This window comes from Mustela erminea, chromosome 6 (genome assembly GCF_009829155.1).
Source record: "Mustela erminea isolate mMusErm1 chromosome 6, mMusErm1.Pri, whole genome shotgun sequence".
Lineage (NCBI taxonomy): Eukaryota > Metazoa > Chordata > Mammalia > Carnivora > Mustelidae > Mustela > Mustela erminea.
Genome location: NC_045619.1, coordinates 1,542,723 through 1,821,555, shown reverse-complemented (window position 1 = coordinate 1,821,555; position 278,833 = coordinate 1,542,723). Strand labels below are relative to the sequence as shown.

Below are 278,833 nucleotides of genomic sequence, written 5' to 3'. Positions count from 1 at the left end.
GGAGAAGGCTTCTTTCCCTGTCTTGTATGTCTGTCTGCCCATGGCGGCCTGAAGCCGACCTCGACCCACCTGCCCCTGCAGTGTATGTGGTCTGAGGCCACTGAGACCCCTGCCTCCCTGAACAGGGAACCAGCTTCATCGAGGCAGCTCCTTGGCTGTGTGCAGAGCCATCTGGGCTGCCGAGACCATGAGGATGAAAGTCGCTGTGCTGGGAGCCTCACTGAGCGTCACAAAGCTGGGCAGGGCCACAAAGCCGCTGGGGTCAACGTTACTTTTCTGTGTATAATTTCTTAAGAGCCAAGGCCCAGTGTCTGGCCGCATCACACCCACAGAACCGCAGGCCTCCTGCCCACTCTGAGCTCAGCAGGCGGCGGGGTGGGGTCAGAGGACCACCCTCCCCAGGCTCATGTCTAAGGGGAGGGGTCAGAGGGGCTGGTTTAAAGGGGAGGGCCAGGGGCCTTCTCAAGCTGCACCTTCTCAAGCTGGACCCCGGTGAGCTAGACCACAGAAGCAGGAGCTGGCAGACCCTGCTGGGGCCTGGAGAGTGCCGAGCGAGCTCCCTGCTCCCAGCTCGCTGGGGAGAGGAAAAGCAGAGGCAGGACTGACCCCCCAGGCCCCAGGCTCTGTCTCCTCCAGACTCACCACCGGCTCTCCCTCTCAGGACACCGAGCAGTGTGGGGAGAGAGCCAGGGCTGTCCTGCCCCATCTGGGGCTACAAGAGGGGTGACGGTGTCCCCTACATCACAGCCAGCAGGTGGCCGAGGGCACACAGACCCTCAGCAGTGACCACAGATCCACGTCCTCCCTGGGACACTTTCCCTTCTCATGGCAGGTCTTTGTTCCAGAGATTTATTATACGAACACACATGATGGCTTTTTCACATTTTTTATTGTGGAAATTATGTGTTACCACAAACGCACTGTGTCAACTATTGGTGGGCGTGCGGTTCAAGGACATCAAGCGTGTGCGCTGTCGTGTGACCGTCACTGCCGTCCTGACACCCTGTCCCCATGAAACCCTCACTCCCCATCTGCGCCCCCGCCCCTGGTCCCCCAGCCCACCGTCCGCCTCTGGGAACCTGGCTCCTGCAGGGACCTCCCGTGAGATGGGCCCGTGCCGGATCTGTCCTGTGGCGGCCTATTCCAAGAGGACAGCGTCCCCCGGGCTCACGGCGGCACAGCAGGTGTCAGAAGCCCCTTCCTTCCCTTCCAGAGCCGGGCAATATTCCATGCATGGACCAAGCATGTCTCGCTTATCCCGCCGCTTGTTGATGGACACGTGGATGGGGTCCACCTCTTGGCTACTGTGAACGACGGTGCTATGAGCATAGCGGACCAGCCCCTCTCGAATCCTTTTGGGGATACATCCAAAAACGGAATTACTGGGCCATATGGAAATTCTATTTTTAATTTTCTTAGGAAACCCCAGAGTGGGGAGGCTGAGGGTGAAGAGAGGCCCGAGTGGGTGGCGGGTGCCGTAACCGCGGCCGGGGAGAGTAGGTCTGCCTGAGGCAGCCGCATTCAAGTAGAAACGACAATCCCGTGGTGGTCACACTGGGGAGCGTCTGTGTGTCCCCGGATGCCGGCCGCTGTCTCATCTTCTCTTGCCATTCCTGACCCTGTGGCGATGACAGCTATCCAGCTGCCCCATGGCCAGCCAGGAAGGGCAGCCTGGTCGGACCTTGGCCCATCCCAAATCACTTGGAGAAGCAGCCGGGCTTGCCCCCCTCCCTGATCGACCCCCTCCCTCCCCGCCAGACCCTCTGCCTGCAGATGACTGTTCCTTTGGCACCTGCCCCCCACTGCAGCTGCCCCCGCAGATACCTGCTCTGTCCCCTTTTAGCCTTCCTGCCTGCAGCTGTGCTGGTGATGCCCCAGGCCCCCTATAGGGTGGCAGGTGACAGGTGTGATGGATGGGACGTTGCACACGTGCCACTACCCCTCAGCTTTACAGATGTCAGCCCGGCTCTGACCACTGCCCCCCAGCCCCTCTCGCCTGCCCCACGGCTGGAGAGCGTCCTGGGCCACCGGCTTCCGCATCTGCTCAGCACACGTGCACAGGAGCTCCTCCACCAGTCCCCGTAACAGGCGCCGGAGGTGACAGGGGCTGGCGGGAGGGGGGTTGCCTGGAGAGATGGCTGCCCTGGGTCAGGTCAGGAAGGGCACTGATGCGCTCTTGGGGCTCAGGCTTTCCCTGGAGTCCCCCAGGAGCTGGGGCTGGGGACCAACCTCATCGGGTCTGGGGGAGCCTGTGCTGGAGTCCAGGGCGGGCCGAGGAGGCGGCGGCTGTTGGCGGGAGGGATGCCAGCCCCGTGGCAGGGGAGCCCGGAGCAGGGGGCTGAACGGCCCACAGCAGTGGGACGCGGGAGGAGGGGGGATCCAGGCGGTGGGGTGCAGGGGCAGGGAGGGGGAGGTAGCGGATGACCCCGGGGGCTCTGCCTTGGGCGTGCACAGGTGATGTCCCCAGGGAGCTGGCCGCAAAGACCAGGCCTGCGGGAGTGTCGGGAGTGCGCTCAGATGGGAGCTTCATGTCCGAGGAGCTCTAAGACTTCAGGGAGAGACACACACCAGGCGCTGGTGTGCTTGCTGCTGGGAGCTGTCTGCACTCCTCGGGTCCCCGGTCGGAGGCCTATGTGTCTTCTCACAGGAAACCAGGGGGCTGGCGCTCCCAGAACCTTCCACCAGCCCACCTCCTCCCTCCCTGGCCCCGGCCCAGCTGGGCTCACGGTGTGGGTCCCCTGAACACCTGGGAGGTCACCTCTTGGGCCAGGGTTTGGCCGCGGGCTCATTCTCCCTTAGGAGTCACTGTGGAGTGTCCGACATCCTGCGGGAGCCCTAACCACCCCCTTCATCGGGGGTGGGAGGAACCACCTTCCCGAAGGAGCTCAGATGGAGGCCAGACCAGAGCTGGGCTCTTGTCCTGGGACGGGCCGGGGCAGCCGTGGCTCCGGGGGACAAGGAACAGTGACAGGCAGCCCTCGGGTCCGCCGGGCAGGTGTGTGAGGCCTCTGGAGGCTCGGACCGGTCTGCACACCTGCTCCAAGTCTCCTCATGCCGGTGTCTCCCTGTCATGCTTCCCCAAACCTCCCCAGACCCTCCCAGTTCTGGAAGAAGCCCACTGGCCTGCCCGCTCAGCCAAAGCTAGGCCCGCTGGGAACCCGCCGCATCAGAGGCTCCCACCTCGGCTGTCCGGGGTGGCGCAGCCCACAGGACTGGCCTGGCCGTCTTTCTGGCAGGTGACCCTCCTGGGGGAGGAGTGAATCCGCGAGTGAGCGCCGGGGTCCGAGGGCAGTCACTCGGGGTGAGGAGTGACTTCCCCAGCCCCCAGCCACAGCGAGGAGCCATCCGCCCCACACAGAGCGAGGAAGGGACCCCACACAGGGGAGGCAGCTGCAGGGGGCGGGGACCTTGTGTGTCCACCACGTGGCCAAGCCCAGAGGCAAAACCTCGTCCTGAGCAGCAGCAGTCACAGGCCCCTCTGAGCCACCTCCAGGGCCCCACTGGGCTGGGCTGGGCTGGGGTCCGGGACCCGCACACTCAACCCAGCCCCAGCACCTAGGCCCAGGCCGCCATCTCCCGCCTGGGGCCCTGAGAGCAGGCCAGCCTCCCTCCGCAGCGGCCACCCTCCATGAACGACGTCCCTCAGATGTCACGGTTGCCCATGGTAACTGATCACAGCTCTGTCACCATTCACCCAGCGAAACCTCTGCTGAGGCGGCTGGGTCTCCAGCTGGAGCGCCTCCCGGGGCCAGGACTCCGTCGGTTCCCTCCTGTGGGGGGAGGGGGCCGCCCCCCCACTCCCGCACCTCCCCCCCCCCCCGCTGGCTGAGCTGCCCACCAGGGCCGCAGGACTCCTGGGACGGCCTCGCCGTCCTCCCCCTCTGCAAAGTGCATTTGTAGGGAAAAACACAAAGTGAGGCTTTCCTTCACCGGAGCTGGAGCTCCAGGCCGCCTGCCCGAGGAAAAGGGCCCCCGACGGCCGCTGCCCCCAGGGAGGGCTGCCTGGGAGCACTGAGCGTGCGGACTGGAGCCCCAGGACCTGGACTCTGCTCCTGCTGACCTTGGGCAAGTCTTTCCGTCCTGGTTTGTGACGGCAGGTAACCAGGGGGGCCTCTGGGGAGAAACTGGGGGTCTCTCTTACCTTCGGTCACCCCGACCCCAGTTGCACTGTGGAGCCGTGCCGAAGCCCTGCGTGTGTGTGGCTCCCGGGGTGGACGTACTCGCCCACTGAGAGAGGGGCCCTTCCTTCCGGAAGCCGGGCGGCCCACGGACACAAGCCCCAGGACCCGGGTGCTGGGGGACCACAGCTCCCGCCGCCGCTCTGGACCCCCACGGACACTGCACCCGGGCAGCCCCGCATCCGGCTGCCAGTGACTCAGCTTCCCACGGGCTCCCGGGCAGGATCCTGACTTCGCTCACGGTGCAGGTAGCCGCAAAGCCACGGGGGTGCCGACCCACGCGTCTAATCGTTCCGTCCTGAGCATTTTCCTGCAGAAGAAAGTGGCAGAACCACGAACGGCCTCACTTAACGTCTGAGGCCGAGATGATGAAAGGTCCTGGCAGGCTGACGGTCACGGGCCGGACGGGGCGGAGCTACCCAGGAGTGTGTCCTTCACAGCCTCCTGCCTTGGCCTGGAAGACGCCCTGGGGAGCCCAGGAAAGGACATGGAGGCCTTCTTAGTTCTGGCCTCTGGCACTCTGGGCAGGGACAGGGAGGGGCTGGCCGTGGGCACGGAGGTGGAGCCCGGCCCCGCAGGAAGCCACACGTGTTGGGGAGCCGGTGGCAGGATGCACGGAGTCAGAGGGCTACGTGAGGAACCGGGTCCTTAGATGGGGGGGCAGGAGCTGGGGGCTGGCCCAGGGCGGCTGGGAGGGGGACAGGCCCGACTCTAAGACCCAGACCCTCCAACACGTGGCTTTTGCCCCTCACCGTGTCCGAAGCCGTCGGGAACCACGTTCTCCAGACGGCAGTTTTGTGCTCCCCACACTCAGCCGCCGCGCGCCCCTCCCCAGCTCCTTCCCGGCCTTCTCCGCGGGTCCCACCTCCACTCGCTCAGCTGCCCTCCCCTCCTCCCCCGGGACAGCACATTTTGGTCGAAATATATTCAAATGAGAAGTGAAAATGCTTTGGAGACAGCGGGTAGAAAGGACAGCAGCGCCAGAGAGTCCTGAGCCTGGGGGCTTGGCGGTGTCCCCGGTGGAGACCGAGTGTGACAGAGAGGGAGCGAGTCCCCGTGACCTCGGCCCAAATGCACAGAGATGCCCAGAAACATGCAGAACAGCTCCCGGTAGAGAGGCCGAGGCAGGGCCGAGCTTCCCGCACGCGGGGGCCTGTGTTCCGGAACCCCAAACCCCGAGCTCTGACGAGGGCCTGGAGGAACTGCCGCCCGCTCTCCCCAGGTCAGGAGCCGCAGGACCGTGGACGAGGTTGAGCGCCGAGCACAGCGCCAGCTGCGGCAGCCGGCCGTACCTCCCAGACCCCGCGGGCTCAGCGTCTGGTCTGCGGCGGGGACGGGACCCGCTGCCGGTCCCGGGGCCCCCGTGGGAGCCGCCCCTCGGGCTGGGACCCCCTCCCCTCCCAGACGCTCCCTCGTGGCCCCACGTTGACGTTTCAACTTCACTCCGGCCAAGCCCTAGGCGGGGGTGGGGGGCAGGGGCGGCCCCTCCCCGAAGCCATGCGCAGAGCTGAGGTCGCCCCAGCTCCCACGTAGCCTGTGGCTCTGAATCTCCCTCAGAAGCAGCCCCTGCCTGCTAGCGCGACCCTGCGCCCACCTGCTCCCGATCGCTGTCCTCGAAGGGAAATGCGTCACCCACGGCGGCAACCATGTATGTCAAGTCCCCACGCAGGTAAAGAAACCCTTCCCCACGCTGCGGGTGGGGCGTCGAGACCCGTCTCATTCAGGTCCCTCCTCACCTGCCCGTCCGTGCCCCGGAAGAGAAGAGCCCCTGCCGACGAAACCAGCACTGGGTCCCTGCGACCCTGGGCCCTCGGCCCCGGCTCCACGGGATCCACAGCTCTGCATGGACACGGCAGAGCTGGCGCGTGCCAGGACCCCTTCCAGGAGGGACACGGTGCCAGCACTGTGCCCACCCAGACCTTGCCGGTCACCCTTGGCCCACGACGTGGCCTCCAGTCCCCACTCCCCTTCCCTCCCCTGACTCCTCTGCTTGGGGCAGCCACGTGGCCCCGGGCCGTCTGCACGCTCCGGGCAGCTCCGAGTCTGCCCTCGGCGAGCTCCGTGTAGCAGGGGCGGAGGGAGGGAGCAGGGAGTGGTGTCCCCGGGACGAGGGGCACCGTTCTGCTGTAAGGACCAGAACGAGGCCCCGAACTCCTGGTCGAGGAATGACCCGCGATCGAAGCAGGTCGCCGGAGCTGTCCTGGGGACGGCGAAGGGATTGCTGGGAGTGGGTGGCGTGGCTCTCGGGACGGCGCTGCCCCTGGCCCCGAGGCGTGGCAGGGGGCCCGGGGTTCCGCTCGGGTCTGCACGGCTGGCCAGGCCCCCGGGGGTGGAATACACTTTGGATCCCGTCACTCAGAGCCCAAGAGTGGCCGCTACCAAGCCGAGTAAAAATAGGTGTTTTTCTTCCCAGAAGTAGGTCTTTCTGAAAGCATCAAGGCTGACATGGGCCAGACGGGCTTTCAGCGCCCCGAGTCCCAGCCTGCTCGGCCGCGCCGGGCGCCCGCGGCGCAGGGTCCGCTCCCTGAGAGGCTTCCCGCCGCCCGCCGGCCCCGCCCGCCTCGTCCCCCTCACCGAGCGCGGGGTTCACGGAGATCTTGGCTGGTGGCGGAAATGTTACAGGGGAAGGAAAAGCTGTTGACAATTTTATTTTTAAAAGTAACAGAGAATAGGGTGAACCGTATAAAAATAGCGAGCCTGCAACAGGATTGCGCTCGAAGCCGACTTCTCCGAAAAATCAGACTTTGGCTTTAACCGGAACGGGGAGCGAGGTGTTGCGCCACGTCCCCTGCACCGTCACAGAGATCCCGGGGACAAGAATGAAAAACGGGACACGGGTCCTGCTTGGGCCGCCCCCGACCCACTTGTGTAGCGAGTGGCCACTGTCTCCCGCCGGGTTCCTTCCCGACGGGAACCTCCACCCCTGCCCACACCTGACCCATCGGGCTAGGTCCCTCGTCCCCGGCCGGAACACAGCGCACGCCCTCTGAGAAGCTCTCACCTATCACTGCAGTGTAGAGAAGACATGAGGTGCATCAAGATTTCTTTGAACGTCCCGCTCTTTATTGGGGGAGCCGAGGGGCTTTGATGAGAGCAAAGAAGGCTCAGAAAGCGTGTGCCCAGGGGGCCGCTGGAGACCTTCGCTCACATGACCCCGAAGCCGGAGAAACCGAGATGCCCCTTTGTGGGAAGGAGTCAGGGCAGGCCTGTGGCCGAGGCAGGGGCTCCAGGAGCCCCTCCGGCTCCAAGCGTCTGTCTCCGTGTGTCCAGGGCACGGCCAGCACTCCGAGGAGTTATGGACAGACTTTGTAGTGTGGGAGACCCTGAAAGGTGGAGCACATGTCCTGGTTGCTGAGGGGCATGGGGGGCTCAGGAGGGTTAGCGGCCTGCTCCGGCCGTGTGAAGGGCGGCGGAACGGAGGTTCCTGTGTCACCTCACCTTCCAGCGGCGGCCAGCGAGCGCCCCTGCTGCAGTGGGTGTGGAGCATCCGCCCGGCTCTGCACGAGTCCCTCAGGGGGCACCGAGGTCCCTGAGGCAAGATGGGTCTCTCTGCCTTTCAGCAGCTCAGGGTCGAGGGGAAAGGAGGAGACGCGTGACCACTCAGGGCATCTGTGTGCAAACGCAGCATTAGAACTCGCCGGCTGCGCGCCGGCATCTGTGCTGGGTTCTGACGTCACAGAGGTGGACCTGGAGACACGGAGGGAGAAGAAGCAGAGGCCGGCTCATGGCAATGTCCTGTGGCCAGCAGGGCGATGACCCAGCACGCACCGGGTCCCAGGGGAGCGCTGGGGAAACGCTGGCCCAGGAGGGATCACGGAGGAGACCCGATGGTGGGGCAACTCTGGGTCTGCCCGAGGCCCTTCGTGAGTCAGCACAGCGAGTCCCCGCACGGGAGGCCACGTGCCCAGGCTCCCGGCTGGCCTGCCCAGCGTGGACGGGTTCTTCCTGGAGGACAGGGTCTTAGAAGCAGAGTGTGAAGTCTGGAACAGGCTTGGTTCGGGACATTTCTCCATGAGGCAGAGTCAGTCCGGGAGATGAGGGTCCTCGAGATCGTGCTTCTGACAAAGAAGAACCAAGGACGAAGCCAGATTCCAGGGAGCAACAGGCATCTTCACGCTTAGGAGCCCCGTCCTACCGAGGCTGGGTCCCGACGGTCCCTCTGTCCCCCACCCCCTCCCCAGGCCGTTCTCTAGACCTGGCTTCTGCTCCGGAGACACTGAGTCCGCAGGCTGCAGACTCGGGGTGAGGGGGGCCCTACAGTCTCCCTGTGGGTCCCCCAGGGCCTGCGCCTGCTGGCTGACTCCCGGAAACCAGCACCTGCCTCTGTGGCGGGGGGACTCGGGGCCATCGGACTGCAGAGCCCGTGCCCAGTGCTTGGCCAGCCACGCACACCACTCGCCAGCATCCGTGCCCACAGAGAGACCCCTGCCCCAGGCGGGGACAGCCTCCCAGCTCGTCTCAAGCCCCTGCTGTTCAGCAGGAAGACTGGGCTAAGCTTCCGCCACGACTCCCCTACACCACGTGGCCCCCGTCCTTGAATCTCTGGCTCAGAATCTCCTCCCGGGGGACCTCAAAGGAGGCCCGGGGCTCGATGACCCCTTCAGAGCATGGCTGTACTTTGGTCTCTTACTGCTGTCAGCAAACCCACAGGTCCCCCTCCGTAGCCATGGGGCAGGAAACCAAGGCACAGAGAGGCTTCACCACCTGCCTGAGGTCACCACCTGCCTGAGACCACAAGCAGGGTTTCTGCAGGTCACCCCCCAGAAGGCACATTCAGGCTTTCTCATAGATTAACAAGGTGACGAGACCCCTAACTCCGAGGGCAAGTCCTCCATCCCCGCGATGGGGTCGCCATGGCCATGTGCACCGGTGTGGAGGGACAGGTGTGCAGGGGCTGGCTCTCCGTCACCTGGTCGTTGCCCAAAGTGACAGCTGGGCCTCTGTGTTTGTCCTGGAGGGGCGTCGGGCTCCCTCGGAGCCCCTGACACAGCCTTGCCTGAACACACAAGTCCCAGGGGTAGCTGACGCTGCACCGTCCCTGACGCTTCTGTGCGAGCACCGCCGAAGCCCCGCTGTTTGCAGACGCTGCTTTAGACGCTGTGCAGGCAGAGACTCCGTCCAGGCCATGCAGGGCAGCCGGAGCACCCCCGTGGCCCGGGGAAGGAAACCAAGGCACAGAGAGGCTTCACCACCTGCCTGAGGTCACACAGCGGAGAGTCAAGGTCAGGACTGGAGCCCAGACGTCGCGCCTCTGTCGTCCATGCTCAGACTCCCTGCTTCGTGTCCTGGAAGCCCGGGGGACAACCGCACGCTGCGCAAACCGTCGGGAGACGGGCAGCCGGAGGAGACGGACTGAACCGCGGGCTAAGTCAATTCCTGTATTTATTGAGATCACGTCTCCACTGGGGTATTTTTAGTCAGTCTAGCATTACGATTCTCCAGCACCGAGAATGTATTAAACTCAGCCCTACTTACCAAAAATATGTCTGGTGTCCACACTGCCTCTCACTCGGGCGAGGAGCCGGCAGGAACAACAGGGCTCCGGCTCTTTGGCCACGGCAGGGAGGGCGCCGGGGTCCGGGCTCGGACGTGGGGGCAGCACCGTCTCCCCAGCTCCGGCTCTCGGGAGCAACCCCAAGTCTCCCAGCCTCGAGGAAGGGGCTCCCTCCTAAGTCAGGAAGAAGAAGACCGACCAAGACCGAGAAGAAAAACAGGCAGAGAGAAAAGAACAGATTCCCCAGTTTCCTTAAACAAAATAGAAAGTGGCACATAGGAAAACTTGCAAAGAAACCTACACCGACTTGCCTGCTCTTCCCATCTGCTCCCTGGACTGAACACAGCACTGATAGCAACACCATCGAGGCTGAACATACGGTCCCAGGCCCGGGAAATAAGGCGAGAGGGGCAAGCGAGGGGACAAGCGCCTGCCCAGCCCCTCTGCCTGCCGGCGCCGGCCACAGCCAGCTTCACCCCCGGGCAGCACGGCGCGGCGGAGGCCAGAGCGCCCACTCCCTCTCCGCAGAGGAGAGCGCCTGTCTGGAGCTCGGACGTCTCCCCGAGGCCCTGCTGAAAGCACGCGCCCGCCCGGCAGGGCTCCGGCTCTGCCCCAATCCCTCCGCCCCCGGGCTGTCTTCCAGGATGAGTTTAGAAGGATGGAGGACAGGGCGATGGCACCAGGACTCCCGAGGGGACGAGGGTAAGCGGGGCACAGAATACCGAGAGGTCAGCATCCTGGGTCATTCACGTGTCACCTCAAGGTAGGACAGGGTGTCTCGGTGATGTCCCACACACCTGGGAAGCGTTGTGGAAAGGCCCATGCAGAAGCTAGTGCCCCCACGACAGGGACTCTGCCCGCGGCGCAGGACGACAGGGACTCTGCCCACAGTGCGGGGCAGAGTGAGCAGGTGCGGGAAGGAGCCAAGGTCAGGGGCCCGGCCGAGGCCATGTCGTATGTGCCGGAGAGAGCAAGCCGCGGAAGGGGGTTTCAGCCGCGCCGCACTCTCCTTCCGAGGACAGGAGCGCCGGGGCCCGCGGATCTTGCCCTCCTCTGGGCTCAGGCCAGCTGGTAGAGCTCTTCCTGCTGAGTTGTCTCCAGGGACCAAAGGATCCTTAATAACGGAGCTAGCGCTCTGGGCCGGCCGGCTGACAACAGTGAGACCTTCTGGAAACGGACACTCGGACCCCTCACGAGCGGCCGGTAGCCCGTGGGGTGAGGCCTGGGAGCTCACAGACGCTCGGGACCTCAGAGGACCTTGTCATGCATGCGAGCTTTGTCCCCGACACAGAAGGGAACCAAGTTTCTGGGGTGCTGTGACGACTCCCAGGACACGCCGACTGGAAGCAGCAGGGGGCCTGCTCCAGCCAGAGCCCCTCCGACCTCCTGGTGACAAGGCCAAGTGGCAGTCCCGGGAAGCAACCAGACGACAGCACAAGGGGTCCATCTCCCCCTCCAGCTCCGGACCGCCAGACCTCCTCTGACCCAGCAGCCCCACAGCCGGGAGGCCGGGAGAGCTCCAGCCGGGCCTGGAGACCCCGCGGAGACCCTCAGCTGCACGGGACCCTGCCGGAGACCATGGGCTGGAACCTGTCCAGCCTCCTGGGCATGAGAGGGCAACCCCGATGCCAGCAGGCTTCCTGACAAACTGGTCGGTCTTGGGGACGCCCCCCAATGATCGGATGACCTCTCTCCACGGGAACCCATGTCATTCTGGTTGTTCCAACGGAACCCGCACCCGGGGGCATCGAGTGAGTCGTGATTAACCACAGAGAGTTCGGGAGCCCACTGGGCTAATCGACACGGGGACGCCGTGCTCACATCTCATAAACTCCGGTGTCCCAAAACGTGGATTTTCAGGAAAGTAAAAACTGCTTCCTAGAGGAAAATGCCAGCTAGCTTCATCTTTGTTTCTGAAACGGTATCAGCTTCTACGAAAATATTGTGTGAAGCAACGTGTGTGTGTACCTACATGTAGTGTGGACACGCAGCTCTGGGGTCCTGGGAAAGCCGCTGTCGCTACGGAGACAGGTGGCCCGGGGCCTCCGGAGCTGGGGTCGCCCCACGCAGGATGCATGAGGTGGCTCCCCAAGCCCCCCAGACCCACGCCTGCACCCCCACCCCCACGTTAGCACGGGTTTATGGGATCGGCCCGTGTTCACCCCGAGTATGCCTCCTGCGTGCAAGCCAGTGTCACCCCAGTGCCTGTGGCGGACGAAGCGAACAGCACTCAGTGAAGTTCCGCAGGCCCCTGTGAGCTCCCCAGCAACAGCGGGCGGGCGCAGGCCTGGCGGAGGCTGAGCTTGGCGGCAGCGCCCCACATGGAGGGGCGGCGGGGGTCCTGACTGTCCCAGGAGGTCTTTGGGGTCAGAGGTCCGCAGCCTGAGTGTCCCAGCTCCTCCTGGGCCCCCCACGGGGCCTCCCGCCCCAGGCTCACGTCCCGGTCCGGCTGGTCTGGGCTCCTGCCTGCTGGAAGTCGGACGAGGAAGGCCCAGGGCAGCTCCTCCCCGCCGCACGCGCCACCCCGTCATGTCAGTCGCCAAAACGCTGTCTTGTGGCCACATGTAGCCTGGAGGGAGGCTGGGGAAGAGGTCTCCGCTGTGGGGACCCCGTGTCCAGCTGAAATGCAGGGTGTGGCTATGTGACGAGACGGGGGTGCGTGCCGGGGACGACCAGTCGTCTCGTTCACCACCACTGCTGGCCCTGATGTCGTAGTCCCGCGACCTCTGCGTGCGCGGACGCGAGTGCATTCTGCTCCTTCTCCCGTCATGAGTGTCTGTTCGCAGGAAACAGATTCCGTTTCTTACAACGGTTTTATGTTTCCAGAAAAAGAGAGAGCCCAAGGAATTCCTTTCTGTTGCACGCACGCACACTCGCTCACACACAACACACACTCTCACACACACTCACACGCACTCTCACGCTCTCATGCACAAGGACTCACACGCACTCCCAAGGGCACAGGCACTGACACACTCACGTGGGTACACACTCGTGCTCGCACGCACACACACTCACTGCTCCCGCGTGCACGCTTGCGGTGCTCCCCTCACGGGCTGGTGCAGCGCGCGTCTCCCTGGCGATGACCAATACTGACGCGCACGTGTCAGCCGCTCCCGAGAGAGCTTGTGCTGTCACCGCCGCAGTCGGAGCAAACGCGGGGTGACGTGTGTCCGTCGTTACAGAATCGGACAGAGTCATTCCACGCCCTGGACACCCTCTGGGCTCCCCGGTCCCTCCCTCCCCGGGCCCTGGCCACCGCTGGTCCTGCCGCTGTCCCCGCAGTGGCCCTTCCTCTAGGATGTCGCAGAGCAGCCGTCACAGAGTGCGTGGAGCTTCCAGGGGCCGCTTTCCTTCAACAACGCGCGCTCCAGGTTCTTGCCTGCCTCCACTTGGCTTTGTGGCTCATTTCCTTGCGGCGCAGAGAGATCTCCCCTGGTCGGCGGGGCCAGAGCCCGTACACGCTCACCGGAGAGCAGCCTGTTGCCTTCCGGTGGTAACGGAGAAACGTCCGTGCGCAGGGTATTGTGGGGCCGTAATGTCTTCGGCTCGCTGGAGTAGCGCAGAGGAGCGTGACGCGGGACCAGGTGGGAAGAGTCTGCTCAGCTTCCCCAGAAAACCCCAAGCCGTCCTCCAGCGCGGCCGGCCGGCCCGTGGGCCGTGGGCCGGGGCTCCCGTCACCCCACGACTGTGCGGGCGCGCGTGGTGGTCGGTGCCTCGCGTCTCCGCCACGCTGCCGGGTGTGCGGCGGAGTCCCCAAGCCCCGGCCCGCCTCTCCCAGCACCCGGGCTCCTCCGGCGGCTGCCGGCCGTCTTCCCGCGCCGACCTCGCAGCCACGTTTCAGTGGGCTCTTTTCTCCAGAGTCCTCTGTAGATTTGGGCCACAAGCCCTCCCTCGCACGCGCGGTCCCTGTTGGTGGCCTGTGTTTCTGTTCTCGTAGCGGAGCCGTGTGCACAACAGACATGTTTAATTTTAATGAGGCCGACTTACTATTTTTTTTTTTTCTTTATGGATCATACTTTTGGCCCACGTCTGAAAACCACTCACCAGACTCAAGGTCGTTTGTATTTTCCCCTATTTTCTCGTCTCGGAGATTACACTGAAGTCTGCGACCCAGCGGGAGCTCGCATTGGTGAAAGGCGTAAGATCCGTGTCTACATCATTTTTCTGCATGTGCGTGTCTTTGTGACTATTTCTGCAACCATTAAGTATTAATTGTGAGACGCACCGAGAGACACAGGATATGATGCTCAGTGGAAACCACGGGGCAAAACCCCTTCTTTGCAGTAGCTGCAGGCGTAGAGGGAACAGAAGGGAGACGCAGGACGCTGGCGGGGAGGGACGTGGTCTGCAGAGAGCAGGAAGGGCGGGGCAGCCAGGCACCCCCGTTGCTCCCCCGCCCAGGACCTTGTCTTGAGGGGCAGACGGAGCCCGGAGAGGTCCAACAACGTGGTGGGAAGGTGGGGGCTGGAGGCCGCCGATGTCCCTCTCCGAGAGCCCGGCGCTGACTCTGAGCTCCGCACAGCCTCGCCGGCCGCGGTCTTACTAACACTCCAAGCAGCAGGACGGGGCTGGGTCCAGGGTCTCCTGCGCTCCAGGCTGAGGTGCATCTCGAAGTCGTGGGGACGTGAGAGGAGGACCCACCGCGGTGTCCCCGCTCATCGCGTCCCGTCTGACTCCCCGCGAAGACCCTGTTCCTGGCAAACGTAGGTTGGACGCTGCAGGATGAGAGGACCTGAGTCTGGGACCCGGCTGGCCCCGTGGCCCAGACCCAAAGGAGGATGGTCCTCCTTGGTCTAGCTTTCTCCCGGGCCCCACGTCTCCCAAAGTCTGGAGTGCCGGGCGGGCTGTCAGACGACTCACATCCCCCATTTTCTGGCCAGTTCTTCCTCCCCGACCCTCCCCAGGAGCCAGGCCCTGTCCAGGGCCCGTGTGTCCCTCTCACGACACGGGCATACAGCCTGAGGGCCCAGGTGGTGGGGAAGGGCAGCCGCACCAGCCCGTAGGCTCTCTGCAGACCAGGCCACGGTGCCCAGCAGCACGGCGCTCCCTTCTCTCTCCTCGGTTACCCCAGACCCCAGCGTGGAAACCCAGAGTAGCCGGGCTGGTGTCCTGACAGCAGGTCCCACCTGGGAACGCCTACACGGGCGTCTCCTCACACAACCCCTCCCGCGGGGCTTCTCTGCAGGCCCCATCCCTGCATAGACCCTCCGGACCCCTGAGGAAGGCTAGAGTCTCCTGAACATTGCCGGTGTCCCGAACGCCCAGTCCTGAATGTCACAAAAACCACGGGACCTCGTCAGCCATGAGAAGGCACCGATGACCGTCCGCCGGGTTTAGTCCAGTCCGACTTCCTAAATAAGGCTGTGGCGATGGCAGCGGGCATGCGCAGAGCAGGAGCACCCCAGCTGCCCCCGGTCCAGGCACCTTCCAGACGAGGCCGGACCAGCGCCGGCCGCGCTCTGCTCAGACGCCCTCGGACCTGCTGGGCGGCCTGGTACCTCTGAGTGGTTGCAAAGTCACAACGTTCTTTCTTCATTTATCAGAACCTGCTGTCCCGAAGCTTCCATCTGTCAGCGCTCTGCCTATTCTCCTCCGTCAGCCACACAGAACAGATCTGTTCCCTGGTCCCCGGGGAAAGGGACAGATCCTCGTGTGTCTGAAAGGAGCTGTCATGTCCCCGCACCCCACCCCCGCCACCCCCACAAACCCGGAGAGCGAGCTGTCACTTAGGAGCCCCGCTGCTTTATTTGGGTCAAAACACAGTGATTCCTGTTGAGGATGAAGAAGCTGGGTTCAGAGAGGGGCTCGGCTCACCCAGGGCCTCTAGGAGGAGGAAAGGCTGGTGCAGACTCACTCCCGTTGACCCCGAAAGCTGTCTTCTCTCCAGACCCCGCAGAGCGATGGCCTCACTCTCATAAATGGGCACGCCTGGTCACCTCAGTGCCTCCTGAGGGCAAAGGACCCCTCCCCTGGCCCTGGTATCACCCCTCCTACAAAAGGGACCTCTCAATGCCCCCCTCCCGGGTCACAAAGGTGCCCTCCTGCACCTCGGGCAGGGCCCTCTCCTCTTCCTCTTCTGTGTCTCTCAGGAACACCTTCGGGAACGTAGCGGAATGACGGGCAGCCGCGTCTCAACAAAGGTGGTATCAGACCCCGGGGTGGGCAGCCGGGCTGGTGCGGTGGCTCAGAACGGCTGTCGAGAGCCCGCGTTCCCTCGTGTCCCACCGTCTACAGCAAGTGGCCTGGTGCTTCCCGTTTGCCCGAGGGCAGATCCGCGTCCAGGCCGATGTCCTGCGGGAAGAAGGGGGAAGGACAGAGGCTTCCTCCTGGGGCCGCTCTGTCCTCGCTTCAGAAGGGAAGCGCGCCCCCGCGCAGTTCCTCCTACGTCTCGGGCAGAACTAGGCCGTGCAGCCTCCAAAGACCAATCATTGGCCAGGAGAAATGAAGTGGGCACCAGCCGGCTTAGACGATCGTACCCCCTTCCCCGGGGAACAGTGGACACTGCCCTGCCTGGACGCTGCCCCTCTGACAGCCACCTGGACACAAGGGGGCCTGTTAGCCGGAGGCGGGGCCAAGTCCATGTGCCGGCCATTAAGAAGGCTGCGGAGGGGGCTGGCTTCACCTTCGAACGTGTGATCGCCCTGAGGGGCCAATGCCTGGAAATCTCTGTAGGAAGCATTTCCTCCTAAGGAGGATCAGAAATTTTAGGAAGAGAAAGAACAATCTCATTGAAATCGCAGACACTACCTGCCGGTAGGCCCTGGTGCCCACAGCGGGACGTGGGGACAGTCACCGGAAGAGAGTTCAACACATGTTGAAGGAGGCATGGCAGGAGCGGGGGGGGGGGATGGTGCGCGGGTGTGAGGGGAGACGGACGGGAAGTGGACGGATGGACGGACGGACGGTGGGTGGTGGACGGACGGACGGTGGATGGATGGTGGACAGACGGACGGTGGATAGACGGATGGACAGACGGACAGTGGATGGATGGTGGACAGACGGACGGTGGATGGATGGACAGACGGATGGACGGTGGACGGATGGACGGATGGACGGTGGACGGATAGACGGATGGACGGTGGACGGATGGACGGATGGACGGTGGATGGATAGACGGATGGACAGACGGACGGTGGATGGACGGTGGACGGATGGACGGATGGACGGATGGACGGTGGACGGACGGACGGTGGATGGACGGATGGACAGACGGACGGTGGATGGATGGTGGACGGAGGGACGGTGGATGGATGGACAGACGGATGGACGGTGGACGGATGGACGGTGGATGGTGGACGGGCGGACGGTGGATGGATGGACGGATGGACAGACGGATGGTGGACGGACGGACGGATGGACAGACGGATGGTGGACGGACGGACGGTGGACGGACAGTGGATGGATGGACGGATGGACAGACGGATGGTGGACGGACGGACGGTGGACGGACGGTGGATTGGCAGATGGATGAAGGCAAGCTGTTTCATAGACGCCTTTTAGAAGAAGTTTATTTTTTCCCCCTGTTTTGCTCAATTGCTAAGGGCTTGGCTTCAGCCGAACGCTCCCCGGGTGGAGTGCCGAGTGCTCACGGTCTTTAAACTCTTCTGGGGTCGTCTGAGCTGTGAGCAAAGCGCGGCTGCCGGCGGGGGAGCAGGAGCCGAGGACCTCCTCCCATGGTCGGGTGAAGCCGGTGGGTCGACGGCAGTGCTCTCTCCGGAGTCTCTCCTTGTTGGCATTGTCCTTGACTCCAGCCGTGAGAGGCTCCCTCGCCTGGGACAGTCCGTCGGCCCCCGTGCCACCCTCCAAGGGAAACATCAGGCGGGATGGCTCAGAGAGTCCTCGGAGCCTGGTCCGTTCCCACCCGGGTGGATGTGGGGGTCACGGTCTCGGCAGAGTCTCCCCTGGTGCCCTCGCTCCCTGAGGAAGGGCCCCTCCCCTAGCTTGGCACCATCTGTCCTCATCAAAGAGGCAGGGGAGGGACATGGAGTGAGTGCGGCTGCAGGCATGAGGAAGAGTCCAGAGAACGGAATGGGGGGCAGCCGCCTCGCTGTGAGAGGAGCCCCCCCACCTGCCACCGGGCTGGCTCCCCACGGGGCAGAGGGGAGGTAACGGCCCTGGACCTGACAGTCGCTCCCTCCGCAGGTGTGTGCCGGAGGGGCAGAGTCTCTGCTGGTCTCCTGAGGGCCCTGAGGAGGGAAGGAGCCAACCTAAGTCAACCACAGCCTTGCCAGACCCACACACCCTCCTCAAAACAGCAGGGGCGCCCCTCCCAGACCTCACCCCGGGGTCACAAAGTGACTCTGAGTGTCGTGCCCTTGTCGTGCAGAGGGAGTGGGACCCAGCCCCTCATGGGGACATCAAAGCTGGGGCGCCGAGGGAGCCCCCGCTGCAGGGTGGGCATCCGGCGGGCGGGCGCAGGGGCTATGGCCCCGAGGGCCGGGCTCCGCGCCACGCTCGGGTCTGTTCACGGCCCATCTGTGCCTCCACGGGCTCCGGCTTTGTTTTCTCTCAGATCTTAGCGACGTCTTTTTGGAAAATTCCAGCCTGGCTCAGCTGTGCTGAGGACGGGAAGTGTCAGAAGCTCGAATCTGTGCGAGCTCCTGCAGTCGGAGTGGAGGGTCCCTGGCAGGAGGCAGTGGGAGGCAAACAAAGGGAGCAGCCGCGGGGGCACACGGGCACACGGGGCTCCCGCTCAGCCCCTCCCCAGAGCTGTCTGGGCCAGACTTCAGCGGGGGCTGGGCTGGCGGTGACCCCGCTCCGGTTAAGGAGGGAGGATTTCCCGCCAGTGGAGACTCACGCACCCCCGCCCCCAGCCCGGGCCGCCCCCACCCTGAGCAGGCCGTGCGGGCATTTCCAGAACGTCCACAAGACAAGACCAAAAGGGACAAGCCGAGTTCTAGGAGGGGAGGCTCTGAGAACATCGCCGACCTGAGAAGGTCCTGCGGCCCGCCGTGAGGTCAGCGGGCTCAGCCCCACAGGCCTGCAGGCGAAAGCACCAGGTGGGCGCTGAGCGAAGTCCGGCCCCTGTGGGAGCAGGGCTGAGTGCAGGAGGCTTAACCTTTCTAATGAGAGACAGATCAGCACCCCCGAGGTCAGGATAAAGCTGAAGGCCGTGGCTTCCCGTATAGTAAGATCCTTACTGGAACCCCTTCCTGAGAGGGAACCTCGAAACCTTTGGAATGTCCCCCGGGGGCAGCAGGGACTGTGTTATTCATGCTGTGGGGGGCTGGGCCACCCTGAGGTTACACTAATAAGACAATGTCGTGGGGGCCCATGAGGATGGGGGCTGGTCGCACCAGAAACACCTGCAGCACTGGAGGGCTGGGGTCCGGAAACACTGGCTCTCGGGAGGGGCTGGGGCCGGAGGCCTCCTGGTCCCTGATTCCTCCAGCCTCACCTGCGTAAGGAAACCGGGTCAAAACCCTGGACGCAGAGGCTCAGGCAGCTTCCCTGGCTGGAACGGTCAGTGCGTTGTCACACGTGGACGTACCTGAGGGCACAACCCCCCACCCCTCGGGACCACGGGAGCTTCACCGGTGGGCCGTCCTAGCCCGCAATGCATCTTTCTCTGGGCTGGTCTTTGCTTGTGTCCTTTTGCTCTAATAAAGCTGTCAGTACAGGGTTCATGATCTCCTGACTTCCCTGTGTTGTTCTAGGGACTTAGGGAGCCCGGGGAAGCCTGTGGAGACCCTGGGATTTGTGCCGGGCTGGAGAGAGGGGAGGCCCTGGAAGCCGGCGCGCAGCTCGTGTCAGGAGGGAGGGCCTCAGGGGAGCACGGTGCCCTGGGCTCGCACCCAGAAAACACAGGACAGCTGCGGGGTGTTACGCCTGGTCCACGCGAGGGAAGCAGAGCTGGCAATGGTACCTTCTAACACGGTGTATTTCGATTCAAACAAAATCAGGGTGAAGACACTGTCCACGTGCATTGTTAAGGTCTTTGTTCTACAATGTAGATGTGGCTTTATCCTACACAGGCCGACCAGAACGACCGAAAAATACAAGCCTGCCACTCCTGGAAATCTCTTAGGGCCACAGAAGAAAGAAAACTGTCCAAGCCTAAGATCCCAGGAACAACATGCCCATCAGCAAAGTGTTCCAGAGAGAGAGAGAGAGAGAGAGGGAGACTGCACTGCTGCCAGGAATCCCTGGACATGGCAAAAATTATCTTAGTCCACTCTGAAAAATCCCACTGAATTTTCAAAAGCGGAAATGGCACGGAGTAGTTTCTCTTGCTAAAATTAGGATTTCTAGGGAAAGCAGACACACAGAGATGTACACACAGTGCTTACACCTAAAACTGGGGGACAGGAGCCCCCAGTGTACCTGTGCTCTGGGGTGCAGGTCACTGGTCTCTTCCTGGAAGAGGAAGGGGGGAGTGAGGTGGGAGGGGCGCTCCACTGCTGGCATCGGGCAAACCTGAAGCGAGGCTCACCCAGGAAGAGAGACGGCTCTGGCCCTGGCTCCCTCCACGACACTCCTGCTTCCTCCTCTGCGAACCCTCAGCATGTTCCCTCACCTCTGCATGCAGCCCTGCCCTCTGCTTGGACCCCCTGGGCCTGGGTCTCTGCAGAATCTGTCCTTCCGACCGCCCATGAGTTGCTCTCTCCTTGGGCACTTTCTCCAGCCCCAGGGGTGAGGCAGGGGTCCCCAGTTACTCCCCTTCTGTGTGTGCTCAGCCCGCACCGGGTGCCCTGGCCAAGCCCCTGTCCTTCCCTGGAGACTAAAGATCCTGGGTGAGGCCTGGCCTTCCTCATCGCTAAACCACCAAGGGACGAGGCATCCCACACCTGGGAAGCTGTCCAGGAACACTCCTGCGTCCGTTAATATTCACGAACACAGACCAGCTCATTGGAAGCGCGGAAAGTAAAGGAATCCGTGTACCGGCGGAGGGCCTGGGACATTCAGGCGTAACCCCCGAAGCAGACGAAGCTTCGGCCGAGGGGAACAGGGAATAAAGGGCTCTAGGAAGGTCCATGTAGGGGACGCGAGGATGCTGGAAGCTTCGGAGAGACACAGTGGACAGTGCAAGGCCAAGACATCGGAAACGACGGAGGACACAGAGACTGATCTGTGCGGGGGCAGGTCACTCGCAGGGGCTGGGGTTTTGGGGACGGGAAGCAGGGTCCCGGAGCGCTCAGATGCCCCCAGAGCTCCTGCGAGCCCACGGAGCTCAGAGTCCCGGGAGCCACTGCGAGAGCTGGGGCTGCTCCAGAACTGGAGACAGACGGACCCCCCCAACCCTCTGAGGCCACAGGACCCAAAGGGAAGCCTGAGGAGGAGAGCGAGCAGGAGACGCGCTGACCCCTCCCGCCCCCGGGTCAGGGGCGCCGTGGCTGTAGCTCGCGGACATGACGGCCAGCGCGACCCCGAGCCTGGAACGACCCCACCAAAAGCAGCACACGGCTCAGTGACTAGAGGCGCCGAAGGGGCCAGGCGGGTGCTGGGAAGGAGGCGTGATTGCCGCCCGGTCCCCGCGTCCCGGGCAGCAGCAGGGCCGGGCAGCCGCGTGCGGGAGTCTGCGGGGCCCGCGGCCAGGGAGGCAACAGGAGGTCGGAGACGCCGCCCACCGCCGGCTGGCCTGGCACGGCTCCTGGCCTCGGCCTCCTCTTCCACAGAACGGAGACACGGATCCCTCCACACGCACGTCAGGCTCCGTGTGAGGTTCAAGTGCATTAAAACGTGAAATGTTGGAATTGGGCTGAGCACAGTCCAAAGGCTGCCGCCTGGAGCTGCTCCTCCCTGGGGACAGACGGGTCCTCCTGCCATCCCTGGGTCGGCCGAGCCCCCGGCTGTGACCCTCGGCCCCAAGCACCCCACTGGTGGGGGGTGAGAGACTGTCCTTGTGGCTCACTCGCTCCCCTTGGGTGGTGACGCTCCGTCCACTGGCCGCGATCTCACCAGTCCCGTGGGGGCCACACAGACTGCCCCCCCGGACGGCCCTTACCGGGCCCTGCTGTACGCACCGCATGCACCTCCCAGGACTCCCGGGCTTCAGTCTCCTTCACCCTGAACACTCCGCAGCGCTCGTCCCGCCCCGAGGACAGTCCCGCACTTCCCCGTCGGACTCCGGCAATAAACAAACGAGAACTGAAGCTCCTTGAGTTCGTCCTCCTGTAACTCCGGCGTGGGGCGTGGGAAGTGGGGTCTGGGTGACCGTCCTCGCCCCGCTGGCGCCGGAGACCCTGACTGCACGGCTCCCGCCCGGAGTTTGCTTCTGCCGGGAGCAGGCAGTGAGGACGTGCTCCCTCTGCCGGGCTCTGGTTCGGGTGGGCCGGCAGGTCCCACGGGTGTCCCCGCTGGCCTGCGGGCTCCCTCCCGGCCCAGGGCTGCAGCTGGGCACCTGCGGTCCTGCTGGGTTCACTCCCAGTACTGGTCCGGTGTGGGAGGCATCAAGAATGGGGGGGGGGGCGCAGGATGACATGGGCCCTGCTTGCCCTGCCTCTTCCTGTCTGGGTCCAGCTGTCATTCCTGACCCCTGCTTGCTGACCCCAGACAACATCAGGCCTGGGGGCTCACGTGTGTCCTTGTGTCTTCTTCCCCAGCCCCCCTGGGGTGCCTCCTCTAAGCCCTTGGGTCTGGCTTTTCCAGATGTTGTGGATCTTTGCTGGTTCCCGTCCCGAATCTGTGTTCACCTTTCTCTCCTGCCAGGAGCCTACAGATCTCCCCTCACCGTGAACCACCTCAGGTCTGGAAGGGGCACAGCAGACCCTCCCCCCAGCTGGGCTCCAAGCGGTGATGACCGTGGGGTGTGCTCGGCCAGCACGAGCCACGGAGACTGGGAGCAGAACGTCTCCCCGTCCCACCGCCAGCACGAGGGGAGCCGACCCCAGGTCCGCACCAGACTCCGGGGAAGGCAAAGCCAAGAAACTTGAAAAAGAGGGAAAACAGGAAATATGCAGGGAACCGTCCCCATCTTCTGGTCTCCGTTGAGACCTGTCTGTGACCCAGCGTATTCTGGGCCACGTCCCACGCACGCTCGAGGAGAACGTGTTTCTGCCGCTTTAGGATGGGACGTTCTGTCTCTGCGAAGCCCGTGTGGCCCAGGGTGCCCTCCGAAGCCCTTGTATCCGCGCTGGTCTGCGGAGATGGCCTGTCCTGGCAGCGAGTGGGCTGTGGACGTCCCCTGCTAGTACTGTGTTGGCATCACTGTGTTTCTGTACTTCAGCAACTGATTTGTCGGTATCATTGCCTGCTCCCAAGTGAGGGGCATCCGTATTTGTGACTGCCGGATCTTCTTGCTGGGTGGACCCTTTAAGCCGACTTAGTGCCGCCTTCATCTCTAACCAAGGGGGGCAGGGGATGCAAAGCCGGGGGTGGGCAGGGAGGGGCCGTGATGTGATGAGCTGCGGGTGCTCTGTGAGGCCGACGTGCCACCGGGCACCACCCCTGAGACTGCTGATGCCCTGTACGTTGACCAGCTGAATTTAAATAAATTTCTAAAAATGGGGGACAGCCAGAATGCTGGTCACCCCGAGCCCGAGGCCGTCCTCTCTGGCTCTCTCGCCCACAGAGCAGCGTCTCCCGCACTGGCCAAGCCAGCCCAGGCCCTTCGCTCGGCCCCTTGCCACAGCGAGCGTCCGGGTGAGGCCGGGAAGGGGCCGGGAAGCAGGATCTCGCGGGAGCAACGAGCAGCGGCGCGTGGCTCTGACGTGAGGGACACAGCACGTCCGTGCTCGGGGGGAACAGATGGCCTGACCCCGGGGAGCCGTGCCTGGCGATGCTGAATAAGGAGGAAATAGTGAATATTTTCTTTTCTGTATTAATGTGCGTAGCTAAGGTGATTCCAATGGTAAGAAGCGCCACGGAGATTTTTCTGACAGTGTGAGAAAGCCGCTCCCCAGTTTATCCAAAGGGCATCTAGGGCTATCCTCACGTGTGCACACGGAGGCCGGCGAGTGGACCTTGTTCCGCCAGACGCCAAGCGGCTTGCAACGCCGCCAACAGAGTCGGGTACACGGACGCGGGTCCCAGGGCGCTAACGGAACAGAATCGATTGCCCGAAAACCTCCCTGCTTAGCACGGGGCAAAGGAAAGATTACAACACGGTGCGGGAAGAGGCCTTGTTCCGGGAAGGGACCGGGGAAAGCCATGGAGCGTGAGCGCCGCAGACCGGGGGCTCAGAACGGCCCCGGGAGCCGGGGAGCTGGCGGAGGCGGGAGAAGATAGCCAAGTCCCCTCTTCCCAAAGAGGGACAGAAGGACCGAGCGAGGCTCGGGGCCGTTCGTCGCGCCCGGGCTTCTGCGGAGCATCCGCGTTTCCTTCCTGCACGGGGTCCAGCACGGACGTTTCCTCGCTCTCCTTGGGCGTCAAGCCTGGCGGACGGCGCTCTCCCAGGCCGCGCGGGGAGCCGGGAACCCAGCCTTGCAGGGCTCGGGGGGACAGAGCGCGGCCTAGAAAGTCTGCAGACCATGCGCTGGGATCCGACCCTCGCCGTGGACCGCGCCCCACAATCTTCCCCGCATTTCAGGAACCGGCCGCTTGAGTTTCACTTCAGACTGCCAACACGACCGAGGTAGAAAAAATTCTCCGGGTCTGAAAGAGAGACCGAGAGAGAAATAAAACGTCGGGTCTGCGAATGTGCCGCACCCTGAATTACCAAGCGCTTGCTCTGATCACTATTCCCAGCCAGGCCAGAGTGGAAAGTCAAAATCTATATTAAATGAGGATCTCCTCAGCCCCTGACCCAGGGCTTCTGTCTGCAGGGGCTCCTGGCCCCCGGTGACCCACGCTGGCCCCGCCGGCCCCCTGCTGCCTGGGAGGGAGACGGGCCGGAGCTTCCGCTGGGCTCGTCCCCAGTGTAGGCGCCAAGGTGTGAGGGTGGGAGCCGTGCTGGTCGTCATGCCCGGAGGACAGCGCTGGACTTCATCTCAAATGCGGACGGCCTGGCATTCTTCTGGGTTCACATCTTGCCATTCATCAGGGCACGGGCTCTTTTCCCAGTACCGGAGGTGCCCAACGTGCTGACTCGCCCTCTCCACGTGGCCCCGGAGGGGATAAACACTTGGACACAGCGCACCCTCCCAGAGCCCACAGCAGACCGCCAGGGCTCCTCGGCCGTCACACGCGGTGGGGCCGGCCTGGTTCACTGGCAGGTCGGAGCCCAAACCCCGGGAGCATCCAGGCATCCGATACGCCCAAAGCTTCCCCCAAAGACCCCAGACGCTTCCGGAACAGGGTGGATTAGAACACGCTTCTGTAATCTCATCTTCTGAGCCAGTGGCCTCTGGCCGTGAGGCCACCACACTCCACGCTGGACGTCAGCCGAGTCACTTCGGCCTCACTCGGGGACTTGAATCAAGCTCCCTCTCGTCAGTGAGGACACGGCGCTCAGGGAGGTTAGGAGTCTTCACCGGACGTGCGTGCCCAGGACGCTCCGGGCTGGCCCCAGCCTCGGCCTTGACCTTGAGCTCAGTTCTAAGCCGGGGCGCCCACACACAGTGTCACCCAGCACGCTGCTAGAACCCGGGGACCCCACGGCCCGGACTGATCTCGGGGCAGGAGCCAGCACTTCCATCCCCTCGTGGACAGTCTCCACCGTCAGCCACACTGAACAGTGCTGGGGATCAGAGGCCCTTTCTCCCTCTCGTTTTAACTTTTGTAACCGGCAAAACCCCACATGTTCTTGCGGCTTCAACGCCTCTCTCCCTGCGCGCCTCGCACAACCGGGCCTCGGCTCACCGACGCGGACCCGCCTCCACAGCCTTCCACCCTCCCCCCGCTCTCCCTTCTCGGGCAGGCAGGGGCACCCACCCTGCACCCGCCGGTGGCCGGGGAGGCAGGCACGGGACCAGGCCAGCATCGATCCCTGGAACACAGCGGCAAAGGCTTCAGGCGGCCTTGCCTGGGCGTGTGTGAGCACCGGGATCTGAGTCTGCCGGCTCCCAGCTCTCTGACCGTCGGTCAGTCACTTGTCCCCAGGACCTCAGGCTTCCGGCTGCCATGCAGAAACTTCTCCTCTCTGGGGCCAGGCAGGCCCCCTGGCGTCTTCTGGAGTGTCCTCAGAGCTGCCCAGGCTCGTCCCAGGAGCTGCCCAGACGCCCCCCTCCACATGTAAGCCCTGGACGCTAGCCCTGGACACACCCTGTAATGATTTCTCTCCACCAGATGAGAAAGTCGGGGAGTTTTTACAAATGGGGAGCGGGGCTGTTTGTCATGTAAACGGAAGGTCTGGGCCCGCGGCTCTGAGTGTCCCGGAGAGGAAGCCCGTGTGGCCGAAGGTGTGCTGCCGACACCGGCTTCTCCGGCTACAGACCTGGACTGGAGATGGCGCCCGCTTCAGCCCAGCACGAGGTCCCACCCGTGACTGGTCACCAGCAAACAGTTCTTGGGGTTCGGGTGCAGTGGGAGGTCTTCCCCCAAATGCTGGCTTTGAGCGTCACAAACACAAGTCATGTGGTGTGGTTGCTGCAGGAGAGGTCCCTGCATCCGTCCCAGCATCTTCGGGCCACCCTTGGTGCACTGATGTCCCGGGCAGCTAGACAGCCCCGTGTCCCCAGGCTCAGCGCCGGGCGGAGCAGCCAGAAGGCTTGGGGGTGACCAGGGAGTCTTGGGGAAGTCCTACACCTACACCTACACCTAAAAGGGTCCTGAGCACGCCACGCCGATGTGGCTCAGACCCTCCCCAAGGCCACCGGTCACTGAGACTTCGGATGGTCACACACTCGAGCGTCAGGCCCAGGAGCCCGCACCCCCGAGGGTCTCGGGCCCCAGCAAACTCCCAGTGAAGAGATTCCGGATCAAGAATGCACGGCTGGACTCAACAGACAACAAGAAGGGAGCCCCGGGACACACCACGGACCCTCGCAGCCTGCTGTGCCCCCGCAGGGGTTCTGCGAAGTGACGGGGAGCGGCGGGGAGCGCCCACCCACTGCCGCGCTGGAAACATTCTCTGAGGCTCCGTAAGTCCCGTGAGCACGAAGGACACGGCGTGGCCACGCACGGCTGCCCACGGGAAGGACGGAAGCGTGCGGACGCTGGGCGTGTTTCTTCAGCTTCCGGGCATTAACGGCAGCAGCTTGGAAGCCCCCTGCCCTAGGACCTGAGGCTTTTAAAGGACTCGCTACAGTTGGTGCAACTCTGAGGTCAGTGCTGTTGGGATCTGGGCTGTTCAGCAAAGAGCACCTTTCCCCATGCGTGGTGCTGACTTCCCAGGTGTCTGAGGGGCCACGAGGCATTAAAGATGGCATTGCCTAACGCGGCATCTTGGAGCTGGGCTTGGGGCCCCCAGGCAGCTGGCAGGGGTGGGGAGGGCAGGCTCGGGGAAGGGACACAGAGCTCCTGATTCAGGGCCCCTCCCCCAGGGCAGCTCAGCTTCAGAGAAGACCCTGGACCTGACGACAGGGGGACGCGGGGCTGCAGACTCGGGCTACCGGAGGGCGAGGCTGAGGGGGCTTCACAACCCAAGGGGCATCGTGTCATCTCGTATGTGACTCCCGGGGCAGGGAGGGAGGCCTCATGGCTCCCACTCGCTGGCCCAACCTGCTCCCTCCAGAAACCCAGCCGCTGCCCTGGGAAAGGCCCAAGCCACGTGCAGAGGCCACAGAGAAAGCGTGGTCCCCGGTCCCTTCGCGACACCCCAGCCCCCTGTCTGCGCAAACAGCAGGACTCTGGAGCGCCCTTGATCAGCCACGTTGCTTGGCCGCAGCGGAGACCGCCGGCACGCCGCCCCACGACCCCCACCCTCTTCCGCCTCATCCCTGGGGCTCCGGAAGGGCTAGGGGTCCACATCTCCCAGGTGTCCGCCGGCCACAGGCACGCCCAGCGGGCACCTGTCACCCCACCGCCCAGCCTCGCTGTCCCTCCCCCAGAACGAGTGACCACTCTCACCGTCCCTCTTGTAACACGTGACAATTTAGAAAGTGTTCTCGAATATGCTCTTTCATTGAACAGAGCCGTCTGTATGGCAGGGAGGCTCTTATCCTGCTTTGATACAAACTCCAAGGCTCAGAGAAGCAACGTGACTTGCTCCGAGTCACCAGATATTAAAAGAAAAACCTAGCTGGCTGGGGGCTGGCTTCTGTCCACTGCCCCCAGTGCCCGCTGCACTTACCTACACAGCACTCGGGCCCTCCAGGATCTGCGCCAGATGAACCTCCTTCTGTTCCTCTCGTAGCGTCCAAGTCTTTCATGGCCATGGGGAGCAAGAGGAGATGAGAATCAGGGCTGGCAGTTTTGCCCCCGGGGAACGCACACCACGTGGTCATCTTGTTTCCCCTTTTGCTTCTGTTGCCAGGAAGCTCAGCCAGCACAGAGGCCACTCAGCCTGAGCAACAGGGCAGGGCTCCGCACGCTGCTGGCTGAGCCGTGTGGTCCCTATCACCGTTTAGGTCTTCCCTCTGCATTGTCTTTTTCCCTGACCCGGCTTTTTCCTCCCCAGTGGAGCATGTAAGATTGTGGCCTGATTAGTCCGTTAATGAGCTCATGGAGTCCAGGACGGGGACAGGCACAGAGGAGGCCGTGAATGAATGAAGGAAGGAATGACTTGGTCCCGACGTTACAGGGACACCTACAAAAGCCAGGTCCGATGCGGAGGTACTAAGTACATCGTCTGTGATGGGATCAAGTCATCAGTTCAGAGGGACAATCCAGGAAGGCCCAGGGAGAGACGGGGCAGCCGCTGGCCCTGAGTGAAGAAGGGACAGAAGGCAGGACCCAGGCTCAGTGGTGGCCTCTGGGGTCTCAGAAAGGACAGGCTGGGAAGGTCACGGTGCTCCCCCGTCCCCCTGTGGCAAGCCTCCTCGGCCTCCCGGCTGGAGCAGGCCACGCTCAGCCCGCGGCGACGCAGGGACTGTGGCTGGCAGTCCCTGGATCTGGTGGGGGCACGCGGGTCCTCACATGGTGATCTCTGCGTACCTGCTCGTCTGAAGGCTTCCCCTTCCCGGGCAGCCTCCTAGGACCAGCGCTCTGTCTCCACCTCTTCCGTCCCAAACATGGGTGACAGACTGAGGCCCAAACCTCCTGCCTCTCCCGGAACTGGCCGCGAGGAGGGTGGGCTGGGGTGGAAGCCGGACTCAAGCCAGCCCACCCGGGTGGGAATCCCCACTGGGCTACCGATGGGCTGTGTGACCTTGGGGAAGTCACCAACCTTCCTGTGCAGAGAGCGGAGAGGGTGTCAGCGTTCTGCGCTCCGAACAGTGTGGGGCCCGTGGGAAACGGGCAAAATTGGATCCCGTGAAGTCACGGTGCAGCTACCCCCTGGTGAGGGTCGCTCCTGTAGCCACTGTGATGGGGACGCGGGAAGGTGCCCCGGAGATCTCCCCAAGTCTGAAGATCCCCCAAGAGGACGCTCCACTGTTTCTAGAAGTTGGGTCTGCGTCAAAATCTGTCTGCTGGGGTTCCGGTTCCTTTCCGCACCCCTGCATTCTGTCACCCGCCTACCGCCGGCCGTGAGCATCTTGTCCCCACAGCAGGCAGACTCCAAGCACGAGGGCTGGGGTCTGACACCCTCCGGCCAACGTCCCCCCGCAGCTCCTGCAAGCCTCAGGCAGGCGAGGACAGGCCCAGCTTGCCACCCTGGAGGAGGCCCATCCAGGAGTTAGCCCCCCGGCCCAGTGTGGCCTCCTACCCTCCCGGGGTGGCCCACGGGGACGGCAGCCTCTCTCCGGGGTTGGCGAGGCTCTGTGCCCACACCACTACGCAACATTTGTCCAGAATCCAAAGGCCGGGGGTCACCGTGGGGGCAACGTGCTGCTGGGGCTCATTCACACTGAGCCTGGACCTGCCCGGGGGACACCCTGCTCCCCGCCCCCCCCCGCCCCCATTATACATGTCCTGCTCCAGCCTCAGAATCAGATCCATGGTTCCTGGAGCCCTGGTTCCTCTTGCTGGAAAACCGTATCCGAGACCAGGATCGGGGCACATGGTCCGCACGTCGCTGCTGGGCTCTCCGTGGTCACACCCTCTCCAGAGCTGGCAGAGCGAGGTGCACGTCCTTACACAGCCCGCGAGCCTGTGCACACCCATCGCTATAAACACGTCTGCACGCAGCCTCTGGGACTCACACGACATTCAACGCGACTTCGTATGGGAGTCCCTGACTCCACCCGACACCCCGTGAATGCTTCCAGCCTCTTCTCCTTGTCCACCTGTAAATCTGCACTCCCAGGGGACAAGCCAGGCTCCACTGCCGGCCGGCCGTTTACTAAACTGCTGGAGTCGGGCCCCCTGGCCCGCTGCCCGCTGCGCCAGCAGCCGCAGCCCTGCCCTGGGGGATGGCGCCAGCCAGAGTGCGGGGCTCGCGGCCGTTCCGGGGCGTGGCAGACCCCGCTCGCTTCCACCCTTCCGAGGTCAGCACGTTGCCCCACGTGCTCAGCGAGGTTTTCTGGCAGGCTCGTCTGCAGGCTTGTCTCCTCTTCCGTCAGTCTTCCTTCCTGGGGTCGCATCAGCTTCGAGATGACGGCTCAGATTGGCGCTCATTACGTGTCACTCTTGTGCTGGGAAGTCGTGTGAGTTGTGACAGATGCGTGATGTCGTCTGTTCACAGAACCCCTCATCCATCCTACGTGCGTGCGTCTCACACGTATAATTTACCATGCACGCAGCTGTCATACCCAACAGTCTCGTAACCCTGGAGGAAGCCTGGGCTTCGTCTACCTGCCTCTCCTGCCCCCTCCCAGAGGCCACGATCTGACCGCCTCGGAAATTCTGCCTGTTCCAGAATGTCGTTTACTGGCTCCTACTCGGTGCCCAGGTTTTTCACTAGGTAACAAGCACGCAAGCTTGGCCCGTGCTTCCTGGCTTCCCAGCCAGTTTGTTTTTACCCCTTACTAAGATTCCATCGTCTGGATGTACCGTGGTCTGCGTACCCCTCCCCTGCTGGAGGACATCATGGCTGCTTCCAGCATGCGGCATCGTCAGTGAGGGACTCATCAACGGTCCGTGCGGGTTATGCAGACGCGAGTCCTCACAGCGGGTGAGAGCACCTGAGGTTATGACAGCTGACCGGGGACACTGTGGCTACAGAAGACACTGCCCGTCGGTCCTCCAGAGGGGCTGCATCGTGCACGTCCCCAGTGGCAGGGAGTCCCCGGTGCTCCGCGTCCCTGTGGCACTCGGTGCGGACAGTTGTGGTGTGTGCATGTGTGTGTCCGTGTCTGTGTGTGTGTTTGTGTGTGTGTGCATGCACACGTGTGTGTTTGTGTTGTATGTGTGTGTGGTGTGTGTGTGTGCACGTGTGTGTTTGTGTGTGTGTGTCTGTGTGTGCGTGTTTATGTGTGCATGTGTATGTGCACGAGTGTGAGTGTTTATATGCGTGGGTGTACGTGTGCCTGTGTGTGTTTATATGTGTGCGTGTGTGCAAGTGTTTATGTGTGTGTGTGTGCGCGTGTGTGTGCATGACTGTTTATGTACACATGTGTGTGTGCATGAGTGTTTATATGTGTGCGTGTGCACGTGTGTGTGCGTGAGTGTTTATATGTGTGCGTGTGTGCGTTTATATGTGCGCGTGTGCGCGTGTGCGTGTGTGCATGCGCGTGAGTGTGTGTGTGCGTGTTTATATGTGTGCATGTGCGCGCGCGTGTGTGTTTATGTGTGTGCATGTGCGTGTGTGCGTGCGGTGAGTGTGTGTGTGCGTGAGTGTTTAATGTGTGCGTGTGCGCGCGCGTGTGTGTTTACATGTGCGCATGTGTGCGTGCGCGTGTGTGCGTGCGCGTGAGTGTGTGTTGGCTGTCCCAACAGTGCATCCTCCTGCCGTCCTCGCTCCGATGTGCAGCCCCATCGCGGAGACGATGGTGGGCGTCTGTGCGACCGACGCGTCTGCTGGAGGTGAAGCGTCTGCTCCAGCCTCTCCCCCACTTTGCAGCCGGGCTGTTTCCTGCCGGGTTCCCTGTGGGTTTGCACGCGGCTCCCTCTGAGCCGGGCGTGCGGCTCGCCTCTCCCAGCCTCCGACGTGTCTTCGCTCCCTCGTCTCGCCGTCCTCTGCGGAGAAGTTTCTCCGTCGTGGGCCGCGCTGCCGTGGCTGTCTCTGGCGTCTGGCCGTGAAATCCAAGGTCCCCTGCGTTCTCATCCGTGCTTCCAGCTTCGCGGTTTCCCATTTTACCTCTATCTGCGATTCTTGCCTCGTTATTCTCGTGACAGGTGTGAGGGGTGCGCCGTGCAGGTACGTCTTGTTCTGGGCTTCCTTCCAGCATCACCGGTTGGAAACGATACCCTCTCCGCCTGACTGGCCTTTCCTCCCGCCACGGGGGTCTGTTCACCGTCCTTCTGCGCGTCGTCCCTGGGTGCCCCTTCTTCTCCCACTGCCCATCGCCTGTTCTCCCCCCGCAGCCTTGTCCCCAGCACGCTCTACGGTTAAGCCTCAACGTCAGCCGGGCGCGTCCTCCAAGCTCGGCCTCATCGCCGCTGGGCCGGCTCTTCTGGGCCTTTTGCTTTTCTGTGTAAACTTCAGAATCACTTTGTTAATACCTACAAAGTAGCTCTCTGGGGTTTTTGTTGGGTTGTCACTGAGTCAGTAAGGGAGCTGACCATTTCAGAACACAGACCATCTCTCCATTTACTTAGGATTTTCATGGATTTCATCAGAGTTTTGTAACTTGCTGCATTTTGTTAACTTTATACCTAAGTGTATTGTTTTGGGTTAGTTTTGGGTTTTTTGTTTTGTTTTGTTTTGATTTAGGAGGAGAGGTGCTATTACAAATGGTGTTTGGTTTTATGAATTTCAAATTCCAGTTGTTTGTAGATGGTCCGTGAGACACTGATCGACTTGCGCAATAACCTGGTGTCTTCCAACCTGCTGTGATCTTGTCTGAATTTCAGAAGTTACCGCGTCTTCCCCCTGGGATTTTCTACCTGGGCAATCACGTCGTCTGTGAGCAAAATGTTATTTCTTGCCAACCTGTGTACACTTTCCCCCATCATCTTGTCTTGCTGCCCAGATAAGACTTCCAGGAAGATGTTCAGTAGGACTTTTGAGAGAGGCGATCCTTGCCTTTTCCTGATTTTGGGGAAAGGATCGTGTTTCTTACCATTAAATGCGAGCCGAAGGTATGTTATGGACATTCTTTACCAAATCTGGAAGGTCCCCTCTGTTCCTAGTTTCCTGGCATAGTAGGGTATGGGTTTTGTCAAAAGCTTTCTCTGCATCTCTACTGATAGGATCACATGAGATCTTCTTCTTTGCCCTGCTGATGTGATGGATTCCATTAACTGACTTTTTTGAATGTTGAACGAATCTTGCATACCTGAAACAAATCCCTCTTGGCCACGTTGTATAATGCACGCCACACGTAGCTGGATTCAGTTTGTGAATAAACTGAGGGTTTTTTCATCTATGGTCATGACAGACACTGATCTCAAGTTTTCCTTTCTTGTCCTGTCTTACCTGATTTTGCTATTAGGGTAGCGTGGGTGGGCCTTATAGAGTGATTTAGGGAAGGATTCCCTCTGTGCGTAATTTCTGGAAGAGATGGTAAAGAATTGGTACAATTTATTCCTTAAATATTTGGTAGAATTCACCAGGGAACCCACCTGGGCCTGGTGCTTTCTATTTTGGAAGGTTATTAATTATTTATTCATTTTTAAAATAGATACAGACCATTCTGATGACCTGTTTTTCCTTGTATGAGTTTTGGTGGATTTTTCTCTTTAAAGAAATTGTTCCACCCCATCTAAGGTATCCAATTGGTGAGTGTAGAGTAGTTCAGCGTGTGCCTTTATATGCTTTTCCGAGCCTGTCAAGAGCTTTACCAGTTTTATCACCGATCTCTTCAAGGAACTTCTTTTCGGTTTTCTTGGTTTTCTCTATTGTTTTCCTATCTTCAGTTCCACTTCTCTCGGCTACGATTTTTATTATTCCTTCTCACCTGCTTCGTTTAGGCACGATCTGTCCTTTTCTTCTGATCTCAGACGGCAGCTCAGATGATCGCTTTCAGCACTTCCTTCCTTTCTCGGATGCGCAAGCGAGGCGAAAAATGCTCTCTGAGCACCGTGTCCACCGAATCCCACAAATTTTGAGACGTTGTATTTAGTTCAAAGTCTGTTTTAATTTCCTCAAAGACTTCCCTGGCCTATGCGTTGTTTAGAAGGGTACTGCTGAATCTCCAAGTATTTTGGTTTGTGGCAGCTTTTGATCTCTGTTTTTGATTTCTGTTTTAATTCCACTGCGGTCTGAGAGCAGAGTTTACAAGATTTCTCTCCTTTTAGATTCGTTAAGGTGTGTTTTATGGCCCAGGATGTGGTCTTTCTTGATGAATGTGCAGGCCGGCGTGAGGGGAATGCATAATCGTGCTGTTGCTGGGAAGAGCCTTCCGTGGATGCCAATTAGGCCGGGCGGATTGACGGCGGCGTTCACGCCGGCCCTCGTTCCTGACGGTGTGCGGGCGGGATCTCGCAGTTACTCAGGACGGCCGCGGGAGGCTTCGACCGTCATGGTGGATGCGTCTGTTTCTCCTTGAAGTCCCATCAGCGCTCGCCTCACATGTTGACATTCTGCTTTTAAGTGCACCCACAGCGAGGGACGCGGTGTCGTCTTGGAGAACCGACCCCTTTACCACAAGCATCGCCCCCTTCACCCCCGATGACGTGCCCTGCCTGCCGTCCGTTCCATGTGGAACCAAGACGGCTCTCTCGTTCTTCTGCCTAGTGTTAGCGTGGCGGGTCTCTCTCCATCCCCTCATGCTTAGTCTCTGTGTGTCGTTGTGTTTAAAGCGAATGTCTTGTGGACAACATAGAGTGAGTCTTACGGTTCTCTTGTCTGCTCTGACAAGCTGTGTCTCTGACAAAGATTTAGACCATTCACATTTAAAAGAGTTTTGATATAGTTGGACAAATCTGCGTGTTTCTGTTTTCTGTTTCTTGTTCATTGCTTCATTTATTTGTCTTCCCCTGTTCTTCTTTGGAGCCTTTGGTATGTTGCATTTTGCTCCTGTCTTAGTATATCAATCCTATTCCTTTTCTAACTCTTCAGTGGTTTTCTTAGAGTTTGCCTCCAGATTGACGACTAACCCAAGTCCACCTTCAAATTACAGGATGCTGCGTTCACAGTGCAGGTGCCTCCAAGCAGAGCAAACTGGCTCCTCTCCCTGCCCGTAAAACACCACGGTTGCTCTTTTCTTTTCTTTTAAGATTTTATTTATTTATTTATTTGAGAGAGAGGGAGAGTAAGAGACACAGAGATAGAGAGAGAGAGTGCGGGAGGCGCGGAAGGACAGAGGAAGAGCTAGAAGCAGAGAGCTCCACTAAGCAGGGAGCTCGATGCAGGGCTCGGTCCCAGGACCCCAGGATCCCAACCTGACCCAAAGGCAGACGCCCAACCAAAGGAGCCCCCCAGGTGCCCCGACTACTGTTCTTTGTCACTTATCCATATGTTCTTTTTTTCTTAAACTTGATTATGTTCCTTTTTAAAAAAGAAATAATTTTAAGTAAACCTCACGCCCAAAATGGGGCTTGAACCCCGACCCTGAAACCAAGAGTTGTGCCCTCCGCTGAGCCACGCAGGAGCCCATTACTCATCCATATCTTCTAATCACTCAATGCATCATTATGATTATTTCTTCCAGCGGCAATCTTGTACATCAATTAAAACATTAGATAGTCCTTTCCGTTTGTTTATCTCTTCCCTGAGGCCTGCTTTCTGTGGATCTGCCGTTCCCACTGTCCTTCCTGCGGAACTCTGAACACGTCTTGCAGGGTTTCTCGCGGGCAACAAATTCATGTTTATCTGAGGAAGTCTTTGTTTTGATTTTATTTTTGAAGCATAATTCAATGGGTGCAGAATTTTAGATTCTGCACCCATTGAATTATGCTTCAAAATAAAAGCATAAAAAACCAAAGGGCTCCTTTGGTTGGGCGTCTGCCTTTGGCTTAAGTTGGGATCCTGGGGGCCCGGGACCGAGCCCTGCATCGAGCTCCCTGCTCAGTGGGGATTCTGCTTCTAGCTCTTCCTCTGTCCTTCCGCGCCTCACGCTGTCTCTCTCTCTATCTCTGTGTCTCTTACTCTCCCTCTCTCTCTCTCAAATAAATAAATAAATAAAATCTTAAAAGAAAAGAAAAGAGCAACCGTGGTGTTTTACGGGCAGGGAGAGGAGCCAGTTTGCTCTGCTTGGAGGCGCCCGCACTGTGAACGCAGCATCCTGTAAGGTTAGTCTCATTTCAACACTTTGAGCACGTGTCCCCTTTCTCTCGTTGTTCTCAGGCTCCTGAAGACGTGGCTGATGCCATTCCTATCCCCAGTCCTCTACAGGGAAGCTGCGTGTTCTTCTGGCTTCTTCCAAGGCCATCTCTTTGTTTAACTAGGATATGCTTCGAGCATATTTTTGGTGTTGATCTATGGTTTGGTGTCTGTTACTAATTTGGGGAAATTTTCAGCCATTATCACTTAAATATTCTTCCTGCTGCTTTCTCTCCTTCTCCTTCTGTATTCCCACTATGCAAAGACTTTTCTAATTGTCCCCAGTTCTTGTATATTCTCCACCGACTACACTGTCCTTACTTCATTATTTTTTCTCATCATTTCAGTTTGGGAGGTTCTGTTGACATACCTTCCCTCACGGATTCTCCACTCGGCCCTATCCAGCCTATTTGTGAGTCCACCCAAGGCGCTTGTCATTTCTGTTACGGGACAAAGAATGTCCTCCTTAGTGTGGGAGCAAAAATGGCCACCCTAACCTGTGTCCCCCTAGCATGTGGGCTGTTGGAGGCTGATTAGTTTTAGGAAACAGAAGGCTCGGGAAAGAATATTGACCCTCTCCCTTACTGCCTGTACAAATTTAGACAGAGGACCTGCTGTGGGGAGGGAGAGGTCACCACAGATAACGACAGTACGACCAGAATGCGGTGCGGCAAACACAGAGGAACCCAGCAAAGTCTGATTTCTCTCTGGGTCCCACTGCTCCTGAGGGGCCCAGTGAACATTTGTTTACCAAACACTTTTTCTTTCTCATCTGCCTGTGAATTGCTTCCCTCCTCTGGTAGTCCGAGACACCCACTCCTTTCTCCGTGAGTCGTTCAGGAGGACACGTATACCTCTTCGTGCCTGACTGTCTTTACAATCGCATTTCTAAGCAATTATGTAATTAATTTTTCTCAATTATGTAATTAATTTTTCTCTTCTCCTGTTAATCTAACTCCTGTTGGTTAAATTCTCAGATAGAAGAATCATGAAGGATATAGAAAATTATTTCCTCCCTCATCATGTGAGAAATAAAGGCAGAAGAAAGATGACTGAATTTCCTTTCTATCTATAACCCATTGACAAGTCTTTGAAACAGGCCGAGGGACCTCCCTGTAGGATCTCAGCCGCCTCAATATTAATACTTTGCTAAGGGCACAGGCAATCTTAGCCCGACCTCCAGGAACCTGTAAGTCTACTCTAACATATAAAATTTCCTTTTGAAACTTCTTTCACCTCTAAATCCCCAGAGGTACGTGTTCACAATCATCTCCCAAGCATATGACCCATCGATATACATCTGAAGGGTCTCATGACTCAGGTTTTATTAGACAGTAATAGACGACCTTTTCCTAGCAATAGCTAGCCCCCTCAGGTTCTGGAAACCTTGCTTCCAAAACTCCTTAAAGACTTGCAGACTTACACCATCCCTATCCCCTCCCAACTTGAAAATATATAATGGGCCGCGGTAAAGCTCTTTCTGCCCACGGGTTCTACCCCTGTGCTTTGATAAAACCACCTTTTTATACCAAAGACATCTTGAGAATTCATTTTTGACCATCAGCTTTGAACCCTAATGTCTCTCCTACATCACCCAGCACCAGGATTTCCTTTTGATTCTGTCTCTGCCGCCTTACACATCTGTTCTTGCATGTGCTAAACTTTTCCCATTAGACCCTCAACATTTTACTCATGATTATTGGAAATTCCTTGTCTGAAAATTTCAAAATCTGTGTCCTATCTGAATCTCTTTCCTACACTTATTTTGTGTCTTAAGATGTGCTTTTTCTTGCCTTTAGTATGTCTTATAATTTTTCTTGGTTGAAATTTGGACATGGCCTATTGGATAAAAATGGAGATAAAAGACCTTTGGTGTGTTTCATGTTCCCCGGGCTAGGAGTTGAGCTGTATTTCATGCTCACCGTAGCTGTAGGCCTCAGAGGCTTCCAATTCCTATAACGTTCTTGCTTTTGTCACCTCTGATGTCTCTGGGTTTTCCTAATACCTCCTTCCTGCAAGTCTGCACATCCCGTCTCTTTGGACTGAAATCGCTGTTCCTGCGGTGCCGTCGTGGAAGCGGTGGTTGGGCTGGAAAAGGGGAAATGTCCAGTCTTAGGACAAAAGGTCTGTCTGTCAGCAGTGCCCTGTGCTGTGACCCTCACAAGCGCTTCTTGACTTTTTCCCTCCCCTTTGGAGACACAGGAGGGTTGCCGGGGCCTGGAGTCAGCCCACTGCTTCCCCCTCCAGCCCAGTGAAAGGAGGTTCTTTCTGGTGTTTCCATGGAGAGCAGGTCACTGTGACGGGAAGGGCTACTTTCCCTCCCCTGCCAGAGCCTCCAGGGAGGTTTCCTGGGGTCCTCACAGTACGGACCCATTGGGGTTCCTGTGGGCAAAACCCACAGTGGCGTCCCCCTCCCCCGGCCATCTCTCAGTCCCGTCGTGTCAACACCGAGCCTCTGTCCTTTGTCCAAACCAGCACGGAGGCCTTCGTCTCGGTGTGCGGCTCGAGCTGCTGCTCCGGACAAACCGAGCGTCGCCCCATTTCCGTCTCTCCGGATGGGGGAGGGGTATGTCCTGCCCCTCCCTTCTCTGAGGGTTCGAGAAGACACGTTGGCTCTCAGTTGTTCAGCTTTTTTCTCATTGTAAAGATGAGAGTGGCAACTTTCAATCTCCTTCCTTGTCACAGTGGAAACCGGATGTCCCTAAATAGACTTTCATTTTAGAATTTACAGAAAGGTGGCAAAAATAGTACATTGAGTTCCTAGATACACCCACATCCAATTTCCCTATTGTCACCTCCTCCGTTCCCATGGTACGTTTGCACAACTAATGAACCAATATCGATATGCTGTTGTTAACTAGAGTTCATATTTTATCCACATGTCATTGGCTTTCCCCTAATTTCCTTTTTCTGTCCTAGGATCCCATCCAGGGATGTGGCATGACATTTCGTCTGCTCAGACATCTCCCGGGTGTGACAGCTTCTCCGAGTGCTGTTGTCTTTCCTGACCTTGGCAGCTGGAGGAGTACGGATCAGGCGTTTTGTAGACTGTCCCTGCACCGGATTCATCTGACATTTCGTCCTGGGTTCGACTGTGGTTACGAGTCTCGGGTATGAAGACCACGGAGGGAAAGCGTCTCCATAATCCTAGCATCTCAGGGACACGTGCTGTCGACACGACATGTCACTGTTGATTCTGACCTTCCATATCCGGCTGAGCTGGGGTCCTCAGCGTAACTGTCCACTGCAGGGTTCCCCTCCCTGACTCTCCACGCCGTCCCCCTGTAGAGAGAGCCACAAAGCCCAGCTGCCCCAGAAGGGTGGGGGCGACAGGATTCTCGAACTGGTGAGTGAGGGCCGAGTGGGGGTCGTGGCACTCTTTATGGGGAGGAGAGACATATACGCTCAGACACGTACGGACGCTTCTTCAGCAGACGGACGGGAAGCGTAGACGTGTGTGTGTACATCCTCCCTCTGCCTCCTAAAGGCACGCAAGCACGCGCACGCACACACGCACATGCACACGCCCATGCAGGTGAACAGGCCCGACCTACACGCATGCAAACAGGCGAGGGCCGGGGCTTGCCGCTCGCGTGGGAGCACGGAGAGTGGAGCTGAAGGTCGGGGGCGCAGACCGCGCGCTGGGTACGCAGAGCCCACGCCGCGGGCCTCGTCCGTTCTCTGAAGCAGCGTCTGAGCCTCAGTACTGAGAGTGTCGGGTCGCAGGAGCAGGCACAGCGCGTCCCCATGTTGTCCACAGGCTGCTAGGAAATGGACTCTCAAAGCCGCTCGCGCACAAACGTGTGAGTACAGGTGACCTTTGCCGTGAGCCTGTGTGACCGGTGACAGGCTCTGACCCAGCCCGGGGGCCCCCTAGGTAGCTGTTGGTGTGTCCCGGGCATGTGGGGGACCTGCCCAGGGCAGGGGCGGTGAGGACGAAGAGAAGGGAGCTACCAGGCAGCATTGTCAGCTCCGATCCCCGCATGGTCAGCTCCGGCTCCCCGCATGGTCTGCTCCGGCTCCTGGCATGGTCAGCTCCGGCTCCCCAGAGTGGACCCTATGTTGTGGGGACCCTTGAGCTCCGGCTGTGATGAAGAGGGGTTGAGGGAGGTGCCGGCGACACAGGACACAGGAAGAGGAGGAACCCCCACGAGGGCAATTTCAGGCCCCATGCCACAGAAGGTGCCCTCCCCTGAGCCTTCTGGGACATTCCAAGATGTCCCCACCCAGGCTGCGGAGCGGTCATTTCCTCCCACATCCTGTGCGGACGGCCAGACCATCAGCTCCCAGGAATTTCTGGCCCTTGGCCAGTGCAGTGTCCATAGTGGGGGGCCAGTCCCCCAAGAAGGAAGGGCTGAGGGCACCAGCTGCGGTGGGGACACAGCAGCCCCTCGGACAGGAAAGGGCCTGTGGGCATCGAGGCAGAGCCCGACCTGCCAGCCGCAGTCGCAGGACCCTGGTGTGGGGTTGGGGCCGTGTGGACGGTGATGTCAGACGTCGTCCCTGCAGGGTGGACCACGGCAGCGGCCGTCGTGGAGGAGGAAGCAGGAGAGAGAGCACTGTGTGTGGGGACGAGACGCCCGTGTGGCGTGGAGGAGACCACGGGCCCATGTTCTATGGGTCCAGAGCCAAGCGTGTGCTCACTGAGCGCCAGCTAGGCCCAGGCATGGGGAGAAACCGCCATCCTGTTCTCCGCATCTCCACGCAGTCCCCATGCGAGAACCAGGCTCGGACGGTTCTATTTTTACTCAATTCAGAAACAGTAGCAGACGACAAAGCTGAGATGCGAAATCAGGTCCAAACACTTCCAGGGTGGCCGCCTTCAACCTCATGTCCGTGTGTCTATCCCTTTGTCCTAGGGTCTAGCTGCCCTTCCGAGCCACCTCCTCCTAGTGCGACTGGAACTGACTTGTGTCCAGGCCAGGCTGGCCCACACCTTCCCTCCTCATGTCCAGGCGTCCCAAGCCAGTGGAGCGTCCGAGTCCTGGCTCTGGCCTGTGAAATCGGGAACGCTTCCCTCTCCAGGGCCTGGTGCTCAGAGGGCGCACAGCCACCCCCACGGCAGCCAAGGAGCCCAGGGCCCCCGTCAGACAGCAGCGCACTCACGGAAGGGGTCCCAGATGATCGGGGGGCTGGGTCCTGCCCTCCGCACCACCATGGCCCACCTCCAACACGGATCGCGTTTGCAGGGGGTGACAGCTGGGTCTTCCAACTCCACGGAGCACCTGCTTCTGCACATAGAGAATTTGCATTTTCCATTCTGGGGCAGAGGAGGGTTTCCCTTGGCAGTTTGGTACTTTCTTGCCTCTGCCTCCACAGGGCTGGTTCCAGCCAAGTCAGTCCTGGGGAGGCAGGACCCGGTGACGAGGCCATGGGAACAACCTGAAGTTCCCGTACGAGTCCCACGACACTGTCCCCTGCACGGCTGCCAAGGACCGGGCTTCCCCAGAGGGAAGGACCCAGAGGGTCCAACATGCTGAGGCCCCGGTTCCATGGTCCAGCCCAGGCTGGGGCCCCTGGGCGCCCACCAGCCTTCCGAAGCCGACCCCAGAACTTCCAGCAGGGCGTCCACCCTTCACGTCGGAATCTGGAAACGTTCAGGTCTGGAGGCAGGGGTGCCGGGAGCTGCACCGTCATCACCATCTCTATCGTAGACACGGCCCCGCTCGAGGACACCCCCAGGGATCAATAATGATCGATTCCAGACAGAATCAAGAAACACTTTGGCTCTCCCTCTGCAGAGAAGGACTCATCTCTTAGCCCGACCGTGGCACAGACGCCCGACGGCCCCACGGCACCTGAACGGTGCCCACGCCCGAGATGGACGCCCCGGTGCCCCTGTCGCCTCCCGTGGAGCACTCACGCCCTGGTTCACCAGGCCCAGACAGGGTGCCACTGCCTTCAGCCGCCGTGTCCTACGTTCCCTTAATCTAGAGACAACACGCTCGTCTCGGTGAGCGCACTGGAGGCGGACGTGGTCACGCCATTGGTGCCGCTGAAGGACGGTTGACTGTCCTTAGACCTCCACGCAGTCCAGGCCTGGCCACGTCACACGTGCTCCTCTGGCCCTCGTGGTCAGATCGTGGCCAGCCTGTGGTTACACGTGGGCGAGAACACGGCCCGGATGGGGGCTGCGCTTGGGCAACAGGCAGCGCGTCACAGAAGAGCGGTCGTGGGCCAGACGCTCCGCTCCTAGACCGGCCCTCGGCCTTTACCTACTACGTGGGGACGGTTGCCGAGGTCTGCTCTTGTGTGGGGGTGTGTGTGAGAGAGAAAGGCAGAGGCAGAGAGACGGAGACAGAGAGAGACAAGGACAGGAGGGCGGATGGATGGGTGCCGACCGCCCCCGCCCCACGGCTGCTTGTTCTTACTTTTGGCCTTTTTTCCTGAACATCATCACCAGGTCCAGGTGACCCCAGGGCCTGGCAGGTGCTCCGTAAACAGGGTCTGAAGAAGGAACACGGTGCCGTAGTATCAGGGGTCGGAGTTCAAAGAAAACCAAATAGTGAGGACACCCCTTCCACCACACACACTGACGAGAGAGTAAAACGGGCCGAAGCTTCCCTTCGGGGCCTGAATTGCGTCTGACAGCGGCCCCGGGCCCCGTGGAGCTGGAAGGCTCGTGGCTGCTGACGGCGGTCTCCGGACACCGACCTCGGCCCGTGGGCTTCTCCCCATCCACCGGCCCACGGGCCCTCCGCCCCCCGCGGGCAGCCTCCACTTCGCAATTCCGGAGGCCCCGCGCCCGCGCCGCTGCCCTCCAGAAGCGTGTCCCCTGCACGTGCCCGTGGGTGCTTTAGCCCACGAGCGGGGGTGCTCCGTGAAGTGGAAGTGAGGGTCGTCCTTTCCCCGGCAACATCGATTCCGATGCCGGCTGCCCTGGGCGGCTCGTCTACACCGGTGTGGCCCTCGCCGGCCTCCAGAAGCGAACGAGCGAGGGAAGGAAGCGTGAACCGGCCGACCTGGTGCTCGTCTTGCCGTCGTCCCGGCGAAGTTCGGGGAAACTGAGCCGGTTTTGCCGCTGAGGAGAAGCAGGGAGAGGCGGGCTGGCGCTGGGGACCCACGGAGGGGGCGGGAGCGGAGCCCAGTCCTCTCAGAGTAACCAGGAAGCCGTTCTGAGGGAGCGCGTTAATGCAATGACCCCTGCCATTTCAACCTCCAGAAATCTGCTCCCGCTGCCCTCGGGGAAGAGCCGCGTTCCGCAGAAATCAGGCCACTTGCTTAAGAAAAGGAAAGCAGAGCCGGAGACTCACGTCACTCACGTCGGCCCGCGTTTCCGTCAGGCTCCTCACGCTCCCGTGGAGTCCGGAGGTCGCTGGACTGTGAGCGGCCACCTACGGCTGCAGGGGGCCCATCTGCAGACCTGCTGTGGCTGTGGGCGGGCGGCGGGGGGGGCAGGGGACACGCGGGGCAAGGACATGGGCCCGGCATCCCTGGGGACCAGGACCCACCGCCGGGCTTGGACACGAACCAGCCTCCGCAGTACAGTCTCTGTCCCTCCACGTCCCTGCGCTGTTTTGTTCTGTGCCGACGCTTCTGCAGGCAGCCTGCCTCCGTGAGGGGACCACGGTGACCACCCACTGTCCTGGTCCCCACGCTGCCTGTTCCAGAGTCTTTGGGGATGGGGGGCTTCTTCCTCTGAGTGGCTGCCGGAAAAGCCCCCACATGGCCCGTGCACCCATCCCCAAGCACACTCAGGGGCGGGGGTGGTCCCTGACTGGTACACACACTGTTCAGGTGCGTCAGTCAGCTCGGACTGCATAACGGGGGGGACAGCGGGGGGCTGGGGCAACAGACACTGATTCTCCGCAGTCCTGGAGGTCAGAAGTCTGAGATCAAGGTGTCAGCAAGGTTGTTCCTCCCGAGGCCTTTCCCCTGGGCTTGTAGATGGCCGACCTCCGTTGTGTCCTCACATGGTCATCCCTTGGGTGTCTGTGTCCTGACCTTGTCTTCTTATAAGGCCACCAGCCAGATGGGGCCAGGGTCTCCCAAATGTCCTCATTTTACCTTAATCACCTCTGAAAAGGCTCTATTTCCAAATACAGTCATGTTCTAAGGTCCTGGGGTCAGGACTCCAACATAGGGAATCGGGGGGGGGGGCATGTCAGCCCATGTCACCAAGTATGCACAGTGGACCCCTGAGGCTTCCGGGGTGAGAAGGGTCATCCCACCATGACTTCAAGCCACAGGGCACAGTAAGCTCTGGGACTTTCACCAGACTAAGAGACTGGCATTGAGGCAGGAGAAACTATGGGGGATATGTGTTTGCCCCACGTGGTTTCCAGGGCTGACAAGCAGAAGAGGAAGAAGGCACTGGGTCCCTGCCCAAAGGGACAGACAGATGCTGGGAAAAGGTTGCCTCAGCCGAGCAGAGAGCTGATGGCCCCAGGCTGACCCCCAGCCCACCAGGACCCACTGGCCACAGGGCTACACCTGCAGGTGGATCTAGGCTGGGCTGGAGCCAGTGCCTTCCTGGGGGGTGGTAGGGGATGCACCAGGAGGGACAGAGCCCAGTGTGGATGGAGCACCGTCTCCTGGCAGCTCCGCAAGGAAACAGCATCCGCACGGGCATCTTCAATCTCCAGGACGGCAGAGATAGGTGCACTCCCTGCTCATCCGCAGCCCCTGGTCTGACGTGGCGTGGCGTGGCATGGCTCCTCTCAGCCGTGGGCCTGCGCCATCAGGAACGTGTGTGCACGGAGCTGCCCCGGGGAGGCTCGTGCGCGGGCATCACATACTGTGCTGGAATCGCTAGTTCCAGCAACAGGGCAGATCAAGAAATTAGAAAAAATCCATCCCAGTGCAATCACCCTAGAAATGCAGGATGCGATGCTATGAACACACACTTCTCATAGACTGGCTGAGCTTGCAAGATGGGGATAAAGGGACAGACAGATGCACAAGCAAGAAGACACACAGGAGAGCATGGCCCACGTGGGGCCAGAGGTCAGGTCCAGAGCAGGGGCCCCGGGACGCTGTGTGGGGCGCGCAGTGTCAGCCTGCGTAAAGCCTGGTGAAATCTGTTCTCTTCCATCCTTTCCCCTCAGGATTCCATCACGAGTGTGAGATTTGGGAAAAGGCAGAAGTAACAGAGGCCATTGCTCGCTTAAACTGGTGATTGGAGATGGAGGCCAACAGACAGGAAGGAGCCTGACAGGTTCTAGCTCGTCCCCACGTGGCTGCATACCCGGCTTCTTATTGGTCTGGGACGGGCAGACCAGCGGCCCCAGGCCCCGGCTGAGGATGCAAGCCAGCGGCAGCAGAGGCAGCAGCAGCGGCTCCCGCCCCCGTGTCCTATGTGCACCATCTGCCGGCCCAAGTACGTGGCCGGCTTTCTGGCTTCAGGTCCTTGCTCTGTTCCCATGACGCCCTTGCCAGCCTCTGTCTTCTCCAGCCCATCCACAACGGCACCATGTTGAGCTCTTATCCGACCTGCTCCTAGCACTCCCGACAGCGGGCCGGGTGCTCGCACGCGCCGTGAGGCAAAGTAATCAGACACGACCAGGTTCCCGAGACATTTGGTAACAGCAGTGGAAGCAAAGATGCTCAGATCCCAGTGACACGGGTGCGCGGGAAAGAGCCAGAACCCCCGTCAGAAGCAGCACAGAGAGTGTGTTATAATGAAGCCTGGCACTCGGCACCCGCTCTCCTGGCTGACCCCGCCTGGCACGGGAGCTGGCCCCACAGAGGTCTCCAGAAGGGCAGAACCTTGGGGAGCAGGGCTTCTGGGGTCGGCCTGGCTGCAGAGCCCCGACACAGACAGGGGCTGGATGATTTGATTCAATCAGGGGGTGCAATGAATTTGGGTATGTCAAGTAAAGCCAAAGAAACGCAGACCTTTCAATCCAGAAATTTTAGAAACCACTGGTTTCTAAACCGATTTCTAATCTAGTCTCACCGTACCGGTTAAACGCTCATTAACGGGGTGCACGGAGAATTTGTTATATTCATACAAAGGAAGACCATCAGCATCTAAAACGAATTAGCCGAAACTGCATGGATTTCTATGAGAATAAAACTCGAAGCATAATGGCGAGCAACAAAGAACAAGTTGTGAAAGGAAAGATAACAATCCTGTCAACACAGAGATGTTAAAGCAATGGGGATCAATAGAATCTCTTATTTACTCATAAACACAAAAATCGGGGGGGGGGACACCGGAGGCCAGACTCGGGAGACAGAGGAGGGAACTGGATAAGAGGCCAGAAAAGGTGGGATCCCACTGAACTTTAATGCATTATTTCTTTTAAGAAATGCTTTTGAAAAAGTAAGAAAATAGAGCACTCGAACAGACGGGGGCATGTTCTGGATTATCTTTGCAAGCTGAAAGCACTCGAAAGCATCCGCAGTATGGGAGGCACTCGACGCATAATCACACACGTGAAGTGTTTGGCTCAGATAAAGGGTGGTTGCGAGTGGGTTCTGGTCCCTCTTGTGCGCTGAGCCAACCATCAGCTGAGCCAGAGACCAGGTGTCGTGAAGCTGTTTCTTGCCTGATTTCCTGATTTCCCTTTGTCGTTCAGTATTGTTGTCATGCAGCCTTGTTTGCCTGAACGGTAAGTTTGCAAGAAAAAAGAGCGCATTCTTCTTTGAAGACTCTGTCCTTTTTTTGACAATTTAAGAAGTTTTTTTTTAAAGATTTTTTATTTATTTGAGAGAGAGAGTGAGAGAGAGCATGAGAAGGGAGAGGGTCAGAGGGAGAGGCAGACTCCCCACTGAGCACGGAGCCCCATGCGGGACTCGATTCCGGGACTCCAGGATCGTGACCTGAGCTGAAGGCAGACGCTTAACCCGCTGAGCCACCCAGGCGCCCTGAAAGTGGTTTGCTCTTGAAATGCATCGGCCCTCTACGAAACTATTTCAGTAAACTTTGTATTTCAGAAGAGTTTCAGACTGACACAAATGTTGCAAGATAATAGAAAGAGTTTCCATCTATGCCACACAGTAGTCCTTTTTATTAACATATTACCTTAACGTGGCACTTTTGTCACAACTGATGAGCTAAGACTCATACGATACTATTAATTAAAGTTCATACTCAACCCAGGCTTTCTCATTTTTTACCTAACGTCCTTTTTTTTTCTAGGATTCCACCCGTGGTGCCACTTTACTCTGTCACCATGTCTCCCTAGGTGACTCCTGGTCCAGACAATTTCTTAGATCTCCTTGTTTTTAGGAAGCTGACAGTTTTGAGGAACACTGACCGTGTCATTTCCTAGAAGGTTCTCAGTCGGGTTTTACCTGATGTTTTCCTCATGGTTAGACCTAAGTTCTGGGTCTGGAAGGGAAAGGCCACAAAGGTGATGAGCCTTTCCCTTCGCATCCCATGGAGGACACGAGCCATCCACACAACTGACCACGCTCGCGTCACCCTGGACCCCCGGGGCTGTGCTGTGTCATTCAGGCTTCCCCACCGCCGGGTCGCTCCCCTTTCCGCGGGGTCCTCTCTGGAAGGAACCCGCGTGTAAGGAGCCAGGAGCCTCGCTCCATCTTCCCAAGGACAGAGCACCCGCACTGATGTGCGAGACTGTTCTGTACGGGAGGTGAGTCTCGCCGCACCGGTTAACCCTGTAATTCCTTACGTCCGCGAGCACGTGGGGTGTTTACACTTTGGGCTGTAATGCAACACTCCCTCGTCAATGCTGTTGTCCGTATCTGTCTAGCTTTGGCTGTCGGGAGCTCTTGGACGAGGCCCCAGCCCCTCTGTTTCGGTCCTGAGGGCTCTCGGACTACCTGGCTCGACGGGCTGCGGCTCCTCTCCGGTCCTTCCGGTCCCGCTCCTCCAGAGCCTCGCTTTCCGTTTTTCGTTTAGTTGGTTTTTAGAGAATGGTACCAGGAACCAAAATCCAATGCTATATATATATATATATATATATATATATATATATATATATTCAATATAGTATATATAATCATCGCCATTAGGGTGTCAGTGCTCCAAGACCCTCCCACTCCAGAGCGAGAAACACACGTGTCGTGCAAACCCATGAGTATCGCACACCTATAAATAGCCCACATGTAGCCATCTGTGTCTATATTAGGCTAAACATGAGCTCATCGTGTCTGTCACCTCTCGGATCATTCCAGCCTCTTCCTGCCGCGTCTCTGCAAATCCCACTCTGACACGGTGAACCCACCCGCCGTCCCTCACTGAACTGGTGGGTCCCAGGACAGGGACGCAGCAGTACTAGAACCGCTAACCCACTCCGTGCGGCACGGCTTCCTCTGGTAGAGGGCAGGTCTCAGGCACAGGCTCCGTCCGGTCCCGACGTTAGTCCCACCGCCCCCCCCCGATCCCGAAGGATGGCTGGAACCACCAGACACCAGAAAAGGCAAGGAGGGACCCTCCCCTGCAGCTCCGGGAGGCACTGCCGGCCCGTGAGCACCTCGTTTTCAGACGTCTGCTCCCCTGGGCTGTGAGAGGACAGGTCTGTGGTTTCGGAAGCTCCGTGTGTGGGGCGTTTGGGAGGGCGGCCCCAGAAATGACTGCCGTGGGCGGGTGTCTGGGCAACATTACCAGCAGCACTTCCTCCCTCCCCGACCCACGCCGGCACTCCCAGTCCACTTCCTTGAGCCCTGTGCCACGTGGACGATGAGTCCCCACCTTCGGTCGGTCGGACGAGAAGGCTTCGGGGGGCCCCAGTCGGCAAAGTGTCTCCCCAGCCGGGACGAGAACTTGGAATCGCCTCTGGCAAAGTCCTTTGCCCTGCAGAGCCGGTGTTCCCTAGAGAGAAGGTTCTGGCGTGTTTCACAAGGATTACCCCTCCCCTCTCCGGCCAGATTCAGCCCCCAGAATTTTCTGGCTGTCCGGCCAGCCCATGCTCAGTCTCCAGCAGCGTGTCAGAATAACAGCCTATGCACCCGCGTGTGGCTCTGGGGGCTTCTGCCTGGGTGAGCAGATCCTAAGTTTTATCGCTCTGGATACGCCTGTCTCTTGTGTACGGTGCTTTGCCCTTGACCTGCGTCTTCTGATGGTTCCTGAAAAGTGGTTGGTTTCCAGATTTTGCAGTCCTTTCCTATAAGGACGAGAGTGGTGATGTCCAAGGTTTGAACAAGTGGGAGCATGGAATGCAAGTCCCCAGTAATGTCCGATGTGTATCGTGCGTGCTGCACTATTAGATCCCAGCCAGAGACAACAGTTTATTAGTTAATTTGCCCTTTGGGGGCCGCTAGGATGGGGGATTCAGAAACATCCAGATCTGCTCCCTCAAGGAGCTTTCTGAGATTAAGACAGAGGGACCTGCTCCTATAGCTGGCTGTTCTCAGACTCCAGAGTGGTTCCGTCCTCCTGGCAAGGACAGGAGATGCCTTCAGCCTGGCCTGCCCTGAGGCCACGGGGAACTTCCAGCTGAGGACCGAGAGCTTGTGGGCCAGGCACTCACTCACCAGTCCAAAGTATAACAGGAGGGAGCAGGAAAAATCATGGCACGCAGAATGGATGGGAGTTGGGAGCCTAGTTTTCATGCTGTGAGATCTAAGAATTGTGCACAAAAGCGTAATTAGTGGGAGAGAGGTTTTTCAAAAAGGAAGGGCTGATCAAGGGGGTTTCTCTCTCTTTCCACACTACACACAGGTCAAGGGCTCCTCCCACCAGCGGCTTTGTGCTGGGGGCTCACAGAGATTCCAAGAGCCTGACTCTCCTGCTCTGGTTATTTTTATGTGTCTTTTGATGTGAGAGCCATTTTAGGGAGTTGTGGGTTTGGTGTTTTTTTTTTCTTCTCTAACTTTATCAGCAATGCACCGTGCAAGCAGTATTTTTATGAATTTCTAGTCTAATGCATTAGAATTAATCGATATGAGGACTGCAGTCTAACATATAATCACAATTTTGTGAATGTTTTATAGCAGCTTAAAAGGATGAGAAGAGGGGCGCCTGGGTGGCTCAGTGGGTTAAGCAGCTGCCTTCGGCTCAGGTCATGATCCCGGCGTCCTGGGATCGAGTCCCGCATCGGGCTCCTTGCTCCGCAGGGAGCCTGCTTCTCCCTCTGACTCTGCCTTCCACTCTGTCTGCCTGTGCTCGCTCTCACTCGCTCTCTCTCTGACAAATAAATAAATAAAATCTTTAAAAAAAAAAAAATAAAAGGATGTGAAGATGATTCCACACCATGAAATGTTTGCTAGAGACGAGTTCCTGCACCTTCACGAGTAAGACCGTCCGGAGTCTCAGGTCTCCGATTTACAGATCGTCCATATGGCACGTCGTCTCCTGTAAGTGAGTTTCTGCTCAGTGATGTCTCTAGTTCTTAGCGTTGTGTTTGTGTATTTTGCTGTTAGCATTTCTTATAAAATGTTCAAGAGGACATGTCCTCACTGAGTGGTGTGAGAGGGCTCTTATCGACACACAAGACCCCTCTCGGTCCCTCTGTGATCGCTGCTTTGCACTTGACCTTTCTCCTAAATCCCTACAGCCAGGCCCTCCTGTCTTTTCTTTTGCTTTTTTTCTTTTCCATCCATCTTACTTGCTGTTTTGTCCCCAGCCTTTCCACGGTGCAGGGACAGTGCTCGGCCATTAATCAAACTGGGACTTCCATCCTCACCGCTCACTTAGGAGACACATGGCCTTAGGAAAATCACTTAACTTTTCAGAGCCCCTTCTTCGCTTGTAAATTAGGGACAGTAATAGCTCTTCATGGGGTTGCTGGAAGAATTAAATGAGATGGTGAAGTTCGGGTCCATCCGTGAACGATTACTCAGTGAGGACAGGGTGGCGGCCCCGTCGGGTGCAGGGATTCAGGAGCGACGGAGGCATGTGATGCTGTCGGGGACCCGGTGATGGGCTGGAATGAATATTCCACAGGACACTTGTGTGCAAATGCCACCGGTGGGAACTGAGAGGTTGTACGAGCACTCACGAGAGGGAAATCCAATTAGGAAAGGCCTGTACACCGTGTTGCCCCCAGAAACTAACACCCACTACACAGTACCAATGTGTCTTCATCGCCGCTGTCAGTAAATGACCGCCGGTTCCCTGTATGTTTCCTGCAAGTGCCTACTCCACTTTACCCTAATCTGGGGGTCTTTGTCATTTAACAGGAGGGTTTAACTCATTAATATTTATTGCCATTAAATAATGTTTTGTCCTTCGTCTGTCATTAAAATGTAAAGAGCTGAATAGGAAAAATATTAGGAACAAAATGGCATCGTCTTAATATCCTCGGCCCTTCCGGAGCGCTCATCCGCCATTAAGGACACCAGCAACCGAACACATCAGTCACCGACGAAGCACCCAGCGTGAAAAATGCTCAGCCTCACAAGTAATTCTGAAATGCAAATGCGGACAATTATGGAACTTTTTTTCATCTTTCAAATTGGCAATTTAGAAGCCTAGTATTTGATGTTAGGGAGGGTGGAGGAAAAGGCTACCTTCTTCCCCGCCACTGGAGGTATAAACCAAAATGGCCTCTCTCCGAAGCAATCTGGTAATACATGGGAATCAAGTTAAAAGAGTTTATACCCTTTAATGCCGTAATCATACTTCCGAAAACCTGTCCTCGGGGGCAACCGGGATTTAGACAGAGGTGTTCGCGTGTGGACGCCCGCGACAGCTGCTGTGGGTGAGCTCACAGCCACCTGGAGGGACGGGGCTGAGGACACCGCCGAGCCAGTCCAGCCGGACCCAAGCTTGCTTGGGGATTTCTGCGGAATACCAGGGACCCCTTCTTCCAGAGGGATGCCAGTTGGTAAAAAGTTTCTCTGTGTAAGTTCGTGTGTAAGTGGCTTTCAGAATGCTAACGGAATCTGCTCAAAGAGCTTTTCAGATGTCTGTCTCATGCTCAGGACTGCATTTGGTGTTGATCAGACAGGAGTCCCACAGTGACTTTCCTAAACAGGTGTCCTGCTGGTGATGGTCTGCACAGAGTCACTGGCTCCCCAGGCTACTCCCCATCTTCGGCAGGTGCTGGGAAAGGAGTTTCCATCACATCCAGGGTCATGGACCCAACCTAGCCATGACTGCTGCCTTGGATGAAATGTTCGTCCTTGGTGACAGTGCTCTCAACCCGACCAGGGACTTCAGGAGGCCCGCTCAGCTGTGCCCCTCTTGTGAGTCTGGTTGCCCTCCTGCCCAGGCCCAGCTCCCCAGGACTCAGATTTCTGCCCTGTGGAGTGGGCGGGGCCACACCGGCCCGGCACCCAGGACAGGGACGGCTTCTCCACATGTGGCCTCGTGTGAGAGGCCCTAGGGACCTCAGAAACCTAAACTCAAACCTCAACCTCAAGGTCATCATGGCAGCACATTTGTCTACGTTGGAGACATTTATTGGATTCTTAGCTCCATAATGGGTGTTTAGACACAAAGTACGGAGTGTCCTCTCGCTTTGGGTCCCGCAAACACATCAGGACAGGCCTGCCCACGCTTCCCCTCTCGTTGGAGATCTGGCAAATTAGCAGGCGTCCAAGAGTGTCCCATGACGTCTTCTGAGATAACCAGATGCAGAAACCGAAGAGCCTTTTCTGTCTGTGATCTAACTGCTTTCCAAATTGTCGGAAAGAACACGCTGCCTCTGCGTTTCAGCAAGCCAGCTCAGTTTGAACAAAGAATAGCACACTTGAAATCCTTTTGTTCATTCAGAAACTTCAGGAAGAAGCCTGAGGTATGCATCCCGGTGATCTTCTCCCACACTTAGCAGCCGACCGGAGGTTTTTCTGAGAAGCGACACAAGAAAATCAAAATACGTCTCATCAGAGCGTGATTACTCAGCAGATGAGCAGAAGAGAGGCGAGTCATCCGCCCGCGCAGTCGGGGGGCAGGGGAGGTGTGCGCGGACCAGCTGCCCGGAAACCTGAGCCGGAGCTGGAGAAAGGGGGGACCCCGTGGTGGTCTCAAGCACCAGGCTTCAGGCTGTAATTTAACGATTTGCCCGTCCAACAGCTGGATTCTTTAGGACCAGACTTTTCTTTCTCTTGAAACACAAGTTAACGTGTGAATCTCTGTGTTCACATTCAGTGGTCTGATTGACAAAAAATAAAGAATGTAATTTGCGTTTTAAAAGTATTTGGCTTATTTCCCTTAACGTGAGATTACACGTTGGGATGAGAGCCAAGGAACCGGCAGGGTCTGCTGGGTCTCCCCCTGCCCTGGTCTATACAACTGGTTCTGAATTGTCTGGGTGTGACTTCCGAGCTGAAAGCCACTCATCACTTCAAGTACCAAACTGTATCGCAGCCGCGGGTATAAAAGTGGTCGTACACGTCTCTTCATCTTTTCTGATACTTTTTTGCCCCAAGGAAAAGTTTTTATCACCTTTCTAAGGAATTTAGTAGCTGTGAGTTATGAAGTTCTGCGTACCCGTCTTAGCATTTGCAGAGGAGCCCGGCCAATGACTTCCCGTCCCTGAAGTCGGTGCCAGCCTCGGCCGAAGCCCAGAGTCCTGGGACCGAGGCTGCCAGTGGGACACGGGTGCTTGAGGACACCCAGAACAGAGCACGCTTCCCCTAAGTTCATCCGTTTCTATGAGATTTGCCGGAAGACCACAGGTGTGGGCGTCCGCCTGCCCATTCCCGGCCCTCTGGACACGATCCCCCGACCCCGGGGTGCGTTCCGGCCACCACCTGTGGGACCTGCAGGACCGGCCAGACCCCGTGCCTGGCCCAGCCTGGCCCCGCACCCTGTCACGGCGGAGCGAGCGAGCAGGGCGGAGATCTGTGTTTTATCGGAGAGGGACAGTCCGTGTGGAGCCGCTTCTCTCCAGACACCTGTGGATTCGGCTCACTCACGGGGACTTGCGTTCCGGCCTCGTGGAGACGCGGCTCCAGAGCCCGCTTGAACCTTCATGTTCATCAGGCAGCCTGCGGCCCCTGCCCCCGACCAGCCTACAGAAAGGGCTCAGAATCCTGCTGAAAGTGAGGCCGGGAGCAGAAGGCAGATGACCCCGTCCGTCAGCAGGTGGGCGATGGTGACCCCCGACCTGCGCGCGGGCAGCAGGTGAAGAAAGGACCGCCTGACCCGGAGGGAGTCAGCTGCCGCCTTCGGGGCGCCCGTCGCCCACCCCTGCCTGCGAGCATCTCTCCTTCCCCGGGACCCGGTGGGCGGAGAGCTAATGAAGACAAGGGACTCCGGGCACTTAGTGGGACAATGACAGAGATGGAGGAGTCCTTGATGGGGGGCCAAGCGGACGCTCAGTTCCACATGCTGGGGCCCCCGACACTTGCTGCGAGCGCAGGCAGCCGGAGCCCAATGCCCAGGGCGGGGTTGGCGGGACGGGGCCGGAGCAGCCCCTCCAGCCGAGAACAGAGGCTGCCCTGAAGGCGCCACGGGCCGTGTGGACCACCCAGCGCGGAGGACAGCCAAGGGCGTTCGTCCCACAGACCCAGAGGAGCTCCGCACCTGCCCTGTCAGGGCCTGGGAGACTTCAGAACGCGGCCTGCCCTGGGCACAGCGCGGTCACCAGAAACGAGTCCTTTGTTTTATATGAGAAAGCTTCCTCCCCAAGGCTGGTTTCCAAACATCAGCTCTTCTGGAGCCGTGTTCCTCCCCTTCCGGTGCCCAGCCCCCCACCCTGCTCCCTTGGGCCGGCCTCTGTCGCCTGACTCTGTGGGGCTCCCCTAGTGGCATGTGAAGTCTCTTTTTCTCCTGTCAATCTGTCTTCCGTGCCCTCGGGTAGGCCAGCCGACCACAGGAGGGGAGAGGAGCAGCCTCTCCTGGCAGCAGTGAGCTCCGTGTGGCAGGGATCCTTCTCGCCCAGACCGCCCTGTGGGGTTTCTGATGGGGCTGCGGGGTCGGGGAGGGCGTCGAGGCAAGGTGACCCGCTCCGTGACATCAGTGAACTTCCAGAAAAGAGACGCTGCTGCAGGCCCGGTGAGAGAGGGAGAACGCAGGGCGCCGGTCCAGGGCAGAGACGGGGCCGGACTGAGATTCCGCCTGCCTCCTGCCCCGCCTGCGGGAAGGCCCCGCCGCACCTGCCCCCGAGGCCAGCCACTTTGGGATGAGGGCCAAGCTTCCGCCCCAGAGCCCGGGCCCAGACCTGGGTATTCTGGGGGTGAGGTCTCTCCCTTTGCTCTACCTCTTTGCCCCCCAGAGAGGAAATCTCTGCGGGAGGACCGGACCCCCATCTGGGGACACGGAGCAGCAGGGGCCCGGAGGGCCAGGGAAGGAGGGACACTGAGTCTGAGCAGCTCGAGAGTGGGCTCGGCTCCGGCAGGGTCCTCCCTGCGTCCACCCCCGCTCCTCCCCGAGCCGCTGGGCGCCTGGCTTGCCAGGCACATCCCCGGGGACTCCAGGGGCCACGTGGTGACAGATCTTAGAGGCTCAGGAGGAAATATTCCTGCTGAATTTGGAGGAAACGAGGTAGAAGTGTCCCTGGGATGTGAAACCCCATTAAACGGAGCCGGGAGCCCTGCGTGGGGGGCTCACCGGGGAACCACCCCAGCAGCCTCACGAGGGAGATCTCGCACGCAGGAAGGCATCTCCCACTTTGGAGACAGTGAGGAAGGTCCCTCCTGCCCCCCAGCCAGAGGCCTGGCTTGCAGCCAGGGGGAGTCGCCAGCCCTCCAACTCCTGCTCTTTGGAAGGAACGCTTGCCCCAAACCAACCTCCCCATCTTCCTCCTAAAACCTCATGAGAGCAGAGCAGCCCTTTGTCTCTGTGGGCTTGCCTGCCTGGAATCACAATTCCCTGCCGTTCCCGAATAAACTCGTTTTGCTGGTGAAATAACCGGTATTTTATATGGAAGTTTGACGCAGTGCAGGTGCCCGGGGAAGGCTTGTGCCCGGGGCAGGAGCGGGTGAGACGGGGTGGGGGGGGAGGGCTTTCCCGACCCGGGGGCCTGGGGGGGGTCGGGTCTGCCCCTCATTCCGTCTCACAGAATGACCCAGACCAGCCTGCGGAAGGGCTCTGCCTCGGGACAGGCGTCTCTGCCGTGAGGATTATTTTGAGCTGCTTATTTTAAGAAACAGCAGAAGCAAGAGATGCTCCGAAGACAGAGTCGCGGTTCCCCTTTTGTAGGGGAAACGCACGTTGATAAGGGGACTCTCCTGTTCTGAGGTTGTCTCCTTCTGGGGACCAGGACGAGGAGGAAGGCTCCATGACTCTCCGCCCTGGGGAGAGCTGAACATGAACGACCAGTGCCACGACCTCAGCCCTGATTACGGCGTGCCTCTTGGCCCCTCTCAGGGCGGCCCCCCACCCTCCCTTTGCCTGTGGCTGGAGAGGAAGGGAAAGCGGGGGGGGGGGGGGCTGGGGCATTTCGCACAGTTACCCACTTTTCCCGGGTCTCTGCCCAGGTGCACAAGGGGTCTAAGTGAATAAACTCCTGGTTTTCACTTGTTAATTAGTTTTTTGTCACGGGGCCTGGCAGGGGGGCCGGGGGGGCTGTCCACCAAGAACTCCGAAGGGCCAAGGAGAAATTATCTGCCCTGCTCTACAAGGTCATGTCCCCAGGCTCGACGCCAAGACATTCCCCAGTCCGGGGGTATCCATCGGTATTATGAAAAACAAAATGTAAATGATAACATCAACTGATTTGCTGAAATCAATACTGAAAACAATGAGCATGGTGGTCTGTAACAAAGGGGTCTCCTCCCCGGGTTCAGACGCGCTGCGGCACAATCTGCCCTAAGGGGTGCCCTTGTAAGACCACCTGCAAACACCAAGCTAGGACTTTGCACTGTGGAGCCAGAGGGTCTGGGCCCGGACTCGTCCCCGGACAGGGCTGGAGTCTGGTCGGTCCCCACGCGGCTGAACCTGGACTCAGAGAATTCCAGAGTGAAGAGAGCGGCCCACGTGGGGACCCGAAAGTCAGGGTGAAGAGGTGCGGCCCGGCCCACGCGCGGCTCCCAGAACCCGGCGGCCCACAGGCTCCTGCGGCAAGACGACGGGACGCCTCGTTTGTGCAGACGCGGCTCCCGACCTTCCCTGCGCGCTGGGGAAGCAGCCGCACTCTCATCTTCCCCAGCTCTGCCGTTTTGCTGTACAGGGATCGGGAGTAAGACAATAAGTGAAGGTTCCCGACAGAGACTGTGAGTCCCTTAGATCAAATCACTGCTCTTTTATTGATTCCTTTGAAGGAGCGGGATGGAGGTCCTGCTGCCCTTCTGGAGGGCTCCCTGGAGGCAAGGGGGCTCCTGGCCGGGAGGAGGCGGTGGGGGGGACAGGACCAAGGCGGGGGACGAGCCCCCAGCAGGCAGCCGGGAGGAGCAGAAACAGAGGAGCGTTTTTTCTTTGACTCTTTTTCTTTTTCTTTTTCTTTCTCTTTTCTTTCTTTCTTTCTTTCATTCTTTCTTTTGGGAGGAAATGAATCTTCAGAAGTGAGAATTCTAATTGAACCAAGTTCAGGATAGCCGAGTGTAATTTTAGCAACAAAAGTAGATGATTCCAGAAAAAGCAGCCCAGGAACAGTCCGATTAAGCCGCAGGGAGATAATTGGACTAAGTCTGGAGAGGCTCTGCTTTGAGTGTTAAGGGCGGAAGAGAACCCTCTTTGGGCAGAAGCCCATGAAACGGCGCCTTTACCTGCGGGAATGGGCAAGAACGCAGAACACGTTAATTCTGAAAGTGTGACGCTGGGAGTTTTTATCTGAAATCACAAATCGAGAGCCTGGGACCAGCTGAAAGTCATCCAGGAAAACGCGATCCCTTCGAACCTGACCCTGTCTCCGCCTCGGACACACCTGCCCCCAGACACGTGACCACCCCGACCTGCTGAGCGAGTGCCCCCTCTTCCCCCGCCCTCGGGATGGGCATCTCCAGCCCCCAGCCAGCCTCAGTCTGCACCCCCCAACCTCTCCCCCGCCCCCAGAGCTGGCTGGGAGGACCCCCACCCCCGCCCCCATCTCCCCGCCCCCAGTGGAGTTCCGGAACCGGCAGATCTTCACAGGTCCTCACGGATGCGGGACGAGTGTTTTTATTACCAGCTTTTTGCTCAGGGTGTTGGAAGAGGCTCTGTATTTCTCTTCACCAAGATCTGCTGTTCTTATTTTAAGGTCCGTGGGCTTGGGGGAGGAAGACGATTTGCATACAGAGATTGTGTCTATTGTTTTACAGGCTTCTCTGAAGTGAGCTGCACCGGCATGGAAGGGTACCTGTCTTCCAGGTGGTGGTGGGAACAGAAAGAATACTTTGATACACGCTGTATTCATGTTGTAAGGTGACCGCGGATGGGTGGTTCTAGAAACCCCAGGTCAAAAATCAGGGTGTCTACAGCAAGGAGCCATCTGGATTCTGAAGAGAGTCCGCGCCGCGTCTCCCCAGCTTGCGGTGCGGCCGGCCGTCCTCCGTGCTCCTGTCTTGAAGCTGCAGGGCCAAGGTCTCTGCCCGTCCTCCTGTGGCCTCCTCCCCTTCTCGGTGCCTCCTCCCCATCCCCTGCGTCTCTCCTCTTCTGTGTCTCATAAAGACACTTGCCGTGGTAGTTAAGGCCCACTTGGACGGTCCAGGATGAACTCAGCCGGAGAAGCTTAACGTCATGAAATCTGCATACACTCGTTCTCCAAACGGGGTCACATTCATGGGTTCCAGGAGGACATATTTCTAGGAGCCCCCGCCATTTCACTCACTGCGTGTGGCTGTGTTCCTCATCCATTCCGCCACGATTTAACAAGACAACCAGAACCAGGGGCCAGGGACAGGGATTGTTTTTGGCAATCTAACCTCATCTCACTAATTCAGATTCATTGTTGAAATGGTTGCTCTCAGGGACTGGAGGGTCTGAATTATCACATTTTACCAAGAAATATAATCTCATTATTTTGAGCTTTATAGAGCAGATCTGATGGGGCCCAGAGGTCATTCTTTCCGACTTGTGACCTGTTATCGTGTCATCCAGAGCTCCGCGCTACTCTAGCATGGCCCACGGGGAAGTGCCAGAGGATATTATCTGCTCTGTGATTGCCCCAATGAGGCATCACTGATGAAAATGTTTCATATCTGAATGCTAAGTGAGGATTTGCTTTTCTTCACACACTGGTGTGTTTTCTCCTACTAGACGGTGAGGAAACGTAACTACATCTAGAAGCTCAGAGCCGAATGTGAACATCCATTTGTTGGAGATCCAGAACTCAAGACCTAAACAGCTTCATTCCCATCTTGCCACTGGCCTTATACCTAATCCTGATGATATTTTTCCAGATTCTAACATATTGGTTATTTTATGTACTCTATATTCTTATAAATGAGTTAAACTTTGTGGAATGAAATAAGGACTGAATAAACGGCTACCTGGCTAGATGAGTACACGATGGATGGGTGGATGGTTGGGTGGGTAGACGGGTGGATGAAAGACTGATGGATGGTTGGATGGGTGGATGGTAAACGGATGGATGAATGGATCAGTTGATGGATGGACAGACGGATGGATGGATGGGTTCCTGAATCATGGATGGATGAGTGGGAAGACAGATGGATGAATGGATGGGTTGCTGAATGGTGGATGGATGGATGGAAGGGAAGATGGATGGATGGACAGATGGGTGGATGGATGGACAGATGGGTGGATGGATGGACAGATGGATGGATGGATGGACAGACGGATGGATGGATAGACAGATGGGTGGATGGATGGACAGATGGGTGGATGGATGGACAGATGGATGGATGGATGGACAGACGGATGGATGGATGGACAGATGGATGGATGGATGGACAGATGGGTGGATGGATGGACAGATGGATGGATGGGTGGACAGATGGATGGATGGATGGACAGACGGATGGATGGATGGACAGATGGATGGATGGATGGACAGATGGATGGATGAATGGACAGATGGGTGGATGGATGGACAGACGGATGGATGGATGGACAGATGGGTGGATGGATGGACAGATGGATGGATGGGTGGACAGATGGATGGATGGATGGACAGATGGATGGATGGATGGACAGATAGGTGGATGGATGGACAGATGGATGGATGGATGGACAGATGGGTGGATGGATGGACAGATGGGTGGATGGATGGACAGATGGATGGATGGATGGGTTCCTGAATGGTGGATGGATGGGTGGGAAGACAGACAGATGGACGGATGGATGGCTCATTGGATGGATGGATGGATGGTCAGTCAGACAGATCAGATGGTGGGTGGACATACAGATGGATGGATGGTTGGATGGATGGATGGATGGATGGTGGCTAGCTTACAGGTATAGGATATTTGTAACTCATATGGACATTTGATTCAATTTGAATAAATATAAATCTTAAACATAGAATTATGACTATTGATCAAGGTTTAGCAGAACAGAAATTTTCAGTCTACTACGAGTCCCCAATAATTTTTATATGATTCAGAGAAATAGCTTTGTTTTCATTTTAACTTCATTGAAATTAATTTTATGGGAATCATTTGTTTCATGTAAATTATACAACAAATATCTGACTCGAAGATCCATTTGACCATACAAGGTTTTGTCAATCGTCCCAACGATTAGCATTGTTTGCTTTTTATGTGCATAATTTCTGCACAGTTCAGATTTTCCTAGTTAAATTTTGCATATTTAAACTTTGTGGAAGCGATAATAATACATTCTACTGTGCGAAGTTTTATTCCTTGTCACATTTATTTTGTGTTATTTCTACCAGCAATGTTCAGTATGAAATAAATAAAATGGAGAGTCCATATGTCTCTTTTATTTCAAAGGAAAATTGTGAGAAATTCCCCTCGGATCGTCTAGATTCAGTGTTTGGTTCAGGATTTCTTCACATTGTTGCCATTTTTTTGAGGACCAAAAAGCAAACAGAGCGGTGAAAATAGGTGATGTCAACACAAGAGGGTCAGAGGGCAGGTCCAGGGCTCATGCTGGGGTTTGCTCTGAATGTCCCCGCGGGCTAACTCCAGGGAGGAAGAGGCGACCTGTGAAGTCCTTGTCGAAAACAGCAAGGCCCCCACAGGAGTGGCTCTGGGAAGGGTGGCAGCTGCAGGGCGGGGATGGCTGGTTGTCCGGTTGGCCCTTGGCTGTCCCTGCCCCTAGAGCCTCTCCTTGCCCACCCCCCACCCTGCAGCCCCCTCAAGCACCCCAATGCCTTTCCACTGTCCTAATGCCACCCCTGTGCCCTCCATCCCCTGCCAGGAGCAGTCTCACAGCCCACCTGTCCCCTCTGCATTCCTGAAATGCATCGTATCCCTGCCCAGCCTTAGAAATCCACTTTCCTATCTGAGGGTCTTCTCCAAGGCCTGATGACCAGCCACACGCTCCCTGGGCATGCACGTTGACAGACCCCCAGCCGGCACCCCCTGCACGGCAGCATCGGGGGCCGGAAGCAGCAAGGCTCTTCCGCGCCAGCCTGTCCCCTCTTCTTGGCCCTGGTCCAGCAAATTCCTCTGCTTTCTGTCCCTCTTACCTCCTCGGGCCTCCTCTCCCAGAAACCCCAACCCACCAAAGATGGGGTTCCTCTGAGTCTCTGCTCTCCGTGACTTCTGGAAGTGGTCCTCTGGGGTCTCCCAGGACTTAAATCTGTGTAAGACAAAGTCTGTAGGAGTATTTCCAGCAATGGCAGCTTCCTCCGGCCCTGGAAACCACCAGATAAAGCCCGGTCTCTTCCTCTCTGGGCTCTGGCCTCTTCTGGAAGAGACATTGGACGTCTGTGAGGGAGGTGATCCCAGGAGAAGCTGGGGAGGGGATGGTGGAGGTGGGATCGGGAGGGAGAGAAAGGAAGAAGGGGGCTTGTGACCCATGTAGGCGTTGGACACCTGCCCCTGGGAACCCCCCACAGAGGTGTCCTGTCTGGGGCCTGTGACTACCACCAACTCGAGACAGGGGTCACCCTCCATGGGGCACAGCAGGCTCCAGCTGGTGGCACAGTGGGGACGTTGTTGCAGGGAGATGGGGAGGGGTCCCTCGGCAACCCCTGGAGGAGGGAGCGAAGGGGGTGGACAACAGGGATGTCACCAGGGAAACCTCATGGCTGACGCAGCACGGTCCTCAGCCTGAAGACAAGCAAAGCTTCCCCTGGAAGGACTCCCCAGCCAGGGGCTGCATGCGCCAAAAACCATGCGTCTCCCTGTTTGTCGCTGCAGGGTCACCAGAGAGACTATGAAAACGTCTGTAAACACGAACATCTTCCTCAAAGGCCAGAGAGCGAAGGTGGTCAGTTTTCCGGGGCACACGGTCTCCATGACAGCCCTTCATCTCCACCTCTGCCTCTCGAAAGCAGCTGTGGGTAACGCGGAGACAGATGGCCACGGGTAATGTGCCAATAAAACTTTATTTGCAAAGCAGGCAGAGGGCCGGACCCAGCCACAGCCCACAGTTTGCCCATCTCAGCTCTAGAGGGCCCGGGGGGCTCCTCCAGGGAGCAAGTGAAATTCGACCACGGGCTCTTCTGCTTCCTGAAGAGGAAACGGAGTGTAGATGGGGCGTACGCGTGTGTGCGCACACACAGCGGCGAGTCTGCCCTCCCGGGACATGGGGTGAGCGGCTGCTACCACACTGCTGCCTTCTGCCCTTGCCCCGTGGGCCTCCTTCAGGATTACCGAAGGCCCAGGGATGCGCTGGCCTCGGGACCGAGCCAGGGACAGCACAGCGTTGGCATCTCAGACAGAGATGCCCACGGGGCCCCGTGGACGCAGCGAGAACGCCTCTTCCCCTGGCTCTGAGGTCTGTCAGGGTGTGAGATGTGCTCCGGTGCGAAACCTCTGATTCTCGGCGTGTCTGTCCCGTGGAAGTCCCTAAATATTTCGTAGCCAGCTTTGACTCGGACACATGGCATCTGAAATATCTTCGCTTGACCAAGAGGGCCCAAGCGACATTAGAATAAGGACCCTCGCATGTTTTGCATTTCGGCGAGAAGCATAACGGAGTGATGCCTCTCACGTCGGTTTTGCGGGCAGAAGTGACTTCAGAGCGAGGCTCTGATGTGGGGGGATCGCGACGGGCTTCCATCTCCCTCCCCATAAAAGGCCCGAGGGGAAAAGAGGTTCATTTACGCCGCGCAGCTCTGCTGTCTGGAGGGAGCTTTAATTCTACTTTACACACTTTCAGAAACTCTGCTGTCGGCCAGATTTATGAACTGAAGAGAAGGGCCTCGGTGTGCGTGGAGATGGGGGAGGCACAGAGCCTCTCTCGGGACGCGAGCGGGAGCTGAGCGTTCCCTCTGCCATTTCGCTTTGCAGGAACGGGCCCTGGATTCCCACGGAGCCGGCGTCGGCACCCGACCCTTCAGACCCAAGGACGAGCTTCTCTGGACCCTCCTCCTGGGGAGAAGGTGCCTGTGCACCACTTCCCCACTTCATCCGTCGTGCACTCGGTGGACCTTTCCAGAGCGCTCGGACAGACCAGGCCTGCTTCCAGGCCCCAGACTCTGCACCCACGAGCACACCACGGCCGCTCCCAGAGCTGTGGGTGCGGACGGAGGAACATAGACCCAGGACGCGCGAGGCCTGTGGGGAGAAGCATGAAGCAGGAAAGGAAAGGGGGAAGGAGGCAGGGGGGCAGGGGGGCCATTTCTGGTGGGACAGTCTGAGCCTCTGGGGGGGCGCTGACCCCAGGCACAGGCCCCGAGGTGGGTGTGTGCGCCGTGCTGGGGGACAGCGGGAGGAAGACTGAGGACACACAGGTCGGGGGCCTCTGGGTCTCGGTCAGGGTGGGCAGATTCTCAGAGCAGAACGGGGCTGTGGAAGGGCTTGGGGCTGTCCTGCCGCTGCAGCGGTTAACGGGGTCCGGAGGCCGATGCCTATTTGTATGGTCTCTTAGAGAAGACACGCCGTCCCCCGACGATTTGGGGCCAGTGTCACTGGGGCGGGCATCACAGGGAGGTCAAGTCGGACCCCTGCCCCAGCCCGGGAAGGAAGGCGCCACTCACCGGGCCGGACGCAGAAGGAGGGTCTGAGGGGCCTCCCTGCGCCTGCACGGAAGGGCTGTGTGGGAAGAGCACGGCTGCCCTCTCTGCACACGGGGCCCCGGGGAGCTGACAGGGAGAGAGAAAGGCAGGCACGGCCTGGGTCTGCTCTTGACTGGAAACCCTGACATTGAACGGGCTCTCCTACCTGGGGGGAGCAGGACAGGGGCTTAGGAAGGGCAGGGCTGAGGGAAGGAGGCAGGGCGTGTGCCGTGAAAGCCTGGTGCAACTTGACTGCGCGCCAAATGCCTGAGCATTTTTCCTCTTTCCCGTCCCCCGGGACACCTGCACGGGGCACCAAGCCCTGGAGACAGTGGCCCCAAGCCAGCCCGGGGGTTGGAGGGTGGGGTCTCCCGCCCGGGTGGGCTGGGCGAGCTGCAGGACGGATGCTGCGGCACAGCCGGCTGGTGCAGAGAGACAAGGACGACCCGGGGTCCTGACTCTCTGAGCCCGGAGAGCCGGGCTTGCCCCGAGGCGCAGCGGGGATGCCAACGTCTACCTGACCCTCAGCGCGCGCCGGGCAGGCAGCGGGGTGTACCCGAGGGAGCAAACCGGCCCAAATCCGTCAAGCCAGGGAATGAGCTGGATTTATAGAAGAGGAAACAGTCTGATTCCGCATAACGGCTGTTGACAGAGATCGGGCTGTTTGTTCTGGGATGTTAAACTGACAAACAGCGGAGGTCTGTCAGAGGGGCGCGTGAGGCCCCAAGCATCCGGGCGCGGAGGTTTCCGGAGAGGCCGCGGCCGGGCAAAGTCCGCGAGGGACGCGTGTGTCCAGCGCCTCCCGAGCCACGCGGCACCGATGAGCCAGCCCGGCAGGAAGCGGGGTGTCGACGCTACCCCCGCGTTCCAGGGAGAACAGGCCACATTTTTAAAAATTTAATTAAGGCCTGAGATCAGGTTTGCGTAATTAAATTTATGCTGGGGCTGAGCGGGATGATGGATGAGCTTCCTTCCCTGACACCCAGCGCGGCGCGGACACGTCCCCCAGCGCCTCGCGGCCGGGCGTCCTCAGTGCCGGCTGCGGCTCCGGCTGGAACCGCCCCCGCTGCGCACGGTCTGCATCGCGTTCAGTGTCGGGAGAACGTTCTGCTGGCAGCGAGCCAGGCACCACAGGACCCGGCGATCTTGGCGCCGTCCTCACCTGTACCTGCTGCCCACACGCCGTCCCGTCCAGGAGCCCTGCGGGGCAGGGGTGCAGCGGTGCAGAGGTGCAGCGGTGCAGGGGTACAGCTCGGGCGGCTTTCGACAGTCAGACGTTCCCACAGACCCCTGCTGCCTGGAGAAATGGGGCATTTGCTTGAAAGAACCTGTCGGCAGATAACACTCTGTGGAAGAGATCCGGCAAGAGGGGGAGTTAGTGGCCGTTCACGCAGGGAAATGCAGAAGAGGGACAGACCCCAGTCCTGTGGTCAGTTTTGAAATAACATAGGAAGATAGCGTCTGGTATTTTTAGAAAAATTAGGGCACTTGTGTGTGGACAGGGGAGGAGCAGGAGGGAGGCTAGTGGGAGAGGCTGGGACCCCACAGAGCGCGCCGGGGGAGCCCCCGTGCCGCCGGGCTCTGTCCCGGGGCTCGTGGGTCTGCCGCAGTCACAGCAGGCGTGACCAGCCTCGCACGGGCAGCGCTCAGGGCCGTCGTGCAGAGAACAGGACCTCCTGGAGCGGAGGCGGGAAGCCCGGCCCGGTCCCTGCATCCCGGTCGGTCGCTGTGTCCTGGTGTCTTCCAGACCCTCCGCCGCTGCCCGCAGGGGGGTGAGGCCCGGCTGAGCAGGAGGGAGCAGGTGGGAGGCGAAAGGCTCAGGATGGGGAGTTTCCCAGGGATGGCAGTAAGGGCTGTGGCTGGGACGCGCACCGCTGACGAGCAACCAGGGTGGGGGTGGGGGTCACGGTGCTCGGAGCCCCTCCCCACCGTCGGGCGCCTCCCAGCCGGGCAGCGGCCTTCGCAGCTCCGGGCTCCGTGAACCTGGACCCCTCGAGGCGCGCTGACGGGGCAGCACCCCTTCCTGCAGCTCTGGCCCAGCCCCCGCCGTGTCCCCCGCGGGCAGCGTGGGCACGAGGAGCGCATTGGGTGAGACCGTCCTCACCGGGACAGGGGGCCTTCCAGGAGGTCAGGGCCGCGTGCGGTGGGCTTCCCACACCTCCCAGGCCCCCAGGGGACCCTCCTCTCCTGCCTCCCGTCCCTCCGCTTCCTGCGTCGCGGTCAACGCGTCACATCCGCGGAAGCTTTCTGCGTGCGGCTGCCCGCACACGGCTGCCCGCACACGGCTGCAGCCCAGCTCCCCTTCCCTGAGCCTCAGGGTCCTCACCTGTAAGCTGGGTGAGGCCGCCCGCGTTGCCGAGTTACGACGACACACGCGGCATGACAGGCTCACGGGCACTTCCGGATCGTGGAGGGCCGCGGACGGCGCGCTTGTGCCCCCGATTCTCAGGCTGCAGCTCTAGCCCCCCGTGGGACGGGCTCGGCGTGGGGGGGGCGCTGTTGGGAGGAGATTAGGTCCGGAGGGTGGAGCCCCAGGATGGGGTCAGGAAGAGAGCCTTCCCGGCCCCAACGTCCGGCAGGGTGGGACGCTCAGGCCAGTGCCGCGGTAGGGCTCCAGGACGGACAGCGTCCGCACGCCAGGTGTGGGTCCTTCTCATTCAGGAAGTGGGCGCTCAGGCCCGGGCACCCAGACTTGCAGGTGTCGCCCTCAGGAGTCTGAAGGCGGGGGCACCCCTGTCCCCATCACGCCCCCCTCCCCTGAGTCCGGCTGCCGGGGCCCATCCGGCTGCAGCAGGACCGAGCTCTGGGGTCACATCGGGGGTGACGTCCGCTTGCCCGCCTTCCTCTCTCGGGCTCTCGCGCTCTGTCACACCAGGCCGCCGCGGGGTGGACCTCGGGCTTGGGCGCCCACCTCGGCGTGACTCGACCTCCCGACCTCCCCGCTCGCCGCCGCCCGCTGGACGGCCCGCACGTACCCCGGGCGCATCACCCCGAGCTCTTCTGTCGTGTTCTCGGCTGCATGTTTATTTGTGAGCTCCAGTGTGAAACGGTTACTAATTCAGATTTTTACTGTGGATAAACAAATACAGAAAATTAACAGATGTGTTTTGCAGATGTATTTAACAAAAATAACATCCCTCGTGATGAGGAGAAGCAGCCTTCAGGGCTGCGGCACCCGGAGGCTCTGAGCACCTCCGGACACCCTTCCCAGCTTCCGGGGGGGATTCCGGGGGGCAGAGGGGGACAGGTCTCACCTGAGACGCCGGGGCTGCTGGCGGGCGGGACCCATGGGGCGGAGGAGGTGGGGAGTCGGGGGGCTGGCAGGGGCCACGGCTCGCCGGAGCCCCCAGGGGGAAGAGGAGGAAGCAGGAAGACCCCGGACAGACCCGGGAGTCGCAGGAGCACAGCAGGGGTTTCGGGACGCCCCAGGGACGACCAGGCCCCCAGGGATTGGATCTGAGGAAAGGAAAGGGCCGGGCAGCGAGCCCACTGTGACCGGGAGCGCCTGTCCCTTCGTGTGCTCGAGTGTCTGCGCATGGATGCTTGTGTCTCACTGGTACGTCTCTTCTATTTATAAAAAATGCGTGTGAGTCCACGAGCTTTAACAAGGAAATCTGTGCAAGTTCTCGGTTCTTCTGCGGAACAGGACACACGAAGCGTGGGCCGCTGGTTTTCCCTCTCTGGGTCTGCTCCCCACAGACAGCAGGTCCCCCTCATCCTTCCCGAGGTGGCCGAGCCCCTCCGCGTACGACGCTCCCACGCACGAGCACAGTCACACGCTCCCGCACGCACACATGCTGCCACACGCACACACACGCGCCGCGAGCACGCTCCTGCCCGTGCACGACGTCCCCTCTCGGCCTCGACCGCCGTGCCGTCGACCCCGGCGGTGAATGAACGAAAGGCCTTTCTTCCTCAGCACGCAGGTCCGGTCCTGGGGAGGAAACGCTCTGCAGAAACGGTTTCTTCTTACGTGAACGGAGACACAGCCCCATAGGAACAATTTAATTGGCCTTTTCTTCAGAAGTGACTGTTACACAGAGGAAGCTTTCTTCTCAACTAATTTTACCCAAAAATAAAATGAAAGACTCAAAGAACATCAGAACTAAAGGGAATGGTTAATTCCACCCCATCGGATACTGGGGGAGGGAAGGGGTGGTCAGGTTCAGTGCTGCCTTCTGAACGGGGCGGAGGCTGGGGAGCAGGGTGGGCGCCGGGAACAGGGCAGGGGCCCGGGAGCTGGGTGGGGGCCCAGCAGTAGGGTAGGGACTGGGGAATGGGGTGGGGGCCCCAGAATGACGTGGGAGCCCAGGAACGGCGTGGGGACCTGGGGATGGGGTGGGGCCCCGGAGTGGGCTGGGGGCTGGGCACAGACCAGGTGCCAGTGTTCTGGGGTGACATTCCAGGGGGAGGGGACAGATTGCGAGCAAACAGACATGTGCAGGAGGGACTATTTTGTGAGTGATTTGTGTTCAATGAAGAGCAGACGGGATCTTTTGGTAAACTGGCCATTCGTTCCTCCTACATATGGGTGACCTCAGGGTCTTCCCACGGAAATCTCTGAGTGCATCTAGGATCATGTTCTGAATCCCGCGCCTGAGGCTGAATTACGGGCAAAGGGGCAGGACCATCTGCGGCTTGAGGCACAGGCACAGGCGACTCCGGAACCTCCTGCTCCCCGGAGATGCATCCCCGTAAAGGAGTCACCCCCAGAACCCGCTCTCCTGCCGCAGCGTGAAGATCCGCCGCACCCCGTTTCTGCGGGGACGTCTGCCCGCCTTCCATCCCCTACCCCAGGTGAAGGTTCTCTCCTGTGCTGCCACCGTGGTGGCCCACTTGGCCAGGACGAAGAGGACAATTACCAGAAAGTGTGTGGGGCCGGGGCTGCTGGCCCTGGTGGGTGGACGGTGGGTGCGTCAGTCAGCCGAGCCGCCTAACAAAGACCACAAGCCGGCTGCTTGAACCGTGCCCTTTAGCTGTCCTGCAGTGTCTAGGCCTTGCGTCCCAGGTCAGACATGGACGGGGCTGGTTCCTCCTGAGGCCTCTTGACGTGCACGCAGCGTCTGTCCCTGTGTCCTCATGTGGCCGTCCCTGTGGGCGTGTCTGTGTCCTAATCTCTTCTTAGGAGAGGCTCAGGCCCACCCTAGTGGCCTCATCTTACCTGAGCTCCTCTGCAGAGACCCCGTCTCCGAGTGCAGTCCTGCTCTGAGTCCTGGGCTGAGGACTCCACACGGGGACTGGGGCACACAGCTTGGCCGGTCAGCGGAGGGCTCCTGGCTGCTCGTCCTCCTGCCGCACACTCACGCCTCGGACGGTGAAGGCGTGCCTCTCAGACGACCTGACTTTGGGCGGGCAGGAGAGTGACTGGTCAGGGGAGCCGCTAGCCGAGGATGTTCAGGGCTGGGTCACGGAACAAGGAGGGAAGAAGAGCCCCCAGCTTCCTGTGCGTGGTAGCGCCCTTCTTGGAACCGCTCTTGGGCAGGAAATGTGCATTTGGGGCCACGCACGGCAGTGGATGGCCGGCCCCGTCTGGCCCCTTCTGTCTTTCCCCGTCATCATGGATGACATCGGCAGCGTCCTGACTGCCCCACACCAGTGCGGACGCGCCATCTACTCACCGCCCCCCCCAGATAGAACCCCAGCCGCCACGCCTCCACGGCCGTCTGCCCGCCGCGATCCGAAGCCCAGAGTTGAGGCCTTCCCAGTCCTGAAGAAACCTGACGGGTTGAAGGGTTCACTTTTCACCCAACGCACTGGCGTCGTCCTGGGTTTCCGGTTTTTATGATGTAGCAGAACGACCCGTTCCGTGCCTGTCACCCTCCGCCTTCGTGTAAGACAGCTCGGTCCGACCGAGTGTCAGGTCTACAGAAGAACACGCGTGCCGTCGAGCGCGTGCCGGACCTGACACCTTCTGTCCCGGATCTCTCCCTGCCGCGGCCAAGGCGGCTTTATCAGCATAATCAAGGGAGGCACATACACTCCTCGCACATTCTTCCAAAAGTGGCTTTTAAGAGTAAAATAGATATAATTTGCGTGGAGTCGCGCCCCCCGCTGTTTGACTGACGGGCACAAACGGCAGTACCGTCTGTCGGCAGCGGCATTATAAAGGGGTCCCGGGGCTAATGCATCACCGGGGTCCCCAAAGAACATACAAATGAGCGCGGGATGAAATCAGCCGCAGCGTCCCGGCCGGCACCACCGTCCCCAGCACTGTCTCCTCTGATACATCGGCTCCATTTCCAGGGGACGCCCAAGGGACACACAGCCTGCTCAGGCCACGCAGACACTCCCACCCGCCCCGCGCCCCCTTTCCTGCTCCGGAGCCTCCCATCCCTCTGCGGGAGCCCCTCCCTCGGCTCACCTGCCGCGGCCAGCGCCATCCGGAGGGCTGAGACTGTGTCTCCTCTCCCCACCGCCTCCCTGAGCCCGGCTGGTGCCGGCGTGGCCCGGGGAGCCGTGAATGGAAGAATGGACGGGAGGGACACGGGACAGTTGTCTGTGTGTGTGACGTCGTGGTGGAGGGACTGTCTGTGCCCACCTACTTCCCCGGAACTCAGAGGAATGTCTGAGGGACTTGACTTTAGGATGGGAACAAGTGACCACAGGGGGAGGGGCAGAAAGGGGGAGGGGTAGGAGCCGGACTCAGGGGCGGCCCTGGAGGAGCCCCCTGCCTGCAGGGAAGGGAGTCCCGCCAAGCATCCCCCGGCTCTGTCACCCGCCACCCCTTTGGGCACCCTAGGGTCCTGGGTGCTGGAGGGACACCCACCACCTGTGCGCAGCCAGGCTGCGGGAGCCGCGGCTGTGGGTGGCTCGGCTCTATTTAAAGGTTTTCCATGGAAATAACCGATAGTCGTGGAAAGGAAAAGTGTGTTTCTCTGAGTGCACAGAAGACACGTCCACGTCAGAATGAGGACTGTGCCGGGAGCACGGCTTCAGCCCATGAGTAGCGAAGCTGTGTTGCTGTTCCCGTGGGCTGTCGGGCTGGCAGAGCTGCGCGTCTGTGCGTCCCCGTGTTGTTTTACCACGCTGGACCCGGCCCCGCCTCGGAGGCCCAGCCGCCTACCCTCACCGGCGGCCTCATTAACGCTGCGGATGGGACAAGGAGCGCCCGCGGAGCCCAGCGCCCAGTGCTCCCTGACTGCGGTCCTGGGGCAGATGGCAGGAAACCCGTGTGGTGGCTGAGCTGCCCAGGACCCCCCAACCCCCCAGCGACGACCGGGTGTGTGCCGGCTTGCTCAGGGCCATCGCGGCAGCAGGAAGTGTGTTCCATAACTCCTGCTCACGCCCGTCAAACGCTCGTGAACACGCAGCCTGGCCACGTCGGGGCCTTCGTCAGGATGGCAGCCTGTGGGTGGTGGGTGGGCAGGAACCACGTCCCCCACGTGTCCCCTGTGTCCCCTGCATGTCCCCTGTGTGTCCCCTGTGTGTCCCCTGTGTATCTCCAGCATGTCTCCCACATGTCTCCGAGTGTCCCCTGCATGTCCCCCGCGTGTCCCCCGTCTGCAGGCAGGATGTTGTCCAGGACTAGCATGTCCCCTCTGACCCGTGCCTACAGAAGTGGGTACCCGAGTTCGGGGACCTTCCATTTTCAAACAAGCCAAGTCTGAGATAAACGGAGACCAGTTGGCCGCCCTGACTCAGGACCACAGGAGACCTAAAGGACTCAAGCTGATGGAGTCGAGGCAAAGTCACCGGTAAGTAAGTGAACATACCAACCCCGTAAGAGAAGACGGTCCCACTGTGGCAGGCAGTGGACTCCAGGGCACCTGCTGAGCTGGGGGAATGTGCTGGCGTCCTGCTCTGAGCGCAGAGGTGTGGGGCCAGGCTCCCCTGGGTGCTGTGGGGCCGGGGATGGGGCTGGGGCAGCTGAGCAGGATCGGACCACTTTCTGCAGGCGGGAGCATCGCGGAGGAAAGGAGACACACACTCAACCCTGAGGCAGGGACCCTCCTGGAAACGAGGAAGTTTCCCTTCCAACACCCACCACAGTGCTGCCTCCTCACGGCCCACGGTCCGCAGGCTCTTGAGGGACACAGACTCCTCGCTCTCCGCGAGGAGCACGACAGTGTGAACACGGCAGCCGGGGGGCTCTGGGACTCCCCACTCCTCTGGCTGAGCGAGGCCACACCCTACACCATTTCACCTGTGGCCGGGTGTGTGGTTCCCGTCAACCACCAACAGTGACCAGGGACACGTCAACCGCCAACAGCCAGGGACATGGCGGCTCCCAGAGGGGGCCCTGCTTCTCTGAGCCCCTCCCAAGCCAGGAGACTTCTGGTGGCCTCTGGCAGCTCAGTGTTGGGTTCTAAAAATTTACACGATTGATCATAAATTTCCACCACTGATTTTTTTTTCTTAAATAAGCACTTAAATTTATGGGTGATCATGCAAACCTCTCATCAGATATGAGTCAGAGCCACACAAATGATTAAACAGGAACTTCTAATTTTTAATGAAATAGCTGACCCAGGCTGAGTAATAAAAATCAGATGCGGTCCCATCGTGGGTCTCGTGACACAGCCTCCCCTCCCCCGACTGACCGCTGTGAGGACTAGAGCTCCTCTGCGGAGCCCTCCCCCAGCCCAAGACCCCCGAGGGGCGGAGCGAGTGGCCTCCGCATCCCCTGGTGCCCCTCACAGAGGGGCTGTGACCTGTCCTGGGAACATGGATGTCTGCTACACCTGCCCCCGGGGCGCGGCAGCTCCGGGAGCCATCCGAGGAGTGTGTTCGAGAAACAGAGCCAGCAGGGCGTGGGCACAACAGTTTATTGCAGGAATCTGTGCACGTGGTTCCGGAGGCTGAGATGTCCCAGGACACAACGTCTGCCCGCGGGGGACCCAGGAGAGCTGACAGTGTGACCCCAGGCTGGGGCAGAAGTCCAGCGTCCTGGCTTATCCGTCAGGAGACACAGCAGATGCTCCCTCCGCCTTTCTGTCCTGTTTGGGCCTCAGCGGCCGGCATCCCGGGGACCGTGAGCTGCTTCACTCCGTGCTCCGTCCGCCGCTCACCTCCAGAAACACTGCGCAGACACACCCCAAATCACCCTGAACCAGACATCGGCGCCCATGTGACCCGCGAAATTAACCTGAGCAGTGCGCACGCCCCGGGAAGCCCAGGAACGCTGAGCCCGTGCCCAGGGCAGGTGTGAGGACGCCCCCCAGAGGCCTCTGGCCCGAGCCCCTCACCACGCTCAGCACAGACCTCTCAGGGCTACGCCGACCAGCTGGTCGGACGGGGGGACCCTTGCAGCCAGACTCCTGTGCCCGGGGCCCGGCCACCCCAGGCTCCACACACCCTCCGAGGTGCTGCGGCACCTTCTCACCCCACACCCAGGGGCAAGGCCTCGCTTGACCCGACCTCCGTGACCACATCTCATCCCCGAGAAGCAGCGCCGGGCTTGGACGCCGCAGGATGACTGGGGCCGTGTGTGCGGAGCGCCCGGCGGGGCCGGCGGCTGGGTCGGCGCCAGGGTCCTCCGTCGCACTCGTCCACACGTGGGGCGCACGGTGCGTGCGGGTGCGGGAACTCACTGCACCGGCGGGAATTCGACACCTGCTCCCTAGTCCGGAACGGGAGGACTTAGTGAGGACTTAGTGACCGGCCGCGGAGCAGAGCCAGGCCTGCGTCAGAGCCCGCGTTCACAGGTGTGGAAGGCTGGCCCTCGGAGATCTGGCCGCTTGCCCAAGACGGCGAGGGACTGCGGGGGCAGAGCCCAGCTGGGCCAGCTGAGGCCACGATGCGCTCTCGTGGGACCTCCACGGGGTGGTCTCCATCCAAACGGCGTGAGCCCCACGTCATCTCATCCACGGCACTTGGCCCCACAGCCTGGATGGTCACCCATCCTTCGGAGCATGCTCTGTGCTTCCCTGTGTGCTCTGGGGTCACCTCCACATACCCCGGTGTCTGGTGGTCCATGTCCTCGAGGGGAGGACAGATACAGAGGCAGCAGGTGGGGAGGGAGCTCCCGTCTTGCTCTGCCACACACTGGCTGTGTCCTGCAGCGGGTCCTTGAGCCTCACGTGGCTTCTCTGTGGACAGGGCCAGCAGCTCTGACCTGAGGCCTTTGGCCCCCAGAGAAGGGGACAGGCCAGTGCAGGCGCCAGGAGAGACACAGCCCAGCCCGGTGTGGGAGTGAGGGGTGTGCACTCCGCCAGTGCTCTCGGGGTTCAAGGAACAGGACGGGCTGGCTGGCCGCGGGCAGAGGGTGGGGTGGGCGGATGGCCTGGCGTTTGGGGGTCCTACGCCACGTCCTAGGGTGCAGAACCAGGAGCCGTGCAAGGACCACAAGACGGGACAGCGAGTGTGGGGCAGGAGGAGGCAGTGTGCCTGCTTGTGCGTGAGGCACTGGAGGGGCCGGGTGGGGGCTGACGGCTGGACGTGTGGGGACGTGGGTGGGTCCGTGGCTCAAGGGGGCGGCGGCACCGGGAATCACCATCTGTGGGTCCTCAGCAGAGAGAAGCCAAGGGATGGGTCTGCCCCGGTGGATGAGGGGCTGGGGAGGCTCTCCCCACTCTGGCCACATGCATCACGCTGCCAAGGGAGAGGGTTTGTGGCTGCAGGGGGAGCAGCGACCCTGCATCGGGGCCCCCCTCTGGCTCCGGCTCGCACCCTGGGAAGGTCACCCGTGCTCTCCCAGCCACGGGAACACTGAGACAATTCAGGTAACCTCGCTTCCCAGGCCACCTGCCTCCGACTGAGGGTCCAGGGACACCTGCCAGGTGTCCTGCCGCATGTCCGCACTTAGGGATGGAGACGTGAAAGGGGGGATTCGCAGTGACCGGGGCTGGGCTCAGGGACGCCTCCCTGCCGGGTCTGTGGCCGCAGAGGCAGCCCGTCCCTCCCCCGCCCGCGCCGCCGCGGGGCCCGCAGCTCCGCACTGCGTCCCGGAGCTTCACCATCCGTCACACGTATGTTTGTCTTCTCCGTCTATTTTGGGAAGCGGATTCTTAGATCAGCAATTAGAAATGTCACTTGTACTTCGGGGAGGAGGGGGGTTGCAAAGTCTATAATTGAGAATAGTAATCAAACTCGTTGACAACTTCAATGGTATGAAAATGGTAATTAATTGTAAATCTTTGATGGAATGTATAATATTTATCTATTTTTGAACTTTTTACTGATCAGCAGCAAGCTCTGGTGTTTTATTTCCCTTTTTATCTGATTTCTATAGTTAGAATCTTATTTTTTCCCCATATTAAAAGTTTCCGTGGGGAAGGAAGACGTGTCTTAGGAACAAGTATCAGGGTCAGCTAGGGGGCGTGAAGGGGGCGCCGTCGCCAGCCTGGGCCCCGGGTCCTGCGGAGCAGGTGTGAGGTGGGACGGGGGCCAGAGGCTGTTCCCGGACCTGCGAGCCTCCTGTTCCGGCTCTTCTGCACCTGTCATTGCGAGCGGTCTTCTACACAGGTGAGCGAACCCCGTGAGGTGGCTTTTCTGTCACCTCCCGTGGCTGCAACCAATGGCCGCGGCCCAGGCGGCGTGACCGAAGCTGTCTGTGGTCTCCGGGCCACGGAAGCTGGAGTCCCAGATCCCAGGGCCACAGGGCTGGTCCTCCTGAGGCCGCTGTCCTGGGCGCGTGGACGCCGTCCTTGCCCATGCCCTCACAGCGCTGTCCCCTCGAGTGTGTTCTGGTCCAGAGCTCCTCTTCCTGTAAGGACCCCAACAGCTGGATCTGGGCCGCTCCTGACCCCGTACGCCCTCGTTCACCTGTGTGAAGACCCCGTACGTGAGGTTAGGATGGCAACACGCGAACCTGGAAGACCCGCTCAGCCCACGCAGACGACAAGGGGCCAGGCAAACTCCGGGACGCTTGCATCTCTTGGGGAGGCTCCGGGAACCCAGTGGGTTTGTCAAAGACGGATGCTGCGGGGGACTGTCCTGCGGGCTGCAGGACGCCCCCGGGAGACGGCGGAGTCTCTGCCCCAGCTCAGGAACAGACCTGCACCGGAATGCTTGGTTTTCCCGTCTCGCTCGTCATAGTTACGATATTCCACGGAGGTCAGAGGGAAGAAAGAGAAAGCCACCGGCCAGGGCTGGCCAGGCTCGGGGAGGGGAGGAAGCCGGACGGGTCCTGCGGATCTCCCCCTGCGGTTCACGCTCGGCAGCCTTGGACGGCCCCGAGGCTCTTGCCCCACATCACGGTCAAAAACACGAGGTGCCCGCCCAGAGGTCAGAGGCGGCTGCTGACTCTTGCCCCAAGGGGTGACTGATCCCCAGAACTCCAGGAGCTGGGGCTTCGCAGGCTGAGCTTGGCTCACAGAGCATCTCTGTGCCCTAGGATGACCGTGTCCGTGTGACAGAGCACCCACTCCTCCCTCCGGGGCCCATGGGGTTTCTGCATCCACTCCCGCAGCCGGCAGCTGTCCAGCACCTTCCCCGTGCTTCTCCCCAGGAGCCTGGCTTCTGGCCCCAGCCTGACCGCAGCGGGGACGGGGCCGTTGGATTGACAATGTTGACCCCTTTCCAGATTGTCCCAGCCTTCTCACTGAGCAGTGTTCCCCAGGCTGAGGGCACCTGAGGGTCAGAGCCGCACGCCCAGCAGCCTGGACCCAAGCTCCCATGCACAGTGACCACGGGCAGCAGGTCAGGCCGCATGGATCGTGATGCCAGCCTCATCCCAGGGCTCCCACCTCCCAACCCCGTCCCCCCCCCCCCACCAATACCTGCATCTTCCCAATCATCCCCCAGACCGCCGAACCCCGTCTCCACAGACCTCTGTCCAGGGCTGCCACATGGCCTTCAAGAAGTAACGCGCAGGCCACAGAGGTCGGTTGTCCCCAAACAGAAAAGCCACAGACGTATCTGCGCACGCGCGCACACCGATGGCAGAAGGAACGCGCCGGCCGCAGCCTGTAAGGACCGTGCGTTGGAAATGAGGGATGTTCTTCCGTCGAGTTCTTAATTACGCCCCCATGCTCGTCTGTTCCCCCCCAGTGAGTCAGCCGGCACCAACGCCACGTTCTACCACCCGGCTCGCAATCTGCCGGCGTCACCAGCCCACAGATCACCCACAGCAGTCACAATTCCTCCCGCAAAGGCGTTCGGCAGAGGAACTGAAACAGAACAGTGAATGAGCTTTAAGAGATTGGGACTAGCAGATTTCCAGCTGAAAACGAGCCTCCTTGCCCTGATCAGGATACGCTGTTACGGCGAGTAATGACAACGTGTTCACGGCCTCCAGTGCGGCCTTCTGGGAGTTTGCAGGATGCCCTCCGTTCTGGGGAAGAGTCTGACGATTAGGCAGGTCCCAGGCACCCCGAGAGCAGGAGGAGACGATCGGACGGCAGCCGCTCTGGATCCGCGGGCCTGCGTCTGGCTGCTCGGAGCGTCCGCGCACACAGCCGCCCGGCCTCGGGGAGCTGACTTCACCTCCCAGGGTGTGAGCTGGTGAGCGTGGGTGAAACGGGCCCGGGTGGGCGCCGGTGCAGCCCCCAGACTCCCTCTGAGTCCTGAGGTCCGTGGGACAGGTGGGTGAGGACTCACGAGGGACCGAGTCCCTGTGGGCCCAAGAAGCAGAGCGCCAGGGCTGAGCGGCCAAGTGTGAGGAGGGTGGAAGCAGGGCCACAGCCTCCGAGCTCAGGCATGCGGAGACCCTGGCGACATGGCTCCCTCGGACCCCTCCCGGGTCAGCGGCCGCAGCAGGAGACAGACACGGAGCCCGCACGGCCATGGGCATGGAGGGGGGCAAAACGGCTGCGGGGTGAGACGCTAGCAAGACCCTCGCCTGCGTGGACTCCAGACACGGCTCCCAGGCCCCACGAGGGCAGGGGTTCTGGGCGAGCAGGAGAGAGCTGGGGACACCCGGGTCCTTCCCCATCATGGATTCCAGCCTCGTATCCAGCAGCCAAAGCAAGAGGAGACGTGTCTGCCGGGAGATGGGGCACACTTCACTTCTCCCACCGCTGGCCAGCACCAGGGGGGCCTGCAGGGAGCTCCCCTCTGCCGCCACCCCAGGGCTGAGCCCTACTTTCCCTCTCTGCTTGGCGACTGACCAAAGGCAAGCGGGGGCCCAGCCAAGGAGGTCCCCGATCCAGGCCCGGAAATCAGGATTTCATCCTGTAGCCAAAAGGAGCCCCTGCCAAGACCCCCGGACCTGGGGTCCCTCGGACCTGGGCGGGGTGAGCAGCCCCACAGCCGCCCGCCCGCCAGCTGCCCGGCGAATCCCCGTGAACAGACCTCACGTTCCTGCCGCAGCACAAACACATCCTAAATCCAATTGATATCATGTAAGACATCGCCTCCCCCACCCTCTGCGTGCAGCCGGGTCAGAAGTAGGTGACGTCCATTGCATTACTTGGCATAAACATGATTTTAATAATTACCATGGGCCAGAACCCGTGCCTGCTCCTGAATAATGAGCCCTGAATCCTATTACGGTTCAGTATTAAATATCTTCCAGCTCAGCTCCTCTGGCAGGCTGAGAAGGCGAGAAGGCGGCGGCGGCACCGGCGTCCCTCCAAACCGCGGGCGGTCGAGGATGAACCACGTCTGCTGCGGCTCCGAGACCTTCATAACGTGCCGTTTTGCAGCCACAGAGGACCGCGTCTGGATTACATTCCGTGTTTTGTCATCAAGGGGATTTGCTCGGATCTGTTATCATTTTAGGTCGTTTTCTCGTTCACTGAAGACTGTAACCACTCTCTACCTAAGGATACACATTGTCTCACGTCAACATCTTCGTGCTCCCAACAGTTCACGTAGGGTCCTCGTTTGCACCGTGGACAGCGGGGACCAGGCCCGGCGCCAGCACACAGGAGGGGGCAGGGGCTCGCAGACCTCCCCGCTGGCCGTCTCCCACGGCCCCTTTGTCTTACAGACGAAGACAGTGGGGCCCGGGGAGGTTTAATGAGTCACCCAAGGTCGCCCAGATAAGTGAAGGCCCTGTGGTGACGAGGATTACCCCACATCTCGACACCCGGCTCCCGAGGGTGTTTAAGTGGTCAGCTCCAGGCAACGGCTGCATCTCCGGGGGAGGCAGGGGTGACTCGGGGCACCCCTCCAGGGAACGGTGGGCACACCGCGGCTCCCGCCAGCGCGCAGTCCTTGCTCCAGAAACTCTGAGAAAGGCTGGTTGGCTGGGAAGTTCGTGCAGTGGGGAATGCTCGGCTCACACACTCAGACGAGAAAGACGCCCAGCCACGTCACGATGTTGCGGCTACACTCACCGAATCCTGTGGGGCAGAGCCCTCGGCGAGTTCCGTGACACATCCCGTGGATCCCCGAGAAAACCACACCAGTAGAGGCCCAGGCAGAATAGTGACGTTTTTACCCGGAAGGAAAGAAAGAAATGCAGAGCAATGCCCTCGCAGAGTTTAAAGAAGTTACCCCAAAGCACAGGGGTGGGGGCCCCCCACGGGTCACGGGGGCATCTGCCGCTGGGGCTCCAGGGTAGGTCCCATTGAACCCGGCCTGCCCTGCATGACCTTCTGGAATCATCCACGGCCCACGTGTCTGTCTGCTCGGGTGCCTCATGCAAGGATGTGAGATTTCCACTTCTCGTTTTACACGTCCATGTGCGTGACGTCCACACACGTACATTATACAAAGTACACGCACGTGTTCTATGAAAATGCGTATGGAGCCACCTGGGGGCTCCGTCGGTGACGCGTCTGCCTTCAGCTCCGGCCATGATCCCGGGGTCCTGGGGTGGAGTCCTGCGTCCGGCGCCCTGGTCAGCCGGGAGCCTGCTTCTCCCTCTGCCTCCGCCTCTGCTCCCCCAACGTCTGTGTGTGCTCTCGCTCTGCTCGCTCGCTCTCAAACAAATAAAATCTTAAGAAAAAGTATATGAAATATATGATATAAAATATACATAATACATACTACACAAAATGCATACATAACATGTATTTTATAAAACACATATGTAATACCTCATATACTATTTTATTAAAATTATTTCAAATGTGAAACAAAACTACAGAAGGCAATAATAAACCACCTTGTACCCGCCACCTTGCTTTAGCAAATCAAAATATGACATTTATAAAATCTCTTTAGGGGGCGTCTGGGGGGCTCAGTCAGTCAAGTGTCCGACTCTTGAACTTGGCTCAGGTCTTGATCTCAGGGTTGTGAGTTCAGATTCCGCACTGGGCTCCACACTGGGTGCGGAGACTACATTAAAAAAAAAAAAAAAAAGTGGCGCCTGGGTGTCTCAGTGGGTTAAGCCGCTGCCTTCGGCTCAGGTCATGATCTCAGGGTCCTGGGATCGAGTCCCGCATCGGGCTTTCTGCTCAGCGGGGAGCCTGCTTCCTTCTCTCTCTGCCTGCCTCTCTGCCTCCTTGTGATCTCTGTCTGTCAAATGAATAAACAAAATCTTTAAAAAAAAAAAAAGAAGTAAAATCTCTTTCAACAACTTCTTGCCACACAAGAGGAAGATATCAAAAGGGTAACACACCCACATAACACAACCACGGAACCAAACCACAAGTCCAGGAGCAGGACACAATCGTCCTCCGAGGCCCCCGGTGCTCCCATCCAGCGACCACCCCTTTCCCCTAACCGGTGCCCCCGTCCCGCCTGTAGGAGGACAGACCCCCCCACCCGCCTCACACGTCCTGTCCGTGGTGCCCAGCACGTGTGTCCTTCGGGTCCCGCTTCCTTGGCTCGACCCCGTTTGCGAGATTCCTCCATCTGCCGTGGAGCGAGACTGAGTCTCACCCGTTCTCGCGGCTGAGCAGGATTCCACCCTGTGGCTGCGGCGACGTGGCTGGACCCGTTCTGTGGGGCACGCAGGTGGCCAGCCACCGGGGGCGTCAGGAGACGCGCTGCCGTCCATGTCTCCATCTGTGGCTTGTGGTGGACGTGTCCTCGGTTCTGCTGGGTCCATCCTGGGGACCGAACAGCTCTGCGGCAGGACGTGCCGGGTCGGGGCCTTACCAGTTACCAGCAAACACTGTCCCAAAAGGATGGTGACGTCACTGTCCCTGGCAGCAATGTTCATGCTCCGTTGGGTCCTCCCCGTGGTGGCGGAGGTGTGGGGCAGCTCACGGAGGCGGCGCGTGTGCACGGCCCACGTGGGAGTCCCCCGCTGGGAAGAGTGACACGTTGCGCTCTTTTATGGGAATTGTCTTCTCTTCCTCATTAACTCGGGGCTCTTACGTAGTTAGTTGGCCCCGAGGCCAGCGTCGGACCTCTGCGCGGTGAACGTCTCCCCTACTCTGTCCGTTGTCTTCCGCTCCTGCACGGTGTCTTCTGATGAGTGGGATTCTGAGTTTCGATATAACCCGATCGGTCAGTTTCCCAGCTTAGGTCTTGTGTAAAAAAGTCTGCCGTCACTAAGACCACAGAGGTGGGCTCCTCTGCCTTCTTCCGAAAGCTGTCCTTTGCACCTGTCGACCGCAGTCCCTCCGGAAGTGACTTTTCTGTAAGGTGGAAAGCAGGACCCGGACGATTTCTTCCGTGCAGGTGCCCGACTGACCCCCCACGTGCTGAGAGCTTGTCCTCTCCTCTGTGTCCGCGGTGTCGGCGACGCCTCAGATCATTTTCTAAATGAAACTCCAGCTTATTTGCCAGTTTTCCCGCTAACGCCCTCTTTCTTCCCTTGATTCTAATCCAGAATCACGCACTCTGCCCAATTGCCTTGTTTTCCAGGTCTCTGTCCCCCGATTTCTCAGTCTTCCCTTGTTTTCCGCGACCTTGAACATCCCGAAGAGGACAGGTCACGCATCCCATAGAATGTCCCTGAGCCCCTGTTTTCCTATTGTTCCTTCGTGATTGGACCGGGGTTGTGGGTTTCTGGAAAAATAGCAGAGGGAGACGCCCTTCTCAACACATCGTGCCAGGGGCACAAGACACCCACGTGACTTGTCAACCCTGCTCTTGACCTCCACCACAAGGTTCCCACTAGTGGCCCATTTCTCCACGGTCCAGCTACCGTGTCTCCTTTCCCAGCCCGTTCCTTGGACACCAGCCCTTGTGCCCAGCCCAGCAAGGGACCCAACTTCCGGCCTCCTGCATGGAGGAGGGTCTGCTACCTCCTGCGGGATTTCTCTGCAACCGGGTCGTGTCTGCTTCTGCCCGTCACCCCGGACGTCCATAAGGACTCAGCCTGTTCATTCACGTGTTGTTCAATTGTCCGAAAATGTCAGGATTAGAGAGAGAGCAGACGCTCGCTCCTGACTGAGAGGGTGCCAGATGGGTCTCTGGCCGAGAACAGCTTCACCGAAGAATAAAAATGAAAACGACGTGGAAACACTGGGCATGAAGGACAGGGGACCCAGACGGTGGTCCCTGAAGAGCGTCGCTGTCCCTGCACAGGAAGGGGACGCTCGGGGAGGCTCCCGAGGGGCACCCTTAGTGCCAAGAGCCCAGCGAGGCCCCAGCATCAGGAACGCGCAGTGCCCGATTCTTTCTGCAGAACACGGGAGCCGGGACAGCGTTCTGTGGGTGTAAGATGTCCGGAGAGAAGGAGTCGAGAGAGCCCAGAACGATACCCAGACACATACGAACTCTGACTTTTTGGACAAAGGTACAAAGGAGATGCGGTGCAGGAGAGTCTTTCTACTTTAACTGAATAGAAATGGGCTTTTTTTTTTTTTTTCCCAAAATTAAAAATGTCAGAAAGAACCACAAAACCTAAATAGAGAGGTAAAAATTTTCCGATATATGACCGAAAACTGGCTGTCGCTTAATTTGCAATAAACGTGTCCAACCCAAGAGTAAAAATGAGCCAAAGGACAGCAGGCCCAGGACCCAGGCCATTTTCGGACACAGGAAACACACACGTCCACTGAACGCATGAAAAGATGCTTAGTGTTATTTGTAAGTAATGGGATAAGAAAAAAATAAATAAATAAGCCGCATCACTCTCCAGCCGTCTGATGGCCCATCACTTGAACGTCTGTTTACGCCATGAGGACGCAGACGGACAGGACTCACGTACCCTGCGGTGGGTGTATAACCGGGAATTGGTGCTGCCTCAGCGGCGGGGTAGGGGGTCGCGGGTCAGGGCCGACAGCCCCGGGGCCCAAGAAACACCAGTCCTGGGCAAGGACCACGCGCTTAAAATCTAACTGAAAAGCTGGAATATCACAGCAGACTATTTCAAAGTCTAATTTGGGTTTTATCATTAAGAATATATATATAGACCACGAATACTGGTTTGTGTTATATTTTACACAACGAGCTTATAAGGCAACCATGTCCTCATATCCCGAAGGAACCATAAATAGTTCCAATGTTGCCTGTGGGTCTTCCAGGGCGGTCCTCCCAGCAGATGTCATGGCGGCACGCGGAGCAGGAGTGTAGCTTAGCCTCACGCCACACGTGGAGGCCTCCTCGGTTCCCCAAGGGCTCTCTGGACCCTCGTCACCACCGCCCGCCCTCCAAGACACCTGGGGTGCCACTGCGGGGTCTCCCCACCAGGCAGCGGGGCCCACGCGTCGCCTGCATCTGCGCCGCCGCCGACCTGTCTCGCTCGCCTCCGCGGGTCCCTCGTCCGCTTGTCAAGCTCCTTGATGTCCCTCTGTGCGTCAGCTCTGGGTGTTATTGTTACCATTCTCATTTCTTGTGATTAACTCTTTCTCTTCTCCTAAGCTCTCATTTCTAATAGTGTCCCATTTCCTCTCCATGTCTGACACGCTCTTACAGTGCCACGCAGGACATGTGCTCCGAACCCACATGAGCCCATCCGCCCGTGTGTCTGGGAGTCCACGGTGTCCGCAGCAGGGCACGCGCTGGCGGGTGTGGGAGTCACGGAGGAGGCTGCGTTTCCTTCAACCTGGACCTTCGAGGCCTGGAAACCTGGGTGCAGAATAATGTACCCGAGAGAGTTTGGGGGACTACATGGAAAATACAGATTCAAGCCCCGAACCGGCAGATTTTCAGATACAGGAGGTCGAAGGGATGGCGTCCAGCCCTCCACCCAGATTCAGAGCCGAGGGCACGAGCCTCTGTCCTGCTTCCTCTCTCTCTGCACGTGGAGCCCTGCAGGCCGCCAGCGCAGGCGGGGATGCTTACCTGTCTCCCCGCCTCTGGTCCTCTGTCCCGCACAACGGCTCACCACCCAGGAGCCACGTTACCGTACCCGCCGGGGGCTGGGAGCGCAGCGGACGTCTCCGGAGCCTGGTTTTGCATTTTTCCTGCTACTCTTTCCTGCTGACGGCTTCACTCACTGTTTCTGAGCACAGACAAGCACTCACAAGCAGGCGCTTCACACTTGACTACATTCTGAGGAGCATGAACTCATCCGGGACTTCCATCCCTGATAGCGCTATGGAAAAGGTCTCCCCTGGGCGCCTGGGTTACTCAGTTAAGCCTCTGTCTTCGGCTCAGGCCACGATCCCAGGCTGCTGGGATCGAGTCCCAGCTCTGGCTCCCTGCTCCGCGGGGTCTGCTTCCCCCTCTCTATCTGCCCCTCTCCCCTGCTCCCACTCTTTCTCTTGACCTTTCAAGTAAATAAATGAAATCTTTTAAAAAAAAAGTCTCTCCTAAAATATTCAAAATTTTACTTTTAATATTTAGTTTTTAATCCACCTGGATATTATTTTTGAGTACGAGAGGTAATAATGATACAGTTTTTCCAAACACCATTTATTGGGGAAAAAAATCTGTATTTTTCTCCCCGATGCTGTATCAACTCTGCTGCTTTATTGGTTCCATCATCTTTGGTCTGTCCTGGGTGACTGCCCCCTCCGGCTGGCGTGTCTATCACACTGTCCTAACTCCACAGCTTTCTGATACATATCGACACATGGGGGGCAAGCTCCTCATCTTTTCCTTCCCAATTCACTCAATTACTCTTTGGCCTTCTCTAGTACGTGATTATCAACTGGTCATGCTCCCTGGAAAACACTAGTGCTTTTACCCACTAATTTAAGGAGGATCATCTTGTTCTACTACTGAGGCATCCAATTCAAAAATATCTAGTCATTGTTTTCAGATTTACATGTCCTTTGAGGCTTATAATCACCATACAGGCCTGGCAAATCTTTGAGACCCTATGGAATGTTTTGGAAGAAAAACAGCAACTTTGTCCTGTGGCATCTTCTATTTATTTTATTATTTTAGGATGCTACTGACATTTTTAAGTTGCATATCCAAAAACTTTCTTGGCAGTTTTGTTTCTCTGATTGTCCGTGTATATAATCGTATCTTCTGCAAATAAATGTAATTTTATCTTGTATAATCTTATATGTAATATACATATAATTTCTGAGTCCAATTTTTTTTCTTGCCTTATTGCATTGGTTTGAATTCAGTGGAAGTTTGAAGAGAAGCAGCGGCAAGTGGTTTCCAGCTCATTCCCGACTTCAAAAAGGAGGCTTTTAAGATGTTATCGGTCATTACTAACTATGATTTTTATTCATATCTCTGGGAATGCCCTTCAGGCTAAGAAGTTACTTTTAATTCCCAGTTGGCAAGCCGTTTTTCATCCTGATTGGATCTTGGTTTTTTTCAGTACTTTTTATTGAAACACCTGTGATCTTTTTTAAATATAGTCTTAGCTCCAGTATTCTATCAGTTGTGTATATACAGCACAGGGATTCCACACGTCCAGATGTTACTCTGAGAAACGTGCACAGGACTAAGACTACACTTACTTTGATGAACACGGAGAATACGTAGATGATATTTTTTAAACTTTTTAAAAAACTTTTAATTTCCTTATGAAGTGGACAGTTGTCATCGTGGGGATTTTGAGACACTGCTAGCTCTCTTTAAAAACTCTCCCCAGAGCCTCCTCCTTCAGCCTCTACTTCCTGACCTGATACAACCTTGATCTTGGTGACGCTTCTAGGAATGGTCCCACCGGTCCTTGACCACTGACTTTGAACTTCCTGCACAGAGGTCTCTGGAACACAGAATTTACTACCATCGTGCTCAGCTAAAACTGAAACAAGCTTATTTCAGCATATGGCTGCAACTCTACTGAATTTTGGAAGATTTCCTTCCAAACCACGACTTCTTGTTTGATTGCATTTCACCAAGCTAGAGTTTAACTCGTCTTGATTTTTTCACAAAATGTATTTCAGTGACTCTTTTTAATTTAAGTTTCAGATCTTGAACTAGTTCTTTTTCCCAAAGAAGAGCTCCCATGGCATTTAGTGGGGTTTTTTTCCCCAGTTTTTTTTTTTTTTATTCGTTTGTACATGAAACTGTGAGTTCAGTTATCTCTTCAGACACAGCAACATGCTTGTTTTTTGAAGCTTCGTCTTTCCGTGAAGACATGAATGATTCTCACAGAAAGTCAGTTCATATTCCTGGAGTTTATTCTCTTGGTTATGGTTCCAGAACTGTATTTTTGTAAGCCTTTCGCCGTTTTGACCTCCAAGCCAGATGAGTGGGAGGAGGTGGGTTTTCCCCATGAGTCTGTCTGCCCTCTCACCTGTCTGCCTCCTTCTATCCGTGCTCGCCCCTAGGTTGGAGGACAGAGAGTCCACGCCACCCACGCAGCACATCCAGCTCCGGGTCTCGTCACAGGAGTCGCGTGATGTCCTGGAAGGGACACTGGAGACCTCGCACGCCCGTCCACAACACCTACAGGACTGGCTTGCATCCTGGTCTCACGGTCGCGTCTGTCTCCCCTTGCTTCCTAACGCTGCCCTCTCCTCAAACTACAGGGTCTGGATTCTAGGGCACGTTCTTTCTGGTCTTAGTTCATGGGGTCAGTGCACACATGACCCCATCGCTACAGGTGGAAAGCTTGGCTCTTGGCTCCAGTCTGATGTTCTGGTCACCATTCTCTGTCGGGCAGGAGACTGACATCGTCCACCTCCAGGCTTACCGCTGGCCTGGAGACCAACTGGCCTTTGGCATTCACCTTGCTCAACAGTTGTGTTTCCTTCTCCGTCCCAGCCGTAGAGACACAAGCCCTGGCTTCTGAGCCTGACAGCGTCTTTGCCTTCTCGCGGTTCCGCCATCCCCACGAGTGTGGGGCCGAAGGTGTTCCGGTGACACATCCTGGCTGTGCTGTCTCAGCGGAAACCTCGCGATCGTTTTTAAGTGACAGGGCTCTAAATGACTCCTAGTTTTGCCTGTTACTCAGAATATTTCAAACAAAAACACATCATAAAGATTATAGAGCAGAACAAAGATGGTTATTTTGTAGAACCAAGTAGAGAAGAATACAGAATCGAAGTGGGCGAGGCAGGAATTAGACATGTCCGAGGTCAAGGCCTGAGACAGAATTTAGAGATTAAGACACTCCATGTGTGTCCCTGATGGCTTCTGCTTTGATTTTTATTTCGACTAACATCACAGTAATCAAGAGTTTATGACAGCTGGGCAGGTCGAAGAGATAGAAGAACAAAGTAATAATTGTGTTTAATGAGTAGGTGATTTTTCTTAACTGCAAGAAACAAGTCAAGTCTACAGGCAGTTGGGATACCAATTAGAATTCTAGCATTTATAATAAAAAAAAGGTAAATTAAAACATTAGCATTTGAAAGAGGGAAAAAGCTTTCTGAACAAAACAGTGGGTGAAGCCAAGGAGTTCTATTTTTTTTTTTAACAAAATTTTTTAAAGATTTATTTATTTGAGAGAAAAGGAGAGAGACACAGAGAGAGAGGGAGTGAAGACACACATGCACCAAGTGGGGGAGGGGCGGAGAATCCCAAGCAAGGTCTGCACTGAGCTCAGAGCCCAAGGCCGGGCTCGACCTAACAACCCTGCGCTCACCGGAACCAAGGCCAAGAGCTGGACACTTCAACGACCGTGCCCCACGGCGCCCCACACCGTGGAGTCCTAGCGAAGACCTTGGAGGCTGTCTGCTCCTGCTGCTGTTGGTCACGCCCGGCCACGGGCCTTGCGCAGAAGCCACGGAGGGGACAAGTGTGGTTGTCCCCAAGAAAGAGACAGCGACACTAGATCCCAGGGGACCGAGAGCCCGGGAGCAGGGAGCTGGAGTGACCTCAATGTCCTGGGGAGGCTGGAGGTCTTGAGACCAGCAGAAAGGTCAAAAGGTCTCCGTGCGTTGAGCCATTAGAGGACAGAACTCTAGTTTCCACAATAACTCAATGAGATAGGCTTCGTTCTGCCAAGGGGCAGACATTAGGATTCTGTCTTGTACTTTTTAGACCACATTCCCAGGAGGAAAGTTGCCCAGAGCAGTCTGACACAGGCGGGTGAGGCCTCCCGCTCTGGGTCCAGCTGGGTGAGCCCCCCTTCCCCCGACTAGGTTCCAATCACACTAAAAAGCCAACGTCCTGAGTCCTAGGAGGCAGTGGGGGCGGCTGGGCCAGCAGACTCTGCAGAGAGACAGCCCGAAAGGTGCTTCTGCTGGTCTCCCGGAGGTGTGGAAGCTGCGCTCGGGGCGGGGGGAGGGGGACCTCACCAGCAGGGGCTCAGGGGCTCTGCAGGCCCCCCCATCCCCCAGAGGCCCCGCCTCTCCCGCGGTGGGTTTGGGCCGAGTACAACACGTGGTGCAGCCACTTCAGGTGGCGTCTGGGGAGCGAAGCGACGTGGGCGTGGCTCCCGGCCCCAGCTGCCCGTGTCCTGGTCACCTTGGCCTCAGGTGGCTGCCCAGGCTGGGCCTCAGCCCCACTGTCAGGGGACCGCGTGTGGCCTCGGCGGGGTCCCCGCGGCCCCGGGGGTGCCCCCACCACCCTTGCAGAGCTCCTGACCCGCGTTCCTGAGTGAGGCTGGCCCCGTGCTTCCCTTGAAGGGCTCTGGTTAAGAATCTGTTCTCTTAGGGCACCTTCCGACGCCCCCACAAGGAATGAAGGTGTTTACCCTTATTTACGAAGGAAATGGGTTATAAGTAAAAGAATCCCCTGTAATTTATTCACACGACGAAAAATTAACGAGCATTAGTAAATTCCTTTCTACTGTAAGAGAAAAAGGAAGATACAACCTGTGATTTAATGAAAGATTTTGCTCTGGATGCTATTCTCCAACACAACAAAGGGGACGCTCCTTATTATTCACGAAGCAGTTGGGCCGCAAAGAGAAAGTTCTATGAACAGCCATTAGCATCTTAATTACACGATAATTCAAAAGACAGCTCCCCTGAAAAAAACTTCAGCCCATAAATCTCTTGGTCTCAAAGTCCAAGAACTGCAACGGACGCCTGAGAATGTGCTCCAGGGCCAGGGCGGGAGTGAGTGGGTCCTCCTGGTGCGGGGCCCGGGGACCCACCTGCCCCGAGGGACCGGCCCCACTGTGGGATGGTCACTCCTCCAGGCCGGACACCTCCCCACCGTGCGTGGGAAGGGAAGGTCACCGTAGCGGGCCGTGCCTGGGGCCCTGGGACCAGCAGGGGCAGAGGCTCATTGGCAAGGACGGGACCCCATGAGTGAGGGGCAGGCTGCCGGTTTTCTCTCACCACATGTTGGAGCGAGTCCTGGGATCAGTGACTCTGTTCTGGCTGGAGCCTTCTGGGAGGGAAAGACCTCGCTTAGACCCGCTTCTTCCTAAAGGGAAATGCATTGCACAATTGGGGAAAAAAAAGAAAAAAAAGGTTCTCTTAGGGCTTGAGTCTTACTGCAGAGGACAAAGGTTGAACAGCGTCTTTGTTGGCCTCTCCGCCTCCCCAGCCCCGGGCTCCGGGTGGCGTCACCCTCAGGCAGGAACCTTCCACCACACCTCTGGACGGCTCAGGGCGTGAGTCCCGCGTGCCCCAGTGCTCCTGTCCCTGCGATTTCTGCAGAAGCTTTGAGCTGGTTCCCGGTGGGAGTCCTGCTGACTTTGGGTTGGGAGTGGACTATCCCTCCCCAAACATGCCCGTGAGGAAGGGGGCTCAGGTCCCCGTGGGGGAATCCAGACGCAGCAGGAACCAGGGCTGGGCAGTGAGGGGACAGACGGCCGCTGCGGAGGGGCCGAGGCCTCAAGGAGGCGCCCGGACCTGTGGCTTTGGAGCTCTCTTCAAGGAAAGTCTCGCAGAGGAATTCAAAGCTCCAAGTAAACAGAAGATGCCCGGCACACAGGAGGCCGTGGCTCTCGGCACAAACCCACTGCTCCTTCCCCTCCCCTGAGGCCAAGGAGCTTGTCCTCAACCCCCAGGGCTCCAAAAACCAGGGTGAGATCTGCTCATTTTCCCCTGCTCGACATACACATGGAGAAACCGTGACAGCAGACGCCACCCCAAAGTCAGAGTCCAGATGAAAGCAGCTGGAGACGGCACCCGAAGCCCACACCCAGAGCGATCCGGGGAAGCAGCCCACCGCCCCGCCCCGGGGCCTGCCGCTGGGGGTCTGGGGCCTCAGTCCCGCACATCAGAAGGAAAACCCACCCATCTGCTCTCTGCTTCTGGGAGCCTGGTTTTCCGTTTTAGGTTCCACACATAAGCAGGCTCACACAGCGTGCGTCTTTCTCCGTCTGGCTCACATCGTGAACAGAAGGCCTCGGGGTCCGTCCACGTGGTCACCAAGGGCAGGAGCCCCTTCCGTCTCGTGGCTGGGTGATACCCCCAGACGCGCACGTGGCTTACACTCCCGTCTGCTCTACCCATCCCTCCTTCCACACGCACGAGGCCACCTCCGCGTCTCGGCCGTGGCGAGCGGGGCGGCGGCGGACGTGGGAGCAGACGTGCTGAGACCCGGGCGGCACTTCCTTTGGATACTTTCCTGGAAGGGGGATTTCGGGATCACGTGCCAGCTCCCTTTTAATTTTTGGAGGAAACCCCGCGTTGACGCACCCGAGTGTGGCGGTCATTTCACAGAATGCATGTTTATAAAATCCGCTGACCGCGGACCGTAAGCCTACACGGGTTACACGTCATTATGTCTCATCACGCAGGAGAAAGACCAGCAGGGGACAGAGCGTCCTCCACGGGAAGGTGGTCCCGCCTCTCTGAACGTCCGCCCCAGAACTACTTCGCTGTACAGACAGGACAACAGACGGATAAAAACATAATCTAAAAATATGGACTAAGAGACGTAAAGAAGAAACACTCTGTGCGGGGGAGAGCGGGCCCAAGGGAGGCAGGGGCCAGCTGACGGGGCTCCCGATGGCCGGCCACGGTGGGGATGGCGGGGGCAGAAGTGTAAATCACAGGGTATTACATACAACCCTGAGTGTAAATAAATACCCGTGAATCCATACTAACATAATTATATGATTGAATCGATCGATATACAGGGAGAACAGACAAATCTCTCAAGCGGAAAGAGTCCAAATATTTGTAGCCCCTTAACATGGGCTGTGCAGAGCGACCTCCTTCCAAGGAGGACTGCGTGGACAGGAGGGCCTGGCCGTGGAGAAGCTGGTGCGCACACGTCAGCCTGGAGATCGAGGTCAACGCGGAGAGTGACGGGTCGTGTTGACGCACCTGCTCTTGACAGGACGTGACGGCGACACTGTGCCCTGAAACCCACAGCTTCGGTCAGATCACGAGAAGAGCTTCCCACCAATCCCCACAGAGCCCTGCCAGGGTCGCGCCAGGCCTCCTCGAAGCCGCCGAGGTCGTCGGAGGCACAGGACAGGTGCGGGATGAACATGGGCGAGAGAAGCCCAAGGCCACGGGGACCGGATGTGCCGCCCGGTGGGGTCCTGGGACCGGAGAGGAAAACAGAAAGGAGGCGGCACCAGGGGAGAACCAGGGAGATCGGAAGGAAGGGTGGGTTGGGTTTTGAAATTGAAAATGACGAATAGTAAAAAAATAAAACAGTAAAATCAGATTTGACCTGTTAACCAAAGGTAAGCTGAGTGTTGGGTGTACGCGGACTCTGCAGGATCGGTGGGGTCTTCCCCTAAATCTAGAACTGCTCTAAAATAAAAAGCTTTTTTTAAAAAAGTACTTAATAAGTGTGATTTGGGGGCGAATCTCCCTGCAGAACTGACCACCCACAGAGGCAGGCCTGCTGGCCCGGCAGCTTCCAGCACGTGTGCACACCCCGGGGCCAGGTGGAGCCCAGGGCGCCCGAGCGGCCCGTCCACAGCCCTGCAGAGCCTCCCCTCTGTTAGGGACGTTTCCAGAAATTGCTAGAAGGATCTTAGGGGAGGCTGGAGGAACCACACCGAGCAGGGGCTCCACAATGGGCTGGGCCTTGCCCTGCCGCCCGCACCTGGAAGTGGAAATTGTCTAAATGGTCTGCGGAAACAGAGCAGGCTGCCAGGTTGGGTACGAGGCCGAGGCCAACGGCTGTTTGGAAGGAGCTCACCTCCAACGCAAGGACATGAGTCGGCTAAAAGTTCAGAGGTGGGAAAAGATACGCAGACACAGTCAGATACGGTAACGGAAGGATGGACTGATCCAAGCGAGGCAACGATCCTAAGTGGTCATGACCTTGATGACAGAATTTCAACACACTTGAACCCGAACAGGCAGAACTGCAGGACACAGACAAATGCACCGGGGCGGCCGGAGCACACGATGACTCGTCTCGGGAATTCCCAGAGGCAGACGCACGCCCTGCGGGACCGGCGATGGGACACCTCGGACCAGCCGAGGAGCGGACGTCTGCAGGGCGCCCGCCCAAAGGTGAAGCGTGCGCACGGCTCCCGGCAAAAGTGTCCGTGAGGCTCCGTTCCAGGCAGGACGCCCGTCTCAGACGGAAGAGCTCTGCTTAAGGATCGGTGGGGTCTGTCGTTTGTCGACGTCGAATCAGGCTCGGGAAGTTTCTGGAAGAGCCTCCAGAGGTGAGGGACGGAGGAACAGGCTTCTAGAGAGCCTGGGGGTCCAAGAAGAAACTAAAGGGGAAGGAGACACTGAGGAGTCACAGGGCATGATTACCTCAGGAGACGCAGAAAAAGCATTCAGAACAGTTAGGACCTGGTTTCTAACGAACCCCCAAAGCCAGGCACGGAAGAGCATTCCAGAAGCGGGAAGGGCCCTGTGCAAAACCTCCAGCCGACAGCACGCGTCATCGAAGCTGGGTGCGAAGACGCACTGTCTTCCTGCCAGATCAGACGTGGGGCAGTGGTCCCTCCTCCCCTCATTCCCACTAGACCTGGTGCTGAAGGGTCTGGCCAACGCAGGAGGCCGCGCAAGGACGGAAAGTCACCTGATGTACAAGGAAGAAGCAAATCCGTCTTTACTCACAGGTGTAAGGAAATCTGATAGAATCAATAAAAACGTGACTAGATCTAATCATGTCTGAGGTCATCGGGGTGCGAGCTACGAGACCGACGTAAAAACCACGTGGAGTTCTGTACCATGGGAACAATCGGCACCAAAAGAAAAGCACTTAAAATAATACCCGAAATGCCATTTAAAATCGCACCAGAAGTGCAATGAATTGGGCAGAAGATGAGGCCGACACGTGCGCTGAACGCTATGAAATACCGATCAGAGACATTCAGTGAGACCCAAAGCCGGAAGACATCATATCCGAGGACGTGAATCGTCTCCAGCTGATCTCAATGTTACGGGGCGTCTCAGCTAAAAACCCAGCAGGGATAAAAAAGAGAACACAACACTGTGCGTGGTGAGAACACGGAGCGTGCAGAAGGCTCACACGCCCGGCGCAGACGTAAAACAGGAAAATTGTGCTGGAAAACAGCCTGACCCTCTCCCAGACCAGTGAGTGTGGAGCCATCCTGCGAGTTCCTCCCAGTACCCACCCACGAGAAACGAAGACGTGTGCTCACGCACGGGCACGGACGTGAAAGTTCACAGCAGCCTTGTCCGTACGAGGCCGGCCTGTAGACAACCCAGCTGTGAATCAACGGGGGAATTCGCCAAGGCCGACAGTGTCCAAGCAGTGGGTCTGCGCTCAGCAGGAAAAAGAAACGAACAGCTTGCTGATACCTACAGGAACATGCATGAACCTCAAAATAATTTAACTGGGTGAGACCAGCCAGGAAAAAAGGAGACTCTTCTGTATGAGTCCGTGTTTATAGACTTCTAGGAAATGCCAATTAAGGGAGGCCGACGGAGACCAGGCATCGTCTGGGGCTGGGAGGGGCTGAGAGTGACACGGGCCGTGGATACGTTCATTCTCGTTCCCGGGGTAACGTTTTCAGGGGCCGACACAGGTGTCAGGACATTGAATGCTGCCCTTCAAATATGCGTGGTGAATTCCACGCCAGTGACGTCTTCTGTGCCGGTTCCCTGTGCGTGTGAGCATGGCTGGGTTACGGTTCCCGGTTGTCCGGCCACACATCAGTCCAGATACTGCTGTGAAGACATTTTTAGGTGAGATGAGCGTGTGAATCGGCGGCTCTGGGGACAGCAGATTGCTCTCCACAATGTGGGAGGGCCCTGCCCAATCAGTTGAAGGCCTTCACAGAAAACAGACTGAGGTCCCTAAGGAGGAATGAATTCTGCCTCCAGAGCTCAGAGAGACACTCTTTTCTGGGTCTTCCTCTTGCTGGCCTGTCTGGAAAATTCTGGAATTTCTAGCCGACCCCCACGTTCCCATGAGCCAATTCCTTAAAATACTTTTCTCTCTCTCTCTCTCTCTCTCTCAGCTATTGGGTCTGTTTCTCTGGAGAACCCTGGCCAGTGCACCTCCGTAAAGCCATAAGGAACAACAAAGTGTACAAAGCGAGAGAAGAGCCCTCGTCCAGACCCCGCTGACCGCATATTCAGATCTCCAAGAGGAAGTATTGCACACGAAACCTACCACAAAGACGGTTTGTGGATGGTGCGAGCCGGACACACAAGGTCGTTGACACCTGCCACAGTCTCAATGAGACTTTTCTGTATTTTCGAACTTCCCCAAAATTTAAAGGCAATTTATTCCCCAAATTAAATGTTCTGAATAATCAATGGTAAGAAGACAAACCCATGGGGAGCAAACCCAGCCAGGGGTGTGGACAGGTGGTTCTCGAAAGATGTGAACTGACGGATGCACAAAAATCGTAAACGGGAAGGACATTAACAGGTGTTTGTCACCTGAGCCGCTGTCCCTGGCTCTCTCCTGGGGACAATAGCGGGGCTGGCGTGGGCAGCCTGTGATGTCCTCACGGGCTCTTGGGAGGAATGTAATTTAATACATTTTCTGGACGTTTATTTGCCAACTATAGAGCAAGGCCTTCAAGTCGTGTCCTTACTTGGACCCAAGAATTCGAGTTCTATGGTTGTTCGTCCTATAAGTAGCGCATCTGCAGGACAGGACTTGGGGACGAGCGCTCACTGCCGAGACATCCGGAGGAGCAGAGTGCCGGAAAGTCCCAGGGTCCAAACGCCGATGAAGCAGTCAGTGGTGGTAGTTATTCAGGACAGTGTCGCCCAGGGCCATGAAATGGGGTCCCAGTCACTCACCGCCGACCGACGGACACGGTTCACGACAGACCCGCAGAGCCGTGTGCGAACAAGGGAGTAACGTCACCAACAAAACCCTGGGGCGGCTGTCTGGGGGCACCACGGAGACGCGCTTCCTTTCTCTGCCTCGTCCGTCCTTTACAAAACTGTCTTTAAATGGACATAATTGCCCGACTTCGGAGCGTGCTGTCTGGGGCACGGCTGCCGGCCCCAGCCTCAGCCGCCCCTCCCTGCGCCACCGTGGAACGGTCCCGGCGCGTCCCTCGGCCCCCCATGTCGCAGCGTGCACACCCATGCACAGGTGTCGGGGCCCTCTCTCTAGGCAAACGGCTTGGGATGACGCCTGGAACATACCATGGGACAGAGAAACACTTCTCGTCCCCGACCTTGAGTGGTGGAAAGGGCAGTCGCCCCTCGAAATAACGCTCTAGTTGCACCCACCGACTCTGTGAAAAACTGTTTCCAGGGCTGAAATTTTAGGGCCCTCTGTTGCCACGGGGCTCGCGGTCGGCTGTCGGCCCCTGCCAACCTGCCGACCCCCCGTGCCTCTTGCCTGCGGGGCCGGCTCCCCCTCAGCCCACTTGCCTGCGGAGAAGTGGCCTCCCGGACGCTGTCGCCCCCACCTGGCCAGCACCTGTCTCCGGCAGGCTCCTACACCTCTGGGGCCGCCGTCCGGTCTCCCGCCCTCCCTGCTCCTGCATCTCTCGGGGCTCAGGGGCGTCTCTGCAAACTGCACACGGACGCATCGTGGCCGGCAGTGGGCCTGCAAAGGAAAACCTGCAACTGTTTCTAGAGGAGGAACAGACAGGCCCAAGACTGTCGGCCCGTTAGCTGCCTGCCACACACGGACCGCTGTATGTCCTTCCCAAAACCGTGCCTGCCCTCCCATAAAGTACACCGCCCTCCCCAATGCCCAAGCGGACACCCCCAAATCTTACCCAGTTTAACATCCAGCTAGGAATCTCTCGGTCAGCCTGGCAGTCCATGACCTCAGTGACCAATGTCCCATGCCCGGTACGGAAGGGCAGAGAACAGGAAAGCCACAGACCACACCCCTGTGTTCTGCAGCAGAGCAGTGACAACAGGCACACACGCCCCGTGCAGGGGACGCTGGCGTTCCCAGCCCAGACCTGGAGGGAGCGCCACGTCCAGCCCCCCTCACATGCCACTCCTCCTCCATGGGCCACTCCACGTGTCTGGGGCTCCCGTGGCCCCCTGAGCCACCAGATGCAGGACGCCCCATCGATGGGCCAGGACACAGCTTGGGGCTTGGGGGGACCCAGGACCTGCTGGAGGCTGCAGGGCAGGATCCCCAGTCAGCGCGGCGTGGAGTGGGGCTGGGGACCGAGCGTCCACTAAACTTACTCGGCTCTCAGAGTTGAAGGTGCTGTGGGTTCTCGCCACTCTCCACAGCCAGCCAGTCGACGACGACAGACTGTCACTTGGCAGCTTTGGGACCAGGAGCCGCGCTGTTTCCTAGCAACGGAACTCGGCGCCCCTCTCATCCCCCATCCCCAGCTCCCATCGAGGTCTGGGCCCGGCCCCCCGGGAGCCGCCAGCGCCTGCCGCTGCCTCCGGCCGGCCTCCCGGCTGTGCCTTCTGGTGACCCGTCCTCCCCTCACCCTGCCAGTGCCCTGACCAGCCGCCCTCTCTCCCGCCCAGCCTCCCCGGCTCCCAGACTCTCCACCACCCTCTGACTCCAAGCCGCAGGCACCGCGGGCTCTGTTCTCTCTCCTCTTCCCGGTACGGTCGTCCGGACCCAGCACAGACTTGGCCAAGACACTCCAGATCCATGAGTTGCTCCAGCCTGACCGACGTTCTTTGCTTGGACAAAAGCTGGTCGGGCTCCTGATCGTTCTCCGAGGCCCACCTGCACACCTCCTTGTGCGATCTGGATTTAGCAAGAACCCTGCTATGTCAGTTCTACCAGAGGCCCCCCCCCCATCCCCCTAACAGCTGCCCAGGCTCCCCATCGTCCAATGTCCCTCCATGGAGATGCCTGGTCCCCGGGCCGGCCTGCAGCCACGGTCCCGTCAGGCCGGCATAGCCAGAGCCCCTGATCCTGCAGCCTCTCCCCGACAGCATGAGCCCGTCCCAAGGGCCCCTGTCCTTGCGGACGGCCCTGCGCCAGGCCTGCCTCACCAGCTTTCACAAGCGTCTTTGAATACCTTTTCCTTTTACCTGTCCAGCCCTCGTGTCACAGCCGTGGGACTCTCATGGAGGTCGCGCCACACACCGCACCCTCCTTCCGCGTGGGGCGCTCCCCCACTGCCCACCCCCAGCATCGCCCTCCGACCTTGGCGTGACCCCTCCAGTTCACCCTCCCACACTCGACGCAGACCACATCCCTCCGGGAGCAGCCGTGCCACGCGGAGAGAATTACAGTAAACACGCCCGTCGGTGAGCAGCCCGCGTGTACGAAATGAATTAGGACACAATGGAAAATACCACAGTATAGCAAGAGTGTAAGTATGGTTTTGTGAAGCTGTCATGTCACGTGTGTGTGTGTGTGTGTGTGTGCGCACGCGCACTTGTCCTGAGGACGGCTCGACTAACCTGCAAACCCACTGGGCCGGAAGCTTCCCTGGCCCGCCCTCCCCGCGCACCTGCCAGGCAAGCCTTCGGTCCCTCCCCTCGGGGCGCGGCCTCTGGGCGCTGCTGGTGCTGGTTTCCTCATGTGTTTCCCAAACCAAGCCCACAGTTCCAGGGGCCAGAAAGTGTGTGTGTCGTGGAACTCGCCGCGTCCCGCAGCGGCATCTGGAAGGTGCTCGCGGCACGGACCGGCGTGCGGGACTGCCCACAACAGGAGACGACATGGGATGGACGGGAGGCGACGGACGCGGCACGTCGCATCCTTTTTAGCAGGATAAACGGCTTCCATCAGACCGGGGGGCGTAGAGCTAGAGAGGCAGCCCCCCCCCGGGGCGGGGGACTGCAGGGACTCTGAGCGAGGGAGCCCCTCCCGGCCCGGGGGCGGACCCCAGCCCGATGCACCCGACCAGGGCTCCCACCCCTTCTCCCTCAGGCTCTCAGGAGCCCCGGGTCTGCAGCACCTACACACCAGCGAAGGGAACCAGCATGCTGCGTGGGGAAGATACCAAGAAGGAAGTCAGACCGCTTGAATTAAACAGGAATAGAAAATTTACGAAAAAAATCATCCTGGACACAATGACATTACAGCCTCTGGTGAGGGCTCCTCACTGAGCCGCCACGGGACTGGGAGAGGTGGCTTGGCCTGGACTGGTCCTGTCTGCCTCAGTTTTCTCCGCACGGGTGTGTGTGTGTGTGTGTGTTGTGTGTGCATGTGTATGGTGTGTGTGTATACGGTGTGTGTGTGTGTGTGTGTGTGAAAGGATGTGTGTGTGGTACGTAGGTACCACGTGTGTGTGTGCACGTGTGTATATGGTGTGTGTGTCATGTGTATGTCATGTATGTGTGTGTCTCGTGTGTGTGCAGTGAGTGTGTGCTGGTGGGTCCCTCGCGCCCACAGCAGGCTCCGAGCAGCCGTGATCACAGGCTCCATGGTCTCCTCATAGGCCCAGCAGGCCAGGGCCGGAGGGGACGAGGGATGCTGGGACCATTTTTGCTTCAGGCCCTCTAGTGGCTCCTGGGAAAGGGTCTCCAGTTCCAGCAAGACCTCATGGGGTTCTGGGAGCCCTCCCTCCTCATGCAGGCCCAGAAGACCCCTGAATCAGGAAGGATGAGCTCATGTCAGAAGAGGCCCCGACCCACGGGAAGCCAGCACTCGGGGTGGGTGGTGTGGCTGCGGACCGCAGTGCCCAAGTCTCCCGGGGTGGGGGGGGCTCTGCTGAGCATCTGGTCTCGGGAGCTCGTCTTGCTGCAGGGACCTGAGAGGGAGCAGTGAGGTTGGAGACTCTGACCTCAAAGGACATACTTGATCCTCTCTCCTCTTGTTTACAGGAATGAATCCGTTTTGCTGATGATAATTAACTATGCAAATAAAATGAATTATACTAATTGTCATCCTGCTTACACAGTCCAGCACCTAGATGGGAGTTGGGAGACCCGAGACTGGGGCCTGGTAGGGGAGGGGCAAGGACACAGCTCGCCAAGGTCCTGGGCAGGGCGCAAAGGGCAAGGCGCCCCATGGAGGACAAGGAGGATGCTCGGGAGGGGCTTGTGTCCCTGCCTGGCAGTGCTCGAGCTGGGGAGACCAGGAGCCCTCGGGCGCTGACCTCAGCTGACTCTGCAGGGCTCTGAGACTGCGCTCTTTGTGGGTTCGAGGACACCAGCGCACGCACGACCCAGAACAGCGGTGAAGGGCGCATCTGGGAAAAGGGCCCGAAGCACCCTGTACTCACAGTAAACTCTGGGACCCGGCGTCGCAGGCCTCTGCGGAAAGGAGTCGGGGCTCGTGGGGCCCACGGGCCACACAGCCCAAGTCCACAAACTTCGCGCTGGCCAGGCCTGTCCTCCCCGCGTGGTGCCCAGGCAGCGGGCGCGCCCGGCCGTCTCTGTCGCCATCCAGAGGCGCGGCTTGGGCGCGGCGTCCCCTCGGCCTGCCTCCCCCGCCAGTCCCGGGGACCGCGCCGGGACCCCGCGGCGTCGGGCGCGCGCACCGGGCGCGCCCCTCCCATTGGTGGCCGGGCGCGCCGAGCCCGGGCGCGCAGCGACGCCCAGAGCGGCGGGGCCGGCGTCCCCGGGCTCGGCGGGCGCGGGCGCGGGCGCGGACGCGGACGCGGACGCGGGCGCGGGCGCGGCGCGGGGCGGGCCGGCGCGGGGCGCAGTGGGCCGGAGCCCGGGCGCGGCGGCGGTGGCGGCGGCGGCGGAGGATGGCGCGCGCGGGGCCCGCACGTGGAGGCCGGCGCGGGGGCGCGGGCAGGGCCGGCTGCTGAGACGCGCTGCTGCCCCCCGCGCGGGCGCCGCGGCTTCAATGGCGCCATCGCCCAGGACCGGCAGCCGGCAAGATGCGACCGCCCTGCCCAGCATGTCCTCAACTTTTTGGGCGTTCATGATCCTGGCCAGCCTGCTCATCGCCTACTGCAGTGAGTACCGCGCGGCCGGGCCCCCGCACGGCCCTCCGGCCCCGGCCCCCGGGCCCTCCCCCGCCCCGGCCCGGCCCCGGCCCCGGCCCCGGCCCCGCGGCCGCCAGGAGTCGGTGCGGAGTTGCCGGCTCGCGGCGCGCCGTCCCCGGGTCCCGCCGCTCCCCGCTGGGCCAGGAGGGAGCGGGGCCGCCCGGGCACTTCGGAAGCGGGCGCCGCCGCCGAGCCTCCCGCCCCGACTCGGGGGCAGGGCCCGGGCGCCAGGCCCCGGGTGGCGCGGCGATGCCCGGGGCTGCCCGGTGTGCGGCCGCCGCTCCCGGCCCAGGCCGAGCCGAGCCGCGCGCTCCGGAGGCGGCGGCAGGTGCGGGGCCGGCGGGCCGCACCGCGGGGGATGTCGGCGGAGCGCCCTGCCCGGCGCCCTCCGCCCGCGACACTCCCGCGGGGGACGGGGGGCGACGCGGCGGCCGGGCCGGGAGCGGGGTGTCCCCGGCGGGAGCGGGGCTCGGGCTCGGGCGCGCGGCTGGAGCCTCGCCTGCCGGGGAAGCCGACTCGCCAGGCGCGTCCTTAAAAAAGAGAAGTGAGGGGTGGGGTGCGTGGAGGGGCCGCCGCCGCCGCCGCCGCGGGCATTTCTGGAGTCGGTCCGGGGCTCCGAGCCGCTGACCCAGCTGGTCTGGCCCGGGGCCGCGGGCTCGGGGCCGGGTGGGTGCGGGGGACCGGCGACGGGGACCGGCTCGGGGGCGGCCGGGGTCAGCGGCCGGGGGTGGGCTGGGTGGGGGTGGGGGGTCGCAGTCCTGGGCGCAGCCCCGGGCCGCGGTGGGGGCGGGTGGTCAGGGCGCCGGGCGCACGCTCGCAGCCCGCCAGGGTGACGGGGAGTGGCCAGCGTCCTGGGCACCGGCTCGGGGGCCGGGATGGCGCGGGCTGCTCGCTCCCCGGCCGGCCGCCTGGCACGGGCTCCCGTCCCTTCCCTTCGTAGCGGGAGGAGGGGACGGGCGCTGAGGAACACCTGTCATGGAGAACTGCCATGGGCGCGGGAGGTGATGGAAAAATATGGATTCTTAAAAAAAAAAAAAAAAAAAAGAGGCCAGCGCCGCGCCTGGCTCCCGCGGCACCACCTCCAAGTCCCGGCCTCCCGCGGGCAGTCCGAGCCCTCCGCTGCCCCCAACGAGACCACAGCGGACCACGGAGCCCCGGGCGCGGCGCGGTCTCCGAGTCCTGGGACAGCCCAGCCCGCCGGAGCCGCGAGGACACCGGTGCCCGAGCAGTCAGGGCCCTACTTCTTCCCACCCCGTTGTGCATCGCCCACAATCGCAGGCAACGGCTGGCGCCCCGCGCGGGGAGGGGGCGCCAGGCGGGAAGGCCCCCAGCGGGGTCGTGACCGAGCTGCCCAGGGAGCACCGCCAGCACTCGGCTGCCCTCTGGGGGGGGCCGGAGCTGGGGCTTGGAGCTATGGTCGCAAGGGTCCCCTGGCTCCCCGCGGCCATCTCGGCCCTCCAGCGGCATTTGCAGGGTTCCTTGGTGATGTGCAAAGAGCTGGTGAGAGAGAAAGTCCCAGGACCAACGGGGGGCCATGTGAATGCTCTTCCTGGTGGCGTGGGGGCAGCAGGGTTCGCATCCATCAGTGTTAGGAAGGGGACTAGCTCCCTGGGCCTCCCCTGGGGCTGCTGTCCTCGGCTGGCTCTGGTGACAGGGTCCATGGGTCCCAGAGGAGAACTCAGGACAGCACCTGGGCGGGGGAGCGGCGGCGCTTCAGGTGAGAAAAAGAGCAACCACGGACGGTTAAGTGTAGGACGCCTTGGCGGTGGTTTGCACACGCCACACCCCCACTGCCAGCCGGGGCCTCCCCGGCTCCCACCTTGTCAGTGTCCCCGGCCTCTGCCCACTGCACACCCTACACCTGCACCTGCACGTCACCCCGCCCCTCCCGTCCCAGGACTGCTGCCCGCCCCAGGCCGGGGTCAGAGAACAGCCCGGCTGCAGCCCGCCACCCAGACACACCGTGGAACCCGAGATCCCCACCCACACGCTCAGCCCGCCCTTAGCAGCCTCCCTGGTGTTCTGGAAACAAATCTTCCAGCAGGACAAGGACATTTGGTAAAATGTCTTATTCGGAAGGACAGAAATCATTAATAATGAAAGCTTGGGTTAACCACATTTTCATGGTTGTTGCTGTTTCCATGTAACGGAATAATTGACAGTAAGATAAGACGTTTACGGACACACCCCATTTCACCGGAAATGCACTTGGAGAAATTAAAACATTTTACTAAAATACAAAATAGACATAATAATTTATAGCGTGGAACGGCAGTCCTGCAGGAAAAAAAAAAGCATTTTTTTTTTTTTTTAGAATTGGTAAAGCAAGTAAAATGCAAATGAAACAGTTCTTATGATTTCCATTCTCTTCTCCAGTATATCTGGGATGAATAAGAACCGTTAGCATCCTTGTTTGTAAATTGTTTTTGTTATCAGTCAGGATTTTTATTACCCAAAATGTCTCTGTGTTATGAAGCAGATATATTTGGATCATATTAATTAGGGAAACTGATAAGGATCATATAGAATTCAATTATCCTCCCTATTAAATCTGAGAATTTCTCCGCAGCACACAAGGTGTGCACTTTCAGGCGCGGCGTGAGGGAAACTGGGTGATTTTCTGGCCTGGTTTTCCGTGCGGGGATGTGGTGCGGGGACCCCGCGGCGGCGGCGGCTCCTAGTTAAGGAGCTGGGCTCCACCCTCCGGCCGGAGAGAGACCTGCAGCCCACCAACTAGGTTAGTTGCTATAGTGACACGGTCTTGTCATTTTTCTCCCATTGGGGAGCAATTGCCAGGAAGAGCGGAAAGAGGAAGGGGGTCCTTGGCGGCCGTCCCCAAGCCGCACACTCGGTGGCCTGCGGACGTCCTATTGGCGGCAGGGCTGGCTCCGGGGTCATGAGCTTGGGGGAGAAAGTTGGAAGTCCTTCCTCTTTCTTTGTGTCTTAGAAGGAGCCGTGTGTGCCGTCGGCCCCCTGGCCGATCTGGAGCGGAGGGCTTGGCTAGGGTGGATGTGGTTCTCCGAAGCTGGCACCGCCGGCCGGGTTACTGGGGGGGCGTGACTGCGTTGGGGTGCCCGTCGCGGAGGACGTGGTCATCTTTCCGGGCTGCCTTACAGCACCGGCCAGCGAGGGGGATGGGGAACACGAGGAGCTAGTGAGGGGTCGTGTCCAAGCCTTGACTTGGACATTTGTGTGCGGTATTTAGTCCGAGGGGAGAAGCTCTGTGCTGTCCCCACAGGGAATGGCTTGGCTTGGCGGACAGGTCCGGCGTGCAAATATTGCTGACGTGGAATTTTTTTATCCCCCCCCCGTGGATCCCATCAAAATTGACTCGTAGCTTTGAGTTAAATCTCATGTCCTCAGCTACGACGATGAGAAGTTACCAACTTCTGAATTGTTTTTAATCCATTAGGACACTAACCGAGCGTGGGCTCTGTACTGTCGCATTTTCTTTATAAATACAATTTATTGCGTAGTTAGGAGAGATTAGAATGTGCTACTTTCCCGCTGTTCAGATTTTATTTCTGGAGTTCTTGGAGAGGTGAATTCGAAAATACTGGGCTTAATGAAGTGATGCCATTCAGAGGTTTCTTTCTCATCTCGGGCTCTTTGAGTTTCTTGTTGTTTTTTTTTTTTTTTTTTCCCCTTTCTTTTCTCCTGTGTGTTTTTATTTGATGAATTCCTGGCTGGAGAGGCTGTGGCGTTGGTTTCTTTCAGCTTCCTAAAGATAAGTCACCTCTGCTTGTGGGGTTTATACGAGCTGAGCGGATGCCCAGGCATCAGCGAGGTAAGGAGATGCCCAAGGAAGTGTCCTCCTGAGCACAGGCCCCCCGGGGAAGGGTGCTGGGGAACAGCGGCGGGGAGCAGGCAGCCCTGCTCAGTCCTTCCAGGAGTGTCTCCAGCATCTCTCTTGCCGGTGAGGACAGAGGACAGCGGATCCCAAAAAGGGGGCTGCGTCCCGCCGTGGGCTTGCCAGGTCTGCTCGGCTCGGGGCTCCCGGCTAAATCCCACCTCGAAGGTCTTGGTCAGGACTCAGCACTCGACATCCAGGGAATGACGTGTGTAGATCAACTTTTGTGGCATAAAGTATTTTCAGGTGACTTTTATGGGCGTAATTATAGGGAAATGTTATGATAATGTGGCACTAGAAAAGGGAAGAAAAGCAAAACATTAAAATCCCCATTTCTTTATATAGCTTCACAGCTGCGCCGAATGAGAAGGGCTCCTTTCTGCATTAAAATGTGGTGCTCAGGAGTTAATGACCTCCACAGAATGCCACCTGTCACCCAGAGTGCCGCGGGTGACGGCCGAGGCATGGGGAGGAGGTTGACGAGGAGGGCCGGGACCGGGGTTGGGGTCTCCGGCTCCTGGGGGGATGGGTGATGGGAGACGGAGCTGCAGGGAGGCTGAGGGCCTGGGGACCTGCCAGTTGCCCATTCTTTGGTGTGGGGGTGTCCCTGGCTGTCACAAGGCTAACAGAATCTGCTGGTGTCCCTATCTAAGTGCTGCCTTGCTCCCATACACGGACCCTGGGAGCTGGGGTTTGGGGCGCCAGAGCTCCCCAGAGCCCGGTGGCTCCTACAGGGCATCCCTCGGGATGGGAAGCCCCCCAAGGCCCCATGGAGGCCGCTCCTGGGGGTGGGGTGCTGCCTTCTCAACTCTGGTCCACAGCTTTACAGAGCAGGTCCAGGACTGCGAACTGAGACTCGGGGCGGGCAGCTCAGGCCGGCTGGACAACTGGGCTTTCCAGAAATGCCGAGCAGCTGGCTGCAGGTGGGGGCGACCGTTCTGTCCACCCCGGCAAGTGTGGCGGAGGGCTCGGGAGGCTTTGTAACCAGCACTTACTAAAATGGCTGCCAGGATCGAGTGTGCAAGCACCTCTGTCTGCAGCTCGGCGAGCAGGACTCCTCCGGAACGCCGCCTGCTCCCCGCGGCTCTGGGAAGGCCCTGGCCCCGCTCCACACTGGCAGCGTCCTGGAGGATGGCGGCCTGGGCCTGGTGGGACAGTGGCCGCGTAGCGAGAGTCTCCCTGGGAGAGAGCTCTCATCTCCCAGGGCTGCGGCCTCCCGTCGCTGGTGGGCTCCTGCTGTGGACCAGCCTCCCCCGTGGAGGAACGGCCCCCGGGGGTCCCTGCTTCAGCACTGGCTCTCCGTCTGTGTCTGCTGAGTGAGCAGGAGAGGCCGATGGCCGGCCCTGGCATCTGTGGAAGGCGGGAGACTCAGTCGGCAGTGGATTCAGGCAACTAGGAATTAGGGCTCCTGGGAAGGAGAGGCAGCCATGCTGGTGGCCCCCTGGGCTGGCATTCCAGTGGGGGCTGGACGGCCAGCACAAGGCAGAGGCGGCAGAGTGGGGGACAGGCAGCCTGAGCCAGCACACCATCGTGGTGTGACCACCACCCTCTCTGGTTGTGTCCAGTCCCAGCCTTGGAATGGGAGGAGCCTGTCAGGGGTGGCAGGCAGCTGCCCAGGGTCTGGTCCCGAATCCCTTTTCTACCCCGCAGGCTTCTCTTTCCTGGCCTTGAGCAGGCCTCTGCGTCGGCGGTCCCCGACCCTAGGCCGTGTGTCCAGTTTTTCTCTGAAGTGCATCTTGCTGTCCTCCAGGTCTGCCTTCACTGCCGTAACCCCAGAACCCCCACCCCGAACAGATCAGCATTGTCCGCAGCGCGGCCTGGCCGCCCTGGGACCCCACCTGCGGTTCCCCGTTGAGTTTAAGCTCTGCACCCCCTCTCCTGCCCTTCCTTGAGCACTTGCCCCTGCTCAGGTCACTCCGGGCCTCCCAAGGTTGGACCTTCCCTGCATGCTGAGACTCTCCATCCCCGTGTTCTGGCCTGGCAGAGTCCAGCCGCGAGGCCTCTGCCATGGGGCCTCCCCTCCTGGGGTGTGTGTGTGTGTGTGTGTGTGTGCGCGCCTGTTCTCGCCTGCACAGCTGTCCATCCAGTTCACGGCCAAGTTCACGCCTGGCGCGTCCCTTCACACAGTGTAACACCCTGCAGCGGTGCTGAACGCAGGCGGCAGCCAGGAGCTGGACCAGGGCTGGGACTGGCCCTGGTGGCAGAGAGCCTCCTCCTCCAGGAAGCCGTCCCTGAACACACTGCCTGAACCCCCTCTCCAGGGCAGCACCACTAGGAGATTGATTCTGGGGGAAACACTCATTGATCCGGTCACCCTGAACTGCATGGGCTGCCTGGGCAGACCCAGGCCTGCAGCCCTGGGGGCGTGGCCAAATGCCAGGGGCAGGGCCGAGGTGCTGGGCGGAGTTGAAGGCCGGGGGCGGGGCCGGGGCGGGGCCGGGGGCTGGGGCGGGGCTGAGCTGTCTGAGAAAGGGCAGGCTGGATCCCCAGGACCTGTTGCTTCGGCGTCAGAAGTGATCAAAGGATTTCCACGGGGTGGCGGAGAGGGAGGCCGTGGAACCCCGGCGAAGAGCTCCATCTTGTGAAGCACCATTGCGGGCCGCCGGCTTCCGGAGGCTTCCCCTGACCCCCCCGACCCCCCTGACCCCCTGACCCCGCCCCCCCCGACCTCCCGACCCCCGAACCCCCCAACCCCTCTCCTTCGCCGGGCTCCCACATGCAGCGCCCGGCACACTCACCTCCTCGGGCACCTGTGGCTCGGGTGCGTCCCCGCAGCGCGCGAGGGGTGCCTGGCGGTGTCCCTGGGCCCTCGCCTCCAGGCCGGACCGCTGCTCCGGCCCTGGGTCCCAGCGAGCACCTCTGGGTCTGCAGGAAGACTGTGGCCTGGGGCTCCGCGCTGCCAGCTGTGAGGGCGTCCAGGCCCGGCACCCCCGGCAGGTGCACCGGCCTGACTTGGCTGTCTGCTCGCCGCACTTCCCGCCCTCTGCAGCCGGGCGCGCACTGCCGGAGAGGCCATCTGCCAGGACAGGAGGTGTCTCTGCACTTTCCCCGCACGTCTGTTTTCCGGAGCTGGGAACGGCCGGGTTCACGGCCGCTCACAGCCTGTGTGTGCCTCGTGGCTTCTCCGCACGCAGCCGGGCTGCTGGTGGGGACGGCACCGTGTCAGGCAGCGGGCACACCTCCCATCCCGCCGAGACAGGGCAGGCGGCGTCCACCCACCTGCTGAATCACCCCTCGGACCCGTGGGCCGGCCTGTCCCCAGGCAGGATTCAGAGACTTCTGTCTACATCTCAGTGGAACCCGTCTCATCTTGCCTTTCCCTCCAGAAAGCTCCCTCGTAGGCAGGACCTTTGCTGCCTGGATATGCCTTAATTTCAGTCCTTCTGGGGGAAGCCGGAGGTTGCTGCCCTGGTGGGGCGCCAGTGTGGCCTTCCTGTTTCCTTGTCGCTGGGCCCTAGGAGCCCTCTGCAGGGAGAGTGGGGCCCGCGGTCAGCAGGCGGGGGCAGGTCGGGCGAAGCAGGCAGACCACCCCCCCCAGGATGCCCGGTGAGACTCAGGACATCAACTTGTCCAGCGCCGTCCTCCGAGTTTCTTCCCCCCTTCTTTCCAGGGTGAAAATGAACCCCCCGCCCCCGTCCTCCACTGTCCAGGGGTGGGCACAGAGGAGCCCCCGAGCCCCCACTCACGCACCTGTGCGGGCTTCCCTGCAGCCCCCAGACCCAGCGTATGTATCCTGTGTTCCCCTAGACCGCGTGGTCCTGAGCTGAACCTGTGGCCGCCCCCTGCCCGGTCAGCCATCTGGGAGACCCCTGTTTGGTAAGACAAGGAAAGGTCAAATGTGGCTGTTCCTAAGCATGTTCTCAACCTGCAGGACGGGACCCACAGTGTGGCCCATGGGGAGTAGAGCTGGCGTGACCTGCGGCCCCCCTCGCCCCGTGCCGGCCCCTCCCCCTGCCCCAACCCTCTGTGCTGTGTGCTTGTTTGTACACACAGCTGTGGCACGGACGTGTCGACGAACAGCACAGACACGTTCCATAGCTTCCCTTCGGGGCCTCAGTTTCCCTCCCAGAACTGACGCTGCTCGTGGCTGTGCCGGGCCAGGAATTTATCACAGCGACAGCAGAGGCCAGTCTCCTGGGCCGCGGAGTCAGACATGGAGGCCAAAGACCACAGGGCAGGCTCGCCTGGGCCCTGCCCCGCCTCGGCCCCATCAGCGTTTACGGGGACAGTTGTTTGCTTTCTGCTTCAGCTCTGTGGGCTGAAGGGCCCGTGGGACTTCACCTGCGGTTCACGTGATGGAGTAGAGCCCTGCTGGACAAACAGCTCTAGTGTGCTTTCAAGCAAGGGCTGGGCCGCTCGGGTCACCTCGCGCCGAGAGAGCTCCTTGCACATCGATGACCCCTGCCCCCAAGCTCGCAGGACGTGCAGGGACCCTCCACGCGGAGGGGAGCCCGCGGCACCAGCGCTGGGCCCACTTCCGCCCTGGCTGAGCTGGAGGGTAGCCCTTGTCACAACGTTCCCTGACACGAAGCTGGCACGCCAGGCTCTTCCCGGAACGAGGTGGCTAATTGAGAAGTGAGTCATCTGGGATGTGGCTTGTAGTAACGCTCCTCCGGAGCTGGGTCCCACTTTCCTGCGGTCCCTGCTCTGGCTGACGTCCCCCCGTATCACAGAGCGCCACCTGCCAGAGTCGCCTCGGGGCTCCCCCCCTTGCAGACCAGGGAGCGGAGGCCAGGAGGTGCGTCTGGGCCCTGCACGATGGCCCAAGGGGTGGCTGGTGCCGGGCGTGTTTGCTGTTCAGCCTGCAAGGGGAGAATAAGGAGGAGAAATGGGGCGTGTGCGTGGGGTCCCGGCCGGGGCTCAGCCCGGGAGGTCTGGACTCGCCATCCTGTCCCACTGGTGGCCAGAGCTCCCTCCCCAGGGCTCCCTGTCACTCTGACTCCGTGGCCTCCACCTAGAACTCCCCGGCTCTAGACCAGCCAGCCAGGCCCTCCAGGCCACACCCCATCCTTGTCCCCACCTGCCAGATGTCCCTGCCACTGTGACCGCAGGTTGTGAGCCTGCAGCTCCCCTGCCTGGGCTGCTCTTCCCCTCACCCCAGCGCTCTCCCTCCCCGCCCCACAGGACTGGGCTCACCCCTAAGGCAGGAGCAGCGCTGTGGGGCAGTGTGGCCTCCCTTGTGCCCGGGCCTGGCTCCTGCAGCAGCGGGGAGCAGACGCCGGGCCCGGTCACCAGGCCGCTCTCTGAGCACTTCCTACACACGGGCTCACACGCACCACCCTTGAGGCGCGCTCCCACGGCTCCGTGTGCTGGGAGATAACTGCCGCATGCGGAGGGCTCCGGCAGCTCTGCTCGCCTCCTGAGTGCCCTCCGGTCCAGACACATCTCTGCAGGGAAGGGTGCTTGGGAGGCCCAAGGCGGGGGGCAGCCGACGTGGGGTACGGGTGGACACGGCAGCTTCATAGCGGACAGAGCTCTGCGGATCCCCGGGTTTTGCCCTTGAGAGAGCAAACTCCGCACCTTGGGGTGCAGAGGCATCCAGGGGCAGGAAGCTTGCGTGGCAGGTGCAGGGGCTCTGCTGGGCCTAGGCCAATGCCTTCCTCTCATCGGAGGCACACGTGAGCAGGCGCTGCTGAGCTGGGAGGCCGTGCGGCCGGCACACCTGAGCAGCGGCCAGCAGGTCCTGACCGGTCCCTGGGCCCGCACACTGGGAGCGGTGCCCCTGGGGTGGGGTGATGTCGTGGCCCTGGATGGGGCATCGGGAACCCAGACAGAGCGGGGGGAACCTGGGGAGCCTCCGTCCTCTGCCCTGGAGCAGCAGACGCGAGCAGGAGGGTGAACCTGGCGCGTCTTCCCTCGGCTCCAGCGCTGGGTCCAAGGCCGCCATGCTCGGCCGTGGAAGCCGTGCTGCTGGCCACCTCGTGGGCCTCTGCAGGACAGGACGACCGCGGGTCACCTCGGCTCCACAGAGATGGGGGTGGGGTAGCCAGGGCTCTGAATTCTAGGGATGGTCCTTCGCGCAGAGGATCCCACCCAACCCCGCCTCCCTTGTCTTCCTGTCTTGAACTTCAGAGGAGAGGGGCCGGTCCGTGCCGCATGCGGGTGCTCCAGTGCCGTCGCTGACCGCCGGGAGGGCCGGCCTCTCGCCTCTCCTTCCCCGTCCCCTGCGGGTTTGCTTGCAGTTCAGGAGCAGCTGGGCCGCGGCCGAGCTCTCATGTGCTCTGAAAGCCCACGGGATGGGGGAGGGCGGGGGGTCCTCCTGGCTCGGGCCCCCGCAGCACACGATGTGGCTCAGGGCCATGCGCCGAGGTCCACGGTCTCCCGTCGACGCCAGGGAGAAGTACGCGTGCTGTCTTTGCGGCAGCTGATTTGGTTGGCCTGATCAAATGCTGAGAATGTCCATGTGCGCTTTCCCAAAGCTTTGGGGTTCCTTTGAGGGGTAGAGGAGCAGCCCTGTAGAGCCTGTGATTTTTTTCACCGTTAAAATGCTGACGCCCCGCAGGCCGGCCTAAATGCCGCCGGACTCACATGAGTGGCCTCTCTTTCAGAAAAGCACTTTGGCTCTGTTTTTAAATTATTTTTCTCCTGTAGTATCCATTACCTGATAGCGCATCCCCAGATAGAGCTAAATACCATTAACGGCTTGTATAGGACTCGTGTTAATTAATTGATGCTAATTTATGTTCCTCAGCGGCTGTGTGGCAGTGGGGGAGGCACGCTGGCCACGGGAGCCACGTGGGACCTTCCGTGGGCTTCCGTGCCCTCATTGTGTTTCCTTTCGTCACTGGCTGCTCTCGGGGGCGGGGATCCGCTGGCTGGAGCAATGCTCTGTCTGGGGTGACCCGTCGCGACCTTGAGCTCCCAGCTGGAGAACCGATGGGGTCTGATTGAACCTGTCGTTGGCGTCATGGAAACACAGCCCGGCGCGGGGTGTGCAGGGAACCGTGCTGTCCCGTCCGGCCACGCCGCACGGACTCCAACGACGTCCTCCAGACCCAGCCCCGGGAGCGGGCTTGTTGGCGAGCCCCCGCCGTTTCCTGCCTCCCGGCCCGCGACGGGAGCTCCCCAGGGTAAGAGCGGGATCCGGCTCGGAAAGCGCCTGGGGCCGCGCAGGTGGGAGGCCCGTGGCCTCTCGAGTCTGTCTCAGCCCGTCTGGTTTTTGTGAGACACGGGCCGTGGCTGCCTTACAGATCTCGAGCCCCTGGGACGTCGCCGTCAACAAAATGAGCACGTTGTTGTTGTTCTCAATAGAAACACATTTGTCGATCAGGTCGGGGTTTGGGTCTTTGCTTCCGTCCTTATCTCAGGGTTCCGACGTGGCAGAAGAAGCGTTTTCTGAAGGCGGTGGACACGCGACACCGGGACTGAGCCGCAGGGGCCCGCGGGCCGCCTCCAGCCCGGACCCTGAGAGCCGTGGAGACGGTGTGCACCGCCTCATGGAGGCTGAGGTCATGGAAGTTCACAGGTTCTCCTCACGGTCTCGGTCTCGGAGGTCAGAAGGTTTCCCTCTGTTTAACCCGGGAAGTGGCCAGGACCCCCGAAACGAGGGACCTCTGTCCACTGAGCATGTCAGCACCACCCAGCGTGGCCTGGAGGGCGCGGGGCCGTGAGCGGGGACCTGGACCCCTTGAACAAGAGGCTTCCTGTACTCCGCAGGCCAGGCCTGGAGCCCTCCTCACCCTATTCACAGTCGGAGGTGGCCCCCCAAATCTGAGCCCCAGTTTTCTCTCTCCATTTCTGGAGCCAGTGATGGGGCAGGTGTGCCTCAGAGAAACAGAGAGGCAGATGAGGGAGCTAGAATGTTCCGTGGGGTGGACCCGGCCACACCTGAGGTGGTGAAACTCAGCACAGCCTGTCCCGTGGGGCTGGGGCCCCGTGAGATCCGCTCATGGCGGGGAGCAGGGGTCACGTGGGCTCTGAGTTTGCGGTGCCCCGGCTCCCCCTCCCTGTGGCCGGAAGGACCTGCGCCCCGTGGGGGGTTCCCACTGCCCCCCGCGGGCCGACTCAGAAGTACGGTCACGCCAGGGACAGCTGCGGCACGCGGTGAACACCCGTCCTGTGTCTCATCTGAGCCTCCCAGGGCCCAGGCAGAGAAGGGGCGATGCGCACGGAAACAGGAATCCCCTGATGCGCCTCCGGGCGGCTGGGGAGGAGACGGGGCCCCGGCATGCCTGCGGGTCAGAGGTGGAAAGTGCCATCATGTCCTCGGTCTAGGTGAATGGACCGCCGGCGGCAGAAGGATCTTTCTGTGACGTTAGTCCTGGGGTTCCTACCATTGCAAAGCAGTGACAGGGCAGATGGAACTCAGCCTCAGGTCCCCTCCCCCACCCGCCTCTGAGACGGCCCCACGGACCGTAGAGTTCTTGGGGCTGCTGGACATGGGACAGGCCACCGGGCTGGAGGAGCTGGTGCCACCAGGCGGGGCGCAGTTCCTCACCCGGGGTCACCAGAACCTCTGCGGGTCAGATTTCCGCTGGAGTGGCTGCTGGCTCAGTGTGTTCTCACTGTGGCTCAAGCCATGCGTCATGGAAGGTTCCAGAGCTGACGTGGGAGTCCTGGGAGGGCTCCTGCTGGCCTGGGGTCCCACGAGCTCTCCAGAAGGCTCCACCATTGGGACCTGAGGCGGTTGCGGGTCTGTGCCTCCTTCCTGCTGTGTGGGCACGAGGAAAAGTCTTTCATTTCCACTCGGGAGGCGGTTTAAACCCCACGTGCCCACGGGCGGTGGGTTGTAGGTTGACACTGGGCTGTGACCCTCACAGAGGTGTGGCCTGAGGTCTCTCCCGTTGTCTGTTTTCTCCATCTGCTAGGTCAGAGCGTGCTCGCGTACATGGACTGCAGATGTCAGTCATTCACACTTGAGTATGAATGAGGCTCTGATGCTGATTTAGCTGACCAGGGGCTAGTGTGGAGATAGGGTCTCACCCTGTCTGACCCTGACTTGGAAGACTAACTCCAGCCGGTGTTACTGTCTGTGGGGTAGAAGGGCCTTCGGCGACGTCTGAGCCACTAAGCGCAGGAGGAAACAGCACCTTCAAGGCCCATGGGGTCTTTGTGGTCAACACCACGACTCTTGGTTCCAGCAGCAGCGCAGACGGAGACCGACTGCCCCAGAGTCTCCCCTCCGGGACTCCTCATGCACCCTTTGTGCACAGGGCCCAGCCTGGTTTCGGAATCGCGCTTCCCAGGGCTCTGTTCCGGGGTCGCGGAGGCGGTCCTCCCACCGCTCCGATACTTGGCGGTTCCTACACGCAGGGCGGTGGTGACAGAGGCTGGACCTGAGACCCGACCGTGGGAGCCCCGGCACCGGGCTCGTCCATGCAGTCAGGCTCCCGGGGTCCACGTGGGACACGGTTGGAAGGTGTGTGTCCCTTAGCCCCTCGCCGTGTGGCCTTGCTTCGAGCAAGCACCATGACCCGCCCCCACCCCCCCCCCCGGTCCTTTCCCCCCTGGAGTCTTCGTGACCGTCGTCAGAGGTCGATGCTGCCATTTTGTTTTGCAGGTGATGGGGCTTGGGGAAGGGGAGGGACATGGCCGGGGTCCCTGGCTGTTGGCAGAGGGGCAGGAGCGTGAGTCCCCAGGCCGGGTTTCTGGCTCGAGGACTCTGGGCGGCCAGCTGCGGGTCTGCCAGGCAGGGGTTTCTGTGGCAGGGCTGGGCTCCGGGTGGTGGTGAGAGGCAGGCTGGCCCCGAGAATGGTTTCTCCCCCACTCAGCCAGAAGCAGGTCCTCTGACTATCCTTCTGGGTCACATGGTTCCACCTGGACCCCGGTCCAGGGTCCCCTGCCTGGTCAGGTGAGAGAGACCTGTGCCCAGGGCTGCGGCAGACGTCCCAGACCAGCCTGTGAGAGAGAGCTGGGCGCCTCCCTGACTCGTGCGTCCCGATGGGTGAGGAGATGCCTCCCAGATGCCATCTTTACTGTTTCCAAGTTTCGATGGAATCATGATTTTTGAAAAACGGACAGAAGGTAGAAGGAGGGTCTCCGTGTTCTCAGACCATGCCGGGAACCCCACCTGACAGCCCTGGTACCCCACCCGGCCTCCCCCTCTTTGCGTGGGGTGGGGGGGAGGGGACACCCAGCACCTGATCCTGCTGTGAGAGGGGCCGGTGGGGCCCGGACGCTGCCATCACCTGGAACCCAGCGGTGGGGCTCACCTCGGGCTGGTCCTGCGCTCGTACACAAGCTCCTGAGCTGCTGTGGCCGTTTTTCCTGGCCCCTGCCTCCCCCATCAGACCAGGGGCCCTGGGATGACATGGCTGGGGCAGAGGTCCCTTGGCGTCCAGACCCCGGCCCAGGACCTGGTGTTCCGCGTGAGGCTTTTACAGATAACTCCGAGTCAGGCATAATGGCCCCGCACTGCTGTTTTAAAGCCGTGACAGTAAACTGACCTGTCCTATCATGCCTGCGTGAGGAGGTCGTGGGCAGGTGGGGTCTCGAAGGGGTCCATCCTGGGAAAGCGGGTCCCCATCCCTAACCTCCTGTGGGAGCCGCAAGGGGAGCCTTGGAGGAGCGCCCACGAGGGTGACGGGACTGCGCCAGACGGCGGCCCTGGGGAGGGCGGCCTGGGCCGGGGCCGAGGGGGCCTGAGCTGGCGTGCAAGGGCAGGACCCTCGTGGTCACCCTCCCCCTAGCCCCCGGGCTGGAGATGGCGTAGACTGAGCTCTCTGAGACGTGACGTCACGGGGCTCCTCTTTTCCCCTCTAAGGACGAAATAGGTATTTGTTGCACGACACACACAATGGTAAAAATCACGCCCAGGGAAATAAAAACCGTTTGTACTCTCGTGGCTCAGAGACGAGAGTGCATGCGCTGAGTTTGTTTCTGGGCCTTTTGCTGGGCCCTGGCCTTTCCCCGTGTCCCCACGTGTGTCTCTGCAACGAGGGCCCCAGAACCCCGGGAGCTGTTGCAGGGGTGGTGGGGGGACCCCTCCCAGCCCTCGCCGGGCAGGGTGGGGCCAGGGGTCTACACTGGAGTGATCCAGGGCGGGCTGCCCCCCACACCACGCCCCAGCCCGAGCCTCCTCTGACCCCCCCAGGTGAAGAGCTGTGCAGGCTGAGGACCGCCACTGTCCCCACCGGCTGTGCCCACGGACCGAGCACACACTCAGCACACAGCTGAGCTCCCCGCCTTTAAGATGTCTGGCCAGGGGCGGTCGTGAAGAGGGACCAGGCACCAGCAGTGACCTGGAACAGGCCCCCAGCCGGCCCTTGCTCACCTGTCAACCCAGCAGGGCCCAGGGCTGCCCTCCCAGGCAGTGAGGTGAAGGAAGACTGTCCCTAGGGACAGCACCTCTGTCCAGGTCAACATGACTACAGGACTCTGACCTCCTCCACCTGGGGACGGGTGAGGACCTGTGGCTGCCAGGGTGACCCCTGCACAGGCTGACAGCGGGTGACCTCATCGATGTGCCTGGCCGGGGACGACCAGACTCAGCGGTCATTGCAGGGCTGGGCGATGTGTCCAGCGTTCATTCCGCAGGAATCCGGGGGCTTGGGGAGACTTACCCACATGGTCCAGCATCGTTTTGGACCCCGAGAAGTTCTGGGGGGCAGATGGCTCGGTGAGAAACCTGTGCGGCTCAGGCAGCTTCCTTGGCTGGCGGTTGGGCTCCTAGAAGGACGCGGGAGAGGAAGGCCTGGGCCGTCCTCCAGACCCGTGTGGGCCAAGCTGGGGCCAGTGCCTAGGAGAGACCCGAGGCCCAGGGAGACCCTGGAAAGTGCTCCCAACATGATGGCGTCAACCAGGCCCTTGGTTCCTTGAAGGAGGATTCCTGAGGAACATTCTGGAATGTGTTCACTAGTTCGTAACTCCCCCTTGGTGCTCCCGGTGGACTCTCTGGGGTTTTCTCTGGCCTCAGCAAGGGCACGTGTCCCGGCTGTCCACTCGGGGGAGCGGATGGGTGGGTGCTCCAAACACAGGATGAGCTCTGTCCTGGTCAGGGGCTTCGTGAGAACCCTCGAGGTTGTCCTGTCACCGCTGCAGAGGCAGGAGAGCCCTCGGGGAGCCAGCAGCCAGGAGGAGAGCTGGGGGCCCTGCAGGAAGCGTTTGGGGCATCGGGGGCTCCTCTGGGACCATGAGGGCTGATCCGGGCCCATGTCCAGGCCTGCAGAGGACTGCGTTCTGCACCCGCAGCTTCGTGAGGTGGGCTGGCCGTTCCTGTATGTGGACCGGGAGCGTCAGCTGTCCTGGCACAGCCCTCTGTCCGGACGTGGGTGTCTGTGCCATCCTGTGACAGGCCCGTGTGCTAGGAGCCACACAGAGGTGCCCCTGAGCCCTCACTCAGTCCATGAGCCGAAGCCTGTGTTTGAGGTGGGACAGGCAGCTCCAAGGAACACGGGCGGTGTTAGCTCTCTGCTTCACGGATGGGCCCCAGAGGGACCCGGGGAGGGCCCGGCTGCGCCCCAGGCAGAGGCTGCTTGAGCTGGGACGGCCGGCTGCAGCCCCCGGAGCCCCGGGCTTCCCACAGCCCTGGCACCAGAGGCGTCTTTCGTATGAGTTCAGTGACTGTTGTGTTTGAGAACAAAATCACCAGTCGTGATGATAGCTTTAAGACGGAATTTAAGAGCAAACCTCCGTTGAGCGAGGTTGGGTCTCAGATCGGAGAGGGGAGCAGTGGGCTTCTACCGTGAGCCGCTTTCGGAGCAGTGCTGTACTTGGGAGGAGCGATCAGGCGACCCTTCTCCGCGCCCTGGGAGATCCGGGGGAAGGCCTCTCCTCCAGGAAGCTCTCTGGGTTCCGCCCCCACGCTCTGCTCTCCACCTGCTTCTTCTCTGCCGAGGGCTCCCCCGAGGAAGAGGAGGGTGCCCCGTCCTGCCCGTCTACTTGCAGACGTGAAAGAGTTCCCTTCCGGGGCTCAGGGTCTCCCGCTTTGTCAGACATCCTTCAAGCTGACTTTAACACCCCCTGAAATTCACCAGGGTTGCCCCCTGGCGTCCTGCCTGGCGATGCTGGGGCAGACAGGAGGCGTGCCTGGGCTGGGTGGTGTCCATGTGGGTGAGGACCCACGGCTGCCCAGCGGGGCCAGGGACAAGGGAAGACGCCGCTTCTGAGGACCTCTCCTTCCGTCTCCCGACACTTGTGTGCGGCAGCCCATCTCCAGGGAGCACGTCTCCGTCCTAGAAACCCTGTGCCGCCGGAGCTGACCCTGGCGTCGGGGGGAGGCACTGCCCGTACGTCCCGGCTCTGGACACGCAATGAACACACGTTCCTCTGAAGTTCCAAATTGCAAAATTTTCATCTCAATTAACGTAACAATACATCTGGAGAGGTGGCGGTAGGCACTGGAAATTAAGCGACACCTTTTGGCATCTCACGTCAGTGAGGAGGCCAGCTGATTATTTTTATATTACAATCCCCGGGCGTTGTCAAATTGATTAATAAATTCGCTGAAAACCCATTACCTCTTAATAAATTAATCTTGGTAGTTGGGGGATAAGTTTCGGGTGACCTTTGAATGTGGGCTGTCTCCACGCATCTGCGTGGGGTCTTCATTCTCCACGGGAACAGTGCGGGGCCTGGTGCCGTGGCTGCCGTCCTGGTCCGCTGTCCTCCCGTGGACGTGGCAAAGTAGAGAGGTTCCCCTGGGTCTCTCCAATGGCTCCGGAGCTGGGCAGCCTGGGAGTCCTCGGGGCCTGCCCCCTCCCCGCTGTCCCCGACAAGAGTCAGCAGTCCATGCTCTCTGGAGCTCCCCAAACCGAGCTTCCTGGCAGACTAGACAAAAGGGAGAACCCCCTGGGCGTGTGGCTCTCATCCATTAAGGATGTTTAGACAGGTGCCTGCGTGGATGGGGCTGCTTCCTGCCCCAGGCTGTCAGCTCCTCTCTGCCCTGCTGCCCTGGCTGTCAGCTCCCCTCTGCCCTGCTGCCCTGGCTGTCAGCTCCCTCTGCCCTGTTGCCCTGGCCTGAGACCCCAGGGCCCAGCACTTCCACCCTGCCCTGGGGCCCGCTGACTCCCCCGCTGCCTTCTCCGCAGACACTCGCCTGCCCCTGCCCGTCCTCACGGGCTCTCTGCCCTTGGTTGTTCCTCCTTTCCCGGCATTGGGCTGTCAGGGTCATCATCTGAGTCGCCCACCCCAAACCCCACCTGGCTGGGGGCCTTGCTGCAGCTCGTCCTCCCCAGGCCCGCTGGTTCTCCTCCTCCCGGGGGGACCTCTGTCCCCCGTTTGCACGGCGCCATCCCCGTGAGAACCCTCGTGTCTAGAGTCTGAAGGAGGAGTGAGCAGAGGCCCAGGCTCCACGGGGGTCATCCCGAGGGTTCCCGGAGAGACCGGTTTTGGACAGGGGGTTCTGTGGGTATTCCCAGCTGCGCCCCCCATCCGGGGCCACCGGAGATCTCCCTCAGGCTTTGCGGGCAGGCGCCTGTGGTCCAGGGTCCAAGCCCAGGCCCCATCGTGCCCGGAACAGCCCGGGCAGCCGTCTTGCCGTTCCCCAGCCCCGCCTGCCCCCAGACCTGCCCTGCCACCCCCAACGTCCCCGTGGCCTTGACCTACCCCGTCAGGGGATCCTGGAGACCCAGGGGCTGGGACGCGGCAGCCGGCTCTCTGATTGGCCCAGCAACACTCCGCCGTTAACTTGGCGGCATGCTACCCGAGGACTAATTAAACCAGATGGCGGTAAAACCTGAGTGGGGGCACAGAGACGTTTTTACATTTAAGTTGATCAAAATTAGGTGCAACAGCATATGCTGGTGGAGATTAAGAACGTTTAACTACATATTAACGGCTTCTCCTCGTCCCCTTCCTGGTGGTGCCAGCTCTGCCCCCCGCGGTCCCCTCTCTGGCACGGGGGCTTTGGGCCCTGGGTTTAGGTGTGGTTCGGGCGAGTTCCATGTCTGAGGCTGACCTCAGCGCCGTCGAGTGGGGACGGACCCCCAGCTGGCATCAGAGCCTGGGACTTCTCCCAGGCTGGGGTGGGCACTGTCACAGGGACGGACAGCAACCGTGGTGTGACTGTGGCTTTGCAGGGTCAGCCCTCTTCCCTTGTTCCCTGTGTCACTGAGCCCCTGGCTGGGGACACTGGGCTCAGAGGCAGCACAGGTCCTTCAAGGACACCCCATCTGCTTCGCTTTCTGGGGGCTGTGGGCTACAGCGCCGGCCAGCAGAAATGGGCCCCGCTCCCCGGGGCACCCTGTGTGGGGAGCGGGCAGGGTGCCAGGGGCCGCGGGAAGTGCAGGCCGCCTGGTCCTGGGCTTTCTGAACCTGGCATGCTCGCTCCTGCTCCTTCCCCGGGTCTGACCGCTCTGGCCGCCTTTAACAAAGAGTGCGTGCTCGTGTCTTTGTGGAGGTTCATGTGACAGAGTCTGTCGTTCCTGCACCACGCGCTCCGTCGGCAGTCGGCACGCCGGCGGTGTGGGGCAGCCGCGGACTGCCAAGTTCAAAGCCGTCTCCGTCTCCCCCAGGAGGTCCTGGGCCATGAAGCAGTCCCTGTCCAGTCTCCCTCCGGCTGCCCTGAAACCCCCAGCCTCACTGTCCTTGCGGCAAAGGCCGAGGGTCCCCCTGGATGGGGCAGAGGGACGTCCAGCAGGAGGTCTGGGCTCTCGGGCAGACGTGAGCTCTTCCCACCCCGCCTGAGCAGGGAAACAGTGAGTGGCTCTGCTCCAGGCTGGGCTGGGGCCCCACTGCCCGGCTTCTAGGCGTGCTTGACCTCTGGAGAGAGCCCGGGACATAGTTCTGCTGAGGACACACCACAGGCTGCTGTCCGTCCGCTCTGGCCTGCAGCCTGGGCTTGGGGAGGTTGCACTCGGGCCTGGGGTTCCAAGGATGGAATCTGTGCGCCTCGACCTTCTCCTCTGACCTGTCAGGAGGTGGCTTCCCCCACCCTGCCCTGCTTCCTGCCCCCTCCCCAGCTGTGTCAGAGCCAATCGTGTGACTGTGCGTGGATCTGGGCTCAAGGGGCGGCTGGCACAGGAGTGAACTCCAGACTCCGCCCAGAATGCCGGAGGCCGGTGTGTCCAGCACGCAGACATCCGGGGTTTGTGCCCGAGGACTTGGCTTTGGGCCACTGGAGGCCTCGAATTGCGTCCTGGTGAAAAGCAGCCCGGGCTGGAGAGCAGCAGACCCTAGTGGGAGCTCTCGCCCTGCCCCTGTCTGCCGGCTGGACACCGGATCCCTTCACGCGCGGCAGCGGCTGGGAGGCCAGAGGGCGTGAGCCCCCAGGACCAGGCCTCGGCGGCTTGCTGGGGCCAGGCTCCCTCCTCCCCTCCCCTCTCTCTGGCCTTCCTTCCTCCTTCCCGCCGCCCAGCATCTCTGGGCAGCCTCAGTGGGGGTGCAGTCCTGGCAAAGCCCACTCTGTTTTCCAGCCCAGTGACGCTCACATGTGACAGGACAGGGGACAGTCCTCATGAAAAGGCCCTTTGTGGATTCTGGCTAATTAAGAAATAGCAGCAGGCCTCGAAAGGGGCCCAGGCTCCACGTCTTCTCTGGAAGTCGGCCATGGTCATAAGGGGCCGGACAAGCTTATCCAGCAGTTGAGTGTGATTCCGGGGAGCCCTCCCGGGCCCAGCAGAGCGTCCTGCTTCTTTCCGGGGGCCGCTAGTCCGGGGTCAGCACACCGTCGCCTTGCTGCCCCGCAGAGTCGGAGAAGCGGAGACGATCCCGGGAGTGGGTGCGATGTCGGCGCCAGCGGCTCAGAGGGGAGCCCTGGTGCTCCCTCTGCACGGGGAGGTCGGGGCAGGCGGGAGGCCTCGGCTTTCTGAAGCTGCGGGGACCGCGACAGTGCTGAGTCTGCAGGGCACAGGCCTCCGGAAGCTGAGGACCCTTCGGGGCTCTCACCGTGTGTCCGTGCCCGGGGTCCCCCAGCCGGGACTGCAGTCTCTGCACCAGCAGGGGACTGACGGAGGCCCCCGGAGTCCAGCCCCTCTGCCGGCCCCTGGCTGTGTTCCTCCAAGGTCCCGTCTGCCCAGCCGCATACACGCCCGGGGACTCAGGGCTTCTCACGCAAGGCTCTCGCTCAGGGCTAGAGGATGTGGGCGCGGGTCCGATTTGCTCTGGAGTAAAAGCGTCTGGTCTCTGAGTATCTGACGAAGCCACCTAGACGACGACACCGGCTGCCGACTCTTACAAATTTCCAGAAGTCGGTCCTGCTCCTGTCTGGGTGCAGAGAGACTGAGACCCAGACAAGCTGCTCAGCCCCTTGGGGCCTCGGTCTGCTGGTCTGTGTCCTGCGGGGTGGGAGCAGCGGAAGGCTGAGCCCCAAGGTTGGGTGTGAGGCCTCAGTGGGCTGTACACAGGGACTGAGCCCAGACCCCTCCAACCCCACTGCGTCGTCACCGCCAGGACCTCATCCTGCAGGGGCTCCGGGTGCCTCCCCATCTGCCACACCTTCCACATGCCACAAGGGACCCTTAGAGCCCCGGTGTCCTCCAAGGTGGGCGGGCCTGGTGGTTACGGCCGGTTGGTACACCCTCAGAAGGGAACCACCCCCAGGGACACTGTAACACCACGGGGGCTGCGCTCCGTGTCTGTGTCCCCCACAGCGCTCTGGGGACACAGACTCCGAGACGGGCTGATGCTCTCACCTCCTGCCCCGGGAGCTGCTCTCAACTGCGCAGAAGGCAGGTCTGTGCCCGGAGGCGGGATGGGGCCCAACGGGAGGGACAGAGCCTCTGCCGTCCTCCCCGTGTCCCCGCGTTACCCGCACCGGCCTGTTCCCCCGGGAGTCACTGAGGAGCTCGGGAGGGCGGGTCTGGGACGGCGGTGTGGGCCGGGAGGGTGTCTGGGGACAGTGCGGACCTTGCGCAATCAACAGGCTCTTAGGGGCTGACCCCAAGCAGAGAGCTCTAGGGTAGTTTAAATTTGAAAATTAACATGAAATCAAAAGAGACAGAGTAATTTTTCATTCTGCTTGAAAGGTTATTTGCTTTCTCAGCTGATGCTTAGTGTACTGATACACGATGTCAAAAGGTAAATGATTTTAAACCAGATTCAATTTAAATTTCATTACATATTTGTAGGGGAGAGAGGCTCCAAGAATCCCTCGCCTTCTCTTGGAGGATCTTTCACTTTTAATAACTCTGGTGCCTAACGCCCTAATCTATTTATTATGCAACCGTGAAGCAGGGGCCGTGCTCCTCTCGCTCCCCAGAAACCCGCGCGGAATGCCTGACTCGGGCCTGCGTCTCCGGGGGCGGCTGTTCCGGGGCCGAGCACAGCCCGACCGTCCTGGGAGAGGCAGGCTGCAGAGACGGCCGCGGGGAGCCGCTCGGCCCACGCACGGTGAGAGCGGAGGCTCTGCGGCCTCGGGGTCCCCATCCGCGGCGTGGACGGCCTGACCCGCTTCCGGTCTGGGAGCCGAGGTGCGGCCGTGGAGCCGTCCTTGGGCTCTCTCTCAGCGTGCGCAGGCTCCTCGCTGGAAGGGAGGCCGGGGCAGGCAGCCTCCCTCTACCGGACCTCGCCGTGTCCCCTCAGAATCCACGTCCAGCCAGGCCTCAGAACGTGGCCGATTTGAAAGTGGGGTCCTTGCGGATGTCGTGAGCGAAGGTGCCGCCACGGGGGAGCAGGCAGGCCCAAGCTCTGTGCCTGGGATCCGTGTACGAGAAGAGGGACGCAGAGCCTCAGACACGCAGGGAGAAGGCAGGCAATGAGCGGGGCAGAGCGCGCAGGGGTGCGCCTGCAGGCCGGCGGGCGCCAAGGGTCTTGGACAGACGCTAGAGGCTGGGGAGAGGCTGGGGCAGGTTCTCCCGCCATCCCCAAAGGTACCAGCCCTGCCCCTAGACCTCGGACATTTGGCCTCCAAAGAAAGAGGACGAAACTGGTTTGCAGACGGCTGAGCCTGTGGCACTTTGGACGGCCACTCTGGGCTGCAGTCACGCCGCCCTTGGGGTCGGTGTGGGGGAGACCTGAGCCAGCGGCCCGTGGCCCGCAGACCTCTGTGCCGCGAGCCCCCATCCCCCGCTGAGCTCCGTGCGGCCAGACCTGGGAAGGGCCATCTCGGCAGGCCCCGTGGGTGCTATGGGCTGGTGCGCAGGAAACCCGGTCGGAAGGAGGGGCCATTGGAGCCAGTGCACCCACTGCTGGGGCTGAGGGCTTAGCCTAGATACAGTACTGGGACTGGACAGTGACTGGTGGGTGACTTGCGGGGCGTCAATGAATGGAGAGGCCAGCAGCATGTCTGGACGAGAACACAGAGACGGACAGAGCCCGGGGGGCTCAGACGGGGTGTGGCAGAATTCTCTGACCACCCCCTGGACAGGCTAATGTGTCCTTCTGTCTGCGGGGGCCCCGGAGCCCAGGCTTGCCGAGGCCACTGGGCTTCTTCTGAGGCTCCTCCTCAGGGAGGTCCATGCCCCTGCCCTGGGCCCTCAGAACCCCCCCCCCCCGCCCTTTCCCAGACTGTGCACCCCCTCACTTGGTTTGGGGAGTGCGGACAGGGAACGCCCCTTTTGGTTGTCTCATGGCTTCCCCTGGGCTGTGCAGTGGCTGCAGGTGTGGAGGCCAAGCCAGAGAAGGTGGACAGAGCTCTTTGAAGAGGCAGCGACAGGTGGACAGGACACATCTCGAAGGACAGTATACAGGCTACAATCTAGAATTTTCCATCAGGACAGGCCTGCCATTGCTTGCAGACTCTGGGTTCCAGAATGTCCCTGAGGCCGGGGCCAGAGAGGGTCTGGAGACAGGGGCTTGGCGGGGCCAGTGGTGGGTGCAGGGAAGTGAGGGGAGGGCCAGGGTGTGGCAGGTCACCACCCTGCCCATGCTGTGAGCCGCAGCTCCCTTGCCAACTGCTGGGAAGCCCAGTGGGTGGGTTGCGGCACGACTATGTTCAAAACGTGTCTGTTTGTGGGGGACTGTGTGCTTGGAAGGAGTTTTCTTTTTCTTTTTCTTTTTTTTAAAGATTTATTTATTTATTTATTTGGCAGACAGAGATCACAAGTAGGCAGAGAGGCAGGCAGAGAGAGAGGAAGGGAAACAGGCTCCTTGCTGAGCAGAGAGCCCGATGCGGGGCTCGATCCCAGGACCCTGAGATCATGACCTGAGCCGAAGGCAGCGGCTTAACCCACTGAGCCCCCCGGGCGCCCCTCTGAAGGAATTTTCTTTGGAAATCAGCTGCCTGACGAACTCTTCCTGCCACGGCTGGAGGAGCGCGGGCACAGGGTGTGGCGGGAAGGGCCGTGGATGGGTTTCCCGGGGCCCACTTTGCCAACTGTCACCTTATCGTCGCCCTCTGGCTTTATCTTCCGGCACGGCTGCTCTGAGCGGCGCATCTGAGCGCTTTAAAACAGTAACATGAGTGCGTCTGGGGACCCGCCTCCCCGATCTGGGTTCGGTGTATTTTGCAGCATCGGAGAGCGAGAGTGGGGGCTGCAGGTCACGACCTGGACCCCATGGGCGGAGGCTCCGGCCCCAAGCTTGCCCCCGCCTGACCTCGGCTCTGCGTCCGCCGACTTCTGTCTCAGGGGTCCCATCCCGGCCCGCGGCTCTGACCGTGTGGTCTGTCCCCGGCGCAGCACACGGAAAGCCCAAGATAGTCACCCAGGGTGAGTCGTCACCCAGCTGGGGATCAACACCAGGAAATCCCGAAGCACTGTTTGCGGGACGGACGTAGTGTCCGCGGTGCACGGTGCTTGTTCCAACGGGGGGGCTTCTGGGACCGTCACCCGCGCACTGAGACGGTGGAGGACGCGCGGCTGCGGCGGCTCCCGGCCTGGGGGGCGTGAAGGTGGGTCCGGCGGGATGGTAGGGCTGCGGCCGGCCGGGCTGGTCTGTGCTGCGTCTGTGGGGAGTGCAGCCGGATGATTTCTGGCGGTCGGGGCCGGGGGCACCCTCCGTCCACCCTCGTGGCGAGGAGGGGAGCCGGAGCGACCCGGGGCTGCGGGCTCATGGCAGGACCGAGGGAGACCCCCATCAGGAGGGGACTTTGCTGCAGAAATGGAACCCCAGCTGCAGGGGGGCGTGGACGGTGCCGGGAGGGAGGCCAGGGCAGGCCCCTCTGGCTCGCCGCCTGTCGCAGCTCCTACAGCCGAGGCCGTGATCGCTGGGAGTGTGTCTGTCTGCCTGTCCACGAGGAACAGCGCTGATGAGCCCTGGGGTGTCGGCTGGAGTTCAGTCTCTCCTGAGAAGAAGGCTGACCCTTAGAGGTCAGAGGTGTCCGGGCTCTTTCCCGCGTGGCTTCCTGCCGTGGGTTCCGTGTCCACGCTGCACGGGAGACCTGGGAGTTCACGGGTCGTCTGCCCTTCACCCTCAGGAAGGACTGTGTGGCAGTGAGGCCAGAGCATGCAGGGGGCCTGGGAAGCAGGACACGCCTCTCCACGCCTCTGAGACTCCGTGGATCTGCTGGGACTTGCGGGTGTCTGGCCCGTCCTGGGCACCAGGGCATGGAGGGTGTGGCTGCCCCAGGACACCAGAAGGAGCCTGAGGGGCCTCAGAGGGCCAGAGCCCCCAGGGCCAACCGGGAAGATGCCCAGAGCCGGCAAGTGTCACGGAGGCTGGCCGGGTGGGACAGCCTGGGGACGGCGTCAGCCCCGCGCCGCCGCACTTGGGCTGGAGCAGAGGTGTCTGGACGCGGAGTCTGTCTCGTTCTGACAGTGTGTGCCGGAGCTGCCTGGGGCCTGCTTCACCCCAGACTCATCCCCCCAACCTGACACAGGGTCAGGAGTGGCCTCGGGGCAACTGGATGGTGGCGCTCGGGGGAGGCAGTGGCCCACGTCCCCATCCAGGGGACCTCACGGGACGAGATCGGGGCTGTAGACCACGGCCGGTCCCGCACAGAGGCTTGTGGTGTGAGGCTAGGGCGTGGGGCGGTTTGGTTATGTCTCCGTGTCTGGCGGCCCCAGTGGCCGTGGGGCCCTGTCGATAGCCCCGGATGCCCTCCGCACCCCCGCAGGTCTGGCTCTGCCTTCCTCTGGAGACTACTCTGGGGCCCCAAATTCACCGTGGGTTTGGGTGCTTTCGTGCCAGACTGGCCGTCTGTGACTGTGCTCGGTGCCCTCAGGGCCGAGTTCTGCCCGGGGCTGCGAGCCTGGACGGGTCTTCACTCTCGGGACGTTTCCACAGACGGGCAGGCTTCCCTCCCGGCCCCTCTTTGTCTCTGTCTCTGTCTCTGTCTCTGTCTCTGTCTCCCTTCATCTCTGTCTCTCTCTGTCTCTGTGTCTCATTTCACCACCGTCTCTGGCGTCAGCACCAGTAGCGGCGTCCTGGGTCCCCCAAGGCTTTGCATCCAGATGTCCCGGACCCAGGACCCCGTGTCTCCCCGGGGGCTCCTCCAGGCGTCCGTCCAGCCCGGCGTTTCTCAGACTGTGGCTTGTGACCCCGTTGATGTAAAATCAATCTGATGGGTCAGGATCATTTTTAATAATGTAAAAATATTTACCCACAACGAAACTCCCTTCTGTGTGTGGTGCAGTTCTACAAGGCGGGATGCGAGCAGAGGGTCCCGTGAGCATCACGGTCAGGCCACAGAGCTCGCCGCAGGCCCCCGACGCTCTGCCGTGCGTCCCTCCCCCCACCCCGGCCTCCACTGGTCTCCTCTTGCTTTTCCGGAAGGTCTGCGCGTGGAACTTGCTCGGTGCAGTCTGAGACGGGCTTCCTGCGTCGTCAGGAGCACGCGAGGTCTCCTGGTGCGGCTGCGAGCTCCAGGAATCCGCACCTTCGTGCCGCGGAGTCCTGGTCGTGGGGGCGCGGCCGTGCTCGCCGGTTCCCCTTGGTGGGCCTCCGGGCCGTGTCTGTCCCCGTGTGCGGGAGTGGCTGGACCCGCACCGTCATTTCCGCAGGGATCCTGTGCTTTGGTGAAGCGTGAAGTAGCCGTCCATGCTCTGTGCAGGTCAGCGCGGAGGGGGAGCCTGGGGCCACGGGACTCTGAGGGCTCCCCGGGCACCCCGGGCCGCTGCCCTGTCCACGTGTAAGCCACTGAGCCCTTCCAGCCTGGCTGCGCCGGAGACCAGGGCTGCGGGGTCCGCCTGGGAACGAGGTGCCGAGCTTGATTGATGGCGTCTCGAGCAGCCGAGTCAGGCCACCGTTCGTGAAGAAGCAAAGGCACCCGGGGACACTGAACGGCGACCGTATCCCCCGCGGCCTGAGGCTGGCCACTGGGTCGTGGGGCCTCGAGCTCTTTCTGAGTGCCCCATCCATAGCAAAACTAGAACCTTGAGCCCCAACACTGCCCCGGTCTGGGACGGGGAGTGCTCGGAAGGATGCGGGCAGCGCCTGAGGTTCAGGGTCATGGGCAGCTGTCACCGAGGGCTGCGTCCACCCCTCCTGTCGCTGAACCACCTCCTCTTCCCACTCCCCCGCCCCCGTCCCCTGTGCTCGGGGCTGCCCACCTGTGACCCCTAGCCCAGGACCTTCCTTCCAGAGTGCCCAGTGCCCCCAGTGATCACCACCCTGGCCTACCCTCCACCTCCTCGGAATCGCCCAGGGTCGGCAGCTACACGCCGTTTCTCTGAGGGGCCTGCACAGCTGCTCTGCTCGTCGCTGACGGTCCCCCTGCAGACGGGAGAGGCCACTACTCTGGGCTGGCTTGTGCCCCCCAAAACCAGTGTGTGGAGTTCATGACCCTCAGAACCTCGGCGTGTGACCTCATTGGGAAGAGCGGCATTGCAGGCCTAACCAGCCGAGATGAGGCTGTGTCCCCGCGTGACGGGTGTCCCTCCAAGAACAGGGCCACGCCGAGAGGGATGGCCCCCATGTGGAGACCGGCCGTGGACCCGCAGGCAGGGGTTGGTCAGGGCACACCAGGATCCCTGCAAAACCCTAGGAGCTGGGACGGGTAGGCAGGGCACAGAGTCTCCCTCGAGGCCTCGGAAGTACCAGCCGTGCCGACACCTTGATCGGGACCCAAGAGCTGGCAGAGAACCGCCCATCAGTGGGACTTTGTGGCGGGAGTCCAGGAAAATGGAGGCTTCCTGCGGGGAGGGTCAAGCACCCCAGCCTCTGGTTTGCGGGCAGACCGTCCACTGCCTGCGTGTGGTCCTGAGCCAGTGGCCTTCCGCAGCCTCTGTCCCCCAGGGTATCTGTCACCTGTCCGTCCAGCACCCCGGGGGGAGACCACATGCACTCACACTGTCACTGGCCTTGTCTAGCTGGTGACTGTCCCCTGCCCTGTCCCGTCTCCCCACCAGGAGGAAGGGCAGCCCGGGCCTTTCCACAGAGCCCGCAGAGTGCCCGGTGTCCCCAGGCACAGTGTCACTAGAGTGGCGGACCCTGGGGGCCGGGGAGCCCCGGGTGCTGGGGTGCAGACCGAGGGGCAGTGACAGGGTGGTGGGGTCCGCACAGAGGGGAGCCGCGGCGGGTTGGGGGTTGGCTGAGGGTCCGTGCAGAGCGGGGTGGCCTGCCGCGGGGAGGGCGTGTGCAGCGGGGAGCACTGTGACCAGCCAGGAAAGACAGGAGGGACCCTCACACCCGCAGCACACAGAGTCCACATGCGTCCACGCGTGTTTGCGTGAGCGGTGCAGACACATGTGGGCCGTGCACATGTGCGCCGCGGACACAACACACGGTGCATACGCATGCACACATGGTGTGTACACACGAGCACAGGCTTGCACGCGGACAGTACGCACACAGCACACGGTGCCCGCACACACCCTAACCTGCTGCCCCCTGAAGACTGTCCCCGTGACCTCCAAACCACCCCGCGGCCCCCTGGTGCCTTGCCCTCCAGGATCCCAGTGGCTGACGCGGCCCAAGAAGCAGACGTGGTTCCCTAGGGAGACGCAGGCATTTGGAAACGGCTCTTTTTCTCTTTTTCGTGGGTCAGAATCCCCGCGCAGGAGTCGGGGTCTGTGCCTGCCCTGCAGGAGCGTAGGTCAGCCTCCTTCTCGGGGCGGGGGTGGCGGATGCCACCCTTTCCTCCAGGGACACGGGTCTCACTGGTGCCGTTCCTGCCGGGTGCTGGAGCCCAGACCGCCGTCCGTGTGAGCAAGGGGGGCAGAATGGCTCCAGTGAGATCCCCGGGCCTGGCGCCGAGGTCAGGGTGCCCACAGGATCCGTTCCCTCTGGAGGCTCCAGGGAGAAGCTGCTTCCTCACTTCCAGCCTCTGCAGCAGCCCACGTCCCCCGGCTTGTCGCCCTCCGGCACCTCCCAGCCCGTCCGGGAGCACCTGCTCTTGCCTCGACCTCTGCTTTCGTCTGCCGTCTTCTCTGCCTCCAGATCCCTGCCGCCCTCTTGTGGGGACCCCTGTGAGGACACCGGGCCCCCAGAAACCCAGCGTTGTTCACGTCAAGACCCGTAACATCATCATCATGTCCGCAAAGGCCGGGGATGAGGCCCTGCCCTTGTTTGGGGGTGTTACACAGCCTGCACACCCTCTGAGGGCGAGGTCCCACCCTGGCTGGTCCCTTGGGGTCGGGGAGCCTCCTGGATCCCTTCTGGCTTTGTCTGGACACCGTGCCGTGGGGCACGTCCCCTCTTGCTCTCTGGGCAGCCCTCAGCCTTGTGTGGGTCAGGTCCCCGGCGGGCTTGGGAGAGCGAGCTTGTCCCCGTGTGGCTCCTGACGCAGCAGACCGGGGCTGGGGCAACGGGGCCCCCGACAAAGACGTGGGGACACAGAGCCGGTGCCACGCTTTGCGGGTTTAGGCCTCCCGTACCGCGCTGCTCACGGTCCCCAGCGGGTGTGAGGCTAGATGCCGCCGGCCTCGCAGGGTCGTCGGGGAAAGAGGGCACCACGTGAGGGCCCAGCCTCTGGTCTCCCAGGTCAGAGGGACACCGTGACCATGTTGTGCGCCCCCGCAAGGGGGTCCCCTCCCTCTCGCCGGAGGCCGGACGATCGCCCAACGCAGGGCACTTGTGCAAGGTTGTTGGGGTCCTTGTGGGCCACTCACCCATGGAGCCCCTGTCCTTGGAGCCTTTGTCCCGGGAGGGGACAGGGTGGGCGTCGGAGGACCACTCACACCCCAACCCAGCGCGAGCGGCTTTGCACAGCTGACCACAGGCTGCGCGGGAGCTCCCTGGGGACATGGCGCATTGTTTCCTCCTTCCCGGTCCTTGCAAGAAGAGACAATGTCCCGCGAGGGCATTTGCATGTTGATCACGCTGTCATTTTGCATCTCGGAGTTTTTATCGAGAGAAGAATGAGATAATCATGTTGGTGTATATACTGAATAGACTTAAAAAGATTGCAGGATGGCACTTCCATTGGAAGAGGGGAATTAGTTTAAAAATATGCTGTCAAAATATGTTGTTCTAAATGCTGAGTTGATGGTTCTTTTGTTTTGCTTTGTTTCTTGAATGTGTCATTAGGAAAAATTAACAATGGCATCAACCGTGGGACGGGCAGCCGCTCCCCGGGAAGGGGTGTGGAGTTGTCCTTATAATTTTGAAAAATGATTTCTTTGCCTTTACATATTATATTTCCCATTAAGGAGGTTCATCAGAACTTTTTTTTTTTCATTTTGTGAAAGTCAAATCTGTGGATTTGGAGAAATCAGAGCAAAGATGCCCTAAACTGGGGTCCCGGGGCCCCCCGGGTCAGCACTGCCTCCCGCACCCCTGCAGGGGCCCAGTCCAGCCACGGTGACCCTCCCCCGTCAGTGCCGCTTCTCCCCTCCCCAGGGAGCCCCCAGATCAGTACCAACGCCTCCCGGTACAGTGGAAACCCAGTCCTGCCTCGGGGCGTCCTGGGGGCAGGAGGTGGGGGTCTTCCTTCCCTGGGATCTGAGCCCAGGAGGGCGGCTGTGGCAGCAGGTGCCCTGGGGTCTCTCCAAAGACGTAGTGCCTTTTGGAGCCCGGCACAGTCCTGTCCTCCGAGGACACTTAGAAACACGGCCGGGGACGGACGGGATGACGTCCCGAGAAGGCAGATGTGCCTGCGTCAGCGGGTGAATGAACGAAGCCGCGTGCTGAGGGGCGCAGCGGGGCCGTGGCGTCCTGAGGCCCGGCAGGAGGGGAGGGCTGTGTGCGGACCCTGGAACTCCCCGGGGCCGGGTGGTGGCGGCTCCCAGCTGCCCCTCTCACCCCCTCCTCCCTCGCTCCTGGAAGATAGATCACCCTGTGACTGGGCCCTGGAACCTTCTGGAAAACAGACTGGGATATGGCTGAGGGCGGGGGGCACAGGCATAGCGGGTGTAGGGGGGACCCCACCCTCCCCCAATGTGTGCCCAAGAGGAGCAGCAGACGTCCCGCTGGCCGGGCCCAGGGGAGCCTGGGAAGGCGGCCACCGCCTGGGGCCTCAGGCAGCCCAGGGAAGCTCGGGGGGCAGAGTGAGGCCGTACCTTTCCGTAAGCCTCTCTGCACTGAGGAGGGGACGTGCATCGTGTGCAACGGCTGAGAAACGCGGACTCTCCGGATGGGGCCTTCTGGATGTGGGCCCCCTGCCTCACAAGGACGTGTCCACTCCAGCCACACGGGAGTCCCGGCAACCCCGCACGGGAGGGCAGGCCAGAGGTCAGGCCCGGGGGCGTGTTCCCTCCTGCATCTCCGGGGACCCGCACCAGAGCCCTGCAGGGTGGCGTCCCTCCTCTTCGGTGTGTCCGTCAGGACGGGGACCTCCCAGGGAGAGCCGGGCGGTGAGTGGAGGAGACCCCGCCCCTTCCCACACTGCCCGTGCGGCCGTATCCCGGCCAGTCGGGGTCCCTGATGCCGCCGCGCTTGGCCGGGCTCTGCTGGCCTCTGCTTTGGGCGCTGCATCCTCTAGGCTGGGCGTCCCCCTGCGGGGACACGGGCTGTAGGGCCCTCAGGAGACCCGGGGGGCAGAGCAGGCCTCCCTCTCGTGGCTGTGTAGCTGTCGTCTCTCGGAGCCTCAGATGCCCCGCGGGTGCCCCGGCCCCTGTGTGTGCAAGTCCACACGTGCTTGCTGGGTGCCTGGGAGCCGCCGGGAGACAGAGCTGACTCTCGGGAAGCTGACACCCAGGATGCACCTGTTTGCACGAGCGTGTGTGTGAGAGCATTGTGTGTGCATGTCCGAGTGTGTGCGCGTGTGCTCGGCTGTGAGCGCACACGTGCACATGCGGGTGAGTGCGTGTGTGCGCGAGTGACCTGGTGTGTGTGTGTCTGCGTGTGCGTGTGCCCGTGTGTGTGCGCATGTGGCTGTAGCCATGTGTGTCTGCGTGTGCGTGTGGCCATGTGTGTGCATACGTGAGTGTGCCCTGCGTGCGTGTGCGTGTGCAGGTCTGTGTGGCTGCGTGAGTGTGGATGTGTGCGGGCGTGCCTGCGGGAGGGCGCAGCCACGTGCGTGTGTGTGAGGACGCGTGTGGGGAGGCCGCCCGGGCTGCCGGCTGTGACTCGGCCCGAGACTCCGTCAGAGCGCACCCTCCACCCGCACCCCTTCCCTGCCCGCAGCCCTGGCTGGTTGCCATCAGCCGTGCCCTTCAGGCCCCGAGGCTGCGGTCACTGGTGTGCAGGCCTCCAGGAGAGAACGTGGGCCACTCTTCCTTCTCCACAGTGGCTGTGCACGCCCAAGGTCCAGCCCAGCGTGCACGAGGGGCTCCCACGAAGGCGGCTTCTCTGTGGTCTCCCGCGGCCCCTGGCACTGCCCGCGCCCCTCTGACTAAGCAGTGACGTCGTGACCTTTGCCGTGGGCCCTGGGCTCCCAGCCTCCGGCAGCGCCGACGCACTCCTGACAGGGACAGCTCCTGCCCTCCCAGGGGGACGCGGGTCTTCCGCCAGCACAGTGGCCCCGACGGGCCAGCGGACGGCCGCACGAGGGGGGAGCGGCCTCTCATGACAGCGGAGGGAACCGCGGGGAGACTCGGCTGCCCCCGAGGGGCCGGGAGCACTGAGGTGCACTGCCTGCGGGTCACAGCAGGGCCGCGAGCAGACCAGTCAGCCCCTGCCTGTTCGTAAGGGCGCTCCCTGGCGCCCGAGTGCCTGAGGCCCGTGGGAAGAACAGGGACATCCAGGCAGGAGCGGGGGGCGGGGGCGCCACTCGAGTCCGCGGCCACGTCAGGTGATGGGGTGGGTGTGCGGGCAGGCGCGAGGCAGGGTGGGCGCCAGGGCCCCCGTGGTGAGGCTCGCAGGAGCACGGAGACCGTGGGCAGGACCGGAGTCTTCTCTTGAACGCGGGGTTTTGGGGTGAGACGGCGGCCAGGACAGCCGGGCGCCGGCTTCTCCTCCGGGCCCCCACCCCCTGCGGAAGGGGCTTTCGGGAGCCCTGGCTCCCCTGGCTGCTGCTGACCCCACAGCCAGCTCGGTCACCATGGCAACGGAGCAGGGGCGGGGCCGCATCTGCATTTTTGCAGCAGGAGGAATTTGGCTCTTCTCCAGCCTGTTTCCTGCCCTGAGTGACCAAGCAGGACGACCGAAAAGTGGACGCCCTCGAGCCTTGGTGTTCCCCGCCCTCGTGTGTCTCCCCGAGAGGACACGGGTCAAGCAAACCTCCCAAATTCATGGTCCCAATATTAGAGCTTGGACCCCAAGGGTCCGCCTGGGCCCGGTGCCAGACAGCGTTCTCCTGGGGTCCGAGAAGCCCTGCCCGGGACCTTGGGATCATCTCGTCCAAACTGCTGCTGTCTACGGAGAGAAACCGAGGCCCGGAGTCGGCCCGGGGCCGGCAGGGGTCCTCCGCCTCCTTCCTCTGCTCCCGGGTGGGGCGGGAAATCCGGAGGCCCCCCTGGCGGGTTCCGGGCCTACCCCCTTCTGCTTGGGGCCTGCCTCCAGCAGCTGCCGACTCCCTGCCACCTCCTCGTGCCGCGGGGCCCGCTGTCCCACCTGAGGTCTGGTCCAGACTCGCCCCGTCCCAACCTGACCCTGCAGCAGCGGTCGTGGTGGAGGCAGTTCCAGAAAGGGGGGTGTGGGGCAGGGGGGTCACCCGCAGGTGTAGGGGACAGGACAGAAGAGCTGTCCGGGCTCCCAGTGGCGTTGGCTGTGAAGGCAGTGGTGCCTGCGTCACTGCGCTTTGTGCACCGGGACGCCTTTGACCTTTGGCTCCTGCAGGCTCCTCGTCAGCCCCTCCAGGAGTCAGGCCACGTGCATGGTGGTCTCAGGCTTATGGGCGACTGCAGGGACCCCAGAGTGCGGCCTGGGTGAGCCTGGGGCTGCACACAATGTGTCCTCCCCTGGGAGGTGTGGCCTTTCCACGGGACGTGCAGCCCCAGGAGCGAAGCCCCCACCAGCTGCTCTCTGTCCTGGGGCCGGGCAGGCCCTGAGGGTATAGGCCGCACCGCCCCCCCCCCCCCCCCCCGAGCGAGCCGACAGCAGGCTGTGTTTGTCTTGCCCAAGTGCCTGCCGTGTGCCTGGGCTGGGCGACATCAGAGTCCCCGAGGCGGCTGTCTTGGAGCAGATGCGTGTACAGGTCGGTTGCTGATGAGTTCATCGGGGCGTGGTGGCGGCAGGCAGGTCCGTGTCCCCCAGCAGCTGTCTCCGTGCAGTGTGCTTCCACCCCGGACCTCAACTTTCAACCCTGTTCCCGGGGGTCACAGCAGGAGCTCCCCAGAAGCCTTCCACGGGCCCTCGGCCTTTCCCTGGAAGCCACAAGGCCACCGGGGACACCTGAGAACAGAAAACTGTGTGCAGAGGGGCTGTCCAGGACGGCCCCAGGACCGGTGCCCCCAACCCCCCTGGGCTCTCAGGGCAGGTTGAAGACGAGGCCCCGTGTCACCAAAGGGCTGGGTGGTCCCTGGATGTGTGAGTTGCCCCTGGCTGAGCCCCATAGCAGTCACGGTCCCTGAGCTGGTGGCTGGTGGCTTTCTCCTGTCGCTGGATCCCACCGTGCCCACCGTTCTCCGGGATCGTTCTCCGGTGGGCCCCGAGGGGAGGTCTCACCCTTTCCTTTCCTGTCTAAAAGGCCATCAGCTTGGCTGATCCACAGAGATCAAGCTGACGCTGTCCCCGCCAGCACGTGTGCGTGGTCCGGGCTCTGGGGGTGATTACAGGGCCCAGAGTTTACCTCTGGGCGTTTGCCGCCTCCCCCCCGGGCTGTGGGCGCCCCTGCCAGCTCCTGCGAGGGTCCGCCTTGCCCAGGCCCTAGGGAAGCTCCATTCTGGAAGCAGGTGACCTCTTCCCTCAGAGGCCAGCCCCCGCCCCCAGTCCCACAGCCGTTCACGTGCTCACCAGACATCCGTCGTGTTTCCGGGACTTGGGTATTTCTCAAAGTTTGGGTGTTTCCAGGGTTTGGGTGTCAGGGTCTTAACTAATGAATGTGGGGTCCGTCCGCAATCACATGTTAAGTGTAAGTGCAGCTTCAGAGCTCTGTGCAACCAGGGGAGGTCCTCGGTCCTTAGGGGACCGAGGTGGCAGACGGAGAACCCACTGGCTGGCGGTCACAGATGCCCCATCCCAAAGGCCCGGCTTCATCCACATGGGTCTCAGCGCCCAGGATGCCGTGGGGCCCGTGGCCATGGCAGTCCCCGGTGACCCTGTTGTTGGGCCTCCTAGGAGTGACCCCTCAATCTAGGGCTCCCAAGGTCCCCGCACAGGAGGGGCGAGGACTGAGCAAGGGGGTGGGCTGGCCCAGGCGTGTGCTGCTCTGCCCGTGACCCGCTAGGAAGCGTTGCTCCGGGCCCAGCTGTATGTGGGGCTCCTGGGGGCTGTGGTCCTTGTGCTGTGCCCACCCCCAGCCGGGAGCATGAGGCTGCGTCCCGGGCCTGTCGAGGGATGAGGGGCCAGCGGACAGGTGCGAACACAGGCAGGAGCTGACTCCTTGGGCTGAGGGCACGCCGGTGTCGGGGGCACATCGCTTGGGGGGCGCTGGGGAAAGCTACAAGTGGGAGGGAGAGCCAGTGTCCTCTGAGGGACCGCGGCCTGGAGAAGACAGCCAACCCGGCCCGCGCCGGACCCCACGTGCCCAGATGCTGCCCCCACGTGGTGGGGACCGGCCAGTGTGGAGGCTCCGGTGTCCTCCCAGACGCCAGGAAGGGGCGGTGCCGTGAGTCAGCCTGGAAATGAGAAGACGGGCCAGAGCAGGGCTTGTGACCCAGCACACCTGCACTCGACGTTACTCGGCGGAGGCAGGAGACAGGGGCGGTGCCATGGATGCGGCCGCGCGTGTGTGGGCTCGGGGCCGCACCCCCACGCGGAGCACAGCCTGGAGGGGGCGGGCAGCTCTGGCAGGCCAGCGTCCCCCCTTCCCTCCGGGGACGGGGGGCACAGGTGGGCAGCCAGGCCTTCTTCCCCGGTCTGCCTGGGGCCCCTGCGTGATCTGCCTCAGGGCTGACGGAGTAGAGCAGCCATGTCCGCCCGGTGGGACGTGCGGGTGGGCGGAGCACAGGTGGGCAGGGACGGGGCTCCCGGGTGAGGGGGAGCCAGAGTCAGTGCACGTGGGGGCTCGGGACCCCTCAGGCCCCTGGCCAAGCGCCCCCTCCTTTGTAGACGCTTGGAGGAGGCTGGAGGAGGTGCAGACAGTGTGCGGCTTCCCCGGGGGTCCTGGGGCGGGGGAAGGCTCAGATCTGCTGACCATCACGGTCAGGTGACAAGGTGGGCCTGCGTTCACCCAGGGCAGACGGCCGGGCGGGGACCCCCGGGGGCCCTGCTGGTCAGCCTGGGCCCGACTCCAGGCCGCGTGTGGCCGGGAGAGGTGGGGTGAGGTGATGGTGGGTTCGGCTGGCAGCGGCAGGGCCCTTGGGCCGTGGAGGGTGAGGGGATGGGCCAAGGTGCTGGCCGCCAGGCCCCGACAGAGACCTCGGCCTCCGGGCTTCCTGCTTCCTTTGCAGAGGCTGGTCCCCGGCCGCTCCATCTCCCAGGCCGTGACCTGCCACGTGCGTCCCTCCCGCCCTCCCCCACCCCGGCCTGGCTTCAGGCGGACGGGGACGCTGTGGCTCTGAGTGGGGGCACTCCTGGAGGACGGGACGTGGGCTCCGGGAAGAAGCAGTTGTGCCGTGTGCGTGTGACTCACAGACGCGTGTCCTGCGCGTGCACACGCGTGTCAGGCGGTCGATGTGGATCGCGGCCTCCCTCTAGGTTCCAGCCGGCGCCGGCCGCCCCAGCTCTGCGGGGAAGCGAGAGGAGAGCCGTGGGTGCCCGGGCTGCCCGTCCTCGAACCAGGAGACAAGCTGGTTTCCGCTGCTCTCCACGTGGCCTGTGTCCGTGCCACAGCGGCTGCGCAGGTTCTGACAGCGCACCCGCACGGGGAGCCCGCCTGGCAACGAGCATGCCCGCCGGCGAGGGCGGCGCAGGGCCCGGGACGCGCTGGCAGGAGCCCGTGTGGGGCTGGTCATGCTGACACGTACCGGGCAGGGATGGGGAGCCTCGCCTGCTCATCAAAACCCAACACTCCGAAGCTGCCGGGGGAACGGTTAACTCTGGCATTTCCGTGTGCCCAGCACGCAGGGTTCAGGCTGTCCTCTTTCCTTGGTGGCCACACGGGGACACGGCTGTGTGTCTGTGGTGCAGGACAGTGGAGCTCACACAGATGGGGTGTTCACCTGTGCTGGGAGCGTGGCCGGGCTCTGGAGGGGCTGAAGCCAGCCAGAGAGGAGAGGTGGCCAGTGGGGCCTGGCTTGGCCCAGTTCCTCAGGGGAAGTCGGGGATCTGGACCCTTGGGATCTCTCAGCATCAGGGTCTGTCCCGGAGGGGCTCGGAGGGGGCTGGGCTTAGGGAAAGTGGGCAGAGGCTGAGAAGCAGCAGTGGACGGGGACGGGACATTCTGTGGCTTCTGTGCCCCCCATGTCCTCTGCCTGCCGCGTGGTTGGTCCCCAGGGACCTGAGGACAAGCATCCCTGCTCTATCCCTGGCCCACGGCCCTCAGTGTTTTCCAGAGCGGCGCGCGGTGGGGAGAAGAGGGCGTCCTGGGTGAGGTCGTCCCTCCGCCTCCGTCCACTCTTCACGGCGGGGGGTCTTGCCGGGCGGCTGTGCGGAAGCCCGGGCCGTCCACTGTGCTAGGAGGCACTGCGGGGGACGGGAGGAGCGGCTGGGGCTCACACCCTGGTCCAGCCACGTTCCGGCGGCGTGGCCCTGGGCCAGCGTGGCCTCTGGATCGTGGCAGCTGGACGTCAAGGTGAATCCGCAGGGTTCTCGTGAGCTCAGAGCTCGCAGCTGCTGCGCCTGGAACAAGGGGCTCAGGTCCTCTCGGGCTGCCAGCTTTCCCGACCACTGACTTCCCAGAACATTTTTTCTCATGAAAACGCAGGCCCACGGGCCTCCTGTGTGGGTCACACCCACTCGTGGTCCCTTGGCCAAAGGAAGTCACCAGGCCTCTCGGTGTCCCCGCAGCCGGAACCCGTCTCTGCCACGGTGTGCCCTGCAAGGTCCAACCACAGGCAGCCCCCGTGGCACCCGGGAGTCACAGAGACCCGCCAGCGTCCACGGGAGAGACAGAGTCCCGCCCTGTGTGCTCCTCCTTTTGTCCCGTCGCAGTGCGTCTCACAAGGTGGGGGCACACGTGTGCGCTCGGCGCGGGCACGCACACCAAGGGACCCGCGGTCGATTCTGTAAACCGACCTGACGCCGGTGCACCGAGCTTTGCCGACCTCGGGCTCAGAGTGCCGCCGCACCTTCCAGCTCGGACAGGGCCGGGCCGGTTCTCCTGAGCGGCTGCCTCGGGGCCTCTGCTGACCTCCCGCGCCATTGCCACTTCCAGACCTCGCGTTCTCGGTCAATAATGACATTTCTCCATTTCACGGAGGTGAAGACAGGGCCGGCTCAGCCAGGGCCCTGGAGAGGCGGCTGGAGAGACCCTGGTGGGCCCTCAAATTGGTTTATTTGCCAGATAATCAAAGGCAGCCAAGGTGCCGTAATAGGACACGGTCTCCTGGGCTCGCGGGCGCGTGGCCCGGCTGCTGTGGGATGCGCGGGGACGGGGGCGGCCGTCACTCTGGAGGGGCCCTGACGGCTTCCTGGGCAGGAAAAGCTGTTTGATTTCCCTTTGGGCACCTGGTGCGCAACAAACAGAATCACTAGGTTGACTTTCCTGAAAAACAAAGTTGCCTCGAGAGGGTGGACTCTGCCGTCAGGCTTCCCCTTCCTCTCCTTCTGTGCGGAGCGTGAGTGTGTTTCCAGCAGGTGCAGCGCACTTGGAAGAGGGGGCACGTGAGTGGGCGGGAAGGGGTGGGGGCCGCGCGCAGCTTGCGGAGGTCCTCGAGGCTGCCAGGGCTCTCAGTGGCCCTGTGCTCCGTCGTGTGCACCATGAGAAGGGCCAGGGTTAGGTCTGTGCCCGCGCTTCTCGGAGCCCGGACGCCTGCCCCTGCAGCCCGTCCGGCCTGTGGCGGGAGCCCCTGCTCGGGGGAGAGGGGACCCCGAGCTCATGCCCACGAACGCAGCAGGGACACCCGGAGCTGGACGGTCCTTGTGACGGGGAGGTCACCGTCCACGGAGAGCCTGCGGGCAGGGATCGCTCCCAGCAGGGGACGTTGTAGCCGCGTGCGGGGCAGCAGGAAGCGAAGGCGGTCCTCAACGGGCCTCCTGCTGGGCAGAGCTGGGGGACGGGGTGCAGGTGTGCGGTCTTGGGCCGTGGCGAGGGGGGGAGAGCGTTTGGTCTGATGCCGTGCGTGACGGAAGTCTCCGGAAGGCAGAAGGAAGCAGAAGGAAGATGTGGTCTGAGAGAGGCTCTCAGGGCCCTCGTGGCTGCTGGGTGGTCACGGGAGGGGGTCCGGGAGCGCGACTGGGAGCTAGGGGAGTGTCAGGGTGCACAGTGGCAGTGCTGCTTGGTGGGGATGGGGTGCCCACGGCCAGGGGGCAGCTGCTGGAGCAGCCCCTGGGTAGTCAGAGCTGAGACGCTTTTGTTCACTGGGGACGAGATAGCTCAGCCCAACAGCTTAAACCGCCAAGGGGCTCCTGGGCTTGAGCGTCCGGGCCCGGGGCCTGCTTGGCTGGGTCACTTCCGGGCCCGGGGCCTGCTCTGCTGGGTCACTCAGGGCCCCACAGAGCCTGCAGGGAGCACCCGGGGCTGGGCCCTCCTCCCCCCGTGCCGGGCACAGACGTGACCCCCGCCTTCCTGGCAGCAGGTGGAGGAGGGTCCAGGCAGGGCCAGCGTGGGTCAAGACCCATTCTTGCCCCTCGGGCTGCCCCCGGGAAGAAGTGGAAAGTGCCAATGAGCCAGAGCGAGTGGGGATGGACAGACGGCCCCAGATCGTGGCTGCCCCGAGCTGCTGGTCCCCGAGAGGAGACTTTGTGGACACTACGAGGGCTGAGCGGACAGAGGCTGCCAGACCCCAGCAGAGCCCCTTTCAAAGGCCACTTGTGTAGGTGTCCCGAAGCCGGGGGGTCTGGGCCTCAGGTCCTCCCGCCTCTGCGTTCCTGGGTCTTGGCATCCGCTGGGGCGCGCCGTACCACTGACCTCCGGGGTCTCCTCCGTGTCCAGCCAGGAAGGCAGTGCAGACTCGCGCGGGCTCGCCTCTGTCTCTCCAACAGTCTGTTCTCTCCACAGATCCAAGCCTTGGTTCCCCTTCCTCTGCTTTCTCAAGTTGCTGCACTAAAATAATCTCATAATTTGCCAATTATGCATTCCTTACAAAATGATATTATTTAGAATTTAGTCACTAATGTGCTGTGAAAGACACAGTCTTGTTTTCAGCTTCCGAGGCTCGGGGGAAGCTCAGTGGGGTGCGGCGGGACGGGTGTGTTCTGACTTTGCCCGTTGGTCTATGTATCACCGCCGATTTCCATGGCAGCCGCTTGGTAAAACCTGGCCAGGTGGGGTCAGGCCTGACAGGTGGTTTATGTGCGGGTGTGTAGCCCTCGTGTGTGCGAGGACCCTAAGAAGGGTCACACGGGGAAATGGGGACACGGCTTAGGGCTGTGCCTAAGGCCACCTGGCCGGGAGGCAGTGCCCACGCCCAGGCCCTGTGTGTCAGAGGCCCAGCTGTGGCCCTTCCCATGACCCCGTGCATCCTGGCCACGGGGACCCAGGACCTCACTGCACCCTGCCTCCCAGCTGTGCCCATGGGGACCAGGACCCAGGACCGCACCATCCCCTGCATCCCGGGGTGTGCTCTAGGACCAGCGACCCTCCCATTTCTCATGTGTCTGGGCTGTGTGCAGGGGCTCAGTGTTGCTGAAGGTCCTTGTCTTTCTGGCCAAGGCTCCAGGATCGGCTCCCAGATTCCAGGTTTGATGTCAGACCTACATTCCCAGCTGCCTGGGCTCTGGAGAAGCGTCGGGCCGGCTCTGTGGTCCATGCTGGCCCATTTTCCTGTCCACATCGGACGGTGTGCGGGCGGCATCTCCATCGTAGGGCGGCTGTAGGAGGCGGCGAGGGGAGTCCCTGCCCGGTGAGGGCTCCGCTCCCTCTCTGCGGGGCTCTGGGCTCGAGTTCTCCCCTTTAGGACTGTGCTCCCAGTCTAGCAGGGCCTGGTGCCGGGCTCTGGGCTCAGGCGCCTCTGCCTGGTCTCTGGGCGGCACGGGCACCCACACGGGCTCCGGAGGCTCTGGATTCCATGGGCGGGCCGCAGAGAGCCCCCTCTGAGACCCGCCTGCTGGGATAACCGGCTGTGTCCCAGCCGTGTGCCCTTGGGCTCTCCACGGGCTCCCACTGGCTCTTGTGACAAAGCATCACCCACCAGAGAGCTTCATGCCGAGGATATTTGTCGTCTCTTGTTCTGGCGTCCTGAAGCCTGAGGGGCAGGGGGCTTCCTGCTGAGGGAGAATCAGCTCGGGGGCTGTGGGCAGCGAGCCGGGCCGTGCGGCCGTACCCCAACCCTCCGCCCGGCTTCACAGTACGTTCTCTGTCTCCGTTCCTCTTCCGATGGGGACCTGCCTCCCTGGGGGCATCAGAGCCCACACCCTCCAGTAGGACCTCCTTTCTACTCACTGCGCCTACAGCAGCTCCGTCTCCCGGCCAGCAGTTTGCAGGTCGATCTCTCTGTCCCCATGGCCCCGTCCAGCGCCACCTTTTCCAGGGGGGTGGGATGCAAGCACATAGCAAGGGGTGGGGGCCTGGGGGGCGCAGTCAGTTAAGCATCCGACTCCTGGTTTCGGCTCAGATCATGATCTTGGGGTCACGGGATTGAGCCCCATGAGGGGCTCTGTGCTCAGGGGGAGTCTGCTCGAGATTCTCTCTCTCCCTCTGCTCGGCCCCGCTGTACTCACGCTCTCTCTTTCAAATAAATGAACAAATCTTTAAAAAACAATGCTTATCATGGGACTGGCGTGCATTTGGTGGAAGGTCGCAGGACCTGTCTCAGACAAGCTGGGCCGACCTCCTGGCGAGTAAACGCCCGGTGTGAGGGGCTGGAGGTTGGGTCCATCGTCCCATCGTGGGAGTGTGGGTGCCCCGGACACAGACCAGGGGAGGGGTCCCTTCCCAGCATGCCCGCTGCCAGGGCAGGGGTGGAGGTGGGCGGTGGTCTGTGTGGCTCTGCCCTTGCTCCGGACAGGAGGACAGCGGTCAGCAGCAGCCTCCCCTGGCCCCATTTCCAGGAGGGCCACACTGGGGACGCTGGTCTTGCACTGGAGAGGCTGGGAATACCCTCCCTCTGTCCCCAGGAGAGGAGCCTGCCCGCCCACGCGCACGACGCAAACGTTCCGGCTTCCAGTGAGCCTGCCAGGCGCGTGCGAGCGAGGACCAGATGGACGGCCAGCGCCCCGCCCACGTCCTGCAGCCACGCGACGGGAGGGGACAGGCAGCAGAGCTCCACGTGGGGCCCCGGGGCAGGGGGGTGTGTTGGGTTCATGTGGAGGGCAGCCCTAGGAGGGTCCGAGGAGACCCAGCTTCACGCTGACCTCCCCCAGGGGTCTCAGGGGTTACGTGGATGGCCCCGCAGTTCCTGGGGGCGGGCAGGGAGGCGCATCTGTGCCCCTCACACCCTCCCCAGCCCCATTCCAGCCCCTGGCACCACCTGTGTCCACGGAGAACTTCTAGAGAAGCCAGAGGTGTCCGGTCCACGCAGTTCTAACCTCTCCTGGCGTTGTACAGAGTCAGGACTCCGAGCGCCGTTTGCTCTTCTCGCTAAACACCCACCGGTCGAGACAGTCACCCCCTCGGGTGTGAGGCCTGACCCGAGTCACTTTTCGCAATAACATTTGTGGAACTTAGAGACAAAAATCTTCATAAAAGGATCATAAAATGTAATCATGGCTATGAAGCTGGCCGAGTGGAGGGGAGGTGACCTTTCTGGCCACTCTGGAGGAAATGTCACCCAGAAGGCCACATGGGGTGTCACGTCCAGAGATCACGCTCCCCCAGCCAGGCCCAGACGGGGCCGCCCTCCGCGGGGGCTGGTTTGGAAGCTGCCCAGCGGCCGAGCGCAGTCTGGAGCGGAGACAGAGCCGCTGCCACAGGTGGGAAGATGCCGCTGGGGCTGCTGGGGCCGGCGGCGGGTCAGCCCAGAGCCCAGGCCAAGGGCGGTTTCCCGAGACCCACCCGTAGTGGGACGCTGGATCGGCCAGTGTCCAGGCCGGGGGAGGGGGAGGGCTTCCCTTGGGCAGGTGCGTCCTGGCTGAGGGTTGGCCCCGAGCCACGGAGGAGCCCTCCCTGTCCACCTGTGTAGCTGGGCTTGCCCCAACCAGGACCTCAGCGGCCCCGGGCAGCTGGGAAACGGGGTCCCTCCAGCCTGCGGAGACTCCGGGCTCTGCTCTGGGGGACTCGCGGGCGGTGGAGGTCCTGCCCAGGTGACCTGCTCCACGGGAATGGGACGGCGGTGGCCAAGCCGGCCCAGCCCATGCCAGACGCCGGGTCATCAATGGGACTGCAGACCGGGCTCCGCAGACCCTCACGCTGAGCCCCGCTCATGCTAGTGGGATGGCTCCGGCCGGTGACGATGACGTCTTTCAGGCAGGCGGGCGGGGTGCGCTTCTCCTGCAGGAAGAGCTGCCGGGGAACCCTGACGTCCCCCCAGATCCCGGCCCGGCCTGACGGTTCCCTGCATACTTCACCCGACGGGAGCAGCCCCCCAGCAGGCAGAGGGGGTCCTGGACCTCATCACCACCGTGGACCTGGGGGCGGCAGGAGCAGGGGCAGCGGGACTGTCCCAGCCACTGCCCTCACCACGAGGCCGGTCCTGTTTGCCAGCGGCCGCATCGGACCCCCATCAAGGGACTCGTGGGGAGGCAGCTCTCGCAGGCGTGAGGACCTCTGCACAGCTGGTTTGGGCTTTGGCTCAGGGAGGGGCGAGCAGGTGCCGGCTGATATCCCGGGCTTCCTGGCGAGCAGGTGCCGGCTGGGCTCAGGAGGCTGCATTTCTGTCCCCAACGCTCTCACAAATACGAGCTTTGAGGGTTTCTTTCGTCCCCGTGAGGCCAAGGTAGGGCCCGAGGGTCTCCGTCGCCCATGTGGGCCTTGGGCGGAGCTGCTGGTCGAGGTTTGACGGCGATCGGGAAGGGTGTGTTTGGGGGGTATCAAGAGCAGCCTCGGGAGCCTCGGGAGGAGGTCGGGCACGGTGCTGGGATCCAGACCCTCAGCCCCTCAAGGTCAGGCATGGACTGAAGCTGCCGTGGCGCGTTGTCCATCAGGGCAGCAGCTGGCCCCCGAGTGATCTTCCGTCCGCGTGGGACCGCAGCCAGGCCGGCCCCTGTGGTTCAGCCGCGAGAAGAATCGTCTGAGGTGTGACACGTCGGCCACCTCCCACATCCGTCGCCAGCATATAGGTCCTAAGCCAGTGTTCAGAACCTGAGGGAATGGGTTTTTGGAACGTTGCGTTCTCTCTCCTCACCTTCTCCCGCGCCTTTCCATCAGCCCCGTGAGGCGCAGCCCCCAACCACGGCCACGGCCACCACTCTGCCTGCTGCCTCTCGCTTCCAAAACTCCGGGGCCAGTGTCTCTGGTCAGCACCCACCCTCTTTGTGCAGATGTCCTGGTAGCCCCCGGCTCGGGGGCGGATCCCACCTGTCCCAAGTCACTCACTGTAATCTTCCGGAACTGGGGCGACTTGGATCCTCGGCTAATGGGGCCCCCAGACGGCAGCAAACCCAGGCTTCCGTGTTCCCGACACCCAGCAGACAGCCCGGTACACAGGAGGTGCTCACTGCGTGTCCGTGGGGGTGAGCAAGGCTCGTGGAGACAGGCGGGGCAGCAAGATGGTGAGGGCCGGGCGGGGGCTGAGAAGGCTGTCCCGCCCCCCAGGGCCGTGTCCCAGAGGGATGGGGCAGGCCCCAGAACCGATTCAGGACCAGGCCCTGCGTGGGGACTGGGAGTTGCTGCAGGGGCTCCGAGCCCCACGGACGGCAGTCCTGGCTGGTGGGGCTCGGAGCCCCGTCCCTGCAGCCCACCCTGTTGGAAGCAGCAGGCTGTGCCGCGGGGTCTGGCAGGGCAGATGCCCTCAGGGTCTGCTGGGTGAAGGAAGGAGGGAAGGAAGGAACAAGTGAATTCCTTGTGTGACGCGCCGGCTTGGGGTCAGGGTGCCTCCGGGGTCTGTGGGGGTGACCAGAGGTCCTGGCCAGGGCTTCCCCCTCTCAGTCACGGGAGCAGCCCTGGCAGGCAGCCTGGAGGAGGACTCACCCCGCCAGCCCCGGAGGCGTCTCTCGGCTGCTGGCCTGCGAGGCTGCTCCCCAGGGAACCCCCCTCCGCCCCCACACTCCTGGAGCAGCTTCTCACCTCAGGGTGCACTCACCTGTCCCGGGTCGCGGTGACGTGAGCAGGGGTGCGGTTGGTGCTGCGCGGAGGGCACGGGTCACACTCCGCTGGCTCCCGGGACGCCCGGCCTCCCGCGTGGGAAGGGGCCGCGGGACGGCGACGGGCGGCCGCTCCCACCCACCGGCCACCTTCGCCCCGTGTGATGAGGATTGGAAACAGCCCGTGGTCTCGACTCGATCTTCGTCTTGTTTTAAGAGTTTGTTTTTCCAGACTCCATCCCAGTCTGTTTTAATCCACCCAAAGAGAAGCTTAGTTTGGTAAATAAAAGAAGATTAAAAGTGGTAGAGAAAAATGTGCCCCCCCCCGCCCCGGCTCCCCAGAGAGCGCTGCCAGAATCGAAGCGTGGAAGCTAAAATAGAAACGATCAGGACGTCTGATGGCATCTGTCTTTGCCTGGGAAGGCAGCGCCGCCTCCAGCCCGGCCGCTTACGGGAGGGTTGCCGGCCGCAGCCCCGTGTCCCGTGCTCTGTGCCCTGAGCGTTTGGGGCCGTCCTCCTCTGCCAGGAGGGACACGCAGGCTGTCCTGAGTCCACGAGCCCCACGGCGTGTGGAATGGAGGGCGCCCCGAGCTGTCCCCGGGGGAGGCTGGGGCCCCCCACGGTTCACTCGCCCCGGGGCTTCCTCTTGGCCTGTGAGGTCCGCGCCCGGGTGCTGGGGAGAGGTGGGGGGTCCTTGGCTGTGACCGGTCGCATGGCCAGCGTTCGGGCGGCCAGGACGACTGGAATTAAGCACCATTAGTAGTGAATGGGACAAGGACTCCCCGTCAGAGCCTCTGGGTCCCGTGCTCGCCCTCCCCACCGCCACTCGCAGGCACCAGGTCCTGGAGGTGCTCTGCCCCCATCGAGCTCCCGGGGCCGGAAGGCTGGGGAGAGGGTCTCCGGGTGGGTTTCAGGACTGCAGCGTCGCCTTGGCCGGGAGCACCTGTGACCCCTCCCAGACCTCCTGAATCGGGCTCTCCCTGCAGGGCCCGTTTCTCCCACCCGTCCTGGGGTCTGGCGGGTGCACATGTGGGACGCCGCAGCTCCAGGAGTCACACACTCGCCCTGTTTTACAAGCCAGGGAAACGGAGAAGTCGACCTTGACTCCCTTGTCCGGCATTCCGTGGCTCAGCAACACGGGGGACGCAGCAGGCGGAGGGTGGTCCTCGTCCGGAGCCCGAGCCTCACGCGTGTTCACGCCCCCCCTTCTCTGAGCCCCCGACATCCTGGGGCTCCCGGACCCTGAAGCCCCCAATACCAGGGCCCTTGGCCGCTCGTGCTGCGGCTCCAAGGCTGAGGAGCCCCCGGTGCAGCCCGACAGGGAGCTGGCCCCGGAGGTTTCCGGAACCCAGCACTCGCAGGAGACCGACCCCGGGTGGGGTTCCCCTTCTCACTAGTGAATGTAACTGCGGGATGCTGGGGACTTCGCAGTTTCCGGAGGTGACGGCCCGCCGCATCCCCGAGAGAGCCCCGTGCTCCCGTCCTCGCCAGGGGCAGGGAGAGCTCGCGTCCCCAGCCTGTCCGCGTGGCAAGCCAAGGCCTGTCGCGGGGAGCGTTGCCGCCGCTGTGCCGTGGAGCGAGCTGGAAACTCGGTGGCTTGGCACGGCGCTCGTGACGGTGGGTCTGCGACGGTGGGGCTGGCGGACTGCGTCCCCGGCTCCAGGTCAGGGCTGTGGACTCCCTGGGGTTCGGCTCCTCTGGGCAGGAGGGCTCCAGGCTAGTGGTTGGGCTGCTCCGTGCGCGAAGCCTGAGGGCCCAACCTCAGAAGCATGGGCCAAGCTCGCGGTCACTCCCTGCCCCTGCGAGTCTCAAGTCTGCGGGCTGGAGCAGGCCGCACACCGCTGAGCCCGCGGGCGGGGTGGGGGCGGGGAGGGTATCTACTGGGCGGCCCACCGGCCTCCCGAAGCTCCCCCACCCCGTTCCCTGTGCCACGTGTCGTCCAGCAGGAGCTCAACACGGGCGCGGCTTGCAGGTGGACAGGAGTGTCTTGTTCCCTGAATTCCTGGTCTTCCTGGGAGTGAGAGCCGGGGATGCCGTCCCCCCACGCAGAGGCCTCGGCCCAAGAGAAATTCTTCACAGAAATCAAATTGCCCTGAAGAGGAGTTCTCAGAATGAAAATGTGAATTTCCCGGCATGAAAGGACGCCGCCCGTCTCCCTGTAAACCGTCTCCGAGTTGGAAACACGAAAGATAAACCCACGTTTCCTTGATCAGAACCGGGCGTCGGCCCAACGCGACCGTCACCCAGTCCCTCTGCCGCCGAACTTCCCGGTCACCGAGGATGAACGGCCACGTGGTCCGCACTCGCTCCGCACAGCAGCGTGTCCGCCCGCGGGCCGGCCGTGGGCCATCCGTGGACGCCGGCAGCGCCGCCACCGCGTGGGGCCGCCTCCCCCTGCGCCCACCGCCTCCCCCCTGCGCCCACCGCCTCCTCCCTGCGCCCACCGCCTCCCCCTGCGCCCACCGCCTCCCCCTGCGCCCACCGCCTCACCTGGGCGGAGGCGGCCGGCGCGGAGCGGGAGGTGGATTGCTGGCTCCAGATCCATGCTAATCCTGAACTTTGCCGCAGCAAATGATTCTGCCCACATCTCAGAACGGAGCCCTCATTGGAATTTAAATATTATTCATCGAATTCATGCGGTGGCATTTGGAGAAGGGGACCGAGGCTTACCAGGCAGCAGCAGGCCCGGGAACTCCTCAGAACAGCACGGGTGTCGCCGAGGGGCCGGCGGGCAGCTGTCCCGTCCACCCTTCGGGAGAGGACCACCCCGGATGGCGTGTTCCCGGCAAGGGCCGTGGCAGGCCTGGGCCGGGTTGTGCGCAGGTTGGGGCGGGCTGCATCGGGGCGGGATCCACGTCTGGCCAACCGAGCCGTGAGCCCTGGGGCAGTGGACAGAGCCGTAGGTCTTCCGCACATGCTGGGGACAGTAGCACCTGCCCCTGCCCATCTGTAAGGACTGAATCAGGGACTCACCGGGCCAGCCGGCTCCCAGGGCCACGCACCGCACCCTGAACAACACCGGTTCTCAGCGTTGGTGCTTCCCGACGGCTGGCCACACACAGCGGGGATCCCAGCAGCCGACACGGGCTGACTCGTCGCCACCGCCCCCATGAGTTACCAGCAAGCTCCCTCTCTCCGAGGAGGAACTGAGTCACGGATGCTCAGTAACCTGACCGTGGCCCCGATGGGGTGCAGAGGGAGCGCGCGTGTGTGTCAGCACCGAGCGGCACTCGCTGGGCACTCACCGCCGGGGCCACCGCCTTCCTTCTCCACACCCGCCCTGGTCGCACACAGCCCTGCCCGTCCTCCGCGCGCACACCTGCTGGGAGCCGCTTGCTGAGACCCCTGCCGGCCTGTAGGTCTCTTCGAGAGGGACTTGGGCCCCTCCCCAAGCTACATTCAGGTCTCCTGCGTGGCCTGGCCCCGCGACCGTCAGCCCCCCGAGGGCAGGGCAGCTTTGTGTCACCCGCCCCAAGTCCCCAGGGTCCAGCTCAGGACCTGGCACTCAGCAGCGCCCGCCCGGCATGGGGTGAAGGAATGACATGACCTCGTCTCCAAGTCAGAGCTGGATGCCTGGGGTGGGGGGGGGGTGTCTGTCCAAGGGACGGTCACAGAGGACGTTCTAAATGAAGTGGCCTTTGAGGGGAGAGCGCCCTCGACCTAAGATGACTGCCCGAGCGTCCGTTCCCTTCAGAAGGGCGCCGGGCTCAGCCGAAGACAGAGTGCGGGCAGTGGGACCCTCGGCCTATGCTCCGGGAGCCCCAGAGTGATGCCCGCGGACGCTCTGGCCCCGGCTGTCAGCGCAGGGTGACGGCAGAGCCTTGTGCACGTGAGCCCCCGGGACTGGGGCCTGGGACCAGAGCAGCTTGACCTGTGTCCTGGGGACCAGCCGGCGGCCAGCCCGCCATGCGAGCGGGAGGTGAGGGGCCGGGCCGCGCCGAGGGCCAGGATACCTCCGCACACCCTGGGCGAGGGAGCGAGCGGAGTGACTTGCTCAGAACCGACGTGCGGAACCCGCTGGTCTCGTGGTGTCGGCCCGGGGCTGGACTTCCTCCAAGGGAGCAAGCCCTGGGCTGGGAGTGGGTTCTTTGAAGTAAATGGACATGCCCTGTCAAGGCCCGGGCACCTCCTCACTCCCTCTGATGTGTCCCAAGTGGCTGCTTCTGGTCCTCGAACGGGGGGGCGCCGGGCAGCTGGGAGCCAAGGGAGGTCCCGCTCCCCTCCTGGTCTCAGGCCTCATCTGGCGCAGAGGGTGAAGGTCACGGGAAGGTCGGGTGTCTGCCTGGTGCTTCCCCTTCCGTCCACAGGGCTGTGGGCGGCGTGGCTGGGGTGCTTCCGTCCGTACCCGCCCTGCACGGGCCAGGAGCGCTGCCGATCTGCCGCCGGAGCCCGTCTCCCCGGGCTTGGGGAGGCGGCCTCGCAGGTGCTGCCGGCAGAGCGAAGCTGGTGCCTTCCTCCCCTCCAGGCTGCGAGGGCTGGGCTGGAAGTGGGGCCCCCACACCCTCCGTCCCGACTTGATTGGAAGGCAGGGTGAGCTACGCTTAAGGGACCCACTGTGGGGACTTCCAGTACGGGTGCGCGGACCCAGCCCCGGAGGGCGTCTCACCCGGCACAGCCACCGTCCGATAGGTCTTCAGAGGCCCGGGGTCGTCCAGACCTGAACTGTGGATCCCGCGTGTGGACGGAGGCATCGCAGGAGCCACCCAGCCCGCGTGCCTGGGGAGCCTTGTGCGGGACACGCTCCTTGATGGAAGCACCTTCTCTGACCTCCTCCTGCCCCCGGAGCGACGGGGTGCGTCCAGACAGATGTGCGCCCTCAACCCAGAGCCCCTTGCTGTGCAGACGTCCAGCGGCAGGAAGAGGGTTTGCGGAGCTTCAGGTGCTGCTCCCGCCGCGGGCGCTGGTGGGTGGGTGTCCCTGCGTGCTGGCACACCGTCCCCCTGCGGCCCGCGGGGGCGCTCTGGGTCCCCCAGGTCAGCACCATCCAGAGCCCCCACAGCCAGAGTGCAGGGGTGAGGTCTGCTCGAGCAGGGCTGCAGCCCTGGGAATCCCCGTGGAAGGACACGGTGTTCGGAGCAAGTCTCTCCAGGAGGACGGGCCACACGCGGCCCACCCAGAGTGAGGGCGGGCGACGGGGGGCTCACTCGCTTTCTGAGCACACGCCGAGGGGACAAGCCCATCAAGGATTCCGTTCCAGAACTCCTTGATATTTGACTTAAAGTTCAGCTCTAAATATAGACCCGTGGGGATGTCACAAAATGTTGTCTCAGGTGCCTGTGTGCTTAGGTGTGCGTGGAGGCCCAGGGCGGCCGGCGTTTCGTCATCTTTCTTACCTTCCGAGGCTTTAGAGGAGGCGTTGGGGAGGAGGACACGGGAGGTCAGGGGAACCACGGGCGGGATCTTTCCCGGGACCCCCGGTCCCAGACAGCCAGGCCACTCCTCACCCACTCCCGTGGCCGGAGCCACCCACGCCGTCCCCGCCGTCCCCGCCGTCCCATGGCTGAAGCACACGTGGGCCGTGGGTCCGGGGGCCACATGCGGGTGCTGGGCCAAGCGTGGGAGGCCCTGCGGGTAAGCGGCTCCGCTCCGTCCATCAGAAGGAGCCTCTCGGGTCATGGTGTGCGGCCGTGCTGCCAGGCCCCCGGCTCTGGCCCTGTGCGGTTGGCCTTGGCTGGGGTGGGCTTGGAGGGAGACCAGCCGGCCTGAGGGCCCAGCGAGGCCAGGTCAGGCCTGCGATGACGTGGCCGTCTCGGTGTCCAGGACGGGTCCCCCCCAGGGCCAATGAGTGGCACTGGCCGACACGGCAGAGGCCTGGGTCAGATGCGGGCCCTGTTGTGGGAGACCACAGGGGGAGCGTGTCGGCGTGGCCCCGGGAGTGGCTGCTTTGTCCCATCCTGCCCGCGGCCTCAAGCTCACATGGGTGGGTTTGGGCTTGAGACTTGGTCCATGCCGGGGACATCTTCAGGGACAAGGTCCCTTGGGACTTCCTGGCTCTGCCTGTGGGCGTGACCGCAGCTCTGATGGCCTGGGGAGGCCCTGGCACGGGGTCCCCCTCTGCAGGCTCCCACTGTAGCAGGTGGGACGAGGCTGGCTGATTGGCCAGCGATGTGCTCCTGCTTGTCCTCGGTGACCTGGGTCTCTGCCTTCCTCAGACACCGGCTCAGGTCCTGTCCCTCACCCTGTCCTTATTCTGGAGCCCGCAGGGCCCAATCCTGCGTGTCACAGGGGGCCTCCCCGTCCGCCGCTGCCTCCACCGCCCCCCACGTTCTGAGCGGTGGGCCAAGTGGGGTGTGCCGTCAGGAGGGCCTCCTGCAGATTAACTCGGCTTACTGGATTCATTGATTGCATCAAGGGTCCGTTTATCACACTGACAACTGGAAAAACCTTAAATAAATATTTATCGTGTACAGAGGGGTCTGCCTGGGCTCCCGGGAAGAGAAGGAGTAGCCTGCTGGCATCCACTGGGCTTTCCTGGGCTCCTGCTGAGGGAAGGAGCCACGCACTGGGGCCACGGTGGGCTGCGTCCCCAGCCGCGCTCCCCACGCCTGATGGGGGGACGCTTGGCCCCTCGCGGTGCACCTGACCGAGCTGCTCTGGGCAGCCGTGCCCCTCCTGCACTCCTGGACGCTCCCTAGTCCCTGCGCTGGGAGAGGAATCACGGCCCGGTGTGTAGACTGAGGTCGGGGAGAGACACCCAATGGGCCCCTGGCTTCAACCTGACCCGCATGCTGGAGAGGCCCACACGGGCAAGACCTCAGGACCGCCCCCGCCAGCCTGCAGAGCTGTCTGGGCCCGTCGCCCCTGATGCCGGCCCTGCTCTGTCTCCCCGCGGTCTGCACCGTGCCCAAGAGCCTGGGGGTTTCTGTGCGTTCCTCAGACCCGGCCCTCCGTGTCTCCCCGGAGTGCGCCCTCCACCCATCAGCAAGTCCTGGTCTCCGCCCAGTGTCACCTTCTGGGGGCAACGGCCCAGGACCAGTGTGACTTGGACACCCCCCCCCCCACTGTGCTGTCCCTGCCCTGCTTAGTGTGTCTCCATGGCAACGTCCCTCACACCCAGCAGGTGTTCCAGACCCTGACAGAGCCCCGGGTTGGGCGGCCCCAGCCGAGTGGGTCAGGGCTTGGCGGCGCTCAGGGCAGCCCCCCAGCACCTGACCTGGGGACCGTTGGCCATGCGGGGCCCCCAGCACACAGGACAGGGGCAGATAGGAGGACAACGGGCGCACAGTGGGGTCCCCGCCTCCCCGTCACCTGTGTCTGCGTGGGCCACCGGCCGTGCTCAGGGTGTGGTGGTGGAGGAGGAGACGGAGGGTCCTAGGATGACCTCGGGAGCCTCGCGGCGCCGTGGGGAAGGTGAGAAGCAGGGGGCTGCAGGGCGGGGGGAGCCACACGGTGCAGGGGGACAGGTGCGAGCCGACGAGGTCGGGGCCGGGGACCTTGGTGACAGGTGTGGGTGACGGGCTTCAGGCCGCAGACGCGGGAGGGACTGGGGACTCCGGCTGTCCGGTTCCGGGCGTGAGACGTGGGCAGGGCCGCGGTGGTCGCCACCTCGGGGTCCTGTAACACACCCGCCCACCCCCGTCCCTGAGTCTTTCTCTGCCTGGGGGCCCTGCTCTGTTCCAGCGAGCCTTCTGGAAGGTTCCTGCAGTGTTGAGCTCACGTCTCATGGCCCCTCAGTCAAGGCCCAGTGGCCTTGGGCTCTCTGTCCCTGGAGGACGGCTCTACCCTCTCCCGTCTGCCAGACCCTCTTATCTCCTGACACGTGAGGCCGTGCCCTTCTCCGGCCAGGCCTTTCCTCTCTGGGAGGGGGCCTCAGTGCCCCGAATGGCCGGGAACGGGGCACCGGGCAGGTGCACCCGGCCCAGCTGTCGAACCCTCCCTGGGGAGTGGGGACAGCCGTGAGGAGGCAGGCCACTGACTCCGGATGTGAAGGGGTTGTGGGAGTCCCTCAGAGTGGACACCACAGGGCAGAGCCCCACCCCCACTTTTCATCGGGTGTCCCCACCCCTGAGTCCCCAGGCCTAGGGCCAGGGGTGTGTGCAGGACATCGTGGAAGGACTCCCCAGGCCCCTGGCTCTGAAGGTGGAGGAGACAGACGGCTGGTTTCCAGTTCATCTTTTGTTCGTTAATAAAAATTAGGATAGGAAGGAAATTATCATAATCCAACATTGACAATGAAGCTTTCCCATTTACTTCTCTTTCTGTGAGGTTTTTTTAATCAAAATGATTTATGATTAATACAGTGCATATTAAAACTTTTAACCTGGTACCTTCGTAAAGTAAAAAATGTTCCCAACATATTACATTTTTAATCACATGAGTTAATTACTCTTTAGGGAGGCTGTGGAAATTCTGGGAAGGAGAGCATTTCGGATTTCAGAGAATGAGTGGGAGCCTGTCACTTAATGAGAATGCAGATGAGGGCCGCTGAGGTCCGGCGAAGGTCACGGCGGCTTCATCAGCAAATTATTGCAGCCGTTGGTGGAGAGAAACAAATGAATATGAAAAGCTATTGTTTTAACAGATCAGACCTCCAAATTACTATTATTTCATAAGTTCCCAGGTGTCCGGGGTAGGGTTTCAGAGTTGCTAGGTGCCGAGGTCCCCTTCACCCCTAGATCCGTCCCCGCAGGTGCCGGGACTCCCAAATCTGCGGGCGCGAAGATTCCTGGACGTCGGTGTCCGGGACGGTCTCTGCGGAGGTCCCTGCGGTCCGGTGTCTCACCCACGGCAGGTGCGGTCCGGTGTCTCACCCACGGCAAGAGCCCCCGGGGCAGTGGCACTGCACCTGCAGAGCTCGCTGGGCGGTGCCGCTGAGGAAAGGGTCCCGAGGTGGCGTGAGGGGCGGGGCCGGATCCCGAGGTCCAGGGGGTCAGTGACAGGACTGGGATGAGAGTGGTGGCCAGCGCCGGCTGGGAGCAGGAGGAAGATGGCGAGCCCCCTGTCGCCGGACCGCAGAGCCCTGGGCGGACTGTCACAGTCTCCGGGGCAGGGCGGGGCGCGGTGGGAAGGGGTGCAGGGGTGAGCAGTGCAGGGGTGGAGCGTGGCGGGACTGGGCTCGCCGCTCCCGTGGCCCCCGTGGCCCCCGAGGCTCCCGGCCTCTCTGCCGCTGGGCCCGCACCTGCTCCTTCCGGGGCCCAGGCAGGCGGCGTCCCCTCCGGCCCTGCTGTGGCCTTTGTCTGGAACCCTTCCCTTTCACACGCAGGATGTTCAAGCACATCTGTGTCTGCAGAAGTTCCAGCCCTTCCTGGAGACAGAGAGAGCCTGGGGAGACACCGCCCCCCGGCGAAACGCCAGTAGTTAACCCTGAAAGTGCTGGGGCTGTGGACAGCCTGCGTCTGAGGTGTCCTGCACCCCGTCACCAAAGGGCTTCTGAGAAGGGCCGACCTTTGCTGGGACCACCTGCCCAAGCCCCTCTGTCAGGACAGGGGAAGCCGGGCTGCAGTCCCTCCCCTGCGCCACGACATCAGCCTCCAGGAGGGGGGTTGGGGCTGAAGGCCCAGGGTTGCAGGGTCACGTCCCACCTTCTTCACGTGGGAAATCTTCAGGCTCCTGGAGCAGAGTCCTCCAAGGCTAAGGTCCTGGGACAAGGGGCGGGGCTGGGTTGGGACAGCCCACTTCACGCCCCAGGGGCAGCGTCCACAGGTGAGCTGGGCGGGGGATGAGTCTGACGCCCCGGGTCGGGGACAAGGCACGTTGGGGTGTGGCAAGGGCGGCCCATGGGACCCCCGTGGGAGGTGACGTTGCCGTGAGCCTGAGGGTGGAGGGGAGGGGTTCTCGGGCGGAGGAGAAGAGGCCTCCAAGGGGCCTGGGGGTGGCGGGTTCCCAGGCCCCCAGCACCCCACACCCCTGGAGGCAGAGGGGAGCCCGGCCACCGTCCCCTCCCATGCAGCAGCCCCCAGGGGCTCATGGGCTCGGGGGGCCTATGCGGTGATGGCGGCGGCTCGATCCCGCACACCGCAGGGAGAAGTAATTAAATGTAATAGATGCTGCGGTTTTTGAAATTACATTATTTGGGATCTCTGGCTTACACACATACACACGCGTGCTAAGCCGGGGATAATTAATAGATTTATTTAAATCAGCCTCTGCCATCTGTACTCACCCGGGGAGAGACGCTTCCCCGGCAGGCCCACGCTGGAACACCTTTGCTTGGTCAAGGGAAGCTGGGAGTCCTGGGGGGCGGGGGGTGGCCTGGTGGTGCAGGGGACAGACACGGGGCCTGCCGGGTCCTGGACTCCCGGTGGGAGTGACGGGCCGAAACCACGGACAAGGCCAGGCTGTCCACGCAGACAGCCGGACTGGATGAGGTAGACGGGCTGTGGGGTCGCTCCAAGGCTGCTTCCAGGACCGATGCGTCGAGGGGTCCCTCGGGGACCCGGAAGCGCCTGTCCATCCTCTTCCCATGGCCGTGGCCGGGCTCTCCGCCTGCTGGGCCCACTGCCTGCAGGGGCCTCTTTCTAGGATTTGACTGGAGACCTTCCAGGCTGCGGGTTCTCAGCCTCTGTCTGCCAGGGTCAGCCCACCTGCTTTGTGCCCGGAGAGAGGCGTCCCTGTCGCTGGGGGCTGTCCAGGATGAGCAGCACGCACCCAGCTCTCTGTGGCCCAACCCCAGGCCCCCTGGGCATCCCTGGGGCCTGCGGTGCCAACCGGGAGCGCAGCCTCAGGGCCTTCTCCGGACCACGTGGCTGGCGAGGAAAGAGGCCTCAGGACGTGCTCCCAGAGGACCTGCCTGGCACCCAGAGGCCTGCTGGAGTCAGGATCCTGACGGCAGTTGGGGGGTCTTGGGTCACGTCTGTTGATGCAGGCCGAGAGCACCTCTGGAGGAACCAGGGGCTCCAGACTCCAGTTCTGATTTAAGATTTCAGCAAACGACCCAAACCTCATTCACTCCCCACTGAAGGTCGCGCGACGGAGACACGAGCACCTACGAGCGCAGTATTGGTGTGGCCCCGGCCACGGGCGGCCATCACTGTGCCGTCACCACAGTGAAGTCTGCGGGGGTCCCAGGAACCCTCCGCCGAGCCTTTACCTCCAGGCCTTGCACCTGTTGAGGCCAGAGCGGGGCCGCGGCCTGCTGACCGTCTCTGTGGCGAGCGCCTTTCCGCTGGGCTCAGCCTGGCCCTGCCTGGGCTGCCCTTGAGCCCTGTCTCTCCCGCACGCCTGCCTCACCGTGGGGAAGGCCTGGATGCGCCTCTTGCCACTGGGTCCTCGCCGTGACCTTGGAGACTGGCCCCTCCTTCCAGCAGATACTCCGGAGCTGCTCCCAGTGTGGCCACCGCCTTCCAGGAGCAGGTCCTGGGGATTGAGGGGCTCCCTGTGGGAGAGGCCACGGGGACCAGCAAACAGGCACAGTGAGGGGGTCCCCAGGGGCTCAGAGGAAGCTGCCGCCTTCCTGCATCGAAGCCCCCTGTGGGGCCCTTGCTAGAGACTCCCCCCCAGGTTCTGCCCACACCGGAGTCCCAGTGCTCACTCCTGTTGGGACCGCTGCCCGCGTTTGGGGGACGAGGTGGGGGAGATGTGGCTGCCCCCGGCATCAGGGGCTCATTGGTGGAGGGATGAGGGAGTCTGGTGTGCGCGTCCACCACGTCCGCCACCCCTGCACCGCCCTGTCTCCACACACTGAGGACCAGCACAAGCTCCCGGAACCGGCCCGGTGTCAGGGGCCCCCGGATGGGCAGAGAGCCGGGCTGAGCCGTTCATTTTCATTCGGGGCCAGGCCCCCACCGTCCCGACGCACTCATCACCGCGTGCTCGCTCGCCGTGGCCGCATTGTAATGAGAGCTTATGTTCAATTTGCTGGGCGCCGGCAAATCGCCGTCTGCTTTTCCGCGGCACACACTCATTTGCGACTTGCCTGGGGTGTTTCTTAAAGTCTCGCGTTTCACACACGGACAAATTAAACCTCGGTCTGAATGTGCGCCTCTCCGGAGCGGACATAACGTGTTGTACGCGTCGTCACGCGGCGCCGCGCCTCCAGCCCGTAATCATCCGCGTCTTCCAGCTGCAGGTTACTGACAGGGACGTGTCCTCCAAGCCAGTAACGAACTTAAACAGTGTCGGACGCGTCCGGGCCCTCGCTTGTCTCCGTCCCCGCCGCGGGTGCTTCGCAGGCCGCCGTGAGGAGCAGCGCGGGTTCGGGGGGGTCCCTCTTTGTTCCTGTGTTTGCTTACAACTGGGGCACCCGGGAGGCACGTCCCGAGCATCTTCCGTGCGGCCACAGGCGATGTGAACGTGGGGACGCCGTGCAGGGGCGGCCGGAGATCCAGGCCCCAGTGGGCCTGTGGAGCCGGTTGCGGGAAGGGAGGCGCAGGGTGCGCCGTGGGAGGCTTGAGCATCCGTGAGGTCCAGGAGGACACGAGGGTGGGGGTGGACAGGAGAGATGGGGGCCCTGCGGGTCACTTCTGGGCGTCCTCTCCTGGCCCGCTGGTTGCTGGAGACGGCGTGGGGACAGGTGCACAGCGGGACGTGAGCTGGGGCGGGTGCTGTGGCCGTTGTCCTGTCGTGCACACAGTACGGACAAACGCTCACCCTGAAGTGCATGTGTGTGAGGCCCCCGGGGCGGCTGGGTAGGAAGTGGCCCCCGTGGTGGGGTCCATGCCCTTCTAAGAAGACATGACGTGGTGATCTCTGTGCCTCTGAAGACTACGTCTACGCCCAGCAGGAGGCTGGCCATGGCAACTGGGTTCACTGACCCCTGGACCCCGGCCTTCCAGCCTCTGGAACGGTGGGAAACTAAGCGTGTTGCAGGTTCTTTCCGAGCCACAGCATCTGTTCCAGTGGCCGCTGCACACGGGAGCCATGGGCCTCGACTCCCCCGAGCTGTGCATCCTTGGTGTGGGCAGGGCTGTGCGGGACACGTGGTGCAGCTGGAGACCTCGCGAGCAGCCGTCCTGACACAGGGATCCCGCCGGGGACAACCTGGCCCACTTGCACCCCGTGGGCCTTCCCCAGCAGACCTCCACTGGCCGTGGCCCACTTGCACCCCGTGGGCCTTCCCCAGCAGACCTCCACTGGCCGTGGCTCACTTGCACCCCGTGGGCCTCCCCAGCAGACCTCCACTGGCCGTGGCTTTTCTCGACGCTTGCTGTCCCTGCCTCCCGCCCCGTTGGGGAGACAGAAGCCTGCCCTGAGCGGCGGCGTGGCACACACATGGCGGCAATGACAGACAATGGCTCGCCCGCCCGTGTCGTTGGGAGAGCTGCCTGGGTGACCTGGGCTGGCCGTGGCCGGCCTCGTTGGGTCATGTGCCTTGTAGACCCTCTGCGCCCTGGACTTCCGCGGGGTGTTCAGGGGGCTCGGGGCCTGGCACGCCTGCCACTGGCACGTCCCCTTCCCATTTTAAGGGCAGAGACGCAGAGCCCGGGGTGCATCGGGCCCATGGGAAGCAGATCCTCTCCCACCGTGGCTGCGAGAGTTTCTGACCGTGGCACCCTGCAGGGTGCACAGGCACCCAGTGGGCAGCGGCGTGGTGTCCAGCCATGTCAGCAGAGGAAACTGCCCATAGGCTCTGGGGGCCTCGTGGCTCCTGCAGGCCCTCCCGGGGGGCGTTGGTCAGCACAGAGAACGTGCGGCCTCTCCCTCTCCTGGTCACCCCTGCAGTGATCTCTGTTCTCCGGGGCCCAGGTGGTGAGTGTTTGCTCTTACTGAGGTGACGCAGCTAAGAAAGTTCCAGATGCCGGCCGGCGGTCCCACACCACACGCACAGACGGGGACCCCCACGCATTTCTTAAAATCAAATCGCTGTTTCCTGATGTTCTGACAGGCTTCGGCTCACGGCAAAGAGTGTTCTTAGCTCCCTGTGTCCCTGCTCAGCTCGGGCCCTCGGCCTCCAACACTCTGGAAAAGGTGTCAGGTGATCGGGGTCATTCCTGACCTGCTGCCACAGGGCCGGGGTGGGGAGCCGTGGGGTGGGCTTCAGGGAGCGGCCTCGGGGCCCCCACCCTGCCATGGTTTCTGGGGCCCCGTGCCTCGGTTTTCCTGTCACAGGGATTAGGGCTGTGGTTTGTCCCGGCCAGCAAGTGTGGGATGTCAGCTGTCACTTCCAGTGTTGTCACTGACACTCCAGAGCCTTGCTCCCCAGCCCAGGGAGGCTCACGAGCAGTGGGAGGCCTGTGACTCAGAGGGGCCCGTCGCGCTGGTGGAAAACCATGCCTCCCTCGCCAGGGGCCGGAGTCTCATCTGGGCATGGGGGAATGGCCTGGATCCTAAGGGCCAAGTCCGGACCCCAAAGGCCTGTGTGAGTCTGGTTCGCTCGCGGGAGTGAGTGGGGCCGAGAGGTCCAGGGCAGAGAGCCCAACAGAGATGCCCGGGAACTTCCTGACTGTGTCCCTGCCCCGAGTGCCCCGTCCTGGCTCGGTCCTTGCTGGGACCACGTCCCACCCCGTTCTCAGGTGTTCTGTGTTTCCTGCCTTCGACCGGGCTGTTGGGGGAGCCCAGGACGCACCTGCAGGCTGCTCTCGTCCAGGGAGGTGGCTTAGTCCGGCATCCCCATAGCGGACCCGAGACAAGGACATGCGGGCACACGGGGCCGAGGAGACCCATGTAACCGCTGTGAGGACATGAGGCTCCTGGGAGGGTGGTGGCCGCACGGGGCCCGAGGAGACCCAAGGGGACAGCTGTGAGGACATGAGGCTCCCGGGAGGGTGGTGGCCACCAAGTCTCGGAGCTGGGCAGCGGCCCTCCCCCACCCAGGGACAAAGGAAGGTCACGGGGAGGAGAACGAAGAGAGACTTGGTTGCCGGTGGGTGCGACCACACGGGGAGGACGGGGCAGCCGAGCTGTGCAGGGGCATCCCCGTCCCCGGCAGGCACATGTTTGACTCTCTTGTGGGTCCTGAGCTGGAGGTGGGGCCACACTGGGGACACTGCTGGCCTCCAACCAAGTCCGGAGCCGTCGGGCTGCTGGTGGGGCAACTGGGCTTCCCGGTGGCTGGCCCAGAGCTGAGGGTCCAGGTCCGATGGCCACGGCCATGTGCAGCCTGACCACTGTCCATTGTCCGTTTGTGCGGTCAGACCCTCCCTGGTGCGGACTCGGGGAGGTCCCAGCCATGGACCACGGTGAGGCTGTGGGCAGGTGTCACTGAGCTTTGCGGGAGCAGGTTGTGGCCATGCAGGGCGTGAGCACCCCAGGCTTCCCCCTCCCTCTCCAGGGGCTGCAGAAAGCCAGCAGGCCAGCCCTGTTGGGGCTGGGCCTCGGAAGTCCTGTCCGAAGGGAAGGTCACAGTCCAGGGGGGAATGTCCTGGGGCCGGTTCCTGCCGGTGAGAGCCATCAGCAGCAGCCGCTGTGTCTGTGTCGGCACCAGGGCCACGCCCCCGCCCCGCCCACAGCCCCCGCCCCGCCCACAGCCCCCGCCCCGCCCACAGCCCCCAGCTGCAGTGAACCTTTCAGGCTGCTCTGTAGAGGGGAAACTGAGTCTCAGAGAGCTTAGAGCTCGTGTCCACAACTATGAGGGGAGTTAGGGGCAGAGAGCGGAAACCTCGGAGCCGGAGCCTCTCCTCGCCTGCCACGCTGCCTCCCCAGTGGCTGTGGTGGGATGGGTGGCGGCGGGGGGGGGCCTTGGGGTGGGCTTAGAGCAGGAACCAGATGCTGCCGGCTGGAGCTACCCCGGAGGCCACAGCCACGGCCAGGGGCAGGTGGAAGACGCTCCCCAGCCCCCGCACGGGCACCAGGCTCAGGCATGGGGTCGGCTCCGGGGACATGCGGGCACCTGCTATCGCGGGGCCCTGGAGTGCACAGCTGAGGGGCACTCCTTGGGCGCTGGATAGAGCAGCAGGGACACAAACGTCTCCGGATCCAGACCTGGGGCTGGTTGGACGGAGCATGTTCCAGTCCCCACAGGGGCGTACGGACACCCCATTCCAGCATCAAAGGCACGTGACTGTCCATCCAGCGACACTAAAGAAATGTTCAGAAGCCACAGCCGCAGCCCCCGACCCTTCACTACGTCCAGACCTCCCGGCTCCACCGGATTGGCGGTGCCCGCTTTCCGCAGAAGCTGGCATCTCCTCCCTCGGATGGAGGCCTTTCTGTGCCTTGTCATTTCCAGGCCGGCCCTTCTGGAAGCCCCCGGCCACGTTCGACCCCTGTCTTGCCCACGCCACCCTCAACCCCGTGCTCCGCTCTCAGCAACCCATGCTGGCCCGATCCCAGCTGGGCCGGCCCAGTGGGGCAGGGGATGCTGGGGGCCGCGTCCTTCTCCATGTGGGCTCGGGGCTGTGGGGCTGCGTCCTGCCACCCGAGGGCTCCGCAGGCCCCTGAAGCCCACAGGAGGCACGGCAGGTGCACGTCTGTCTCAGAGAACCGGGGGCCACTCCTAGGCTCACCAGGACGCACTTTCCAAAGACAGCCCACTCTGAGCACACGCGGTGCGAGCCCAGGGCCGTGGGAGCTGAGGCGCCGAGACAGGATGAGAATTTGCAGAAGGGGATCACGGTGACCGTGGGGAGGGCCGGGGCTATGCCTCAGATGCCGCTGCGGTGGCACCCTGGGTGGGGTCCCGGGAGGCCGGCCTGGGGGGCGTGGCTGCTCCTCCCCAAGGTGTGCAGGCCCCTCCTCCCCCCTTCCTCCTCTTTCTCTTCGTCTCCTGGTCTGGCAGCACCGAGACCTAGACCCACCGGGGCAGAGCCCCAGGCCAGGGCAGCCGTGAGGACACAGGAGGGGTCGCTGCCGTGGATGGTGTGGCCCAGCAGGATGAGGGTTTAGCCGGGGATTCCTGGCTGAGCCCAGCGGGAACCGGCCGACCTGGGTGTGAGTTGAGAGATCCGGGTGCCGCAGGGCAGGGTGACGAGGCTGGTGAGGGCCGAGGGCCCGTCCAGGGCGGCCATGAGCGCCAGAGGGAGGAGATTCAGCCTGAGCTGGTGGCCAACCAGAAGTCTGGCCTGGACGTTCTGTGGGTGCGGGAGGGGCACAGAGGAGTGACAGTCAAAGGCGAAAAACCCTAGGCCGGCCGGTGTGTGCCCCAGGTGTGGCCGAGCCCTCGGACCCGGCTGGTCTCTGCTCTCCTGCAGGAGGTCTGGGCTCACCCGCCCGGCACCCTCGGACCCGGCTGGTCTCTGCTCTCCTGCAGGAGGTCTGGGCTCACCCGCCCGGCACCCTCGGACCCGGCTGGTCTCTGCTCTCCTGCAGGAGGTCTGGGCTCACCCGCCCGGCACCCTCGGACCCGGCTGGTCTCTGCTCTCCTGCAGGAGGTCTGGGCTCACCCGCCTGGCACCCTCGGACCCGGCTGGTCTCTGCTCTCCTGCAGGAGGTCTGGGCTCACCCGCCCGGCACCCTCGGACCCGGCTGGTCTCTGCTCTCCTGCAGGAGGTCTGGGCTCACCCGCCCGGCACCCCCGGCCCGAAGCCTCCGTCTCCCTCTGCCCGCCCTCAGCCGTGGCCTTTCCCTCCCACACTCGCTTGGCCTCCACGGCCCCTTCGTTCCCTCCTCCCTCCCTTCCGCTCCGGACAGAGGACCTGAACGCCTTCACCCTGGGGATGAAGGTCTGACGACCACTCAGAGCGACGCCTGCCCGGGAATTTGCCGTTTGGGAAGATCCAAGCCTGGAGCCCAGACAGAGATGCCATTTCGGGGTGATTCCAGATGAAGGCTGGGGGGGTGTCCCCGAAACTGTGCCCCAGAGATCGCCCTGGAGGGAGACGCGGTGTCTTCTGCGCACACCGGGGAGAGGAACGAAGATGGTGCCGGCCGGGGGCAGCGGAAGCCGCGCGCTCTGCCCGGTTCGCTCTAACCCTCTAACCCCGACCACTAGTGAGGGACTGGGGCTGCTGAGAGCGCGAGAACAGGCCGAGGTTCCAGAGTCGGCGGCACGGCGTGGGCCCTGGCGCGGGGTCGGCCCTGGCGTGGGGTCCTGCCACCGGGAGTCCTCCCCTCCTCTCTAGCCCTCGCTGCCCTGGCTGCCCACCGACTCCTCCCGTCCCCATGCCCCTCCTCTGTCTTCACTGTGCCGCAGCGAGTGCTCCCCTCCTGCCCGGGGTGGGGGTCCCTCCCGCCTGCCCCCCAGGGCACGGGAGCACTCACACAGGCAGCTGCGCCCTCCACGGCTCGGTGTCTCCGTGGGACGGGCCAGTTTGGGAAGGACCCAGTGTGCTCGGCTCTGGGATGAGGTCATAGCCACCAGAGGAGCCGTGGTCTGGAGGGACCGGTGGGCCTATGGCTGTGCTCAGTGGGGGCACCGACCCCTGCTTCAGAGGAGCGTGGGGGCTGCAGCCGCCGAGTTCGTGGTACCTGCGGGGCTGGCCCAACCCCCACTCCTGCGGGCAGGAGGGGCGTGAGGCCGGGGTCCACTCCCGTCCAGCCGGGGCAGGGCCACCAGCACGATTCCGGGTCTGAAGAATCCCTTGGCCTCCCGGTCAGCGACCCCACCCTGACCACATGCCCGGGAGGCAGCCCTCCGGCTGGGATCCAGTGCAATATTCCAGCCCGGTTCCTCAGAAACAGCGGTTTTAGAGGGAGTTTCTTGTCCTTTCAACACGGAAAGAATAACAACTACTGGCTTCCTGAAGTCCAGCCCAGCCGGGAAGACTTTCCAGATGGTGAAACAGAATTTAAAATAAAAAAGCTGGGGCCCCTCCCCTGCCCTTCCCCACGAAGCCCACATTGCGCCACCAGCCTGAGGGTGCAGGGCCCGGTGCACACATCCGGGGTGTGTGTGCGGAGGAAGCAGGGGTCTGCGCGAGGATGTGTGTCATGGATGGGGACAAGTCTGCCTTGGACACTGGAGGCTTTAAGGAAGAGCTCGGTCCCCAGGAACACGTGTCCTTCCTTTGGAACCCGCTGCAGTGTGGATCTCCAGGGGTAGTGCGTGCGCCTGCACACACATGTGGACACATGCACACACATGTGGACACACACACACATGTCCACAGACTGCACATGCGTGCGTGCACATCCACACAGGTGTGTGCGCACACGTATCCGCACACGCACGCATGTGTACACACACCAACCCACACACGTGCACGCACACAGGCACAGGTGCAAACAGTGTGCACACGGACACGCCCACATGCACACATACCCCCACGTGCTCACGCAGCACACGGCCACAAGCATGATACAAACACGGGCGCACACATTTAAGCACGCACACACACACTGGCACACAGAACCAACAGTGTCCATTCTGTCTGTGGTTATATGGTCGTTCCTGTGCACCTGTTCTCACTTTTTCCGGAGGGTGGGGTCACACGTGTCACACGTCCCCCTCTGTCCCCAGTGACGTGTGTGCTTCTGCCGAGTGGGTCACATGAACCTGCTGCATGGGTTCAACATGGTACCTGAGCATGTCCTCGAACGCACTGGCGCGTGTTTGTGTCAATGGCATCGGTGCCACCGGGGCCCCATACATGTGTCACACGTGTCTCACACGTGCACTTTGTGTCCATCCCCCGCGTGTGGTGCCCGCACCTGTCACACACGCCGCGTGAGTCACATGCGCCCCTGCTGTGCGCGTCACACACCCTCCCATAGCTCTGCGCCCGTCCTCTGTGTGGACAGCCGTGCAGGGCCCACGTGTCCCCGGCGTAGCTCCGCACGTGCTCCCTGCACCTGCAAGCTGGACAAGCGCGCGGTTTGCCCATGCCCAGCAACGGTGACCCATGGGCTCACATGGTCCCTGCCGGGTGCCTCTCGCTGGGTCTGCTGGGTGTGCGGGAGCTGGCCACGGGCCCTGCCACGGGATTCCTGGCGTGGGGTGCTGGCAGCAGGGCTCCTTCCAGGTGCTCACAGCCTCTCCAGGCCTGTGTTTCCTTTCCGTGCAGCCAGACCTTACCCTCAGCCCCAGACTCTTGGCCCGAGCTGTCCAGTCCCACCTCCTGCGCCTTCTAGCCGGCACACACTTGGCTTGTTGGAAACCCAACACCCGTCGGCACTCCTGGCTTCACAGCAGGCTTCGGGCGCCTCCACCCCCCACCCCCTGCAGCCAGGCCACCCACAGATCTTGCTGACCGGCCCTAAGTCAGGGCCCAGGTCTCCTGACCTGCTGCCTCCCGCTGCTCTGGGTTACGCGCAGCCCGCAGTACACAGGCCTCACTGCTCCTTCAGCAGTGCCCCAGGCAGTGCCCTGTTCTCTCAGGAACACCCGCTATGGCCCCACTCATGGCCAGAGCTGCAGGTGTTGCCCGTGTTGCTGAGCCACAGGCAGAGGCGGCTTTCCCAAGTGTCTCGTGCTGGTGAGCCTGGTTGCGGCCCAGGTGACACGGTGGAGCCCGGCATTCTTGGATGGTGGCCTGTCCTCCTTGCCTGTCCTGTCCTTGCTAACCCTTCTGACTCCCCTCCTCTCTCGAGCACGCTCTGCACAAACACGTGTAGCCATAGGGTTTGGATGTGGCCATGTGGTCTAGGAGGCTTTCTTTTTTGCGGTCTCTGGGATGGCTTGTCTGTCCTTGGATGGAGCCTCCCAAGGACACTGGGAGTGTGGTTGGAATCAAGGTATCAAGGTGTCCTTGGAGGGCAGGACGGCCCTGCCTCAGCAGACAAGCCCTGTTCTTCTGGCTGATGTGCCTGAGGCTTCCATGGAAACTCTGCTCTGGGCTTCCCAGGGTCAGGTCCTGCCTGTTTGTTGAGTTCACTCTTCTTGTTGACAGGGCTGGGTCTCACAGAGGGACGCGCAGATGCACACCCACGCCCACAGGAGCCATGGTGGTGGCTTCCAGCCGTGTCCACAAGCCCTTGCTCTGACCCGGGGATGAGGAGCACACAGCACAGGGGGCTTGAGGCTCCCCTCCCGGTGTTCCCAAGGACACCGTCCTTCTCCCGTCCCCATCCTGCACCAATTCTACTCTCTACCTTGTTCTGGGCCTTCTAGGGACATCTGGAGGCCCTGGAGGCTATGCTGGGTTTGCCCCAATGCCCTGATCCCCAGCCACCCCCTACACATGGCTTCCTGTGCCCAGAGCCTTGCGACGCTGTGGTCTTCTGGGTCAGCATGTTGGCCTGACCACTGCTCCTGTCCCCAAATCCCGGACTCGAGCTGTCTGCCCCCTACGTCTACCAGGTAGCTCTCTACCTCCTGCTTCTGCCGTCTTCCTCTCTCTGATGATGCCACCTTGACTCCTCTCCACTGTGATGACTTTTCCCCATTAACCAAGGCCAAGGTCCCACCCCGTCTGCTCTCATGCCTTTGCTACTAGACAGTGTGTGCATTCGCATCATAGGACTGGGCCGCAGATGGATATGGGCCCACACCAACCGAGGGATGTGGGTTACCATTACCTGACTCTCTTTGACACATGCCAGCGGCTACATTATGTGGACAGAACACACTCCGTGTTATCTTTGGGACACTAGGTTTGCTCAAATCACAGAACATCGCATGATCTGCAAGTTTAAAAAAATATTCAAGTTCACAGATGAAGGTTCAAAATGAAAAACAAGATTCTACCTCCCTGACCCTTTCCCCAGGAATAAAACTGCTCGTAGTGTACTCTTTCTCCATTCTGGTCTTTCCACTCTAATTTTTACTTACTTCTTTTTACCTGACCTTCTGACGTTAGGTACATACTGACACCTGGTGACTCATCACCACTGACCGGCACTTGCCTTCTGCGTTCTGAGCAGGGAAGAAGGCGCAAAGCCCACTTTCCATTTTAACTTTCCACCTAACTTTTCCACATAATTGTAAAGAACGAAGACGTAAGAATTTCTACTTATGTTTCTACTCTATGTAATTTCCTGAGCTTTATCAGCACCTTGATGTTAAAACTTGAAATGAAAACATGGCAGTTATAGCACTGCTCCCCACATTTTATGCAGAGCCCAGACTTGTGGCTCGCTCTTGGAGAAAGGGTTTACTGTGAAGGTTTTTACCAGCAGAAGGAGGTTCTTCCCCGTGCAAGGGCAGAGTGTGTCTGTACGCATATTCTTTACAGTTTACTGTACTTCTGAAGAGTCCCAGAGGCTGCCTTCTCCTTGATCCCGTATTCCCACGTCCCGTTTCTGGATTCCCTTGGCTGCTGGAGTGTCATCCTGGGCCAGCTTTTTGTTTGGGGTCCGACACTGGGAAGCTGAACTTCCAAGTGCTCATCAGTGGTTCGCTGTGTGGACAGTTCAGCTGGGTATAAAAATTCCAGACGAGGTTCTCTGTTCCCGCCTGAACTTAAAGAGCCTGCTCCCATAGCACCCAGAAGCTGGGGCTGCTAATGAGAAGTCATTGATTGCTGTCGGTGTTCTTTTCATTCTGCCCAGTTTTGAGGGTTTCTTGCATTTCTCGGGTCTGGCCCCCATTTGGATCTGTTCAGAATTTGGGGGCCCCTGCTACGTGAGATACGTGTTCATTTTTTGACTGTTTCTCCTCTCTGTTGCCTTTATTTTGCTCCTGTAGAATTTCTAGCAAGGGGAAGGTTGGCACCCAGGATAGACCCCGCGTGCGTCGACGTTCACCTACCTTCTCATGGCTCCTTCCGCTTGCGCGTTGTTCTGGTACACAGCTTTGACGTGTTTTCCGCACCCTGGTCTTCGGCCATGCCCCTACCATAAGGTTGTTTAGCACATGCATTTCCAGACACCCCTTCTGCTCTGTTTCCTTTTCTGCACAGTAGCTTGAATGACGCTACTTAGAATGACAATTACACTTTCACTTTTTCCTGAATCGCTTCTGATCTCTGCCACTTCATCGTCTGACGTAGTGTCCGCATCCTCAGCCGCCCTTTCTCTTCATGCCACTGCCTTTCAGCAGCTACGGTCCTGGTCCTGCCTGCCCGCCAGTTCCACTCTGTCTAGAAATAAAGTCTGAGGTGTGTGCAGTGACTGGCCACCTCTCCCTGGTGGAGCCCAGCAGGCTTCTTGCTTGACTGGGAGGTTCTGGGGTGGAGGGTGTTTCCCAGTCCTGTTTGTGTAATCTGGAGAAGTCACCGGGACTCCTCTCAGAATAACATGGAAATATGTAAGAATACCTAGAAAACCAATTATATCGACACGAGTTTTACCAAATGTAGGAAAGTGGATTTTGATATAGTCGTACGTTTGCTTTATTAAAACTTTACGTACAAATGTCTGGCAGTGGGACAACTGTAATTGGAAGTCAGGGTGAACATAAACGCTATTTTGCAATATTTCGAGAGCTGTAATGCGATACGAAGATCACTATGATTTCTGTTAGTGGCAGAATGACAGTTTTACCTAAACTATTGTGTTTCCTGCCTACGTGCCCAATGGATGGTAATGCCAGTTGTAAGTTAGAGAGACACATTCAACAAAATGCACACTTTATCCATCCAGGGTCTTATGCCTTTGGCACTCCGGGAGACCCTCCCCAGGTGGAGGCCAGCTCTCTGTTTGGACAGCACTCCCCTGTCACAGGCCTGAACTAAATTTGTCTGACACCAGCTGTGTGTGATGGGGGAGCAGGCGACGAACCAACCCCATGCTTTGGAAATGCAGCCCTTCCCGGCAAGTGTCTGCTTGGTGAGCACATGCCCTGTCCCTTGGATGCACTACTTCCTCCTTTGTCAACACGGGGGCTGGTGGGGGAGGCCCTGGGCACCCTTCCGGCAGCTCCAACTGCAGCCCCTTTCCCGCAGCCACTGGTTCCAGAATTTCTCAGCTTTCTGGACTACAGATGGTTCTTGTTCTTGATTCCAACAGCATTATGGTTTTATTGTTTCTGAAAATGTCTTTGTGGTCAGAACTGGACATCTCCTTCCTAGGTCTGCATGGGGGCCCGCGCTGCCCTTCTGAACAGACTTTCCTGGGGCACCACGGGCCTCCGTGACATGCACTGTTAACCGGCCCTGATGGGTGCCGGCCCTGATGGGCGCCGGCCACAGGATCAGCCTTGCCTCCTCTACGGGTACAAGCAATGCCACGTCCATTCACTGGTGAAAGTCAGTACCCAGAGGAGGACGGTGCACTGAGGGTCCCCACAGCTGGACACACAGGCCTTCCTGTTCTACCCATTGGACGTAAATGCCTGCGTGCTTCTCTTTATGAACTTTCTTTTCTTCAATTCCCTTTACAGAAGAGCCTCCCAATGGTTAGGTTTTTAAAGTTCCCCTGGCGAATTTAAAATATTTCTCAATTTCCAAAATTTCAAATAATACACACCTGGTCGGGAACACAGAGGATGTGAGAGGTGGGCTCTGCTTCCCAATGGAGGTCCCTTTGGGGTCCCAGGTATGCGTGTTAAATAAGCACCCCGGTGACCCTCACGCCTTTCTGGAGTGGCCTGCTCTGCTCCATGTGAGGGATGAAGGCTATGACCTTGGTGGAGGTCAGGCTGTGCACAGTAGGGAGGGCGGTTCCTCACGTGATTGCTACAGGGAGGGCATCATAGGACAGTGTCTCAGGGGTGAAGGCAGAGGTGCTGGACAGGAGACAGGGCTCTGAGACGGGGCTGGCAAACAACAGCCCTGTCTGAGGTCCCGAGTCCCTGGCTGGGGTGAGAAAGAGCCACTTCTCCAGGGAGGGTCGGACTGGCGTTCCTTGTCCAGTGGCTTCGGGGAAGGGTGGGGGGCTTGAGGAATGACACCCCCGTAGGTGCATGATTGACTGTCAGGCAGCTTCTCTGACCAGGCCAGCCCAGTGGCCTGGAGGGAGGCAGGCAGGAGCAAGTCAGGCTCTCGTCCCGGCCTGCTCTATCGGAGCGGCGGACCTGCCGTCAGCGTCCCTGCCTGCCTCCTTGGACTCTGGGTTCCCCAGGTTCCCCACGTGGACACTCAGGGGCTAGACCTAGCTGACCTCTAGGGGCCCCTTCCAGGTCTGGTCTTTCCCTACCCGGTACACAGTTGTCTGGGCAGGAAGAAAACAGCCTTCATGTGAGCTCTGCACTGTCTCCAGGCCTACCTCATACTCAAAAGGACCCTCTGCCCTGGGGAGGTCCTTGCCCCCCACCCACCTTGAACAGGGCACTGGATCCACATCCAAAGCTCTTTGCTGGGCACTTCAATTCTGTTCAGGCAAAACTGCCTGGAGGCCCACCCCAACCGGCCTCCTAGCGCCACTCTGAATGGGACATGGATGCTCCTGGCCCAGGGCACGGGGATGTGAGGAAAATCGGCAGAGAGAAATACTGGCCCTGCCTAGAGGCGGGAGGACGGTGCCCGCTGTTCCATCCAGAGCGGTCCCGGGCATCCACTGCGCCCACGCGCTCCAGCGCCTCGCGGCTGGCCTGGAGGCTCTCCCGTACCAGGCCCCGACCGTGGTGTGTTTGTGCGCGTACGTGTGTCTCCGGGCAGAGGTGCCGTTTTTTCTGAAGCCGCCGTGGGTCATCCCTGGGCCGCCCTGAGGCCTCGGTCCGGGTCCTCCCCGCGCCGCCGCGGGCCGCGGGGTGCGAGGGGGCTGGGCGCGCTGGAGGCCGCCCGCCCCGCTCCGGCGCCCGCCGCGGAGGCTCTGCAGTGAGGCCCCTGCGCACCTAGGTGGAGCCCGACCCGCGGTTTTCGGCTGGACAGGCCCCGCCTGACCCGCCGGCGCGCCAGGCGGGGGCGCTGCAGGGCGGCGGGGGGTCCCCGGGGTCCCCTGCGCGGCCCAGTGCGCATCGGCGGCTCCGCGGACCGGGCGGAGCGCAGACGGCGGCGGCGCGGGCCGGAGTCCGAGCGCCGCGCGGGCCGCCTCCCCAAAAGGGGCCGAGCGAGCGAGCGAGCGAGCGGGCGCGCGCCGCCGGGCCGGAGCAGCGGCTTCCCGCGGGCGGCGAGGCGCGCAGCGTCGCGGGCCCCACCTGTCGGCGCGGCCGCCGCCGCCACCGGCACCAGCGCCGGCCCCGCCACCGGCCCTGCTCCCGGCCCCGGGCCCGGCCCCGGCCCCGGCCCCGGCAGCGCCGACCAGCGCGGGCGGCCCGCGGAAGCGCCGGCCCGGGCCTCGTCCGACCGCAGCGGCGGAGGCGCGGGCTCCGGGGAGCGCGGAGGCCGGCCCCGTCCGGGGGCGACCGGCCCGCCAGCCCCGGGCCGCGCAAGTTGGATCTCGGCGGGCTCGGCCGGGCCCCGGCGGCGGCGATGGTGCGGCAGCCCCGCGCCCTGCGCGCAGCCCCGGCCCCGAGTCCGGCTCTCCGCGGCGGCGGCGCGGCCCCCTGAGCCCCGGCCGGAGCGAGCGCGGCGGCGGAGGCGGAGGCGAAGGCGGAGGAGGAGGAAGAGGAGGAAGAGGAGGAGGAGGAGGAAGAGGAGGAGGAGGGGAGGCAGGAGGCGGCGAGCGGCGGCGGAGGGCCCGGGGCGCGCAGGACCCCCCCGCGCCGCCGGCCGTTGCGCAATCCGCGGCCCGCCGTCCGGGCCCTGCGGGCGGCGCGGCTCCGGGGGCGGCGGCGGGGCTGATTCATGGGGCCGCGGCGGCCGCCCCCCCGCGCCCGGGCCCCCGGCGCCCCGCAGCCCGCGATGGTGGCCGAGTGGCCGGAGCGGCGGCCGCCGCGGCCGGAGACTTTCTGCTAACCTCCCCGCCCCGCCGCCCCTCCCCAGCGCCCCCCGCCCCTCCCCTCCCCCTGCCCGAAAGACGCGCATCGCCGCCCGGAGTGGCGCCTCCAGTCGCGGCGGCCGCGGCGGTGGCGGCGGATGGGGGGCGCGAGCGGGCGGCCGCGGCGGCTGCACCCGGCGGGGCGCTGATGCGGCGCCTGAACCTTCGCTGCGCGACTTCGGGGGCGTCGGCCGAGTGGGCACTCCGCGATGCAGCTCCTGAAGGCGCTCTGGGCACTCGCGGGGGCCGCGCTCTGCTGCTTCCTGGTCCTGGTGATCCACGCGCAGTTCCTCAAAGAAGGTAATTGTCCCCGGCGCGGACCGGTCCCCGGACGCTGTCCCCGCGGCACGTTCCCCCGCCGCCCGCGCCGGGCTCGCCGAGCGCCACTGCGGGCCGGGAGCCCCGGCGCGGACCTTCCCGCGCGCGGCCCTTCGGGGCTCACCCGCCGCGCGGGGCGGGCACGGGGACCTCGGCGCCCTCGCGCCGCCCGGAGCCCCAGCCCTCGCTGAGGCTGCGGCGCCGGCCCCTGCCCCACACGGCCCCGCTGGCAGCGGCGCTCGCCCGCTCTCCGCGGGCCCTCGGTAGATGGCACCCGCGCTCCACGCTGGCGCGCCGGGCGGGCGCGGGGCTGGGGGACCGACGAGGGCCGGGGCGGGAGGCCGGAGCGCAGCGCACCGTCCCCCAGGCTGCCTTCCTGGGCCGAACCAGGGACCTGCGGGCCGGGGGAGCAGGGACGCGGCCGGCAGAGTGCGCGGCCCCTTGCCCTGCGGGAGCGCGCTGGAGCATACAGCTCCTGCATCCGGTTCTTGGGGCTTGGTTCAGGCGAGACTTGGTGGTTGGTCCCTTTGTGCCTGGAGGGTTTTTTGAGACAGGGGAGCCTTTCACCCCAGGTCCTAATAGGGTTGGGTGGGCACTCCTGGAAACTTCCTGGCCCAGGAGCAGGGCTGTCCTGCAGCTGTCCTGGGACAGCCCGGGCTCAGTCTTGCCCGCCTGGCGGAACAGCAGACCCAGGCACTCCCGCCCCCCCCCCACCCAGTTGCACGCACTGCCCACGCCTGTCGGGTGCCCTTGCCCTCAGGCACCTTGCCACCAGTGCTGCCTGGCGCTCCCCCGGCAAGCAGAGAGCGGGAAGCACAGGCGGGAGCCGGTGTGGCTGGGTAATGGCAGCAGATCCTCATTAGCTCTGGGTTCTTACAAAGGAAGGATTTGCAACATTCAGCTGCTTCCCTGCCTAATGAGTGAGCTGCTGCCGGCTTCCCAGGGAAGCAGGTAGGTGCGGGAGGCCGGCCCCAGGCCGGGTGACCTCCACTGGCCTATGTCAGTTTCCCTCCCTTTAATTTGGGTCCAGGTCCCTAAGAGAGAGGTGGCCGTCCCGGGGCTTGGCTGCAGGTGTGGCCCTGCCCTGAAAGGGCCCGCTGAGACTCCCCCCCGAACCTGGAGGCCAGCTCCCCCCAACACTGGCTCCTTGACCTGCTTCAGGAGTGGGTGGTTCCGCCTTGGGTTGGTCCCAGAGGGCTGGCAAGCCTCCAGAGGGCTGTTGTCAGCCGCGTCCTCTGCTGGGGCGATCCGAGGACCGGCCAGGGGTCCCTGGGCAGCTGCGCCTTGTTCAGGTGCCCCGTTCCTCACCCTTGCCACGGATCTCTCCTCTTGGGGGGAGGTATTTGGGTTGTGGGGAAGGAACACATGTAAAGTTTTACTGCCTCTCCCCAAGGTCGAAAGTGCCCGCCTATGTGGGGAGTTTCTGTGATGCAGGGGAGCGTCCCTGATGTCGAAGGTGAGGTTCAACATGCGACTGACGCTGTGGCCCGCTCTGGTCACAACAGGCTGGGTGCTTCACACTCGCTGTGTGAGAGCTGGCTGGTCCTGGTCTCTTTGGGGGACACTGCCGTCCTCCTGGGGCCTCCAGTCATAAGGACACTTTCATTTAATCAAGAGGCAAGAGCCGCTGTCCCTGGGTGCAGAGAGGCTGGGTGTGGGGCAGGCCAACATGAAAGCGAGTCCTCCGGCTCACGGAGGGAAGTATTTGTGGGGACGGGTTCTTGAGAGCCCTTCACAGAGGATCTGGGCGTTGACTTTGACGCAGACACGTACGTGCCGGGGCTCTAGCAGGCGGTCGAGGAGCGGGGACGTAGGCCGGGGGGGCCGTGGAGCAGGTGTGTCCTCGGGGGCCCCGTATCCTCCAGACAGACCACGGGAGTCCCAAGATTCGTGGAAGTCTGGTTAGCGGGTCTTGAAACGGTGGCCCCAGCTGTGCGGGGATGGGCAGAAGCCTCCCTGTCCTGTGACCTGCCCCTCGTGGCCCCTTGGAGGGGCCGCCCCTCCCCGCGCCGGAGACACGGGACTGTTCTGGGACGGCAAGCTGCTGCACTGGCCCACTGTGCTCCAGCAGCGTGCCGGCCAGGGAGGGAGGCGGCGAGGCGGCCTGCAGGCAGTTGAGACTCGCTCTCTGCCGTGAGGGGAAGAGTTGTTTGAGGAGCCGTTTCCTCGAGCCTGGGGCTTCAGGGATGAGGCCCCAGGGAGCCGTTTCTCCACACTTCACCTTTTGTGTGGAGACGCAGGCCACCCTGTGGCCGATAGGCACCCCCTCTGGCCCGTTGGCCTCCCACCGTTTGGAAAGATGATTAAGGCTGTGACCGGAGAGGGAGGTGCGTTGTGGTTCCCTCACTGCAGCCCCTGCTGGTCCGGCCTTTGTCGGAGCGGCCTGGCTCCCGCAGCTGGAGGGCCGAAGACAGCGCCCCTGGACGTGCCCCCAGACGTGGCCGTGGCATGTGCGGGATGCGGGGCTGCACTGGGGCCAGGACGGCTCTTTCTCTGCCTGTTCTTCGGGACACCGTGACCCTTCCCCTGCGACGCAGGAGGCCGTGTTTTGCTTCTGAATGCCGCGTGCGCATCGGTGTTGGGGGATCTCGGGACCTCGTTTAAACTGCCGCCGGTCAGCTGGGGGCAGAGGGCCTCTGCGACGGTGAGCCGGGGTCCGGGCAGGCGGGAGCCCTGCCTTTAGCCCCTCGGTTACGTTTGCTCTCAGAACATGGAGGTGAGGAAGCAGCGGGAATCCGAACCAGGTTTCCCACCTCCCTCTCCCGGAGCCTTGCTTGGAGCTCTCTCCTGCATCTCATTCACCCGACAGATCACGGTCCTGCCCGCAGAAGAGCGGCTTTTGTGCTGATGCTTTGTGCCACAGCAAGAGGGACAGAGCGGTAAAGAGAAGCAGTGAGGCGTGAGCGCGGACACCCAGCCAGGCCAGGCCACTCGGATGGCAGGCTTCAGGGGCTTTGGGGCGCGCAGGGGGCAGGCGTGGGGTGGGTTTGTTTCTGGAACGTGGACGGGAGGTTGAAGTCCATCTCCATAAATCCTTTTGGAGGCAGGGGAGTGTGTGAGACGGGTGAGCGCAGTGTCCTGGCCTGTCTTCGGCTTTGGCTGAGCGCTCCCCGGGGACACAGGCGCCGGCGGGGTGGCCTCGGTTCCCGCACTCCCTGCACCCTGACTGGCCCGGCAGCTGCTCTGGGCTCCCAGCAAGACTGAGTAAACGCGACTGGACGTCCGCACATTTTGTGAGTCAGTGACTCTGAGAGGGAAGGGTGACTGCGAACCGAGGCTAGGAAGGGGCGTGCTCGACCCCGTCTGCACCCCCTCACTGGCCCCCGTTAAGGGCCGCAGCTGTGTGCGGATCGCCGACTGCGGATGTGGTCTCAGGATTAGTCGCCAACACCGAGCGTCCCCGGGTTTGTGGCAGCCGTCAGCTCACTCTAAACAACACGCAGAGAATGAGGACGAACAGCGCATTTCTGAACCTAGGGTTCCGTCAGAAACATTTGTTGAACCAAGAACAGTCCTCCACGTCCTAGTCCAGCGCCTGACCCCGAGGCACGAGCGGGCTGAGGGCTGGGGTCTGGTGGGAGACCCCGTGCCTTGGCGAGGGCTTGGGGGGCCCTCAGCGAAGCTCCTGCACGTAGGGCTGCTGGTCCCGGCAGCGCCGGGCCGGGGACTGTGCCCGGGGCTGTTGGAGCCAGCGACACAGGTGCGTGTCCGGGCACAAGAGGACTGCACCTGGGGCGCTGAGCATTCTCCTGTGTCCCCATGACCCTGACCTCACCCGAGGCCTGGCGGCTTCTCCCCATGCTCCAGCAGGCTCCTGGAGGGCCCGGCGAGTGCATGTGGCTGCGGGACAGGCAGCATCGGGAGCCGTAGAAGGTAACCCGCTCCTCTATCATTTACTGTCATTTCTTGGTGACAAAGGATTTAAATAAGACCCACAGTCACCTTCACGGGGTCTCGGGGCTGAGCGTCCGGCAGCCGGAAGCCGCAACGCAGAAGACAGAGAACGGAGGTTTCCGGGGGGATGTCACGCACCTTGGGTGGCAGCCGCCGGGGGCCCCGCAGCCTGTCCGGGGCCACATGCGGTCCTGTGCGGAGCAGCTGAGCGCAGGCTGACTTCCCGCGCCAGCTCTGGACACACGGCGGCCCCCTGCCTGCTCCGTTCCGAGCACACGTGGGAGAGCCCAGCCGGCCCGTCTGCCGCCCCACTGCGGGGTGCCCACGTCGGGCACGTGCCCGTCTCTGGGGGCCGCAAGAGTGCGGGGGTGGGGCGGGGCGGCATATCCCTGATGGCTGGTCGTGGGCGTGACCGGTGAGTACCATGCGGTTGGATCGCCGGAACGTTCCCATGTGTCTGGGGGGATGCGTGAGGCCCTGTGGAGTCTGGAGTCTGCGACGGTCGCCGTGAACCTGGTTCACAGTCCAGCCATGTGCTCAGGGGGCAGAGCGCTTCTGCGAGGGGCCCAAGGCCGGGGCCCAGAGCAGCCACCCCTTTCCTTCTTCACGGAGAGCTGACAAGTGTCTACACGCACGTGACGGGTACGGGAGAGCGGCCGGTGCTTGTGCGTCTGCCCGTCACCTGGCTGCCCTTCCCTTGCGTGTTCTCATGCGTGGATCTGGGTGTGTCTCGCACGAACGCTGGTGACCCTGTGACGGCCCTGACCAGCTGGCTCTCCTGGGAGGTCTTCCTCCTACGTAACCGCGATCCCTCCCTGGACACAGCCTCTCTGGAGGACGGACGTCCTGACCGCTGTGGACACAGGCGCACACACGCCCAGTGACGCGGACACACCCGACGCGGTGCAATGCTGAGACTCTGGAAGGCTCCGCACCTCGCGTGGCCGCATCCCACCTGTGGAAGAGGTGTTTTCAGAGGGGCCCGGCTAGGTCAGAGGTCAGCGGGCAGCCACCAGCGCGAGCGCTCACGTTTACTTTCTCCATGTGGGCCCCGCCCAGGAGCGGCCCAGGCTCCTTGCACACGCACACGCACACGCTCACGCTCCTCACACGGCCTGGCTGCCGTCCATGCAGACGCCATGCCTGAGCCCTGGTTCACTCACACTTGTGCACGTGACCTTTGGGATTAGGGGACCCGATGGCGAGGTGACGGCAGGCCGGTCAGAGACGCTGAAGCTTGCGGCGGCCGTGGGGGTGCCTGACAGCTGGGGCTCTAACCCCACGCCGCGCTCCAGGTGGCCGTGCGGTTTCCACGGGGCCGAGCTGATTCGCCGGCACACGTGGGCAGACGATTCCTTAGTTCTGTCAGCCTGGACGGGTGTGCTCGGGGTGGCTCCGGGTGCGGGCAGATGCCAGGCCCAGACCCTCGTAGCGGAAGGGGAGGCCAGCCAGCCTCGGTGGCGGCCCTCTGGGTGCCCACACCTGCCTCTGCTTGGTCCACCCCCAGCCCGCGCCCCTCTCAGCAGCTTTTCCGGCCGCTCACGGCGGAGGAGGGCTCAGCCGTGGTCACCAGCATCGCCAGGACTCTGGGTCCCGGCTCCTGGGAGTCCCACGGGAAAGGGCAAGGCCTCCCCTCCCTCCTGGGGACGCTGACTGCCGGCCCATGTCTGTGCCCACCAGGACCGTCTCTCCAGAGGGCGCTTCCCAACAGGAAGGGAGCGTCAGGACCAGCAGAAGGGGAAGCGATGGCCGAGGGTGGGGACAAGACCCATCCACAAAGGTCCACTGTGGGACCCAGCCAGGGTCCTGGGAAAGGGGCCCAGCCCTGACAGCCCGGTGGGCAGGGATGGCCGTGGACGTGGGAAGAGCGCAGGCCTGCTTGCAGCCTGGGCCGACGGCCTGCTCTCCCCGGCGGGGCCACCGTCTCTAAGTAGACCCAGCAAGTCAGGTCCGGGAGTGCCGAGCCCACCTGCTTTTTCTGGCCGCTACTCAGTTCCCGAGTGCTGGGGACCCTGCGGACGTCCCTCCTGGGGAACCTGCGGACGTCCCTCCGGCAGATGCCCCTGACGCGGACGGCGCGGCTGCAGGCACGAGGGACGCTGGCTGGTGTCGTCCCAGCCTGAGCCGAGAGCTGGGAGGCTCCTGCTGTTGACGCATTCCGTTCCCCAAGGGCCACCTGCGAGAAGCCAGTCCCTCCCTTCCTGGTGCTGGGCGTCACCTCTGTGGAAGGGGGGTGGGGACAAGTGTCAGTGTCCCCCTCCCCCCCAGTCCTGGCCTCTCTGGGTCATTCTGCTTTCCCGCATCCTCACTGCCTGCAGGGTCGTGCCTTGCTGAGCCTGGGGAAGACGTCGGGGTACATGGATTGTTTTCCCTGGTGTGGGGTGTCTCTGAGGCCACTGTGCCCGGTCTGCGTCTGCCGTGCTCAGGTGCGCGACCCTGACGGTGCCTACAGCCTCTTCCAGGCCATCCCTGAGAGCACGGGACCCCATGGTGCACACGGTTTTGTAGGAAATGAGAGAGGAGGTCCACGCCACGTGTCCCGGCCCCTGCAGGCCTGGCCGAGAGGTCTGAGAACACCTCACCGGGAGCTCCTCTCCAGCCGTCAGAGACTCGGACCGCTGCCTGGGCTTGACGGCAGTGGGACGTTGCGGTGACACCATAGCCTGGGACTCGGGCGGCAAGCACGTGTGCCCCACGTCCGGTCTGGGCTGTGTGCGCGGGGCAGCCGGGGTGGGATCCCTCAGTGGCCCGCCTCCCGTGGGATGGGGCTGCACGGGAGTGGTCGTAGGCTCCCGGCCGTTTCACCTGGGCTGCGGTGTGTGTGTGTGTGTGTGTGTTTCTCCTTTTGCCTGGCAGGTGTCGAGTTACTTTCAGTTCTCTCTGTCGGATTCTCCATGATCGGTGGAGGGCAGCTGTAGGTCAGAGGCGCTGAGCGCGGTGGGCACACCAGCTCTCTGGGTGAGAGAGACAGACACGCCCTTGGACTTGTCTCTCTGGCCTTCCCAGCAGTGGGGCCCCAGGCCATCAGGGCTCATCCCTCCCAAAGCCGCTGAATTGTGGCAGAAGGCCAGGCCGCGTGTCTGGAGCAGCCGCTGTCCCTGCGGGACAAGCACGGGCCTCAGGCACAGGGAGGGTGGCCATGGCTGCTGGCCTTCACCTGCCCTGTGTGCACCGACCCTCGGTGGGTGGGATGAGGCCTGGTGGGGCCCAGAGCTCACCTCGGGCGTCTCCGTTTCCCTTCCTGCATGGGAACGCGGGTGTCCGTCCTGGAAAGCCGAGCCGAGGTGTGGCCGAGTCCTGGCAGCAGGGGGGCCACGGGTGGTCTCAGGGTGGCGTCGTCCTCAAAGCTGCCTGCCCATGAGCCCCCCGCTTGGCGGCACACTCAGGTGAGGCCGCCGGGAGGGAGCTGCCGGGGCCTGTCCCGGGCCTTGGTCTCCTGGCCCGACGGCGGGGTCCTGCAGCTGGCTGTGCCCGAGGGGGCTATCTCTGCCCTGCCCCTTGCTTCCAAGTGCCTCACCCGCTCGGGACCATCAGGTTCAAGTGAGTTGCCCTCTGGGAGGCTGTGCGAGGACCCTGCCAGGACACTGTCCCTGGACCAACTGCCCCAGCCTCGGCCCTGCAGGGTCCAGCCCCATATATTAGAGGACGCTGTTCTGTCTTTGAAATGCACGCTCTTGGGGTGCCTGGGTGCCTCGGGGGCTTAAGCGTCTGACGCTTGGTCTCAGCTCATGTCTGGGTCTCAGGGTCGTGAGTTCAAGCCCTGCATTGGGTTCCTTGTTGGGCCTGGAGCTTACTGGGGAGGAAGGAAGGAAGGAAAGCAGGGTCTTTTCTGCCTGGAGGAGACGGGTTTTACTAACTCGTTACCTGTCTTGTCCGACTGTGGACGCGGCGTGCCAGGCCCTGCTCCCAGAGAGCTCCGCTCTGGAGGCCTCACACCTGCCTTCAGCCTTCTGAGCCTGGGGCACCTGCACAGCACCTGCTCCCAGGACACGTCGCCTCCGTGACAGCCTGCAGAGACCTGTCCGGAGCACATATCCAGCACCTACTGTATGCAGGCAAGGCTCTGTGCTTGGGGAGGGGTGGGGGCGAAACCTGCAGATGTAGCCTCACAGAGGGACAGGGTCTCTGCGGCTGTAATTAAGATGATGTCTCGAGTCGACATCATTGTGGATCAGGACCCGCCCCAAATCCCACGACGGGTGTCCTTATAAGAGACACAGTAGGGGAGGCAGAGGAATGGCGTGACCCCCCGCCTGCATGAGGGCCTCTACCTCCAACGCACCTGCTCTGGGTGGGGGTCCTGGGCTTGGGGCTCTGCTCCCCTCCGGCTCGGGGACAGCCTAGACGGCGCACACGCTTGCGGTGGTGTCATGTCGTGTTGGGGCCGTGGGAGCGATGACCCTTGCGCTGAGGTTGGGACAGAGGCTGCTGCCCCGGGTCGGAGGGGTGGTGGAGCAGCCCGGAAACGCCGCACAGCCTCCCCCTTAAATCCGGCGGTCCCCAAAGTGAGGCGTGCACCGCCGCTGGCACCCGAGACGGCTTCACACACGGCGCGACCATGCATTTTTCATCTTAATAGCGGTATGTTTACTTTTATGACTACCTTCTACTTGTGGCCGAGGCACTGGCTTTCTGTTAGGGGAGGAAGGGCTCCTTTAGATAGGACCGCGGTATTGGAAGTGCTGGACACAGAGCAGGAGGGACGCACGTCTGCCGGGCGCCCACCAAGGCCCAGGGCAAGGACTCGTCTGGGCCAAGGAGCGCTGGACGGCGGCCGGTGGGCGGAGGTCGGATGGCCAGGCACCGGGAGCCCCGGAGACTTCTGCAGGCATGGGGGTGCGCTTGAAGAATCCCGGTCCCTTCCTCGGGAGTCCACGCTCACTGGGGACAGAGAGGTTCTCAGCTGGGGGACCCCAGCTCCGTGATGGACGTCGGAATGGACGGGGGTCTCCGTCAGCTTCCTGGGTCTCTGCCACGAAGCACCGCGGACGGGGCTCCCCACGCAGCAGCCGTCTGTGGTCTCGTGGTTGTGGAGGCCACGTTCTAGACCACGGTGTGGGCAGGGCTGGTTCCTTCTGGAGGCTCTCGGTCCTCCCGCTTGTCTCTCCTGCTTCTGGCGGCCCCGGCGGTCCCGGGTGCTCCTCGCCTTGTGGCTGCCATCTCTCCTGTCTCCACCTGGGTCCTCCTCACCCCCTAAATCTCTCTCTCGTTTCGTGCGAGGACACCCGGATTCCGGATGATTCCGTCTCAAGAGCCCTGGTCGTATCTGCAAGGGCGCGGACTCCAGATTAGCCCACATCCTGGGGTTCTGGATAGATGCGTCTTTGGGGGGCACCGTTAGCCCATCCTGTTGGGGTAGCAGGAAGCGCACCCCTGGGCCCGGCCTGATGCCCTCTCCCTGGGCCAGAGGCCCCGTGCGGGCCTGCCTTCGAGCTGTAGGCTCCAGCCCTTCTCGGCCCAGTGTCCCCTTCGTGCTGGAGTTCTCCTGGGGGCCGTGGGCGGGCACGGGTGGCAGGAAGGTGGGGCGGGAGACGGGCAGCTTCCTGCCTCTCATCGACCCAGCTGCTCCTTGCAGAATGGGGCAGGCCTACGGCGTCCTGCGTGTCCTGCGTTCCCGGGAACCGGCGCCGTTAGGACTGTCTGTCCCTGCCACCTTGGGGCCTGCCATGTACTCCCGGGGCCACCCTGAGAGCTGGCCTGCCCGTGACCCTTGAAAATTATTATTTTTTTCTTTTTTTAAAAGAAAATTGTGAAAACCAGTTTGACATTTGAGCCTGGCCTGCCCCAAAGACTTTTTGATTCCAGCTGGGGTGGGCTCTTGCTAATCTGACTGTGTTACCTGGTGCGTTATTAAGAACGTGCGTCTGATTCTGGTTTTATTCCTGGCTTTCCCGGAGCAACCTGACTCTTGTTAGTTGACCTGGACTTTTTTCCCCGTGTAGTGTGTGGCTTGGCGATGAGAACAAAACGCAAATGTTTATGTTTTGAGTTTTTCCCCCGTTGTTGCTGGGAGGGTGTGGATGGGGAGATTGTACCCCACTTTCTGTAGGGAATCTTCTAGAATGGAAGGCGGTTCCTCCTGGGCGGAAAGTGCCGTTACAGCCAGAAGCCTGGGGAGTGGAAGGGGGGCCCCAGGCCTGATTGCTGGCTGCCCCCGGGCTCCTGCTTCCAGGGGCTGTCGTCGAGTGCCTCGGACCCCCCGGCTGGCAGGCTGGGTGCGGTCACCTACCGGGAGGACAGCTCACCGTGCTATGGGGGAGGGCAAGGAGGTTTCTGGAAGGTTCTGAGGGGCCCTCACTGTGGAGAGAGCCCTCATACTGCTTGGGGAGGGGACATGGGCCGTGGAGGGGTCTGTGTGAGTGAGGGCGAGGGGAGGCCTGGGCCCCCACGGTGGTGTCTGAGGCAGGGGTGCCTGCTGAGGCCATGCTGGCTAGAAAGAAGTGGGGGGCACCCCTGCCTGCTCTGTAGGGCAAGGAGTCGGTCCCCTGCAGGCCTGGCCTGCACCTGTGTCCGGCAATGTCCCCAGAATTGGTGGAGGAGGGGCAAAGCTGAAGCCGCGTGGCCTTGAGCCACGGATGCCTGGCGGGGAGCCTGCAGAAGGTGGGGTGGGAGGGCTCCCGGGTGGTCGTGTGCAAGTCTCCTGGTCCGGGTGGTCTCCTGAGCGGCCCCGTGCATGGGGCATGTGCTAACGCCCTTCCAGGAACCAGCTTTTCCCGGCCCAGCAGTCACCAAGCCGCCCGCCTTCCTGGGCCTCCTGGGTATAGTAGGCTCACCTCTCAGGCATGTGCTTTTGTGCCCCTGTGCCTCAGTTTCCCCTGTCGAGTGCAATGACAGGTGGTAGTGAGGGGAACACGGACCTCTCGATGTGGAGCTCGGGCCACCATGTCCAGGGGACCCTAAGCCATGGTCCAGCGTGTCCCTAAGCCATGGGAGTTTTCTTCCTGGACATTCCCGGCTCTGCCCAGAGGAGCCCACTGGCCCCGAGCATGGGCGTGCACCCTCGGCTTGTCGGGGCGCTGCCCCCGCTGGGAGGCTCTCTGGGCGCGCTCTACCCATCGGTGTGGGCAGGTGAAGCCTCGTGTCCCCGTCCGTGCGTCTGAGCGTGTTTCCCGGAGCCCGTGACCCGGTGGAGGGGGAGAGCGTGTCCCTTCAACATCGGGGCCCAGAACATGCTCCCAGCTGCTGCCCACAGCTCGGCCTGCACCGCCCCCAGATGGGAAGAATACTCTGTAGTCCTTCTCGGGCAGAAACACCGCCTGGGGCCCATGAGGAGACCAGCTGGAGGTTTGGGGGACTCCCCTGCTCCCCAAATGGTCCCGGCCTGGATTCCTCCGTGCCCCGTGCCCTGGGGGCGGGTGGAGGCGATCCCATGCCACTGCTAGCTCCCGCCGGGGAGCGCAGGACGCGACGACATGGGGGTGCTCTTTCCGGACACCTGAGGCCGTTCTGAGGCCCAGCGTGCCCCCGGTAGTCCTGGGATCCTGTGGGGCAGGGGGGCCGGAAGCTGCTCTGCGGGGAAGCCCAGACCGTCCTAGTGGCTGAGAAGTGACGCGCTTGGGGACAGGCATTCGCTCAGTGGCCGGCGAGCTGCTGCCGAAGGTGAAGGTGCGTAGGGCCCCTCGCGAGGCCCCGGGGCTGGGGAGGATCCCGGGACCTGGTGAATCGGCGTCTGTGTCCGGCCGGCGCGCTCAGGACCGAACCCTTTGAGAGCAGAGACGGTCTCCCAGGACAGCCGAGTTCCAGGGCAAACAAATGAGAACTTCCCGTACCTGATATCTTGTAGCCTCATTAAGTGGCAAGATTATGCAAACAAGATCATTAAGTGTGATTACGCAACTTTCCTTGTGGTCTTAGGGACACTGGTATCTCCTGTCCGCTGTACTTAAGCTTGATTCCAGGGGAATTAGTGGCATGACTGTAGAAAGCTTAACTCTGGTGTGAAGCCGAGGCGTTCTGAAGCTTTGGAAACGTATCTTGAAGGCAGCGCCTGCGTTTCGCGGTTTAGCAGGGAAGTGAGCACAAGGAACCACAAAGCCCGCTAATCTGTGAAAATTAGGGTTGTTGTGCCAGTAGGATTTTTTTCATCTAATTAAAAACAACATGCTGTTTTTCCGAAAGTTCCCGAGATAGTCGTTTCAGAGAAGGGGACGCGGGCTGGGGAGCCAAGGGTGGGTTCTTTCCGGTCCCCGCGGGCTCTGGGCCCCGTGTGTGTCCGGGAGCACAGGCAGCAGCCTTCCTGGGTCCTGACAGGGCCCCTCCCGAAAGCCGGCTGACTGCTGACCGGAAAGCAACGCGCACGTCCCTAGAACAGCCACTTACGCGAGGGGCCTGGCGGTCAGGTGGAGAGTCAGAGGGTCGGGTGGGCTCCCCGGGTCTTGGGGGGGAGGGACTGGGGAGGTGGTGTTTCGTGGGGACGGGGTTTCCGTTCAGGAGGACGAGGGCGTTCTGGAGGCCTTGGGGGTGTTGGTGGCACAGCAGTGAATACGCCCGACGCCCCTGAACTACGCTTGGAAGTGGTTGACGCGGTGAGGGTCACGAAAAAAGTCACGTTCTCGGTTGCATCAAAGGGCACGGACAGTGCTGATCTGTTACCATTTTGAGAAATTGTGTGTGTTGTTTAAGGGTTAGAGGAAAACCGAGCAGGAGGTGTGGCCGCTCCTCCCGTGGCCTCCCTCCCCCGCGGCTCCCGTGAGGACCGTCCCTGAGTGCCGCAGTGCAGGCCTCACACGCGTGAGCCGACCCCGATGCACCGGTGTTCACGCGAGCCCGCGGTTTGCCGTGGGTCCGACTCCGTGCGCTGTGCACCCCGGCCCTGGGCATCGGGCCCGCCTCACCCTCCGCTGGCGTGTCACCACGCTGGGGACCGTGACCGCCCAGACAGTGGCAGGTGGGTCGGGAGGCCTGGGGGGCGGCTGCAGAGCTCAGAGCAAATGCATCCTGGGGGGCAGCCCGAAGCTGGGCATGTAAGCCTCGGGGGCTCCTCTTGCCCTCACGGGGACCCCCGGGAGGCCAGGAGGAATCTCCACTCACGCTGTGTGTGAGTGTGTGTGTGTGTGTGTGTGCGCCCGTACACACTTGAGCAGGGCACACCACGCTGCACGCACTCAGATAGGTTCAGGCGGTGTGCTGTGACCCCATGCTCCCCCCGCTGTCCGCCGTGCCCTCCCCGGGACACACGCACACACAGGAGAATGTGCTCGTAGACCTGCTCTCGGGCTGGTGGTATTAGTGGTATTTGCTGAAGCTCTTTCAGAATGGTGCATTGCCTCTTTCTCTTTGACGGGCGTATTCCTTGGCATGGGCTCAGATCCATGGATCGGGTCCCCGTCCCACACTTGGACGCTGAGTCTAGGTTGTCCGGGAATGTGCTGGTGAAAGTGGCCATGCTCCCCTCCGAGGCCCTGGGTGGGGGTGCGCCGGGACACACAACCCTTCAGGGGATCTGGGCTCGCTCACACCACGCGCAGCAGGTGCCGGGGAGCCCATCCGGGAGTGAGCCCGCGGATGACTCCCCAGCGCGTGCCCACGGCGCACGTCCTCCCCAATCCGCAGGTGTGCACAGGTCTGGGTCATGCTCTCTTCTCTTGCGAGGCCGATGGAGCCCTTTGATTCCTCCTGGTCTTGATCGTCACGGCCGTTTTGTGAGGGTGCCCGCCGTGTCCCCACCGCAGGGTCACCAGCTTCCGGGATGGTCTTCGCTTCCACACGGCTGTTACAGAAAGTCGCTGCAGCTGAGGTGGCGGCACTTGCGGACGGCCCGTGCTTCGCGGACGCGACTGACGGCTGGATCTGGGAGGCCCGTGCATGCCTGCCTCCTCGCTGGGCCTCGATCGGACCCCACACAGGCCTGGCCCTCACGGACCCCATGCAGACGTGGTGCAGGTCGGGGCTGTGGAGCCGCCACTTCTCCATGTCGCATAGGGGGACTGTGATGCACGGGGTCAGAGGCCCAGGGGCACGGACCTCCTAGATGTCCACCTGACGGAGGTGGCCGTGCAGGGCCACCACCAGCCCTGGCTGAGTTGGGCAGCAAGGCACTTTCCCAGGGGACCTGGGGTAGGCCCAGTCTGGAGTGTGTCAGCAGGCAGTGCCCATCTCTGTGCCCTCTGTCCTGGGAGGAGCCTGCGGGGTCCCAGGGATGCTGAGATCCAGGAGCCACAGAGGCCGCGAGTCGGGCAGGGCCGGTCTCTCAGGCCTGGGCTCAGAGGCACGTTGGCCAGCAGCTGCCGTTTCTGGCCCTGGCTGGGCCTTCCAAGGAGGACACGACCTCCCTGCCAGGCGGTGCCTTTACCGGATGCCCGTGAGGAGCAGCCTCAGATGCCATGGCAGACGGGCGCCCGGAGCTGATCCAAACCGGGCCTCGGAGGGGCCGGCCTCTCCTTCGTCCTGGGGAGGAGATTCCATTTAGCAGAAAAGACTGAGTTAGAACTGCAGGCATCGTTCCCGGCTCCGGTGCTGGTCAATGGTTCTCCGGCTAGGCAGCCTGTCCGGGCAGCAGCAGGCCCTGCCCCGGATCCCAAAGCGGCAGCGACGAGGGGGCCAGGAGCCCCCTAGGCAGACGGCGGCCGCGGCTCCAGCTGTCCGGCGTCCCCGATGCTCAGTGATGGGCTCGGCGGGAAGCGGGGCCAGGCCTGTGTGACGGCGGGGACATCAGCCTCCAAGTGCCACTTGGGGCTTCTTAGGAGGAGACGCTGCAGGGTGGGGTAGCTTCTGAGAGGTCCTGCTTGCCTCTATGAGGCCCCCCAGTGCCTCTCCGTTGCTGGGGGTCCCAAAGGCCCAGGTTTCCCCCAGCCTGGAGAGTTGTGGGGCAGAGTGAGGGACCCACCGTGGGGTCATGAGGCAGTGGACGTAGGCAGGGGGCATCCTGTGGGGGCCTGAGAAGGCCCCAGCACCTTCCCTCCACCTTTTCCCTGAAGATGTTGGGGTTCTATACGTGGGGGCCCTGGAGAGAGGACACCAGGACATCGCGTCCGCCACCAGTGGCCTGTATGCACCAGGTGGAGGCCGTGGGTGCCCCTAGCAGGTGCTCAGTGGCTTCCCAGGCTGATGGAGGATTGGACTGTGGACTCTGGTGGCCTGGGGACAGGTGGCTTTGCCACAGAGGTCCTCCTCTTACTTCCTTTCCCGCCTGCCTCTGTGCTGACCACATGCCAAGAATGGCAGTGTGAGTGGGAAAGGCCGGCCCTGCCCTCTGCCATCTCCGAGTTTACTCGCGGAAGGTGAGTGTCCGAGAGCTGGGTGAGCTCCTGGGTAGTGGTGGCCGCTGGGGTCTCCGCTGCCCCTCGCTGTTTCCTCCCTCCCGTCTTCTGCCGGCTCCCAGAAGCAGCAGTCTGGGGAAATGCAAGGAGCTGTTTGAGGGCCTCTGGGGGGTACGAGCAGGAGGCAGTCCCTGTGGGAAGGAGAAGGTCTCTGGCTCTCTTTATGGAGCATTTGCATTTCAGTTTCTGAGGAGAAGAGGACTGTGGTGGTGATGTTGGGATGACCACTGTGGTGGTGATGGTGTCGATAAGCCAGTGGACGATCATGACGGTGGCGGTGAAGATGATGGTGATGATGGTGGTGATGGTGATGACGGTTCATGGTAGTTGATGGCGAAGTTGATGATGGCGAAGTTGATGGTGGTGATGGCTGATCATGACGGTGGTGGTGACTAACGATAGCAGATGATGGTTAACGATATTGATAATGGTGATGGTTGATCGTGGCGGTAATGAGGGTGATAATCGATGGTGATGATGGTAGTGATGGTCACTAATGATGGTTGGTGAGGGTCACTGATCTGATGGTGACGATGGTCGTGACTGGTACTGGTGATGTAATGGTAGCGAAAGTAGTGATGATGGTTCTTGGTGGTGATACTGATGACGGTTGATGATGGTGACGGTTCATGGTCATGGTGTTGATGATGAGTGTTGAAGATGGTGATGGTGATCGTGGCGATGATGGTTACGATGGTCCGGATCACTGATGATCCAGATCTCAGTTCACAGAGAACCTGCATGTCTCAGAGGCTGGAATACCTGTTCTGCTTCTGCCCCCCCAATTGAGTGACCCAGTGCCAGCTCAGTGCCCCAGCAGGCAGCCTCTACCCCTACCTGCCCTTCTTTCTATAGGATGCCCCAGTGAGGTCTGACACCTCCTTCCAAGGCCCCCTTCTTTTTACCCCTTCTTTCCCTAAGCCTGGCTCTGTCTCCAGCCCTCACGTTCTTGTGTATATGTGTGCACATGTGCGTATGTGGGTATGTTGGAAGGTAGGACCAGGGAGGTCCCTCTGTGGGAGCACCCTGGTTTTTGCTGTTATGACTCGGGAAGCTGTAGCTCCAGGAATGTCTGTTCTGGCAGAGGGAAGGCTCCTCTAAACAGCAGAGGTGCTCTGTGCCAAGTGACAGTTTCCCCATCATCCCTGGAGTTAGGGCACAACACACAACACTGTGGGTGCTGTGTTCTGCTCCCTGGTTTGGACTCAAAATATCTGACCATGGACAGGGTTTGGGACTTTCTTAGGAGCTACGTGTGCCAGGCACTTACTTGTACAAGGAACATGGATTTGGGTTCATTTGCAGGTATTGGGGAGAGCTGGTAAGCACTTCGGCTGTAGCTAGCAAGATGTCAGTCCCAGCTGCTATTGGGGACAGCTCTTTGGGAGGAGGATGAACCAGTGGGACTGGACCTTTGAGGTTCCTTCTGGAATCTGAAGCCAGGGTGAATAAAGAAAAGTGTGAAATTTTAGAACCAGAAGCCATCTTGTGCACTCTACCAATAAAATCACATCGGCTTTTAAGTATATGATGTGCTCACAATGGAAAAGTAGAAACATAGGTAAAGAATGACCAGATGTTCTGACTTTCCCACTACCCGGAGACTACCAGCCCTTCTACCACTTTTCTCTGGTGGACTCTTTCCACGTGGGCTGTTTGGATTATTTCGGGTTGGATTATCTTCTTAGTTTCAAGTTTTGGAAAGGAGGTGACCAGGTACCTGGGATAAGGGGTGTCCTGAGTCGGTGGGTTTATTTGCTGGCCCCTCCCATGGTCTCCACGGCCTGTTTGAGGAAGCCAAGGTCGTACGGGTGTTTTCTGCCTCGGGATCCCAGGCTTGGTGGAACCGGCCATGTCCCAGGTATTTGTCCTGCATCCTGGAGCAGGCAGGTCTGAGGGCTCAGAGCTAGCAGGGAGATGTCAAGGGCTTTGAAGCCGTGTGCACACAGCACACAGGTTCACTCTCTGAATCCCAGGAGGGATGGCTACCCTCCTGTCTGGCACGGGCATTGTGCTGCAGGTATGGGTCAAGTTCAGCATCCAGGACTAGAACCCCATGCAGGGGTCTCCCTGCCTGGTGAGCCCCATAAGCTTCCAGGAGGAGCAGTCCTTGTGCAGACATGTCCAGGCTGGATGCAGAGGGGCGCACCTTGATGAGGATGTTTGCACATCCGGTTCACCGCCTGTGTGATGCAGGAGCACACAGGTGCTGAGCAGCATAGAGCTGATCTGTGTTTAGGGTCCTGGGCGGGGGGGCCTTCCTGGGGCTGGTGACTTCTAAGCTGGACTCAGAGGCAAAGTAGGAAACCACAGTGGGTCAGTGTGGTGGAGCAGTAACACAGAGACACCTGGTTGCTATCAGGTTGGCGTCCCTTCCAAACAAGTGGGCACTGGAGCTTTCTCTTTGGGGGCATGGCTCCAGTGATCAGTGAACTTAAACTTGAACCTTCCCTGTGGTCCTGAGGAACAAGAGTATGAGGGTCTACTGAAGCCCCTCTTCCAGGCACCACGTATGCATCTGAGCTCGCAGGAGGGTCTGTACTGATGTCTCACCTTTGATATTCAGTGCAGACGACGTTTCAAGTCCAGTTATTGGAAAATTGTAAACCACACTGCCCGGAATGCAGGAGGGCTGTCCGTAAATCCTGCCAAGTTCACAGAGCATTAGCGGAAATGTCACAATGATGGAGATCTGAAACAGCAGGCTTCACAATTCAAAGTCAGACAGCACAAGGCGTGTGCTTGGGACAAGCACCACCCAGAACTGAGCCCCACACCCAGCATGTTGGGAAGTTTGTGGGAAGCAAGCGCTCTGTTTCTCTGGCCTGGCACCCTGGGAAGGGCATTGTATAGTAGGAGGTGGGGCTCGGGGGCTCCCCAGTGTTCTAGGCTCACACCATGGGGATTGTGCCACCCTGAACGGCCACATGGTGCAGATCCGCCAACGTGAATGGCACGCTCAGGAATGCCTGTGGAAGGCAGAGGCTCTTTTTGACATTTGCCCTGACTCAGTTTACCCACCTGGACACAGAAGAGGCTGGTTGGGTGGAGGGCAGGCCCCACTCTCAGCAAACTGGTCCCATCAGTGAATGAACAGCCATCTGACCAAGAGAGGGACCGTCCCCGTGCTGTGGGAAGGCAGGGGTGGAGCAGAGGGCACAGGAGCCCGGGGGAGCCGCCTTGCTTGGCTGCAGACACTATGGCCTTGGGGCGTGTAGAGGAGAGCCCTTAATACACTCCTTGAACCCTGATTGCACATTCTGGACCCTGACACGTGGCCACTCACCGTGGTATGTCCAGCGTGGGAGGCCCCGTCAGGGTGGGCGGGCGTGTGAGTACCAGGGGGAGGCTGAGCAGGGGTGAATCCACTTGCCTGCCTGCCTGAGGCCTGAAGAAAGGGGGCAGGTTTAGGGAAGGCCCCGAGCGCTGTGGTAACACTGTCTGAGTGTGAAGAAAGGGATAAGGCCTGGGGTGTACCTGGGCTGGGGTCCTCATGGAGTGCACGCTGGGCCAGCTTCCGGGGAGGTCTGCTCGGCGTTCAGCTGCATCGGGCTCCTGAAGTGGGTGGATGAAGTGTTTCCTGCCCGGGACCTCCCGGGACCTGGACACTCTCTAAGTGGGGACAGAGCCGTGACTCTTCCAAAGCTGCTGGAGCCCAGGGCCATACATGGAGCCGCCGACACAACAGAAACGTCTTCTTTCTAGCTCTGGGGGCCCGGAGTCAGGCTGAGCTTCCTCCTGGGGGGGGAGGGGGTTCTCCTGCCCACTTTCCTCCTGCTGCTGCCGGCCCCGTGTCTCCCCCCGACCCCGCCCCGGCCCTGAGGTCACTCCTGTGTCAGTCCTGCCCTGTGGCAGCCTCCGCGCCAGAGTCCGCCTCTCTGCTGCCCTCTTCTGAGAAGGTCGTGGGTCACAGTGGATTGCGACCCACCACATGTCTTCGTCGGAACACAGTCCCGTCTGCAGGACCCTCTGTCCACATAAGGGCTTATGCCCACGTGTGGGGTTAGGACACGGACACGCCTGTTGGGGACCCCACTGCACCCGTCACAACAGGTGGGGGAGGACGCCATCGCTTGGCTTCCAGGGGGGCCAGAGGGTTGCCGGAGGTCAGGTCGGGGGGGAGGGCGCTGAGCATCTCCCAGCGGAGGGCCAGGCTTCTGGGGAGGAATGTTCCTGAAGGGAGCCGCTTGCAGTGAGGCCCCGTACTTTGTAAATGATGCGTCTTCCTCTAATGATTCTCTTCATGGGGCTTGGCTCCTGGCTAACCCCTGTCCTGAGCCCACCCCTGAGAGTGGCTAGCACTGGACTAGGGGTCAGAGATGCTGCTGCGGCTGTGCTCCAGGCACGTAGTAGTGCCCTGATGCGTTTGGTGGCAGAAGGGGGGTGTCTGCCCCTGCGGGGGGGCAGGGAGAGGAGAGGGAGTCTGTCTCCAGCACAGGGGAGGGGGGTCTGCCCCGGGCACAGTGTGGGGGAGGGGAAGGGTCTGTCTCCAGCACGGTGGGGGAGGGGGCGTGTGCCTGCCCCAGCACAGGAAAGAGGAGGGGGTCCGCTATCTGGACAGGAGGAGGGGAACAGATACCTACCCCCACGGTGGGGGGAGTCTGTCCCTAGGGCAGAAATGGGGGTCCTCAGCCCACATGGAGCAGTGGACGGGGCATTGTACTATTTTGTTAGCTCATTTTTGGGTACGGACGCAGATGGGGTCTTGTCTACTCTCACCTTCGCTGGTGGCTGCTGGTGCCTGGGATTTCAGGTCACTGCCTGATGACCGCCATCAGCGAGTGCCCAAAACCCAGCCCCCCTGATGACCGCCCTCAGCGAGTGCCTGAGACCCAGCTCCCCTGATGATCGCCCTCAGCGAGTGCCCGAGACCCAGCCCCCCGATGACCGCCCTCAGCGAGTGTCCGAGACCCAGCCCCCCTGATGACCACCCTCAGTGAGTGCCCGAGACCCAGCCCCCCGATGACCGCCCTCAGTGAGTGCCCGAGACCCAGCCCCCCGTTGACCGCCCTCAGCGAGTGCGCGAGACCCAGCCCCCCTGATGACCGCCATCAGCGAGTGCCCGAGACCCAGCCCCCCGATGACCGCCCTCAACGAGTGCCCGAGACCCAGCCCCCCGATGACCGCCCTCAGCGAGTGCCCGAGACCCAGCCCCCCGATGACCGCCCTCAGCGAGTGCCCGAGACCCAGCCCCCCTGATGACCGCCCTCAGCGAGTGCCCGAGACCCAGCCCCCCGATGACCGCCCTCAGCGAGTGCCCGAGACCCAGCCCCCCTGATGACCGCCCTCAGCGAGTGCCCGAGACCCAGCCCCCCTGATGACTGCCCTCAGCGAGTGCCCGAGACCCAGCCCCTCAGTCTCCTTGTCACCCCGTCCTTCCGTGTTCCGTTCTGCGGCGGGCCTCTTACGCCTGATTTACTCATCAGCGTTATTTATGGGCATCTGTTCCTTCCGTCCTCATTAGCTGCTGTAGTTCAGCTCTGAGCAGCAGACGCAACAGCTTCTAGAAATCTCCATTCCTTCATTTTTTTTGATTCTCTTACTTTTTCAAAGATTTATTTATTTGTCTCAGAGAGTGAGCGTGAGCGTGCCGGTGGGGGGGTGGGCAGAGGGAGAGGGAGAATCCAAAGCGGGCTCCGAGCTCAGCGCAGAGTCTGACACCGGGCTCGATCCCACGACCCCGAGAGCGAGACCTGACCCGAAACCAAGAGTGAGACCCCCCAGCGACGGAGGTGGGGTGCCCGGCGGAAATCTCCCTCCCTGCAGGTCGGGATTTGTTCTCTGGGGTCTGGGACGCCCAGCGCCAGGCCGAGGCCACGTGGGCTCAGAGCACACAGACTCTGTTCTGGACGTGGGGCTCCATGCTGGGGACAGTTCTTCCTCCTGTGCCCAGTGCTGCTGGGGTCTGTGGTCACTCTTGGTCCCTCCCTGTCCCCAGGCCTGATGCCCGGCCCAGGGGTGCCCTGACCATCCCTGTGGGCCGGGCCCCTATGCCTTGACCAGTGGGACCTGGGCGGGAAGGAGGGCTGATGGCCAGAGAGCGGCCTGGGTTGAGGTCAGAGGACCCACTGCCAGTGGCCTTGGGATTGTGGCCGGGGTCACCTGCTGAGGCTTCCCTGGCCTCACTCTCAGAGAGACAGGAGCACAGAGCCTGTCTGGGGTGGGCAGAGCCTCCTTCCCTTCCCGTCGGCAGATCAGCGGCTCCCAGCAGGGCCCACACGCTGGCACATGAGGTTTCATCCACTGCGGGGGGACGGGAAAGTGCGCTGGGCCCTGCGGGGGTGTAGGGTTGGGCCTGCACATGGGGTGGGCCGTGTGCCCTGGGGCGATGGGCAGGGCCAAGCCTCACAGGGCCTTGTGGTCTGGAGTGCAATCCCTTGGGCACCCCCGCACGACGGGGCCATGTGGAACTCCTCCGTGCAGTTGAGGGCATCGGGGAACTGCTTGCCGGCTGAGGGCTGTGGGAGGAGGCCCCGAGGCTCCCAGGGCTCTAAAGGGACCTTGGGGTGGCCACACACTGTGGATGCAGGGAGGGCATCCCCAGAAGAGAGGGGAGGGTGTGGCCCTTCAGGTGCTCTCCAGAGGGGTCCCTGGGTTTGGGGTTTGAGACCGGATATGGTGAGGGGGATGTGGGGACGTGAGCAGGGACAGGAGAGGGCGCCTGGTGGGCGCGTGACTATCAGCACCGAGATGGGTGTTGGGTGAGTGTGAGCCTGTGCGTGACTGTGTCAGTGGGACAGTGTCCACGCCTGTGAGAGTGTCGTGTGTGTGCATGAGTGCAAATTTCTGAGTGTGGGCACACACGTGTGTACATGGGAGTGCACACGTGGGAGTGTGTGCATGAGGGCAGGTTTCTGCGGCTGTGAGTATGAGTGTGTGTGAGTGTGCACATAGGAGTGTGCACATGTGAGAGGTGTAAGTGCGTGTGTGTGTGTGTGAGGGGCGTGAGTGTGCTTCTGGGAGTGCACGTGTGTGCACATGGGAGTGCATTTTCTGACTAAGGGATAGGAGTGTGTGTGTATGTGCATGTAGAAGTGTGTGCGTGTGAGGGCACGACATGTGATATTGTGTGTGTAGGAGTGTGCACATACGGTAGGCTTGAGTATACACATGCATCTGTGCACATGTGTGCACATGTGAGTGTCGGTTTCTGACTGAGGGGTGTGCGTGTAGTTGTATATGTGCATGGAGGATTGTGTGCATGTGAGGGTGTGAGTGTGAGCGTGTGTAAGTGTGCATGTGGGGGTCAAGAGTGTGCACATGTGGAAGTGTGCACGCGTGTGTGCATGTGAGTGCCGGTTTCTGACTGGGGGTGTGTGCATGTGTGAGTGTGTGCAGGTGGAGTGTGTGCTTGTGATGGGCAAGAATGTGTGCTTGTGATGGGCAGGAGTGCAAGCCTGGGAGTGCAGGTGCAGGAGCCTGGCACTGAGTGCGTACGTGTGCGTGTGGGTGTTTGCCCGGGCAGGGGGCGGTGGGGGTTGTCGAAGTCACAGGGTCCTGACCCCAGTAGTGGGGAGCCAGGAGCTCACCCCGACAGCCAGGTCAGTGGACGAGGGGCTCCTGGCCTCAGAAGCTGTGTCCTTGGGGGGTCCGGGGCCTCTCCAAGCCTTAGGGGTCAGCAGAAAGCAGCCGCTGCTCTGTAGGGTGGGTCCCTGGGATCCAGGACGAGGTGCCCCCCCATCCGGGGTGCCAGGCCAGGAGCCATGGCCGTCACCTCAGGCTCTTATCACCGCCACACAAGTAAGGCCCCCGGACTGAGCCTAAGTCTATGGGTCACCGTGAAGGCCATTGTGTCCCCTGGCTGGGAAGGGAGGAAACCCAAGTGTGGGCTCAAGGCCCAGGGTGCGTGGGCCATGTGGGGTCTCCCAGTGCAGGTGAGCAGTGCGGTCCCACAGGTGTGCCCCCCGGCGCCACGTGCTTCCTGGGAGGGACGCCCTGCACCAGGGTGGGGCGGGGGTCGCTGTGCCCCCAGGGGGGAGACTCATGATCCTTACAGGAGCGGCCCTCAGCCTCGCCCGCCCTCGGCGCTCAGCTGGCTCTTGCACGGGCCTGTCAGTGTTTGAATCCTCATGTCTGTCAGAGGCCGGCGGGCACGCTCCCGGCAAGACCCTGCGGTCTGTGGTCCGCGGAAAGCCTGAAGGGGATGGAGCTGTGCCCTCACCTCCCAGCCTGCACTGTGGGTTTGCGGGCGGTTCCTGCTCCCGGCAGGATCCTGCTCCCGGCTAGACAGCTCCATGGGAGTCCGGGGGACCCCAGCCCCGGGCGTGGGCAGCGTCCTCTCCTCGTCCCCCGGTCCAGCAGGCCCTCCCTCCTGACCCGGGACGGCCCGGACCCTGTGTGTGGGACTTGTACTCTGTCTGTGAATTGTTCTGTGCGCTCTGCTTTACCGGACCCAGGCCTGACTCCTGCTGACGGAGACCCCTGGTGCCCCGCAGGTCTGTCCACGTGTCCGTTCCCACATCCACATGCAAGGGGTGGTCTCAGATGCTTTCTTTGTCCTGGTTCTCCACCTGGAGCCCCCCTGGCCGGCAGGAGGTGGGCACCAGCAGGTGGCCTCAGGCAGAGGGTGGTCAGAGTCTGGAGACCAGTTCTGGGCCTGGTAGGGTAGGTAGGACAGGGCCCTTGACGTAGGGGTGCACAGGGAGGCCCCCAGCGTCAGGACTCAGGGCCTCCTGGCTAGCTGTCTGTGTCCCACTTGACCTTGGGGCACGCTGCCTGGGCTTTCCCTCCAGCCCTAAGGCCCCACCAGCCCCTGAGGCATCTCACCTGGGCTGTCACCCCTGCCCTGAGCGCCCCACCAGTCCGTGGGGCACCTGTCATGTCAGGGGCTCACCGGGCCAGCTGCAGGACGGAGGTTGTGTTGGAGCACACGTGTGGGTGTCTCCCTTCCTTTCCCCCGGTGCTGGGGTGTTCTGGGCGCCCCGGGAGACCCACTGATGGAAGCAGAGCTTCTGCCCGTCCTTTTCCTGCCCTGGCCTGGTTTGTGCAGCCAGGAATGAAGAAACGTTTTCACGCCACACCTGCTGTGTCCACCTCGTCTGTGGCTGCGGCTGCTCCAGCCACGGCGCCAAGTGGCTGCCAGGGTCCATGCCGGGGGTCACGCTGGGCAGCTCAGCCTTTGCAGAAGAGGCCGGCCGACCCCGACCTAGGGCACTGGGCGTCGGGCGTCTCCGGAGCCTCCGTGCGCTGAGGGGTGGCAGACAGGCGTGGACGTGGACGGCAGTCAGGCACGAGGGCCTGGGATCCTGTTGTCGGGAGACGATGCGGCCTGGCCAGGTGGTGGGGGACCAGGAGCGAAAACCGGCTCACGCACTGGCTCTGACCCGCGACCGGCCCCGCGAAGGGGCGTCCCCGACTCGCGGGCGTGAGCGCCTGTGACATGAGGTCGTGGGGTCTGGGGGCCTCACCCTCCTCCCAGACACTGCTTCTGTGAAAGGTCTAGATGGTGGTTTTGTGCCAGCGTGTTTTCAGGCCGTGCTTGGGGGGTTGGGGGACCCAGGAGCTGCTCGGCTGACCCCAGTGTCCCAAGGTGGCTACTCCAGCGCCCACGGCCACCCGCCAGCTTGTGCATCCACTCCGCACCCCCAGGACCACCCCTCGCCCCCTTTCCAGTACGAAAACCTTCCTATGCAGGACAAGGTCGAGGGTCCTGCATGGAACCCCACGTGTCCCTGCCGGTGCCAGGCCTGCGGACCCCAGACTTATTCACTCGTTGCTAAATTCACTTCATTCAGGGAGCCCCGTTGCTCTGGGCGGCCTGAGAGCCCCGATTCCAGGAGTGGAGATCCCGAGCCCACGCCCCTCGGTCCCAAGTGTGACAGGACGGCGGGTCGTCCTCATTTTTACAGAGATTTCATTCTCCGCCGCGAGTTTGCGGGCTCACGGGGCGTCGATCCCAGCAGAGCCTTCCGGAGCCTGTCCTGACGGAGGTGTCCCCCGCGCAGCGAGTTCCGCCTCACCCCAGACGGGGAGCCACAGCGCACGTGTCGCCGACTCCCAGGGCACCTCTCATGGCTGTCCCATGGGGACTTTGTAGCCCATTACCTCGAGCGGGCGTCTGGTTCCCAGTCATGCTGTGGGCGTCCCGTGTGGGCGTCCTGGTCCTGGAGGGTCATCAGCTGGAGGGGCCTCTGGGGACGTCACTTGGGGCATGGTTTGGGTGTTGGGTGCCGGGGCCCCACACAGCCTCCGTCCTGCCGCCCCAGCTCGGACGGGAGAGTGCGTCTGCTTACGTGTCCATCGAGGTTACACGGCTGGAAAGACCCGGGGGGGACTGTGGAACTGCACACGCACACACACGCGCGTGCAGCTCTTTCCTCGGACGCCTCCCCGTGTGCAGCGTGCCCCCTCCACACCTCCCCCCATCCCGGGGCACTTCCCATGTGTTGGCACCGTCGTGGGCATTGCCACGGTACGACCTGTCTGTCCTCGGTGGGGGACAGGCAGGGGGCACCTCCCCAGGGCTCGAGCCGCGGGGGGAGCGGGGGCAGGGACCAGACGCGCTCCCTGACCGTGATCGTCACACTCGCCCTTCACGCTGGCAGGTTTAAATAAATCACCCTCCTTTGACCGTGGTGACATCCTTTGTGGCGGGAAGGATGTGGTTGGCAGCGTGGTCTCGGGCGGCGTGGAAGCTGCTGGTTGCCCTCCAGATGTTGGCCTCTGGGGCCGCGGAGGCGGGTGCGGGGCCCGTGAGGACACGCGGCCTGGGGCTCCTGTGGACGAGGCCCCACAGCTGCAGGGGTGTTCAGGCTCTCACAGGGAGTGAGCGTCCCGTCCCTGGGAGCAGCCCGGCAGAGCGTAGAGAGGCCCGCTGGCTTTGGACGGAAGGGGCTGTCCATTCATTCCCGTCTTCTGCCGACACTGCTGCCCGTTGTTCTAAAGCCCTGACGTCACTGAGGCGTGCGGGCCGTGCATATCGGCTCAGGGCCCCCGAGAGTCCCACCGGTTTGGCGCCGTGAGGGAAGACGGCCGGCAGGGCCGCGGAGGATGCCTGAGCGCGGAAGTCGGGCGCAGCGTCGCGGAGGCACGCGTGCCAGGGCGCGGTCCTGGGTGGCCTTCCCTCCGCCTCTGCCGCCCTGGTCTGGGACGGTGGGAACCCCAGCTCAGGCGGGGGCAGCTGGACCCCCCAGAACCCCTGTAAGGCCCAGCAGACCCAGGGCTCCGTGCAGGTCAGCCACGGCCCCGGGCAGCCCCACAGGCCCTGCAGGGACCCAAGCACCTCCTCGGACAGGATTTCGGTGGTGCCCGGGCTGGACCGGCATCTGCGGATCTGTCTCCGTCCCCGGGAGTGCCAAGCTGCCCGGGAACCTTGCTGCCTGCGCTCGTTTGTGGCTGCGCGTCCTGGAGACCCAGCGTGCGGTCGGCCGAGCGGTGCAGCCCCTGACCCTGCGGAGGTCATGCCCTGATCCTCCGAAGCGTAACCTGCTTCCTTCCTGGGGAGAAGGGCTTCGCGGGTGCAGTGAGATTACGGGTCTCGAGGGCAAGTTTCCCCGGGTGTCCGTGTCTGTCTGAAATGCAGTCACACGGGTCCCATGATGGGGGAGCCGGGAAGGTCGGAGGACACCACGGGCGACAGGACCATGCCACGGGGCGGGGCGGGGGTCAGAGACATGCGGCCACAAACACGAGCCTCCGCGATCACCCCCTCCGCGCGACTCAGTCCGCACTCACGGGCTCCCTGGGCGGGGCTGCCCCCTCCTGCAGCCAAGACTTCTGCTGATGGGTCCGGCTTCTGGGAGACGTCCTGAGCCCGTGGTCAGTGAGGACCTCGGCCAGTCGTCCTGAGGACCCCGATGCCCAGTGTTGTAGGTCAGACAGGGAGACCGAGGCAGCAGTCGAGCGTCGGAGCCGGGATGTGACTCCGGGGAGTCCAGTTGTGAGCGCGACCTCAGGGCAGCACAGAAACAGGACGTGATGGCAGAAGCACGGGGGCTTTCAGATGGAGGGGGCCACTTCAGGCTGGGTAACCCTGCCCTCCCCTGTGCCCAAGGCCCTCTACCCCGTGCCCTGCCCGCAGGCCAGCATGGGCACTGAGCAGCCTTCCCCAGCATCCCGCTTCCCTACCCGAAGTACGCCGTGGCGCGGAGACGGTACAAGCATGTGTGGTGTCTCCGCCGGGGCCGTGCAGCCGGAGGCTTCTGTGTCTGCGTCTGCGGGGTTCACGGAATGGGAGAAAGGTTTGGGTTTGGAAGCAAGAGGCCACGTAAACACTTCACTGCGGGAAGCTCGGGATTTACTTGCTCCTAAAGGGACCGGGGACGGTGGGCTTGGTGTTAAGCAGTCAGTGGGCCTGGCCTCGTGGCCGTCCCGTGTCATCGGGCACGTGGCCCCGGGCAGCGTGAGCAGTGGGGTCCCTGTACCTCTGTGGGGTCATGGGGGTGTCCCAGAGGTGGCCTCAGTGGGTGCCTTGGGCCACCTTGGCTCCAGAGTGTACCCGAGCCCTGACCGGAGCCGACTGCTCTGTGCCCGACGTGGTCCGTCGGTGCAGGGGAGCCGTTCGTGGGACAGACAAACCCGTCAGCCACCAGACTTCCCAAGATCGCGATTGGCCGCCGGGTTTAGTGTGTTCGTTTGTAGGAAAAAACAAGGAGTTCCTAGTCTTCTTCCCCTTTGAAATCGAGACCTGGCACTTCCCCTTCTTGGGCCCAGGGTGGGGTTGGAGGCCCCATCTGGCCCTTGCAGGCGGGGTGTGCCCCAGAGTGCGAGTAGAAAGCGGACCCCGGATCGCAGGACCCCAGGCCATGAGGACTTGGGTGAACCTGGCACATGCTTCCTTTACGGTGCAGAGCGGTCCCTGCACAGGGACGCGCGTGTCCAGGGTCCAGCCGAGGCCTGGCGTGGGTGTGGGCACCATGCTGGGAGGACCCTGTTCTGCCCCCACAGTCTCAAGCATGGTCACCCGCACATCCCGAGATTCTGTGGGCCCTGAGCCGAGGGCATCGTACCGAAATGCTGACATTCCCACAAGGTCGGCCCCCAGTTCAGGGCAGCCGGGGGGTGAGGCGGGAGGAGGCAGTTCTGTCCCTCGGGCGTCACCGTGTGGTCCCGATCTCGGCGTCCTTGCTGACCTGTGAACGTCTTTCCCCCTCCTGCCCCGGGCCTGCCTTGTGTCCTGTGGCAGGTGGCTCAGGCTTCCGAGAGCCGGACGTCAGGGCCTGAGCCCGGGGCCCCGATTCCAGAAGGTTCTGACCGATCGTCCAGACCAGTGCTCCGGGCCCCGCGCTGCCTTCCTACCCTCTCTTCCCTCCTGTCTCTGGGGGTCCCAGGCGGCACTAAGTGCCCCCCTGCACACCGCAGTGGACCAGGCCTGCAGGTGCTGGGAGGGAGTCAGCTTGGGAGGGACACCCAGCCGGGGGGGGGGCATTTGTCAACACGGGTGCTTCCATGCCCGCGCAGGGACGGGGCACCAGCCTCTGCCGCTGGGTCCTAGTCCTCTGAGGGGGCCTGGAGCTCCGGCCCTGCAGGCCCTCGCGGGTCCCTGCCCGCCCCCGCCACGTGTCTTGCGCTGGGCCTGCTGACGACTCCTCGCACAGAGCCCCATCTCCGCACCTGCCTCCCTCCAGTGGCCTCCAGTGTGGGACTGGCCTGGGGGGCTGGGAGGGCGGAGCAGCACCTCTCCTTCTGCAGCCCCAGAAGCCTCCATGGGCGTCCGAGCCGGAGAGGCTTGCCCTGTTCAAACTGGAGGAGCCGAGACCCTGCCCCGTGTCCCCTCTGGGAGCCGCCCGGTGTGAGGCCGGGTCACAGACCCCGCACACCCCACCCAGCATGCTGCCATGGAGGGCAAGCAGCGGTGCCCCCAGCCACGCTCTGTCCTCCTGGTGCCCAAGCCTCGGAGAGACGGGCCAGGTGAGCCCTTCCGGTTCCTCGACGGGGCTTCTTTCCGCGACAAACAGCCACGTGCTGGACACGCCCTCCCACGGCCACGACCGCCAGGAACGACCAGGGGAGTATCTCATGGCTATACGTGCCGTCACAGGGTCGAGGGGGACGTTCAGACGAGCAGAGGGCTCTGCCGTGCAGGGCCTGAGAGCCGGGCCCCCTCCAGGGGCCCAGGTGCACGGAAGGGCCCCCTCCCCCGAGAACAAGGAGACCTGGGGAAGGGGGTGCCGGGCCCTGCAGCCCCCACCCCCGAGGAGGAGGCCGCGTCAGGAGTGAGGAGTGAGGGCTCTGGGGCCCAGGCGGGCTCCCCTCACGGTGGGATCCCTCAGCAGTGGCCTGCGGGCAGGCATCTCGGCCCCCGCCAGGCTGCTCCCTCCTCCCAGAGCATGGCCGGCTCCCCGGCCGCCCCAGGCCACCCAAGGACCCCAGCGCACCCGGGGCATCCGGGCCTTTGCACTGACTCGCGAGTGGAAGTCGTGGTTTCTCCAACGTGGTCTTAACCCTTTTTGGCTCGTTTCCTGCACGTCCTGAAAGACAGCAGAACAGAGAGGAAGAGCTCTGCAGACCACGTGGGCGCCGCAGGCCAGCGTCCGCCCTCCCTGGCCATCATTTTCCAGCACGGGAAGGTCAGTGGCCTGGACAGCCCAGGGCCCTCCCCTCCCTGAAGGTCACAGCATCTGAGGCAGCGGGGGCCCCTTCCCTCTGCACCCCTCCCACCACCTCCCTGCTCAGGGCCTGGTTCCTCTGCCCCTGTCCTGACCCCTCCCACCCTGTCCTGCCACCTCCCAGCTAGGGGCCCCCTCCTAGCCCCCTCCAGGCCCCGTCCCGGCTGCAGCCGGGTGCGATGAACCCATTTCTCCCCTAGGTCCCCAGGGTCCAGAAATGGTCCGAAGGACACGCGAGGCCAGAGCAGGCGTCAGGCTCTGGTTCTGGGCCAGGGAGGTGCCGGCCCCAGGGCAGGCGGCCGCAAGCTCAGCTACAGGTGTGGGCTTCACAGCCCAAGCACCGGCCGGTGGGGGCAGCCCGGCTCAGGGAATGATCTGCTTGACCGTCCGCAGCCCCCAGGATGAGGCCTGGCTCACGGCCTCCTGTGGCGAGGGCAGGCAGCTGGGTGGGGGCGCCGTGGCTCGGGGAGCCTCACTTGTCAGCCCAGCAGGACACTTCTGGTCATAAGCGGCGCAGCTACCCGCAGTGATGCCGGGTCGTGGGAATGTGGACCGGCCACAGGCTGTTCCGGAATGTCGGGGTAATGGCCATGAGCTCCGTGCCCCATAGGTGCACACGGAGCCCCTTGTGCAGGAGACCCTGTGACCCTGGTGGCCCCTCTGGGATCTGGGGGCCAGGAGATCCCCAGCCCATGCTGCCTGCCATGGAGGGACGGGGCCAGACCACCTCCGCCCCGGGGCCGAGGACCTGTTGCTGGGGAGGGAGTGCTGGGGGAGGAAACACAGCAAAGCCCGGATGCTCTCCGAGGGCTCAGCTCACGGAACAGGGCCGGGACCCTTCTGACCCAGGAAGGGCTGGCCTCTCTTCTGACTCCGGGCCACGCCAGGCTGTGGCTCACGGCGGTGGGGGGCTGTGGGCTCAGTCTAAGAATGTGGGGCCGCCGGGAGCGTGTCTCCGAGGACCTGCCCTGTCTTCCGGGTGCGTCTGCTGGAAGGCTGGCCCGGGCTCTGCTGCCGTCCCCAGCCGGCCCCAGCGTGCTCTGTGCTGGAGCACGACGCCGGCCCCTTCCCTGACCCCTGCGAAGTCATCGACTGCGGCGTAATTAGCCAGAGTTTACGATGTTGTGCCAGCGGCGTTCCAGCCCGGCTCGGGACGGCCCCGGGGCTGCGGCGTGGACCTGCCAGGCGGGACGACGCCTCGTTAATGGGCCCATTACCGGGGGTAATTGACTGGGAGCCAGCTGGACAGCGGAGAGATGCTCAGTAACGGACGTCTCGGGCGGCGATCGCTGCCTCAAGGAGAAAAGTAAGAGCCTGCGCCTCCTGGACTGTCCTGCCATGAAACGCCCCCATCGGTGGGGGAGCAAGGCCTGGGGCATCCAGGAGCAGAGCCTGGGCCGTCCGGATCCCAGGCCCCGAAACACGGGGGGATGAATCCGGTCCCAGGGAAGGAAGCAGAAATGCTGCCGCGCTGAGCCCCCTTTTTGCTCCCACGTCGGGAGGACTCGGGACAGTCGCTCCTTCAGGGTTCTCGGCACTGTTTGGGACGTCACGGGGCCCGGAGTCTGTAGTGAGTCTCCAGGGGCCGCAGGAGAGCCTGGGTGGTGGCTGAGGCTCCAAGGGGGGACGCGGGCTCTCGGCGGCCCTCCCAGCCCTGCGTGGCTCGGGGACCCTGGGCCTAAGTCCCCTCCGAGACGCAGGCCCACGTGTTGGCCGGCAGGAGCAGTGGGGCTGCAGGGACCCCCCAGCCTCCTGTTCGGCGTGGGGCCGGGACCGTGTCTCGTGTTCAGGCAGCATTTTCACCGGTGATTCTACTTGACGTGCAGCGTGGACTCCCAAGTCCGCCGAGCCCGGGCCCGGCTGTGCGTACGTAGCCGTCCTCTCTGCTGGCGGGTCAGGGGCCCGGAGCGCAGGTGTTTTCTGGGAGCTGCAGCCCTGTCCGGGGGTGGCCCGCCCCGGTTTGGTGGAGGCGGCCGGGTGTCGGGGGCAGGCTCGGCGGGAGGACCGGCAGGGACCTGCTCCGTGTGGGGTGCCAGGCTGGGAGGCACTCGGGGTCCCGCTCCATCCTTCAGCGACCCGTCCTGCCCGGCTCCGGCCCGGGGCTCCACAGGTGGCCCTCTCGCACCGTCCCACCGGCCAGGGCCACCCCACTCCCTGCCCCGTGCCCTTCCCTGGCCGGTACCTCTGAGGCCCTTGTGCCCTGGGTCAGCCAGCCTTGCCCACTCTGGCCCGTGTCTGGAGGCCCCTGCAGCCCATGCCCTTGTGGTTCAAACTTCGCAAACCTGACCCTCCCGGTTCGGAGGTCTCCCGTCCTTAAAAGGGTCTCACTGAACCCCAGGCTGAGTGTGGGCAGGACCCGGGTCTCCCGGAGCTGCCCGGCAGAATCTGCTCCTTGTCTTCCCCGAACTGCTCGGCGTGTGGCCCTTGCTCTGTCTCTAAGGGCGTCTGTCCCTCCAGGCTCTGTGTCCCGTGTCACCTGGTCATCTCGCTGGGCTTTGACCTCCCCGTGTCTCCCTCTTGCAGGGACTGCGAGACACCCCGGGCCACCAGGGTGATCTACACGCAAGGTCCCAAGCGTATTCACGTCTGCGCCCTGCAGGTGACACCCTTCTGTGGGGAAGGCCACCAAGTCCCAGACCCCAGGGCCTGGAGGCAGGCCTCCCCAAGGCTGGGTTCAGCCTTCCGCGTGCGGCTTGTCTCCGTGTGCCATCAGCCCCGCCTTCTCTCCCGCCCCCGCCAAGCGGCTGCACCCCCCACCCCCACACCCCCCGGCTCGTGGCAGATGGGGGCTTCCCCTCCACCACACCCTCCCCACGGCCCCCTTCCCACACTGTCTGTCTCCACGGTAGTGGCTCAGTCCGGACAGGGACAGTTGTGGGCTTGTCCACTGGCTTGTTTCATAGATGCGGAGGCCGAGGCTGCCACCTACTTTCCGGGGCACGAGGTGGGCAGGCGGGTTAACCCCGAGCTCTGTGGGCAGCGGCTGCCTGAGTCATTCTTGCACTGAGCCCTGATCGTCGTGCTGGGCGAGTTCTCCTGGTCACAGGGGCCTCGGGTGCTGCTGGGGACTCTTCCTGGCTTCCTGGCCAGTGTGGGGCTGGCAGCAGTGCCAAGTGCCCTCTTCCCGTCACTGCAGAGAGGACAGGGCCGTGGGGAGGCTGTCCCGGGCAGGGAGGAAGTCCGACGGGGTCCCTGGAGGCCTGCGTTGGCTCTGGAGGGTGGGGGTACTGGTCTTCAGGTCACGGTGAAGGCCAGGGACCCCGTGTGGGCCCGAAGGCCCCAGTGCCCCGAGCTGCGGCAGCCCTGAGCGCAGAGCGTTGGGTGAGGGGTGAGGCTCTGCCCCGCCCTGTGCTGCGGTGAGGCCGGACAGGGAACCGGGCAGGTGGCCATGAGGCTGAGGAGCCCAGGGCTCGGGCAGCCCCTCTCGAAGGCCCGGTCCCGCGGCCGGTTCAGTCCTGAGCCCTGCGGTCGCCCTCCTTGTGAGACTTGCAGAACCGGCTCGTGGCGCTCTGCAACGTCCTCCAGAGGCGCCGGCCTGCGGACCTCGGGGGCAGAGAGCGACGTGGCCCTTTCTTGCCACCCCCTCAGCCTTCTCGTAGTGAGGGCAAGAGGAGGGGACGGCGGGGTCACCTGGCTCCCCCCAGCGAATGTCCTTCTGATGGGGGCCAGGGGCCTGAGTGGGGAGAAGCAGGTCCGGAGCTGAGGGGTGCCCCCGGGTCTCACCCCCATCAGCATCCTGGGAACAGGGGGCGTGGGAACCTGTGTCCTGTCTTGAAACTCAGACTGCAGTGGGCAGTGGCAGGGATGACGCCGCCGAGGGATGGGTACTCCACACTCTCAGGTTTGTCCCAGTGACCCGCCGTGACCCGCTGTGACTTGCCATGACCCACTGTGACCCGCCGTGACCCGCTGTCGCCCACCATGACCTGACGCCCGCCGTGATGAGCTGCTTGCTGGCACATCCTCACTCGTACTTGGCACAGAGCCCTGGACTCCGACTCTCAGGTTGGGGGCGCCCAGCATGTTCGGGTCTTGGCCTTGACCCCGGTGTTACCCCGTGAAGTTTCTGGCTGGGGTGCTGTGTCCCCTGAGACTGGAGAGTCCGTCTTGTCCGCACTGGTCCTTGCATTTCTGTCTGTCCCCGTGAGTCCCACGGGAAGGCCTGCCCTGTGCACTTACACTGGTGGGGACCCAACCCAGTGGGGACCAGCCCAGGGCCGATGCCAGGAGTTTCCACATTGAGTTCAGAGTGTGGCAGCTGTGTCCCCTGTGTCCGTGATGGTCAGGATGCTAGTGCGGGCCGAGGCAGTGGGAGGAAATGCCAGGAGGGGGATTGGGTAGTGGCCACTCTGCTCCTGGCCTGAGTCTCCAGCTCCAGTCCCTGGCAGGTGGCCCTCTGAGGATGGGGGACAGCTTGAGGATGGCCATCTGAGGCCCTCTCCAGGCCAGCAAACCCTTCCTGAGGACTGAGGGCCTGTCTTGCCGTGGGGCCGATGGGAGCAGTTGCTGTCATCAGTGTGGCCACACCTGACAGACGCCTGCCTGAGCAGCGGGACCAGCCAGGCTGGACCTCCGGGCCTGGGACTCTGGACTCCCGCAGAAGGAGGAGCTCCAGGAACCAGCCGGCGGGTTGCAAGGTCTCAATTCAAATGATTTCCTGTGGAACAGCGCAACGCACCTGAGAAAGGTTTCCGCACTACTTGCTTTGAGAACGTGCTCACAGCCCTTCTGGTGACCGGACTCAGGAGTGGGTGGTGGCAGCCCCGCCCCTGGGGACTGGGCCGGGGACCGTGAGGGGCTGGCGCCCTGCTGCCAGCCTGGGCGATGAAACCTCGGGGACCAGTTTCTGTAGAGTCTGTCGGGAGAGGGTACAGGGCGCTCACCTTGTCGAGGTTGTTCGGGTCTTAGGACAGAACCCCGATGCCAGGCCAGCCCAGAGCCAGTGCCTCAGGGGACCGTCGCAGTGAGGGGGGCGGCACCAGGCTTGTAGCCTGTGGGCCAAGGTGAGCGTCCCCCGCCCCTTCCCCCAGGGCCAGGTACAATGCCCGTCTGGGCTGCAGCCCACGCGGGTGCAGCAGAGAGGCCCGGGGTTCCACGGTGGCTGTGGCCGCTGGTGCTGGAGCAGAGACACAGTGTCCAGGCATGGCCTTGTCTTGGTCCTGTGGGTGCCAACAGGCCCTTCAGGGTCCTGATCTGACAGACTGGCCTGCAGGGCCCCAGGTGTCCTGACCAGTGGCTCCCAGACCCATCCCCAGCCCTGTTGTCTCCCTGCTGAACATTGTCGTCCCAGGCTTTGGTAGCCCTCCTGGCTGGGGGACAGTCCCGTCGGGGTTGGCTCGGCCACCAGCACGGCCCAGAGGTCGGCTGCGGGCATGAGTGTGTTTACCCACCACCAGGCTGCAGGAAGGAGCCAAGGCCAAGCTGGAGGTCGAGGGGCCTGAGCGGGCAGTGCGCCCGTCCTCCGGGGCAGGTGAAGAGCAGTGAAAGGCCCGCGGCCACGGCCTGGCCCTGCAGACGCCCTGCCCACCCCCAGGGGAGCAGGGGACACTCATCCCAAGCCGCTCATTGCCCTAAGTGCCACAGCGGGGGTCGCTCCCCAGGCCGGAGAATGCAGCATGTGCCGTGGGCCCCGTCTGTGGTTCCTTCCCACGGCCACCCCAGGACGCGGACCTGCGTCCACGGCACCTGCTCTGGGTCTCAGCTTGGAGTGGATGCGCGCAGGCCTCGGGGGGCACTTGGCGGCCTCGTCATTCCGACCCCAGCATGGCGGCCCGGGGGTGAGGGCGTCCGGCTGACAGCCGCCGCGGACGCGCTGCCTGGGTAAGGGAGCTCGGGGACGTGCAGCCCTGCCGGTGCCCTCGCTGTGGCCGCGCGGCCGCCCCCTTCCACACGGGGATCCAGGCTCCGGTGTTCCCACGTGCCCGGGCAGGTGTTCTCACGGCTCGTGTGCCGATTAATGCCATCGGCGGGGAGTCGCACGGCGGGTTGGTGGCTTACTTAGCAGCTGGGACTCACGGTGTCCAGGGAAGCAGGGGACGGGCCTCTGCTGCCCGCTGACACACCCCGAGGACTCTGGAGCCCGGCCGGGCGGTGGCGAGGGGCAACGCTGTCCGCCAGCAGAGCTTCCGACAGCGGCGGGACGGAGGACTCCCAGCTGCAAGTCACAGCGTCCAACGGGCCTGTGAGCCCCGGTGTCCCCGAGTGCCCGGCCGGCTCACACGCGTGGCTCCCGTGGTCGCGTCTTGTGGCAAGAAGAGCATCGCGTCCGTCCCAGTGCTCTTCCCGCTGTTGCATTTGTCCACGTGCCGGTTCGTGGCCGCTCCGTTCTCTGAGCGGCTGTAACTCTTCCTGTAATCAGCTCGTGGAAGTCCAGGCCTGCGGCCAAAGCCTTCCGGGGGTGGTGCTGGGCACTGCCCCACCCCGAGGGGTTTTGCTCCACATGGCGAGGGGCCCCGGCGTCCAGGGAAGAGCTGCCCGAGAGACCCCACGGGCCGCCCTCGTCCTGCACCTGTGCGGTGTCCCCAGCAAACTCTGTGTGCCGCCAAGGGCAGGCTCTGGTCACCGCACACAGTCACACTGAGCCCAGGGCTGGGCGTGCCCAGGGCCCACCACCGCTGCCGCACCCGTGGCTCTTGGCTCTAACTGAGACTCGGCACCCCCAGGGTCGAGGGTGGGCTGGGTGGCTCTCGTCTGCTCTACGTGCCTCGTCCGGCCAACTTGGTGATGCCTGGTTTGGACCCGGCTCCCTGGGTGGGCTGGGGACCTCCACGTGACACGGGTGACAGAAAGGCAGGGCCAGTCTTGTGCAGCGAGCTGCCTGGAGGGCCCGGGGTCTGCTGGGGAGGAAGGGCCTGCAGTGACAGCAGGACTGTGGACAAGGAAGGACACTGGGGCTGAGAAACGCTGCCGGGGGTCCCAGGAGCTGCGGGCTTTCCCTCTGAAGGGAGGGGACGGCCCCTCCCCCCACCTGCCCTCAGGCCCCTCAGGTTGGCGTCTTTTCTCTGTTGTTCCGTTGTTCTGAGGTGCACACCCCCACGATACTGTGCCGTCTCACCCTTGGCCCCCACGCGATGGGCGGGCTGGGCCCCCTGCATCTGGGCATCTGTATGAGGTCGACTGCCCAGCTGGCAGGAGCCCCTCGGGGCACCGTGACGTCTGCTTCTCTCGCATCATGGGCCCAGGGTCCAACATCGTGGACAGTATACAGCAGGTGCCTACTGTTTGCCCAGGGAATGGAGGCACAGGCCACGAGCAAATGGGACCTCTGGTGGTTCTCCGGAGTGGACATGCAGGTGGGGCGTGGCTGCGTGGCTGGGGGCAGCTGGTGCCCTGGCCTGGGGAGGGACCTGAACGGCTGAACACGGGACGACCTCCGTCTCCCATGGGGCGATTTTGCCAGTTTCCGTCTGTCCACCCTCCGTCTACAGCTGACACCGTCTTTATTGTCCGCGTGAGCATCCGACACTTAGTGGAGGGCACCGGTGTCCCAGGCAGAGGGACGTCCTGCGGAAGGCAGGGTTCTTCTTCTGCCGGGATGTGGACCCCCTGGGCCCTCAGACGGACAGTCGCCCCCGCTGGGATTTAGGAGACAGGAGGGGAAGGGGAAGCCACTTCACTGGTTGACTTGTCCCGTTCAAGGTCAGCGTGTCCCTTCTGTATGTGCCGCGCTGGCCCAGAGACAGACCAAGGCCCGAGGTCCCTGTTGTCCCCAGTCCTGTGCCCATGAACTCTGGGGAGCTGCGGCCGTGTCCACGTGGGGAAGCAGGAGTGAGGGGCACATGCAGAAGCGTGTGTGCACCTCTCACATGCGTACGTGTGTGTGTGTGCGTGTGTGTGCGCGCACCAACCAGCCTGTGTCGGGGAGAGGAGGTCCCGGATGGCCCGGCGTGGCTGGTGACAGCCAGGTCCCCGCTCTCAGCCAGTCCCATATGGCGGGGTTTTCTCCCTCACTGCCGTTCACAGAACCGGCGAGGGTCTTTGCTGCATGCTCTGCCCTCAGGCCAGGCTGCGTGGAGACCCCGGGGCCCAGCCTGGAGTCCGACAGCCCTGCTCCGTGCAGGCCGGCCCCTTCCACCAGACTCCTGACCGCGCGACGCGGCCCTTTCATTTCCGGGCGTGGCAGCCGGGGCCACGTTTAATTTCCTGGCCGCCGTGAGCTGTGTGGAGCGGAGCCCACGGGCCTGACCTGGCGCCAGCGCTGGGGAGTGTGTTCCCGATGGCAGGGGTCTGAGACGCATGCGCCGGGGACACGGCTGCCTCCCTGCGCCCCCAGGGCCCCTCCGTGGGTGGGAGGGCTGCGCGGCTCGTCCTCTGGCGGCAGACACTCAGCCGGCGCCTGTGCCTCTCTTACAGGTCAGCTGGCCGCCGGCACCTGTGAGATCGTGACCCTGGACCGGGACAGCAGCCAGCCTCGGAGGACGATCGCCCGGCAGACGGCTCGCTGTGCCTGCAGAAAGGGGCAGATCGCGGGTACCACGAGAGCCCGGCCCGCCTGCGTGGACGGTAAGAGCCCACAGCTAAGGACCCCGCCAAAGGCTGGGGCGGCGAGGTGCCACCTGACACAGCGCGCCGCACCCCTGCCCCAGCCCAGGTCATCTGCGAGGGCCTCCTGTTCTCTGGGTCGGGCCTTGGGCTGCACAGTCCCCATGGGGTGGTGGCACCCGGGCGGTGTTGGCTCGTTTGCAGTGTGGTGTCTGTGGTGCTGCGGGGGCACACGGGGGGCGAGGAGCCTGGGTGCCGGGCGTGCCTGCAGGGACTTGCTGGCCCCCTGGAGTTGCATGGGCAGAGGGGAGCGGAGGCCGTGCCTCACATAGGATGGCTGTGGCCCGGACGCCGTTACGTCCGTCACCTGTGGCTTCTCGCTGAGGCTGCCCGCAGGGCGTGGGCTCCTCCTGCTTCGGGCTGGGCAGGCATGAGGCACCCGTGGTGACCCCATCCCCTCGGGTGTGTGGGAGGTGGCGCCAGCATCCCCGCGGCCTCCAGATCAGGCTGTCCGACAGCGGAGGGGCACCGCGTCGGGGATTGTCTTTGAAACAGAATCGAATATTCTAGAGGAAGCGCAGGGAGCCCTCACAGTGGCTGTCCGGGCGGCTGCGCCATCCAGGTTGAGGGGGGAGCTCTGTGTGGCCCAGCAGGAACCCTGGCCCCCCGCGGCACTCAGCACGGCCTCCCCACAAGCTAAGAGCACCAGAGACTGGCCAGAGCTCTGCCCGGAGCCCTGTCACTGGAGAGGGCAGCCTTGTGGGGTCAGCGGGTTCCCGGGGGCCGGCAGCCCCATGCAGGGGTGTGCTGGGGCCTTGGTTCCTTGGGGAGCTGCAGGATGTGTGGTCAACCGCACGATAAGACAGCCGGGTGCCTGCGGTCACCCCTGCCCTTTGCTCCCAGGAGCCTCTGAGTGGAGCTCTGGGCACCAACCCCATCTGGCCACCTTTACCCGGGAGTCCCTTCCTGCCGATCTGTGACCCCGGGGCCCATGCAGTCCTCACGAAGGTCTCACCTGCGGAATGCAGCAGGTGCCGAGCACAGGACTAGCACATCTTCAGGGCTCAGGGCATGGCAATGCACGAGTGGTGATGGTGGGGCCACCCCGGGAGTGAGGGCAGCTTTCTCATGGGCCAGGCAGGCCCCAGTGTGGCCCCCAAAGTCACAGCAGCCCCCAGGGCAGGAAAGAGGAGAGCCACAGGGCCCCCTTGCAGGATAGAGACCGACTGGCTTGAGGTGCCCCTGCCCCCAGCATCACCAATGAGACTGTTTGAGGGCATCTGGGGACACGGTGGGGCAGTGAGTCTGCCTGGACCTCCAGCGGCTCTGGGCCTCTGGCAGGGTGGGCAGGGGGTGGAGGGGAGCAAGCCTGGCCCCGCCGCACCCCATCCAGGCACCCCGTGCACCTTTGGGGCTGAGCCGGCTGCTCCGCCTGGCCAAGGGGGGCCTGCGGGACCCAGAGTACCCTGGAGGCCCAGCCGGGCTCCCAGCGGCCCCACCCCAGCCCAGCCCCTGTGTCGGCAGCCTTCTGGCCCCCACGGCCACGTGCCCCACCCCCGCCCTGCACTGCCAGCCCTGGTGCCGGGGGCCGCGGGCCCACAGGAGCATCTGGAGGACCTGGCGCTCCGAGGAGCTTGTCCCGGAGGCTGGTTTTGTCTTCTAGACGTTGTCCGTCCGTCCGCAGTAGAAGCACCTGTCGGCCGGCGTCCCCAGAAGGTGCACGCTTGGGCCAGTAGGCGGGGCTGCTCCAGGCCGCCTGGGCATTCGGGAACTCCGGCTGCCGGCCTGATTCCGCGTGAATTTGGGCCACTCAGCTGTACTCGTCCCCACGCTTCCCGCCCCGTCCGGCTCCCGGCTCCGGAGCCGCTGCCGGTGACAGAGCTGCTCCTCCTTGCTGAGGCCGATTCTGCCCCGGGCGGGGTGAGGGTCGCGTGCCCAGGCGGGCGCTCACAGCGGCGTCCCTGCCTCTGTCCTGTTAGTCCCGCGAGCCTGCAGGGAGGCTTGGGGTCGGGGCCGCCACTCACGGAGTCCGGGTCCGCTCCTCTGCAGCCATGTTCTCGCCCTCCCCTGCGAGCCTCCCGCACCTCAGGAGCGGCTCCGGAGACCCGGATTGAACCCGGCCGCTTCCGGGGGCGGCGGGACAGACGAGCCGGCTCGAGTCTGCACGGCGGGCGATTTCCCGGCTGCGTCTCACTTAATTTTTGCTCTTCCGGTTTCCTGCTCTGTGTGCAGTTTCCTCCCGTGGGACGGTGCCCGCGAAGGAGAAGACCTGAGCCTTCCTGGGGGGTCGGCACCCGTGCGAGCCGGACCGCAGCGGGGGGCGAGGCCGACCCTAGTGTTCACGCCGCGGGGGAGCTGGGACGAGGGAGCGCTCCTGCGTCTGCGCACCTGTTTGCTGACGCGTTCATTCCCTCCTTCCGTCATTCGTTCGTTCAGATACAGCGTGTGCTCCGGGGGGGCTGACTCTGCTGGGGGCTGGGGCCCAGGCTGTGGGGCAGGGCCTGTGGGTCCCCGGGGCACGACCTTCTCTTCCTGGAAGGCCTGGGACCCTGGCAAGGGTCTGCAAGGGGCATTTGAACAGGGTATTGAAGGATGAAGAGGAGCTCACCAGGGAAGCTTCTCTTCCGGAAAGGAGGGGGGAGTCCTGGCTGCGACTTTGAGCCCCAAGCGTTTCTGGGGGGACGTCTGCCCAGCCTGCCCTTGGCCGCACCGTGACCCCCTCCTCCTGCGCACACTCTTTCCTTCCACTTAAATGTCAGGACAAGAGGCTCCGAAGCAAGCCGCAGTCCTCTCTGCCAGGCCGCGCGTCCTCAGCACAATACAGGCGCTCCAGCTTGCCCCCGGGGTGTCCTGGTCGTAGACACGGCAGTCCGTGGTATCCGGGCACGCTGTGGGCCTGCACCCGTGGCGGCAGCTCCGCGCAGCCCCGAACTCCCCTGGCCCCGTCGGCAGGAACGTGCAGGCCCTGTGCCTCCGCAGGGGTGCCGTGAGGGCCGAGGCCCTTCTTGAAAGGAAGCAAAGTAAAGGAAGCAGGTGCAGCCCCGCCCCCAGCTATGGGGGAAGGGAGAGGTGTCCCTGGGACCCTGGGGTGGGGGCCCCAGGTCTGAGCTCCACGCAGGCCTGCCCTGAGGGCCGCAGCCTGTCTGAGGAGCAAGAGGGTGACCGGCTGGCATTCTGGCTAGAGAGACTCTGAGGAAGTGACAGGTCCCATCAGTGTCCAGCCAGCCATGCGCTCTGATGGCCCTGCCAGGCTCCTGGCCGAAAAGCCCACCTGTCTTCCAGGGGGACCTTGTCTTTTGTCCCTGAGGAGGGAATACAGCACGCCATGCGCCTGCACGGGAAGTTCAGAACTGTAACGTGCCCCTCCTTTCCAGGGGTGCCTGGGTGCCGGGAGTCCTGGGGGCGGAGTGGGGGAAGGTGTCGTCTGCGGTCCCCTGTGTGCGGGCCGGCGGAGGCTGGCAGGCTGGGCCCCCGTCTCCAACCGCAGACTGGACACGGTCGGCTCTGCCTGTCTGGTACAACGTGTAGACGCTTTTTCTAAGCACCACCCGCTTTGCCCAACCCCGGGAGCCACCGGGAGCCACCGGCCACCGTCCATTCTCTCCGGCAGTGGGTAATACATGTGTCCTAGTCGTGGCCTGGGTGCCCTGCCGGCGACGCGCAGAGCAGGGGCAAACGTTGGGGCTTTGTGCGTGGATGGGGCTGTGGTTCCTGAGGAGCGTGGGACCCTCCATCCGGGGAGGGAAAGGTCCAGAGACAGCGGGAAGGACACGAGTGGGCGCTGGCGTGCGGGAGCGTGAGGAGCGAAGCGATCGGCCGCGAGCCCAGGGCTGCTTTCCAGGCCGTGACCGTGTTCTCCGCTGCTGGTGGGGGCACAGCTCTGTCCACGAGGACGGCGGGCGGCGCGCTGCAGGTGTGTGACTCGCGGCGCCGTGACGCGGTCTGCATTCGAGGAGGAGGGCGGCCCGTGGGGCCGCGGGAGACTCCGCCCCAGCCCAGCCCAAGCCACCCGGGTGACGAGGACGGGGTCAGGCGGGGGCTGTCCTGCGGCCTGGTGGGGGCTGCGGATTAGACAGAAGACGGTGACCCGGGAGAGGCTCGTGTGGACCGCCGTTTCCCAGGCTCCGGGTGGAGAAGGGCTGACGTTGGTGAGACACAGTAAAAATAAATCACTGGGAAAAACAAGGCTTCGGAAAGCACTCAAGTCGGCGTCTGTTTTTGTTAGACTCGGCAGCCGCTGGACCACGCCGGCTGTCCCCCATTCAGCGCCAGCTCTCCAGATGCGGGCGGCGGGGGCGTCCAGGCCCACTGAGAGCAGCACGGGGCTGAGGAGGGGGAGGGAGGCCCGAGGCTCAGGGAAGGACCCTGGGGCCGTTTGGATGCTGGCGGAGGGGATGGGTGAGCAGGCAGGGCTGGGCTGGGGGTCTGGACCTGGGATGTGGGGCTGGTGCCTTGTTCCTCCGGCTGGTGGGAGGCTGGGGGGCTCTTCTCCCCACCCAGACTCTGCTGGGGTCGCCCACTGCAGAGCCCCAGGAACCCCGGGGCCTGGGTGCAGGAGAGACAGGGTGACAGCCGTCACAGGAGAGGCCGTGTGTCACCAGATGGCAGCCGGGCTTGGGGGAGTTCTGGGCTTTTCCAAGTCTTGATGGGAGGAGAGAGAGTCTGCCGGGGACAGCGGAGCAGAGGGGTGTGAAGACACCCAGCCAGTGTGTCTCCGGGCTGTGACCCAGGCTGGTCTCTCTGTTGTGTCCCCAGGCTATGACTCTGGACTCTAACCCCAGGCTGTGTCCCAGGGTGTGACCCCATGTTGTGTCCCCAGGCTCTGTCCCCAAGCTGTGACTCAGGCTGTGTGAGAGAGGAGGAGGGGCTGTCTCGGGGCCGCAGGAACTGAGGGACTCACGGGGCCTGGAGCAGCCTGGGAGCTCAGGAGGCTTCCCAGAGCCGCTGAGTGCAGAGTCCAGGGAGGCGGCCACGCCCACCGCGGCCACGCCCACCGAGACCACGCCCACCGCGGCCACGCCCACCCGCCCTGCTCCCTGGGCTGAGCCCTAGGTTCCCAGGCCCTCCGGGCAGGCACGAGTGGGAGACAGGGCGCCCCACGTCCACCTGCAGCACCGGGCGGAGCCCCAGCCGCTCTGCCGGAGAGGAAGCAGCCTCGGGGGCGGGCGGGACGCAGAGTGGACAGTGGCCCTCGTGCTTGCGGGGAGGCTTGTACGCCTTTCGGTACCTAGGAAACTGGGTGTGAGGATTTAAGTACAGTTGGAACCGTGTATGCGTGTGTGTGCGCGTGTGTGCGTGTGCGTGCATAGGTCTGTGCGTGCTTGTATGCGTGTGTATGTGTGCGTGTGTGTGTATGCATGTGCACGTGTGTGTGTAAGTGCGTGTGAGTGTGTGTGCACGTGTGCACGTGTGCACACATGCCTGTGCAGCTGGGCACTCACGGGGCCTCTGGCGGGTCCCCGAGGCTCCAGCAGCTGCGGGCAGAGCGGCTGCGGCGGGTGTGAGCAGAGGCGTGGTCCTGCCCGGCCCCCCTCCCGGCGTGAGGACGGCCTCCCTCACCTGGTGTTGCCGGCCTTCTGGGGCCACCAGAACCGCCCGTGTGGGGTGCTGGAGCTAGCGGTGGCCTGGGAGCGTGTGCTCAGTGTCTGGGGGTCTCGTGAGCTGACCGCTACGTACGGCCGGAATTAAAAATTACGTCGCATAAATATACCCGAGTAAAGTCTGTTCAAAGCAAAGATACCAGGGGTACCTGGGGGGCTGTCAGGGCAGCGTCCGACTCTTGGTTTCGGCTCAGGTCGTGATCTCAGGGTCGTGGGACCGAGTCCTCATCAGCTCCTCAATCAGCGGGGGTCTGCTGGAGACTCTCCCTCTCCCTTTGTTCCCCCATTTCCCCCCAGAAAAACCTTTCAGAAAAAATAAACAAAACAAACATATCCATTTGGGGGACGGTAAAAAATGACGAGCTCAACTCCAACACGGGAGAAGACAGACCGTGGTAAGGCCCGGAAGGGAAACCCGGGAACCAGAATCGAAGAAGCAAGAACCAGAGTCTTACCTCAAGATAAGCTCGGTCAGCAGACTGCCGGGGGCGGGGGCGATCTCCCAGGCTCGGCCGTACAGGAGAGGACCGCCCCCCGCTTCCCGGAGACGCCGTGCGCAGCGGTGTGTGCACACGCCACGCAGCCTAGACGACGCAGGCACGGCCCAGAAACACGCACACGGACTCAGGAAGATGCATAAGGAATTAACGCCAGCCCTTCTCAATCTCTTCCAAAAACACGCAGCAAGAGGAGGCCCTTCTGACCCGCTGCGGGAGGCGAGCGTCCGCCTCACACCGTAAGCATCAGGCGGAGACTGTCGGGGTCTCCGGGCCCTCTGGGTGTCGTGCCGGTCCAGACCGCGGAGGCCAGGGGCGCCCTGGGAGGGCTGCATGACGCGGCACCTGGGACTCGCCTTGGGGTGTGAAGTCAGTTCCACTTCTGGAAACCCATACAGATGCCACACTCACCGAGTCCGGAACAAAACCCTGTGTTTGTGTCAGGAGCCGCAGGAAGAGCATTGAAGGAGTCTGACGGCGCATCGTGGGGACGACCCTCAGACTAGGGAAGGAAGAGTTTCCCATCATAACGGAGAACACAGGAGATGCCCACCCGTGACGCCGTCCCCAGCGGAGGGAGACCGGGTGCTTTTGCCCCAACTTCAGGAACACGCCGCGTGCTCCTCCCTTCCATGCGGCATCGTCCTGGCGGCTGTCCTGGGCAGCTGCGCGAGAGGCACGAGCGAGAGGCTGGTCCGCAGGGAAGAGAGAAAGCCGTCCGCTCCCGGGCGAAGCCGTCTTTCCTGATGAAATCGTCGGGAATCCACGCACACGCTTGGAGCCAAGAGAGGATCTCGGCAGGTTGCGGACAGAAGATCGACATGCAGGGATCGGACGTCTGTGCGGCGGCGCTGAGCCGTCTGAAAATGATCCTGAGGAAACAATCCCAGTTACTCCCAGAAACCCGGAATAGTCCAGCACAGACGGAACGAGTGCCAGACTCGCGCACCCGGAGCTGTAAGCCGGGATGTGCTGATAATGTCACCTCCCTCCTCCTGCACATTTTAATCAGCATTTGGGAATAATCAGCATGTGTGAGAAGAAGCATCTTTGAGGAAATTCTCTCCAGGAAACCGGGAGCTGATGGGCCCCAGCGAGTGGTGGGAACCTGCGAGCTCTGATTGGGACCATTACCAGGGACGCGCATGGCATTAACTGGGGAAGGGGGTGGGGGGGTCCGCATGGATCCCCACAGAGAGCCACGGGCCACCTCCCCCCGGGCCGCTGTCTTGGCTCAGGGACTCACAGACGCTCCTCCTTGAAGGGCGGTGTGCTCCTGGCACACAGGGCTCTCCCTCTAATGGAGGCCCCCTTCTAAGTTGTCCCACTGCTCTGTCGCCTCCGGGAAGGAGGGCACGAGGGTGCCCTGGTCTGGAGCTCCTCGGCATGGGGGTGGAGGACGCAGGAACACAAGTGCCGAGTCAGGCTGTGGCATCCAGGGAGGGCTTCCTGGAGGAGGTGATGCCTGCAGCCATGATGGGTCATGATTCTCAGGAGCAGTGGGCGTCACTAGGCAGCTCGTGCAGGGAGCTGCGCCTGCCGGGTGCCGTTGTGAGCCGAGTCTGAGGGCCGTGCCGGGGCTCCCCCAGGCTTCCTGGGTGCGGCCGCCGCAGAGGAGGGACACAGGCAGCAGCCCCTGCCTCCTGTGCGCGCACTCGGACGCCCAGCACAGGCGCACACCGCTGCTCAGCCCCGTGGCCTCGATATCCGTCCGGGCTGCCGGCAGAGACACACACCCCAGCCGCTGGGGTCCGCCCCGCCCTGGCGCGGCAGGGGGACCCTGTAGAGGGAGAAGCCTGATGCGGCCCTGCCGGCTGCTTCCAGGCTGAGTCAAGGGAGCAGGGCACGGGTCAAGTCGCTGTCCCTGCCTTAGGCACAGCGCAGGGCCTGGACGGAGGGGCCCCGCGGGAGGATGCCGTGAGCCGGGTAGGGCACGGGCGCCCCCCGCCCCGCACTCCTTCCCTCCCTGCGGCCCGTGTCGGTGCTGCGTGAGGCGCAGGTGCTGGCGCTCTGCCGAGGGCGGGGGCTGCCGCGACCTCCCGCGGTGCCTGCGCCTCCGGGTGGGCCCTCCTTTGATGAACACGGAGCCTCCCTCTCTCTTTGATGTTATGGGAGATTTTGAACCCAATTAAATTGCGTGATATGAAAAATAATCAAAGCCAGGGAGATTCTAGATGAAACAATTTTATTTTGATGTTGGGAGAGGCTTTGATCATGGGATATTGGGGAGCCGGGGAGCCTGCCTGCCCTCCGTGGTCTGCCGGTTCTGGGGCCCTGTGCGTGCAGGGAGGGGCAGCCCTGGTCACTCTGGGGCCCCCTGGACACAGCCCCCCATCCCCGTGCTCCTCAAGCAGGGCCCCGGCTTCCAGGGAGGCTGGGCCGGTGGAGGGAAGAGGGGCAGGCGTCCCTGATCGGGATCCGTAGGCCTGCAGGGTGGGGACTGAGTCCTGCGGGCTGAGAGCCTGGATGCTGTCAGATGCCTGTCCTCTAGAAGAGCCTGTCCCTGCCCCCAGACAGTAAATCTGGGGCAGCAGGACAGCATGTGGGCAGAGATCAGCCTGGTGACGGTCGTGATGGGAATGGCCGGGGTGTGGCACTGGCTGTGGGGTCAGGGCAAGGCCCGACCCAGGGCTGGAGGCCCCTCAGGGGGCAGGCAGGTACCCAGAGCGCTCGGCCTCGTGGTGGCAGGTGCGAGTGCCCCGTGGCTCTGTATGTGGGGGCCCAGGGGCAAGTGGGTGGGTCACCTACCTGGGTGGGTGTGAGGTGAGCCGGTCAGCAGGCAGGGACGAGAGGGCCGCTCAGGACACAGGACGGGGCTACATGTCAGGAGCCCGAGGGGCGTCGCAGACGTCAGCGCCTCCCGACCTTGTCCCTGGGGCTGATGGGAGGAAGGAGCCAGGGGAACGGACGGTTCCTTTAATTACCCAGGCCGTCGGCAGGGGCAGACAGCCGCGGCTCGTGCTGGAGTGACACCTGCGCGACAGGGAGGGGCCCGGCAGAGCTCGCAGCCAGCGCCTGACGAGCCGAGGGCAGGTGCACGGGCTCCTGGGACCCAGGGCGGCAGGACGAGGGGCTCTCAAGACCTGCTGGATGGCCATGGCCTGGGCTTGGCTGTTGGGCTCTTACTTCGGTCGTTCCAAGTGTCCTGGGCACATTGTCGAGCCGGTGGCTTGAACAAGGGTCGTATTTGTACCTGGGAAGGGGGCCGTGTTCAGGGTCCGAGGCCGTGGCGGGGTGAGCGGAGAGGCGCCGCTGTGAACCCCAGCCGGCGGAGTGTTTTCTCATGAGCGCGTCTGCCCTTGGGCCGGCGCCTGAGAGCTGAGCACGTCCAGGAAACGCCCCTACACCTTGGCTGCACACGGAGCCGCGGTTCGCAAAACGGGGTGTTCCCAGCCCCCGTGTGTCTACACCGGCACGGCCTCACACCCTCACAGGCAGGCCCGGGTGGACATGTAGGACCCCACGTGGGAGTTAGGAACCGCGGGCGGGTGTGTGTGTGCCTTTTAAAGGCTCCGCGAGAGGTACCCACCCAGGCACATGCACCGATGTGAGCACAAAGCTGGGTGCGTCCGGCCCTGCCGAGCCCGCGGGCACCGTCCCGTCGGGTCCCCAGCACCCCGGGGTCTGTGACGGCGGGGTCGCCTGCCTCAGGGAGTCACACACGTGGAATCGGGCGGTGTGTGGCTTCTCCCGTCGTGTCTACGGGATCGTCCATGTGGAGAGCGGGACTTGGCTAACTTCCCTGCGCTCTGGGACCTCCCTGGAGGGCGGTGCCGGACTGTTCTACAGACGACAGTGTTTAGGGGCCTGGATGCTTGGCTACTGTGGGTACGGCCGCTGAGAACTGGACAGGCCGTCTCCTGGGAGACACATGCACTCGTTTCTCCCGGGCATGTCCCCGGGAGGGGCAGACACACGACGCGGCGGACGTGGCAGGCGTCACCGGGCCTCCCTCCGCATGGCTGTCCCGCTGCACCTGCCCCAGCCGTATGTGCGGGTCCCGTGTGCTCTGTGTGCCAACGCTTGCTGCTGCCAGGGTTTCCCCGTTTGCCGTCCTGCTGGGCGCGGGACGGTGTTTCCTGGTGGAGCGGACGTGCCTGTTGAGCCCTGTCGCCGGGCAGGGTGTCACCGGCTCCTGCAGCCACCAGGGCGCATCTTCAGTGAATGTCTGGCCGTGTCTCCCCGCTTTCCTCGGGCTGCGGCTTCATCCAGTGACTCGGCCGCACGGTCTCTGTATTCCGCGCCCCCGTCCGGGGCTGGCGGTGCAGGTCCTCTCTCCCCTCACTCGGTGGCCGGGCTTTCCCTCGGCCGGCCGGGAGCGGGGAGGAGCAGAGGTGCGCAGCCGTACGCGGCCTGACTTACCACTCTTCCCTCCGACGCGCGGCCTGTGTCGCGTTAGGGAAGGTCGTCCCCCAGGTCTCCCCCAAGGTCGCAGGGTGTTCTCTCCTGCTCTGGCGAGAACGCACGTGGAGGCCCGTGACCCACCGCGGATTAACGTTTCCTGTGGCCTGAGACCGGTTTCCGATTCTGTCCGGTTCTCCGCACGTGGATGCCGAGGGGCCGAGCATCACTTACGGAAAAGGTCCTCCATTCTTTACTCATCATGGCTTCATGTAGCGCCTCAGGGACGTTTGTGAGGCTGAATGGAAGGGATGGGTCTCGTCCGTGATTACGTTCGAGCTAATTAGCTGATCGTCTCTGACCGTCTCCACCGCACGGCGACCAGGGTACTGTCCGTCCTCACACCCCTCCCTGCCGATTCTGAGCTCACGGGACGCCTGCCTCCCTGTCCCTCCTCTGCCTTCGTGAGCCCTCGGTGGGGAGTGTGCGGCAGGGACGTACCGGCTGCTCCCCACGTTCCCCACACCCCAGTGCCGTCTGCAGCCCGGCCCCGGCCTCCAGGCCCGACTACGGGTGGGGTGCTGGCCGCCTGGAGGGGTGGTCCTCCCAGCTGGACTCCCACCGTGAGGGCTGGGCAGCGTCAAAAGAGACGTGTGGCGTCTCCCCCACCCGGGGCTGTCAGCCCACTCACAGAGCCACGCTGGACCCCGCAGACGCTGGGGGGTCCTCTGCCCAATGTGGTCGGGCAGCTGAGCAGGGAAGCCCAGGGCCCCCCTCTGCGCGGAGGGTCCACCCTCTCCTCATGTCGTTGCTGAGAAACGGGCCCGCCCCTTGGTTCCGAAGGTCTGGCTGGAGCAGGTAGCTTTTGTTTGTTTTTCATTGATTTGCTTTATTTTTGGAGAAGTATTAGGTTTACTGGAAAACAGCAGGGCGGAGAGTGGGTTCACATCCTCGTCCCCATTTAGTGCCCCTGGTTCCCGGCACCTTGCACATGCCACACTCGAGAGCCCAAGGTGGATCCGCTGACCACCGCTGACCGGATCCCACAGGCAACATCAGGTTCAGTCTCCGGGTCGTCCGGGCTGGGTTTTGCCACACACACCACGTCACTGACCCAGCATGTCACTAACTCATGCAACAATTGCCCACGGTCTGAGCGCAGACCGTTCCCCAGGGCCGGGGAGGGTCCCTGTGAGAGAGAGACGGGCGCTGGTGTCCAGGAGCAGGTCTACCCCGGCGTGGTCCCCACGGGCACCCGGCTCCGTGCCTGCGGCCAGCACCTTCCTCCCCCCGGGTTTCTGGGGAGGCTGCACAGAGTCTGCCTCTTGCCTCTACTCCCAGGCAGCCGGGGGCGGGGAAGGCGGGAGGTGAGGAGCCGGCCTGAGCGTGGGCCCTGAGGTCAGGCCACCCTCCCCGTGTCCCACCCCCTGTGCAGGACCTGGTGTCGTGGGAGGTGCTGATTCCGGGCGGCCTCGGCGGGGGCTCTCGGGGAGGCCATGGCCAGACCAGAGCTGGTGTCGGATGCCCATGGACAGGGGTCCTATAGAGGGGCCACCAGCCGCCCAAGGGCTGAGGCCGAGCCCTGAAGACAGGACCTGGGCCGCTTGCCCCACGTCCCCCAGAGCCTTCCGCACCTGCCGCACAGAAGTCTTAGGTAACTGAGTCTCCCGACCCTCCATGCTTAGGGCTGTCCTGATGGGGAGCCCAAACCTGAACCCTGGAGGACGGGGGGTGCAGAGGGCAGGCAGAGCAGGCCCCCTGCTTCCTGCCCACGGTCAGCTGGGGCGTCTCTGCCTGGGGACCGGGAAGCAGCCCCTGTGTGAGGAGTTTGGTGGAGGGTCCCGGGCCAGGAGGGAGCCGGGGCCTGCCGCCCCCTCCAGCAGCCTGCGCTAGGGGGAGTGGTCCGAGAGGGCCTGCCTGTGTGTGGGAAGGCGGGCGGCCACTGCCGAGGCGCCGTGATGCCTTTGTCTCTGGCACGTGACAAGGGGGCACGTGTTGCAAGAAGGAGGACAGCAGCTCCGAGTCGGGGGTCGGACTCAGGAAAGCACCGGGACCCTGTGATAACACCCCGTTTCCTGACCAGCTGACGGGATCTTGACGTGCCTCGTCGGCCCCGACGTGGGCGTCGCACGTTAGCAAAGCGTCCTCGACGCTGACTCTGCGTCCGGCCTCCGAGCCGTGTCCCCGTGGATGTTTGTGTCTCACGGGCTTCGCTGGGGCACACACGTGCCTCTGAACGCCCAGGCCGCGTCGTGATTTGCCGCGCGTTAACTCAGTTTCTCTTGCATTCCAAGGGCCGCCAAAAGCATCGACCGGTGGCCGCCAGGGCCACAGAGTTCCTGCCGGGAGCCCGGCACGGTGAGGCAGTGGGCTGCCCGGCCTTGGTGTCGCGGCCCCAGCACGGCACTGGCTGCCCTGACTCGTCCGGCCCGGCCCAGCGAGGCTGCAGGTGGCAGGCCGGGCCGTCAGCCTTCTCGGAGGACAGACCAGGTGCCCAGAGCAGGACTTGACGCGTCTCCGGAGCCCCTGGGAAGGAGGGGACCCGCGCTTCACCACCCCTGGGCTTGTCTGACCCTAACCCAAGACCCAGTCAGGCCTTAGGTACCCCGGTCCCCACTTGGAGCCTGATCAGATGTGCCCGTGTGGCCGGCGAGCCGTCATTTCCGGAAAGGCCACAGGCCGTCCTGCCACGTGCATCGTCGTCGGGGAGGGGCCCACCGTCCCCTGACCTAGGTGTCACCAGCTCCCTACGGCCTCAGGCCGCCTGGAGGAGGGAGTCTGCACCAACCCGCCCGTGTGGCCAGATTCCCAAGGCTGCATGGGGAGGGTTCCCTGTGGAGGAACCCCTGGGAAAGCGTCGGGCAGCATCTGTCCCAGGAGACACAGAGCTCGGGCCTTGCACGCAGACAGCGCAGACCCTTGGGCCCGGCTGCCTCCTGCCCCCCCATTCAGTTAGCTGTGCATGGAAAGGTGCGACCTCTGACCCGTCCCCTGTGTGTTCGGACCCGGCAGCATGTCCCACCCGCTGTCCACACCCATATGAGTCACAGAAGCGGGGGGATGTCAAAGAGCGGGCTGTGCGGGCTCTGACCTCGGGCTGCGCACGGACGTCCTCCAGGCGGGGGAGGCAGGCGTCCGCTCCTGACCGCTCTGCGACCCGGGTGTGCGACCCAGGGTGCTCAAGGGGCAGGGGTCCACTGCCTATAATCCCGCAACTGGCTGCTAGCGGCCTGGGCAGCTGGCGGGATGGCCGCCCTTTATCGTGCTGTTAATGGTGAATAAAGGCTGTGTTTGTGTCGACTGCTGTCTCGAGGCCGTCACTTCTCGGAGGAGCCGCCACTTTCTCCGGTGGGGGCAGGGGGCTGGGATGCACTTTTCAATGAAGGGCCTTCCTTGCCCAAGGGTCGGGGTCACTGGGAGGATGGGCCACCAAAGGGGTTGGAGGCCGCGGTCACTCTGGCCGGTCTTCCAGCTGTGGACCCCAAGGGCGCGCCCCGGCCGGACTCTGCGTGAAGCTCGGGGCGGGCTGGCCCGGCGGAGTGCAGCCCAAGGTCGACGCTCCCGGCGGCACAGGGCAGAATTCCGAGCTCCGCGTTCTACGTGGTCGGGACCGGGATTAACAGCCACGCCTCCCAGGCGGGTTTAGGGGCCCCTTGTGACTCCATCCCGGGTCGTAAACATGGCAGAGGAGCGCCGTTTCCGAAGGCTGGGACAGCGGCTCCTAACTTACCTGTTTGGATCAAAATCCTAAACCTCGTTAAGTCAAACTGCCGTTGTGCGTTACCCGTAGGAGGACAGAGGAAGCCTCAGCCCAGGTGTTTGCCGGGAAACGCTGGAGGCTGTTTGGGTTCAGGACAGCCAGGCTGGGAGGACGGCCCGCGCCGTTCGGACACACTTCCTGAGTCACACGCTTGACAGCTGTGCTGCAGAGATGCGGGGGGCTGTGGCCGCCGCGATGGCCGCGCGTTCCCCGGCGCACGACGGAATGGACAGCAAACCGCCCGCCTCCCCGCAGCGCCACCCTGGGAGCGGGCCTCCCGCGGTGTGGGCAGAGCTCCTGGGGCCGGGAACGGGCAGCTTGGAGACTTGGAGCAGCTCGTACAAGAGATGGGAACTGCTCTTGGACAGTCCCCTGCGGCTGGGATTCATCGGGAGGGGACACCACGCACGGGAGCTCCCCGTGACGCTCCCGGCACCAGTGACGCCCGCGCCCCACGCACCCTCCTCCCTTGCGAAGTGCAGAACTTTTAGAGCTGTGATGTGGGAAGCACACGCAGGCTTGGACTTCTGGGGAAGGAAACAGAACAGTAAGCGTCGGCCGGTTGGCCTGCATGTCGCGACGACGTGCGGCACAGGCTGAGGAGGAGGAGCCCGGGGACCCGCTCCAGTGTCCAAAGGTCTACGCTGTGGCGTCACGGGAGGCCTTGTCCCGTCTGCAGGGGCAGCGCTGCGGAAATAAAGGCTTGTTAGGAGAACGAGCCGTCCCGGAGCGCAGCCAGCCGCACCTGCCCCCAGCGTGGACCCTGCGTGTGGGGAACGCCCCCGCCGCCCTGCTCTCCCTCTTTCTCACCCATGGCCTTGCGCTGACCGCCAGCTCAGTCTCCTGCTGTAGACCAGGAGGTTTGTTGTCCTGGAGTCCCGGAGGCCGCTGGCCACTATCCTGAGAATGAACCATGTCACCGTGTGCACGAGGCTCGGGGTGTCACCACGCCTGTGTCCGATCCGCCAGCTTCGCCGCAGCCCCCGGGCCCCTGCTAGCTGTGCTGTGAGCGCCTCTGGGTTTGTGGCTCTGTGCGTACCGGGTAGGGGAGCCGTCGGCCCTGAGGCCCCGGTGGCTGCCGGCCGTGGCTTCCGCCTCCCCTGCCTGCCTGCCTGCGTCCTGGTGCTCTGGGTCCCCATTCAGCCCCGGGTGGCCCGAGGTGGGCAGGGACGGGGAGGGACCCGGGTGGAGGGGGGCAGGGCCGCCGCTGCCAGCAAGGAAACAGCCCCCCTGAGCAGGGAGCGCAGGCCATGTGGGACAGACGCCACCCTGAGGGAAGGCCCCGCTGTGGCCGGGCCCTGGCACGGCAGCCACCCCGGGCTGGCGTTCTCTGGCTGTGCACACCAAGGTCCCCTGGGGCTCTGTCCCAGCCGGTGTGGCCCTCACTCGCAGGGGCCATGGACCAGCTGGGGAGGAGCTGGGTGGCCCAGGTTCATCACGCTGTGCCTGGCAGTGGCAGAAGCCGCCGGACGTCAGGGGCACTCGGAGCTGTGCTGGACCTCCTCTAAGGTCCGAGTGCAGGGCAGGGCTCAGGCTGCCAGGCCCACACGGCGTCCTGCCCAGCGCCTCCACACAGGCTCGGACCCGCGAGTAGACGGTCTCAGGGTCCGCGGGAGCCGCCGACGGGAGCACCTGTCTGGTCTCCGGGGCCCTCGCTCCCCTCTTGCTGGTGGTCAGGACGACCGCTCACCTGAGTCACTGTGCGGCCCCGCTCCTCGGGGAACTGGAGGTGGTTCCCTCTGCCCGTGTGTCTCCTTCTCGCCTCCCCCTCAGCTGTGGTCTGTGTCTGGACTCGGCAGGAGGCTCAGCGCCAGGCCGCGGACCCCCACCCCGCCCCACACACGGGGATGGAAGTACCAGCCCTCGGACCTTCTAGGACGTGGATGTGGCTCCCAGAGCAGCCCTCGGTTTCCACTTGGTCCCAGGCCCTGGGGACAATAGACGTCACCTGCCCAGTGCTGTCCTCCTGTCATGTCCAACAGCCTGGGCTCCCAAGACCATGGCCTGCAGGACCTCCAGTCTGCCACGGTCCGGCCTCGGGGTGACAGATGTGACCTCTGAAGCCAGTGGCCTCACCTCTTGGGCATCTGTTGCAACACACACCTCATGGAGCTGTGATGCCCAGCTCAGGAGAAGGGCTGGACCCCGAGGTTGCAGGCAGATGGGGTGCTGGCTGGCAGGGCCGGTGACCTTGGGACCCGCTGCGGCTCGGCTGCAGGACCCGCCCGGGGCCACGCCTTCCTGGGTATGTGTTCCGTGACCCTGCAGCCCGCGCACTCTGTCAAGGCCACCTGTGGCCTCTGATGACCTGGCCAGGGGTCAGGAAAACCACCACAAAGGCTCCGCGTGAAGGTCCTGCATGGGGATACGTTGGGGGCGCTTGGCTTTGGGTGCGGTCTGTGTGTCGGTGCTTCCACCGCGGCTCTGTCCTCTGCGTCGGGGACAGACTCACAGCCTCAGCGACTCGTGCCGGTGTCAGGGAGGGACGGTGCGGCGTCCGACCCCTCACGGTGGCCTCGTCCGTGCCTGAGCCCACAGCAGGTTTCTTAGGGATTCGCCATTACCAGATCTTCCTGTCAAGGGTGGCTGGTGGTTTGGGGGGGTGACAGCTGGCTTCCTTTCCTTCGGGTGTCCGACTTAGGTAACTTTACTGAAGTGACACCATAGTGACCCCGGCTGTCACCAGCAAAACCCGGGACCGACCCTCCCGGTGTGCCGGTGACCTCAGTGAGCCCGCTCCTTGCAGACACCAGCTAGAGTGCTGCTTCGCGGCGGAGGTGGATTACCTCACGGCGGGGCGGCTGGCCATGCAGAGGACCGGGTACCAGGGCTCCGTGTCCCCCGGGGCTGGGGCTCGGCTGCAGAGACCGCTTCCGTCGGCCCCACCCCGAGGCCACAGCTGCCGATTGTAGGAACCACGGGTCCCCTTCCAGGCAAGGCCACGAGGCTCTGTTCGCAGAGCTGGCCTGGGCTCTGGTCCGGTCCACGCCCCGACCCGTGCCTGCAGCCAGGACCACGCATCCCGCCCCCAGCCCCGCTCCCCAGGCCGGGCCAAACCGCTGTGTGTGAGCTCCGGATCGCAGGGCGCGTTTGAAGTAACTCCAGGGTACCAGACTCCCTCAGCTCTGTCGTTTGTCGGGCACCGTGATTCTCCTGACCCTGGAGCAGATCCTTAACTGAAGTCAAAGTGACAGTTTCCCAAGAGGGGGACCAGGACGTGGCCCCTCGCTTGGCCTCTGCACAGGGGGTGGGGGTGCCTGAGGCCAGCGAGCTGCAGGGGTGCCTGAGGCCGGGCAGCTGGGCTTGTAGGGACACGGAAACAGGCAGCATTGAACCTAGAAACAGGGGTGTCTGCTGGAAAACCCCTCAGTTCCCTGCCTTCCTGGGAAAGGGGAGCAGGGTGGGCTCCTGGGAACTTTCTGGTATCTGTTCCGTACGAACAGGCTCCTTTTCTCAGGTGTGACTTAAGGAAGGTCCGGAAATGCAACACCATTTCCTGCTCAGACCTCTGGGCACCGAGGACTACCCATGGGGAGCAAGGCCACCCCCGTGCGCGCACGGAAACCAGCCATGTCTCTGGAGCGTCCCCGGACCCGCGTGTCCTTGTTGTGGGGGCAGGCGAGGGTCTCCCAGGCAGTCGGTCCCCTCGGTCCCAGGCCCGCCTCAGGCCAGGGAGGACGGGGCTGTCGGAAGATGGAGGGGCTGGGCCTGGAGATATTCCAGGAGCCGCCTGGGGGCCTCTGGCTGCACGGGCACACGGTGGTTCCCCCCATTAGAGCACAGACCCCGCGTCCCCACACCACACATCGGCTGCCCCGTCACAGGCCCTCACACGACGCTGCTCACAGCTCCGCTCACAGCCACCAGAAGGGGCCGCAGGCAGAAGCTGTGGAGCCCACGGGCTGTCCCTCTCCCTGCATCACCACCCTCCGACCTTGCGTGGGGCCCGCAGGACAAGCTCAGAGGAAGGGCGGGCCCGGGAGTGAGAATCCTGGTCTTGACAGCACGTGGACCGCACGTGCCGCAGCGCCAGACCGAGACCCCGCCCCGCTAGGGACGGCAGCCTCGTTTTTCCGTCTGAGGCTTCTCCAGAGGCCAGGAGGCGAGGACGCATCCCTGAGGGGGTTCATCAGCCCTTCCCGCGGCCATGACCGTGGCTAAGGCTGCCGCGCTCCTCGGACCTTCCCTCTGTCCGGAGAAGGAGAGCACGTGCAGGTTCCTGGTGCTCAGCACACCCGAGGTCTGGGCGTCCAGACGGACGGACGGACGGGTCGATGCGTGATGATCGGATGGACGGACGGGTGGGTGGGTGGGTGGCTGGACGGAGGGTTGATGGCCGGCTGGATGGTTGGATTTGCGGGCGGACGGAGGGATGGTGGAGGGACGGTGGACAGACAGACAGAGCACGGCTCTTTCAACACGTCGTGGGCCCCACAGCGAAGGAGATCGCTGTGAGTAGGACCGCTCGGGCCAGCGGAACAGTCTTGCCCAAGGACGGAGACTGTGTTGTCAGGCCCAGCGTCACCTGGCCGCGGCCTGGTCCCTCCCGCGCAGGCAGGACCACCCCCTGTGTTGCCCACCCCCGCTGCTTCCCCGGAGACCGACACACGGGCGCCCCAGGTGGCCGCTCTCAAGGAAGGGTTGCCCGACTCCGAGCAAAGCACGGGGGCTTCAGGGGCAGCCCCCCAGCAGGGTGCCCTCCACTTCCGGAGCCGGGGGTCGCCGTGCTCCGTATCCTGAGATTAAAGCCCGGCTGCCTCGCATGTCTTCCCTGTCCAGGAGCTCCTGTCAGTTCGTGAGAATTTGCCCAAGAAATGTAATCGGAGGGATTTTTTCCTTCTCGACTTACATCTCTTAATCCTAATGAAGTAATGAAACAGCTAGCTCATGATAACTGTGCTTTTTTCCCCCGCTTCTTCCTCTCAATCTAATTTGATTACCCAGGTCTGGAGTGTTTTCCGCGGGCGGGGGCCGTCCGGTCATCCCAAAGCAAGGCCTCCTCCCCTGCGCGCTGGGAGTGATGGTTCCCAGGCAGCTAATGAGTCACGCTCATCAGAGAACCCTCTTGAAAATTAATATATTCTACAGGAACTATTTAAAGAAAAAATAATTATTAAGACTGTTCTCACTAAATTACGCCGTCTAGAAGTTGTAGAGAGAAGATTTTGTCTGATTTTAAGATGTAATCTGGGTTTTGCCAAGTTTTCCTCTTCTGACTGATTAAAGGAACGGACTCTGGGGGGCCGGGGGAGGGCGTTCCAGGAGCCGGGGGGACCCGGGAGTGCAGAGGGCCAGCCTCATGCAGGCCGAGGCCCTCGCTCCCCTCGGGGACCGTGCCCGTGAGCGACCAGGCTTCGGAGCTGCGGGGCTCCCAGGCTGCCCCCGGGGTGGGGAGCCCCTGCCTGTCTCCGTAGCATATGGAGTTCAAAGGGGACTCTTGACTCCACCAGCTCCTGGAAACAGCGTGTCCTGACATTGGAGATGGCTGTGACTGGGTCGGCCTGTGTGGCTTTGCCATGGGCCCTCCCCGTCCCCACCCCGGGGGCCCCTCCTAGACCTTGGTGCTTCTACAGGACTTTGTCTGCAGACGAGCTGAGCAGCCACGTGGCCTGAGGAACGGGGCTCGAGGGGACACAGAAGGGCCCTTTCTCCACCTCGGTCCCCCTCTAACTCGGGGGACATTGCACACCGACCCCGGGCCCGGGGGTGGGGGGCTCCTCACCCACACTGCTGAGCCAGGCTCGCCAGCCCCCGCCTTCCCCGATCCCCAGGTCTCCGGGTTCAGCCGACTTAATCACTCCATTCCTTGGAACACACGTTCACCCGGAAAGCTGAGGTCCTACCTCAGACCTGGAGTCAGAGCACAGTGGAGAGCTCCGGGCTCCCGGCGAACGTTAAGGAAACGCGCCCGAGGTGTCTGCGCAGCGACTCCACGGGGACGTGAGGCTGTGCGTTCCTCAGGAAGGTGGCTGTTTCGTCTGACGCGGTGACACAGCAGATTCAGTGCGCCGGGTCTTGACGCAGAGCCCAGGTCTCCGTGTGGCCCCACGGGGTGGTCCCGGCACGCCGGGGCACGTCCGAGTCTCCTGGGCAGAGCGTTAGAGACACAGACGCCCGTCCCAGCCGCTCACTCAGGCCCTCCGGGTGCCCCGGCTGCCGTGGTCCCCTGAGGGCCACCGTCCCTGCCTGCGTGCTCCGGGCCCCCCCGTTCCAGCCCCTGCCCCCCAGATGCTTCCCGTTGTCGCTGGCCGGGTCTTCTGTGCCGTGGACGGGGAGCTGGGATCGGTGCAGGGGTGGCCGTCCTCTCGGCCACGTAGATGCTGCCTCACTGCTTTTGTCCCTGGGCTGGGGGCTGGGCAGCTGCCGGACCGTACCCACTTCTCTCTGACGGGGTGGGGGCTCCGAGCCGGGACCCACAACCCCGTGCTCAGGGGATGGGCCTGAGCTGGCTGAGTCCTTGGCCTGGTGCTGACTGAAAGTGCTGGAACCTCGCGGAGGACATGCCTGCAACGGGCAGCTCGTTCCGCAAAATGCCTGGGTGTCCTGGTCGGGTTTGGCGGGGCCGAGGGCCGGGGGTCCTGGCTAATGGATCGGGAGCCCTCAGACCCTTGCTCACCTCCCCGCAAGGCCTGGAGGACCACAGCCCTTCGAAGACCCTGGTGGGTCGCGGAGCTGCACAGCGGGCCTTGCCCCCCAGGGGGTTGCCTCAACCCCAATGGCAGCGTCCACTCCAGTGGCCTCTGGAGCTCCCTGAATGTGCCAAGCTCCCAGCAGTGACGACGCACCTGCCTGGGGTCTCACCACGTGCCCCTCCCTCTGTCTTCACTGCCTTCTCTCCTTCCTGAACCTTGCCTCTTCCAGGAAGCCCTCCCGGCTGGCCCCAGGGCCTCCTGCGGACGTCCCGCAGACACGGCTACTCTAGTGTAACCTGTTCTCAGACTGCTGGCTCGCAGCTCCTCTGGTCAGGCCCGCGTCTCTGAGGCAGGGGACTCTCGGTCGGGCCTGAGGGAGTGAGTGTGGACCTCTGCCCAGAAGGCAAAGCACCCACGTGAGCTCAGGGGTCCCGGAGGCCGAGCCGGGCCGGCCCCCATGCCCCTTGCTTTCCCCATGGGCCTCCTGTGTTGGGCCCTGACAGCCCTGTGGGAGGAGGTGGGGAAGGCAGCCGGCACGTGCCCGCGAGCCGCAGAGCTGTGACTCTGAGAGGTTTTGTTCTGCGTGGACGCGGGCTGCTGACCTCGCCCGTCTCCTGTAACCGAGGAGACCAGAGCAGGTCAGGGACTCAGCCAGACCCCACCTGCTGGCCGGCGGCTCCTGTTGGCTCGGGTTGGCGCCGGCTCAGCAAGGAGCACTCTTCCCGCTGTGGCCCCTTGACGATCTGTGGGACGGGGTCTACGGGACAGTTTGTGAACCAGTTTAGGGAGGAGCGGATACACCCCTTCCCGTGGGGCTTTTGGCTTGACTTTCATGCCCATCTTGAGTGAGGGCCAGGGAGACGGGGCTGCGTGCAGCCCTGTGCGCGGACGGGCAATGGCCCACCGGATGCACCTGCTGTAGGCATCGCGAGGAAATGATGGACGTATTGACATGGGCGCCCGCTCCAGACAAGCTGCGTAACCCGGCGGGTCACAGAAGGTTCTAGAAGGCTGGGAGAGGGAGGACCAGGCCGGCACAAGGCCCTCCCTGACCCCTTCCTGTACCTCCTGGCTTTCCCCGAAGTCCCCTGACCTATGTTCTAGTCACCCTTCTGCGGGTCTGATCCTCTCTGAGTGATGGGGACAGATTGTCCCCACCCCCCGGTGACAGCTTGTCCCCACCCCCTGGTGATAGCTCGTCCCCTGGAAGCCCTCAGTCCCAGCCACCACGGAGCCAGCACACACTCGGAGGTGGGCTGGGACCGTGGTCTCTTGTGTGATTCTCGGACCCCCAGAGCCTGTGCTTCCTGGGTGCCGACTCCCGCACCTGCTCAGAGTAAAGGTGGGAGGGATTTATTCAGGCCCAAGGGCACCGGACACGGCCTGTGACCCTCTGTCCCATTGACAGTCACACGCCAAGTGCAGGACGTGGCCGGGGCTCCCGTGGGAGAGACAGGCGGACACGGGGAGGGCCGGGCTCGGGGTTGAACTTGTTCCGTGCGCAGCCTGGCGGGGCGCGTCCAGGGCCACGGAAATGCTCAGACCCTTGGTCGTGTAATTCCGTTCCTAGACTTTCGTCTTGAGACGATAACTCAAAAGAAGAGAGGAGGGGCGCCTGGGGGGCTCAGTGGGTTAAGCCTCGGCCTTCGGCTCGGGTCATGATCTCAGGGTCCTGGGATCGAGCCCTGCGTCGGGCTCTCTGCTCGGCGGGGAGCCTGCTTCCCTAAGGAAAAAATAAAAGGGAGGAAAGGTGTGTTTAGAGCAGCCTTACGCCGGGAGCTCAAACCGTGAGAATGCCTGTCCATGAGGACAGCACACGGACTGGCAGCAGCCGCGCGAGGCAGAGGTGCGGCCACGGAGGGCATCCACGGAGCCCCATGTGGAAGCTGGGGCTGAGCCGGGGCAGGAGGAGCGGCAGCGTGAGACCCAGGGGAGCCTGCTCTCTTCCGGAGGCCTGTGCCTTGCCCCCGGCTGGGCTGGGCTGTCCCTCTGCCGGCCTTCTCTCCGGCCTCACTTTGGGGTACCGCTTGTGTGGCCACAACCTCACAGAGCCCATGGACGCTGCGGACACAGCTTGCACAGATGGCCCCATGTGTCCGCCGTGTGAGGGGTCGCAGGGGCCCCCCCGGACCCCCACTCCCACCCCCAGGCCCCCCACCCCCGGGCCCCTACCCCCCACCCCCTATCCCCCGGGGGCCCCCCACTCCCCACCTCCCCCGGGGAGCTCCCACCCCCAGCCTTTAGATCTTGGGGGTGGAGTCTGGTCCCCCAGTTCAGTCCAAGGCACAGAGTGGGCTGAGCTGGGCCCATGTATGCAGCTGGCCAGGGCCTAGGGCAGTGCCGTGGAGAGGAGGCCCACCCAGGCCCTCGGTCTCAGTCTCGGCCGTCCCCCCGTGTGCGTCCACCGTCCCCCCGTGTGCGTCCACTGTCCCCCCGTGTGCGTCCACTGTCCCCCCGTGTGTCCACTGTCCCCCCGTGTGCGTCCACTGTCCCCCCGTGTGCGTCCACTGCCCCCCCGTGTGCGTCTACTGTCCCCCCGTGGGTCCACTGTCCCCCCGTGTGCGTCCACTGTCCCCCCGTGTGCGTCCACTGTCCCCCCGGTGGTCCACTGTCCCCCCGTGGTGCGTCCACTGTCCCCCCTGTGTGCGTCCACTGTCCCCCCGTGTGCGTCCACCGTCCCCCCGTGTGTCCACTGTCCCCCCGTGTGCGTCCACCGTCCCCCCGTGTGCGTCCACCGTCCCCCTGTGTGCGTCCACCGTCCCCCCGTGTGTCCACTGTCCCCCCGTGTGCGTCCACTGTCCCCCCGTGTGCGTCCACTGTCCCCGTGTGTGTCCACTGTCCCCCCGTGTGTGTCCACTGTCCCCGTGTGTGTCCACTGTCCCCGTGTGTGTCCACTGTCCCCCCGTGTGCGTCCACTGTCCCCGTGTGTGTCCACTGTCCCCCCGTGTGCGTCCACCGCCCCCCCCGTGTGCGTCCACCGTCCCCCCGTGTGCGTCCACCGTCCCCCCGTGTGAGTCCACTGTCCCCCCGTGTGCGTCCACCGTCCCCCCGTGTGAGTCCACTGTCCCCCCGTGTGCGTCCACGGCCTCCTTCATCGTACACGAGCCGCGGGCCTACCTGAGCCAGGGTCCCCATGTGCGTCACAGAGCTGGGGTGCCGTCCTGCTCCCCCTACTTGCTCTATGCCATATCGGGGACCGGACATGAGGCAGGTCCCCTGTCCTCAGGGCCACGGGCAGCTGCGGGCCCTCTGGCCCCAGGTCAGTGCCAGGCCATGCGCCGGGTCCCGTGGGCGGGCCTCCGTGGTGGAATCAGGGAGCGCTGTCGTGGTGAGGCTTTGGGATTTGACAAGCACAATGTGACTTGGAACTGAGGGTCCTTGACACAACACAGGGCAGGGACATCTGTCCCAGCGTGTGGGGGGTCACTGCGCCATCATCCCTGGGGGCCCTCAGTGCTGGTCATCAGGAATGGCCCCGCCCCAGCCACAGGATTGCCGTGGGGCCAGCCGCCGCCGTGTGCAACATTCAGCTCCGTGGGTGCGGCAACCCGTCCGCTGTTGGGCGTGCGGCACCGTGAGGAGCTCTGACCAGTGGCCGTGGAGTCGCTCCACACCCACCCACGCAGTCCTCCCCGCCGCCCCCCACCGAGCTGTCATCGTGTGGCAGGTGGGGAACTGGGGTCAGAGAGGGCCCGCACCGACCCTCGGGGCCCACAGGCGGCCCCACTGGACGCCGGCCCGCGGGGCTGCTGCAAACACTGGGCTGCCCTTCCGCCTCATCTCCCCTTTCCATTCCGCCGTGTCCTGGCGCCTCCGGCTCTTGCTGCCCCCGGGAGCTGGTCGTGGCCCCGCCAAGGTTCCCACTCAGGGGCCTCAGGGAACAAAAAGCGTGTGGGGCTCTGGTCGGACTGAGCACAGCTCAGCTCCCTGCGTGGTCACTTCTCAGCCGTGTGACCTTGGCAAGTCTCCTAACCTCTCTGTGCCCCCATGCCCCCTCTGTGATACCAGGATAAGGTGGGTCACTCCTTCGTGTGTGATGGTCAGCCACGATCATAGCAACAAATGAGCCCGGGCATCCCTGGGAGGACCAGCAAGGTGTCCCCGTGGCCTCAGGCTTCAGGCGTGGCCCCAGTGGCTTGTTGTGGGGCTCCCCAGGGGCCAGGTGGCCCTGCTCCCTCCCCCACTGCATTCGGGCCTTGGTGTTTCCAGCAGTCATTGCAGCACAGAAGGTACTTCTGGGACTTCGAGCATGTAGGTGTCTCCCATGCCCGGGGGCTGTCCCTGCAGAGACTCTAGCTTTCTCTCTGTTCTCCCGAGACTGGTGCGGCTGACCGTGCTGGGGAGGCAGGGTCCAGGGAGTTCTACATGTGCTAGCTCATGTCCACACGACCCCGGCCTGTCCCAGGCCAGGTAGTACCTCGCCCTGTACCCCAGACCCAGCACACGGGTCCCTACACACCATCACCTGTCCTGATACTGTCCCTGTCTGTCAGGGCAGTGCCCAGCTGCCTCCTCCGTGCCCCAGGGAAAGGCTGCCCGGGAGGGCCAGCGGAAAGCGGGCTCCAGGAGGGGTGGCTGAGGACAGCTTGGGGGTCACCCAGGGTGCCCTCCGACCTCCCAGCCTCATGGGCTGTCCCACCAGGAGGCCCCTTGTGCGCCTCGTGGAGCAGAGAGATGGCAGCCCCGGGCCTTCCTCATCCTCCAAATCTTCGCTCCAGGATCCTGGCTCAGTGCAGATGTCAGGGCCCGCGCCAGCTCTTTACAGGGCAGACGTTTCTGGAACCCTGCGATGTCCCACTTAGGTCTGCCTCCTGAGGGTCAGTGTGTGTGGACCTATAATCAGCCCGTGTGCATGTGCGTGAGCTGTCGGCCGCCCATTTCCTGGTATGTGGCCTGACCCCCGTCACCAGCAATGTCTGGGAGGCTTCAGGGGACACCCCCGTGTGAGGCAGACCCGCCGGAGAGGCTTGGGCCCCCACCCGGGCCAGACGGGGGCTGGCCGTGCGGGATCGCCCCGAGAATGGAGAACGCGGCCGGAGCTGCAGCCCCGCTGGCTTTGTTCTGGGTGGTTTGTCTTCCGAGCCGTTGAGTAAAGTAAGCAGGTTCACATGCTAATGGAAATGAAGAATCAGTTTATTCCAAAGGGAGCCTTGCCGGTTACGGGCAGCGGAGGGCCGGCACTGAGTGGCGCGGCGCGGTCTCCTCGGTCGCCAGGCAAATTAGCACGGCTGGCCCTGTCCATCTGTCCAGCCTGGGGCAGGCGGCGCTGACCACCGTCGCCGCTGCCGTGGGCCAGACTCCGGTGCCTCGGGGTCAGCTGCGTCTGAGGTCCCCGCAGTCGGGGTGCGTGAGGGGGTCTGCTGGGCTGTGTCTCAGCTTCCCCGTGAAGGGCTAGCCGTGATGCGTATCCGTGCCAGGAAACCAGGAGGAAACTGCCAGGTGCTTCCCGCCGGGCGGGGCTGGAGCTGGCTCTGCACTTCCCACTCGGTTCCTAAATGAGATGCCACACGCAGGGGCACACACACACGCGTGCATATGTGCACACCCATGTGCACACCCCCAGGCCGGCACGTGCAGCGTCACCGTCATACGTGCACACACGGACACGCAGCGACGCGGCCAGCCCGGTCACTTACAGACACCCGGCCGGCAGCTTGACCGTAGGAAGTGCCTGTGGCTCTGGTGCTCTGGTTAAACCGGGATCCGTGGAGACCCTCACGCCCACCTCCTGGGACCCCTGAGTGACAGCAGTGGGAGGAGTGAAGTCGGGGGCTGAGGGCACCAGTCCTGGGCCAGTGCTGTCAGGGAGGGGACGCTGGCAGGCCGCCCGGCCCCAGGCCCCGTGCCCTCACGCTGAGGCCACTCTGGGTCCACACCTGCACAGGCTCCGTTTCTGCACAGGTTCTCGTCTGTGTAGCAGAGACCCCTTGGGCCAGGCAGCCCAAGGGCCTTCCAGTCCTGTGTGTCTGCGCCCCACCATCCGTCACCCTTCCTTCCCCAGGGCCCTCCACGGAGCTGTGGGTGGTCCTCCACCACGCTGGGTCCGGGACTGTAACACAGAAGACCCCCAGGGCCCTCACAGGGACAGCAGGGGTGGGGGCTGGGCTTCCTAGAGCGAGAGGCAGAATGGGGACAGGGTTGGTTTCCAGGAGAGGGAATGCCTGTGTGGGAGGAAGCAGGAGAGCAAGAGGGCGGGGCATCTGGAAGGTCTGAGCCCCCCAGGGGCGTCGGGGACCCAGGTGGGACTTCTGCTGCTGGAGCTCATAGGGGGCAGAGCTCAGAAGGGTCTGGACCTGGGCACCGGCAGCAGCCCCTTGTCCTGGCTTCCTGGGGGGCTATCGGAGCAGTGGCGGTTGGGGGGGCGCATCTGGAGGGCGGCACTCACCCGGCGGCGCAGAGAAGAGCCAGGAGGCGGAAACTCCTGGGCCTCAGTCTTCTGGCCTGTGAAAAGGGGGCTCGTGCTCCCTCCCTGAAAAACGGCTCTGGGGGCTTAATGAGGTCATTACTACAAGTCACCTGTGGGTCGTTAGGGCTCCGTAAAGGCATTTCCTGCTTTCTCCTCCTCGAGAGGCCTCACCTTCGGGCTTGTGCAGACGACGACTCTCATGGTTGTCTTTGCCGGTGGACGCCTTCAGAGCCACTGCCCGGGGTGGGTTGTTCCCGCTCCCAGCCGAGGGCCACCCCCGGGCCATGGTACTGGTCCCAGGAGTCAGTGCGGATGTCACGCGTGCACAGAGCAGTAGCTCGGGGAATGTTAGCTGATTAAAATCGTCTCCCGGGCCTTCTGGAGAACAATGTGGCCGTTTGGAGGATTCGAGAGAAATCACACGTGTAAAGCACCGTTACCTTTCTGGAGTGTGAGTGAACTCAGTGAATGACTCAGCGTTGAGCTCGTTCTTAGGTCCGGGGGGCTCAGAGCCTGACTGCCTGGGAGCCTGGTCCAGCCCCGGGGGTGGTGCTTCACGGGGCAGGGAGAGGACCCCAGGCAGGGGCGGCCAGAGAGCCCCAGGCCGGCCATGCGCACCTGTCCTCCTCGGACGAGAACGCCTTTCTGGACTCGGGTCTCATGCTAATTCCTGCCTGGAAAGTGAGCCTCCGGCCGAGGACTCCGCTGCACAGGAGGAAGCTGGGGGTCGTGGGGCGTGCTGTGACCTTGGATGCACAAAGCGGACCCCTGAAGGTGCGCCAGGTCTGCGTCAGCTCCGAGGCATCATGGGGCCCTTGGTTTGGGCTCTGGGTCCCAGGGCCGCCCTGGCCCGGCTGCAGAGCTGCTCCAGGAGAATGAGCACATCTGCGGTCGGTGTCTCTGGGGAGGGGGACCTGCTGGGCCTGGCAGGTGGCCCCCTGGGCTCGGGCCAGGAGAGAAGTTGGCCTGGGAGGCCCGGCGGACAGAGGATGTGTCCCTGCTCAGGCAGAACATCCTGGGGCCGGACGGAGCTGAGGACGTCCGGATTCAGGCTCTGGGACGCCGTCCTCTCAGGATCTTTACAGACTAAGTAGGCAAGTGTGTGCTCGGATCTGGTGGAGCTTGTGGACGCGTGAGCAAGCGGCTGGCATGTTCGAAGCTGGGTTAGTGAGTGCAGCTCTCTCGTCGGCGGTCTGGGTCTTTTCTCAGTGCTTGTCTGGGCTCGGTGCGCACCTGCCTCTCTGGGGAGCAGATGTCCTCCAGAGCACACCTGACCCTCACGGGGGGAGGAGGGACCTGTGCCGGCACAGGACACTTTTCCTAAATGTTCCCCATTTAACTTGCTCACTGGCACGTTGGAGACCTGCCGCCCCTGGCACAGCATTTAAAGGCTTTCTGGCTGACCTGGGTGCCGCCATCTCACCGCGGCTCCAGGCCAGGCCCCAGAGCTGCTGCATGATGGGGACACAGGTTTACCTTCTACTGCCATCGAGACATACAAGGCGGGGGGGGGGGGGGGTTGGTGAGGCCCTGCCCACAGCCTGGCAGGGGGGTCCCTGCCCAGGGAGCAGCCAGCGTGGGGGGAAGCTTGTTCTGTTGATCATTTCGGAGAAGCTGACCGGGAGCTGAATTGAGAGGCTTGAGGAGCCCGACTGGGGGCAGGGCTGGGACTTGAGCCCGACTGGGGGCAGGGCTGGGACTTGAACCCGGGCCTCCTGCCTCCCGGCACTGCGCTCCCTCCATCATGGGCCCCGAGTCTCCACAGACTGGGAGGACACAGGGCCGGCAGGAGGTGCCTGCTGGGCACTCCCATGCCCACAGGCCTTCCCTAGCTGCATGGCCAGCCCCAGGCCTGGGGTGTGCAGCTGGGCCTGCTTCCCGCAGCTGTACGGGTGTCTCTGCGTCCAACAGAGTCCTCTGCTGATTTAGGGAAACTGGGTGTGGGGCTTGTGCAAACACAGCTCTGCAGCCTTCCAGGTCCGCTGTCCCCCAAGAAGGCTGGAGGTTGCTAGGAATGAGACGCCGGGGGCTCCTCCAGCCCCGTGCTCAGGGAAAGGTCTAAGAGTCCTCCCCAGCCCTCCCCCGTGCTGCGCTGTGGGCACAAGGCAGGGGGTACGAGGCTGGGACAGGTGGGGTCGGGGGGCGATCTCTGCTGGAACGGCGGGGACCACCGGGGCCGGTAAAGGTGACCTCCAGGCTCCAACCCCAGCCTCTCAGTACTCCACGTCACAGGGTACTCAGAACGTGCACCGTCTGAAAGGGGTTCCCGAGAGCCTCCAGCAAGAACTCTGGTGGGATTGAGGGGACCAGTGTGCTCCGCACAACAAGGGCTCAGTCCAGGAGCTGCTGATGCTACTGATGGTTAGCAAGGGTGCTGGTGACGATGATGGTGGTGACGGTGTGGTGGGGACGGCGATGGTGGTGGTGGTGGTGGTGGTGCTGGTGGTGGTGCTGGTGCTGGTGGTGATGGAGATGATGTTGACGGAGGTGGTGGTGGTGGTGGTAATTGCGGTGGTGGTTGTGGTGAAGGTGATGATGCCGTGTGGTGTGGCGCTGGTGGTGATGAGGAGGCCTCTTGAGCCTGAGGAAGCTAGATCTGCTGAGAGTGAGGGTCAGGTAGCAGAGATGACTTTGCAGCCAGACCCCCCCGGCCTTGTAGATTTCTGGAATGTGCTCCAGAAGGAGGAGGATCCAGGGCTGAGGGTCCCCCAGGCTCAGTGAGGGGCCATCGAGTGGCAGCACCAGTTCGTGCCCTTTCTTACACTGTCCTTCACGGGTCATTTCGGAAGGAAGCCACTGACCCGGCTCCATGGAGGGGAGGGCCAGCGGCAGCAGGGACTGATCCAAGCCTAACTGAGTTTGGGGCCGGCTCTAATGCCTGTGTGATGCTGCCAACGACATAGCATGTTCTTTTACCCGAAGGCTAAAGCAGACGTGCAATCTATTAGAATCCCAGGGGAGACCCTTCCCCTACTGGAAGGGCCGGAGGGACAATGGAGGGACAGGGACCCCACGGTCCAAGTGCATTACGCACAGCTGTCTCTGGGATGGGGCCACCGTAGGGAGAACCCAGGAGCGGCCACCACAGGAGAAGGAGACCGAAACCCCTTTGGCTAGAGGAAGGGCTGTGGGCCACAGGGCGGGCTCCTCCCAGGCTCCCTGCCACAGTTCCAGGCTGGCCCTCCGGGTGTGGGGCTCCACGTACGTCCAGAGCTCGCCGGAAAGAGCCCCTCTCTGACCATCTTGGGCATCAGCCCTGCCTCCTTCCCTGACCACCTAGCCCTGGGCGGGCAGCAGCGTTCCTCAGACTTCAATCATCTGAGAACTCCTTTGAAGGGAAAACTACTTCCTTGGGCCCCTTGCTAGTGACCTAAATCGTTTTTATTATGATGTTGCAAGCGGGGAGCCCTCAGCAGACCATAAACTGGAATAAACTGAAACATTCACAGATTAAACACAAGCAAAACTGCGAAACTAATAAAATTTAAATTGGCAGCATTCGTGTTACAAGGCGGGCGTCTAGGGAAGCCCAGCTCTGGCACTGGGCCGGCCACAGAGGCGTCCGTACCTGCGGGGCCCTCCCCTCTTCGCCGCGGGCTGTGAGACTGGGGACGCCACGAGCTGCAAGGAATCGTGCTGATTGTTGTGAGTCTTTGTCGCGAGCAGGCCCGGGGTTTCACGCAGAGCCGCCCAGGGGCCCTCCAGTGCCCGCCCTGAGCTTCTCACGCGTGTGGACACGTTGGCTTCGCGGCACGATCCAGTTGCAACGGGGACTGGGGACAGAGCCATGCATGTGTCCTGCCGCATGCTTTCCTCCTGCCGTGTGACACGAGGTCCCTAGCCCTCGCTGTGCAAACCCTGTGGGGCCTCTGCTCGCTGGTGTGCGGTGCACACCCATTCGAATGGGGAGCGGATGCCCCACGGAGAGGATGGCCGAGCTGAAGCCCGGGAGGAAAGGTCCCCACTTTCTCTAGGAAAGGCCTTGAGACGACCATCATCTTGTTGTCATACGGGTAGCTGGGGAGGCACGGGGCCTTGCTGTGTGTCTTAAGTCTGATACTCCTGTGAGAGACCGTCACAGGCCCTGACGTCACCTGCCCTTCACAGTGGTCATGTCCCATGGGGGTCAGTGCTCAGGGACCATGGCACAACCCTGGTTCTCAGGCAGCTGGTCACTGAGGGTGGCCCTGTGGAAACTATGGGGTGACCCCGGTGACCATGGCAGGAAGGGTATGTGTGTCGTGCCCCTGAGCCACTGTGTGAGGGGCAGAGAGCAGGGGCCCTGACCGCACCCCGGCATGGGGCCAGAGACTCCACCGCAGGAGCGCCCTAGTCTCGGCCCTGATGAGACCTTCCGGCTGTCCCGGGAGGGTACCAGGTGCTCAGGGGCGAGAAGATTGCCCCTCAGTCGTGAAAACGTCCAGCCTGGCGTGGCGGATGCAGACACCACCCCTGCAGCGCCCTCCACCCAGCCCTGCTCCGGGCAGGGAACCCTCTCCACCGGTCCTTCTCGAGGTCTGGCAGGGCAAGGCCTGGGGGAGAGAGTCCCTGACCATGTTCTTCCGTGCCTGTGGCGTGCGGCGCTGGGCTCTTCGGGGACTGGGTGTCACACTGCCTGACCCCGCATCTCTCCTGAGGAGACGGCGCTTCCCCCGTGCTTGTGTCCGTGCCCTGCGGGGTTCCCGAGGCCGGCGAGGCCGTGTTGCTGGTGGGCCGGGAGGACCCTCGCTCCGATCCCGCCACCCTGCGTGAGCGGGCCTCAGCATGCTCTTCTCCGTCTCCGAAGGGCTGTCCTTTCCCTTGAAGGCAGGTCATTCCCTGTCCTTCCTTAGAAGCGTCTGCGCTGCCCTGCTCAGGCCCCATCACTCCGGCCGCCCTGGTCTGTCTGCAGTCCTGGTCACTCCCTGTCCCAATATTGCTTGGGCACATTGGCCTCCCACCACATGGCCCGGAGCCGCCTAACTCACTTCTCTCCTGAGACCAGGGTGACCAGCCCTGCATGGCCATCGCCTTGCCGTCGCTCGGTCCCCGTGCTGCCCTCCCAGCACCGTCCGTGTCCTGAGCCAGCCGCCCGCACGGTGCCTGTAGCTCGTGTTACGTTGCTTACGCGTCTGGGCTGAAGCAGCGGGAAACTGAGGCAGAGCCCCCGTCCTGGAAGCACCTAAAAGCCCCCAGGGAGGGCAGCCCAGAGCAGTGCCCGGAGCCGCACCAAGCCCCAGCCTGAAACCTCAGCACTCGGGGTGGAACTCGCAGGCGGCGCTGAGCTCACGCCCCTGCCGGGCAGCAGCAAATACTCAGGCCCATGCTGGGGGCACGAGCCTGTTTGTGTTCCAGAGAGCTCGGTGTCTCCTCGGGCCTGGGGACAGGCCCGGGGGATGTGGTGACGACCCCTGACACACCGTGGGCCGAGGGGTCTCCTGTGGCCGTGGCATGTGGCTGGCTGCCACCACAGTCCCCAGAGGCCACTGGTCAGCTGCTGTCGCTCACGCCCCTGTGCACCGTCCGCTCCCGGAGGACGCCCTCCTCGGCGCTGGAGCTGCCTCAGCATCACGGAAGCGGTGACGTGTGGCCTGAAAGGCCCCTTTGTCCCAGGGATGGGGTGGCCAGTGCTGTGCCTCCTGCCGCCTCCCGCAGGAAGTGGGCTCCGCAGGGTGAGCCAAGCCCAGCGGCACAAAAGCCGCGTGTGCTCAGCGGCAGCCCTGCGGTGCCCTTGGCGGCCCTGGCACCTGACACGCCTGGGCTGCCACCCTGCGTCGGGGAGGGGGTGCCGCCAGTGACATGGTGTGTCTGCGTGGGCGTGTGCTCTTGCGTACGCGCAGGTGGGCCCGTGACTGCGTGTGCGCGTGTGCGCTGTTTGCACGCCCGTGGGTCTGTGCGTGCCTGCTTGCCTGTGTTCACGTATGTCACTGTGTATGTGCATGTGCACGCATGTTGGAACAAGCGGGTACGTGTGTGGTCAGAGGCCGTGGCTACAACAGGCAGGACCGGTGCCCCCCAGGCCGTGAGGACACAGCAGCCCTCCTGCCTCTCCCTCTCTCTGACCTTTGGCCCACTCATTTGCCATCACGCTCACGCGGCTTTCCGGGTGCTGGGGCCGCATGCTCCCTCCGTCCCGCGGCTCCCCAGCTCTCAGAGCTGAGTGCATGACGGTCGGGAAGGCACGGACGGGGGCCCCCATGCTGCTTCGAGAAACGGAAACCGAGGGTAGAAAAGGGACCCGAGGTGCCGTCGCGGGACGAGGTGGCCTCTGCCACAGGCCTGGTGGGGGAAGGAGGCTGCTGTGAGGCCCACGGACAGGTGCGTCCTGAGGCCAGCATTGTCCCCCTCACAGCCCCCTGGCCCGGCCTCGAGGGCTGCGTGTCCCCGTGCACTGACGGGCTGGCCCTGTGGCAGGTCTTGCACCCGCACCGGGTGCACCGTGCGTCCCGGGAGGACAGAGCACCAGGGTGAGCACTGCGGGACGGAACCCAGGCCTGGCCCCACTGCCTCCCCGGCTGGCTTCAGGCATCTGACCACATCACCACGTGTCTGCAGAGCAGGCCGCCCCACACGGACTAGGACCTGGTCCCAACCCGCTCTGGCAGCCCAGTTCTAAGTGACCCAGGCCCCCGAGCCTCACTGCTTTCCTGCCATGGAAGGGCACAGCCATCCCTGAGACAGCCTTAGTTCTGCTCTCGGCCCCTTGGGCCAGGACTGGGTGGTCCTGGGCCTCCCTGCGGCACGGATCAGCACAGTTGGCCCGCTATGTTGACCGCACTCCCCCGGAGTGGCTGGGGGACAGACGGGAGTGCAAACACAGAAGCTCCTTGACCTGCCCTTGAGCCCCCTTGCCGGGCCTCACGGCTGAGCCCAGACAAGCCTGCGCAGACACCCCGCACAGGATTTCCAGGGGTGCGTGCTTCAAGCTTCTGGCCTCTCTGTGGGCTTAAGGGGTGCGTTTGCTGGCGTACAGCCAGGCTTTCAGGCCGTCTCTTCCTGTCACCACACGGTGCTTCTGCGAAGGCTCTGCTACTCGGGGCTCCAGCAGGGACAGGGAGCAGAGGAGGAGCGAGGCCCCGGGGATGTGCAGGGAAAGGCACCGAGCTCCCGCCGAGCAGCCCGGGAAGGGGCTCCCGCCCGCCCCCAGCTTCCCGTCCTAGGGGTCCACCCAGGATGAGGCCGATCCCCAGTGAGCAGGATCCAGCACGTCCTCACCCTACCCTGGGGACCCGCACAGGCGCGTTTCCCACAGTGACGTCCCAGCAAAACAAGAACCACATCTGAGGGGTGGGTCTCCCTCGAGTCACCACTTGCTGCACTGCGGGGACAGGATGCCACAGGTGCGGTGGCCTCAGCAGCAAACAGCTGCCTCTGCTCGCCCTGGGGGCCAGGAGTCTGAGATGACAGGCCAGCCGGCTGAGGTGCTGGGAGGCCTCGTACAGCTCGGTGTTTCTACTCGTGAGGGCACTGACCCTTTCAGATCGAGTCCTCACCCTCGTGACCTCCGTTAACCTGCATTACTGCTCTACAAACACTGTCTAAGGAACCCCACACAGGGGCTTAGGGCTTTGCCATGTCACTCTGGGGACACAGTCCAGTTCATGGCACAGTGTAGAAAGGAGCTGGCATCAGGGTGATGAGCTCTTGTATCCCCAGAAACGACCCGAGACCCGCACCATGGCTCTCTCCCAGCCCGCTCGCCTTTTCCTGCTGCCGCCAAGGGGACAGTCAAGCGTAGGGAGCACAGGGCAATGCCCAAAGACGCACGTGTCCTCGCGTGGCCTGGACCCAGACTCCGCATCCTCGTGTCCTGGGAAATCCGAGGTTTTGTGCCTTCCGCAGCAGCGGGCTGGAGTTGGGGAGGACGCCGTGTTCGGAAGTGTGCACGTGGAGGGCTCAGCTTTGAGGTGAAACGGCGCCTGGCCCGTGGTGGGAATCCGGTCTGAGCACCCAGACGGCGTAACTGCGTGGGCCCCGGACTTATAACCGTGTACTCACTCGCACTTGCGTTTAGAAGGACATGCACGTGGTCCTAGTTCTCTCTCCGCTGCCGCGTACTGATGGGCTGGCGGCACAGCTGGACCGGGGGACAGCGCTCAAGAGGGGGCTGGGGACAGGGAGGAATAGAGGCCCGGCCCCCCGATGGACGCCAGGCGCTGCCCACCGGACCGTCCCTCCCCAGGCCGGGAGTCAGGCTGCTGGCGCTGCCCTGGGGCCCCAGGGAGCCCCGGCTGAACGGCTCTCTTCTCTCCCGCAGCTCGAATCATCAAGACAAAGCAGTGGTGTGACATGCTGCCGTGTCTGGAGGGCGAGGGCTGTGACCTGCTCATCAACCGGTCAGGCTGGACGTGCACGCAGCCCGGCGGGCGAGTGAAGACCACCACGGTGCGTATGCCGCGCCGTGCACCCCACACTCCGGAGGGCGAGCGGGCCCCGGGCGGCGGGCCCCCATGGGGAGGTGGGCCCCACGTCGGCAGGCACGGGGACGGGGCCGCTGGCTTGGTGTGGAGACACGGCCAGCCTCACTGCCTCCTCCATGCGGTCTGTCCTCGCCCCCTGTGACCAGGTCGTTCTGTCCCTACTGCGCCAGACTGTCCCCGCGCCGGGGGGCCCAGGGGCCGGACAGAACCAGCCTGAAGGCGTCCGCCCAGAAGTCCGCTCAGAGCCCCATGGGGTGGTTGGTCACGTTTCGTTGCTGGGATGGCGGGGGGCTCCGGCAGGGGCACGGGTTAGGACCCCCCACAGCCGCTGAAGCGTCTATAGGGAGCGGGAGCGGGAAGGGCGCGGTCCTCAGGGTCTGCTCCGGCTCTGGGTACTGCGTGGCGGCCGTCCGGAGCAGAGGCCCCGACCCTGAAACCCCCAAGGGCACCCCAGTCCCTCCCAGAGCCCGCTGAGGGGCCCCCTGCATCCCCTCTGTCCCAGGAGCCGAGGCCCGCCTGGGTCCCATGGCTGCTGTCCCGAGGGGACGGAGTGGGGGACGGGGAAGGGTTCTGGGGCTGCTCTCTGAGGTCCCTTTTTCAAGGTAAGTTCCTCAAGGCCCACGCACGGTGGTGTGAGCCACGGGAGCCGGCGCCTGCGTCCACAGGCTTGGGCGCCGGGACCCCGCAGCTCTCAGCCAGCCCAGCAGCGGCCTCTGCTTGCCCCGGCTGACCGTCACCCCAGTCCCGGCTCTTCCGTGCGCTCCACGTAGAACCCGAGCCCCGACGTGGGTTGTGATCTCCTGGCCTTGCTTTCCCGCCTCTGCGTCTTGGGAATGTCCAGTCAGGCAGGTCTGGGGCCCACAGGGAAGGATCCGGAAAGCCCGGCGGACATCCGAGTGTCCTCACTGGGTCACACAGGATGGGGGCTGCGGCCCCTGGAGCTGGGGAGGGGGAGAACCCGCCCGCTTCCTCCTTCCTCGCGGGTCAGTCTGTGCAGGGGAGCCCCGGCGGGCCGTCCAGACGCGTGTCCAGGGGACCTGGTTCCTGTGGCTGCCGAGGAAAAGCATGACCCGGACCCCTCGGGGGCTTGTTCTGAGGATGGGTCGTCTGTCTGTGGGGGTCAGGCGGGTTTGTGTGGGCAGCAGCGCAGGCAGGACCCACAGGCACCGGCCGAGTGCGGCTCTCAGCCAACAGGCCAGGGAGGCCACAGGGAGCCTTGTGCCGCCCAGCAGCCGCCCAGGCCATGTCCGTCCACGCCCAGCACGAAAGCAGCCGGTCAGCTGGGCCTTGCACATCTGATGCGTGTGGGGGTCACCGGCTCGTGACCTGCCACCTACCGGCTGGCTCTCAGGGGCCTGGGGGCTTCTGGCGTGTGTTGTCCCTTCCAGGCGCATCCAGGAGGTAGCTTACCTTTCTGGATCTTTCCGGGTCTTTCTGTGTGCTGTATCCAAAAGTCAGAGAGCTGGGAACAAGCAGATCCTAGACAGCCAACCCCTGTCCCTGCCCCTGGGAGCTGCGGGTCAGTGCGTGGATTCCCCGCTGGGCCCATGGCAGCCCTGAGGGCAGGACGTGCCTGTGACAGGGCCTGGGGCAGGGGGGCTAGGGAGGCTCCACACCACCCCACCTCAGTGGCCCTGGGGAGTGGCTGTGGGGTCAGACCTGCACTCCGGGCCCCGAGCCCGGTCCTGGGGGCCAGCCTGCTGGAGGAGGTGACCCAGGGGCACCGCTCAAGGTCTCACGGGTGACTTGAGGCTCCCGTGCCCTCCCCCACTCCTGAGCTCTGCAGCCCCCCGCCCCCGCAGCCCCTCTCGCAGGCCCCGCGCCAGGAGGCAGACTCTGTTCCTTGATGCAGTCCTTGTTGAGGCTGGTCCCGTGACCCCACAGGCCCAGGAGCTCAGGACCCTTGCCTTGGTCTGGCTGCTGTGAAAACCACAGCCGGCAGTGGGCGGCAGACGTGGTCTGTCTGCCTGCTGGGCCAACCCCCCTCAAACCCTGGGTCTGGTTTAGCACAAGCCCACGCGTCCTTTAGCTCTGAAGCTGGATTCTCCCATCTGCCTGTTCGGGGGAGCCCGCCTGGGGGGCCGCTGGTCCTCGGGCAGATGCCCCTGTGGGCCCGGTGTGGGCAGGACACCTGCTAGGCCCAGGGCCAGTCCGCAAAAGGGCTCGCTCTCGGCGCTCCTCGCCCTTCACAGGGGTGCACGCCTGGGGCCCGGCGCCCCTGGCCATGTGGAGGGCTTGTGCTCTGGATCGGGGCTGGCGCATCCCTCTGAGGGGCCGCGTGGTGATGCTGGAGGCCGGGGCCACCCCAGGGGTCTGCAGACGCGTCTCTGGCTCGGACAGCGGCCCTGGCATGTGGTGGCCATTCGCAAAGCTCTCTTCAAAGCTCACTCAGGCTCTCGACCCAAACACCAAATACTTGGAGCGTATGGTCCCGTCTTCAGGACGGCAGCTCGGTCCCGTCACCGACGTTGGTCAGCACCGCCGTGTCCTATTTCACCACGAGTAGGTTTCCCGTGAGATGGGCTTGGAGTGCCCTTGTGGCTGCTTGGCCACGTGACGGCCCATGCCCCTTCAGCGGCCACCGTCGTGTCTGAAGGGCTGTCCCCCACCCCACCCCACTCTGCGAGGGCCGAGCCGCTCACGTCTCTGTGCCCGGCAGCACCCGGCGGCGGGCACGGGCCTCACGGGCCCCTGCCCATCCCCCCACCCCCCCACCCCCCACTCAGGGCGGACATAAGAACGTGCGGTAATGAATTGTGCCATCACCTGTGTGGAGCCCGGGAACGTGCTGATGCGTGCGTTTCCGAGAACGCTCCTTCTCCGAGGTCAGGTCCTCACCCCATTAGTGGGCCGTGAAATTAATTTGCTGGGTCGTGACCCACATTTAAGAGAAAGAAGAAGAAATTAAGTAAAAATATCAGAGAATGTCGTGTCCTGAGGGGGAATCCGGCTGAGCGAAGCTCCCGCGTGCACGGGGCCGCCCGCGGGACGCGGTGACGGCTGCAGGTTATGGTGAATTGCGGGGAAGCCACCGTCCTGGGGAACTCGGGGAAGATCCAGCACCCGCGCGGGATTTCCGGGCTCTGCTTCCACCCTGGGTTAGTCCCGTGGACGCCAGTCGGCGCCAGGAAAGGAGACATGGGGGGCGCTGCAGGCTGACCCTCAGGGCCACGGCGCCCTCCCATGACATCCCCAGAGGTGGTCTCCCCCGAGCTCCACAGTCCGCTGATGGCGCCCAGCCTGGGTCCACCTTGCAAGCGAAGTGCCCTCCTGCCCTCCCTACACAGCGCGTCCCCAGATGCTAGAGGCTGAGCTCGCAAGGGGCACGTGCTGGCGGCCACCGTGATGCCGCAGTCGGGAGCCGCTCCACCACACATGCGCACGCATACGTTTTGCTGGGCGCCCGATGGGAACTGCTGTCCTGTCTCCCCAGTCAGAATGGACCAGCCACACGGGAACCCATCTTCCCTGGGAGCTGTTACGCGACACCTCTGAATTCTGTCCTGTGCGAATGGCCCGTTGTGGGCCTGAGGACCCCTCACTGGGGTGTCCCTCTGGCTCTGTCCAGGACCCGGGATTTCCTGGAAACTCACTTCCCCCAGCAACACTTCCATGAGCAGGCTCTGAACCGGTGGCACAGCCGCCCCCGCCCGAGCACGTCTGTGCCCAGCTGTCCGGGGTGGGGGGGGGGGCGCCAGTGAAGGTGTGGGCAGTGACAGAGCGTCTCTGTCGGATGACGCTGGGAGGGGACGCCCGGCCCAGCCTGACGGTCCCAGAGGTCGGCGCTCGCTGCAGACCTGATCACACAGCAGATGAGCCCCCGGGTGGGTTATGTTCTCTGTGGTCCTGTTGGGCTCTGCCGACAGGCGTCTCCTGCGGTACCAAGTGTCTGGTCCTGGGCGTGAGCTAGCACAGGCCAGGCTGGGGGCCACCACCCAGCTCTGCCGCCCAGGATGACTCGCCGTGTCCACACGGCCCAGTTACCCATGAGGTCTCTGCGTTCCTGGATCCCAGGTGTACCTCTGAGGGCCTGGCGTGTGCCAGATCTGGACCCTCTGAGCAGCCCATGGGAGCGGCACGTGGGCCTCTGCTCTGGGGGCACCTGGAGCGTGTGGTTCGTGACTCCAGCAGGACAGCAGGAGGAGGGTCAACGTAGCCCTGAGCCCTGGACCCCGGCTCTGAGCCCCACACACCGGCGTGGAGATTCTTGTAAGACCATTCGTAGAAACTCAGCAGTGCTTGTCCTGGGTGCCCAGTTGAAAGAACACACATAGTTGCTTCCTGCTTTTGCCCCCTGGACGCCTGTGTAAAGTGACAGGGAGACGGAGAGGAGGAAAGGCAGAGTGCGCGGGAGAGGAAGCGGCAGAAGCGGACGCTCTTGCTGGGCGAGCTCGTCGGGGCACCGTGCTCAGGTCCCCGGCAGTGAGGAGCAGCTCCTCTGGGTGTCCTGGAGGTCAGACGAGCCCTCCCAGCCCTCTCAGCTGGCCCCGCGGCAGACAGACCTACCGGGGGCTCACACAGCGAGAGGAGCAAGTCTGGACACCCTGGACCCCGTCACGCTGACCACAGGCGTGGAGGCGACATCCCGGAGACCCAAGTCCTGAGGCACGCAGGCCCTCAGCTCTCGGAGGGGACGCTGCGGCTTCTTTCTGGGGATGCGCCCTGTGAGGCTCCGGCGGCCCCACCCCTGACCCCGCACCTGGAGGCTCACAGGGGCAGACGTCCGTTCTCGTCGGCTGAAGCCACGGTATGTCAGGGCCATGCTCTGAGGCTCTGCGGGGTGTCCGTCCAGCCTCGTCCTGTCTCTGGGGCTCCAGGCGCTCCGGGCATGTGGCCGCATCCCCCAGTGTGTGCGTCCGTCATCACAGGGCCGCCTGACCACGAGAGCCGGACCTTGTGAAGACGCCCTCTTGCCCAGGCTCTTCCCACCTCAAGGATGATTCCGGGTCACAAACTTGATCCCGTCTTTAATTCCAAATGACATTTCCAAAAATGGAGAGTTCTGGGTGGATATGACTTTGGAGACCTGACCCCGCACTAACTTACCAAGCTTAAGGCTGAAATCCTGGGTCACTGCGGTTTGGGGCCTGAGGACCTTTCTGGGAAGCCCACCAACTGCCCACCAGCTCCTCACGTCACGCCCACCACCGTGGACGCAGCAAAGTGACAACAATGACCAAAGGCCACCGCCCAACCACGAGCAGGGGAAACCGGAGGAACGGGGTGCTGGAGGCAGTGGGGGAGGCCCCGCAGAGCAGGGTCCTAAAGCTGGCCGGCAGCCCGCGGGAGCAGAGGCTGGTCAGGAAGTGAGGCGGGGACAGCATGCCCACGGGGCGCCAGGCCCCGGCCTTGAACCTTCCTCCCTTGGAGGTGCGTCTGGCTCCGGGCCCCTGAGCCCCACGTAGGGGTGTGGTCACCCCGCAGCCGCCATGCTCTGGTACGAGGCACCCCTGATAACCTGCCCCAAGCCCAGCCGGGCCGCCCATGACGCAGTGGTGACCTGTCACCCGCAAACCCCCAAGCCCCAGGTTTGTGTGAGGAGGAGAGTCATGGCCACACCAGGACGCGGACGTGGATGCTAAGAAGATCAAGAATATGTATCATTTTATAAGAACGGGACACAGTGTGAGCACAGCACGCACACGTACACACGTACTCGTGGGATCACGCACGCGTGAGAGTGTGTGCTCACGTACACCAGCGTGAGTGTGTAACCGGTTCTGGAAACAATCCGGTAGAATGAGGAAGTCTCAGCCAAGGAGTCGATTTTTCCAGAGAAGGAGGATTAAACAAGACTAGAAGATCGGTTCAGGAATTCTGAAGAATGCAAGGTTCGAAAGTAGAGAAACGCAGAGAACAGATGATCAAAGAACTTAAAACCCGAATTCCCAGAGCTCCCAGATGTGGGCTTCCACGGGCACGACCACCAAGGGTGGGGTGAGCGCAGGTCCGTCCGTGGCCGCGAGCACGGGGCTGCAGGGGGGAAGGCGCCCTCTCAACCCAGACGGAAAAAGGGGTCACGGACAAAGACTCAGATCAAGCACGTCTGATGTTCAGCCGAGCCCCTCGAAGCCTGAGGTCAGCCGTGCCAGGGTCGTCCCGAACCTGGAACTCAGGATTCCGTCAGGGGAGGAGGGAGATGGCCAGCCTGGAATCCAAAGACTTCAGGGACAGTCCCCGGGCTCAGGGAGAGTGTCTGTGGATAGCAGGGCCCCCTCTGTGCTGGGTGCTCCCCTGGGCTGGGAATGAGTGCTCCGTGTCCAGCACAAAGCCCCAGGAGACCCTGGCACAGCCCGCTACAGTGTTCGGTCCCCAGGCTTTGGGCTGACTGGGCATTTGCTCCCCAGGGATTCACCCACACCTGTTCTGTGGGCCAGCATTTGTGGGGCAGCTCATTTGCCCTGGGGAGGCCCCAGGCCCCCTGATGGTCACAAGCCTGGCTCACATAGATGATTGGGGCAGCTTCTCCCAGGGGTAACAGTAGGTCAGAACTGGTCAGAGACAGTCAGAGACGGGTGCACACAAAGCCCATCCTGGGGCCAGCTTCCTAGAGAGCCTGGCTTCTCAGGAGTCCCAGGGTCCAGGTCATCTCCGGGATTGAGGCACGACCTTGGGACGTATGGAAGAAGCCGGCGTCCATTTAGCCTGCCCTGGGGGCCGTGGGCCACTGGTGGAGGGACAGTGAGCTTTGCTTTGGTGAGGCCGGTTGGCACCACGGGTGTGCGGTCACTCTGACGTGGACAGATGGCAGATAAGAAGCTGTGGCTGTGGGGGAGGGAGTGCGGGGTCTGCGGTGACTAAGGGGACTGCACAGCCACTGGCGTGACACGGAGACGATGAGGGGCACAGACAGTCACTCCAGGAGGCGCACGTGTGGGCACGAGTGTGTCCAAGGTCAGAGGGAGGCCAGCGTGGCCGAGCTCCCAGCGCCCGTGCGGGCAGCTTGGAGCCCCCACTGGGGAGGGCGCGGCGGTGGCCATGGAGGCAAGTCGGGGAGCACCCTATTAGGCGAAATCCACCACTACGTGGCCCCCCTGTTCTCAGGAAAGGGGTTCCTGGTCCTCCCGGCCCCCTCCTGCAGGACCTCCCACAGCCTTGCTGACACTAGCAGCCTTGAGGGCCTCTGCGGGTCCGAGTCCCCCGTGTTCTCTCTCCCCGTGAGTCCGCTTCCGCTGTCTGCTGCTGGGAACACACCTCCCTCCGCACTCACGGCTGCCAGCGGCTCCTTCACTCCCGAGCTCTGGGACTCCTGGGAGCGTCGGGCACAGCAGGTCCCATCCCCAAACACGGGGCTCCCAGCTGGGCCCCCGTGCAGCTTGGACTCTCCATCGCACCAGCCGGCGAGTTCTGAGTGACGCCCAGGCGCCGGGCATGGCTCCTTGGGCCCGTCCCCAGCGTGAAGCAGCAGGCGGCTCGTGCGTTTCAGCAGCCCCGGGCCCAGGGCGCTGCAGACCCGCCGCCAGCTGCGAGCATCCTGCCCAGGGGATGATTGGGGACGCCAGCCAGGAGCGCAGTGCCTCCTGGAGGTGCTCGGGGGCCCTGGGTTTGTCTCTGATCTCCAATGAGCCATCCCAGCAATCAGAAGCTTTTATTACACAGCCGAGTCTCAGCTGCCGTTTTGCGGCTCGTTCTGAAAACCAATGAAAGAAAAACGATTCTGGGCCGCAAGGGAGATGGTGTGCGGGCATCCTGGCCGGAGGCCACGGCTGGGTGCCGTGTGGCGGGTCTCCCCTTGTTCTCTGTTGGGAACAGGGAGACAGTGGTCCCTGGGGCTCTGGTGGGGTTGCCGTCAGCCGGCCAGGCAGCGTCCCAGGCCCCAGCAGAACCCCCCACCCCCCGAGCTCTGCTTCGAGAGCCTTCCTGGCAGGCCCAGCCTCGGGGGTCACTGGTCACGTTCCCTCCCGGGGTCTCCGCCGCCTTGTAGACTGCTGTAGACTGGGCTTGCCTCAGGCTGGCCTCATAGAAACGCACCCTCAGCCCTTGGTGCTGCCCCAGTCCCAGGATGCCAAGACAGAGGGATAGCACAGAAAGGACTGTAGGTTCATGTGGATCTGCGTATGGGAGCAGATTGGACGGTCTCACCTCAGCCCCTGTCTGGGGACTTGGGATGCAGGTGAGGACCCCCAGCAGGTGCTCAGGGAAGGGGCCTCACGGTAGGAGGTGGACCAAAGGTGGGGTACAGGAGACAAGCTTGGGGCCTAGGAAACCCCTCGTCGTTCAGGAAGGGACGAGGGCCCCGTCGGATCACCCCAGTCCAGCTGCCGCCGTGTGAGCAGCTCCTGCCTTGGACACTGGGTCCCAGCGGAGGGAGTGACCACTCCTGGGACACCACTGCACATCTCAGCACCAGAGCGAGAGGGGTTGCAGATTTGCCTCTGAAGGACAAACAGTGGGGGCGCCTGGTGGCTCACTGGGTTGTCTCTGCCTTCGGCTCAGGTCATGGTCTCAAGGGTCCTGGGATCGAGTCCCACATCGGGTTCTCTGCTCAGCGGGGAGCCTGCTTCCCCCTCTCTCCCTCTGCCTGCCTCTCTGCCTACTTGTAATCTCTGTCTGTCAAATAAATACATAAATAAAATCTTTTAAAAAAATGAATAAAGGACAAACGGGGTTTTCCACAGGAGATTTTCTGGCTGATTCTGTGGGCAGGGGCCTGTGGCTGAGCCCCTCCTGCCCCGCAGGCGCCCATAGGGACGTGCTTTTGTACCCATTTGGGTTGGGGGGCTCCCAGGACAAAAGGCTTCTGTCAGGTTTGTAGAATTAGCATCCAGGAAGACTGGGGGTATTGCGGGGACCCACCCCGACGCAGCGCAGGCCCGCACTGGCTGGTTCTCCTGCACGAACGGCGAAAAGCGGCGAGTCGGTACTGTGGACCCGGTCTGCGATCCGTGCTGTGTTCTCCGAGCCACGCTCCCCGTCACCACGGCGATGGCTGGACGTTTCGGTAAATTCCCTGTGTGAGCACAGACACGTGCGGCCGGCGTGGCTTCGGCGGGGACCGCGAGCTGTGACATTCTTCACGTCCCCGGCAGAAATGAGCCCGTGAAACAGAACGCCGGTTTGACCGAGCCCGCGTGGTTTCCGTGGGCCCTTTGGGTTAGGGCTGGGAGCTCCTCTCGGCAGCGGCGTCGCGTCCGTCCACATTTCGTTAGAGAAGTTGTTCTTTGAATCGTTCCAGCTACATAATGGCAAATGTTGAATTGGGAGGGAACATGCGTCCCCCAGCGACGCCGGGTCCTGGGCCGAGCCCGCCGCCTGGGGATGGAGTGTTCCTGACGCCGGAGACAGGACATCATCCTGCCCAGCGGACCACACTGGGGTCCCGACAGGGACGCGCCCCCGTGTGGGGCCCAGGAGGCCGAGTCCCGCCGTCCCCTTGGTCCTGGCATGGGCAGCTGGGTCACGTGGTCCGCGCTCCTTCTCTCCCCTCCCCCAATGCTGTTCCCGCCCCCCCATCCTTCCTGGTTCCACGTTAGATGCTGGGGACGCAGGGGTGAAGCGTCCACAGCCCCCGGCTCTCAGCGCACCAGCGGGCACCCAGCAAGGCTCCCCGGAGACAGCGCGGGGTGCCAGGTGCGCTGTCACCGTCAGCGACGGCTCAGGTTTGACTTCAAAAGTATTTGCTGAATCAGCAGAAGAGAAGGCCCACCCCTGGAGGCTCTGGCCAGGCACCGGCGTCCCACAGCAGCTCCTTGTGCCAGGGGGTGGGGGTGCTCGGGAATCCAAAAAGGTCAAATGGCCCCAGATCTCAGCAGTCCTGAGGGAAGGCCCGGACGGCGCGCACCCCCATGGGGACCCGTCGGAGAGCGACCCGCTGAACGGGGTCCCCGTTCTGGACGAGCGGATGGGCTGCCGCCTCCACACCGCCCATCTCCGCCAGCCCTTCGTGCACCTCCCCTGCCCCGTCCGCGGCCAGGAGCGTTTCTGTTGCACCACCAGTCCAGGGGGGTCCCTGTGATCCCGCGAACGTGAGGCGGTCACCTTGCCGGCAGTGAGGGAGAGAGAGGAGGGACAAGGTTCCGAGGGATCCCGAGTTCCCAGGGGAGCTGTCAGAGCTCATTCTGTTCTGAGTCCACGTTTCATGAGCTTATCAGGCAGAAATACTGGCAAAGTGGTCAAAAACACGTTTTTTCCTATTTGTTTAATAAGTCTTTATGATCTCCCAGATGACATTGCTCGGGGCTGTGTTTCTCTGTGGAGGACGGAGGCGAGCGGGCCCCCGACAGCGCCGTGGAAAGGGTCACGTAAGCGGGAAGCCGTCAGTGCACACGAGGCGGGAGCTGCCCGCCGAGCTCCTCTCCGTCCAGCGCAGTGCTGTGCCCCACACGACGGGGCCGGTGGTCGTCCGCACGGCCCGGGTCCCGGCCCGCCCCTCACGCCCCCGGATCTGGGCACGCCGGTGCTCGGCCCAGCTCCGCCACCCAGACAGCACCCCTCAGGATGGGGGGCCCCTTCCTGGCGGTGTCTGCACACAGCACGGGGAAGGGGCTACAGCATGAGGCAGGGACGCTTCTTCTAGACAAGTCTTACAGATGGAATTGAAGGATCTGAGTCTTCAACTCAAATGACTTTAAATGTCAAGTCCCCATTAGACCCGAGAGGTAGTGGGTGACGTAGGTTCTGAGTCATAGGGATGCCGCGTCACCATCTGGCCCCAGGCCCCCTCGCGCCCCCCCCCCCCCGAGCCAGAAACACAGAGTCCAGCCTTGCCAGGGGCTGCGTGGACACCCCTGCCGCACCCCCCTCTAGGGCTGCCATCTCCACTTTCTGCGTGGGCTTGTGTCCCCTGCCCACAGGATGACAGCTGTGGTGCATACCTGGGTAGCCTCAGTTTCCTTATCCATGCCTCCCCCCCGCCCCGCTGGCCTCACGGGTCCTTGGGTCAGTGGGAAGGGGAAAGAACAGCATATGAAAGACGCAGGGAGTCTGTGAGGGGAGAAGTGCTGCTGTTTTCTTTGTGGGCCACCTTCTAGAACACTCCGTATGGCTCACACCCCCAGGGCTGCACCGGGAGGAAGCCGTCCCCGTGGCCTTCCCCCTAACCCTAACCCCAGAGCTGGCTGTCTGGCTGCATCTCACATGTCACAGCCCGCGTGACATGTTTTCCCAGAACTGGATGCGTTGGGGAAATAGTGTCGCTCCTCCCCACAACCATGGCCACCCGCCCCCCGACAGGGTCCTCCTCCCCACAACCACGGCCGTCCCCCACATGACCAAACAAGCTGGGCCGACCCTTGGAGGACAGAGGATCAGTCTGGTCCTTCCACCAAGTCTGTAAAGACGTGGCCCGGCTTTCTGGATGCATACGGTGGCCGACTTCTTATGCCATCAGCACAGCCTCTGCCCAGCTTCCCATTCCAGGTATTTTGGGAAGTGAGAACAACTAGCATCACACTGTGACTCCGTGAATAGAAGCACGTGCTGAGGTCTGGTCACATCCCCGTGGGCACATCACGAGTGGGTGGGAGGCAACTTCGTGGCATGTCCCTGCCCGACCATCCTGAGCCCCGTGATGATAGAGGTCCTCCTCAGGTGCAGACGGAGGCTGAGGCTTCCTCCTCGCTCCTGGCCTGACCTCGGGGCCCGGACACTGCTGCACTGACCGAGAAGGCAGCAGCAGAGGCAGGGTCTGGCCAGCAGGAGCTCTTCCCGTCCCACTGCAAGGATCGGCTCCCAGCAGCGTGGCAGGAGAGGAGGTGGTGGGCGGAGGGTGAGCCTCACGGGAAGGGGGCAGAGTCCGCAGCAAGAGCCCCTTGGAGCGGGGGCAGAAGGAAGCAGCAAGACCACTGGGGCACACAGGGGCCACTCGGTCCTCCATTCTCAAGAGAATGTCCAGGCGAGACAGAGTCCCTGACCTCCCAAGGAGGATGAGATACTCTTGGGAGGCGCCCCCCACTTAAGAGCCTGTTGGGGGTCACATGAAGACTCTGGGTCTCTGCACATCCAGACCTTCCAGGCCAGGCAGGAGCTGACACGAAGGATGAAGACTTGCTCACTGCTGGGCCCGCTGGCTCATCCCAGCCCCCGACAGGCCTCTGCCCGTTTAAAGGGGATTAAAAAAGCATCAGAGCCAAAGTTCAAACATGAGCCTGTGGGAAAATAGACGCTGTGAAAGGAATACTTTCTAAAGGATTAAAAGCCAAGTTAGCTCTTAAAAGTCCTCAGCTGTACACAGAGGAGACTTCTGGAGAACATCTGCTTGTTTGTGTCAGGGAGCTCCAAGGAGCTGCAACTCCTGTGACCCAGGAGCTAGGAGCCACAGAGAAAGGACAGACTGGGGCAAAAGCAAGCATCCAAGGTTTGCTACGTGACCTGGAGCATAAGCACGAAGACACCTAAAATACGAGTGCAAGCGAGAAATGTACGGGAGGCAGCAAACGCAGGACTTGACCCTGCAGGAAAGCCGTGCAGTGACGTGGGCGGTCCTCAGCCGAGGGCCGGTTCATTGCAGAAAGCAAAGAAATGGAGTCAGAGAGAAAAAGTCGGTAGATGTGGAGGATGGAGGGCAGATCCCTAATTTAGAAAGCGGGTGCTCCAGAGATGAAACCACCGTGACCAGGAGGGGACAGAAGGGGACGGATAATCAGGTTAGGATGGAAATAGGGCCAGAAAGAAAACCCCCAACTAGAAACAAGACAACACTATCATGACCCACACACCCCATGGGCGTGTTTGAATTGAAAGAATGAAAGGAAGCTGCCTCGTAACAATCCATTAAATTGGGAAGATAAGACTCAGACAAGAGGATGGGGTCCACAGAAGCTACGACGGCACAGGCCAGCCTCTGGACCAGAAGGCCAGGAGGGATCACAGCCAGGGATTGGGCTGAAAAATACATTCACAACTTCAATCCTAGTTTTAGTTGTTTTTCACACCAAGGGACTCAAGAACACGGTTTTGAATTTTCAAGGATTTAGAATGTGTACCACCCACAAAGCTTTCCTGCAAAAATTGAAGGATGATCTCAAGCCAATCACAGAAATAAAATCAGGGGCTGATGATGGAAAGGTCATAGATAGAAGAATCGTGGTGACTATTGATACCAAGAAATACACAGAGCTGATGTGAATGTTGTTCCCATGATACAACACGAAATCCACGGCGTATGATGTAATATACTATGTTTACTGTGAGAAACAATTTCTGTGTATAGCAAACTGACTTGTAATCTCTGGCTAAATTAGAAAAGGGTGGGGGGGTGGGCAGCTGCCGAGTAAGAAAAGAGCCACTTAATGTCCGTCTGTGCCATAGAGGGAGCGTAATGACTCAAGTCATTAGACAAACGGTATAATCATTAAGAGTGCATTAGGTTAACAGAAAGGCCACCACGAATGGGAGCAAGAACACGATTTCCTCAAACCATGGCAGGAGGGAAAGCAGGGGAAATGTCGTGTGTGTGCATGAAGAAATGACCCGCGAAAGCAGCATGACCAGAAATCAGGATGGGGCATGCTGCTTACGATAGAACCACCGTACCCGTGGTGACAATAAACGTACACGGGTTAATCTCCCCAGCTAAAAGGCAGAGACTGTTGAAATCAGGCTTCTAAGGTGATCAAATGTACATTGCCTTCTAAAGGCACGTCTAACAAACTAAAAGTGTTAAAGCAAAGAATAAACGAAGGTGCACCAGGCCAAGGAGAGGAAAAGGAAATCAGTAGGTAAAATGATTAGATGGGGACACGTCATATATTGATACACGTAAGATCACAAGAGTATATGTGATTATTGATGCATATTGATACATTGCAGTTCAAAGCAATGAACATGTCACAGAAACCTTTACTCATGGATGCACCTACATTTCTATAAAGCAAGCCCAACTTCAAATTAACAAAATGACCAGGAACACAATTTTTAGTTCAAAATTTAAACAACCCTTTAATCTGCATTAAGGTCAAGTAAAAAGCCACCAAAAGCAACAATTTATAAAACCAGGAAGCAGATCTTCTGAATAATAAAAATTTCATGACTGAATTTGCAGCTACATATTGAGCATTTTAACAAAAGAACAGGCTGCTTCTAATTCCCCATCATGCATGGAATCTGTGCAGAAGAATCCGTAATCCAGGCTGTGAGCTGAACTTGCACAGAAGAGAAATGGGGCAACCTTCTTTTCCAGTCATGTTACATCTATTTAAAGTGTTGCAAAATAATAATAATAATAAGAAGAACCCTATCGCCAGTACTTCCCACAGTGTTTTGGCCGGGGCAGGCCGTGAAAGGTGAAAGACAGTGTGTAGTCAAGCTCATGCAGCCGTGCTCAGGGCCTGAGGTCAGTCTGCGGGTGAAGCACCTGTCACCTAACTCTCTGTGCCTCACCATCAACATCTGGGAAATGGGCAGAACAGCGCTCCTCGTTTGAGCAGTAACCTCAGAGCGGAGCTGGCGGGGCCCGGATGGCCGAGTCCACGTGTCCTTGCTGTCGAATCACATTCCGCATGTTCTGAGGCTGACGGTGGGGTGTTTGCAGACGCAGTGAAGTACTCGTGTCTTTAGAGAACTTTATTTTTAAATCAGGAAGAATGAAAATAACCTAACTTATAGAGAAGCCACCCTCGAGAGGAGAAAGAGGCTAAACGTGAAACAGGAATATTAGTGAATTTTTTTAAGATTTTATTTATTTATTTATTTATTTGAAAGAGAGGGGAGAGAGAGTGCACCCATGCATCCAGGGTTGGGAGGGGCCGACGGGGAGAGAATCTGAAGCAGACTCTGGACTGAGCACAGAGCCTGACACGGGCTTGATCCCATGACCCTGAGATCACGATCTGATTCCAAAACCAAAGTCGGATGCCACCCAGGGGCCACCCAGGTGCCCCATCAATGAACTTTTAAAAGATAGACATGGAAAGTGATCCTTCACTGCGTAACTGGCAAAACCACAAAGACGCACTCTGACCTCTGTCATGCGCAAATTTTTTGTTAGAAAATAAATCTGATAGGAAGGAGGGAAAACCAGCCAGTGTTGGGGTCTCAGATCATTCAAGAGTGCATACACAGCTTGGGTACTAATCACCACGTCTGTAGGGTTTCAGTACTTATATGATTTCCTGGGGTGCAAATCACCATCATAACTAAGGAGTAGAAAGGCATTAACGTCCACCAGTAGAAATCCCGGACAGAGATGGCTCACCAGGCACGGTCTTGAAAACATTAACGTGCAGATGTCCTTTCCCCAAATACTGGGAAACTGCCCAGTTCGTTTTAGGGGCTAGTGAAACCCTGATGCTGGAAATCTCCCCAAGGGTAGGAGGGCGCACCTGGAACCACTACTGTGTTCTGGGAAGACTCAGTCTGCAGGATAGGTCTGGCACGGTGCTGGGCACTGGACTGGTTCAGCAAAGTGCCCGTGAGGCCCTCATGTACTCTGCATTGCTTTGAGGTTGTGGATACGTCAGGGGATCCCTGCTCCCTGGAATGTGCAGGCATGACTGGGACACATGTCACCTGTCTCTAACATCAAGCAACAGTGTGCTGAGTCCTGTGGTCCTTTCACGCAACACAAAAGTAGATTTATGTAAGAAAGAAAAATTTATTGTTAATATTTTAGAATCAGGAAGGATGACCAAGCCCAAAGGATGATCGATAAAAATGTGCTGTCCAATAAGCAGATGCTGAAAAGGCACTGGGCAAGTACCACACTGGTTCCTAAGGAAAACACCAAACCAACCACAGCATCAGGACCAGCAGAGCTCCAGGCTAATCTGGAGGAGACGGCAGGCCTCCTGGAGCCTCTTGTCCACCTGAAATGAACGCCAGCATGGCCCTTAGAGCTGGACCCCTGCCCTGTGCTCATCAGGACTGGGGCTGGCAGTAGGTGCAGGCCTGCAGTCTCCATGATGACCTTCTGGAAGATCTGGCAGATGCAATCACCTCATTATTCGGTATGAGAAAATGCAATGTTTATTACTCACCGATGAGGTAAACAGGTGCTTCCAGAATTCTGCAGGAGCCACTGAGGTGCCTTGGAAACTAATTGAGGAGCTTATTAAATTGGACAAATTATGAATACAGACGGTTCTCTACTTGTGTTCAGCCCTAAGTTTTCATAGACACAGACAAGTTGTGGTCTAGATCAGAGGTCAGCAAACCGTGCTCAAATCCGGCCCACGACCTATTTTTATAAATAAAGCTTTATTGGAACACAGCCTTGTTTCACTCAGATGCTCCAGGACTGCCTCGGTGCCGAGGGGCCAGAGCCAGGTAGTCGCAGGAGAGACCTTACAAAGCTGAAACTTGCACTGCTCGGGCCTTTCCAGCGTGAGTGTGCCGGCCCCACGAGGCCGACGCAGGTCCTCCGAGCCTGCCTGCCGGGGCGAGGAATCAGCAGGCAGAGGAGCGTGTCCTTTAGGAAGTGGAAACCAGCGAGCTTGCAGGCAGACTCGAGGAAGAAACCTGCCTACCTGGCCAGGAGGAGACGCTCGGCACAAGTCAGTTGTGTTCTCCTTTCCGGGCAAATAGGTTTCAGAAGAGTCATGGTTTCGTTAAAATATGTAAGTAAAATAAACCCGAGTAAACACGAGGGAGGCAAGGTCTCTGCGAAACGCAGCAGGAAACGCATGAACTTGAAGTAACTTCTGTAAGAAGAGGCCGGTCTCCTGTGTACCGATAATGGCAGAGTCTTACCGGGAGAAGTTTAAAGAGATTGGAATAAATACGCCAAGAGCTGCCACGTATTTGGTTAAAGTCCATGCATGCCCGAACCCTGTGCGGTTGTCTGTTCTTTCAGATATAATTTTTAGATTTAATACAGTTTCAGTCCAGTCCCTGATGAAGTTTTACGCACATCACACGTGATTTTCCATTTTAGCTGGGTGTGTAGACCCGTCCCAGTGTAGGAAGGCTTTGGGACAGAGGTCACCCCGGTGCCCACGTCCCACTGGTGTGCGCCTGGGGTGTGCAGGGGAAGCTTGTGAGTGGCTGAGCCCCAGGATGCCCCCACCAGGTACCCGCCTTATCCTTGATACAGGGACGGAGTTTGTCCAAGTCCCAAGGACACACTTAAAACCTGAGAAAATTTGGTCTTCCTCCTGTGACTTTCTGCCCCACGGAGCAGACCACGTGGCCCTGAGGGGAACCCTGGCATCGGGGCGAGGGGACCGTGGGCTGCACGGACTGGTGGGGAAGGACGGGTCCCCAGCGGCAGGTGGGGGAAGACAGGCTTCATATTTGGGGACAGCTCAAGCTGGAGTGTTACCGCTCACCTCACGGCACCCCAGACTCCCAGGAGATAATGGACCGCATTACGGCTCCCGACTGTAGGACAGCCGGAGGAAGTGTGTGAGGGAGTCTGGTGCGAGCCGCGGACAGGGGTGTGTCCTAGTAAATCCAGAACAGCCGGGACACCCGGCCCCTGGTGACATGTGCTCAGCTACCGTGGACGCGTGTGCACAGATTCACGGGTCATGCCCACATCCGCCCGTGAGCTGCGGGCTGCCATCGCCCACGTCTCCGAGGAGGACACGGAGCCACAGAGGGGCCGAGTCATGTTCCGTGACAGCCATGGCTGGTTGCCAAACCATGTGGGGGAGGGACGGCACGTGGACGGAGATGAGTATAGCCCATGAGAGATGAGTATAGCCCACAGATAGAGCGTTCCTAAAAGCCCAAATGGGAATAACCAAGGAAAGTAGGAAGAGACGTGGTCGGGCATTGGCGGCCGACGCACGAAGGTGCGTCTGCGTCGTTTGCTTTAACCCCGTCCACTGTCATTCCGAGGCCTCACGAGGGGTCGGGGAGAAGTGCACTCGCCTGTCTTTCTGGAACGTGCTCAGGGGATAGGCGTCAAGAGAAGCAGAAATACACGCCCAGGCCCCCGGAGGGCAGGGGGCAGTCGTTCCAGAGTGAAACGCGGAGTCAGGGCACGAGCCGCCGTCGCTGTCCAGCGGGACCGTGAGTGTCCGGCCGCGAGCCGTGGACGCCCACGTGTGCTCGCAGAAGACCGCAGCCGGGAGCAAAGCCACCGGCAGGTGGGAGCGGCCCAGAGCCCACCCGCTGACGAACGGTCGGCAAACTGTGGTCAGCCGCTCCCGGGCCGTCGATCAGCCAAAGGACAGGCCTTCCATAGGCCACAGTATGGACCAGCCCAGGATGCGTCAGGCCCAAGAAGCCTGACACAAAAGCCACGTGCGGTGTGACTCATGTGCAGCAAGCATTGAGAAGAGGCAGATCGTGGAGGCAGGACATCTGCTGAGGGCCGAGGGGGCCGGCAGAGTGCGGCAGTGACCGCTGACGTCTGGGGCGGCTCCTGGGAGCGAGTCTTCCACATGGGCCGTGGCGTTGGCCACACAACAGCGTGGTCTTCACGCTCTGAAGGTGTGAGTGTGTGGCGCGCCTGCCGGATCCCAGTGAAGCCGCCACGAGCCGACAGGAAGACGGACATGTCCCTGGGACCAGTCCTCCGCCCGGTCCCCCGGCTCCTGGACGGACAGTGCCGCAGGCACCGCCTGGTCCCGCTCGGAGGCCCAGACCTGGCCATGCAGAGGGGACCCCCCAGCCTGAGTGGACCCAGGAGGGAGACCTGGGAAGGGGTCTGATCCTGAGCTCCCGAGCACGCTGGCTGCCCTCGCCGCTGCGGACGGCACGCTGTCGCCGGAGCGTGTCTGCTCTGTGAGGTGTAGCTCCCGCCCACTCTGTCATCTCCGTGTCCCTTTGATCCCACCGCCTGTGAACGTGGGCCATAGGTCTGCTGCGGGCGGCAGGGGGCTGAGGCCGGCTGCTCTGATGCTGCCAGAGGGCCTGGCCCCGGATTAGCGCAGGCGAGGGACAGACTTCAAAGCTGGCACTGCCTTGGCGCGAGGACAGAGGATAGGAATCTGGCAGCAAAGCTTTCCCGCGGTTGTCAGCGCGCCCTTGGAAACGCCGCCTGGCAGCCGGGCTTTGGGGAGGGGGAATGCCAGTTCCGTCCTTCCGCAGGTAGAGGGCTGGAGGGGACCCGCCGTGGCACAGGGACACTTCCCTGGAGAAGCCGGGCAGCACGTGGCAGGAGGTCACGGGGGTCCCAGCCTCCCACGGACAGGGCAGAGCCGTCACCTCCCAGAATCCTGTGTCCACAGCATAGAGTCCGGGGACAATCCGTCAGACTCCCCAGCAGAGCAGACAGAGCTGGTGGCTTCTGGGGGGTTCTGGGGCCCAGAACCTGGCTCAGGGTGGAGGGCCTCACCCTCCAGCTAGATGCTAAGTGGGGGTTTCCTCTGAGAGCGGAGCTGGTGTTTGAAAGACCCTCTGTGCCTGGGGAAGGGGGCTGTCACCATGCAACCCCGAGGGGCCCACACACGGTCACAAGCACCAGGCTCTTCCCTCTGGCTCTGCCCAGCCGGAGAGGCCGGTGCTTGTGGTGGAGGCCAGGAGGGGGCTTACATAGGCACAGGAAATCAAGGACCTTCCCTGAACGTCACCGTGGCTTTTTAGATGGCGGTGTGACTCTCAGTAGGGACGGGCATGCCTCAAGCGTGCAGCCGCACAGGTGGTGACGTCGTGACTTGCACGAACTTCCCCAGGTCACAGTGGAGCCTCGCAGGCCCGTGCGGTCCCCCGTGAGAGCCGTCCTTCTGTCTCCGCAGTTCCGGACCCGTGAGGCAGGAAGGGCGGGCACGACTCTGCCGTCCCTGCTCTGGGGAGGGTCCCATCCCTCGCCACTCCCAGCGGGAGACGTGCGGACCCCCGAGTTGCTCTCCAGGAGAAGGGGCCCCGGCCGATGGGGGTGAGCACACACGGCCCCCCAGACGTTGTCCGCGCAGAGCCCTTTATTAAGCAGAGCAGGACTAACACGGGGATCCTGACAACGGGGCACCCACGCTCCCCAAACATGCTGTTTTAAGGCGAATTCACGAGCTCAGCTGGTCCGTAGGGCGCCTTGGTTTTCCGTGCTGCATAACGAGTCCCTGAGAACAGTGACGAGGACGGCACACGTGTGTCCTCTCCCCGCTCTGTGGCCGGAAGCCCGGCGGGTGCGCCCGGGGCCTCATGGGGCTCGCAGGTACACGCCAGGTGTGGGCGGGGCAGGGTTTCCCGCAGCTCAGGGAAGAGTCCGTTGTCTGTGGCCATCGGCTGGGGGCCGCTCCCAGCACCCCGCCTGCATCCCCTCCAGCCCTTGTCCTGTGACTTGCGGGATCCCTCTGATGGTGTCCCACCGATGGCTTCTCCACGGGCTTTCTCACAGGGACACCGTCCCTGAGTTCTGGTTCCCATTGGTAGAAAGTGGAGTAGGAACTTGACGGTCCTTACGACGCCAGACGCAGGATCCTTCTGGACCTTCGGAGCCTCTTTCTCCACGTCCCATGCGGCGTCCCATGCGTCCCCCTGCGACCCGGGCTGTGTGCTGGCCGCCCAGCCTGGCCGGGGAGCGAGCCACCTGGAGGCTCGGAGGGCTCAGGCCCTGTGGGAGCGATTCCCCGGGATGAGAGCGGCCCCAGCTGACGGCGGGAATTCTCAGTGAGAACGGGCTTCCTTGGCAGACGCCGTCCCCGGTGAGGTCCCTTCCTCTGAGACCGGAGAGACCAGCTTCCTTTCCCCTCGGGCGGCCCTGTGGACCCACAGGACCCCGGACAGCAACGTGGCCGCACAGGGGCATGTCACGCCAAAAACGGGGCCCTGCGATCCTCCCCAGCTCACCGCCGGCAGCCGGTCTTCACACCTCACTTCTGGGCGGCGGGGACACGGCTCGGCTGAGCCCTTTCCACGCTCCCATTTAGTGGATGCAGAAACTGAGCCTGTGGGGAGCAGAGCACCTTTCCGGAGTCCGCACGAGTAGGACTAGCCCCGACCACATTCTTTATAAAACCCCGCATCTTACAAGTAACGATATTTGGGCAGGAGGTGGCCGTTCCTGGGCTGTGCTCTGCAGGAAGGGGACGGGAGAGGGCTCCGGTGGAGCCGGTTCTGGGTGAGGACCTGCCTGGGACGCTCGATGGGGAGGAAGGGAGCTCTGGGCCTTGTGGCACAGAAGGGCTGCACAGCTGGTGCCGGCCTGTGCTCCCCTGAGGTCCTGGCTAGAGCCGCCGGCCGCTTGCCCCCAGGATGCGCATGTCCAGGGACTGCGTCCCTGTGGCTGGGCTTAGTGCCCGGCGTCCCACGGGGTGACGTGGGCAGCTCTCTGCAGCGGCTCAGGTGCAACAGATGACGGGTGCCGATGCCTCAGAGGGACGCGCAAGGACACAGGTTGAGCCGTGGAGGAGGGGCTTGTGGTGGCTCCGCCCACGGCCCCGGGCTCCCCGTCCAGCTCCCTGCCCTGTTCTCCCGTCTCCGTGCCCCTCTCTCGTGCCTTCTCTGTGGCATCCGCAGGCACGCCGCCCTTCACGCCCCTGCATGCGCTCATCCCTCATCCCTGCGGCTGCTGTCCGTGCCCACGGCAGGCGAGGCCGGAACCAGCCAGCGCAGGGGACCTGACCCGCTCCTGTCCTGGGACCGCCCGGTGGGCTGTGCGAGTGGGAGTCTGAGACCCAGTGAGCCCCGGCCCTCGTGTGCACCGCGGGCGGCCCTCCCGCCTCTCACTAGGTCCTCACCCGCTCCGCAAGGGGCCCGTCTCACGCCCGATCTGCCCACGCCCCGGGGATGGTGGGTGGCGCACGGGCCTTGTGGACGGGGCTGTGGGCCCTGGGGTCAGCCGGCCGCTCCCGCTGGCGCCTCGGGCCCGTCGGTGCTTTGGGCTGACGACAACAGCAGCGTCTGGAGGCTCACGCCGGGCACCGGGGTTGACCGTGCTGCTCACCAGGAGGAAGGAATCGCGGTGAGGCCATGACAGGGACGGGTGACCCCGCCGGGTGAGCTCAGCACCTTGTCTGGGCTGCCCTGTGCACCAGGCCCTGCCACTCCCTCCCCGAGGCACCGTGTGGCCTTTGCAGGAACAGCTCCAGGAAGGCCCAGCCAGCACCGGCCAACGGCCGGCAGCCCGGGACACACTCCCCAGAGCTGACAGGCCTGCCGTGTGTCACATGTTCTCACAGCCGGCTGCCCTGGTTTGGGAGACGTTTCACAGAGGACAGGGGCCCAGCACCTGGCCCTGGGGGCTGTGGGCTCCGGCGGGTGAGCTGCTTGTCTCTGTGTCTACTAAGTGCTCTGGAAGCACCAGGAGCAGAACGTGAGCCCTCAAGGCCCCTGGGGAGCGGTGGCCTGGCTTTGGCCCCAGGACGCGGGGAGGAGGGTGCGGGTCCAAACTCATTCTTGGGCTGGAGCAGGAGGGACCTCCGAGCCTGTCCTCTGACGGCACTGGGAAGGCCACCTGCTCCTACCCGCATGGCCCTCCTGCCTCCCGGGCCAGCACTGGAGCCTCGTCCCCACGAGAGGCCGGGACCTCACGTCCCCTGTGACACCCCCCGTCCCCTGTGACCCCCCCACAAGCACCCTGCTGCGTGAGCCCAGGACGCAGCGAGTCACAGGCCTAGAGGACGGACGGACCGGGGAGTGGAAGCAGCGAGCAAACGCAGGGAGCTTCGAGCTCACCCCTCGCCCACCCAGACGCCCCTGCCCAGATGTCTGAGGGGAGAGTCTGCACAGGGGCGCGCCCGAGACCGTGGCCTCGCCGCGTTACCAGAACAGCTGCCCTGGGGCGCGTCGCGCTGTTTGTTGTTTAAAACCCAACAGCAAACCACGGCCATTCCAGCCGCTCTTGTGAGCTCGGGTTGGGGGAGGGCGTGGGGTCCAGTCTTCCTCGCGGACCGGCCGCACAGCCGCAGGGACGGTCCCGGAGAGGAGACCACACAGATGGCGGACTCGGGAGGGATGACAGCAGCCTTTCCAGAAGCTCCTCCTGGTTGTGTCTTTATCTTCCCCATGGCAACGGCTCTCCTGGTCCCGAGCCTATCAGCACGGGCTGCTGCCGGCACGGCTCACGGAGCCCATGTGTCTGCTGTTTATCAGGACCTTTTGTTCTGGACTCTCGATCCGGAACACCGCGCTCCCGCGTGCGGAACACTCGTCCCGACCCAACGCCGAACACGGCTTTTACTGAGGAGCGGAGACCGTGGTTGCTGACTCGCAGGGCCTGGGAAGTTGTGTTTTGTTTTTTAAATGATGCTTTGCAGCGGCAGATACTGCAAGCCGCCCACCCGTCCCCGCGGAGAACACGTGCTTTCCGGGGCGGGTGGAATGACCTGCTTGGGGCGGGACCCCCCACGCACCCCCAGCACCACCGCAGGGTCCAGCGAGAACCTCCTGGGGCCCATGGGGCTCGGGAAAATACCTGCTCGGGACCCTTCCCCAGGGAGACGGGGCGTGGCCGGAGAGACCCCACCTGCTGCCCAGGGGCCGCGCACAAGTGACATGGGGTCTCCCAGTGGAGGCTGAGGAGGGCGTGCCCCCGGGCCCTGCGGCAGTACCCCAGCTCACTGGTCCCCAGGGGCGGCTGACCTCCCAAAGCATGACCCTGCTGTGGAGCCTGCTCTGCGTGCCGGTGGACATGGGCCTCATGGAGGAGGCGTCCTAGCAGCATGCGAACACGGGCCTCCCTCCCCCATGGCACACCCCGTGTCACCCCGCGGCCTCTGGGACCTCCAAGTTGGGACGCACTCCTGTGGCCCTGTTCCCGGAGGGGGGCGAGGGGGGAGCTGCTGTGGAAATCCTCGGAATGGATGAGTGAATGAGTGACCTGCAGGTGCGCACCTGCAGGGGTCCGGGCGCCAGCGGGGGGTGAGGGGCGGCCTTGAGGAGATGAAGGGTCACGAGTCGGGCTGCACGGCCTGCGCTCCGGTGGAGGAGGGCACCATGCACTGGGTCTTCTGGAGCGGGGTACAGCCCCCGCCGCAGTGCTGTCCCGGGGGCCCCCATCCCAGCCTTGGGGAGGGGGGCTGTGGGTGCGGTGAGCGAAACAGGAGGAGATGATGTGTCAGCCACGGAGACTCTGGACACCAGCGTGTCACCAGGGTGTCCCCCAGTGTCGCAGGGGAGTGACCGCTGTGGAGACAGGCAAGGGGCCGCGGTCGCTGGGGACGGTGAGGGAGCCTCCTCTGGTCCCTTGAAGTCTCGGCCTTTGTCTGGAGCGGCCGGTGCAGCCTGGTGGCCGCACCCTAGGCACGTCTGTTGCCCGCGGGGACCCTTGGTGTCTGCGGGGCTGACTCTCTCTTCTCTCTGCTCCTCAGGTCTCCTGACAGACGCGGCCCCGGAGGGGCCCCGGGAGTGGCCTGGGCTCCCTGGAGAGTCCACATCTCAGCCACGGCCCCCTGTCCGCTGTGGACTCGACCCGTTCTCCGCCATCTGCCCACCCTCCGTCTCTCTGTAGCCTGTCAAGGACAGCCTGCTTCCTCGGGGTCCCGAGCTGAGCGTGCGCACCGCGGCGAGGAGTCTGGCCTGGGACACGCAGCAGGGGCCGCGCCGGCTGTCCGTGGGAGCCTGGCCTCACCCGCCCTCCCTGGCCGCGGCCCGGGCTGTGCGCGCTGAGGAGGACCAGGGCGCGGCCGCAGGGGACGGCCGCCCAGCCAGCCCGGGAAAGGAGGACCGCGCCAGGCCCGGGGGAGGACTGGCCCTCGGGCACGGAAGAGGCCTCTCCGTGTGCCCCAGACTGTCCGAATCACTTTTATTTTCGTATTTCAGTATACTCAATAGACCAAAGAGAAACATCTATTTAACTCGGACTCACCCGGGCCGTCTGAGTCCCCAGGCTCGGCCGGGGCCCGCGGGGGCAGAGACACGCCGGCGGGGTGCGGAGGGCAGCCCCGGCAGAGGCCTCGCCGCCACGGACACCACGGGGCGCGCTGAGAGGGGCCGAGCCGGCGGAGGACGCCGCGGCAGCCCCCGGGGCCCGGCCGCGATGCCCCACCCAGACCCGGCCGCGGGCCAGCGCGGCTCGCCGGGGACACAGGGCACCGCGCACCCGCTCCCTGTACCTAGCTGGACTGGACCGACTAAAACCACGTTCTGTTTTAACCAGTTAAACACGCCTCTCTGCAGCTCATCTCCGGTAGTGGGGTAATCCAGTATCCGCCAAGAGCATGTTGGGTCTCCCGTGACCACTGTCCGCTCGACACAACCATTTAGCTCCAGAAAGCAAATTAAAGAAACCTGAAGTAACACTTGTTTGAAAGAGATCATTAAATGTATTTTGCAAAGCCTAAAGTTATATATTTAACAGTTTTTATATGTTGTATATTTGTAGAAAATCCTATTTAACAATTAATGGGGTAGCCCCCCACCCCCGGGCCGGCCAGCCACGCAGCGGGCGGGGCGCCCGTGTCTCCGAAGGGCTCGGGGCGGGGGCAGGGGGCCGGCGTGGGAGGGCAGGACTCCGGGGACAGCGGCCGAGGACGCGCCTGACGTCACGGGAGCCGCAGCGGGTGCCCGGGGGGAGGTGGCCGTCTGCACCCGCTGGGGCCCAGCTCGCCGAAGGGCGAGTGCGCCGTCCCTCGGTCACGCCGCTTCCGGCGGGTTCCGCGTCCCTTTCCCTGCCCCTCCCCCACAGGCAGACCCTGAGGCCTCGGCCTCAGACCTCCTCCCCCTGTCCGTGTCCCGCTCCCTCTCGGTCTTCACGTCTGGCGGCGAGGGGCTGCGGCAGGCCGCCCTGCGGAGAACGGCGGGCGCCTGACCTTCCCACGCCCTCCCTGGAGCATGGGGTCGCTGGGCCCGGGGACGAGGGGACAGTCCGCGTCCCTGTCCCCGGGCCGGGCCGCGGTCCCACGGGGTCCTTCATTCTCCTGAGTTTGTGCTGAACTATATACTACCTGACGGTCCGATTAACAGGCCCACTATGCTAGTTCTATGCTACTAAAAAAAAAAAAAAAAAAAAAAAATTAAAAAAAATAATAATAAGTATATAGAAGCTGTCCCAGCAACCCATAGACTGAAGATAGGAGAGAAGACCCACTTATTTAAGACCCGTTTCAATGTCCATGAGTATTTAATTTTCCTTTCAGGTCGCCACACAAGCAGACGTCTGAGTGTCCTGGAGGAAGGGACAGGGCGGGGCGCGGGCTTCCCAGTGCGGGGGGGGGGGGGGGGCCGAGAAGCGGGGGGGGGGGGGGTCTCTGCCGCCTCCCTGAGCCTGTGTCTTCCCACGGTGAGTGTAGACCAGAGGCAGATGCCGCAAGTTTAAGATGTTACAGCGTTTTTTCCCTTGTTTTACAGTATTCAATTTTGTGTTGATTCAGCTAAATTATGAAAATAAAGAAAAAATCCTTTGGTAAGCATGGCTTTTGTTCACGGGCTGGGGTGTCCTGGGTTGGGGCCGTAGCAGGCGTGGCTGGCGGGGACCGCCTTCCCGCGCCTGCCCCGGGGCTCCCAGAAGCCCAGCCCCGGCGAGTGGACCCTCCCCTGCCCCCGTGTGAGCACCCACACCCTCGCGCGTGGAGGCCAAGTCCCAGACACAGAAGCAGAGTCCCAAAGGAGACCCACGTCGAAAGGACCCCCTTTCCGGGAAAACCTGCTCAGATCTGCAGAGGGATCTTTGGCTTCGGACCATTTCTGCCGCCCAGAATCCTCCGGCTGAACCTGGATGGGATGGGGAAGCCGCATCTGTCTGTTTCCGGCGGCTCCTTATAAAATATGAGCCCTGGGGGCCATGGCTGGGAGGGTCAGCCAAGGGCCATCTGAAGTCTGTGCCTGATTTTAAGGAGACGTCCTTGGCCTTTGGTGCCATCGTGGTGGCCACAGAGCGGGCTTGTCCTGGGGGGAGGAAGGGGGCAGAATGCAGGCCCGACAGCGGCCCCAGGCCCCCCTGGGCAGCGGGGACACGCTGTGGGGGGCGGCCTTTGGCTCTGCCATCAGAGCACGGGACAACGGGACGGGGCAGGCCAGCTGACCAGGATGTGTGCCCCACACTCCTTCCTCCGTCCATGCTGAGAACAGCCGAGCTGGAGGTGCCCGAGGGGGCCCGTCCACAGGGAGGAAATGTGGTTGGAGCTGGGGCTCCTGGGAGGCTCAGCCACCGACGTCACCGGGTGCGCTGCCGGGAAATCCGCAAACCTGGAGGCTAGAGGAAAGGACAGCGAGCATCGGGAGCACCAGGGTCCGTTCAGAGAAGGACGGTCGCTTCCAGCCTGGGCCAGGAGGGTATCGGACAGACCGCTGGAACTCTCGGATCCTGACCTTCACCTAAGCACGGCTCTCCCCTCGTGCCCTGAGCCACTGCGCCTCGTGGGGACGGTGTCCTGTGAGTCCGTCTCCATGACGGGGGAGACCCGCCCAGCCTGCAGCCCGGCAGCAAAGGCTTCTGTGCAGAAGTGAGCCTGTGTCGTGTCCTTCCGTCCGTCGCTGGCTTGAGCCGTTGGCCTCCGTCTGTTCACGTAGCCAGCGGGAGAGTCATGACTGCTGCCCACTCCCAGGTTGGAGAAAGTCCTCTCTGCCCGAACGAGGTGTGTGAGGCCCACCTCACTGCTGTGGGCAAGGCCACGTGTGGTCTGCCCAGAGCGCTCCCTCTGTGGTGCCCCATCCCCATGCCATGAGCAGGGGCACGGAGGCTGCCGCAGGACAGCCTCGCACGCCGTGGCCCCCATCGGCCTCCGACCAGGTGCTAACGTGAGCCTGGGCAGCAGGAGAGTGGGAAGGCGCCTCTGCTACCAGCCAGGGTCAGGCAGGACCCCGTGGCCAAGTGTCACCCCGTAGCCCCAGACAGGGGCCCTTCCTGTTCCAGCCCAGCTCCTGGACAAGCCAGGCCAAGAGTGGACACGCTCAGCCTCCGGGGCAGAGAGTGCGTCTGTGGCCTGAGTGCTGTGTGCGTGCCGGTGTGTGTCCACGTGTGTGTGTCCACGAGGCCCCTTCTCACCATGACCTTCATGCACTGAGAACCTTGTGAGCCGGGGTTCCAAGGACAAGAGCTCCATGACGCCTGACCACAAGGACCACCAAGGTCAGGGCCCTCAAGGTCACGCTCAGAGGCGTCCACCCGGAGAGCAGCTGAGATGGGCTCTCCCGTGGTGGACGCGCCCTCAGAAGCTCGGGCTGTCCAGCGCACGTCGCCAGCCCACCAGGTGCCTCCCCGCCCCCCTGCATGGCTGCGTCCTCTCCTGCCAGGCGTCCCGTCCTGCTGGCATTCAGGAGGCGACCCCATGGCCGTCCTTGTCCTGAGTGGCCCTCCCCGGAGAAGCTGGGGCCATTGGAGAGTGTGCTTGTCTTGACAACCCCTCGCAGGATGGAAAGACTCGGGGCGGCTCATGGTGCCGGGCTCAGCGAGAAGAGGTGGGGGTCCCCGTGCCTCCCACCGCAGCCCCAGCTCTTCTGCCCTGAAGGTGGTCCCAGGTCCCAGCAGGACCAGTGAGCAGGGCCCTGCGTGGCTGTGTGGGGTCCACGGACGGCCCCAGGGAGAAGTGATGTTGGGGCAGGGGACGGGCCATTGCCGCTCAGCAGAGAGGTCACGGGAGGAGAGCCGGCAGGGGAGGTGGGGTGAGGGGTCATGGGTGAGGGGTCATGGGTGAGGGGCCGGCCGAGGTGGGACCGGGGCTGGGCCCTCCGGTGGCCGTCCCCACGCACGCGTGTCCTGCAGTCCCCGCATCAGGGTCCGGCTGGTGGCCTGCGCCCCTGTGCCCACCCAGCCCTCCCCAGCCCCTCACGGTGACTCATGGACGGCCTCCCACCAAACAGAAAGTCCACGAGGCCACACATCACACGGTGCTGCCCCCGACCTCTCGCTGGCACGCAGGTGGGGAGGGACATGTGGACACGGGGGACAGGCTGCAGGCAGATCAAGGTAGCCACACCCCCACCTCCCGCGGGCCCTTTGCTGGTGCTGTGTTTGCCGGCGGCAGCGTCTCCACACGGCCTCGGCAGTTTACGTGTGAACCTCGTGGTCTGTTTCCAGATGTCCGTGTGTCCGTCTGTCTCTTAGTCCCCATCCCCAGCGGCCTCACACCAGCACCTGACCACTCTGTCTCTGTGTCCAGCAGCGGACGCCAGCTGTGCCTCGAAGTCCCGTGGACGTCCGTGGTTCTAGGTGCCCCGTTCCTGTGCTGGCGGGCCCATGCCTGTGGGCTTGTGCATCGCGTCCGTCTAGCTGTCGCCTCCTTTAGGGGGTACACCGCATGTTAAATGTCTTTTATTCTTCCTTCAGCGTCCAGAGTCGTGGAATTACTCTCAAATAATGACCACATTTATTTTCTGTTTTTACGAATGTCACCCTATTCCCCTCCCACCGGCGCCGCAGGGAGGGCACCCGTCTCCTTCCTGGGGTCGGATCTGCCATTGGTGTTGTCCTGCGTTCCCTGCGGTCAGGCTCAGGGAGAGAGCCTGCCTCCAGGACAGAGGAGCAAGTCCAGCCGTGCCCCTAGGCCGGCCCGTCCTCCAGCACTACGGCGCCCACACACTCTGCAGACGGCGGTGTTTTCTGTGCTCGAGAGATGCTAGGGAAGGTCCCTGGGAGGAACGGGGCTGCCGGGGTCCCTGCCGGACGGCGGGCCCACAGCTGGTGACACCAGCGTGGGGCAGGGAGCACCGCAGACAGGGCGTGTGGAAGGCCCAGGTTGCCTGGCCGGGGCCTCCAGGAGCCCGACTACTGTTTGCTCAAGGGGACTGCTGTTCACACACGAGACACTGACGACACGGAAGCACCCAGCGACCTGCTCCCCAAGCCCAGCCTCAGTCCTGGGATTAGAGCAGAAGGAAAGCTTCCACTCCCAGGGAGATAGTATGATGCGGGCTGAGCCCATGGTCACGGCCGGAGCTCCGACGCTCCTCTGGAGAGAGGCGTGGGGAGGGAGATGCTCCATCTGACGCCGCGCAGAGTTCGGCCCGGTCTGCTCCCAGCCAGAGGACGGCCGCATGGCCCGTTGGAGAAGCCCTGGACTTCCCTCCCTCCCTGGGTGGGCAGAGTCATCTCAGCCCGTGGGTGACAAGAGCAGGTTGGCGGACATGTCCAAGGCTGGCCCTGCCATTCTAAGGATGGACCCAGACGCCCCTCCACTCTGCGTGGGCCACACTAATGGGGATCCCAGGACCCACCCCAGGGGACTAGGCCTTGCAGCACCAGGCAGACGGGATGGACTGGCTTCCCTTCCCGGGTTCGGAGGAGCCCTAGACTCATGCGCAGAGTCCTGGCCCCGTGTGCTCCCACAGACTTGCCCCCGAAAAGCAGCGCCACATGCTAACAGGCTCCCAGAGCCTGGTCACTGGGTTATGCTCCATCGAGACCAGAGAAGGTGGACCCACTCCAGGCCAAAAGCCCAGTGAAGCCTGGAGCTCTTGCCAATGGTGGACACTAATAGGAACCCCGGTGTCCCCCCTTTGGCTTTCCTTTCTGCCCAATCTGGTTGGAGGAAGAAGCGAGCTTGGGTTTTGTAAGCATTAAGGAAGCACCTCAGTCTTCTAGAAATGATGTCCTCTTCAGCTGAGATGGGCTGTTCTTGTGGGGGGCTGGGGACGTCCCCCAGGGGTCACCCGTGCTGCTCCAGGGTGGCCCCAGTGTGTCCCCCTCCCTGAAACCAGCCGAGGACCCGAACAAGGAGCCTCCCTCCTCTCTGGGCCAGTGAACGTGGGACAGTAGGACTAAGGGCAGGTGTTGACGGGCACAGAGAGTGGCCCCGGCGAGCCGAGAGCCGCGGCAGGCCCCGGCCGAGAGCAGAGCCACGCGGCCCCCAGCCTCATGTAATCTCCGTCCGCCCAGGGTTTCCGCGGCGGCTGTCGGCTCCCGTTTCGGGGATCGCCATCGCTAACCGCAGTTATGACACGTTCACTAATGAAATCGATTTGGTCAAGTCATCAGTTTAATTCCTAAAATGTAGCCCGATTTTACCCCCGCGGAGGCCCCCGTGTCTGGGAGGCCGGAAGCCGTCAGTCACTGGGAGAGAGCGAGCTTCTGGCTTCCAGATAATCAGACTTACTTTTCTGCGTTGGATTCATAAACTGCCCGTTCATTAGGCCCACAGAGCCCCTAAATCACAGGCTCTGGCCTGTGAGGGGGGCAGTGTCAGAGCGGGGAGGGGTCCTCGTGGGGAGTCCCGGGGCGGCGCGCGCTGCAGCATCCACGTCCGCGGGTACAGGTCGGCTTCCAGGAAGCAGGAGAACGGGGCCAGCCGGGGGCAAAGACCCCCTCTAACCCCACGGAAGCCAGCAGGCGCATCCCTGGGGATCCTCTGTGCCCCTACAGGAGGAGGTCAAGGTTACTTTCATCCAGAAAAGCCTGCTTTTGCTCGTGGGGGTTTGATTTCAATATTCCGTATTCAAGGCCAAAGGCCCCAGGACCAGCATCCGGAGTGGTTGCTCAGCGCCTCTCCCTGCAGCCCCCCCGGGTGCAGCCCTCGGCCCTGACGCCCCCACCCTGCAGGAACGGGGACCCCTCCCTCGGTGAAGACCAGCGGGGGGGGCCCGTGGGCAGGTGGGCTCTGCCCCAGGAGGGGCTGGGTTTTCTCAAGGGCAAGGACAATGTCAGGGTCGAATGTCATTCTGCAAAGCTCTCAGCAGAGGAGGGGAGCCAGAGGTCTCCCTTTTCCGGCCAGTATTGTTTGCAAACAGCCCTTCTGGGGCCCCTCTGGTGGGAGGGTGTCAGGCCAGGCCACCTGCTGCCCCAGGGAACACCCGCCCCAGGGAGCTGAGGGGTTGGTGAGACGTTGGCTGCAGCCACTCAGTTCGGGTGTCCGTCAGCGGGTTCTTGCTGCAGCAGGTGACGTCACAGTGTGGGGAGCCACCCCTTGGATATGGCTGTCCAGGTGGGCGTCTGTGACCAGACATGAGGGATCTGAGGGGCATTTCTGGAGGAAGCGGCAGCAAGTGCAAAGCCCCTGAGGCAGGATCGCGCCTATGACAGGGGTCTACTCCTTGGGGTCCAAAGTACGGGAAGCTCCGACTACCTGCTTGGTGTCGGGCTGACCCTGCGACTCCTGGGTGGGGACAAGCATTGCAGTAGATGGACAAGGTGATCCAGGGCAGGGATGAGACTGAAAAATGCTTTCCTTTATAACAGTCTTCTTTTCATTTGCTCATAAATGTCCGAGTGATCCTTGCTGGGGCATAAAAAAGTGCCGTCTTTGGTGTTTGCTGAGAGCAGATCTCAGACTCTTTCAGCAAAGTCACCGGCATCATTTTATCATTTTATGGACACATAAACCGCAGCCTTCGGCTTCCCCGGGGTGCTGGCCACTGTGGAGACACCTCAGAAATACATTCTTGCCGTCCACGTCCCTGGGCCTGAGCTCCAGAAAAGACAGCACTTGTGAGAAGGATGAGGGGCACCTGTGGTCCTGGCCACGTTGCGGGAAGGTGGGATGAGTGTGTTTTCCCAGGAATTGGGCCTCTGGAGACCTGGCGGCCCCGCTCCCCGGATCTGGGCCCTGCGCTCATAATGACAGCAGAAAGGGTCTGGGGGCATCGGGACCCCAGCCTCAGCCTTGGCTCTGCTGGAGAACCTGGGCCCCTTGGGTGGCCGCGGCCTTGGTTTCCTGGTCCTTCCTCCCAGGGAGGGGTGAGAGCAACCGTCACACCCGTGCCCCCACCGCAGACTCTTCTTCCAAAGGATGGGGCAGCCCAGGAAGTGGTCCAAGAAGGGTCAGGAAGAACTGGAGCGTGATGGAAGGCGGGGACGCTGGCAGAGGAAGGACCTGGCAATGGGTCCTTCTGGGGGTAACGGTTACACGGTGCGGACCCAGTTCATCAAAGGCTCTGGGCAGACGGATAAACGCAGGAAGAAGTTGAGCGGGATCTGCTTTTGCAAGGACGCTACCGTGTCGGGCTAGAACCACAACTTTGTGTCTTTCTTGCCCGGGGCTGCTCCCCCACACCCCAGCTGTGTTGGCAGAGGAGTCCAAACCTACCAGCTTGAGGCAGCAGGTGTCGGAGCGCAGAGCCGCCGGCCAGCCGTGGGTGTCGAAGTGATGCGTGCCCACAACAGGGCACAGATGGGTCAAGATCCAAAATCTGTGTGAACTTCGCCCAGATCCCCGGCAGAGCAGCACCCGGGCAGAAGGCGGAGAGGAAATGACTCTGGCGATGGGCACAGGAGTTCTGCGTCTGTGATCAAGGGCGTCCCTGATCAGCACCTTCCAGGCAGCCCACGGAGGACGTTCTGGCTTGAGGCGTCGAGGGAGGGGCGCAGAGTGGCCAGAGGAAGTGAAGCTTGAGGCTAGTCTCAGTGCAAGAGACCATGAGAGTGGGCGAGCCTGCGGATCCAGGTATAAACCCTGTCCAAATGCTCGGGGGTAGGATCCCCACGCAGGGGGAGGACGCCCACAGGAGTCAGGGTTTAAAAGAAGAGCGCGGCTGGAAACCAAAACCAGCAACAGCCCTGAGCAGAGACATGGGCCGCTACGTATTTCCGGAAGACGCATTTCATGCTCCAAGATAACGGTCTTTTGTAGCAAAAACCAATAACCACCCTCCCCCAAAGAACACAGACATTCAGAGTGTCTACAACATATTAAATAGAAAGACGATCTTGCCACCAAGATTTTAAGGAGCAGTTAAGGGTGATCCTGTGTCTAGGGAGGGAAAAATCAGGCCAGTCAGCCGTAAGCCAGCCCTGATGGTGCATTTAGCAAAGATTTCAAAGTAGGTCTTACAAATACATCTAAATGAGTAAAGGGAGATGTGGTATTAATGAGTGAAGAGGTACAGAATTTCAGCAGAGAAGTGGAATTTTTTCAAGCAGAATGGTAGCTCTCGAGGTAAAAAAAAAAAAAAATACAGTATCAGAAAATAAATGGGAAATTT

At 62.4% G+C, this 278,833-nt stretch overlaps 2 protein-coding genes across 3 annotated transcripts; one reads left to right on the top strand and one right to left on the bottom strand.

The window, feature by feature from the left end:
* Positions 1–66,544: 66,544 nt before the first annotated feature.
* LOC116592613 lies at positions 66,545–99,278 on the bottom strand. The gene is made up of 6 exons (XM_032345892.1): positions 98,936–99,278; positions 95,979–96,504; positions 95,552–95,675; positions 95,195–95,376; positions 68,693–68,869; positions 66,545–67,590 (listed from the first exon to the last, which is right to left on the bottom strand). The coding sequence occupies exons 1-5, from the start codon at positions 99,096–99,098 to the stop codon at positions 68,791–68,793; spliced, it is 1,074 nt and encodes a 357-aa protein (XP_032201783.1). The 5' UTR covers positions 99,099–99,278; the 3' UTR covers positions 66,545–67,590; positions 68,693–68,790.
* Positions 99,279–99,367: 89 nt separating this feature from the next.
* Positions 99,368–271,047, top strand: TAFA5 (TAFA chemokine like family member 5). 2 transcript variants are annotated; one of them, XM_032345891.1, is made up of 4 exons: positions 99,368–99,619; positions 209,515–209,664; positions 245,116–245,243; positions 269,353–271,047. In XM_032345891.1, the coding sequence occupies exons 1-4, from the start codon at positions 99,508–99,510 to the stop codon at positions 269,359–269,361; spliced, it is 399 nt and encodes a 132-aa protein (XP_032201782.1). In that variant the 5' UTR covers positions 99,368–99,507; the 3' UTR covers positions 269,362–271,047. The 2 variants fall into 2 exon arrangements, with proteins under 2 accessions (XP_032201782.1, XP_032201781.1); XM_032345890.1 differs by lacking the exon at positions 99,368–99,619 and adding an exon at positions 171,058–171,446.
* Positions 271,048–278,833: the final 7,786 nt, after the last annotated feature.

Coding starts and splice junctions, on each gene's coding strand:
- LOC116592613 (XM_032345892.1), bottom strand. CDS start 99,098: ATGGCGACAGAGACGGCCGGGCGCGCCCGCTGCCTGGGCACCACGCGG. Junction 96,505..98,935: donor GCCGGGTCCCAGAGTTTACT/GTGAGTACAGGG, acceptor TGCTAAATCCAG/ATCGCACAAGGAGGTGTGCA. Junction 68,870..95,194: donor GGCCACTTCTCCGCAGGCAA/GTGGGCTGAGGG, acceptor GCCCAAAGTCAG/GTCGTCTGAGAGGCACGCCT.
- TAFA5 (XM_032345891.1), top strand. CDS start 99,508: ATGGCGCCATCGCCCAGGACCGGCAGCCGGCAAGATGCGACCGCCCTG. Junction 99,620..209,514: donor CCTGCTCATCGCCTACTGCA/GTGAGTACCGCG, acceptor CCTCTCTTACAG/GTCAGCTGGCCGCCGGCACC. Junction 209,665..245,115: donor CCGGCCCGCCTGCGTGGACG/GTAAGAGCCCAC, acceptor TCTCTCCCGCAG/CTCGAATCATCAAGACAAAG.